The 270702-nt window shown below is 40.9% G+C and overlaps 6 protein-coding genes and 4 long non-coding RNA genes across 16 annotated transcripts; 1 reads left to right on the top strand and 9 right to left on the bottom strand.

The window, feature by feature from the left end:
• Positions 1-3260: 3260 nt before the first annotated feature.
• LOC114443967 (T-box-containing protein TBX6L-like) lies at positions 3261-4988 on the top strand. Its single transcript, XM_028418358.1, has 6 exons — positions 3261-3318; positions 3553-3700; positions 3847-3949; positions 4404-4568; positions 4647-4793; positions 4908-4988. The coding sequence occupies exons 1-6, from the start codon at positions 3303-3305 to the stop codon at positions 4986-4988; spliced, it is 660 nt and encodes a 219-aa protein (XP_028274159.1). The 5' UTR covers positions 3261-3302.
• A 9635-nt stretch (positions 4989-14623) lies between these two features.
• Positions 14624-22450, bottom strand: crkl (v-crk avian sarcoma virus CT10 oncogene homolog-like). The gene is made up of 4 exons (XM_028418309.1): positions 21881-22450; positions 21207-21519; positions 20474-20948; positions 14624-16845 (listed from the first exon to the last, which is right to left on the bottom strand). The coding sequence occupies exons 1-4, from the start codon at positions 21891-21893 to the stop codon at positions 16711-16713; spliced, it is 936 nt and encodes a 311-aa protein (XP_028274110.1). The 5' UTR covers positions 21894-22450; the 3' UTR covers positions 14624-16710.
• Positions 22451-63174: 40724 nt separating this feature from the next.
• On the bottom strand, positions 63175-63773 carry LOC114444026 (uncharacterized). The gene is made up of 3 exons (XR_003671497.1): positions 63698-63773; positions 63558-63617; positions 63175-63468 (listed from the first exon to the last, which is right to left on the bottom strand). It is a non-coding gene; the product is annotated as an uncharacterized LOC114444026 (long non-coding RNA).
• Positions 63771-64314, bottom strand: LOC114444027 (uncharacterized). Its single transcript, XR_003671499.1, has 3 exons — positions 64192-64314; positions 63890-64085; positions 63771-63796 (listed from the first exon to the last, which is right to left on the bottom strand). It is a non-coding gene; the product is annotated as an uncharacterized LOC114444027 (long non-coding RNA).
• Positions 64315-75791: 11477 nt separating this feature from the next.
• Positions 75792-76390, bottom strand: LOC114444023 (uncharacterized). Its single transcript, XR_003671495.1, has 3 exons — positions 76315-76390; positions 76175-76234; positions 75792-76085 (listed from the first exon to the last, which is right to left on the bottom strand). It is a non-coding gene; the product is annotated as an uncharacterized LOC114444023 (long non-coding RNA).
• On the bottom strand, positions 76388-76931 carry LOC114444024 (uncharacterized). The gene is made up of 3 exons (XR_003671496.1): positions 76809-76931; positions 76507-76702; positions 76388-76413 (listed from the first exon to the last, which is right to left on the bottom strand). It is a non-coding gene; the product is annotated as an uncharacterized LOC114444024 (long non-coding RNA).
• Positions 76932-97764: 20833 nt separating this feature from the next.
• ccdc74b (coiled-coil domain containing 74B) lies at positions 97765-100667 on the bottom strand. Its single transcript, XM_028417698.1, has 7 exons — positions 100169-100667; positions 99393-99440; positions 98829-98949; positions 98527-98722; positions 98333-98433; positions 98194-98253; positions 97765-98104 (listed from the first exon to the last, which is right to left on the bottom strand). Exons 1-7 carry the CDS (start codon positions 100470-100472, stop codon positions 97978-97980), a joined length of 957 nt encoding a protein of 318 aa, XP_028273499.1. The 5' UTR covers positions 100473-100667; the 3' UTR covers positions 97765-97977.
• A 339-nt stretch (positions 100668-101006) lies between these two features.
• ulk1b (unc-51 like autophagy activating kinase 1) lies at positions 101007-118495 on the bottom strand. 6 transcript variants are annotated; one of them, XM_028417692.1, is made up of 27 exons: positions 117845-118495; positions 116925-117017; positions 116531-116572; positions 113899-113931; positions 113005-113041; positions 112143-112316; positions 111343-111416; positions 111007-111108; positions 110039-110097; positions 109618-109700; positions 109327-109377; positions 108921-109012; positions 108579-108744; positions 108335-108389; positions 108089-108175; positions 107766-107909; positions 107522-107670; positions 106830-107089; positions 106435-106640; positions 106207-106328; positions 105966-106091; positions 105637-105821; positions 105128-105312; positions 104457-104575; positions 104193-104350; positions 103880-104015; positions 101007-103708 (listed from the first exon to the last, which is right to left on the bottom strand). In XM_028417692.1, the coding sequence occupies exons 1-27, from the start codon at positions 117932-117934 to the stop codon at positions 103653-103655; spliced, it is 3084 nt and encodes a 1027-aa protein (XP_028273493.1). In that variant the 5' UTR covers positions 117935-118495; the 3' UTR covers positions 101007-103652. The 6 variants fall into 6 exon arrangements, with proteins under 6 accessions (XP_028273493.1, XP_028273496.1, XP_028273494.1 ...); XM_028417695.1 differs by having other exon boundaries at positions 108335-108386; XM_028417693.1 differs by having other exon boundaries at positions 108579-108741.
• A 7089-nt stretch (positions 118496-125584) lies between these two features.
• Positions 125585-183715, bottom strand: LOC114443885 (matrix metalloproteinase-17-like). Its single transcript, XM_028418233.1, has 10 exons — positions 183508-183715; positions 150966-151098; positions 149898-150033; positions 140732-141018; positions 135798-135974; positions 135246-135348; positions 133280-133362; positions 132093-132245; positions 131688-131945; positions 125585-125910 (listed from the first exon to the last, which is right to left on the bottom strand). The coding sequence occupies exons 1-10, from the start codon at positions 183640-183642 to the stop codon at positions 125585-125587; spliced, it is 1791 nt and encodes a 596-aa protein (XP_028274034.1). The 5' UTR covers positions 183643-183715.
• A 37477-nt stretch (positions 183716-221192) lies between these two features.
• On the bottom strand, positions 221193-251341 carry sfswap (splicing factor SWAP). 2 transcript variants are annotated; one of them, XR_003671456.1, is made up of 20 exons: positions 250987-251341; positions 249294-249457; positions 248292-248423; positions 246871-246947; positions 244684-244909; positions 244363-244463; positions 243381-243519; positions 241374-241623; positions 240981-241133; positions 240730-240823; positions 236312-236384; positions 235626-235729; positions 235402-235531; positions 232809-233005; positions 229022-229413; positions 228068-228202; positions 227772-227897; positions 226290-226362; positions 221604-221823; positions 221193-221562 (listed from the first exon to the last, which is right to left on the bottom strand). XR_003671456.1 is itself a non-coding variant. In XM_028417776.1 (19 exons), the coding sequence occupies exons 1-19, from the start codon at positions 251181-251183 to the stop codon at positions 221758-221760; spliced, it is 2829 nt and encodes a 942-aa protein (XP_028273577.1). In that variant the 5' UTR covers positions 251184-251341; the 3' UTR covers positions 221193-221757. The 2 variants fall into 2 exon arrangements, 1 of the variants encoding a protein (XP_028273577.1); XM_028417776.1 differs by having other exon boundaries at positions 221193-221823.
• Positions 251342-270702: the final 19361 nt, after the last annotated feature.

The raw sequence follows: 270702 nt of genomic DNA, 5'->3' as shown, positions 1-270702 counted from the left end.
AAACTAAAAACATCATTTTACCTACCTCCAAACAAATGTGTTAAAAAGCCACACAGCCACAGACCAAAAGGCTGCGTTGTTAAAACCACTAAGAGAACCCTGTGGTTCCATATTTCCACTTTTTCCCAATATTTCCATGACTTTCACTGACAAACTGATTGGCCAATACTAATGCATACATGGTTGTATAAATAATTACTCAGGGGGCAGTTTAATGAGTTTACACACACTGTTTGTGCTGTGCTGCCCTCTGCTGGACTTAAATAAAATAAGAGTCTATGACTATACGTTTAGTAATTCATAAAATAAAATAAAATAAAATAAAATAAAATAAAATAAAATAAAATAAAATAAAATAAAATAAAATAAAATAAAATAAAATAAAATAAAATATTACATTATTATAATTACAGACAACACAAACAAGGCTTGACAGCTCCTGAGCCAGTTGAAGCAGTGTTGGAGGCTGTTTGAGGTCACAGCTCTGATTTCCTCCTGTGTCTCATTAATGTCTTCTCCAGGCTTCGGCTCAGAGGCTTTCACTGTGCCATCTTTAAACTCAGGGGGCAGACTGAGTTAAATTTTCTGACCAGTTACTATCAATGAATAAATCTTCTTAATAATAAACCTCCACACATGAATCTGCATCCTTACTTTGTGTGCCACCCCTCTTTATGATGGTCTTTGAAGAAATGTCCCTCTAGCTTTTTATCTGCAGCTGCTCCTTTCAGTCTGAAGGTTTTTTTTCTTCATCTCTTGTTCCCACTCTCAGGGGCTCCTTCCTCATCTTTCATTCTTTGCTCATTTGCCCTTCTCTTTGTCTTGCATACTTTGGTCCTTCCTGGTTTAATTTTTCACTTTAATCATTTAATTAAATTCTCTCTTTCTGCACTTTCCACCACTTCTATTTGAATTTGAGATGCTCTGTGACTTGTTGTTGTTCCCTTCAAAAAAACTGAGGTTTAAAGCGTCCTCAGGCACACAGTCTAATCAATATAATACACCATCACAGGGAAGATGTGCTTTAGATTTATAAGAACAAATTAGACACTGAAAATATTTCAATACCTCTTGAAAATTTTTTCTGTCTTTTCAAATATTAATTCGCTTCTGTAAAGAACATTATGTGTGGTTAAAGCATCTTCAGATTCTATTGAAAAGGTACAGCAAAGCTTATTTGTATCCACTACGTGTGTGTCTGGGTGCTCAGCAGACCGGGGGATTATTCTATAATTTTATAGATTTGTTTAGTGGAGATTATGTAGTCGATTTTGTGGATCGGTGTGGAGAGGCCAGCAGGAGGTCACAAACCAGAGCAGTTTACCATTCTTCACACAGCTCCTCACCTTAAACAGATGTACAGAGATATTGACATTTAAGCAGAGAGAATTTATTTTTGTAATTTATTTTTATATACTTATTTATTTATTTTTGATATTACACAAGGAAATATAAGAATGTTACATAAATCTTCATCACTTGTCCATGTGTTTTTGCACAAAGGAAATTAGTTCTCTGCATTTGCACCTTTGGGTGTAGCATGCAATGATAAAGGGGTTATACATGCCTTGCTCAGGAGGACTTCAGCCATGGATGTTATGATGTTTATTTATTGTATAACTGTTGTAGGATGAAGCTGAGGATTTGAGTTTGACATGGTGGGTCAATAGGTGGCAGTATTGAAATTTGGTTTTGGTTTCAATATTATTCTTTGTTGCTATGTGTGTTGCTGGTGAACTAAATACACACAAATATATCTGGCACTGCATCTTTCAGCTGCAACTAAGTTGCAAGAATGTGCTAAAACCACATTTCCTGTTCCATGTGATATTTTTATCACAACAGGTGAACAATGCATTAGAAAGAAATCCACAGTTCCATAGAAGAAGAAATGTTAACTTTTAATCATGTGGCACATACAAATAATGCACTGTCCACCCTGTGATGTTACTTCATCATTACCAGGGGCATAAAGTTGTGGAGGTGACACATACTGCAGGCTGGAACAGAATAAATTCCATCTTGAAGCCAGAAGTTGATTTAAGCAGAGGAGAAATGTTTGAACATGCCTTCAGCTGGAGCAGAAAGGTCTTGTAGAGACAGAAGGCCACTGTCTTACTTACTCCTTCTAGGATCATTGTAAAACCATTCAGGTTAGTGTGACGATGATGAGGATGGTTTATCAGCAGTTTTCTCACAGACAGTAACTTCCTTCTTCTGTTGTACATTGGTAAGAGGTCAACATGTGTTTCATGTAAGAAATACAGAAGTGGAAGGTAAGGGTTACAGTTGTCAGATCCGTGCTTCTGTCTTTCTCTTTCAGATCTAGTTTTCAAACGAAAAGCTTGAGTCATGTTCACTTTACTGGCCTCTGTGCAAAAACACTTTATAAAAAAGTGCTCTTCTGTGCTGCAGCAGTATTCTACAGTGTGTACTGAAAATTCATTAGAAGAAGATGGCTCATAAACAGGGCTCTGAGAGTCTGGGCAGCCCCTCCACCCTTCCTCCCATCAGTCTTTCATGTGAACGGGCTGCTAACTGCTGGCTCCATCGGGGAGAGACAGGATAAGGTAGCATGATAGGGGAGGTGGGGAGTGGAAGGGGGTGGGGGAGATGAGGCCATTTGGCTGGATTAGCAGCATTGTCAGCCATTGTCAAGGCCAGACCTAAACTCCAATCATCTCTGTAATCTCTCTGTTCTCAATACACATTCAAAGCTGTTTGTCCCCACAGGCACTTTGAAATTCTGATGTCTTTTCTTCGGTGTGGACTGCAGGAGTAAAGTGGGGGGAATGCCCATTTTAGGCATGTCATGTCTGGTTTATATGCCTGGCACATTGTTGTGGTGGCTTTTTAATCACTGAAAGTGTTTGAATTAGTAGTTACAGACATATTGGATGCAATATTTTTTAACAAGGGTATATAACTTATTCTTGTTCATATCTTCTTTACAAAAAAACTAAACTAAGCTTAACTAAATACCCAAAATTCTTTACATTACTGGTCCATGTGTATAAGGAATGACCCTAAAAACAACATACCAATACTGTGATAAATGAACAATAACCCTAACTCCCTTACTATATCATTGTGATTTTACAGACTCCAGGTGATTCTCTTACCTGCCCCCCTCGCTCTCATTTGACCCCACCCCCTTTTCTCCTGGTCAGGCCCCACCTTTGCTGTGACGACCAATCAAGTTCAAGGCCCGAGTTTTTCAAGGCTCAGTAAACTCCTAAAGCTTGTGACTTCAGCACTTTGTCTCAGAACTTTCAGCAGTGATAACAGGAGGAAACAGAAACATGCACCACGTCTCAAGTAAGTTGTGTGTTGTTTGTGTGTTTATGTATTGAATCCAGCTGTGGTGGAAGATGCAGGAATGTAATGAGTGTGCCATGTCTTAGTGATCACTGTTAAATCATTTATCTGAGGATGTTGTGTTTACATGTTCTTTCTTATCACAACATGTTAACATTTGTGTTTCTGGGCTTTGTGAGAATATATATTATTCTGTGTTTACAGTGCTGTTTACATGTGTGTTTTTCTCCACAGACCCCAAAGTAAATGCAAGCATGCCCCCATCACCGTCAGCAGCTCACTCATTCCAGCAGGGCGGCATCAGGATGACCCTGGAGAACGCTGATCTCTGGAAGTCCTTTCACAGCATCGGAACAGAGATGATCATTACAAAGCACGGGAGGTAAGATTTCCAGCCACAGACAGCATCTAAATTATGACCTGAGCATTTCTTTGATTACTGCAATACCATAAAGCCTCCTTGCAAATGTCGATTTGATTATTGACCTTCACTAAAAAGGACACTGATCTGATTATTGTGTGCTTTAGGAGAATGTTTCCACACTGCAGCGTCACACTATCTGGACTCCAACCTTTTGCTAATTACGTCATCATGATGGACTTGGTTCCTGTAGACAGCTTCAAGTACAAGGTATGGTTGTCTTACTTGTACTTTTCATTGTTTTTTTACATCTGGTGAAAAAAGAAGGGCAACAATCTGCAGCCAGACACCGGTCTGCTCACTCTGAGCCGTTTTCACTGTTGCATATCAAAGCCTTTGATTGCTTCCTGTTTGTGCACTCTCAGCTGGAGGCCCATCAATTAGCATCCCTCCTCATTCACAGTCAGTGAATTGGCCATCCATACATTCAACAGCTTATCTCCGACGGCCCATTTGGTCACAGATATTGCTTTTTAGCGCACACTTGAGGGCAATTCAGTGCAAGTACTGTAGGAGAGCTTGGAGAGATTTGATTTGTTATTTTTCAACATAAGTGGCTAAAAAAAATCTATAATCACTATACTATTAGATCTATGCTGAGCTCTGATTGATCAGACACATCCTGATGTCTCACACTTGCATCCTCCCCCACATTTCTCTGTAGTGGAAGAAGGAACAGTGGGAAGTCGCAGGGAAAGCGGAGCCCCAGCCCCCATGTCGAACATACATGCATCCCGACTCTCCTGCCCCCGGGAGCCACTGGATGAAGCAGTCGTTGTCCTTCCTCAAGATGAAGCTCACCAACAACACCTTGGATCAGCATGGACATGTAAGCGACGATTTTACTTCAAAAAAATATGACACCCCATGCACGTTCTTTCTATTCAACTGTACGTTTTGCTTTCAGATCATCCTTCACTCCATGCATCGCTACTGGCCCAGGTTTCATGTGATCCAGGCAGACAGTCCTTACACTGTCTGCTGGGGCTCCTTTCAAACCTTCTCATTTCCAGAAACAGCCTTCACTGCGGTTACTGCTTACCAGAATCCAATGGTACACATTTACAAGAAAACTACTTCACATTATCATATTTTAATGTACAATACAAAGATGTATCTGTCAGTTGCTGCTTCACAAACTTAAACTTGCTGTCTGTCTTTTCTAAAGATCACAAAACTGAAGATTGACCACAACCCCTTTGCTAAAGGATTCAGGGAGGGCGGCACCCACTCTCACAGCAAGAGGTAGGAATTTAAACATTTGCAAACACATGTAATTTTTGTTTGTTTTTTACATGGCTCATACAAAGTTGAACTTACAAAGTTCATACAAACATACGTAAAATTAAACTCCACATTTTTTTTAGGTGTCGGTTAAGTAAAAGCCCTCCTGCAAAGAGACCAGCACTGGCCAGCTCTCCAGGTAAGACCTGTTTTTTAGTGTGACAATGTCTTCACACTGCTATGAGATACTAAAGAGGTTGTATTTCCCTCTCAGGCCTGCAGAGGATGCCCTCCACCTCTCAGTCAGAGCAGGCAGAGAAGAATCAGGCCTCCACAGAGCAGCCATTGAAGGCAGGTCACCTTTCATCCTGGTCTCTGGAACAGGACTCACCTGAAAGCATACATGCAGAACCCCTGGAGATGCATGAGTATGACTACAGCTGCGAAGAGCAGATGGTGCCAGCATCCATGGCATACCAACCATACAGGTATGGATAAAAATATCCAATGTGTCAAGTACAGTATGACACCAATTTAACACCTCATTGTCCTGCATGATATTCATTTTTTACATCCTCCATTTTTTTTCCAGATCTGTGGACTACACAAGGTATCAATTTTCTTCCAGCAACATTGACCGTGCACAGACCTCCCCCCTCCCTCTGCCTCATCCAGCTGCAGCTGAACATGGCACACAACAACATGGCTACCATCACCATCATCATCATCCCCACCAGTATCAAAGCACCACAGCAGATTGGAGCCAGTACTCCCTCTTCCCCTACTCCTGTTGGTGACCTTTTACACATCATTGATGGAGGATAAAAACCACTAAAGTATTGAACGGACAATTGTGTTGAAAGTATAAAAAATGCTTGTATTATATTGAGGAACTAAATTTTATGTATTTCAATAGCAAAGTATGGACCTGTTTTAACTGCCACAGTTATCTACACTGAAGTGGATGCAGCATTGTGAGTCCACATACACTGTATCCTGTCAGTGGGGAAATAAATGAAGAGATGTACTCTGTAATATAACAGTATACAATATAACATTGTGACAGAAGAAGGGTGTTTTTTTCATGCAATGCTGTCATATTTGAAGGCAATTAATTGAAAAAGGCATTATTTAAAATTACCCTGAGACACTTTCCCCCAAAAAAGTTTTTAATATGAGTAATGAGTTTTTCAACTTTTTGTATATTCTGAATCATACAAGGTCTATTTTCATGTTATATATATTTTCTTAAAACATTTATTTTAAAAATACTGGAGTATGGACTCCATACTGGAACATGACCCTGAGATGAGAAAAAAAGTAAGAGAGTGGGGAGTGAGTGACCCAGGACTCTTGCTATGGAAGTGAGAAATATAGAAGATCTTTGGCTGAGCTCCATTTAGTCCACTGCTGTACATTTAAATATTAAACCAATGCAGTGAAATTGTTGTATACCTAAATGACAATAAACCCTGTCTAGGTCAAAGTATAAGTCCTTATATTCTTTTCACATTTTTTAACTACCATATTATGTGTCACATTTGTTTTGTCTATTTGGACAAATATAGGATTTTTTTAACATTCTTTAACATATGTCTAAAATAAAAACATGGAAATATTTTTGACATTGACACAATATTCCTTTTGTCATCTTCATTGACAAATTCAGACCCAAAATCCGGGTAACCAAAGGTCATGAGCAATCGAACTACAGTCAACCTCCAGCCAATCGCGTTACGTTTCGTTGATCACGTGACAAGACCGGAAACCATTGGAACAATGGCGGCCAACACAAACGGCAGTACTTTACTGCTTTACCCTTCTGTTATTTTGTTCCTTTAAAGATTAAGTTACAGGCGAAACCTGACACATAAAGGATTAAATGGGGAACTTTAATGACACGGCAGTCGTTACAAGTTTGTGAGCATAACGAGACTTATTTGTGTGTCACTGATGGTGACTAACACGAGGCAGTGCTACCAGAGATCACGCCACAGATCAGGATATTTTCCTGTGGTCTCTTTTTAAGTCATTATTTCTGTTATTTGAGTCTGGTTTTGGAGTCAGGTGCTGTGTTTGTTTTGTAATAATGTTTAACATTGTTCATGTGCTTTAACTGTCTTGTTTTTATAGCTTAGCATAGCCACTGGAGTTCAGTCTATCCAACTAGCGTGTGCGTGCGTGTGTGTGTTTGCGTGCGCCATCGGGCCCCCTGCCTCGTGTATTTGACAAAAGTCCTCTAAACTTAAGGCCGATTAATCATCATTGCATCAACTATCTAGTGTGCAAATAACTTTTTGTGAAGGGGAGGAAAAAACAAAAAACGACAATTTAAAGATAAATAAACTAATGAGCACTGTTTTTCATTTGTAGTTTACAGGGAATTTATGTTTTATTTTTCTGTCTTCCAGGATCTGCTGGATCATGTTTTTGATGGACTTAGTCATTTGGAACATATTGTGGAACGCATGCCTCTGGATTTACAGAGGCATTTACATTACAGGAGTCTGGACACAGCCTTATGGCAAACACGTATCAGCCAATGGAAAGAGAGGGTGGGACACGGGAAAGAGCGTTGGAATACGACAGGAAGTAGCGGGAATATCAAAACAACGATCGACTCCTCCATGACTTGATCCAAGCCCGTGTTTTTCCTGATGTGATTTCCGAGCAGAGCTGCACAGAGCAGCAGCAGCGAGCCGACTGCCGTCAGTGTTTGTTTACTTGGCAAACAACAAATTACCTGAACACCTTTGCCACCTACTTGAGATTCATTTATCGCCGTATCACCTTATACCACATGTAGCCAAACTCATGAGGATATCCAGAAGTACACATAGGCATGGCCAAGTCGGTGTAATCTCTCGGACTATTACTGATGAAGAGTTGGGCCAGTGTGTGGGGCAGCTCATGTGCACTTGGCCTCACTCTGGAAACAGAATGATGAAGTCACTGCAAGCCAGAGGACCAGTTCCAGGTCTTCACTCCCTGATGCATATTGATACAGACCACAAACTGAACCACAGGTAAAATAAATTTATCTTCATACTATATTTTATCCCTTATTTGTCTTTTTATCCACATCATTATTTTTGGTGGCATTGATGGTGTTTCCTGGAATAGGTGTACATTTCAATCATCAAATCCTTCAGAAACTAACAGCAGTGTCATTGCATTGTGCTGCAGATAATGTACCTCGGTGCAGCCAGCAACAACCTGGCATCAGCTGCTCTGGCCTTCTCAGTTAAGAAGTTTGGTTTTCCAATAAGGTAAATGTATTTATTCTTCAACTTTTCTGCATAGTACCACAAACCATATTACACACACAACAAAGCTTAAAAGCATAATTTGCATGGTTTCTGTGACTGTCAAATTAAGATTAAGAAAACCTTTATTTGTCCCACAATGGGGAAATCTCATTGTTGCAACAGTACAGATACAGTAGCAGGGAAAAATAAGATATAAATAATATGCAGTATAAAGTAAACTACAAATAATAAATACAATAGATAATAATGTTGCTTCCTAAATCCTGAGTTGTGCATGCCATCCAAATTCCAGTTACATGCAGTGATATGATGTTAGGCACTTCAATTAGGAGGGACCTTTTTAAACATCTGCCTGTCATACATATGGTTTATCAAATTGAATTTCTTTCTTTCTGTAGAACATGGACTGTTTTTGCATTGAGAAGACAGTGGCCTTCCTGATGAGCTGCATCCCAGTCCTTTGGCTGTGATATTCACGTTGATGCTGTTCAGGTTTGTGAGTACCGTACTTGCTTTATGATTAAACAAGATGAGCTGATGATCAGAATAATTACACTTTTTGGGAAGAAGACAATGACACCAGTGTGACAACTGAAGCAAGATTATTTATTTTTAAACTGAAAATGAGTTGTCAGTGTTAATAATCATTCATCTTGTTTTTTTTCTTTAAATCACCAAAATGGCCACAGATGTGGGAATGTTTTAAAATATATTAACTGATTTTTTTTTGAGTAAACAAGTAATAGTAACTCTGCTTTACAGTTTAAAAGCACTGTATTACAAGGCACTTCTGCCAACTAAACTAACATGTTTTAAAGGATACAAAACTTGAAATGTGTGGAAACATCAAATGTTATGCTAACACTAAACCAAATCCTGTGTGGCAGGTAGAGACATGGAATCCGCAGGGTCTCGAAGCCAGCCAGAGTCATGACGTATCTTCCTGTGATGACCCCAGCAGAGATTTGTTGTCGATACCTCCCAACCAGTCCAGAATTTCACGAGTCGCCAGTTCAGCTGGTACCACATGTTACCTCTAGTGATAAACTGCTGGAGACAGCCCAACATGCAACATTTGAGGTCAACTGAGCAGTCACCATCATCGACATCTTCAAGCGGCCAAGTGTGCAGCTGCAGTTTAAAAAAAAAAAAAAAAAAAAAAAAACATAAAAGGCATGAATGACTACAATTTATTTGAATTTGACAAAAGCAAACAAAGAAATACATCAGGTCAGAGTATGTTCATATAGAACTTACCTCAGGGCTGATTTTTCGTGCTCCCTCTTTTGGAAGAAGCAAAGCTGCTGTGTCAGCACTGTCCACATCACAGTTTCTTTAAGACCTCATCGCAGCTGCATAATTTGTCTTAAGACTTGTCCAATCATCTGTTAACAGTCATAAGACAGAATGAAAAAGGTATTCTCTTTTTGTAATGCACTATATTTCTATCCACTGGTGAAAAGATGAAAACATGAAACTGTGCTCACTGAAAAAATAAAATAAAAATCCACTAGGATGATAAATCGCCTCATACAAGTTGTACGTTTTACATCATTGACTGTTCTACCTTGATGTGTAAAAACAGATTCCTAGTAAACTGACTAATCTAATATGGATTGAAAAAAATTATTTACAAAAGTCATTTATCACCTTCCTCATTTTCACTCAGGAAAGGGGGTTTCCAGGCATAGACCCAATCCTGGATGTGCAGTTTTTTTCCTTTTTCTGACCTTCCAGCTTCATGGACAGAGGCTAGCAAATTGGGATACAAAAAGCAGTTGTTCAATGAGAGTTCATGCAATTGTAAAATAAAATAGTACCAAATGACTCCACTTTATGCTCTTACTGCCCTTTGATTTGCTACAAGATTTACAGTGTCACATTATGTGAAATAAATGCTACTGTAGGATCTATCAAGAACAATGGACGAGAGGAGAAACGGACATACATCTTCAAGAGTGACTTGACATTTCAGGACCCTCACCAGGAAGAACATGGACACCAGCAGGGCTGCTGACAAGCATGGCCCTCCATGTCTGTTGAAAGCATTAATTAATGTATGTGAACTGCTGTCAGGCTATACTGTCACAGTGAACTATCCACCCAGTGATCAATGTCTATAAAAAGGTCTTAAGCCATCAGTGTTTTCCAGTAATTGCCTACACTGTTGTGGCCTGCCAAATGAAATATACATTAAATAGGCACAGAATTTGCATGGTGCCATTTAACATACATACCTAAATTGATGTGAAACCCAGACTTAAGTTTCTCGAGTGCCCAGCTCCTGTAACAAATGACAATTAGACATCATAAAAATTGATTAATTATTTGAGACATGGGACTTGTTTGGTTTTAAGTTAAATTCATGTAGAAACCACTGACATAATGAGCATTAAAGATAAATGAGCGCTATGCTAACTACTTTAATGTAGCTTTTTGATTGGTTACATCATCCAACGCTTGATGATATTTATCCACTTCCTAACATTCCTCCACCATTGATAAGCACCCACTTTCAGTAATAGTTCCACAAGCTTCTGTTGAAAAATGAAAGTCAGTGTTTCCTCTACCATTATATTAGGGAGATATAATGGCAGAAGTCATTTAAGGTTAACTTTTAATAGAACAGGTCTATACCTTGTTCTTTTCAGGGCGGCATGTCATTTCTGTCTCTACAGGGTCGAGCATTAGAATTCACAGCTGCTGTCTGCACACGGAGGCCCGATGGCGCACACAAACACACAGACACGCATGCGCACATACAGGTGAGCACACTCGCCATGCTAGTTGGATAAACTTAACTCCAGTGGCTACGCTAAGCTAGGACTAAAGGAGCTATAAAAATAAGACAGTTAAAGCACAACAACAATGTTGAACATTATTACTAAACAAACACTGCACCAGACCCTAAAACCAGACTCAAATAACAGAAATAATGACTTAAAAAGACCAAAAAATGAAAATATCCTGATCTGTGGCTTCATCACTGGTATCACTGCCTCGTGTTAGTCACCATCAGTGAAAACTTTCGTTATGCTCAAAAACTTGTAACGACTGCTGTCTCATTAAAAGTTCTCCAAGTAATACTTATTGTGTCAGGTTTCGTCTGTAACTTAATCTTTGAAGGAACAAAATAATATAACAGAAGGGTAAAGTCACTTACCGAAGTACTGCTGTTCGTGTTGGGCGCCATTGCGACAATGGTTTCCGGGCTTGTCACGTGACCAATGAAACGTAACGCGATTGGCTGGAGTTTGGCTCTATTTCGATTGCTCATGACCTTTGGTTACCCGGATTCTGGGTCTGAAACTAAACTTTTAAACTGTGAATTTTGGACTCTGAATTTGAGCACACTGAAATATATGCATCGATTTTTTTTTTATTCTGAATTTGTGAACATTGAAAAATAAAAAGGTGAAAATATGATACTGAAATTCCAATGCCTTGAATTTAAATAATAAAAAAAACAACTTAATTTTAGTGTTAAATAATTCAGTGCTTGAAATTCAAAGGCTTTTGTCCAACCCACTACTGCTACTAGCAAGGTGTACCTAATGAAGTGACCGGTCAGTGGTCAGTGTCGGTGCCATATTTACATACATGTTAACATATGGAATAAAAACACTCACATTTGGCTTCATGGTGATTTCAAAGGCTCATTACATATTCAAAGTAATGATAAACAAACACTAACATCATCAGGGATGTTTCACTAGCATGGCCTAAAAATGATAGGCAATCAATTTTTCTGACATAAAATGGTGCAAACACAGTTACAATAATCAACACTTTCATATTCTTACTGTTGTTTGCATTTTAAATGAAAATAGAGGACTGATGAACTGCACCATATGTGGGATTATGACCCAGCTGTTCTTGGGAAAACATTTCTGTAGAGTTCAGTTATTAAATGTTCAGTCAACATCAAATATGTCCTCATACACTGTATGTAATCATACAATGATAGAATACTTGGGTGGGAGAGAATGACAGAGCAATGAGAGATCGTCCTACAGAGCAGTGTGTCTGACCTGATAAAGCAATGACAGACAGCTAGTGTGGAATTACCATCACAGTCTGGCATGTTTCCCCAAGCAGAAGGCAGGAACGTCTGTGCTGTAAATGTTTTACGAGAGAGAGAGAGAGAGAGCGAGAGGGAAGTCATATCTGGGACATTTATAAAGCTTCAGGGAGCAGACACTGCAAAAGAATTTTCTAGAGCATGTAAACTGACGTGTTTTGTGTACATTTATTTTAACATTATGCAGACGGGGATGACGGATGAACACACCTGCATCAGACATGGTTTGACCTATGTTATGATGTTTAAACATCTTACAAAGGGTCACCTAGGTGATCCATAAGTCATCCCAGAGTCCTGTACCACTGCTGTTCAGTGAATGAATTAATGACAGATGGGTCAATTAGTGTGCTTGAGTTGTAATGTTCGTTCATTATTTTACATTTCATGACAGGAAGTGTGGAGAAACAGGGCAGGCTTATATTGACTAAAGGTCAGCTAATGAACTGGGGACTCACGGCCTAAGGCATTTGAGACATTATGGTAAAAGACCCAACTAAATTTATAACTGTGGTGCCTTGATTAAAGGGCAGTATGCTGGACTCAGTGCCACCTAGTGGCAGAGATGGTCAGCAGCTGAACACGCCATCCACACTCCTCCCTTTCCAAGAAGGCCCCTTCTAGAGTCTTTTTAAAATTTTGATATACAGTATTAAAAAAAAAAAAAACAAATATTTTAATATTACCTTGAAACCAAAAATAACAAGATGGCATTCACTTATGTTTTTGTTTGTTTCTGTTTACCAAAAAAGGATAAAAGAAGAAAGAATATTAATATTTTCCATTGTTCACATTTTGATCATTTCATGTGATAATTTCAAACTTATTCCTCACTGCCCGGTAGCTGCCATCAAAGCTAGCTTAAGTGCAGTGGTGGTAATGGACTGCATGCAGGAAGGCAGGAAGGCCTTCATCGACCCTGCCACTTACACACACTAACACACTTTGTGCCCTGAGGAGAGGTCAGACTCTGCTAAGTTTGGTCATTCTCAGAGCAGCCACTGGCTATCAGAGTCCACAGGAACACATCGATTGGCTTTAATGGCAGCTTAGCCTCAGACATACACAGCAGCAGTATAATGAATTAAAATTATAAGCAAACTATGCAACTAAACAGACAACAATAAGTGCAGACATATAAAAACAAAGTAAACAATCTTGCCCTGTTTTTGTTCACAATGTAGAACATCTTCATGTTTTATAAATATTACATTGTTAGGAGCATTACTAGTGATTTAAACATGATGCAACACTGTGCTCAGTCTATTTATAATTCATATGTTACCTCGCAAGAAGCTAATGTGACAATGCATAACATGGTCTGCTTGTGCTGCTGTAGACCTGTTTTACTCCATAGAGCCAGTTGTTGTCATGATATATTGACTTTATTTGCATTTAGCTTTGAATTCTTGTCTTTGTTAGGGGATATTATGTTTACAGGTAACGAGGGTAAACTATATCAAGGGATATACATGTTTGTACAACATATCTAAGTTTCTAAAAATACTACAATGGAGTCATTCTCTTTTGCATGAATTATGATAACACTAACTTCCTCTCATCCAGGTGAAATAATACAAGCACATGTATTTCACTTGGCCTTACTTAAGTACCAGTGGACAGTCCCCATAAATGGCTGGTATCTTAAGCATGGTTTCTCAGGAGCAACTGCTTAAACATTAGCAGAAGAACTGATGTCTGCCAATGCCAATTAGTGCTCTGTTAGTAAGAAATACACCTAATTTAAATATCTTTCAATAAATCGCCTGATGTGGGTAAAGTGATACACTAGTTTAGAGGAAGCCTTGTGTTTGTCAATGTATGAAGTTAAGTAAAACATCAATGTTGGGTTCTTGGCTTATTTGCCTGTCGACTGTGGGATCATAATAAAACATAATCAATATTCTAAGTAATAAAAAGAAAAACAAAAATCATAGCAGAAAGGCATCAATGCAGAAAAGCCCCTGATCTCAAACAATCCTGATATATGCTACTGATTTTACTCAAAAGTGCTGAACAAACACAGGATGTGCCTGTCAGACGCTGCCCTTGAAAAGTTTTCTATCCCCCATCTGCAGGTCAGCTGGCTTTCTTTTCTTAGCACTTCATTAAAATTCATTAATTGCTTCCTTTCTCCTGGGCGCAGGCAGAATCAAAACTGGAACTGTCAAAAATTAGAGCAACTGTCCTGTGCTCTACATACACAAAGGGGGACGCCAATGAGCCACTGCAAAACACGTCACGCACCCATGCGTGTTAATATAAAAAAAGACACGCACTGTATGGAGGACACACACCAGAGAAGGCAAGTTAAAGAAGTAGACGTAAATTTTATTTACTTGTTCTGTACATAAAGGGTCAATACCAGCAAAGGTGTTAACCATGGGAAATATTAACACATGTAAATGGTATAAGAAAATAAAAGGCACAATTTTTAATTCTTAAGTAAAAGACAGGCTGTCCTAGAATATGAGAAAAGAGCACAGTAATACTGTTAATGCCATTACAAAATAACTCTGAAGCATAAGAAAAGCACGTTCACCTCAAGAAAAGGAAATAATCAGGGTGTATTGCTTAATTAGATTTCATTAAGCTTGAGAAGGAAACCCACCCAGCCTGCTCGGGCAGACCAGGTGGGATTAAAAATAAGAGAAACCTTTATTTAAATGAGGAAATAAATGAGATTAAGCAGCATTTGGCCAGGTAAAACCATCCCTCTGGCCAAGAGATCATGCACAGAGGCAACCAGCAGGCATTTTCCCTTTTGTAAATGTCACCTTAGGTACTTTTTGAAAACATAATTTGACAAAAAAGCTTGATTTTAATAGCCATCTAGAAACTGACCAAATGGGAAATGAGGCATACAACTAAAAGCTACGCAATATTGTTTAGTAATAGTTCTTAAGCAGAAATCTACGGTTCTGCACTGCTTGCAAATGCTTCATCCTCAGCTCCTACTCATCAACAGTAGTGGTTGTAGCACAATATGATTCGTTCCACTACTCTGATGTAGCCTTGTTTGCATAAAATGAGACAAAAAAAATGTGCATGGACCAAATATTGAAAGTTAAAATCCTACATGAAGAGGATCGACATCACATTAAAAACAAAACAGAGATGGGATTGCATGCGCAACGAGTAAGATTTCTCTCACTCTGAAAAGGCATTGATGGGATCTCATTGGCTTGCTCAGACATTCCTCCTTCCCTGACCACCCTGCCACTGAACGCGCAGGTTTTCGCTTTAGGGGAAAGGCCTCAGTCATGCCCACTGTTTTTTTTTTTCCTTTCTTTGCCTTGTAGTCAAGATGCTTATGGGAAGTGCTGGCCGGGGCTTCTACCATTGCTGTTTAACTTTTAAAAACATGTTGGAAGCTTGGCACTCCTACGCAACAAAAAAACCCCGCTAATCTCTAAGCAATGTCTTTTTAGTTCAAAATAACGTGAGAGTAAAGAGGTACCAAGTGGACATGCAGAATCCTCACTCTAGCATACATATTTGCCATGTCACCAAATAAAACAAAGCAAAACAAAAAGAAATGTTGATCTTCTGGCACAAGAAAGGAAAAGATAAATCACATATGGCCATGTCTTGTCTTATTAGCATAAGATAAATAAGTCTCATCAGCCAGCTGGGATGTAGAATGGATGGGTAAACCATGTCAAGTCACCACCTTCACACATCCGTCTGTACTGCTTCCTCTCGACACATACCACACATCATAAAGAAAAAACAACCTGTTAACCTCATGGCCAATATGTATGAGTATGTGTGTGGTTGTGTAATGGTGAAGGTAGAAAACAGTGATTGTTTGGAGGAATAACATTAGACTGGCTGGTTAGCTCCTCATTGCCTCAGTGCTCTCCCAAGTCCATAGGGATATTGCCTTTTCCCTATTTCACACAAATATCCTCACATTAAACAACACAAACACACATCAACGCTTTCGAAAGTCCCCATGACTTCAAACGTATCAAATATTCAGAGAAATCAAATTAAAAAAACATGTTATGTAATATGGTAAATATCAATTGTGAACACATGCACATAAACATACACACACCCACACACAAACATATGCACACTCACACTGATGCCCAGTGATCTGGAAATGAAAAGGACACTAATGTAGACACGCTGCCTGGCCTAGAACCAAGACACGGAAAAGGGGAACCGGGAGAAGTGGGCGTTCAGGTTTTAGTTTGGATCTGATGTCCAAAAGCTGTAAACAGTCAGAAAGCCTTGCAACAAGTTGGCAACAACAGAGGGGTCGCTATCATGGCACAGCCCCAAGCAGGCAAGCACATAACCGTGACACCGGCGGGAGGAGGTTGAAACGGCCAGCAGGTTTCAGGTATACGCTGATATTGGTGAGAGACTCTGGTCCAAGTCTTAGGTCAGTCACTCTCATCTGGATTCTGGGGGTCTATGATTTTGACATGGGTGAATGGGAAGAGACCCTTCCGTCCGTTTACCTCTCCCTCCCACTGACCGCTGATGTTCATCCGTGTAACCTTGACGATGTCTCCAACCTGAGAAGAGGAAGACAAGACAAGTTATAAGAGGACTTGTTTGCAGGATGTGCCATACATTACACACGTGCCTTTGAGTATTCTTTTAACATGAATGTTAGAAACATCAATTTGCATATTTTTACAAAACATACACACTAAAATAACAAGGAAAACTAGCACAAGAAAGCAAAACACAGAACACAAGACTAAAGCTCAATTCAAAATCTGTTCCCAACTGCACCAACAAAGCACTTGTGACAATCAGACTTTCATTTGTACATTTCAATGTACTTTATATAGATGAGAGTGCAGGTTGAGTGGCTAGGGTGCATGATGTATGTGCAAAATGCCCCAAGCACAGAGACCTGAGTTTGATCTCCATCTGAAAGGATCCCCTATTCTTCCTCCCTCTATTCCCACCTCCTCTGTCATTATCAACTAAAGGCATAAAGTAAAAAAAAAAAAAAAAAAAAAAGAGTGAACAGATGACAGTGGAGCACAGCACTGTCACTCAGATGGTCCAGTGACACTGACCGTGACCCCAATCTGTTAAAGCAATATGTTCTTCATCAGGAGTAGAAGGGAAAAGTCCCCATCATCAAAACCATGATTGAAACTTCAATGTGAGGCCACATGATTTTATCGTATTAAGATGAATGAGGCTTCAAGGACATCCTGTCCTAGAAATCATCTGTAACAATAATGTATGATGCCATTCTGGAATGACAAGAATCCAAGTCATAAAATGTATCCTTTGAATGATTTGCTTAAAAAAAGAACACTTCCTGAATTAGCCTGTTTGAAAGAAGCTGAATTTTGTTTTTGACATTACTTGGCAAACATTTACATTTATATATTTTTCACATGTTAATTTTTAGATACAAATCTTCTCTGTTAAAACACTGACTAAGATTACACACTATACAACTGACATTAGAACAAGGATACAAACAAAACAGCCTTATTTTTAGACAGTCTCTCAAGTGAATAAATAACTCATCACATCTGCATTCTGAACCCCACATGCCCCCAAAAATAGCCGCATCACAAAACCAAAGGGTTCTTGCCAGAAGCCATGAACATCTTCAGTGCGAGTCAGACAGAAGAGACATGATGAGACAGGAGCAGGTATGTGCAAGTTTTAGAGCACTAAATCAAAAATACCAGGGGAAATGCTGGGTGTTGAGTTTCATGGATTTTCTCGTGACTTCCCAAAATGCAAATACCTACATTTTTTCTTTGCACTATGGTCACACCGATTTACTAAGCACCACCTAATTCAGGACTAGCATCTTGCACCTCATCATCAAAATATACAGCATATCTCAGTTCTTTTCATATGTAGTAACATATGTAGAGCAAAGGTGAGTGAGTGTGAAGGATCATCACACTCGCAGTCTCCTAGCAAAGTAGTGGGGGGGGTTGCACAACAGTTAGGACACCTTATGTGAATAACGAGTGAATAACGCCCAAGTAAGGGCTTTCCAGGATTTCTTTAGAACTTGAGTTATTTAGGTCAGATCAAGAGAAGTGGGGTACAGAGGAGCAGCAAGTGTAGCGACCCTGCAATCCAATATACATGCATTTGGGTATCTGTATTTGCTACACTTCAGGTAACTGGCTATGGAGTATCTTTGCAGGCAGTGTGGTCTGCACTGCTCCTACAAGTGTGGAGGCGACTCCAAAAACCTGACCTGCATTCTCCACGAAAGACACAATTCCTGTGCTTAACAAAATGACACTGTGTGCTAGGTTTAAGCAAAGATGACGTTTTTAAGAGAAATGCACAGCATAGCAAATGTTATGGTGCTTCAGGGCATTTGTTGCAAAAGGGGAAATAACTTAAGTGTTAATCTATAGTAATTCTCAAATCTGCAACAAAAGCTCTATTTACTTCACTGCTAAACCATGATTACACCGAATAGACAGTGCCAAGAGAGCAAGACCTTGGTTTCAGTTCCAGTTCTCACATGCGTACATTCCCTTTCTCTTTAGCCTTCCTTCTGCTCCTTTATCTAGTCCAGTAGGTTGGTTATGTGGACTTTAGAACAGCATTATTAATAAATAAAAACTCTCATCTATAACTTAGTGTAGCTGTTGACAAGCAGTGAAGGGTGCAGAGACAGGCCTGCGTCACAGGACCTTGTTGATTAATTTAACCCAAGTCAGTGTCAGCTTGAATAAGCATGTTTCTGAGGTGACTGTTGTTAGTTGTCAATTGTTAAACAAAACACACAGAGGAAGGGCAGATGTGACTAATGCTGGCAGAGAGCTGGCTAACCTTTTGCATGAAGAGCATTCAGCATGTTTTACACTCATTTCTGTGCAAGAGTCATAATGAACAAGTGTATCTCTCCATCTCTCAGTTTACATCTATCATCCAGTGACAAAGTCTGATGTCAGTGAATAGCAGAAGAGCTAAGCTAAGACAGCTTTTATTTTCATCAGTCCCCTGGGGGAATCACTACCGCTCCATCTCCTGTCAGAGCATTGTGTTTGGGAGCCTCACCAGATTTTGGTTTTCAAGTGTGCACTGCGCATTACACTGCGTGTTTCGACATGCTGCCACTGTCGAGGCAGATTTGTATTTGCTGAAAAATGCAACACAGCTGTGAAATGAAACAGTATGGCTGTCAGAGCGGCTGCCAGTTTAGCAGCTAGGTGGCTAGTAGTGAGAGCCTGGGCCACTGTTAGCTTGAAACAACTGGGGTTCAATCGCCCATCAGTGAAAACTGAGTCACCCACCCTCAATTTGCAGCTGCCTCTGTGGTGTTTTGCTTCTATCATTCCAAGAAAACAGCGCACTAATCTCTTATACCTCCTCTTTCATGTCAGTGTGACTGCTTGTCCAACCAGAAGCCAGATTGAATGGTGTCTTAACTATCAAATACCAAGTTATACAAGTGGTTCATTCATTCAAAGTGAATACTAACTACCACTAAAACATAATCACAAAGTCAGATAACAGTTTCCAAGTAACATGTTGAAATTGTTGCATTCACTATATAATGAATCATATGTTGTTACCACACAAACAAGAACATAGACATACACTGTGTTGAAGACTGAGAAGAGCCACACGCTAACTTTCACACATCAAACTAGCAAAGACTTCTGTGGTCACACTTCAGATAGCACTGGTGTTTTCCTTTCCTAACAGCAGCTACCAACTACTGTAATTTAAATAAAAAGCAAAAAACAAAAAAAATATCACCACACTGTGAAACTTTCGCTGTGATCTACGAGGGGTCGGGAATTTCATTTATGTATTTTATTTTATTCAGAATGAGATCCAAGTGATCTTTTCCAGGTCAAGCAGGTAAACATTGTCATTTCTGTGTTGTCATGGCTGAGCTGGATACAAGCAGCATCTTATGTTTATTTTGGGATAAATGATGAGACAGTGCAGCTTCAAGCTGAGCAGCCTATGCCAAGACGTATCCCAGGCACTTACTTGGCACAGAGATTTACTGCATGCTGTTGCATTACAAATCAAAGGTACAGCCTGAAAAATGTAATGTGAACCAAAAGGTTCACCTGCACCATATCTACAAAAAGCATTAAGATATCAATTAAACAGCAGAAGCCTGTGTAACCCCTTAAAATAGACGGAAAGCAGAGACAGCAAGATCAAAATGAACCTTACCTCCAGAGCAAGAGCCGTTTTGTCGTAGGCACAGGGCACACGTTTCTGGATGGCCTTTGCCATGACGGGGCCGTTCTGCGTGGACGGTAGAGGAGTGATTACTGCTCCAGGTGTGCCAGGGGGCAACGGAGAAGGCGTCTGAGGCTGGGCGTAGGCGTGAACAATGGAGTGGGAGGGCTCGGGGATTCCATAACTGTTGGAGTTGCGAGACCCGTGGGAAGGCTGGCCGGGGTGGGGCGGGGGTCGTACCAATTTCTCTACGTAGGGCACAGGGATCATCCCGACGCGTCCGTCTTTATTCTTGGCGCTCCACCACTGCTCCTCGGGCTTCTCCAGGATGATGAGGATCTCCCCCTTCTTGAAGGGAAGGTCCTCCGCATCGCTGCCAGTGAAGTCGTACAGAGTCCGCACATACTCCAGATTTTCTTCCACGCCGATCATAGGCTGAATGGGACCGGTCAATGTGCTTGGATACCTGGGAAAAACACAGCACAAATGGAAATGGGCTAAAGTATTATATTATTTGGTCACATTTGAATCAGAATAATAACTTCTCAGCAACACACAGGCTGTTCAAAGTACACCAGGCTGTTTTATTTACATTCTCACACAGTGCTGTTCAAATTAGCCAGTCTGGGTGCTTTATGACATAACTGCCTGAAAGTAGGTTAGTCGTGATAAAAATAGACAGTCTGGTTAATAGGTGCTGGAAGTGCACTGGCTGACATCCTACCTGGGGGCCGGCTCTATCAGCGTGGTCGTGTCCAGGTAGTGGATTTTGTAGAACTCCAGGAGAGCCGGGAGGTGCTCAAATTCTTGATCCCCTATCTTAAACCTCTTGCTGGGCAAAGAGTTGATGATATAGTGAGACACTTTGGAGTTTTCAGATACTGACAGCACGTAATCGCCCGGGCAGGTCGACGAGTCTCGAACAAGAAACATGCCATGTCTCTGTCCTTGTAACCTATTCTGTGCCTCTTGTCGTGACACGGGTCCAAAATACCAGGAGGACCGATCAGATGAGTCAAAGCGAGCAGTTGACATTTCTGTTCAAAAAATAAGTTAATACAAAGTCCACAAATAAGAGGAAAAAACAATACAGCCTTAAGACAATAAGTTAAAAAAGTGTACGCGTGGTTGTGATCAGCCAATCGCAGCAAACTGTAGGATTTGGAAGATGCAGGGCAGGGCATTCGTCGCCCTGTGAGGGGTTTTTCTTTGAGCGATTTGTGCACAAACGCTGCAGGCTCCACAAAAAACAAACAAAAAAGCAATCTGACGTTTTCAGAAACAGGCTGCGACCGACTTGCTCCAACTTTGGGACATAATGTGGTTCCTGTGTTCAGCGCTTAGCGGCTGAGCAAATGTTAAGAGCGAGCAAAAAGCAGGAAAATAAAATAAACTTACGACAGATTAACATCGACGAAGGCCGAAGGAGCAACAAATGATCAATGAAGCTTCCCCTTTTCGTTCCGCCTTCCGAGAAAACAAGCAAGCTTCTCTTCTAATAATTTATCTCCTCCAGTCAGTGTCAGTTATGAGAACGGAAAAGGTGGCCTCAGCTTTTACATCTGATAACTCCTCATGTCTGCTGAAGGACGCCAGAAGCCGCGAGCAGGAGACGAAATGATTAGTTTGACTCTTCTTGATCTCACGATAAGGCACACGTCATGGAAATGCGTTTTTGAATCCCCGTTCTCGACTCGGAGCAGACTTTTGAGGCAACACGGCAAAAAAATGGCGGCCCGCAACACGTCTTCACGCACAAAATTATTTCACGGCAGCGGCGTGTCTCCTGCGCGTGCATCTCAGGAGCTGCGACCGTGTACGGTAGCTCCCGCGTGCATTCCCGACCGCTCACGAGGGATCCCGGCTTAGTGATTCTTAAATATATGATACTTTCCCTTGTTTCTGCTCGTCCCCCCCTCACCCGAAACACCAGAAGTGCGAGTATGAGACCGAAAAATGGCGACGGGAGGGCAGGTCCCGCTTTCTATCTGCACGTCACTGACGCCTGGAGGGGGGTGGGGGGTGGGAGGAGGAAAAGAGGGGGGTGGGCGGGTGACGGGACGCGGACAGCCCCCCACCCCCAGAGAGAGAGAGAGAGTGAGAGAGAGAGAGAGAGGTGTCAGTCATGTTTCCACTATAAAGCTAGAAAACATTATGACAAATAGCAATATACCAATAAACTACAGCTCTACTGTAAACAGCTACTCAGGTCTTTGCTTCTGTTCCCCAGCAGTCCATGTTTTTTAAATAATACTTTCAAAAGCGGTAATGAACAGTAATAATATTACAATTTATTGTGTACAATAAATTATTTACTTAGTTTTTGATGCACTACGTACAGTTTTCTTATAAACCACTTCTACCTCTACTCACCTGTGCAATAACTGTTAATATGTAAACTGTTTTTTGATTGTATTCTATATTTTATTGGTAGTCTATTTTATAATGTATATATCTTTTCTTAACTTATCCTTTGCTGTCTGTATCTGCCGTTGCAAAAATGCAATTTCCCCATTGTGGGACTAATAAAGGTTTCTTAATCTTAATCTTAATATTACTATTTTACGGGAGAGGATTAGGGCCACAAAAAAAATTAAAAATTGTCAGAAAAATTATTCTGTCTTTAATCTTAGGATTCTGACTTTTTTCTCAAAAGTCTGACAGAATACATTTTTTTGTGTCATGACAATTTTTTTTTTTTTTTAGTGGCCCCAATCCTCCTCTGTAAACTATTGACAGATGCTTTCCATTAGTAAAAGTTATGTAGGCCTATTGCTAAAGTAGGCCATTGTAAGAAAAATAAAATAGATATCTTGAAGCCAAAACCTGCAATAAATAAAAAAAAGGACAGGTTTGCCTGAGATGTTTTGTCGCCATCTTGGTAGCGATCAGCTCCCAGTTGTGCGATCATTTATTCCCCTTACAATTGTGATGGTGAAACTCTTTTAGTGTACCATGTTTAAAACGTGTTTATAACTACTCTAACTCTAAGTTGTGTTTTGTTGAACTTTTTATAGTTATCGTAGGTTAGTAAATCCTGTAATTACAATTTGTGGCCACAGAGGCCGCTATTTCACCTGCTCAGCAACATTTCCATTGTGTTTAATTAGCAGTAGACATAATTATACTTCTTTGTATAGTGTGTTAGTCTACACTTATAAATTATATTTTTTTATCTGTAGCCTGTATTTCTATGTAAATGTAGTTCTATCTGGATTATCGTGTTAGATCATGTACGTCTATAATGATCAGCTTGAAATTAGGTTTTGAGCGGCCAAATAAAAAGTACAGCATATTTGTACAGTCAACATCTTTTTAATACCACCAGTCAAACTTTTTTTAAATATATTTCCCTATTTTCATTTCCTGTTGTTCTTCAACTTCCCCTCCATCCAATCTCATGATAGGTTTATCTAGCACAGACCTGTAACACATTCATTTGGAGCTTGCCAACCTACCATTACACTGAGACTGAAAGAGCAAATTTATATGCAGGGAGGCAGAGCTTTCAAAGACAAACCCTAGAAGACGTGATGCAAACAAAAGACAGCATTACAAAACACAAGCCGAGGCGCGACAAAGCCATCCAATGTGGCAGAACAACTTCTGCTCAGTGATGAAAGTAAAATATATACAGAGGCAGTTCTCTTCCTGTGGTGACTGAGGTTTCAGTGACCATGCCTCACAAGGCTACAGCTGGCACGGAGTGGCTCCCATAACTGCAACACTGTCTGAATGTTAATAGAGCTGCATCCACTGGGGCTTAATGGCTAAAGCCTGCCAATTCCCACATTTCCACAAAGATGCAGTGGTGCAACAAACTGTGAAGAAAGATAGATTCTTCTTCCTCAGAAATATAAATGTTACATTCTGTGCTAAACCAGAGTATATATTTTGATAAATTTCCAAAATGTGATTGGAACCATTCAATAAGATAAGGCTAGTTGGGAGTTAAATTGTGGTTTTGTCAATCCACAAGGTCTTTTCTCAGTTTATTTTGGAAGTGAGACTATAGGGAGTTATGACATATCTGCATGTATGGCGTGCTGTCGACCTACTAAACTGATCAGATGGTCACTAGGACGTTTTTTTCAGAAACATCTCCATCTGCTAGATGCAGGAAAATAAATTGTATTTTCAATTTACCTTATTGCAAGAAGATGAAATTTGACTGGCGCGTGGGATGTCATCACACCCGATGACTTTTCCAATGGTTTCCTCCTCTATTAAAAGTGTACCTTAGTGGCAAAGCTATAAGCTAACTGCAGTGTGATAGGTTACACCAACACTGCTCAGAAAAATAAAGAGAACACTAAAATAACACATCCAAGACCTCGATGAATGAAATATTCCAGTAGAAAATCTTTATTCATCACATAGTGGAATATGTTAAGAACAAAATAACATAATGATTGTCTGTTCCACTTTTTTAAGAAGTCACATTTTTTGGTCTGACTTTGATTCCAGACTTTCTGCTTCTGCAACACCTTCCTCACGCCTTCCACATGGAGGTCAACGTCTCTGCTAAACACCAAAACATCATCAAGGTATGGTACACAAACATCATCTCTTAGATCTCCCAGGCAGCTCTCCATGTACCTCTGAAAAGCGGCTGGGGCATTTGTCAGACCGAAGGGGATCCTCAGTCATTCATACAATCCCCAGGGTGTAATGAAGGGGGTGCATGCCCTGCTCTCCTCACTGACAAAGCCCTGATGATACCTTGATCAAGTACGGTGAACCATGAGTTTCCTCCAAGGTTGTACCATATTTCCTGGATTCTTGGGATGGGGTGCCGGTCAGGATGTGTCTTTTCATTCAACTGTCTATAATCGATGCAGAGCCGCATCGAAGAATCCTTTTTTCTCACAATCACTATTGGTGATGAGTAGGAAGAAGTTGACTTCTGTATCCATCCCCTAAGTCCTGAATATGTTTTTTTACCTCCTGGTATAAGTGACGTGGAATGCGTTGTATGTTTTTGTGACTGGGGTGTCATCTTTCAGGCGTATTGTCATCTGCAGGTCAGGAATACATCCAGTGTCCCAGTCATCTTTAGCGAAGACCTCACTCTCCTCTCTCAGCATCTGTCGCACCTTTTGCTGTTGCTCTGTAGTTAAGTGGGAGTGGTCGACAGGGGGATCCCAAAGCTTTTCATCACACTTCATCATGTTCATCTTGTGACTGATGTCCTACCAGTGTCTTCAACACTTTGTACAGCATCAACAGCATACCCAAATCAACTCTATCAGAGTTAATTCCAACACTTTTAAAGTGTCTATATGGGCCCACACCACAAAGTGTTAATACTGTTTTTAAAGTGTTAGTATCTTAACACTCTCAAGGAGTTATTATTCACTATTCTTAGAGTCAAAATCACTCTCCAACACTAACCAGTGTTAGTTTTTCTCAACTCTAGTGTATAGTGTTAGACTTAACTTTCTCAGTGTGAATTTAATTCAAGTTAATTTACACTCTCTCTCTCTCTCTCTCTATATATATATATATATATATATATATACACACATATATGTATATATATATATAATATACATATATATATATATATATATATATATATATATATATATATATATATATATATATATACACACATATAATATGTATACATATACATGTATATATATATATACATATAATATGTATACATATACATATAATACACACTATATACTTTTTCTTTTATCACATGCTTTGAAAAAAAGAGCCCAGGTTAAGGTTAAAACATTTTTTGTTTAATTACATTTAATATCATGATCAATATTCAGAATTAAGCAATTATAAAAATCGTATACATTTGTAAAAGCTTTTAAGGTTTACCTGGCTCGCTTCATCACAATCCAGCTCATTCAAGTCCCTCTTACTTGTGGATGTCAGGATGATGGTTGAATCAGACGAAAGTGAAGGAGCAGGTGATGCTGAAGGGTCAGGCAGGAAGGACTGATGAAGACGATTCATCTGCACACAGAAAGTCAGCACAGTTCACATATTTATGCTGGACATGTAGCACAGAGGGATAACTGCTCATGTCTTGCGAGCGTCACTAGTCTCTGCCAGCTTTGCCAATGTGTTTTATTTCCCTAAAATACAGCTTGCATGAATACATGGCATCTCAGTTTTATCGCGGACTGTCTGAAACTCCTGCTTTTCGTTTATTTATATGAAACCCACTGCCTCAGCACGTCTGCTGTCAGACCCTCGACACCTTTCCTCTGCGTTGTGTTGTGGGGAATTGTGGTGGAAGTTGCGTGTGGAGGGAGGAGAACACCAGCCGCGGGAGTTGTAATTGTGACTGGACCACGGACCACTGCCAACAATAAAACAAACATTACTGGCATCACGTAATATTCAGACCCGCCAGATACCATGTCAAACTACGTACGTAACAAAAATACAACAAAGGCCAGTGGGTGGTTTTAGCAGGTTTCATAAACCAACGAAAATCACTGGACCACCCAACCCATCTTACCTTCAAGGTAGAACAGTAAGCAGACGCTTGTCCAGGAGAGTTGCGCCCAAACTACGGTGTCCCGGGGGGCTCATTAAGTGTGGGTAAACTGTGGGTTACACGGCTGCCACCTAGTGGCCAAAATAAATACCTGCCTTACATATACAAGTACGGCTATATAGGCTGGCTAACATAGTTTAGCTAACGCTAACGCACACAACTAATGCAGCAGCTAATGCCCACAGAACTTACTCAAATATCTCGGTTAGCTGCAATATTTACATCGACTGAAGCTGTACATGAATTAGCATTAACTGAATTTCAGAAAACTGAGACAATTGTTAGCGTCGTCAAACCAAACAGAGCGCGAGATAATGAGAAATACTAACGTTAAATATAAGGTTATACATAACCTTATACTAAGTTATTTATCACATTTACTTACCAAACAACGTGGTCTCAGCTGGAGAAAAGTTTAACTGGCAGCTCCTAGAATGACAACCAACCGTGGTATTCTGCGGAGAATGTACGGGGGCGGGGTTGTTGCGTAAAATGTGGTTCACTGACACTTACAGAGTTAATTCATAAACACTCCGCTCCACTCTAACACCAAGAATTAGTGCTCAGAGAGTAAAACATTTGACTCTGTTAAGAGTTAAATTAACTCTACTCCTGCCTAAATTTGGCCAACACCAGAAATTTAACTCTTCTAAATGTGCTGTGTACAGTAAGCCCAGAATGGTCCTGTGTTGTAGCCTGATATCTTCATCTCTAGTGTTTTCAACTACCACTGAAATGGCAGCTTTACCGTCACTAGGTAACTGCACTAACCGCTGCTTAACTTGTAGTCCTGGAGGCCATGGTGCGTCTACGCTTGGCTCCAGGATCACGTACTGCTCCTTTAATATGGCCTTATTAAGATTGCCACATACCCCCTTGCTGTCTGAACCAAACTGCATTTATGTTTTTTAGTACAGTGCAAACTGCTTTTGCTTTTTTCCGTCCCACATCAAGCGCTGAACTTGGACTATGCACAAACTTGATGGCTGCAACCCTGTTAGTAGACATGTTGCTCTGCGCTAGCTCTTCAATAACAATATTATAGGTTTTGTGAGCGGGTGGGTACTTACTTATATAGGTACAAACAGGCCACTGTCTTGATTTCCAGGCAGGCTAAACTCCACTCCTATCCAGCCCTCATAAGGTACCTGTGTCCCATTTGCGGCTGATAAGTCTAACATTCCTTTGTCCAGGAGTTCTTTCACTGATCGAATCTCAGCATCTGGCAAGTGTGCCTTTTTCCAATCCATGTCCACAATAAACACCTGAGATCCTATGTCCCATAGTACTGTTGTTTGAACACCTCCAAGATTACACTGGACAAGGCTTCAGCGTCCCAATCACCTTGCTGTTTTCTTTTGTTTCCCTGACAGTGGACACTGACTGAGTAGCAGAGCTGCAGGGTTCTGCTGATCGGAGTTGGACACTTCAATTTTACAGGTGCTGGCAGCTGTATCCTCTCTTTTATGGCAACCCACAGCCCAGTGTTCAGTGCTGCCATGCTTGTAGCAGTGTGTACATTTTCCCTCTGGATTTGACTTTTCACACTCATGACACTTTCTGGGGTTTCTTTTAACAGTACTGGAGTAATTCTGTTTGGTTTTAGGTGGCTTGTCCTCCTCCCTGCTCAGCTTGACTTGGGTGAGAGCGGCAACATGGGTTGTGAGATTCTGAAGAGATTCACAGATCCCTTCATTAATCACATCAACCTTCTCTATTATTGGATTGGGTTTAACTGGGTGGCTCTGGCCTGTTCCCCTCTTTCACCCTCCTGCACCATGGCTACTGATTTTTGTTTAGTAACAGATGACTACTCATTTTTTCCAACAACACTTCATCTTGTACAGTGGGATCTTGCAGGAATGGCTTAACATCTGTACGGACAGACTGAGTCTGCACGAGTTCTGGGTTGTATTTCAGTCCCTCTTCTGCTCTCAGATGCAAACAGAACTTTTTGCCTGAGGTCCATGGTGCGGATGAGAAACTGCACTGGGGTCTCTTTTGGCATTTGTACAGCTTGGGTCAGAGCATGATACAACTCGGTGGCATCTTTCTCTATAAAGTGGAATCAACAGCTTCCGTTCCACCTCTGCTAGTAGCAATTCCTACTCACTGTCCATGTTTCTTCAGTCTTTGATTTACTCACAGTGTGAAGAAGGCAAGTGTACTTCTCTGCTGCGGCTCCCCTGGCTGCTGCGGTGGAGAGCTGGTGGCTTTCCGAGCTAGCTTGGCTACGCTCGTGTCTGTAGCACACAGCGCGTGATTCTCCACAATGACCAGCTTTTCTCTGGCTGAAAACTTGCTTCAACCAGGCGGAAACACCAAAAAATGATGATGCACCTCCAAAATGAAAAGAAGCATGCAGCCATCTTCAGTTTTCATTCTTTATTTGCAACATGCCCTTAGCAAGCGATACCCCTCGTCTTCAGCCATTTCCCTTGGAAATTAAGGCAAAACCAATAGTGTTGTGAATCTGCTCTCATGAAAACAATAACAAAAATCATAAAATAACAGATTTCTTCTTCTTCAGGGGGTCATACTAACTTAAATGAGCACTATGAAATGAAATCAAACCTGAAACATAAGCATAATTGTTCCGGTGCGTTACACATGCAGTTTAGTTTAGAGAAGGTTTCTCAGAATCTTCTTGATCACACAGCGGATGTTTGTGAAAAAGATGTCATTGCCTGTTATGGTGAGGTGGACTCCATCTTGTTCATACAGTTGGTTGTTGACGAATTTCAGATTGGGATGTTCAACAGTTTCCCCTCCAAAGCATTTAGCGTTCTTTGTAATGCCTTTATTCACACTGTTCCTGTCTCTAAAGACTTTCAGCGGCTTTCCATTTTTCCATCTTTTCCGCTCGATGATGTGTGAATATATGATTTTCATGGAGGGAAACTCTTTGTGGAGATACGCCAAGTCCCTGGTCATAGAAGATAAAAGTTCACTGGCTGACAGAAGTCCCAGGTCATTGCCCCCTGCATGGATGACAATAATATCAGGGGGACATCTCTGTGCAGACAGCTCTGCATAAAAACAGGGAAGGACGTCATTCCAGAACATTTCTTCTTTGCCACACCATTTAACTGTGGCATCCATAAGTCCAAGATTAAAGCCGAATATGTCCAATGCATCTGCCTCCCCTCGCGCAATGTAACTAGACCCAGTGATCCAGATCAGGCAGGTCTTTGCTTTGTTTGCTGATGGGATGCAGGAATTGGGTACATCGTTTGATGCACTGTCTCTATCATACTTCCTCCTTTTTCGCCCTAAGAAGGAGTCTTGTGGGAAACTTGTGTCTTCCTCCTCTGTGTCATAGCTCACTGCCTTCCTCTTGCAGGAGAAGGTACTACTCTTGGACATTTGTAGCGGTGATTCCTCCTTGCAGATCTTCTTCCTCTTTCTTTTTGGAACGACACTCTCAGAGCTTCTGTGACGTTTTTCTCCTCTAACATTTGCACTGATGCTGTTTCTTGTCAGAGTAGAGGAGTCAGCAACAGAGGAGCTGTCAGATACTTTGTCTCCTGAAGGCAGATCATGAGTTTTAAAGGCCTGACAATCAGAAGGAGTTGGTTGGCGTGGCTGTTGGGTGAAAGCCTGACTTGAGTTTGGAATCCCTAAATGGCAATGGCAGCTATCCATAGCATCAACAGAAGACTGTGCAAAACTGCTTGCATCTAAAAAATGAAGCATGCTTTGCATTGTGATAAATCGATGCTGCAACACCTGTCTGGGAGTTATTCTTTTTGAAGGATCCAGCTGCAGCATTTCCATGACTAGCTCCACAAAGTCTTCCAAATCAGTCGTGTATACAAGGCTGTCAACTGTTAACAAATGATCCACTGACTCCTGATTGGTTTTCTTTAACTCATCCAGAATGGTAAAACATTTAACGTTCGGGACTCCATACTCCTCTGGTGTCATGACTCTCCACTGATCTGACTCATGCTTGAAAAACTGGCTTGTTTTTGATCCTGCATTGAGCAGATGCTGGGGAAACTGTTTGTGACTTTGGGCTATGCTCCAAATCATGTCATATTCACAGTCCCCAGGGTAAAGTTCTAAGCCATGAAACAGCTCAACAGCAATGCAGCCAAGTGACCACATGTCTATGGCTTCAGTACAGGGGAGACCCAAAAGTACCTCTGGGGCTCTGTACCACCTGGTCTGAGGTTTCCAGCCTTCCGGTACGTTGTGGACGGACGTTGAGCAGCCAAAGTCTATAACCTTCACCTTTAGAGGCTGCAGTTCATGGTCTACCATCATAATGTTTTGTGGTTTGAGATCTGCATGCACGATTCCTAAATTCTTCAGTGCCTCTAGAGCTGTGGCCAACTGGTGTATAATTGGCCGGATCTCTATCAGCGAGAGTGTTCCCCTTAAATGAAGAAATTCCTTCAGGCTAATATCAAGGAGTTCAAACTCCTGCCACAGATGCCCATCGCAGACAAAGGAATATTCCCACCTGACCAAGTTGTATTTGTCAGGGTTGATGGCTTTCAGCTGGGTCAGGATAAACTCCTCCGTAGATGTAGTAATGGTCTTCTTTGCCATTTTCAAAACCACCTTTTCATTGGTGGCTGTTTTGTGACTTTTCACAGCTAATCCAAAGGTACCGCTTCCTAGAATCTCCTCAATGATGTATGCTGAGGACTTGGAGTTGAGCTGGCTTCCTTTGTAGATACTTAAACAGGCCATGTCTGTCACAAAAAAGTTGTCTTCTCAGATAAGTCCAAATGCTTTCCAAATGCTATCCAAAAGAGTGTGTGATATATGTCATGTCAGACAACAAACCGTTGTCATGGTAACCTGACTAGAACAGCTCAGAGCCTTAATTGTTGTACGACCATAGGCGTCGCTACCATTATATCAGAGGGGGACGTGTCCCCCCCACATTTTAAAACGGCCCGTTTGGACCCCCCCCCCACATTTAGTGAGTAGGAAACTCCACCTAACGCTGTTTCGATTGCTCGTGAAAAACTCCGTTCCACTTGGTTCATAAGAGAATAACCTCACCGCTGAAATCCACTCCATGTTTTCCTGGTTACCACAGCGCTGCAATACCGTTACTATAGTAACGGACCTAACAAAGCCAGTGGCTTTCTTCGAGCGAGCGTAAAACACCGTAAAGAGAACCGTCAGTGCTGGTCGAAGCTGGAGGAGGTAACGTCAGTGTCATCCCACAAAGTCCAGCTCATACTGAAGCCTTACTGCTTTGTCACATGGCCCCAGGTGACGTTAGGTTGATGTTAAATCAACAGAAAAGTAGGGAGGAAGCTACTGTTTACTTTCAGTTACAGTAGACGGTATTATTTGTCTGATGACATGTTGTTGCCTTTTCTGCTCCCTCCCCACACACAATGGACATGAGGAGATTCTAGCAAAGACACGGAGAGTTAGAGTTTTCAGCATTAACCCATATTGTAATAAGGCCAGGTTAGCTTCTGTTAGCCTGCTAGCCATGTTTCTTCAGTCTTTGATTTACTCACAGTGTGAAGAAGGCAAGTGTACTTCTCTGCTGCGGCTCCCCTGGCTGCTGCGGTGGAGAGCTGGTGGCTTTCCGAGCTAGCTTGGCTACGCTCGTGTCTGTAGCACACAGCACGTGATTCTCCACAATGACCAGCTTTTCTCTGGCTGAAAACTTGCTTCAACCAGGCGGAAACACCAAAAAATGATGATGCACCTCCAAAATGAAAAGAAGCATGCAGCCATCTTCAGTTTTCATTCTTTATTTGCAACATGCCCTTAGCAAGCGATACCCCTCGTCTTCAGCCATTTCCCTTGGAAATTAAGGCAAAACCAATAGTGTTGTGAATCTGCTCTCATGAAAACAATAACAAAAATCATAAAATAACAGATTTCTTCTTCTTCAGGGGGTCATACTAACTTAAATGAGCACTATGAAATGAAATCAAACCTGAAACATAAGCATAATTGTTCCGGTGCGTTACACATGCAGTTTAGTTTAGAGAAGGTTTCTCAGAATCTTCTTGATCACACAGCGGATGTTTGTGAAAAAGATGTCATTGCCTGTTATGGTGAGGTGGACTCCATCTTGTTCATACAGTTGGTTGTTGACGAATTTCAGATTGGGATGTTCAACAGTTTCCCCTCCAAAGCATTTAGCGTTCTTTGTAATGCCTTTATTCACACTGTTCCTGTCTCTAAAGACTTTCAGCGGCTTTCCATTTTTCCATCTTTTCCGCTCGATGATGTGTGAATATATGATTTTCATGGAGGGAAACTCTTTGTGGAGATACGCCAAGTCCCTGGTCATAGAAGATAATAGTTCACTGGCTGACAGAAGTCCCAGGTCATTGCCCCCTGCATGGATGACAATAATATCAGGGGGACATCTCTGTGCAGACAGCTCTGCATAAAAACAGGGAAGGACGTCATTCCAGAACATTTCTTCTTTGCCACACCATTTAACTGTGGCATCCATAAGTCCAAGATTAAAGCCGAATATGTCCAATGCATCTGCCTCCCCTCGCGCAATGTAACTAGACCCAGTGATCCAGATCAGGCAGGTCTTTGCTTTGTTTGCTGATGGGATGCAGGAATTGGGTACATCGTTTGATGCACTGTCTCTATCATACTTCCTCCTTTTTCGCCCTAAGAAGGAGTCTTGTGGGAAACTTGTGTCTTGCTCCTCTGTGTCATAGCCCACTGCCTTCCTCTTGCAGGAGAAGGTACTACTCTTGGACATTTGTAGCGGTGATTCCTCCTTGCAGATCTTCTTCCTCTTTCTTTTTGGAACGACACTCTCAGAGCTTCTGTGACGTTTTTCTCCTCTAACATTTGCACTGATGCTGTTTCTTGTCAGAGTAGAGGAGTCAGCAACAGAGGAGCTGTCAGATACTTTGTCTCCTGAAGGCAGATCATGAGTTTTAAAGGCCTGACAATCAGAAGGAGTTGGTTGGCGTGGCTGTTGGGTGAAAACCTGACTTGAGTTTGGAATCCCTAAATGGCAATGGCAGCTATCCATAGCATCAACAGAAGACTGTGCAAAACTGCTTGCATCTAAAAAATGAAGCATGCTTTGCATTGTGATAAATCGATGCTGCAACACCTGTCTGGGAGTTATTCTTTTTGAAGGATCCAGCTGCAGCATTTCCATGACTAGCTCCACAAAGTCTTCCAAATCAGTCGTGTATACAAGGCTGTCAACTGTTAACAAATGATCCACTGACTCCTGATTGGTTTTCTTTAACTCATCCAGAATGGTAAAACATTTAACGTTCGGGACTCCATACTCCTCTGGTGTCATGACTCTCCACTGATCTGACTCATGCTTGAAAAACTGGCTTGTTTTTGATCCTGCATTGAGCAGATGCTGGGGAAACTGTTTGTGACTTTGGGCTATGCTCCAAATCATGTCATATTCACAGTCCCCAGGGTAAAGTTCTAAGCCATGAAACAGCTCAACAGCAATGCAGCCAAGTGACCACATGTCTATGGCTTCAGTACAGGGGAGACCCAAAAGTACCTCTGGGGCTCTGTACCACCTGGTCTGAGGTTTCCAGCCTTCCGGTACGTTGTGGACGGACGTTGAGCAGCCAAAGTCTATAACCTTCACCTTTAGAGGCTGCAGTTCATGGTCTACCATCATAATGTTTTGTGGTTTGAGATCTGCATGCACGATTCCTAAATTCTTCAGTGCCTCTAGAGCTGTGGCCAACTGGTGTATAATTGGCCGGATCTCTATCAGCGAGAGTGTTCCCCTTAAATGAAGAAATTCCTTCAGGCTAATATCAAGGAGTTCAAACTCCTGCCACAGATGCCCATCGCAGACAAAGGAATATTCCCACCTGACCAAGTTGTATTTGTCAGGGTTGATGGCTTTCAGCTGGGTCAGGATAAACTCCTCCGTAGATGTAGTAATGGTCTTCTTTGCCATTTTCAAAACCACCTTTTCATTGGTGGCTGTTTTGTGACTTTTCACAGCTAATCCAAAGGTACCGCTTCCTAGAATCTCCTCAATGATGTATGCTGAGGACTTGGAGTTGAGCTGGCTTCCTTTGTAGATACTTAAACAGGCCATGTCTGTCACAAAAAAGTTGTCTTCTCAGATAAGTCCAAATGCTTTCCAAATGCTATCCAAAAGAGACTAGTGCACTTCCAGTCAACTGTTCTAAATTCACCTAAAGACCCAGTTATAGAATCTTTCTTATCTGATCTAGATGTCATTACATGTCTATTGTGTGATTGGCTGCAGAATTGTGTGATATATGTCATGTCAGACAACAAACCGTTGTCATGGTAACCTGACTAGAACAGCTCAGAGCCTTAATTGTTGTACGACCATAGGCGTCGCTACCATTATATCAGAGGGGGACGTGTCCCCCCCACATTTTAAAACGGCCCGTTTGGACCCCCCCCCACATTTAGTGAGTAGGAAACTCCACCTAACGCTGTTTCGATTGCTCGTGAAAAACTCTGTTCCACTTGGTTCATAAGAGAATAACCTCACCGCTGAAATCCACTCCATGTTTTCCTGGTTACCACAGCGCTGCAATACCGTTACTATAGTAACGGACCTAACAAAGCCAGTGGCTTTCTTCGAGCGAGCGTAAAACACCGTAAAGAGAACCGTCAGTGCTGGTCGAAGCTGGAGGAGGTAACGTCAGTGTCATCCCACAAAGTCCAGCTCATACTGAAGCCTTACTGCTTTGTCACATGGCCCCAGGTGACGTTAGGTTGATGTTAAATCAACAGAAAAGTAGGGAGGAAGCTACTGTTTACTTTCAGTTACAGTAGACGGTATTATTTGTCTGATGACATGTTGTTGCCTTTTCTGCTCCCTCCCCACACACAATGGACATGAGGAGATTCTAGCAAAGACACGGAGAGTTAGAGTTTTCAGCATTAACCCATATTGTAATAAGGCCAGGTTAGCTTCTGTTAGCCTGCTAGCCATGTTTCTTCAGTCTTTGATTTACTCACAGTGTGAAGAAGGCAAGTGTACTTCTCTGCTGCGGCTCCCCTGGCTGCTGCGGTGGAGAGCTGGTGGCTTTCCGAGCTAGCTTGGCTACGCTCGTGTCTGTAGCACACAGCACGTGATTCTCCACAATGACCAGCTTTTCTCTGGCTGAAAACTTGCTTCAACCAGGCGGAAACACCAAAAAATGATGATGCACCTCCAAAATGAAAAGAAGCATGCAGCCATCTTCAGTTTTCATTCTTTATTTGCAACATGCCCTTAGCAAGCGATACCCCTCGTCTTCAGCCATTTCCCTTGGAAATTAAGGCAAAACCAATAGTGTTGTGAATCTGCTCTCATGAAAACAATAACAAAAATCATAAAATAACAGATTTCTTCTTCTTCAGGGGGTCATACTAACTTAAATGAGCACTATGAAATGAAATCAAACCTGAAACATAAGCATAATTGTTCCGGTGCGTTACACATGCAGTTTAGTTTAGAGAAGGTTTCTCAGAATCTTCTTGATCACACAGCGGATGTTTGTGAAAAAGATGTCATTGCCTGTTATGGTGAGGTGGACTCCATCTTGTTCATACAGTTGGTTGTTGACGAATTTCAGATTGGGATGTTCAACAGTTTCCCCTCCAAAGCATTTAGCGTTCTTTGTAATGCCTTTATTCACACTGTTCCTGTCTCTAAAGACTTTCAGCGGCTTTCCATTTTTCCATCTTTTCCGCTCGATGATGTGTGAATATATGATTTTCATGGAGGGAAACTCTTTGTGGAGATACGCCAAGTCCCTGGTCATAGAAGATAATAGTTCACTGGCTGACAGAAGTCCCAGGTCATTGCCCCCTGCATGGATGACAATAATATCAGGGGGACATCTCTGTGCAGACAGCTCTGCATAAAAACAGGGAAGGACGTCATTCCAGAACATTTCTTCTTTGCCACACCATTTAACTGTGGCATCCATAAGTCCAAGATTAAAGCCGAATATGTCCAATGCATCTGCCTCCCCTCGCGCAATGTAACTAGACCCAGTGATCCAGATCAGGCAGGTCTTTGCTTTGTTTGCTGATGGGATGCAGGAATTGGGTACATCGTTTGATGCACTGTCTCTATCATACTTCCTCCTTTTTCGCCCTAAGAAGGAGTCTTGTGGGAAACTTGTGTCTTGCTCCTCTGTGTCATAGCCCACTGCCTTCCTCTTGCAGGAGAAGGTACTACTCTTGGACATTTGTAGCGGTGATTCCTCCTTGCAGATCTTCTTCCTCTTTCTTTTTGGAACGACACTCTCAGAGCTTCTGTGACGTTTTTCTCCTCTAACATTTGCACTGATGCTGTTTCTTGTCAGAGTAGAGGAGTCAGCAACAGAGGAGCTGTCAGATACTTTGTCTCCTGAAGGCAGATCATGAGTTTTAAAGGCCTGACAATCAGAAGGAGTTGGTTGGCGTGGCTGTTGGGTGAAAACCTGACTTGAGTTTGGAATCCCTAAATGGCAATGGCAGCTATCCATAGCATCAACAGAAGACTGTGCAAAACTGCTTGCATCTAAAAAATGAAGCATGCTTTGCATTGTGATAAATCGATGCTGCAACACCTGTCTGGGAGTTATTCTTTTTGAAGGATCCAGCTGCAGCATTTCCATGACTAGCTCCACAAAGTCTTCCAAATCAGTCGTGTATACAAGGCTGTCAACTGTTAACAAATGATCCACTGACTCCTGATTGGTTTTCTTTAACTCATCCAGAATGGTAAAACATTTAACGTTCGGGACTCCATACTCCTCTGGTGTCATGACTCTCCACTGATCTGACTCATGCTTGAAAAACTGGCTTGTTTTTGATCCTGCATTGAGCAGATGCTGGGGAAACTGTTTGTGACTTTGGGCTATGCTCCAAATCATGTCATATTCACAGTCCCCAGGGTAAAGTTCTAAGCCATGAAACAGCTCAACAGCAATGCAGCCAAGTGACCACATGTCTATGGCTTCAGTACAGGGGAGACCCAAAAGTACCTCTGGGGCTCTGTACCACCTGGTCTGAGGTTTCCAGCCTTCCGGTACGTTGTGGACGGACGTTGAGCAGCCAAAGTCTATAACCTTCACCTTTAGAGGCTGCAGTTCATGGTCTACCATCATAATGTTTTGTGGTTTGAGATCTGCATGCACGATTCCTAAATTCTTCAGTGCCTCTAGAGCTGTGGCCAACTGGTGTATAATTGGCCGGATCTCTATCAGCGAGAGTGTTCCCCTTAAATGAAGAAATTCCTTCAGGCTAATATCAAGGAGTTCAAACTCCTGCCACAGATGCCCATCGCAGACAAAGGAATATTCCCACCTGACCAAGTTGTATTTGTCAGGGTTGATGGCTTTCAGCTGGGTCAGGATAAACTCCTCCGTAGATGTAGTAATGGTCTTCTTTGCCATTTTCAAAACCACCTTTTCATTGGTGGCTGTTTTGTGACTTTTCACAGCTAATCCAAAGGTACCGCTTCCTAGAATCTCCTCAATGATGTATGCTGAGGACTTGGAGTTGAGCTGGCTTCCTTTGTAGATACTTAAACAGGCCATGTCTGTCACAAAAAAGTTGTCTTCTCAGATAAGTCCAAATGCTTTCCAAATGCTATCCAAAAGAGACTAGTGCACTTCCAGTCAACTGTTCTAAATTCACCTAAAGACCCAGTTATAGAATCTTTCTTATCTGATCTAGATGTCATTACATGTCTATTGTGTGATTGGCTGCAGAATTGTGTGATATATGTCATGTCAGACAACAAACCGTTGTCATGGTAACCTGACTAGAACAGCTCAGAGCCTTAATTGTTGTACGACCATAGGCGTCGCTACCATTATATCAGAGGGGGACGTGTCCCCCCCACATTTTAAAACGGCCCGTTTGGACCCCCCCCCACATTTAGTGAGTAGGAAACTCCACCTAACGCTGTTTCGATTGCTCGTGAAAAACTCTGTTCCACTTGGTTCATAAGAGAATAACCTCACCGCTGAAATCCACTCCATGTTTTCCTGGTTACCACAGCGCTGCAATACCGTTACTATAGTAACGGACCTAACAAAGCCAGTGGCTTTCTTCGAGCGAGCGTAAAACACCGTAAAGAGAACCGTCAGTGCTGGTCGAAGCTGGAGGAGGTAACGTCAGTGTCATCCCACAAAGTCCAGCTCATACTGAAGCCTTACTGCTTTGTCACATGGCCCCAGGTGACGTTAGGTTGATGTTAAATCAACAGAAAAGTAGGGAGGAAGCTACTGTTTACTTTCAGTTACAGTAGACGGTATTATTTGTCTGATGACATGTTGTTGCCTTTTCTGCTCCCTCCCCACACACAATGGACATGAGGAGATTCTAGCAAAGACACGGAGAGTTAGAGTTTTCAGCATTAACCCATATTGTAATAAGGCCAGGTTAGCTTCTGTTAGCCTGCTAGCCATGTTTCTTCAGTCTTTGATTTACTCACAGTGTGAAGAAGGCAAGTGTACTTCTCTGCTGCGGCTCCCCTGGCTGCTGCGGTGGAGAGCTGGTGGCTTTCCGAGCTAGCTTGGCTACGCTCGTGTCTGTAGCACACAGCACGTGATTCTCCACAATGACCAGCTTTTCTCTGGCTGAAAACTTGCTTCAACCAGGCGGAAACACCAAAAAATGATGATGCACCTCCAAAATGAAAAGAAGCATGCAGCCATCTTCAGTTTTCATTCTTTATTTGCAACATGCCCTTAGCAAGCGATACCCCTCGTCTTCAGCCATTTCCCTTGGAAATTAAGGCAAAACCAATAGTGTTGTGAATCTGCTCTCATGAAAACAATAACAAAAATCATAAAATAACAGATTTCTTCTTCTTCAGGGGGTCATACTAACTTAAATGAGCACTATGAAATGAAATCAAACCTGAAACATAAGCATAATTGTTCCGGTGCGTTACACATGCAGTTTAGTTTAGAGAAGGTTTCTCAGAATCTTCTTGATCACACAGCGGATGTTTGTGAAAAAGATGTCATTGCCTGTTATGGTGAGGTGGACTCCATCTTGTTCATACAGTTGGTTGTTGACGAATTTCAGATTGGGATGTTCAACAGTTTCCCCTCCAAAGCATTTAGCGTTCTTTGTAATGCCTTTATTCACACTGTTCCTGTCTCTAAAGACTTTCAGCGGCTTTCCATTTTTCCATCTTTTCCGCTCGATGATGTGTGAATATATGATTTTCATGGAGGGAAACTCTTTGTGGAGATACGCCAAGTCCCTGGTCATAGAAGATAATAGTTCACTGGCTGACAGAAGTCCCAGGTCATTGCCCCCTGCATGGATGACAATAATATCAGGGGGACATCTCTGTGCAGACAGCTCTGCATAAAAACAGGGAAGGACGTCATTCCAGAACATTTCTTCTTTGCCACACCATTTAACTGTGGCATCCATAAGTCCAAGATTAAAGCCGAATATGTCCAATGCATCTGCCTCCCCTCGCGCAATGTAACTAGACCCAGTGATCCAGATCAGGCAGGTCTTTGCTTTGTTTGCTGATGGGATGCAGGAATTGGGTACATCGTTTGATGCACTGTCTCTATCATACTTCCTCCTTTTTCGCCCTAAGAAGGAGTCTTGTGGGAAACTTGTGTCTTGCTCCTCTGTGTCATAGCCCACTGCCTTCCTCTTGCAGGAGAAGGTACTACTCTTGGACATTTGTAGCGGTGATTCCTCCTTGCAGATCTTCTTCCTCTTTCTTTTTGGAACGACACTCTCAGAGCTTCTGTGACGTTTTTCTCCTCTAACATTTGCACTGATGCTGTTTCTTGTCAGAGTAGAGGAGTCAGCAACAGAGGAGCTGTCAGATACTTTGTCTCCTGAAGGCAGATCATGAGTTTTAAAGGCCTGACAATCAGAAGGAGTTGGTTGGCGTGGCTGTTGGGTGAAAACCTGACTTGAGTTTGGAATCCCTAAATGGCAATGGCAGCTATCCATAGCATCAACAGAAGACTGTGCAAAACTGCTTGCATCTAAAAAATGAAGCATGCTTTGCATTGTGATAAATCGATGCTGCAACACCTGTCTGGGAGTTATTCTTTTTGAAGGATCCAGCTGCAGCATTTCCATGACTAGCTCCACAAAGTCTTCCAAATCAGTCGTGTATACAAGGCTGTCAACTGTTAACAAATGATCCACTGACTCCTGATTGGTTTTCTTTAACTCATCCAGAATGGTAAAACATTTAACGTTCGGGACTCCATACTCCTCTGGTGTCATGACTCTCCACTGATCTGACTCATGCTTGAAAAACTGGCTTGTTTTTGATCCTGCATTGAGCAGATACTGGGGAAACTGTTTGTGACTTTGGGCTATGCTCCAAATCATGTCATATTCACAGTCCCCAGGGTAAAGTTCTAAGCCATGAAACAGCTCAACAGCAATGCAGCCAAGTGACCACATGTCTATGGCTTCAGTACAGGGGAGACCCAAAAGTACCTCTGGGGCTCTGTACCACCTGGTCTGAGGTTTCCAGCCTTCCGGTACGTTGTGGACGGACGTTGAGCAGCCAAAGTCTATAACCTTCACCTTTAGAGGCTGCAGTTCATGGTCTACCATCATAATGTTTTGTGGTTTGAGATCTGCATGCACGATTCCTAAATTCTTCAGTGCCTCTAGAGCTGTGGCCAACTGGTGTATAATTGGCCGGATCTCTATCAGCGAGAGTGTTCCCCTTAAATGAAGAAATTCCTTCAGGCTAATATCAAGGAGTTCAAACTCCTGCCACAGATGCCCATCGCAGACAAAAGAATATTCCCACCTGACCAAGTTGTATTTGTCAGGGTTGATGGCTTTCAGCTGGGTCAGGATAAACTCCTCCGTAGATGTAGTAATGGTCTTCTTTGCCATTTTCAAAACCACCTTTTCATTGGTGGCTGTTTTGTGACTTTTCACAGCTAATCCAAAGGTACCGCTTCCTAGAATCTCCTCAATGATGTATGCTGAGGACTTGGAGTTGAGCTGGCTTCCTTTGTAGATACTTAAACAGGCCATGTCTGTCACAAAAAAGTTGTCTTCTCAGATAAGTCCAAATGCTTTCCAAATGCTATCCAAAAGAGACTAGTGCACTTCCAGTCAACTGTTCTAAATTCACCTAAAGACCCAGTTATAGAATCTTTCTTATCTGATCTAGATGTCATTACATGTCTATTGTGTGATTGGCTGCAGAATTGTGTGATATATGTCATGTCAGACAACAAACCGTTGTCATGGTAACCTGACTAGAACAGCTCAGAGCCTTAATTGTTGTACGACCATAGGCGTCGCTACCATTATATCAGAGGGGGACGTGTCCCCCCCACATTTTAAAACGGCCCGTTTGGACCCCCCCCCCACATTTAGTGAGTAGGAAACTCCACCTAACGCTGTTTCGATTGCTCGTGAAAAACTCCGTTCCACTTGGTTCATAAGAGAATAACCTCACCGCTGAAATCCACTCCATGTTTTCCTGGTTACCACAGCGCTGCAATACCGTTACTATAGTAACGGACCTAACAAAGCCAGTGGCTTTCTTCGAGCGAGCGTAAAACACCGTAAAGAGAACCATCAGTGCTGGTCGAAGCTGGAGGAGGTAACGTCAGTGTCATCCCACAAAGTCCAGCTCATACTGAAGCCTTACTGCTTTGTCACATGGCCCCAGGTGACGTTAGGTTGATGTTAAATCAACAGAAAAGTAGGGAGGAAGCTACTGTTTACTTTCAGTTACAGTAGACGGTATTATTTGTCTGATGACATGTTGTTGCCTTTTCTGCTCCCTCCCCACACACAATGGACATGAGGAGATTCTAGCAAAGACACGGAGAGTTAGAGTTTTCAGCATTAACCCATATTGTAATAAGGCCAGGTTAGCTTCTGTTAGCCTGCTAGCCATGTTTCTTCAGTCTTTGATTTACTCACAGTGTGAAGAAGGCAAGTGTACTTCTCTGCTGCGGCTCCCCTGGCTGCTGCGGTGGAGAGCTGGTGGCTTTCCGAGCTAGCTTGGCTACGCTCGTGTCTGTAGCACACAGCACGTGATTCTCCACAATGACCAGCTTTTCTCTGGCTGAAAACTTGCTTCAACCAGGCGGAAACACCAAAAAATGATGATGCACCTCCAAAATGAAAAGAAGCATGCAGCCATCTTCAGTTTTCATTCTTTATTTGCAACATGCCCTTAGCAAGCGATACCCCTCGTCTTCAGCCATTTCCCTTGGAAATTAAGGCAAAACCAATAGTGTTGTGAATCTGCTCTCATGAAAACAATAACAAAAATCATAAAATAACAGATTTCTTCTTCTTCAGGGGGTCATACTAACTTAAATGAGCACTATGAAATGAAATCAAACCTGAAACATAAGCATAATTGTTCCGGTGCGTTACACATGCAGTTTAGTTTAGAGAAGGTTTCTCAGAATCTTCTTGATCACACAGCGGATGTTTGTGAAAAAGATGTCATTGCCTGTTATGGTGAGGTGGACTCCATCTTGTTCATACAGTTGGTTGTTGACGAATTTCAGATTGGGATGTTCAACAGTTTCCCCTCCAAAGCATTTAGCGTTCTTTGTAATGCCTTTATTCACACTGTTCCTGTCTCTAAAGACTTTCAGCGGCTTTCCATTTTTCCATCTTTTCCGCTCGATGATGTGTGAATATATGATTTTCATGGAGGGAAACTCTTTGTGGAGATACGCCAAGTCCCTGGTCATAGAAGATAATAGTTCACTGGCTGACAGAAGTCCCAGGTCATTGCCCCCTGCATGGATGACAATAATATCAGGGGGACATCTCTGTGCAGACAGCTCTGCATAAAAACAGGGAAGGACGTCATTCCAGAACATTTCTTCTTTGCCACACCATTTAACTGTGGCATCCATAAGTCCAAGATTAAAGCCGAATATGTCCAATGCATCTGCCTCCCCTCGCGCAATGTAACTAGACCCAGTGATCCAGATCAGGCAGGTCTTTGCTTTGTTTGCTGATGGGATGCAGGAATTGGGTACATCGTTTGATGCACTGTCTCTATCATACTTCCTCCTTTTTCGCCCTAAGAAGGAGTCTTGTGGGAAACTTGTGTCTTGCTCCTCTGTGTCATAGCCCACTGCCTTCCTCTTGCAGGAGAAGGTACTACTCTTGGACATTTGTAGCGGTGATTCCTCCTTGCAGATCTTCTTCCTCTTTCTTTTTGGAACGACACTCTCAGAGCTTCTGTGACGTTTTTCTCCTCTAACATTTGCACTGATGCTGTTTCTTGTCAGAGTAGAGGAGTCAGCAACAGAGGAGCTGTCAGATACTTTGTCTCCTGAAGGCAGATCATGAGTTTTAAAGGCCTGACAATCAGAAGGAGTTGGTTGGCGTGGCTGTTGGGTGAAAACCTGACTTGAGTTTGGAATCCCTAAATGGCAATGGCAGCTATCCATAGCATCAACAGAAGACTGTGCAAAACTGCTTGCATCTAAAAAATGAAGCATGCTTTGCATTGTGATAAATCGATGCTGCAACACCTGTCTGGGAGTTATTCTTTTTGAAGGATCCAGCTGCAGCATTTCCATGACTAGCTCCACAAAGTCTTCCAAATCAGTCGTGTATACAAGGCTGTCAACTGTTAACAAATGATCCACTGACTCCTGATTGGTTTTCTTTAACTCATCCAGAATGGTAAAACATTTAACGTTCGGGACTCCATACTCCTCTGGTGTCATGACTCTCCACTGATCTGACTCATGCTTGAAAAACTGGCTTGTTTTTGATCCTGCATTGAGCAGATGCTGGGGAAACTGTTTGTGACTTTGGGCTATGCTCCAAATCATGTCATATTCACAGTCCCCAGGGTAAAGTTCTAAGCCATGAAACAGCTCAACAGCAATGCAGCCAAGTGACCACATGTCTATGGCTTCAGTACAGGGGAGACCCAAAAGTACCTCTGGGGCTCTGTACCACCTGGTCTGAGGTTTCCAGCCTTCCGGTACGTTGTGGACGGACGTTGAGCAGCCAAAGTCTATAACCTTCACCTTTAGAGGCTGCAGTTCATGGTCTACCATCATAATGTTTTGTGGTTTGAGATCTGCATGCACGATTCCTAAATTCTTCAGTGCCTCTAGAGCTGTGGCCAACTGGTGTATAATTGGCCGGATCTCTATCAGCGAGAGTGTTCCCCTTAAATGAAGAAATTCCTTCAGGCTAATATCAAGGAGTTCAAACTCCTGCCACAGATGCCCATCGCAGACAAAAGAATATTCCCACCTGACCAAGTTGTATTTGTCAGGGTTGATGGCTTTCAGCTGGGTCAGGATAAACTCCTCCGTAGATGTAGTAATGGTCTTCTTTGCCATTTTCAAAACCACCTTTTCATTGGTGGCTGTTTTGTGACTTTTCACAGCTAATCCAAAGGTACCGCTTCCTAGAATCTCCTCAATGATGTATGCTGAGGACTTGGAGTTGAGCTGGCTTCCTTTGTAGATACTTAAACAGGCCATGTCTGTCACAAAAAAGTTGTCTTCTCAGATAAGTCCAAATGCTTTCCAAATGCTATCCAAAAGAGACTAGTGCACTTCCAGTCAACTGTTCTAAATTCACCTAAAGACCCAGTTATAGAATCTTTCTTATCTGATCTAGATGTCATTACATGTCTATTGTGTGATTGGCTGCAGAATTGTGTGATATATGTCATGTCAGACAACAAACCGTTGTCATGGTAACCTGACTAGAACAGCTCAGAGCCTTAATTGTTGTACGACCATAGGCGTCGCTACCATTATATCAGAGGGGGACGTGTCCCCCCCACATTTTAAAACGGCCCGTTTGGACCCCCCCCCCCACATTTAGTGAGTAGGAAACTCCACCTAACGCTGTTTCGATTGCTCGTGAAAAACTCCGTTCCACTTGGTTCATAAGAGAATAACCTCACCGCTGAAATCCACTCCATGTTTTCCTGGTTACCACAGCGCTGCAATACCGTTACTATAGTAACGGACCTAACAAAGCCAGTGGCTTTCTTCGAGCGAGCGTAAAACACCGTAAAGAGAACCGTCAGTGCTGGTCGAAGCTGGAGGAGGTAACGTCAGTGTCATCCCACAAAGTCCAGCTCATACTGAAGCCTTACTGCTTTGTCACATGGCCCCAGGTGACGTTAGGTTGATGTTAAATCAACAGAAAAGTAGGGAGGAAGCTACTGTTTACTTTCAGTTACAGTAGACGGTATTATTTGTCTGATGACATGTTGTTGCCTTTTCTGCTCCCTCCCCACACACAATGGACATGAGGAGATTCTAGCAAAGACACGGAGAGTTAGAGTTTTCAGCATTAACCCATATTGTAATAAGGCCAGGTTAGCTTCTGTTAGCCTGCTAGCCATGTTTCTTCAGTCTTTGATTTACTCACAGTGTGAAGAAGGCAAGTGTACTTCTCTGCTGCGGCTCCCCTGGCTGCTGCGGTGGAGAGCTGGTGGCTTTCCGAGCTAGCTTGGCTACGCTCGTGTCTGTAGCACACAGCACGTGATTCTCCACAATGACCAGCTTTTCTCTGGCTGAAAACTTGCTTCAACCAGGCGGAAACACCAAAAAATGATGATGCACCTCCAAAATGAAAAGAAGCATGCAGCCATCTTCAGTTTTCATTCTTTATTTGCAACATGCCCTTAGCAAGCGATACCCCTCGTCTTCAGCCATTTCCCTTGGAAATTAAGGCAAAACCAATAGTGTTGTGAATCTGCTCTCATGAAAACAATAACAAAAATCATAAAATAACAGATTTCTTCTTCTTCAGGGGGTCATACTAACTTAAATGAGCACTATGAAATGAAATCAAACCTGAAACATAAGCATAATTGTTCCGGTGCGTTACACATGCAGTTTAGTTTAGAGAAGGTTTCTCAGAATCTTCTTGATCACACAGCGGATGTTTGTGAAAAAGATGTCATTGCCTGTTATGGTGAGGTGGACTCCATCTTGTTCATACAGTTGGTTGTTGACGAATTTCAGATTGGGATGTTCAACAGTTTCCCCTCCAAAGCATTTAGCGTTCTTTGTAATGCCTTTATTCACACTGTTCCTGTCTCTAAAGACTTTCAGCGGCTTTCCATTTTTCCATCTTTTCCGCTCGATGATGTGTGAATATATGATTTTCATGGAGGGAAACTCTTTGTGGAGATACGCCAAGTCCCTGGTCATAGAAGATAAAAGTTCACTGGCTGACAGAAGTCCCAGGTCATTGCCCCCTGCATGGATGACAATAATATCAGGGGGACATCTCTGTGCAGACAGCTCTGCATAAAAACAGGGAAGGACGTCATTCCAGAACATTTCTTCTTTGCCACACCATTTAACTGTGGCATCCATAAGTCCAAGATTAAAGCCGAATATGTCCAATGCATCTGCCTCCCCTCGCGCAATGTAACTAGACCCAGTGATCCAGATCAGGCAGGTCTTTGCTTTGTTTGCTGATGGGATGCAGGAATTGGGTACATCGTTTGATGCACTGTCTCTATCATACTTCCTCCTTTTTCGCCCTAAGAAGGAGTCTTGTGGGAAACTTGTGTCTTCCTCCTCTGTGTCATAGCTCACTGCCTTCCTCTTGCAGGAGAAGGTACTACTCTTGGACATTTGTAGCGGTGATTCCTCCTTGCAGATCTTCTTCCTCTTTCGTTTTGGAACGACACTCTCAGAGCTTCTGTGACGTTTTTCTCCTCTAACATTTGCACTGATGCTGTTTCTTGTCAGAGTAGAGGAGTCAGCAACAGAGGAGCTGTCAGATACTTTGTCTCCTGAAGGCAGATCATGAGTTTTAAAGGCCTGACAATCAGAAGGAGTTGGTTGGCATGGCTGTTGGGTGAAAACCTGACTTGAGTTTGGAATCCCTAAATGGCAATGGCAGCTATCCATAGCATCAACAGAAGACTGTGCAAAACTGCTTGCATCTAAAAAATGAAGCATGCTTTGCATTGTGATAAATCGATGCTGCAACACCTGTCTGGGAGTTATTCTTTTTGAAGGATCCAGCTGCAGCATTTCCATGACTAGCTCCACAAAGTCTTCCAAATCAGTCGTGTATACAAGGCTGTCAACTGTTAACAAATGATCCACTGACTCCTGATTGGTTTTCTTTAACTCATCCAGAATGGTAAAACATTTAACGTTCGGGACTCCATACTCCTCTGGTGTCATGACTCTCCACTGATCTGACTCATGCTTGAAAAACTGGCTTGTTTTTGATCCTGCATTGAGCAGATGCTGGGGAAACTGTTTGTGACTTTGGGCTATGCTCCAAATCATGTCATATTCACAGTCCCCAGGGTAAAGTTCTAAGCCATGAAACAGCTCAACAGCAATGCAGCCAAGTGACCACATGTCTATGGCTTCAGTACAGGGGAGACCCAAAAGTACCTCTGGGGCTCTGTACCACCTGGTCTGAGGTTTCCAGCCTTCCGGTACGTTGTGGACGGACGTTGAGCAGCCAAAGTCTATAACCTTCACCTTTAGAGGCTGCAGTTCATGGTCTACCATCATAATGTTTTGTGGTTTGAGATCTGCATGCACGATTCCTAAATTCTTCAGTGCCTCTAGAGCTGTGGCCAACTGGTGTATAATTGGCCGGATCTCTATCAGCGAGAGTGTTCCCCTTAAATGAAGAAATTCCTTCAGGCTAATATCAAGGAGTTCAAACTCCTGCCACAGATGCCCATCGCAGACAAAGGAATATTCCCACCTGACCAAGTTGTATTTGTCAGGGTTGATGGCTTTCAGCTGGGTCAGGATAAACTCCTCCGTAGATGTAGTAATGGTCTTCTTTGCCATTTTCAAAACCACCTTTTCATTGGTGGCTGTTTTGTGACTTTTCACAGCTAATCCAAAGGTACCGCTTCCTAGAATCTCCTCAATGATGTATGCTGAGGACTTGGAGTTGAGCTGGCTTCCTTTGTAGATACTTAAACAGGCCATGTCTGTCACAAAAAAGTTGTCTTCTCAGATAAGTCCAAATGCTTTCCAAATGCTATCCAAAAGAGACTAGTGCACTTCCAGTCAACTGTTCTAAATTCACCTAAAGACCCAGTTATAGAATCTTTCTTATCTGATCTATGATGTCATTACATGTCTATTGTGTGATTGGCTGCAGAATTGTGTGATATATGTCATGTCAGACAACAAACCGTTGTCATGGTAACCTGACTAGAACAGCTCAGAGCTTTAATTGTTGTACGACCATAGGCGTCGCTACCATTATATCAGAGGGGGACGTGTCCCCCCCACATTTTAAAACGGCCCGTTTGGACCCCCCCCCACATTTAGTGAGTAGGAAACTCCACCTAACGCTGTTTCGATTGCTCGTGAAAAACTCCATTCCACTTGGTTCATAAGAGAATAACCTCACCGCTGAAATCCACTCCATGTTTTCCTGGTTACCACAGCGCTGCAATACCGTTACTATAGTAACGGACCTAACAAAGCCAGTGGCTTTCTTCGAGCGAGCGTAAAACACCGTAAAGAGAACCGTCAGTGCTGGTCGAAGCTGGAGGAGGTAACGTCAGTGTCATCCCACAAAGTCCAGCTCATACTGAAGCCTTACTGCTTTGTCACATGGCCCCAGGTGACGTTAGGTTGATGTTAAATCAACAGAAAAGTAGGGAGGAAGCTACTGTTTACTTTCAGTTACAGTAGACGGTATTATTTGTCTGATGACATGTTGCTGCCTTTTCTGCTCCCTCCCCACACACAATGGACATGAGGAGATTCTAACAAAGACACGGAGAGTTAGAGTTTTCAGCATTAACCCATATTGTAATAAGGCCAGGTTAGCTTCTGTTAGCCTGCTAGCCATGTTTCTTCAGTCTTTGATTTACTCACAGTGTGAAGAAGGCAAGTGTACTTCTCTGCTGCGGCTCCCCTGGCTGCTGCGGTGGAGAGCTGGTGGCTTTCCGAGCTAGCTTGGCTACGCTCGTGTCTGTAGCACACAGCGCGTGATTCTCCACAATGACCAGCTTTTCTCTGGCTGAAAACTTGCTTCAACCAGGCGGAAACACCAAAAAATGATGATGCACCTCCAAAATGAAAAGAAGCATGCAGCCATCTTCAGTTTTCATTCTTTATTTGCAACATGCCCTTAGCAAGCGATACCCCTCGTCTTCAGCCATTTCCCTTGGAAATTAAGGCAAAACCAATAGTGTTGTGAATCTGCTCTCATGAAAACAATAACAAAAATCATAAAATAACAGATTTCTTCTTCTTCAGGGGGTCATACTAACTTAAATGAGCACTATGAAATGAAATCAAACCTGAAACATAAGCATAATTGTTCCGGTGCGTTACACATGCAGTTTAGTTTAGAGAAGGTTTCTCAGAATCTTCTTGATCACACAGCGGATGTTTGTGAAAAAGATGTCATTGCCTGTTATGGTGAGGTGGACTCCATCTTGTTCATACAGTTGGTTGTTGACGAATTTCAGATTGGGATGTTCAACAGTTTCCCCTCCAAAGCATTTAGCGTTCTTTGTAATGCCTTTATTCACACTGTTCCTGTCTCTAAAGACTTTCAGCGGCTTTCCATTTTTCCATCTTTTCCGCTCGATGATGTGTGAATATATGATTTTCATGGAGGGAAACTCTTTGTGGAGATACGCCAAGTCCCTGGTCATAGAAGATAAAAGTTCACTGGCTGACAGAAGTCCCAGGTCATTGCCCCCTGCATGGATGACAATAATATCAGGGGGACATCTCTGTGCAGACAGCTCTGCATAAAAACAGGGAAGGACGTCATTCCAGAACATTTCTTCTTTGCCACACCATTTAACTGTGGCATCCATAAGTCCAAGATTAAAGCCGAATATGTCCAATGCATCTGCCTCCCCTCGCGCAATGTAACTAGACCCAGTGATCCAGATCAGGCAGGTCTTTGCTTTGTTTGCTGATGGGATGCAGGAATTGGGTACATCGTTTGATGCACTGTCTCTATCATACTTCCTCCTTTTTCGCCCTAAGAAGGAGTCTTGTGGGAAACTTGTGTCTTCCTCCTCTGTGTCATAGCCCACTGCCTTCCTCTTGCAGGAGAAGGTACTACTCTTGGACATTTGTAGTGGTGATTCCTCCTTGCAGATCTTCTTCCTCTTTCTTTTTGGAACGACACTCTCAGAGCTTCTGTGACGTTTTTCTCCTCTAACATTTGCACTGATGCTGTTTCTTGTCAGAGTAGAGGAGTCAGCAACAGAGGAGCTGTCAGATACTTTGTCTCCTGAAGGCAGATCATGAGTTTTAAAGGCCTGACAATCAGAAGGAGTTGGTTGGCGTGGCTGTTGGGTGAAAACCTGACTTGAGTTTGGAATCCCTAAATGGCAATGGCAGCTATCCATAGCATCAACAGAAGACTGTGCAAAACTGCTTGCATCTAAAAAATGAAGCATGCTTTGCATTGTGATAAATCGATGCTGCAACACCTGTCTGGGAGTTATTCTTTTTGAAGGATCCAGCTGCAGCATTTCCATGACTAGCTCCACAAAGTCTTCCAAATCAGTCGTGTATACAAGGCTGTCAACTGTTAACAAATGATCCACTGACTCCTGATTGGTTTTCTTTAACTCATCCAGAATGGTAAAACATTTAACGTTCGGGACTCCATACTCCTCTGGTGTCATGACTCTCCACTGATCTGACTCATGCTTGAAAAACTGGCTTGTTTTTGATCCTGCATTGAGCAGATGCTGGGGAAACTGTTTGTGACTTTGGGCTATGCTCCAAATCATGTCATATTCACAGTCCCCAGGGTAAAGTTCTAAGCCATGAAACAGCTCAACAGCAATGCAGCCAAGTGACCACATGTCTATGGCTTCAGTACAGGGGAGACCCAAAAGTACCTCTGGGGCTCTGTACCACCTGGTCTGAGGTTTCCAGCCTTCCGGTACGTTGTGGACGGACGTTGAGCAGCCAAAGTCTATAACCTTCACCTTTAGAGGCTGCAGTTCATGGTCTACCATCATAATGTTTTGTGGTTTGAGATCTGCATGCACGATTCCTAAATTCTTCAGTGCCTCTAGAGCTGTGGCCAACTGGTGTATAATTGGCCGGATCTCTATCAGCGAGAGTGTTCCCCTTAAATGAAGAAATTCCTTCAGGCTAATATCAAGGAGTTCAAACTCCTGCCACAGATGCCCATCGCAGACAAAGGAATATTCCCACCTGACCAAGTTGTATTTGTCAGGGTTGATGGCTTTCAGCTGGGTCAGGATAAACTCCTCCGTAGATGTAGTAATGGTCTTCTTTGCCATTTTCAAAACCACCTTTTCATTGGTGGCTGTTTTGTGACTTTTCACAGCTAATCCAAAGGTACCGCTTCCTAGAATCTCCTCAATGATGTATGCTGAGGACTTGGAGTTGAGCTGGCTTCCTTTGTAGATACTTAAACAGGCCATGTCTGTCACAAAAAAGTTGTCTTCTCAGATAAGTCCAAATGCTTTCCAAATGCTATCCAAAAGAGACTAGTGCACTTCCAGTCAACTGTTCTAAATTCACCTAAAGACCCAGTTATAGAATCTTTCTTATCTGATCTATGATGTCATTACATGTCTATTGTGTGATTGGCTGCAGAATTGTGTGATATATGTCATGTCAGACAACAAACCGTTGTCATGGTAACCTGACTAGAACAGCTCAGAGCTTTAATTGTTGTACGACCATAGGCGTCGCTACCATTATATCAGAGGGGGACGTGTCCCCCCCACATTTTAAAACGGCCCGTTTGGACCCCCCCCACATTTAGTGAGTAGGAAACTCCACCTAACGCTGTTTCGATTGCTCGTGAAAAACTCCATTCCACTTGGTTCATAAGAGAATAACCTCACCGCTGAAATCCACTCCATGTTTTCCTGGTTACCACAGCGCTGCAATACCGTTACTATAGTAACGGACCTAACAAAGCCAGTGGCTTTCTTCGAGCGAGCGTAAAACACCGTAAAGAGAACCGTCAGTGCTGGTCGAAGCTGGAGGAGGTAACGTCAGTGTCATCCCACAAAGTCCAGCTCATACTGAAGCCTTACTGCTTTGTCACATGGCCCCAGGTGACGTTAGGTTGATGTTAAATCAACAGAAAAGTAGGGAGGAAGCTACTGTTTACTTTCAGTTACAGTAGACGGTATTATTTGTCTGATGACATGTTGCTGCCTTTTCTGCTCCCTCCCCACACACAATGGACATGAGGAGATTCTAACAAAGACACGGAGAGTTAGAGTTTTCAGCATTAACCCATATTGTAATAAGGCCAGGTTAGCTTCTGTTAGCCTGCTAGCCATGTTTCTTCAGTCTTTGATTTACTCACAGTGTGAAGAAGGCAAGTGTACTTCTCTGCTGCGGCTCCCCTGGCTGCTGCGGTGGAGAGCTGGTGGCTTTCCGAGCTAGCTTGGCTACGCTCGTGTCTGTAGCACACAGCGCGTGATTCTCCACAATGACCAGCTTTTCTCTGGCTGAAAACTTGCTTCAACCAGGCGGAAACACCAAAAAATGATGATGCACCTCCAAAATGAAAAGAAGCATGCAGCCATCTTCAGTTTTCATTCTTTATTTGCAACATGCCCTTAGCAAGCGATACCCCTCGTCTTCAGCCATTTCCCTTGGAAATTAAGGCAAAACCAATAGTGTTGTGAATCTGCTCTCATGAAAACAATAACAAAAATCATAAAATAACAGATTTCTTCTTCTTCAGGGGGTCATACTAACTTAAATGAGCACTATGAAATGAAATCAAACCTGAAACATAAGCATAATTGTTCCGGTGCGTTACACATGCAGTTTAGTTTAGAGAAGGTTTCTCAGAATCTTCTTGATCACACAGCGGATGTTTGTGAAAAAGATGTCATTGCCTGTTATGGTGAGGTGGACTCCATCTTGTTCATACAGTTGGTTGTTGACGAATTTCAGATTGGGATGTTCAACAGTTTCCCCTCCAAAGCATTTAGCGTTCTTTGTAATGCCTTTATTCACACTGTTCCTGTCTCTAAAGACTTTCAGCGGCTTTCCATTTTTCCATCTTTTCCGCTCGATGATGTGTGAATATATGATTTTCATGGAGGGAAACTCTTTGTGGAGATACGCCAAGTCCCTGGTCATAGAAGATAAAAGTTCACTGGCTGACAGAAGTCCCAGGTCATTGCCCCCTGCATGGATGACAATAATATCAGGGGGACATCTCTGTGCAGACAGCTCTGCATAAAAACAGGGAAGGACGTCATTCCAGAACATTTCTTCTTTGCCACACCATTTAACTGTGGCATCCATAAGTCCAAGATTAAAGCCGAATATGTCCAATGCATCTGCCTCCCCTCGCGCAATGTAACTAGACCCAGTGATCCAGATCAGGCAGGTCTTTGCTTTGTTTGCTGATGGGATGCAGGAATTGGGTACATCGTTTGATGCACTGTCTCTATCATACTTCCTCCTTTTTCGCCCTAAGAAGGAGTCTTGTGGGAAACTTGTGTCTTCCTCCTCTGTGTCATAGCTCACTGCCTTCCTCTTGCAGGAGAAGGTACTACTCTTGGACATTTGTAGCGGTGATTCCTCCTTGCAGATCTTCTTCCTCTTTCTTTTTGGAACGACACTCTCAGAGCTTCTGTGACGTTTTTCTCCTCTAACATTTGCACTGATGCTGTTTCTTGTCAGAGTAGAGGAGTCAGCAACAGAGGAGCTGTCAGATACTTTGTCTCCTGAAGGCAGATCATGAGTTTTAAAGGCCTGACAATCAGAAGGAGTTGGTTGGCGTGGCTGTTGGGTGAAAACCTGACTTGAGTTTGGAATCCCTAAATGGCAATGGCAGCTATCCATAGCATCAACAGAAGACTGTGCAAAACTGCTTGCATCTAAAAAATGAAGCATGCTTTGCATTGTGATAAATCGATGCTGCAACACCTGTCTGGGAGTTATTCTTTTTGAAGGATCCAGCTGCAGCATTTCCATGACTAGCTCCACAAAGTCTTCCAAATCAGTCGTGTATACAAGGCTGTCAACTGTTAACAAATGATCCACTGACTCCTGATTGGTTTTCTTTAACTCATCCAGAATGGTAAAACATTTAACGTTCGGGACTCCATACTCCTCTGGTGTCATGACTCTCCACTGATCTGACTCATGCTTGAAAAACTGGCTTGTTTTTGATCCTGCATTGAGCAGATGCTGGGGAAACTGTTTGTGACTTTGGGCTATGCTCCAAATCATGTCATATTCACAGTCCCCAGGGTAAAGTTCTAAGCCATGAAACAGCTCAACAGCAATGCAGCCAAGTGACCACATGTCTATGGCTTCAGTACAGGGGAGACCCAAAAGTACCTCTGGGGCTCTGTACCACCTGGTCTGAGGTTTCCAGCCTTCCGGTACGTTGTGGACGGACGTTGAGCAGCCAAAGTCTATAACCTTCACCTTTAGAGGCTGCAGTTCATGGTCTACCATCATAATGTTTTGTGGTTTGAGATCTGCATGCACGATTCCTAAATTCTTCAGTGCCTCTAGAGCTGTGGCCAACTGGTGTATAATTGGCCGGATCTCTATCAGCGAGAGTGTTCCCCTTAAATGAAGAAATTCCTTCAGGCTAATATCAAGGAGTTCAAACTCCTGCCACAGATGCCCATCGCAGACAAAGGAATATTCCCACCTGACCAAGTTGTATTTGTCAGGGTTGATGGCTTTCAGCTGGGTCAGGATAAACTCCTCCGTAGATGTAGTAATGGTCTTCTTTGCCATTTTCAAAACCACCTTTTCATTGGTGGCTGTTTTGTGACTTTTCACAGCTAATCCAAAGGTACCGCTTCCTAGAATCTCCTCAATGATGTATGCTGAGGACTTGGAGTTGAGCTGGCTTCCTTTGTAGATACTTAAACAGGCCATGTCTGTCACAAAAAAGTTGTCTTCTCAGATAAGTCCAAATGATTTCCAAATGCTATCCAAAAGAGACTAGTGCACTTCCAGTCAACTGTTCTAAATTCACCTAAAGACCCAGTTATAGAATCTTTCTTATCTGATCTAGATGTCATTACATGTCTATTGTGTGATTGGCTGCAGAATTGTGTGATATATGTCATGTCAGACAACAAACCGTTGTCATGGTAACCTGACTAGAACAGCTCAGAGCCTTAATTGTTGTACGACCATAGGCGTCGCTACCATTATATCAGAGGGGGACGTGTCCCCCCCACATTTTAAAACGGCCCGTTTGGACCCCCCCCCACATTTAGTGAGTAGGAAACTCCACCTAACGCTGTTTCGATTGCTCGTGAAAAACTCCGTTCCACTTGGTTCATAAGAGAATAACCTCACCGCTGAAATCCACTCCATGTTTTCCTGGTTACCACAGCGCTGCAATACCGTTACTATAGTAACGGACCTAACAAAGCCAGTGGCTTTCTTCGAGCGAGCGTAAAACACCGTAAAGAGAACCGTCAGTGCTGGTCGAAGCTGGAGGAGGTAACGTCAGTGTCATCCCACAAAGTCCAGCTCATACTGAAGCCTTACTGCTTTGTCACATGGCCCCAGGTGACGTTAGGTTGATGTTAAATCAACAGAAAAGTAGGGAGGAAGCTACTGTTTACTTTCAGTTACAGTAGACGGTATTATTTGTCTGATGACATGTTGTTGCCTTTTCTGCTCCCTCCCCACACACAATGGACATGAGGAGATTCTAACAAAGACACGGAGAGTTAGAGTTTTCAGCATTAACCCATATTGTAATAAGGCCAGGTTAGCTTCTGTTAGCCTGCTAGCCATGTTTCTTCAGTCTTTGATTTACTCACAGTGTGAAGAAGGCAAGTGTACTTCTCTGCTGCGGCTCCCCTGGCTGCTGCGGTGGAGAGCTGGTGGCTTTCCGAGCTAGCTTGGCTACGCTCGTGTCTGTAGCACACAGCACGTGATTCTCCACAATGACCAGCTTTTCTCTGGCTGAAAACTTGCTTCAACCAGGCGGAAACACCAAAAAATGATGATGCACCTCCAAAATGAAAAGAAGCATGCAGCCATCTTCAGTTTTCATTCTTTATTTGCAACATGCCCTTAGCAAGCGATACCCCTCGTCTTCAGCCATTTCCCTTGGAAATTAAGGCAAAACCAATAGTGTTGTGAATCTGCTCTCATGAAAACAATAACAAAAATCATAAAATAACAGATTTCTTCTTCTTCAGGGGGTCATACTAACTTAAATGAGCACTATGAAATGAAATCAAACCTGAAACATAAGCATAATTGTTCCGGTGCGTTACACATGCAGTTTAGTTTAGAGAAGGTTTCTCAGAATCTTCTTGATCACACAGCGGATGTTTGTGAAAAAGATGTCATTGCCTGTTATGGTGAGGTGGACTCCATCTTGTTCATACAGTTGGTTGTTGACGAATTTCAGATTGGGATGTTCAACAGTTTCCCCTCCAAAGCATTTAGCGTTCTTTGTAATGCCTTTATTCACACTGTTCCTGTCTCTAAAGACTTTCAGCGGCTTTCCATTTTTCCATCTTTTCCGCTCGATGATGTGTGAATATATGATTTTCATGGAGGGAAACTCTTTGTGGAGATACGCCAAGTCCCTGGTCATAGAAGATAAAAGTTCACTGGCTGACAGAAGTCCCAGGTCATTGCCCCCTGCATGGATGACAATAATATCAGGGGGACATCTCTGTGCAGACAGCTCTGCATAAAAACAGGGAAGGACGTCATTCCAGAACATTTCTTCTTTGCCACACCATTTAACTGTGGCATCCATAAGTCCAAGATTAAAGCCGAATATGTCCAATGCATCTGCCTCCCCTCGCGCAATGTAACTAGACCCAGTGATCCAGATCAGGCAGGTCTTTGCTTTGTTTGCTGATGGGATGCAGGAATTGGGTACATCGTTTGATGCACTGTCTCTATCATACTTCCTCCTTTTTCGCCCTAAGAAGGAGTCTTGTGGGAAACTTGTGTCTTCCTCCTCTGTGTCATAGCTCACTGCCTTCCTCTTGCAGGAGAAGGTACTACTCTTGGACATTTGTAGCGGTGATTCCTCCTTGCAGATCTTCTTCCTCTTTCTTTTTGGAACGACACTCTCAGAGCTTCTGTGACGTTTTTCTCCTCTAACATTTGCACTGATGCTGTTTCTTGTCAGAGTAGAGGAGTCAGCAACAGAGGAGCTGTCAGATACTTTGTCTCCTGAAGGCAGATCATGAGTTTTAAAGGCCTGACAATCAGAAGGAGTTGGTTGGCGTGGCTGTTGGGTGAAAACCTGACTTGAGTTTGGAATCCCTAAATGGCAATGGCAGCTATCCATAGCATCAACAGAAGACTGTGCAAAACTGCTTGCATCTAAAAAATGAAGCATGCTTTGCATTGTGATAAATCGATGCTGCAACACCTGTCTGGGAGTTATTCTTTTTGAAGGATCCAGCTGCAGCATTTCCATGACTAGCTCCACAAAGTCTTCCAAATCAGTCGTGTATACAAGGCTGTCAACTGTTAACAAATGATCCACTGACTCCTGATTGGTTTTCTTTAACTCATCCAGAATGGTAAAACATTTAACGTTCGGGACTCCATACTCCTCTGGTGTCATGACTCTCCACTGATCTGACTCATGCTTGAAAAACTGGCTTGTTTTTGATCCTGCATTGAGCAGATGCTGGGGAAACTGTTTGTGACTTTGGGCTATGCTCCAAATCATGTCATATTCACAGTCCCCAGGGTAAAGTTCTAAGCCATGAAACAGCTCAACAGCAATGCAGCCAAGTGACCACATGTCTATGGCTTCAGTACAGGGGAGACCCAAAAGTACCTCTGGGGCTCTGTACCACCTGGTCTGAGGTTTCCAGCCTTCCGGTACGTTGTGGACGGACGTTGAGCAGCCAAAGTCTATAACCTTCACCTTTAGAGGCTGCAGTTCATGGTCTACCATCATAATGTTTTGTGGTTTGAGATCTGCATGCACGATTCCTAAATTCTTCAGTGCCTCTAGAGCTGTGGCCAACTGGTGTATAACTGGCCGGATCTCTATCAGCGAGAGTGTTCCCCTTAAATGAAGAAATTCCTTCAGGCTAATATCAAGGAGTTCAAACTCCTGCCACAGATGCCCATTGCAGACAAAGGAATATTCCCACCTGACCAAGTTGTATTTGTCAGGGTTGATGGCTTTCAGCTGGGTCAGGATAAACTCCTCCGTAGATGTAGTAATGGTCTTCTTTGCCATTTTCAAAACCACCTTTTCATTGGTGGCTGTTTTGTGACTTTTCACAGCTAATCCAAAGGTACCGCTTCCTAGAATCTCCTCAATGATGTATGCTGAGGACTTGGAGTTGAGCTGGCTTCCTTTGTAGATACTTAAACAGGCCATGTCTGTCACAAAAAAGTTCTCAGATAAGTCCAAATGATTTCCAAATGCTATCCAAAAGAGACTAGTGCACTTCCAGTCAACTGTTCTAAATTCACCTGAAGACCCAGTTATAGAATCTTTCTTCTCTGATCTATGATGTCATTACATGTCTATTGTGTGATTGGCTGCAGAATTGTGTGATATATGTCATGTCAGACAACAAACCGTTGTCATGGTAACGTGACTAGAAAAAACCGGCAAAGATCAAAGGTACCGTTCTCCTTCTCAGGCCTTTGGTTGTGCGGGAGCGCAGCTCAGAGCTTTAATTGTTGTACGACTCTGAGCAATAAAGGTGTTTGGTGAACAGTTTCAGATAGACTCAGCAGCAGGATATTTTGAGGCGCTCCGTGGAAACGAACCTGCCCGAAGTGCAAAGCAATAAGTGTCCTGAAGAAAAATAATCTCAAGTGTGATTACTGGACTAAACGCGGAGAACAGAAGGATCAGAGAGGGAGAACGAGAAACACAGCTGCAGAGGAGGCTAACACCTTAGCAACATATTTCTTCATACAGTCGGATTTGTGGTGAGTGATAAGTGCAACATCGCGTTTATTCAAAGAGAGAGAGAGAGAGAGTCGTGCGCATTTACGCACACGTCGTATATTGTTTTATTGTTGGTTTGATTTTATGGATTTCTTTGGTTTTTCTGATTTGATTATTTAAGTTTGTATTTCCTCAGTGTCTCCTCACTTTGCAAACCTTTCTGTAACGACAGGGTTTCCTTGGTCCGTATATTTTATCCTGTTCTTATTTTCTTTACATTTATACAAGTAGAAGTGTGTGTGTGCGTGGGTACGTGTGTGTCTGGGAGTCTAAGCCTATTATATTTCTGTAAAGCACCTAGTGTTACAACACTTTGTATGAAAGGTGCTCTATAAATTAGGTTTGATTTGATTTGGTCTGTTTGGAAAAGGTGTGACTGATGGTTTTTAACTTTGACAGCTTCCCTCACATCTGTCTGACTGAACCTGATGACTCCCAAATTTCCCTGAGGGACCTTCCCAAAGGGATTAATAAGGTATATTCTATTATATTCTATTCACGTCTGTGTCCTCTCACAGAGAGAAGATGATCCTGCTGCTCCTCATCCTCACCTGCTCAGCAGCAGCATTTGAAGTAAATATGGCACAGAGCTCCTATCAGGCAGAGGAGAACCATGACATCACAGTGGAGTGGACGTTCCCCACAGACGCTGAGACTAAGACTGAGGACATTCATGTCTACTGTCAGCATTTAACCAAACAGAACGTATCAGTCCTGTATCAGGTCCATGCTGGTGTTGAGATCTCAGAGTCTGTGGATGAAGTTTTTTCAGGAAGAGTCCAGAGTGACACAGGCACCCTCAGAGAAGGACAAATAAGACTTCATCTGTCCAGACTTAGCACTGAAGACTCTGGTCTGTGTGTGTGTGCAGTGTGGACAGCTTCTGGTTCTGGTTCTTCCAGCTGTGACCTCACAGTCTCTGGTGAGTAAGTTAAAGCTGCTGTCTGCTGAGAACTGTCTGATTTCTGTTCTAACTGTAACATATAATATTCTGTACAGACAGCATCAGGTTCAATTCCAACAGTCCACATGTTCATTTAAACATCAACAAGTCTCAACTCATATTTTTGTCCTTTACAGCAGCTGCTGCTCAGTCACACACTGACAGACCAGGGGGATGGACAGGACTCATCGTTGGACTGATAGCAGCAGTTCTCCTGGTTGTCTGTGTGGTTTCAGTTTATTTTGTTATCAGAAACAGAAAGAGTTATGAGGTCTTTAAAGTTCCAGAACAACTCTTCAGCGTCAACAGTATTCCTCTCAACAACACTGACCCATCAGTGCTTCTTTCAGTGTCTCACTGATCAGACCTGCAGACTCTCCTCCTCCTCCTCCATCTTCATCATCTAAGCTGTGAGTGGTGTGCGGACCTCCTCTTTCTCCGATGGATCATCTCTCCTAGCATCAATCGGTGCACTTTGATCAGAAACATTGACACCTGTTTGATAGATGTGTGTACATGTAGTACAGCTTGTTCAGTGATAGCTGCACAGTTGTGTTGTGTAGTCTGAGGAACAAACAAAAATAAATGTTTAAAATGGTTCTTGGATCCAGTGTTTGAATGTGCTCACAGGACAGAGGTTCAAACCCCAAAGACAGTCTTTTGCATGGTCCTTCGAGCCGGATGAACCTCTAGCCTGGATATGGATCCAAGAGCCACCACAGATGAGGAAGCATATGGCAGGCCGAGACGAGAGAGGAGGCCACCTGTTAACCTCCAGGACTACCAAACTGGATTCTCCAACCAAGCACTTGCCCAGGAAGGAGCAGCCTGTCCTTGCCCTCCGGAAGCCGTCCTTTTAAGGCAAGAACTGGCACAGTTTAAAGGCATTGTAGAGGAACTCAGACACAGACTTGATCATTATGAACAGAGTTCAGGGGGGGATGAATCTGATGAACAAAGTGGTGATGGGTCTCATCAAGGAGAATGTGTTCAACAGGACAATGCCTCTATTCCAGAAGTAACCGTTCAAGTAACCGTGCATGAGAGAATTTCTCAGTCTGTCCAGACATTACCATGTCAGGGGAACCATGAGAGACCACTGCAGCCTGCCACCACACAATTAGCCACTGCTACAGGTGATGATAATCTAGAGGGACTGTGGGACCATTCTGCACATCTGCCAAGCAAGAATCTGAAGTTGAATCTGAATTACCTGAATATCATTCACCTGACAGTGTGATGCCCTAAGCTTTATTAGTCCCAGTCAAGCACCTCAGACCTATGCTCCCTCAAGTTCTCATGTGCCATATTATGCTACCCAAGTGTCTGTGGCTTAACAGCAACAAGTGCCACCATCCCATGTATACTCAAGCACGCTGCCTCCAATCTGTACACTCCAAAGCCAACTATTTAAGACTTTCTACATTTTTTTTCACTGAACATTATGTTGCATAAACAATAAACAATCAACATTATGACTGTATCTTTATTTACAACTTCTTTTCTATATTTACGGCATACACAGGTTAAAGAATGTCATTAGAAGGGTAACCAGACCTCGATGTATATAAGTAATGCTGGGGTTGCAGCTTGAGGAGGCTTAGTAATATAGATTTGTAGAATGTATGGAATGGAAGTTAAGCATCATCATTTTAAGCCTGCTGGATCAGCGATCCCCTTAATCTGTTGTGGTGAAGTCACAGTTATTGCATGAGATGAGTAAAGGAGAGCTGACACTGAGAGATGCAAAAACATGCTCAACATAAACAGCACTAGTCCCTGTTACATTCCAGTAAACCAACACGAGTATCAACTCACAGGGTTGTAGAAAAACTCTTTGATTATGAACAGTGCTAAGCCAGGCTCATGCTAACAACTGTCTGGATACATGCAGTTTATAACCTGCCGCAAATTGTTGCACAATTACGGGCTAAGCGGAGTTTAAACGACTACACCTATTCCTTGCTGAAGGAGTTAATGTATTCTTTGTTTATTTAATAGCTGGTTTAAGTGATTCCAGTCTTTTTATGTGTAAAAAACAAATAATTAATAGCAGAGAAGCATCTAGTCTGGGAGGAAAGTGATAGGCAGTTAAGATTTATTCATTTGTTTAGTGTTCTGTAATCTTGACAATGTATAGTAATGTGAATACAAAAAAATCATTCCACCGGATTCCATTCACAGGATGGTGATTTGCAGGATCACAATAAATGTATTTGTATTTAAAGGTTTAAATGTTCTAAAATGTTTTGTACAGTTTTAAAGTCCAGCCCCTGAACTCTCCTCTGCTGCTCATTTTTGTTTTAATTACTATCAAATTACTATTACTAATAATGGACTGACGATATATATAGTTATCCATTATAATATAATCACTGTTTCATCTTGCTTGTCATGTTTGCTCTCTGTAATGTATCATGTTTACTGCATGTTATATGTTATATATAAATATGACAAATCATGACATCAATTAGCAAGAGGTCATTTCACAGAACAGATTCAGTCATTTGTGACTTTTCATGGCCTCCATTACAACTGTGGTGCTGCTGAACCTGTCACTGCACTGTCCGTTTGAAGCGGTCTCTCTGCACAGCACGGATCCTCCTCTGTCTATCTGCAATGGTGGAGCTGAGGTTTTGCTTCAGGGTTGGGAGGACCACTGCAGCCTGAGGGGGTCCAGACCTGGGAAAGGATATGTGGATTGAACTTATTTTTGGTGACTACCTAATGCTACAGGAAACAGAACCGAAGTAAGTTTGAAACAGACTTACAGTTTTTCTGGAAATGACTGAAGACCAAGTTTTGGAAGTTTCTTCTCATCTGAGGAGTTGCTGAAAAGACATTTTTTTATTACATATGAGCTAGTTTTTTTTAAAGCATAAATATATGAGATTGATGAAAAAAAGTTTACTGTGAGCCATCAACAAGGTAGGCTTTGGTCAGAATGTAGTTTTCTGGGGTGATTTTCTTGCTAAAAACAATATCTCAGCAGTGACTTCACACGTATGATCTACATGACAAACAAAATCCACAGTATTAGCAGCTTCTATTGATTAAACTGTGACTGTGATTTTAAACATGCATATTATTGACTAATACTTACTTCCTGAGACTGCAAACTGTTTGCGTTGTAAAGCTGACGGATGATCACCTCACACTCCTGCAGCGTGGGAGCGCGAGGTGGATGGGAGGGACCGCTGTGAATACGCAGAGGGTGTAACGAAGTGATGAGGCGCCCCTTCATCTCGACGCCATTGTCGTGCCTGGCCGAGCATGGAATTTCGCTGTCTTTGTCAACGCTTTGCCGTCAATGAGATGATTAGAAGGTACACAAATGAAGAAGAAATGTCATGAAGCCAGTCGGTAGTGAAGTATTGTACAATGACCAGATGTATCTGGACTCACTTCATTGGCTGCTGGTCCTGTAAGGGTCGTGTATCCTGCAGTTGCTCCTCCAGGTAGAGTCCTCTATGAGCTTCGCTGCTGTGAGTCAGAGGTCTGATGTCTCGTCGGCTGTGTGTCAACACTATATGAAAGAGGACAAAATGACAAAGATAGCATCAGTCAACCACACCAACCAACTGTCTATAATCGATGCAGAGCCGCATCGAAGAATCCTTTTTTCTCACAATCACTATTGGTGATGAGTAGGAAGAAGTTGACTTCTGTATGCATCCCCTAAGTCCTGAATATGTTTTTTTACCTCCTGGTATAAGTGACGTGGAATGCGTTGTATGTTTTTGTGACTGGGGTGTCATCTTTCAGGCGTATTGTCATCTGCAGGTCAGGAATACATCCAGTGTCCCAGTCATCTTTAGCGAAGACCTCACTCTCCTCTCTCAGCATCTGTCGCACCTTTTGCTGTTGCTCTGTAGTTAAGTGGGAGTGGTCGACAGGGGGATCCCAAAGCTTTTCATCACACTTCATCATGTTCATCTTGTGACTGATGTCCTACCAGTGTCTTCAACACTTTGTACAGCATCAACAGCATACCCAAATCAACTCTATCAGAGTTAATTCCAACACTTTTAAAGTGTCTATATGGGCCCACACCACAAAGTGTTAATACTGTTTTTAAAGTGTTAGTATCTTAACACTCTCAAGGAGTTATTATTCACTATTCTTAGAGTCAAAATCACTCTCCAACACTAACCAGTGTTAGTTTTTCTCAACTCTAGTGTATAGTGTTAGACTTAACTTTCTCAGTGTTAAGTTAATTTAATTCAAGTTAATTTACACTCTCTCTCTCTCTCTATCTATATATATATATATATATATATATATATATATATATATATATATATACACACATATATATGTATATATACACATATAATATGTATACATATACATGTATATATATATATACATATAATATGTATACATATACATATAATACACACTATATACTTTTTCTTTTATCAGATACATGCTTTGAAAAAAAGAGCCCAGGTTAAGGTTAAAACATTTTTTGTTTAATTACATTTAATATCATGATCAATATTCAGAATTAAGCAATTATAAAAATCGTATACATTTGTAAAAGCTTTTAAGGTTTACCTGGCTCGCTTCATCACAATCCAGCTCATTCAAGTCCCTCTTACTTGTGGATGTCAGGATGATGGTTGAATCAGACGAAAGTGAAGGAGCAGGTGATGCTGAAGGGTCAGGCAGGAAGGACTGATGAAGACGATTCATCTGCACACAGAAAGTCAGCACAGTTCACATATTTATGCTGGACATGTAGCACAGAGGGATAACTGCTCATGTCTTGCGAGCGTCACTAGTCTCTGCCAGCTTTGCCAATGTGTTTTATTTCCCTAAAATACAGCTTGCATGAATACATGGCATCTCAGTTTTATCGCGGACTGTCTGAAACTCCTGCTTTTCGTTTATTTATATGAAACCCACTGCCTCAGCACGTCTGCTGTCAGACCCTCGACACCTTTCCTCTGCGTTGTGTTGTGGGGAATTGTGGTGGAAGTTGCGTGTGGAGGGAGGAGAACACCAGCCGCGGGAGTTGTAATTGTGACTGGACCACGGACCACTGCCAACAATAAAACAAACATTACTGGCATCACGTAATATTCAGACCCGCCAGATACCATGTCAAACTACGTACGTAACAAAAATACAACAAAGGCCAGTGGGTGGTTTTAGCAGGTTTCATAAACCAACGAAAATCACTGGACCACCCAACCCATCTTACCTTCAAGGTAGAACAGTAAGCAGACGCTTGTCCAGGAGAGTTGCGCCCAAACTACGGTGTCCCGGGGGGCTCATTAAGTGTGGGTAAACTGTGGGTTACACGGCTGCCACCTAGTGGCCAAAATAAATACCTGCCTTACATATACAAGTACGGCTATATAACGGCTAACATAGTTTAGCTAACGCTAACGCACACAACTAATGCAGCAGCTAATGCCCACAGAACTTACTCAAATATCTCGGTTAGCTGCAATATTTACATCGACTGAAGCTGTACATGAATTAGCATTAACTGAATTTCAGAAAACTGAGACAATTGTTAGCGTCGTCAAACCAAACAGAGCGCGAGATAATGAGAAATACTAACGTTAAATATAAGGTTATACATAACCTTATACTAAGTTATTTATCACATTTACTTACCAAACAACGTGGTCTCAGCTGGAGAAAAGTTTAACTGGCAGCTCCTAGAATGACAACCAACCGTGGTATTCTGCGGAGAATGTACGGGGGCGGGGTTGTTGCGTAAAATGTGGTTCACTGACACTTACAGAGTTAATTCATAAACACTCCGCTCCACTCTAACACCAAGAATTAGTGCTCAGAGAGTAAAACATTTGACTCTGTTAAGAGTTAAATTAACTCTACTCCTGCCAGAAATTTAACTCTTCTAAATGTGCTGTGTACAGTAAGCCCAGAATGGTCCTGTGTTGTAGCCTGATATCTTCATCTCTAGTGTTTTCAACTACCACTGAAATGGCAGCTTTACCGTCACTAGGTAACTGCACTAACCGCTGCTTAACTTGTAGTCCTGGAGGCCATGGTGCGTCTACGCTTGGCTCCAGGATCACGTACTGCTCCTTTAATATGGCCTTATTAAGATTGCCACATACCCCCTTGCTGTCTGAACCAAACTGCATTTATGTTTTTTAGTACAGTGCAAACTGCTTTTGCTTTTTTCCGTCCCACATCAAGCGCTGAACTTGGACTATGCACAAACTTGATGGCTGTAACCCTGTTAGTAGACATGTTGCTCTGCGCTAGCTCTTCAATAACAATATTATAGGTTTTGTGAGCGGGTGGGTACTTACTTATATAGGTACAAACAGGCCACTGTCTTGATTTCCAGGCAGGCTAAACTCCACTCCTATCCAGCCCTCATAAGGTACCTGTGTCCCATTTGCGGCTGATAAGTCTAACATTCCTTTGTCCAGGAGTTCTTTCACTGATCGAATCTCAGCATCTGGCAAGTGTGCCTTTTTCCAATCCATGTCCACAATAAACACCTGAGATCCTATGTCCCATAGTACTGTTGTTTGAACACCTCCAAGATTACACTGGACAAGGCTTCAGCGTCCCAATCACCTTGCTGTTTTCTTTTGTTTCCCTGACAGTGGACACTGACTGAGTAGCAGAGCTGCAGGGTTCTGCTGATCGGAGTTGGACACTTCAATTTTACAGGTGCTGGCAGCTGTATCCTCTCTTTTATGGCAACCCACAGCCCAGTGTTCAGTGCTGCCATGCTTGTAGCAGTGTGTACATTTTCCCTCTGGATTTGACTTTTCACACTCATGACACTTTCTGGGGTTTCTTTTAACAGTACTGGAGTAATTCTGTTTGGTTTTAGGTGGCTTGTCCTCCTCCCTGCTCAGCTTGACTTGGGTGAGAGCGGCAACATGGGTTGTGAGATTCTGAAGAGATTCACAGATCCCTTCATTAATCACATCAACCTTCTCTATTATTGGATTGGGTTTAACTGGGTGGCTCTGGCCTGTTCCCCTCTTTCACCTCCTGCACCATGGCTACTGATTTTTGTTTAGTAACAGATGACTACTCATTTTTTCCAACAACACTTCATCTTGTACAGTGGGATCTTGCAGGAATGGCTTAACATCTGTACGGACAGACTGAGTCTGCATGAGTTCTGGGTTGTATTTCAGTCCCTCTTCTGCTCTCAGATGCAAACAGAACTTTTTGCCTGAGGTCCATGGTGCGGATGAGAAACTGCACTGGGGTCTCTTTTGGCATTTGTACAGCTTGGGTCAGAGCATGATACAACTCGGTGGCATCTTTCTCTATAAAGTGGAATCAACAGCTTCCGTTCCACCTCTGCTAGTAGCAATTCCTACTCACTGTCCATGTTTCTTCAGTCTTTGATTTACTCACAGTGTGAAGAAGGCAAGTGTACTTCTCTGCTGCGGCTCCCCTGGCTGCTGCGGTGGAGAGCTGGTGGCTTTCCGAGCTAGCTTGGCTACGCTTGTGTCTGTAGCACACAGCGCGTGATTCTCCACAATGACCAGCTTTTCTCTGGCTGAAAACTTGCTTCAACCAGGCGGAAACACCAAAAAATGATGATGCACCTCCAAAATGAAAAGAAGCATGCAGCCATCTTCAGTTTTCATTCTTTATTTGCAACATGCCCTTAGCAAGCGATACCCCTCGTCTTCAGCCATTTCCCTTGGAAATTAAGGCAAAACCAATAGTGTTGTGAATCTGCTCTCATGAAAACAATAACAAAAATCATAAAATAACAGATTTCTTCTTCTTCAGGGGGTCATACTAACTTAAATGAGCACTATGAAATGAAATCAAACCTGAAACATAAGCATAATTGTTCCGGTGCGTTACACATGCAGTTTAGTTTAGAGAAGGTTTCTCAGAATCTTCTTGATCACACAGCGGATGTTTGTGAAAAAGATGTCATTGCCTGTTATGGTGAGGTGGACTCCATCTTGTTCATACAGTTGGTTGTTGACGAATTTCAGATTGGCATGTTCAACAGTTTCCCCTCCAAAGCATTTAGCGTTCTTTGTAATGCCTTCATTCACACTGTTCCTGTCTCTAAAGACTTTCAGCGGCTTTCCATTTTTCCATCTTTTCCGCTCGATGATGTGTGAATATATGATTTTCATGGAGGGAAACTCTTTGTGGAGATACGCCAAGTCCCTGGTCATAGAAGATAAAAGTTCACTGGCTGACAGAAGTCCCAGGTCATTGCCCCCTGCATGGATGACAATAATATCAGGGGGACATCTCTGTGCAGACAGCTCTGCATAGAAACAGGGAAGGACGTCATTCCAGAACATTTCTTCTTTGCCACACCATTTAACTGTGGCATCCATAAGTCCAAGATTAAAGCCGAATATGTCCAATGCATCTGCCTCCCCTCGCGCAATGTAACTAGACCCAGTGATCCAGATCAGGCAGGTCTTTGCTTTGTTTGCTGATGGGATGCAGGAATTGGGTACATCGTTTGATGCACTGTCTCTATCATACTTCCTCCTTTTTCGCCCTAAGAAGGAGTCTTGTGGGAAACTTGTGTCTTCCTCCTCTGTGTCATAGCTCACTGCCTTCCTCTTGCAGGAGAAGGTACTACTCTTGGACATTTGTAGCGGTGATTCCTCCTTGCAGATCTTCTTCCTCTTTCTTTTTGGAACGACACTCTCAGAGCTTCTGTGACGTTTTTCTCCTCTAACATTTGCACTGATGCTGTTTCTTGTCAGAGTAGAGGAGTCAGCAACAGAGGAGCTGTCAGATACTTTGTCTCCTGAAGGCAGATCATGAGTTTTAAAGGCCTGACAATCAGAAGGAGTTGGTTGGCGTGGCTGTTGGGTGAAAACCTGACTTGAGTTTGGAATCCCTAAATGGCAATGGCAGCTATCCATAGCATCAACAGAAGACTGTGCAAAACTGCTTGCATCTAAAAAATGAAGCATGCTTTGCATTGTGATAAATCGATGCTGCAACACCTGTCTGGGAGTTATTCTTTTTGAAGGATCCAGCTGCAGCATTTCCATGACTAGCTCCACAAAGTCTTCCAAATCAGTCGTGTATACAAGGCTGTCAACTGTTAACAAATGATCCACTGACTCCTGATTGGTTTTCTTTAACTCATCCAGAATGGTAAAACATTTAACGTTCGGGACTCCATACTCCTCTGGTGTCATGACTCTCCACTGATCTGACTCATGCTTGAAAAACTGGCTTGTTTTTGATCCTGCATTGAGCAGATGCTGGGGAAACTGTTTGTGACTTTGGGCTATGCTCCAAATCATGTCATATTCACAGTCCCCAGGGTAAAGTTCTAAGCCATGAAACAGCTCAACAGCAATGCAGCCAAGTGACCACATGTCTATGGCTTCAGTACAGGGGAGACCCAAAAGTACCTCTGGGGCTCTGTACCACCTGGTCTGAGGTTTCCAGCCTTCCGGTACGTTGTGGACGGACGTTGAGCAGCCAAAGTCTATAACCTTCACCTTTAGAGGCTGCAGTTCATGGTCTACCATCATAATGTTTTGTGGTTTGAGATCTGCATGCACGATTCCTAAATTCTTCAGTGCCTCTAGAGCTGTGGCCAACTGGTGTATAATTGGCCGGATCTCTATCAGCGAGAGTGTTCCCCTTAAATGAAGAAATTCCTTCAGGCTAATATCAAGGAGTTCAAACTCCTGCCACAGATGCCCATCGCAGACAAAGGAATATTCCCACCTGACCAAGTTGTATTTGTCAGGGTTGATGGCTTTCAGCTGGGTCAGGATAAACTCCTCCGTAGATGTAGTAATGGTCTTCTTTGCCATTTTCAAAACCACCTTTTCATTGGTGGCTGTTTTGTGACTTTTCACAGCTAATCCAAAGGTACCGCTTCCTAGAATCTCCTCAATGATGTATGCTGAGGACTTGGAGTTGAGCTGGCTTCCTTTGTAGATACTTAAACAGGCCATGTCTGTCACAAAAAAGTTGTCTTCTCAGATAAGTCCAAATGCTTTCCAAATGCTATCCAAAAGAGACTAGTGCACTTCCAGTCAACTGTTCTAAATTCACCTAAAGACCCAGTTATAGAATCTTTCTTATCTGATCTATGATGTCATTACATGTCTATTGTGCGATTGGCTGCAGAATTGTGTGATATATGTCATGTCAGACAACAAACCGTTGTCATGGTAACCTGACTAGAACAGCTCAGAGCTTTAATTGTTGTACGACCATAGGCGTCGCTACCATTATATCAGAGGGGGACGTGTCCCCCCCACATTTTAAAACGGCCCGTTTGGACCCCCCCACATTTAGTGAGTAGGAAACTCCACCTAACGCTGTTTCGATTGCTCGTGAAAAACTCCGTTCCACTTGGTTCATAAGAGAATAACCTCACCGCTGAAATCCACTCCATGTTTTCCTGGTTACCACAGCGCTGCAATACCGTTACTATAGTAACAGACCTAACAAAGCCAGTGGCTTTTTCCTACTCACTGTCCATGTTTCTTCAGTCTTTGATTTACTCACAGTGTGAAGAAGGCAAGTGTACTTCTCTGCTGCGGCTCCCCTGGCTGCTGCGGTGGAGAGCTGGTGGCTTTCCGAGCTAGCTTGGCTACGCTCGTGTCTGTAGCACACAGCGCGTGATTCTCCACAATGACCAGCTTTTCTCTGGCTGAAAACTTGCTTCAACCAGGCGGAAACACCAAAAAATGATGATGCACCTCCAAAAAGAGTTAGAGTTTTCAGCATTAACCCATATTGTAATAAGGCCAGGTTAGCTTCTGTTAGCCTGCTAGCTTCAGCCTCGCCTATAGCCAGTGCACATAGCCACCTGCTCCTGTTCTTATCAGCAAGAATAAAACACATGTGATGGACCGTCAGGACACAGTGGAGCATTATATGAACAGGGAAACACTGATGTAGCATATAAGGCAGTGCATCATTATAAACACATCCACAAGGTTTGTTGTGAATTCAGCAGTTTTATAAGCAAATAAAAATAAAGACATGCATCTTTTTGTAAGTTAGTGTTTTTAGTGTTTCAGTATTATCTGCATTAAGCAGTTTGGTTCATTTTTCTATGGGATTTGCCAGTTTTTTGTCTCTGTAAATGAGAGAAGGCCTCAGATATGGAGGCTGTTAGTGTAGTAGCACCAGTATGTTTGACAAAACTGTTGTTTCACTTGGAATTAGTTTCTGTTTGTCACCGAGTTTTTGTTGAATCTGTCTCTGAAATAGTCATTAAGTGTTTACTTCTGTAGGTAAAATAGTTTAACAACCTGTTAAAATCCACAGGAAATCGCAACTACTTCATATTATATTATATTTCATAATATACTGATGTACTTTTTTTTCACCACCCACCCACAGAAGGTGTCCCCCCCACATTTTTAATGCTTCCTACGCCACTGTGTACGACTCTGAGCAATAAAGGTGTTTGGTGAACAGTTTCAGATAGACTCAGCAGCAGGATATTTTGAGGCGCTCCGTGGAAACGAACCTGCCCGAAGTGCAAAGCAATAAGTGTCCTGAAGAAAAATAATCTCAAGTGTGATTACTGGACTAAACGCGGAGAACAGAAGGATCAGAGAGGGAGAACGAGAAACACAGCTGCAGAGGAGGCTAACACCTTAGCAACATATTTCTTCATACAGTCGGATTTGTGGTGAGTGATAAGTGCAACATCGCGTTTATTCAAAGAGGGAGAGAGAGAGAGAGTTGTGCGCATTTACGCACACGTCGTATATTGTTTTATTGTTGGTTTGATTTTATGGATTTCTTTGGTTTTTCTGATTTGATTATTTAAGTTTGTATTTCCTCAGTGTCTCCTCACTTTGCAAACCTTTCTGTAATGACAGGGTTTCCTTGGTCCGTATATTTTATCCTGTTCTTATTTTCTTTACATTTATACAAGTAGAAGTGTGTGTGTGCGTGGGTACGTGTGTGTCTGGGAGTCTAAGCCTATTATATTTCTGTAAAGCACCTAGTGTTACAACACTTTGTATGAAAGGTGCTCTATAAATAAAGTTTGATTTGATTTGGTCTGTTTGGAAAAGGTGTGACTGATGGTTTTTAACTTTGACAGCTTCCCTCACATCTGTCTGACTGAACCTGATGACTCTTTCCCCAAATGATGACTCCCAAATTTCCCTGAGGGACCTTCCCAAAGGGATTAATAAGGTATATTCTATTATATTCTATTCACGTCTGTGTCCTCTCAGAGAGAAGATGATCCTGCTGCTCCTCATCCTCACCTGCTCAGCAGCAGCATTTGAAGTAAATATGGCACAGAGCTCCTATCAGGCAGAGGAGAACCATGACATCACAGTGGAGTGGACGTTCCCCACAGACGCTGAGACTAAGACTGAGGACATTCATGTCTACTGTCAGCATTTAACCAAACAGAACGTATCAGTCCTGTATCAGGTCCATGCTGGTGTTGAGATCTCAGAGTCTGTGGATGAAGTTTTTTCAGGAAGAGTCCGGAGTGACACAGGCGCCCTCAGAGAAGGACAAATAAGACTTCATCTGTCCAGACTTAGCACTGAAGACTCTGGTCTGTGTGTGTGTGCAGTGTGGACGGCTTCTGGTTCTGGTTCTTCCAGCTGTGACCTCACAGTCTCTGGTGAGTAAGTTAAAGCTGCTGTCTGCTGAGAACTGTCTGATTTCTGTTCTAACTGTAACATATAATATTCTGTACAGACAGCATCAGGTTCAATTCCAACAGTCCACATGTTCATTTAAACATCAACAAGTCTCAACTCATATTTTTGTCCTTTACAGCAGCTGCTGCTCAGTCACACACTGACAGACCAGGGGGATGGACAGGACTCATCGTTGGACTGATAGCAGCAGTTCTCCTGGTTGTCTGTGTGGTTTCAGTTTATTTTGTTATCAGAAACAGAAAGAGTTATGAGGTCTTTAAAGTTCCAGAACAACTCTTCAGCGTCAACAGTATTCCTCTCAACAACACTGACCCATCAGTGCTTCTTTCAGTGTCTCACTGATCAGACCTGCAGACTCTCCTCCTCCTCCTCCATCTTCATCATCTAAGCTGTGAGTGGTGTGCGGACCTCCTCTTTCTCCGATGGATCATCTCTCCTAGCATCAATCGGTGCACTTTGATCAGAAACATTGACACCTGTTTGATAGATGTGTGTACATGTAGTACAGCTTGTTCAGTGATAGCTGCACAGTTGTGTTGTGTAGTCTGAGGAACAAACAAAAATGCCCAAAATAAATGTTTAAAATGGTTCTTGGATCCAGTGTTTGAATGTGCTCACCGGACAGAGGTTCAAACCCCAAAGACAGTCTTTTGCATGGTCCTTCGAGCCGGATGAACCTCTAGCCTGGATATGGATCCAAGAGCCACCACAGATGAGGAAGCATATGGCAGGCCGAGACGAGAGAGGAGGCCACCTGTTAACCTCCAGGACTACCAAACTGGATTCTCCAACCAAGCACTTGCCCAGGAAGGAGCAGCCTGTCCTTGCCCTCCGGAAGCCGTCCTTTTAAGGCAAGAACTGGCACAGTTTAAAGGCATTGTAGAGGAACTCAGACACAGACTTGATCATTATGAACAGAGTTCAGGGGGGGATGAATCTGATGAACAAAGTGGTGATGGGTCTCATCAAGGAGAATGTGTTCAACAGGACAATGCCTCTATTCCAGAAGTAACCGTTCAAGTAACCGTGCATGAGAGAATTTCTCAGTCTGTCCAGACATTACCATGTCAGGGGAACCATGAGAGACCACTGCAGCCTGCCACCACACAATTAGCCACTGCTACAGGTGATGATAATCTAGAGGGACTGTGGGACCATTCTGCACATCTGCCAAGCAAGAATCTGAAGTTGAATCTGAATTACCTGAATATCATTCACCTGACAGTGTGATGCCCTAAGCCTTTATTAGTCCCAGTCAAGCACCTCAGACCTATGCTCCCTCAAGTTCTCATGTGCCATATTATGCTACCCAAGTGTCTGTGGCTTAACAGCAACAAGTGCCACCATCCCATGTATACTCAAGCACGCTGCCTCCAATCTGTACACTCCAAAGCCAACTATTTAAGACTTTCTACATTTTTTTTCACTGAACATTATGTTGCATAAACAATAAACAATCAACATTATGACTGTATCTTTATTTACAACTTCTTTTCTATATTTACGGCATACACAGGTTAAAGAATGTCATTAGAAGGGTAACCAGACCTCGATGTATATAAGTAATGCTGGGGTTGCAGCTTGAGGAGGCTTAGTAATATAGATTTGTAGAATGTATGGAATGGAAGTTAAGCATCATCATTTTAAGCCTGCTGGATCAGCGATCCCCTTAATCTGTTGTGGTGAAGTCACAGTTATTGCATGAGATGAGTAAAGGAGAGCTGACACTGAGAGATGCAAAAACATGCTCAACATAAACAGCACTAGTCCCTGTTACATTCCAGTAAACCAACACGAGTATCAACTCACAGGGTTGTAGAAAAACTCTTTGATTATGAACAGTGCTAAGCCAGGCTCATGCTAACAACTGTCTGGATACATGCAGTTTATAACCTGCCGCAAATTGTTGCACAATTACGGGCTAAGCGGAGTTTAAACGACTACACCTATTCCTTGCTGAAGGAGTTAATGTATTCTTTGTTTATTTAATAGCTGGTTTAAGTGATTCCAGTCTTTTTATGTGTAAAAAACAAATAATTAATAGCAGAGAAGCATCTAGTCTGGGAGGAAAGTGATAGGCAGTTAAGATTTATTCATTTGTTTAGTGTTCTGTAATCTTGACAATGTATAGTAATGTGAATACAAAAAAATCATTCCACCGGATTCCATTCACAGGATGGTGATTTGCAGGATCACAATAAATGTATTTGTATTTAAAGGTTTAAATGTTCTAAAATGTTTTGTACAGTTTTAAAGTCCAGCCCCTGAACTCTCCTCTGCTGCTCATTTTTGTTTTAATTACTATCAAATTACTATTACTAATAATGGACTGACGATATATATAGTTATCCATTATAATATAATCACTGTTTCATCTTGCTTGTCATGTTTGCTCTCTGTAATGTATCATGTTTACTGCATGTTATATGTTATATATAAATATGACAAATCATGACATCAATTAGCAAGAGGTCATTTCACAGAACAGATTCAGTCATTTGTGACTTTTCATGGCCTCCATTACAACTGTGGTGCTGCTGAACCTGTCACTGCACTGTCCGTTTGAAGCGGTCTCTCTGCACAGCACGGATCCTCCTCTGTCTATCTGCAATGGTGGAGCTGAGGTTTTGCTTCAGGGTTGGGAGGACCACTGCAGCCTGAGGGGGTCCAGACCTGGGAAAGGATATGTGGATTGAACTTATTTTTGGTGACTACCTAATGCTACAGGAAACAGAACCGAAGTAAGTTTGAAACAGACTTACAGTTTTTCTGGAAATGACTGAAGACCAAGTTTTGGAAGTTTCTTCTCATCTGAGGAGTTGCTGAAAAGACATTTTTTTATTACATATGAGCTAGTTTTTTTTAAAGCATAAATATATGAGATTGATGAAAAAAAGTTTACTGTGAGCCATCAACAAGGTAGGCTTTGGTCAGAATGTAGTTTTCTGGGGTGATTTTCTTGCTAAAAACAATATCTCAGCAGTGACTTCACACGTATGATCTACATGACAAACAAAATCCACAGTATTAGCAGCTTCTATTGATTAAACTGTGACTGTGATTTTAAACATGCATATTATTGACTAATACTTACTTCCTGAGACTGCAAACTGTTTGCGTTGTAAAGCTGACGGATGATCACCTCACACTCCTGCAGCGTGGGAGCGCGAGGTGGATGGGAGGGACCGCTGTGAATACGCAGAGGGTGTAACGAAGTGATGAGGCGCCCCTTCATCTCGACGCCATTGTCGTGCCTGGCCGAGCATGGAATTTCGCTGTCTTTGTCAACGCTTTGCCGTCAATGAGATGATTAGAAGGTACACAAATGAAGAAGAAATGTCATGAAGCCAGTCGGTAGTGAAGTATTGTACAATGACCAGATGTATCTGGACTCACTTCATTGGCTGCTGGTCCTGTAAGGGTCGTGTATCCTGCAGTTGCTCCTCCAGGTAGAGTCCTCTATGAGCTTCGCTGCTGTGAGTCAGAGGTCTGATGTCTCGTCGGCTGTGTGTCAACACTATATGAAAGAGGACAAAATGACAAAGATAGCATCAGTCAACCACACCAACCAACTGTCTATAATCGATGCAGAGCCGCATCGAAGAATCCTTTTTTCTCACAATCACTATTGGTGATGAGTAGGAAGAAGTTGACTTCTATATGCATCCCCTAAGTCCTGAATATGTTTTTTTACCTCCTGGTATAAGTGACGTGGAATGCGTTGTATGTTTTTGTGACTGGGGTGTCATCTTTCAGGCGTATTGTCATCTGCAGGTCAGGAATACATCCAGTGTCCCAGTCATCTTTAGCAAAGACCTCACTCTCCTCTCTCAGCATCTGTCGCACCTTTTGCTGTTGCTCTGTAGTTAAGTGGGAGTGGTCGACAGGGGGATCCCAAAGCTTTTCATCACACTTCATCATGTTCATCTTGTGACTGATGTCCTACCAGTGTCTTCAACACTTTGTACAGCATCAACAGCATACCCAAATCAACTCTATCAGAGTTAATTCCAACACTTTTAAAGTGTCTATATGGGCCCACACCACAAAGTGTTAATACTGTTTTTAAAGTGTTAGTATCTTAACACTCTCAAGGAGTTATTATTCACTATTCTTAGAGTCAAAATCACTCTCCAACACTAACCAGTGTTAGTTTTTCTCAACTCTAGTGTATAGTGTTAGACTTAACTTTCTCAGTGTTAAGTTAATTTAATTCAAGTTAATTTACACTCTCTCTCTCTCTCTATCTATATATATATATATATATATATATATATATATATATATATATATATATATATATATATATCTATATATACACACATATATATGTATATATACACATATAATATGTATACATATACATGTATATATATATATACATATAATATGTATACATATACATATAATACACACTATATACTTTTTCTTTTATCAGATACATGCTTTGAAAAAAAGAGCCCAGGTTAAGGTTAAAACATTTTTTGTTTAATTACATTTAATATCATGATCAATATTCAGAATTAAGCAATTATAAAAATCGTATACATTTGTAAAAGCTTTTAAGGTTTACCTGGCTCGCTTCATCACAATCCAGCTCATTCAAGTCCCTCTTACTTGTGGATGTCAGGATGATGGTTGAATCAGACGAAAGTGAAGGAGCAGGTGATGCTGAAGGGTCAGGCAGGAAGGACTGATGAAGACGATTCATCTGCACACAGAAAGTCAGCACAGTTCACATATTTATGCTGGACATGTAGCACAGAGGGATAACTGCTCATGTCTTGCGAGCGTCACTAGTCTCTGCCAGCTTTGCCAATGTGTTTTATTTCCCTAAAATACAGCTTGCATGAATACATGGCATCTCAGTTTTATCGCGGACTGTCTGAAACTCCTGCTTTTCGTTTATTTATATGATTGTGGTGGAAGTTGCGTGTGGAGGGAGGAGAACACCAGCCGCGGGAGTTGTAATTGTGACTGGACCACGGACCACTGCCAACAATAAAACAAACATTACTGGCATCACGTAATATTCAGACCCGCCAGATACCATGTCAAACTACGTACGTAACAAAAATACAACAAAGGCCAGTGGGTGGTTTTAGCAGGTTTCATAAACCAACGAAAATCACTGGACCACCCAACCCATCTTACCTTCAAGGTAGAACAGTAAGCAGACGCTTGTCCAGGAGAGTTGCGCCCAAACTACGGTGTCCCGGGGGGCTCATTAAGTGTGGGTAAACTGTGGGTTACACGGCTGCCACCTAGTGGCCAAAATAAATACCTGCCTTACATATACAAGTACGGCTATATAACGGCTAACATAGTTTAGCTAACGCTAACGCACACAACTAATGCAGCAGCTAATGCCCACAGAACTTACTCAAATATCTCGGTTAGCTGCAATATTTACATCGACTGAAGCTGTACATGAATTAGCATTAACTGAATTTCAGAAAACTGAGACAATTGTTAGCGTCGTCAAACCAAACAGAGCGCGAGATAATGAGAAATACTAACGTTAAATATAAGGTTATACATAACCTTATACTAAGTTATTTATCACATTTACTTACCAAACAACGTGGTCTCAGCTGGAGAAAAGTTTAACTGGCAGCTCCTAGAATGACAACCAACCGTGGTATTCTGCGGAGAATGTACGGGGGCGGGGTTGTTGCGTAAAATGTGGTTCACTGACACTTACAGAGTTAATTCATAAACACTCCGCTCCACTCTAACACCAAGAATTAGTGCTCAGAGAGTAAAACATTTGACTCTGTTAAGAGTTAAATTAACTCTACTCCTGCCTAAATTTGGCCAACACCAGAAATTTAACTCTTCTAAATGTGCTGTGTACAGTAAGCCCAGAATGGTCCTGTGTTGTAGCCTGATATCTTCATCTCTAGTGTTTTCAACTACCACTGAAATGGCAGCTTTACCGTCACTAGGTAACTGCACTAACCGCTGCTTAACTTGTAGTCCTGGAGGCCATGGTGCGTCTACGCTTGGCTCCAGGATCACGTACTGCTCCTTTAATATGGCCTTATTAAGATTGCCACATACCCCCTTGCTGTCTGAACCAAACTGCATTTATGTTTTTTAGTACAGTGCAAACTGCTTTTGCTTTTTTCCGTCCCACATCAAGCGCTGAACTTGGACTATGCACAAACTTGATGGCTGCAACCCTGTTAGTAGACATGTTGCTCTGCGCTAGCTCTTCAATAACAATATTATAGGTTTTGTGAGCGGGTGGGTACTTACTTATATAGGTACAAACAGGCCACTGTCTTGATTTCCAGGCAGGCTAAACTCCATTCCTATCCAGCCCTCATAAGGTACCTGTGTCCCATTTGCGGCTGATAAGTCTAACATTCCTTTGTCCAGGAGTTCTTTCACTGATCGAATCTCAGCATCTGGCAAGTGTGCCTTTTTCCAATCCATGTCCACAATAAACACCTGAGATCCTATGTCCCATAGTACTGTTGTTTGAACACCTCCAAGATTACACTGGACAAGGCTTCAGCGTCCCAATCACCTTGCTGTTTTCTTTTGTTTCCCTGACAGTGGACACTGACTGAGTAGCAGAGCTGCAGGGTTCTGCTGATCGGAGTTGGACACTTCAATTTTACAGGTGCTGGCAGCTGTATCCTCTCTTTTATGGCAACCCACAGCCCAGTGTTCAGTGCTGCCATGCTTGTAGCAGTGTGTACATTTTCCCTCTGGATTTGACTTTTCACACTCATGACACTTTCTGGGGTTTCTTTTAACAGTACTGGAGTAATTCTGTTTGGTTTTAGGTGGCTTGTCCTCCTCCCTGCTCAGCTTGACTTGGGTGAGAGCGGCAACATGGGTTGTGAGATTCTGAAGAGATTCACAGATCCCTTCATTAATCACATCAACCTTCTCTATTATTGGATTGGGTTTAACTGGGTGGCTCTGGCCTGTTCCCCTCTTTCACCCTCCTGCACCATGGCTACTGATTTTTGTTTAGTAACAGATGACTACTCATTTTTTCCAACAACACTTCATCTTGTACAGTGGGATCTTGCAGGAATGGCTTAACATCTGTACGGACAGAGTGAGTCTGCATGAGTTCTGGGTTGTATTTCAGTCCCTCTTCTGCTCTCAGATGCAAACAAAACTTTTTGCCTGAGGTCCATGGTGCGGATGAGAAACTGCACTGGGGTCTCTTTTGGCATTTGTACAGCTTGGGTCAGAGCATGATACAACTCGGTGGCATCTTTCTCTATAAAGTGGAATCAACAGCTTCCGTTCCACCTCTGCTAGTAGCAATTCCTACTCACTGTCCATGTTTCTTCAGTCTTTGATTTACTCACAGTGTGAAGAAGGCAAGTGTACTTCTCTGCTGCGGCTCCCCTGGCTGCTGCGGTGGAGAGCTGGTGGCTTTCCGAGCTAGCTTGGCTACGCTTGTGTCTGTAGCACACAGCGCGTGATTCTCCACAATGACCAGCTTTTCTCTGGCTGAAAACTTGCTTCAACCAGGCGGAAACACCAAAAAATGATGATGCACCTCCAAAATGAAAAGAAGCATGCAGCCATCTTCAGTTTTCATTCTTTATTTGCAACATGCCCTTAGCAAGCGATACCCCTCGTCTTCAGCCATTTCCCTTGGAAATTAAGGCAAAACCAATAGTGTTGTGAATCTGCTCTCATGAAAACAATAACAAAAATCATAAAATAACAGATTTCTTCTTCTTCAGGGGGTCATACTAACTTAAATGAGCACTATGAAATGAAATCAAACCTGAAACATAAGCATAATTGTTCCGGTGCGTTACACATGCAGTTTAGTTTAGAGAAGGTTTCTCAGAATCTTCTTGATCACACAGCGGATGTTTGTGAAAAAGATGTCATTGCCTGTTATGGTGAGGTGGACTCCATCTTGTTCATACAGTTGGTTGTTGACGAATTTCAGATTGGCATGTTCAACAGTTTCCCCTCCAAAGCATTTAGCGTTCTTTGTAATGCCTTCATTCACACTGTTCCTGTCTCTAAAGACTTTCAGCGGCTTTCCATTTTTCCATCTTTTCCGCTCGATGATGTGTGAATATATGATTTTCATGGAGGGAAACTCTTTGTGGAGATACGCCAAGTCCCTGGTCATAGAAGATAAAAGTTCACTGGCTGACAGAAGTCCCAGGTCATTGCCCCCTGCATGGATGACAATAATATCAGGGGGACATCTCTGTGCAGACAGCTCTGCATAAAAACAGGGAAGGACGTCATTCCAGAACATTTCTTCTTTGCCACACCATTTAACTGTGGCATCCATAAGTCCAAGATTAAAGCCGAATATGTCCAATGCATCTGCCTCCCCTCGCGCAATGTAACTAGACCCAGTGATCCAGATCAGGCAGGTCTTTGCTTTGTTTGCTGATGGGATGCAGGAATTGGGTACATCGTTTGATGCACTGTCTCTATCATACTTCCTCCTTTTTCGCCCTAAGAAGGAGTCTTGTGGGAAACTTGTGTCTTCCTCCTCTGTGTCATAGCTCACTGCCTTCCTCTTGCAGGAGAAGGTACTACTCTTGGACATTTGTAGCGGTGATTCCTCCTTGCAGATCTTCTTCCTCTTTCTTTTTGGAACGACACTCTCAGAGCTTCTGTGACGTTTTTCTCCTCTAACATTTGCACTGATGCTGTTTCTTGTCAGAGTAGAGGAGTCAGCAACAGAGGAGCTGTCAGATACTTTGTCTCCTGAAGGCAGATCATGAGTTTTAAAGGCCTGACAATCAGAAGGAGTTGGTTGGCGTGGCTGTTGGGTGAAAACCTGACTTGAGTTTGGAATCCCTAAATGGCAATGGCAGCTATCCATAGCATCAACAGAAGACTGTGCAAAACTGCTTGCATCTAAAAAATGAAGCATGCTTTGCATTGTGATAAATCGATGCTGCAACACCTGTCTGGGAGTTATTCTTTTTGAAGGATCCAGCTGCAGCATTTCCATGACTAGCTCCACAAAGTCTTCCAAATCAGTCGTGTATACAAGGCTGTCAACTGTTAACAAATGATCCACTGACTCCTGATTGGTTTTCTTTAACTCATCCAGAATGGTAAAACATTTAACGTTCGGGACTCCATACTCCTCTGGTGTCATGACTCTCCACTGATCTGACTCATGCTTGAAAAACTGGCTTATTTTTGATCCTGCATTGAGCAGATGCTGGGGAAACTGTTTGTGACTTTGGGCTATGCTCCAAATCATGTCATATTCACAGTCCCCAGGGTAAAGTTCTAAGCCATGAAACAGCTCAACAGCAATGCAGCCAAGTGACCACATGTCTATGGCTTCAGTACAGGGGAGACCCAAAAGTACCTCTGGGGCTCTGTACCACCTGGTCTGAGGTTTCCAGCCTTCCGGTACGTTGTGGACGGACGTTGAGCAGCCAAAGTCTATAACCTTCACCTTTAGAGGCTGCAGTTCATGGTCTACCATCATAATGTTTTGTGGTTTGAGATCTGCATGCACGATTCCTAAATTCTTCAGTGCCTCTAGAGCTGTGGCCAACTGGTGTATAATTGGCCGGATCTCTATCAGCGAGAGTGTTCCCCTTAAATGAAGAAATTCCTTCAGGCTAATATCAAGGAGTTCAAACTCCTGCCACAGATGCCCATCGCAGACAAAGGAATATTCCCACCTGACCAAGTTGTATTTGTCAGGGTTGATGGCTTTCAGCTGGGTCAGGATAAACTCCTCCGTAGATGTAGTAATGGTCTTCTTTGCCATTTTCAAAACCACCTTTTCATTGGTGGCTGTTTTGTGACTTTTCACAGCTAATCCAAAGGTACCGCTTCCTAGAATCTCCTCAATGATGTATGCTGAGGACTTGGAGTTGAGCTGGCTTCCTTTGTAGATACTTAAACAGGCCATGTCTGTCACAAAAAAGTTGTCTTCTCAGATAAGTCCAAATGCTTTCCAAATGCTATCCAAAAGAGACTAGTGCACTTCCAGTCAACTGTTCTAAATTCACCTAAAGACCCAGTTATAGAATCTTTCTTATCTGATCTATGATGTCATTACATGTCTATTGTGCGATTGGCTGCAGAATTGTGTGATATATGTCATGTCAGACAACAAACCGTTGTCATGGTAACCGGACTAGAACAGCTCAGAGCTTTAATTGTTGTACGACCATAGGCGTCGCTACCATTATATCAGAGGGGGACGTGTCCCCCCCACATTTTAAAACGGCCCGTTTGGACCCCCCCACATTTAGTGAGTAGGAAACTCCACCTAACGCTGTTTCGATTGCTCGTGTAAAACTCCGTTCCACTTGGTTCATAAGAGAATAACCTCACCGCTGAAATCCACTCCATGTTTTCCTGGTTACCACAGCGCTGCAATACCGTTACTATAGTAACAGACCTAACAAAGCCAGTGGCTTTTTCCTACTCACTGTCCATGTTTCTTCAGTCTTTGATTTACTCACAGTGTGAAGAAGGCAAGTGTACTTCTCTGCTGCGGCTCCCCTGGCTGCTGCGGTGGAGAGCTGGTGGCTTTCCGAGCTAGCTTGGCTACGCTCGTGTCTGTAGCACACAGCGCGTGATTCTCCACAATGACCAGCTTTTCTCTGGCTGAAAACTTGCTTCAACCAGGCGGAAACACCAAAAAATGATGATGCACCTCCAAAATGAAAAGAAGCATGCAGCCATCTTCAGTTTTCATTCTTTATTTGCAACATGCCCTTAGCAAGCGATACCCCTCGTCTTCAGCCATTTCCCTTGGAAATTAAGGCAAAACCAATAGTGTTGTGAATCTGCTCTCATGAAAACAATAACAAAAATCATAAAATAACAGATTTCTTCTTCTTCAGGGGGTCATACTAACTTAAATGAGCACTATGAAATGAAATCAAACCTGAAACATAAGCATAATTGTTCCGGTGCGTTACACATGCAGTTTAGTTTAGAGAAGGTTTCTCAGAATCTTCTTGATCACACAGCGGATGTTTGTGAAAAAGATGTCATTGCCTGTTATGGTGAGGTGGACTCCATCTTGTTCATACAGTTGGTTGTTGACGAATTTCAGATTGGGATGTTCAACAGTTTCCCCTCCAAAGCATTTAGCGTTCTTTGTAATGCCTTCATTCACACTGTTCCTGTCTCTAAAGACTTTCAGCGGCTTTCCATTTTTCCATCTTTTCCGCTCGATGATGTGTGAATATATGATTTTCATGGAGGGAAACTCTTTGTGGAGATACGCCAAGTCCCTGGTCATAGAAGATAAAAGTTCACTGGCTGACAGAAGTCCCAGGTCATTGCCCCCTGCATGGATGACAATAATATCAGGGGGACATCTCTGTGCAGACAGCTCTGCATAGAAACAGGGAAGGACGTCATTCCAGAACATTTCTTCTTTGCCACACCATTTAACTGTGGCATCCATAAGTCCAAGATTAAAGCCGAATATGTCCAATGCATCTGCCTCCCCTCGCGCAATGTAACTAGACCCAGTGATCCAGATCAGGCAGGTCTTTGCTTTGTTTGCTGATGGGATGCAGGAATTGGGTACATCGTTTGATGCACTGTCTCTATCATACTTCCTCCTTTTTCGCCCTAAGAAGGAGTCTTGTGGGAAACTTGTGTCTTCCTCCTCTGTGTCATAGCTCACTGCCTTCCTCTTGCAGGAGAAGGTACTACTCTTGGACATTTGTAGCGGTGATTCCTCCTTGCAGATCTTCTTCCTCTTTCTTTTTGGAACGACACTCTCAGAGCTTCTGTGACGTTTTTCTCCTCTAACATTTGCACTGATGCTGTTTCTTGTCAGAGTAGAGGAGTCAGCAACAGAGGAGCTGTCAGATACTTTGTCTCCTGAAGGCAGATCATGAGTTTTAAAGGCCTGACAATCAGAAGGAGTTGGTTGGCGTGGCTGTTGGGTGAAAACCTGACTTGAGTTTGGAATCCCTAAATGGCAATGGCAGCTATCCATAGCATCAACAGAAGACTGTGCAAAACTGCTTGCATCTAAAAAATGAAGCATGCTTTGCATTGTGATAAATCGATGCTGCAACACCTGTCTGGGAGTTATTCTTTTTGAAGGATCCAGCTGCAGCATTTCCATGACTAGCTCCACAAAGTCTTCCAAATCAGTCGTGTATACAAGGCTGTCAACTGTTAACAAATGATCCACTGACTCCTGATTGGTTTTCTTTAACTCATCCAGAATGGTAAAACATTTAACGTTCGGGACTCCATACTCCTCTGGTGTCATGACTCTCCACTGATCTGACTCATGCTTGAAAAACTGGCTTATTTTTGATCCTGCATTGAGCAGATGCTGGGGAAACTGTTTGTGACTTTGGGCTATGCTCCAAATCATGTCATATTCACAGTCCCCAGGGTAAAGTTCTAAGCCATGAAACAGCTCAACAGCAATGCAGCCAAGTGACCACATGTCTATGGCTTCAGTACAGGGGAGACCCAAAAGTACCTCTGGGGCTCTGTACCACCTGGTCTGAGGTTTCCAGCCTTCCGGTACGTTGTGGACGGACGTTGAGCAGCCAAAGTCTATAACCTTCACCTTTAGAGGCTGCAGTTCATGGTCTACCATCATAATGTTTTGTGGTTTGAGATCTGCATGCACGATTCCTAAATTCTTCAGTGCCTCTAGAGCTGTGGCCAACTGGTGTATAATTGGCCGGATCTCTATCAGCGAGAGTGTTCCCCTTAAATGAAGAAATTCCTTCAGGCTAATATCAAGGAGTTCAAACTCCTGCCACAGATGCCCATCGCAGACAAAGGAATATTCCCACCTGACCAAGTTGTATTTGTCAGGGTTGATGGCTTTCAGCTGGGTCAGGATAAACTCCTCCGTAGATGTAGTAATGGTCTTCTTTGCCATTTTCAAAACCACCTTTTCATTGGTGGCTGTTTTGTGACTTTTCACAGCTAATCCAAAGGTACCGCTTCCTAGAATCTCCTCAATGATGTATGCTGAGGACTTGGAGTTGAGCTGGCTTCCTTTGTAGATACTTAAACAGGCCATGTCTGTCACAAAAAAGTTGTCTTCTCAGATAAGTCCAAATGCTTTCCAAATGCTATCCAAAAGAGACTAGTGCACTTCCAGTCAACTGTTCTAAATTCACCTAAAGACCCAGTTATAGAATCTTTCTTATCTGATCTATGATGTCATTACATGTCTATTGTGCGATTGGCTGCAGAATTGTGTGATATATGTCATGTCAGACAACAAACCGTTGTCATGGTAACCTGACTAGAACAGCTCAGAGCTTTAATTGTTGTACGACCATAGGCGTCGCTACCATTATATCAGAGGGGGACGTGTCCCCCCCACATTTTAAAACGGCCCGTTTGGACCCCCCCACATTTAGTGAGTAGGAAACTCCACCTAACGCTGTTTCGATTGCTCGTGAAAAACTCCGTTCCACTTGGTTCATAAGAGAATAACCTCACCGCTGAAATCCACTCCATGTTTTCCTGGTTACCACAGCGCTGCAATACCGTTACTATAGTAACAGACCTAACAAAGCCAGTGGCTTTTTCCTACTCACTGTCCATGTTTCTTCAGTCTTTGATTTACTCACAGTGTGAAGAAGGCAAGTGTACTTCTCTGCTGCGGCTCCCCTGGCTGCTGCGGTGGAGAGCTGGTGGCTTTCCGAGCTAGCTTGGCTACGCTCGTGTCTGTAGCACACAGCGCGTGATTCTCCACAATGACCAGCTTTTCTCTGGCTGAAAACTTGCTTCAACCAGGCGGAAACACCAAAAAATGATGATGCACCTCCAAAATGAAAAGAAGCATGCAGCCATCTTCAGTTTTCATTCTTTATTTGCAACATGCCCTTAGCAAGCGATACCCCTCGTCTTCAGCCATTTCCCTTGGAAATTAAGGCAAAACCAATAGTGTTGTGAATCTGCTCTCATGAAAACAATAACAAAAATCATAAAATAACAGATTTCTTCTTCTTCAGGGGGTCATACTAACTTAAATGAGCACTATGAAATGAAATCAAACCTGAAACATAAGCATAATTGTTCCGGTGCGTTACACATGCAGTTTAGTTTAGAGAAGGTTTCTCAGAATCTTCTTGATCACACAGCGGATGTTTGTGAAAAAGATGTCATTGCCTGTTATGGTGAGGTGGACTCCATCTTGTTCATACAGTTGGTTGTTGACGAATTTCAGATTGGGATGTTCAACAGTTTCCCCTCCAAAGCATTTAGCGTTCTTTGTAATGCCTTCATTCACACTGTTCCTGTCTCTAAAGACTTTCAGCGGCTTTCCATTTTTCCATCTTTTCCGCTCGATGATGTGTGAATATATGATTTTCATGGAGGGAAACTCTTTGTGGAGATACGCCAAGTCCCTGGTCATAGAAGATAAAAGTTCACTGGCTGACAGAAGTCCCAGGTCATTGCCCCCTGCATGGATGACAATAATATCAGGGGGACATCTCTGTGCAGACAGCTCTGCATAGAAACAGGGAAGGACGTCATTCCAGAACATTTCTTCTTTGCCACACCATTTAACTGTGGCATCCATAAGTCCAAGATTAAAGCCGAATATGTCCAATGCATCTGCCTCCCCTCGCGCAATGTAACTAGACCCAGTGATCCAGATCAGGCAGGTCTTTGCTTTGTTTGCTGATGGGATGCAGGAATTGGGTACATCGTTTGATGCACTGTCTCTATCATACTTCCTCCTTTTTCGCCCTAAGAAGGAGTCTTGTGGGAAACTTGTGTCTTCCTCCTCTGTGTCATAGCTCACTGCCTTCCTCTTGCAGGAGAAGGTACTACTCTTGGACATTTGTAGCGGTGATTCCTCCTTGCAGATCTTCTTCCTCTTTCTTTTTGGAACGACACTCTCAGAGCTTCTGTGACGTTTTTCTCCTCTAACATTTGCACTGATGCTGTTTCTTGTCAGAGTAGAGGAGTCAGCAACAGAGGAGCTGTCAGATACTTTGTCTCCTGAAGGCAGATCATGAGTTTTAAAGGCCTGACAATCAGAAGGAGTTGGTTGGCGTGGCTGTTGGGTGAAAACCTGACTTGAGTTTGGAATCCCTAAATGGCAATGGCAGCTATCCATAGCATCAACAGAAGACTGTGCAAAACTGCTTGCATCTAAAAAATGAAGCATGCTTTGCATTGTGATAAATCGATGCTGCAACACCTGTCTGGGAGTTATTCTTTTTGAAGGATCCAGCTGCAGCATTTCCATGACTAGCTCCACAAAGTCTTCCAAATCAGTCGTGTATACAAGGCTGTCAACTGTTAACAAATGATCCACTGACTCCTGATTGGTTTTCTTTAACTCATCCAGAATGGTAAAACATTTAACGTTCGGGACTCCATACTCCTCTGGTGTCATGACTCTCCACTGATCTGACTCATGCTTGAAAAACTGGCTTGTTTTTGATCCTGCATTGAGCAGATGCTGGGGAAACTGTTTGTGACTTTGGGCTATGCTCCAAATCATGTCATATTCACAGTCCCCAGGGTAAAGTTCTAAGCCATGAAACAGCTCAACAGCAATGCAGCCAAGTGACCACATGTCTATGGCTTCAGTACAGGGGAGACCCAAAAGTACCTCTGGGGCTCTGTACCACCTGGTCTGAGGTTTCCAGCCTTCCGGTACGTTGTGGACGGACGTTGAGCAGCCAAAGTCTATAACCTTCACCTTTAGAGGCTGCAGTTCATGGTCTACCATCATAATGTTTTGTGGTTTGAGATCTGCATGCACGATTCCTAAATTCTTCAGTGCCTCTAGAGCTGTGGCCAACTGGTGTATAATTGGCCGGATCTCTATCAGCGAGAGTGTTCCCCTTAAATGAAGAAATTCCTTCAGGCTAATATCAAGGAGTTCAAACTCCTGCCACAGATGCCCATCGCAGACAAAGGAATATTCCCACCTGACCAAGTTGTATTTGTCAGGGTTGATGGCTTTCAGCTGGGTCAGGATAAACTCCTCCGTAGATGTAGTAATGGTCTTCTTTGCCATTTTCAAAACCACCTTTTCATTGGTGGCTGTTTTGTGACTTTTCACAGCTAATCCAAAGGTACCGCTTCCTAGAATCTCCTCAATGATGTATGCTGAGGACTTGGAGTTGAGCTGGCTTCCTTTGTAGATACTTAAACAGGCCATGTCTGTCACAAAAAAGTTGTCTTCTCAGATAAGTCCAAATGCTTTCCAAATGCTATCCAAAAGAGACTAGTGCACTTCCAGTCAACTGTTCTAAATTCACCTAAAGACCCAGTTATAGAATCTTTCTTATCTGATCTATGATGTCATTACATGTCTATTGTGCGATTGGCTGCAGAATTGTGTGATATATGTCATGTCAGACAACAAACCGTTGTCATGGTAACCTGACTAGAACAGCTCAGAGCTTTAATTGTTGTACGACCATAGGCGTCGCTACCATTATATCAGAGGGGGACGTGTCCCCCCCACATTTTAAAACGGCCCGTTTGGACCCCCCCACATTTAGTGAGTAGGAAACTCCACCTAACGCTGTTTCGATTGCTCGTGAAAAACTCCGTTCCACTTGGTTCATAAGAGAATAACCTCACCGCTGAAATCCACTCCATGTTTTCCTGGTTACCACAGCGCTGCAATACCGTTACTATAGTAACAGACCTAACAAAGCCAGTGGCTTTTTCCTACTCACTGTCCATGTTTCTTCAGTCTTTGATTTACTCACAGTGTGAAGAAGGCAAGTGTACTTCTCTGCTGCGGCTCCCCTGGCTGCTGCGGTGGAGAGCTGGTGGCTTTCCGAGCTAGCTTGGCTACGCTCGTGTCTGTAGCACACAGCGCGTGATTCTCCACAATGACCAGCTTTTCTCTGGCTGAAAACTTGCTTCAACCAGGCGGAAACACCAAAAAATGATGATGCACCTCCAAAATGAAAAGAAGCATGCAGCCATCTTCAGTTTTCATTCTTTATTTGCAACATGCCCTTAGCAAGCGATACCCCTCGTCTTCAGCCATTTCCCTTGGAAATTAAGGCAAAACCAATAGTGTTGTGAATCTGCTCTCATGAAAACAATAACAAAAATCATAAAATAACAGATTTCTTCTTCTTCAGGGGGTCATACTAACTTAAATGAGCACTATGAAATGAAATCAAACCTGAAACATAAGCATAATTGTTCCGGTGCGTTACACATGCAGTTTAGTTTAGAGAAGGTTTCTCAGAATCTTCTTGATCACACAGCGGATGTTTGTGAAAAAGATGTCATTGCCTGTTATGGTGAGGTGGACTCCATCTTGTTCATACAGTTGGTTGTTGACGAATTTCAGATTGGGATGTTCAACAGTTTCCCCTCCAAAGCATTTAGCGTTCTTTGTAATGCCTTTATTCACACTGTTCCTGTCTCTAAAGACTTTCAGCGGCTTTCCATTTTTCCATCTTTTCCGCTCGATGATGTGTGAATATATGATTTTCATGGAGGGAAACTCTTTGTGGAGATACGCCAAGTCCCTGGTCATAGAAGATAAAAGTTCACTGGCTGACAGAAGTCCCAGGTCATTGCCCCCTGCATGGATGACAATAATATCAGGGGGACATCTCTGTGCAGACAGCTCTGCATAAAAACAGGGAAGGACGTCATTCCAGAACATTTCTTCTTTGCCACACCATTTAACTGTGGCATCCATAAGTCCAAGATTAAAGCCGAATATGTCCAATGCATCTGCCTCCCCTCGCGCAATGTAACTAGACCCAGTGATCCAGATCAGGCAGGTCTTTGCTTTGTTTGCTGATGGGATGCAGGAATTGGGTACATCGTTTGATGCACTGTCTCTATCATACTTCCTCCTTTTTCGCCCTAAGAAGGAGTCTTGTGGGAAACTTGTGTCTTCCTCCTCTGTGTCATAGCTCACTGCCTTCCTCTTGCAGGAGAAGGTACTACTCTTGGACATTTGTAGCGGTGATTCCTCCTTGCAGATCTTCTTCCTCTTTCTTTTTGGAACGACACTCTCAGAGCTTCTGTGACGTTTTTCTCCTCTAACATTTGCACTGATGCTGTTTCTTGTCAGAGTAGAGGAGTCAGCAACAGAGGAGCTGTCAGATACTTTGTCTCCTGAAGGCAGATCATGAGTTTTAAAGGCCTGACAATCAGAAGGAGTTGGTTGGCGTGGCTGTTGGGTGAAAACCTGACTTGAGTTTGGAATCCCTAAATGGCAATGGCAGCTATCCATAGCATCAACAGAAGACTGTGCAAAACTGCTTGCATCTAAAAAATGAAGCATGCTTTGCATTGTGATAAATCGATGCTGCAACACCTGTCTGGGAGTTATTCTTTTTGAAGGATCCAGCTGCAGCATTTCCATGACTAGCTCCACAAAGTCTTCCAAATCAGTCGTGTATACAAGGCTGTCAACTGTTAACAAATGATCCACTGACTCCTGATTGGTTTTCTTTAACTCATCCAGAATGGTAAAACATTTAACGTTCGGGACTCCATACTCCTCTGGTGTCATGACTCTCCACTGATCTGACTCATGCTTGAAAAACTGGCTTGTTTTTGATCCTGCATTGAGCAGATGCTGGGGAAACTGTTTGTGACTTTGGGCTATGCTCCAAATCATGTCATATTCACAGTCCCCAGGGTAAAGTTCTAAGCCATGAAACAGCTCAACAGCAATGCAGCCAAGTGACCACATGTCTATGGCTTCAGTACAGGGGAGACCCAAAAGTACCTCTGGGGCTCTGTACCACCTGGTCTGAGGTTTCCAGCCTTCCGGTACGTTGTGGACGGATGTTGAGCAGCCAAAGTCTATAACCTTCACCTTTAGAGGCTGCAGTTCATGGTCTACCATCATAATGTTTTGTGGTTTGAGATCTGCATGCACGATTCCTAAATTCTTCAGTGCCTCTAGAGCTGTGGCCAACTGGTGTATAATTGGCCGGATCTCTATCAGCGAGAGTGTTCCCCTTAAATGAAGAAATTCCTTCAGGCTAATATCAAGGAGTTCAAACTCCTGCCACAGATGCCCATCGCAGACAAAGGAATATTCCCACCTGACCAAGTTGTATTTGTCAGGGTTGATGGCTTTCAGCTGGGTCAGGATAAACTCCTCCGTAGATGTAGTAATGGTCTTCTTTGCCATTTTCAAAACCACCTTTTCATTGGTGGCTGTTTTGTGACTTTTCACAGCTAATCCAAAGGTACCGCTTCCTAGAATCTCCTCAATGATGTATGCTGAGGACTTGGAGTTGAGCTGGCTTCCTTTGTAGATACTTAAACAGGCCATGTCTGTCACAAAAAAGTTGTCTTCTCAGATAAGTCCAAATGCTTTCCAAATGCTATCCAAAAGAGACTAGTGCACTTCCAGTCAACTGTTCTAAATTCACCTAAAGACCCAGTTATAGAATCTTTCTTATCTGATCTATGATTTCATTACATGTCTATTGTGTGATTGGCTGCAGAATTGTGTGATATATGTCATGTCAGACAACAAACCGTTGTCATGGTAACCTGACTAGAACAGCTCAGAGCCTTAATTGTTGTACGACCATAGGCGTCGCTACCATTATATCAGAGGGGGACGTGTCCCCCCCACATTTTAAAACGGCCCGTTTGGACCCCCCCACATTTAGTGAGTAGGAAACTCCACCTAACGCTGTTTCGATTGCTCGTGAAAAACTCCGTTCCACTTGGTTCATAAGAGAATAACCTCACCACTGAAATCCATGTTTTTCCTGGTTACCACAGCGCTGCAATACCGTTACTATAGTAACGGACCTAACAAAGCCAGTGGCTTTCTTCGAGCGAGCGTAAAACACCGTAAAGAGAACCGTCAGTGCTGGTCGAAGTTGGAGGAGGTAACGTCAGTGTCATCCCACAAAGTCCAGCTCATGCTGAAGCCTTACTGCTTTGTCACATGGCCCCAGGTGACGTTAGGTTGATGTTAAATCAACAGAAAAGTAGGGAGGAAGCTACTGTTTACTTTCAGTTACAGTAGACGGTATTATTTGTCTGATGACATGTTGTTGCCTTTTCTGCTCCCTCCCCACACACAATGGACATGAGGAGATTCTAACAAAGACACGGAGAGTTAGAGTTTTCAGCATTAACCCATATTGTAATAAGGCCAGGTTAGCTTCTGTTAGCCTGCTAGCTTCAGCCTCGCCTATAGCCAGTGCACATAGCCACCTGCTCCTGTTCTTATCAGCAAGAATAAAACACATGTGATGGACCGTCAGGACACAGTGGAGCATTATATGAACAGGGAAACACTGATGTAGCATATAAGGCAGGGCATCATTATAAACACATCCACAAGGTTTGTTGTGAATTCAGCAGTTTTATAAGCAAATAAAAATAAAGACATGCATCTTTTTGTAAGTTAGTGTTTTTAGTGTTTCAGTATTATCTGCATTAAGCAGTTTGGTTCATTTTTCTGTGGGATTTGCCAGTTTTTTGTCTCTGTAAATGAGAGAAGGCCTCAGATATGGAGGCTGTTAGTGTAGTAGCACCAGTATGTTTGACAAAACTGTTGTTTCACTTGGAATTAGTTTCTGTTTGTCACCGAGTTTTTGTTGAATCTGTCTCTGAAATAGTCATTAAGTGTTTACTTCTGTAGGTAAAATAGTTTAACAACCTGTTAAAATCCACAGGAAATCGCAACTACTTCATATTATATTATATTTCATAATATACTGATGTACTTTTTTTTCACCACCCACCCACAGAAGGTGTCCCCCCCACATTTTTAATGCTTCCTACGCCACTGTGTACGACTCTGAGCAATAAAGGTGTTTGGTGAACAGTTTCAGATAGACTCAGCAGCAGGATATTTTGAGGCGCTCCGTGGAAACGAACCTGCCCGAAGTGCAAAGCAATAAGTGTCCTGAAGAAAAATAATCTCAAGTGTGATTACTGGACTAAACGCGGAGAACAGAAGGATCAGAGAGGGAGAACGAGAAACACAGCTGCAGAGGAGGCTAACACCTTAGCAACATATTTCTTCATACAGTCGGATTTGTGGTGAGTGATAAGTGCAACATCGCGTTTATTCAAAGAGGGAGAGAGAGAGAGAGTTGTGCGCATTTACGCACACGTCGTATATTGTTTTATTGTTGGTTTGATTTTATGGATTTCTTTGGTTTTTCTGATTTGATTATTTAAGTTTGTATTTCCTCAGTGTCTCCTCACTTTGCAAACCTTTCTGTAATGACAGGGTTTCCTTGGTCCGTATATTTTATCCTGTTCTTATTTTCTTTACATTTATACAAGTAGAAGTGTGTGTGTGCGTGGGTACGTGTGTGTCTGGGAGTCTAAGCCTATTATATTTCTGTAAAGCACCTAGTGTTACAACACTTTGTATGAAAGGTGCTCTATAAATAAAGTTTGATTTGATTTGGTCTGTTTGGAAAAGGTGTGACTGATGGTTTTTAACTTTGACAGCTTCCCTCACATCTGTCTGACTGAACCTGATGACTCTTTCCCCAAATGATGACTCCCAAATTTCCCTGAGGGACCTTCCCAAAGGGATTAATAAGGTATATTCTATTATATTCTATTCACGTCTGTGTCCTCTCAGAGAGAAGATGATCCTGCTGCTCCTCATCCTCACCTGCTCAGCAGCAGCATTTGAAGTAAATATGGCACAGAGCTCCTATCAGGCAGAGGAGAACCATGACATCACAGTGGAGTGGACGTTCCCCACAGACGCTGAGACTAAGACTGAGGACATTCATGTCTACTGTCAGCATTTAACCAAACAGAACGTATCAGTCCTGTATCAGGTCCATGCTGGTGTTGAGATCTCAGAGTCTGTGGATGAAGTTTTTTCAGGAAGAGTCCGGAGTGACACAGGCGCCCTCAGAGAAGGACAAATAAGACTTCATCTGTCCAGACTTAGCACTGAAGACTGGTCTGTGTGTGTGTGCAGTGTGGACGGCTTCTGGTTCTGGTTCTTCCAGCTGTGACCTCACAGTCTCTGGTGAGTAAGTTAAAGCTGCTGTCTGCTGAGAACTGTCTGATTTCTGTTCTAACTGTAACATATAATATTCTGTACAGACAGCATCAGGTTCAATTCCAACAGTCCACATGTTCATTTAAACATCAACAAGTCTCAACTCATATTTTTGTCCTTTACAGCAGCTGCTGCTCAGTCACACACTGACAGACCAGGGGGATGGACAGGACTCATCGTTGGACTGATAGCAGCAGTTCTCCTGGTTGTCTGTGTGGTTTCAGTTTATTTTGTTATCAGAAACAGAAAGAGTTATGAGGTCTTTAAAGTTCCAGAACAACTCTTCAGCGTCAACAGTATTCCTCTCAACAACACTGACCCATCAGTGCTTCTTTCAGTGTCTCACTGATCAGACCTGCAGACTCTCCTCCTCCTCCTCCATCTTCATCATCTAAGCTGTGAGTGGTGTGCGGACCTCCTCTTTCTCCGATGGATCATCTCTCCTAGCATCAATCGGTGCACTTTGATCAGAAACATTGACACCTGTTTGATAGATGTGTGTACATGTAGTACAGCTTGTTCAGTGATAGCTGCACAGTTGTGTTGTGTAGTCTGAGGAACAAACAAAAATGCCCAAAATAAATGTTTAAAATGGTTCTTGGATCCAGTGTTTGAATGTGCTCACAGGACAGAGGTTCAAACCCCAAAGACAGTCTTTTGCATGGTCCTTCGAGCCGGATGAACCTCTAGCCTGGATATGGATCCAAGAGCCACCACAGATGAGGAAGCATATGGCAGGCCGAGACGAGAGAGGAGGCCACCTGTTAACCTCCAGGACTACCAAACTGGATTCTCCAACCAAGCACTTGCCCAGGAAGGAGCAGCCTGTCCTTGCCCTCCGGAAGCCGTCCTTTTAAGGCAAGAACTGGCACAGTTTAAAGGCATTGTAGAGGAACTCAGACACAGACTTGATCATTATGAACAGAGTTCAGGGGGGGATGAATCTGATGAACAAAGTGGTGATGGGTCTCATCAAGGAGAATGTGTTCAACAGGACAATGCCTCTATTCCAGAAGTAACCGTTCAAGTAACCGTGCATGAGAGAATTTCTCAGTCTGTCCAGACATTACCATGTCAGGGGAACCATGAGAGACCACTGCAGCCTGCCACCACACAATTAGCCACTGCTACAGGTGATGATAATCTAGAGGGACTGTGGGACCATTCTGCACATCTGCCAAGCAAGAATCTGAAGTTGAATCTGAATTACCTGAATATCATTCACCTGACAGTGTGATGCCCTAAGCCTTTATTAGTCCCAGTCAAGCACCTCAGACCTATGCTCCCTCAAGTTCTCATGTGCCATATTATGCTACCCAAGTGTCTGTGGCTTAACAGCAACAAGTGCCACCATCCCATGTATACTCAAGCACGCTGCCTCCAATCTGTACACTCCAAAGCCAACTATTTAAGACTTTCTACATTTTTTTTCACTGAACATTATGTTGCATAAACAATAAACAATCAACATTATGACTGTATCTTTATTTACAACTTCTTTTCTATATTTACGGCATACACAGGTTAAAGAATGTCATTAGAAGGGTAACCAGACCTCGATGTATATAAGTAATGCTGGGGTTGCAGCTTGAAGAGGCTTAGTAATATAGATTTGTAGAATGTATGGAATGGAAGTTAAGCATCATCATTTTAAGCCTGCTGGATCAGCGATCCCCTTAATCTGTTGTGGTGAAGTCACAGTTATTGCATGAGATGAGTAAAGGAGAGCTGACACTGAGAGATGCAAAAACATGCTCAACATTAACAGCACTAGTCCCTTTTACATTCCAGTAAACGAACACGAGTATCAACTCACAGGGTTGTAGAATAACTCTTTGAGTATGAACAGTGCTAAGCCAGGCTCATGCTAACAACTGTCTGGATACATGCAGTTTATAACCTGCCGTAAATTGTTGCACAATTACGGGCTAAGCTTCATGTGATGAAATCAGGCCAGGTGTTTCTTCACAGATCATCTGTTTAACCGGAGTTTAAACGACTACACCTATCCCTTGCTGAAGGAGTTAATGTATTCTTTGTTTATTTAATAGCTGGTTTAAGTGATTCCAGTCTTTTTGTGTGTAAAAACCAAATAATTAATAGCAGAGAAGCATCTAGTCTGGGAGGAAAGCGATAGGCAGTTAAGATTTATTCATTTGTTTAGTGTTCTGTAATCTTGACAATGTATAGTAATGTGAATACAAAAAAATCATTCCACCGGATTCCATTCACAGGATGGTGATTTGCAGGATCACAATAAATGTATTTGTATTTAAAGGTTTAAATGTTCTAAAATGTTTTGTACAGTTTTAAAGTCCAGCCCCTGAACTCTCCTCTGCTGCTCATTTTTGTTTTAATTACTATCAAATTACTATTACTAATAATGGACTGACGATATATATAGTTATCCATATAATATAATCACTGTTTCATCTTGCTTGTCATGTTTGCTCTCTGTAATGTATCATGTTTACTGCATGTTATATGTTATATATAAATATGACAAATCATGACATCAGTTAGCAAGAGGTCATTTCATAGGACAGATTCAGTCATTTGTGACTTTTCATGGCCTCCATTACAACTGTGGTGCTGCTGAACCTGTCACTGCACTGTCCGTTTGAAGCGGTCTCTCTGCACAGCACGGATCCTCCTCTGTCTATCTGCAATGGTGGAGCTGAGGTTTTGCTTCAGGGCTGGGAGGACCACTGCAGCCTGAGGGGGTCCAGACCTGGGAAAGGATATGTGGATTGAACTTATTTTTGGTGACTACCTAATGCTACAGGAAACAGAACCGAAGTAAGTTTGAAACAGACTTACAGTTTTTCTGGAAATGACTGAAGACCAAGTTTTGGAAGTTTCTTCTCATCTGAGGAGTTGCTGAAAAGACATTTTTTATTACATATGAGCTAGTTTTTTTTAAAGCATAAATATATGAGATTGATGAAAAAAAGTTTACTGTGAGCCATCAACAAGGTAGGCTTTGGTCAGAATGTAGTTTTCTGGGGTGATTTTCTTGCTAAAAACAATATCTCTCAGCAGTGACTTCACACGTATGATCTACATGACAAATAAAATCCACAGTATTAGCAGCTTCTATTGATTAAACTGTGACTGTGATTTTAAACATGCATATTATTGACTAATACTTACTTCCTGAGACTGCAAACTGTTTGCGTTGTAAAGCTGACGGATGATCACCTCACACTCCTGCAGCGTGGGAGCGCGAGGTGGATGGGAGGGGCCGCTGTGAATACGCAGAGGGTGTAACGAAGTGATGAGGCGCCCCTTCATCTCGACGCCATTGTCGTGCCTGGCCGAGCGTGGAATTTCGCTGTCTTTGTCAACGCTTTGCCGTCAATGAGATGATTAGAAGGTACACAAATGAAGAAGAAATGTCATGAAGCCAGTCGGTAGTGAAGTATTGTACAATGACCAGATGTATCTGGACTCACTTCATTGGCTGCTGGTCCTGTAAGGGTCGTGTATCCTGCAGTTGCTCCTCCAGGTAGAGTCCTCTATGAGCTTCGCTGCTGTGAGTCAGAGGTCTGATGTCTCGTCGGCTGTGTGTCAACACTATATAAAAGAGGACAAAATGACAAAGATAGCATCAGTCAACCACACTTTTGAAAACGAGAGGTGATTATTCATACTGATATGGCAAATACATCTACTACATAACAGAAAGTGGCCAGTGAATCTGTTTTGACAGGCATAATCACAGAGGCTTGTCAGATGAGCTCCACTAGGCCGTTCATCTAAATTGGATTTTAATCAAACAGTCTAAGAAGAGACAATACTTGTCTTAATCTAAATGTTATTACAGGTATTCACTAACTCATAATTAAGTTAAACGTGCATGTATAAACAGCTCAGCTTTTGTAAATTACAAAATGTATATATGCTATATTCCATTAAAATATTTAAATATTTAAATATAACAATTCTAATGTTTACTACCCTGATCAATAATCCTTAAATCCTATCTTAAATAGTAGAAAAGCAGTATTGCAGCTTACCTTTTCTACTTGGCATGGGAGGCTCCATTATCAGCTTATACTGCAACTCTGCAACAGCCATAACAAGACACCTTTAATGTATGAAACTCTGGGAGGCACAGTTCCAGCAAAGAGCCTGTGCGTCGGCGGGGGCCTGATGGCTCTGATGGTGCAAAGACAGATGACTGGGAATCCTCCTGGTGGGCGGGTGGTGGTGATGAGGTGCCGTTACATAGAACAGCATGCGGCCTGTTCTACAAAGTGACACCGGATCTCTCTGTCCACCTCCCACTAAGAGCCCGTCAAAACCCCAGAGTTGCTATGCAACCATCATACCTAGATTGAATGTCTACCATGTCAGCACCTCATCAGGAGGCAGTCAGGTCCCTGTCATTTACTTGAATACATGACATAAAAAGTTCACCTCTTGTACAGTGAATGCAAAAAGTTTTTGGTTAAACTGACGATGACACTATACTCTGTATATTGTATAAGTACTCCATCTTTGTATCCAGCGACAGGATGAATCAGCTGTGATGGAGGTGATTTGGTCCATTAAGTAAATTTACAGGACGAATCAGAGCATTATTTAAAAAGTATTTTTGGGGCTTTTACATGATCATATGAATGTAAACAATATATTTTTAAGTTTCAAGTTGTCTTTTTTCCTCCATCCCATAATGCACTTTGAATATTTAAGTTATAGTTAACTCTTTTAAACTATTCTCCTGTGAATACATTGCTGGGTCATTCTATAACAATAATTACACCGTCGCTCGTCACAATGGCGTCTTCACCTTTGTTCTGCCGTCTCAGATACTCTATCTCTGCGTGGAGCTTCTCCAGAGTTTCCCTGTGCTGTTGCTGCAGAAACTGGATATTCCTCTCCATGGAAGTGATGCGTGGGTCCGTGCCGCCGGGACCGGAGGACTCCTCTGCGGCTGCTGCTGCCTCCACTCCCATGTTCACCGGCGGGACAACCGGCAGAGGCTGCAGCTGCTTACACGACGGCAACCGTCGCGGTGTGCACGGCTTCCCGAGGTTCCCAACTCTGGTCCAGTGTGGCAAATGGCGCACCGGCGGAAGGTTTTTACTTGACATCGCTTCGCTTCAGTCGAACAAACCTGCTTGAAACCAACCATTAGCTTGCTGAGTTTTTTTCTGTTTACATTCTAACGTGGACAGGTTAACTCGAGGTCGCTCAGCAATAGCCAATTACTTAGCTAACTTAGCTAAAGCATGGTTATAAACAGCTCAAGCAGGCCTGCCCTGAATTACTTTTGCACTCATTTGACATGCGCTCCACTCGTAAACTACATTGCCATGGCAACCAACTTCCTCTTTTGCAGGGCTACGTAAGAAACTCAGCGTCCAATCAAAAGCTGTAACATTTATAAACGTAGACATTTGATTGGTGGAGATTGCTGGGCCTGTTCTGCAGTCTGCAGACAAGCTTTAGAGGCTATAAATGATTTATTTTCACGATTTTAAAAATGCAAAATGTATGTTTAAGTTAATGAATGAACAAAATGAGAACTAAAGCAAGCTACAAGGAGTAAAAAGGATCCTGCAACTTAAAGTAAAACTACAATCTGTGACTAAAATAGTACAGTCAAGGAAACGTTTGACACGTAATGACCTTTCCTTTCTCTTTATTCATGATGCAGCTCCTGAACAGTAAAGGTTACATCACACACACAAGGACACAGAGATAGTGTATCTGTTATGGGTATGAACATTTAAATGCTTTTGTAAAAGTGAAAGACAAGATGGAAGAACAGAAGGCCTCGTCTCTGGACATGTATTGGTGGTATGGTGCGGTTTGCTCCATGTCTGCAGCATCATACTGTATGTACAATAACAACAATAACTTAATTTACAATATTTACAGGTTATACAATTAGTAAAGTGGAAAGGCAAAATGAAAAACATTCTAGTCTGTTCTCTTATTGAACATACAGAATAAGAATCCTCATCAGTGACATCATTATTAGAAGTAGTTGAATCTTCATTTTATCTGAGGGAGATACCACTATACTTTTCGTCAGCTAAAGCACGTTGTCTTTATAGAGTTAATTATTATGGCCAATAACAATGATTGTATGGAACAATAAAAGTGACACATGCATCATAGATCCTGACTTTCTGCTACTTGTTTCTTTGAGACTTCTCCATCATATACTGTAGCAGTGTAGAGATGGAGAGGGTGTGGATGAAGTGACGCTAGGAATGTACACTCAAAACGAACAAGCACACCAGAATGCTTTGGGTAGAGTCATAATCTAAGAAAACATCAGCAAAAAGTTGTCTGACAGAAGGCAAAAAGGCAACAAAACAAATACACAGAATGTATATTTAGATAAATCTTTCCTCCATTCTGACAGTGCTACTGTTCTGGCTTCGTCATCTAAACTATCTTTAGTCAACACCACACAGCAATGCCTTATTAAAAAAACTCATCCACCATATTAGTTAAGTAGGAATGGGCCAGGATGTGGGTTAAACCAAAGCAGCCACATCCATGCTGTGATTTTGGGCTGTAACAAAATAATTCACATCTTGTTACAGTGCTATATCACTGCTACAGCACTGAATAAGTCCATTATTCACTTCAAACGGCACCACTCCACACATGCATGCATGCACACGAGCTCCTCTTTGAAAGCAATGGATGTGAAATTGGCCCACGATCCAGTGGAGATCTTGTTGGGTAAGGTCAACATTGATACACAAATATTTCAGGTAAAACACAAATCCTTAACTCAGCACTCCAAATCAACATGTATCTCTTCAAAAATCAAACACAAAACTACTCGCAAATAAACACAACACAATCAATTCAAATCTTTTTTTTTCAGTGTAAAGATGTTTTTCTTTTTCTGTCTAAGGTGTCATAGCTTATACCATCTCTGCCAACATTCTCACACCTAACAAACACTGTCTTTAGACAGAAACTGTAACAACACAATTAAAACTGCACTAAAAGTACACAGGCATAACTCACTAAATAAGCAAATCTGTCTAGTTATCTACAAACTCTGGTTTGTGTTCAGCATGTTCCGCTTATTCTTTCTATACAGTACTTCAACCAGTGCAAAAACATTCAGCCCAGAGGTCAGCCTAAATGATATTTATCCAACATTCAGTCTTCTGCTGTTTCTCTCCTGACAGCCCTACATTCAGATTTGATTATACTTGAAAGAGACCAAACTTGATATATAAATATACTAAAAAAAAAGATGGACTATGGAATTGTGTGAAGATGTTACCAGCAACCAGCTGAAAATATAATCCCAGGTTACTCTGATTCTGATTTTTAACATAATTGCGATCAAAAATGCTAACAGGTCACTTTCAGTCTCTCTCTTTTCTCTATATGTTACATGTAGCAGTGTTTTCTATTTTCTTATTTTTGTCTGTTGCTTACATGCAAGCCTCCATTTGGGGAAAAAAAATCCAGTAACACCAATCCCTTTATACATCATGTGTTCAATAAAAGGATGTGGTCTCTGACATTAGGCAAGTATAGAATCAATAAAGTGTCAAACATTTTTAACATGTATAGTTACACACAGTGAATCTAAAATAAAAAAAAACCACAAACCCAAAACTTTAGGTCATTTTGGCAAATATTTCTAGTCACTAACTGTAGCAGGTTTATATACTGCTTGATTGCTTCCATCCAGCAAGACACACTTAGATAAAACCTAGGCAAAAATTAACTCGGAAGGTAAACAAGGGGTGAAAGACAGACAGACACATAATGAGAATGATACTTGGATCCTTTCGGTCTTCAGCACATCCTTATGTAGGAGATGCTCCCTCCATCCAGCTTTGTTGTGATCTTGGAAGAAGGTAAAATGTTATCTCTATAGATGCCTCAAAGCAATATTTGAACTGAAAAAGCTGAGTTTTTTTCAGATACTATATTGTATGTGACTACTTGGCAATAGTTGCTCCTGTATGTGTTATGCCTCATGAGGGGAACATTCTTGGCATTCTCAGTGCCATGGCTGAAGTCTCCATGTTCAACACTCTATGTTTACTGTTGGGATAATCACTGTCCAGATCTGATGAATGCAAAGACTTGCAGTGCACAACCCCCGGAGTTTCAGTGACAGCGGAAGCCTCGTGGTTTTCTTATGAAAACTAAACCAACCTAACTATGATCTTTTCAACGTGAAAACCGCGGAATGTGGGTGCAGATTTTGGTTCATTAATAATACGCAAAGGTGCAAATGACATCATGTCCTCACTCCAGAGAAAAACAGTGCAGGACTTTCAAGCACACAGCCCTGACTGCAAAGCTGTGAGGCGGCGTTCAATGCACTCCTTACCTACAGACACAAAGATGAGAAATGAGAAAGAGAAGAAGTTTGAGCCACATGGCATCACAGACTGCTTCAGTGTAGCTGGACTAACATGAAAAAACTGGTCTGGGCATCTCTGCCGGACCTGAACAGAGACATGCCTTTATTTGTGTAAACGGAGATTACAGACATACTTACATTTGCTAACACTGAGGATGTCATCCTGTTCAGTGAGCAGCTGAGACAAGCCCTCCATCAGCAAGAGAGCTTTATGGTAGCGCAGAACTGATGCTTCCCCCTGGTGGAACATCTCGTCCAGTGCAGCAGCCTGAACCTGAGAATGTATCATAAGCAGCATCATCAGCTTCATGCAAGCCTGATTTCTGCCACAATATAATATCAAATATGTAGCATCTGATGTCTCTAGACCCTTCATAATACTCCACCATCTTTAAGACAGTTCTTTTGTTTTACATTATTTTTCAATTGTCAAGCTTTTGTCTTGGCTTACCATCTGCACAGTGTGGCTGAACAACAGCCTCTCAGCTGTGATGGAGGTGATTTGGTCCATTAAACGGTGCTTCCTGGAAAAAAAATACTCCAGACGGCTGCTGAGTGTGCGACAGGATGCCACACTGGACTTGTACAGCTCGTTCAGCCGTCTCACAACTATTTATGGCCAAAAAACAAACAAACAAAAATTCTATTGCACATTTTGTTTGAATTTAAATATTATTTCTGGCTTGTACAAATCAAACACTTCCCCTGCTCATACCTTGTTTGACAGTGGCAGATGGGTAGAGTTTGCCCTGTTTAACTCGATCCATAGCTGTGTGTAAGGCAGTGGACAAGATTTCTGCAGTCTTAAGGTAAAGGACCAGCTGCTCTGCATGGCTGAGAAGGCAATTAAACACAAAAACAGTATACTTAAAACTCGATGAAACATGAAACATAAAACACAAACAAATCACCAGGATAATGTGTGTAATTAAGACACATTAAGCATAAGACCAAAGGCCAAAAACACTGAATGCAGTAACTGGCCAGCGGCTATGGGATCGTGGAACAAGCACGGAGACTCCTTTGTAGCTCACACCACATTTAACAGGATCCCACTTATTTGCAGTTTGTGATTGCTGTGCTATGACAATCTGTGTATGTTCGTGGACTCATTTCAGCCAATATTCATAAGCTGACAGTTCTACAGACACAGAAGTCTTTCACATTAATCTTTAGAATTCCTCCAGCACCATTCAAAAAACCAAGGACGTGTTATTAAAAAAAAGTTCACAATACTGAGTTTAGATAAAAAACGAAATATATAAGGTACACTTAAAATGGTCAGGACCCAAAGGGGTTCTGGCGCAAAGCCAGGAGATTGAACAGATAAACAGTATCAATGTTATCAACAAAGACGCGCAGTCACAGCTGACATCATGGCCTTACCTCCACTCTCGGCTCAGTGAGCTTATCTGATCTGCTACCAGGCTCTGCTGTTGAATGAGAGAGGGATGAGAAACGTCCCCCTGCTCCCCTGCCACCATGACGCCACGGGCACCAGCCACCTCCATTAGACAGCGGGCGAAATCCAACGTGAACCGCAGGCTTTGCACAGTGTCTGTATGCTCCTGCTGCACTCCGACAGAAGGGGAGAAGTCAGACAGGGAAAGAGGGAGATGGTGTGGTCGTGTAGTAGAATTTTAAATAGTGGACACTGAGTTCACATTCAGTCTGCAGTGGTAAAAAATACAGGTATTAAAATGAGACAGTCAGTGCATTTCATTATTCCAGTCTGCCTCAGGTTGTGTTGTCACTTCAGTGACAATGTGATCTCTTTTCACTCTCTTGACAAATTATAATACTTCTTTTCAAAATTATGTGAGAATATAATAATCTGCATACAAACAACATCTAAAGGATGACTTCTCCTCTCCTCCTTTTCAGAGCTGTCTCACCTCCATCAGCGTCTCCTCAGGCAGCTCAGGGGCCTCAAAAGTTACAGGACCACCCATGTTAGCTGTGATAGGATCAGTGAAACTGTAACGAGGACTGGAAGGAGCCTCAAAGCCATCCAGATACGTGCCTGTCTGTGGGTAGCGGCTGGTGAAAGAGCCTACAGGGCTGACTGAAGTGAAGGAGCCTGCACCACACAGAGCAAAAGACATTTTACATTACATCCATGAATTTCTACTACTGTAGAAAATAAACTGTCATAAATAATCTCCAGAACCCAACAATAAGGCTACTGTTAAGCCTAATTACTAGTGTTTAACTGTGTCACTACCTGAGTATTTTCTCTGTTTGGAGGTAAGCGGTGGGGTGCTGCCACTAGGTGGAGAGCCCACTGTGAACACCACCTGTGCTGGACTGCAGGATCCAGGTGCAAAACCTCCCCCGCCACCAGGGGGCACTGTAGGACAGAAACACGAAATGTGCATTTGTGATAATTGTTATTTCTAAATCATAAAATTCATCAAAAAAACATAAAATGCAAAACGTTAGTAATCATCAGCCCAGCACTCTACCTGTTATGTCTATGGCTTTTTCAAATGTGAGGTTCTCTGAGCTGCCTCTATCACTCACAGGTCCTCCTGGTCCAAATGCTGCCATCAACAGCATGTCAGAGAGGCGACCAGCACTCTGTGATCTTTGTCAATGAATGAGACAAAGACAGTGTTTAAGATGGTTATATAGTTGTGCATCTGTAGAAAAATAATTCTGCAAAGAGAACAACATAAGGTGTAATAGCTAACCTTCCAAAGCCCTTGGTGTCATCATTCAGTCGATGGATGCAGTGGGTAGGATGGGTGGCCTGTGTGGGTGCTTGTTGTCCCAGGTCTCTGAGCTCTCCTGGGGCAGTCCTGCTGCCAGGTGAACCAATGACCAATCCTTGCTGTGTCAGGAAAGTCACAAGGTTTGGAGAGCTGGGAGGCTTAGGAAATTCAAATGGAGGGATAGTCTAAAGAAATAGGGGAAAAAATGCGTCTATGGTTAGTTTTTAAAATTAAGATTAAGAAACCTTTATTAGTCCCACAATGGGGAAATTGCAGTTTTAACTGCTGGGTAGCTTTTCCTTGGACTGTGTATCTCAAAAAAGTAATCATGCACATTCCTCTCTCTCTTTGTAATGCAAAAGCAGATGACTTACCCTTGATGGGGACCCCAGGATTGTGGGAAGGGGGCTACGCTGCATCAGCTCACTCAGTCTGGGGGAAGAGTGCAGAGGGCGCACAGTCATCAGCCCTGATGAGGGGGCAACTACAGGATCTGAGTGCTGCTTTCTGATCTTGTGCCTGCCACCACCACTGGCACACTCTAACAAACAGGGGGCACTGTGGAGCCGTGTGCCAAGTCCTGTCGCCTGTGGTTGTTGCTGGGAAATCAACCTGGGTTCAGTGTGCTGTGGAGCTGCAAAGTAAAACGAGGTCAGACAGATTTTTTTTTTCAAGTAATGTGTTAGCCAAGACAAATCTACCACAAAATAGCAAAGATGGACAGTTGCTGCCTGCTGTCCAACAGGGACTGTGCAACCATGGGGAGGAGCACAGAGAAGATGACAACAGCTGGTAGTGAGGAGAGGATGTGCGTGATAGGTTCATGTTCTGAACCATTAACTTCAAGAGAGAGATAATAAGGCTGATAATCACGTCTTTATCTTTTCTGCCTGCAGTTCAAATTTTACAAAACACCAGCGATCAAAATGTCTTTCTTTTAAGGGGTGCAACCCATACATACCTAAAAATTAATTCCTCAGTCTATTCTATTTGATTGAAGATGTAGCTACACCACATTAAAAGTGGTGACAGTGGCTTACAAAGTGAAGACTGGCATCTAAACTACCTTGAGGTGAGAGCTGGAAAGGTCTGGCACCTCCCAGGGAGAGCCTGCGGGTGGTGATGACCGCTCCTTGTCCATAGGGCGGTGATGGTCCGGCTCTAGCGAAGCCCAACATGCTTCCACTGCTGCAACGACGTACTGGTGTTGACAACCTGAATATGCGAAGTTCATGAGTCATTGCAGTATAATCAAGAAGCGTAAAGGTCACCTTACAGTAGTGTATATGAGTTTGTTTAGGGATACAGACCGCGGTGAGCTGTCCTGTTTGGGAGAATGGAGGTTCTGCTCCATGCGCTGGTAGTTCTGGACCTGAGAGGGGACTGGAATAGGCAATGAATGACCATGGTTTCCATAACTACCACCACAGTTACTTCCCGAGAACTCGCTGGGCCTGACAATAAAAGTGAGAAGAACAGACAGTGTGAAGAAAACAGTTAGATAAAAGAGGAGGTACTTGTGCAGCAAGTGTAGTACTTTCCAAATAATTCTAATGATGCTGACAACACTGCTTTAAAAAATATATTGGGCTTAAAGATTACCAGTGCATGAGACTATTATTATAAATTTTACCTGATAGGACTTGGAGATCCACTGTAGGAAGGTGAGTGTGGAGGTGTTTTAGGTTGGCTACACAGACCAGCAGATGCCAAAAGAGAGCTAATTAAAAAAAAAAAAAAGAACCACAAAGTCTCACTTTCAATGCAACTGTGATTACTGACATGATTTCTGCCTCCATCAATCATATTCTGAAACACACTCCCACACATCTGCATTCAATTAGCATAGCACAGGTGTGGGCAGTTTTTTTGTTCTTACCCGCTGTTCATCAGGCTGTCCTGCAGCACTTTACTCTCACATGTCAGCTCACCTGCTGGAAAACAAGGAATATCACAAGATCAGCAAAGTCTGATCTTGTGATAGAAGGCTAAAAGGGCATTTTGATTGAAATAAACATTATTTATTACATTATAGCAAGAATAACTGAATGAACTGGAGACACTGGTAAGCCTATATACAGCTTCTCCGAATATTTAAGTAGGGACAACTAAACTTTTCTTACTAGTAAAGTGAGCAGGCACGATAACAAAGTCATCTGTGTCACAGGAAGAGGAGTTCTTGCTGCTGCCGCCACCTCCGGACGAGTCCTTGAGGAGAAAACCGGTCGCCTCCTGGGTCGGTGAGGCCAGAGCTTTGGCACGCAAATGTTGAATCTCAGCAAGAGACTGCTGCAGAGACAAGGTGACAGAAGGTAGCAAGAAAGCAAAGAACACAAGGACAAAGCAAAGTATGAAATAACAAGCAGAGAGGGAAAGGACAAATAGGTTTGGACTTTGTCAGCCAGCCTCATAATTCATATAAAGATGAGTAAACAAAGAGAAAAATAGAAATAATAAAGACAAACCGGTGGTGAGGCAAGGTGAGAGGTGGAGGAGCTGCTACAGGAGCTAGCTGATGCAGAGCTGGGCAAACAGGTCATGGTCACTGCAGGAGCTGCTGCAAGAAAATGCACCACACAGTTGTGTAAGTTGAGAAAACTGAATGCAAGTGCGCTTAGGTGAAAGACACTAAAGTGAAAAGACACATTGAGCCGAGGGCTTTCAGAAGAATCAAACATCTGTGTGGCTAAAGAAAACACTTGGTTTTAATCCTATTTACTAACACTATGTAGCTGGTTCTACAGCAGAATGTCAGTGTTTTTTCAGTCACTGAAGTTTAGCACTGCATGTTTTCAGAAAAAAAGTGTTATGTAACAGACAAAGACAGGCCACAAAGCTTTATTAAGAAGTGCACTACTCATTCTTACTCACTCTTTTTCATGGATGAGCTTGCCTCTAGAAAGGGATGACCAAAAAACTCATCTACAAATAACAAAGGCAGAAATATAATTTCAAAAGACAGGAGATCAAAGGTTCAGGATCTACACAAATCGTATATCCAGGCAGTTCACAGTCTTCTTCTCTGTAGCTTTTATATACAAGACATTTTTATTAAATTTATCTGAACCATGCATGTCTGATATATTTAAATGGTCAGTGCTGTGTCTGTGAACACCACATAGCAAACTGTTTCATTAATTTTACTGTTAGATGTGCACTGACCAAAGTCCATGCGGTCTTTGTGGTTGCGCTGCAGCAGCCCAAGCAGCAGGTGCCTGAGATGGCTTGAAGTCTCTCTAGGGATGCTACAAAAAAAATAACACAACAATCAGGTTGTGCATCCAGGCAGAACAAAAGATTAAATATGAAACACAGAACAACTACTCTTTTTCAATAGACAGCTGTGATGAACTGTGATGTACTGTAGCTCTACTGATGGTGTGTGATTAAAGAGTAGGTTGTTGGGTGTCAATCTAACTGCTGTTTAATGATCAAAACAGGGAGATATTAAATTATAGTCAAACCAGATGGGGTGGCGGAGGGCATTTCTTTCAATGCTAAACAAACATCTATTAAACTATTACAAGAAAACAAAGGCTATTAGCGATGTCTTTTACATCAACATGTCTTTGTGACTCCTTACTTGGGGCTGAGATTCTTGTTTTTTTCATAGAACAGCCGGAGGTCCTGGGGACTGCTGGCCTAAAGATGACAAAAGGTACACCATTAAGGTCATACGCACTTCTACTCAGCATTGCCATTGCACTGACTATGCCCCACTGTGATAACTAGAATACATTAAAAACAGGTTTAAATGAAGAAGAGGCAATTTAATGAATGCTGGACTGCTGTAGTAATAGTATTAAAAACGATCAGTGGGATTTTAGTTTAACATTTCCTTTCTTTACTGTTTGAAATCACATTACTGTGTGTTACTTTTATTTGTCTTCAAGCCTGATACAGGCTGAAGCCACAGTTGGGTGTAGCTCAGCGTGACTAGTTAGAACTGTGAAGAGGAACCTAGCAGAGAGAAACTAGCGCAACACTGCAGCTGCCAGAGATAAAGAATGAAATTTCTTTGCCAAGTTGGAGTTCATGTTGTTTTTGTCCTGCTGGGCTGCAGACAATAATGCAGCCCATGGAAGTTCACAGATTTGGAGCAAATGACAAACATTTCATAAACAGTATTGTGCAAAGGTTTTAGGCACTTTACACAAAAAACGCAAGTTTTTTTTTTAAAAATCCATCACAGAATATCTTCAAGGATAAGTCTGCCTTGTCCCACTTTCTTTCTGCAGCATGACCCCAAACATGCAGCTAGAAATAACTACTGTCTTCAGCAACAACGAGCCGTGCAGAGTATGGCCCCGTGGAGTGTTGCCGTCATCATGTTATGATCTCCAACCTGACAAAACAAACCACTTGACAAGTACATGCACTGATGCTATGAAGGGTGGAATCCTGGTTTATTTTATGTCTAGTAAAATTTCAGATTTCGTAGAACACATGGAAAAGACCTTTGCACAGTACTCTGGTCTACACATATGAAGACCACATTGTTAACAAGTATAGGAAAAAAAACATGCATGATCTGCAATGATGTGCTTTTACCTGAAAAGGAGCCTTCCCAGTCAGGCACTGAAACACTATGGTTCCTATACTCCACAGGTCAGCCTTGGCATCATAGTTCTGGGACATGATCACCTCAGGGGCCTGATTAAAAAAAAAGGCAATTAATGTTTATTATTTGTGCTACTCTGTTACAGAAATTTTCTTTAGTTTACACAATCAAAATGAAAGAACTAGGTTGTGCTGTTTCATATGAAAAGTTGCAGCAGAAGTAGCTCAGCTAACGCTGGATGAGGGTGTGTTTAAAATGCCATTTTCACAAAACACCATATCAGAATGTATATATTTTCTCTTGTGAGTATAAAGTGTATTACTAACCATGTACATTGGGGACCCGCAGAGTGTTGCTGCCATCATGTTGTTCTGAAGGTACCGAGCGAAACCAAAGTCCGCTGTGGAGAGGATGGAGAGAAATGTCAGAACTAATTGAAACCAATAATAATATTGGGTGCTGCTTTTTGCACTTCAGTGCAGCCTAAACTCATCAGGCTTCCTGTCAGATTCACATCTCTGTGCTAATCTCCAACAAGAAATGCTCGCATATACTGCACATTTGCATATTTTTCCTGTTCCTGTTGTCAGACAATAGAGTGACTGTGAAATAGTGACTGAAATATGGCCTATTATGACAATAATAAACAGCATCTAATGTCAGTGAGCACACAGACTATTAAAACAACAACAAATCCTTTTCATTTATCCCTGCGTCAATACGCTTTGCATGTATACATTTAGATCGTGTGTGTGACTGAATGGCTTTCCCTGAGTCATGAGGATTATAACATCCTGTCGCGACTGGGACTGACTCAAGCCTCAGACCTCTTTCCTACTTCACAACCAATGTCCTGAGGAAAAGGAATTAATAGGCTTAAGGATTAGCACAGTTTCCAAACAGCCAAACAGCACACATGTTTGCTCCCAGCACTCGACCATGATACTCTTGATTATGGTGATCACATGTAACCAAAGTCATCTTTAGAGTCAAATTAGTGAATTGTAAAAAACAGTCTATCAGAGGAACATTACCAAACTGCTGGGGGAAAATCTTTATATAACATAGTCAAAATCAACACCCTCTGACACAATAATGTCTTATAATCTCAAGCACTTAAACCTACCTATTTTGATGCAAGTGTTATTGGAGTGTGACTTGCGTCCTGGTGGGTAGGAAAGCAGAATGTTCTGGGGTTTAAGGTCCCTGTGGATTATCCCTTTGGTCTGTAGGACCCTCATGGCCCCTGCAATCTGCTGCAGGAAAACCCGAATAGTGTCCTCACTCAGTGTGCCTTTGGCTGCAGAGAAACAATCATAGGTTGAATATGTACAAGTGAACTCAGCTCAGCAACAGATAGGCTTTGTATATCCGTCTTCGTCTTATTATCCAATACATATCTTGCTGTTTGATCCTGTTTAACCTAGACAGATGAGAGATGTTGTACCTCTGCCCTCTGTTACATCACCCACCACTGCCTCCTTCTCTTTTTCTCTCCTCTAATAATCTCTCCAACACCCTTCTAACAGCTTCTAAAGCCGTCTAAGGCTTGACCTGGGCCTCGGAGACCTAAAAGAATCTACAGCCATATTTTACAAATGGCCAGTGGTTGATGGCACACCCTGCCCACACCGACATACCCAGTCTGTGTAACAGCTTATTTGGCAATGTATCAGATGCAGCAAAACTGGACAGAAATGTCGACACTTTGGTTCTGTGGCTCTTCTCTGGCCATTCCCCATCAGTAAATCCTTATAATAAAAATACAGGAAAAATTAGGATCTGTGGCTTCAATTCAATTAATCTAATGTACTTCCTTTGCTTATGGTCTTCGCTTTGAGAGACATTCAAGGACTGTTTGCTACACTTTGCAAGGACTCTCTCTTTGTTATCATTAAGCAGCAAAGATTATATTTCACTATCAATTCAATTTTTTTTCTATGAAGAAGCACATCAAGTAGATGTAGTAGAGGAACTGTTGCACTTACAGTGTAAGTAGTCAGCCAGATCACCGCCATTGCAGTACTGTGATTAAAAAGAGAGAGAGAGAGAGAGAGAGAGGACAGGCAGGAGAGAGATGAAAAGGAATAACATCAGGTAACATGGAGGGCTGGTATAAGACTCTGAGATCACACAAGCTTTGAGGCAACTAGAAAGCAGAAGAGATCAGAGGAGTGATTTGCTGTAGAGTGATGCATTTACAGATTTATACCCTTGTCCCCATTCCATGCATTAATATCAATGACCCCAGATGTACAGGGTGTGACAGGTGAAGCTCTAAATGCTGGCTCACAGGTCATTTTCTTTTCTAAGATACAGAGATCAGAATAAAAAATATAATGCAAAGGGCTTCTAAAGTAATTTTAATTAGCATATTTCACAGTTACTGTGTGCTGCCAAGAATATTTTTGCCTCTTTGTCCACCAACTGAAGTATATTAGATATTACACAAGAGAACTACTGGTAACTTCTTTTTTGCTTTTCTGCTTGGCTGACAAATATGTTGTCTGTATCTCACATCAACAGAGGTACCTGAAACATGGCCTTTGTAATTGGAGTGTGGTGTAATCAGAAATGACACCCTCAAAGCAAGAAGAGCAAGCATGTCAGGTTGCAGGAATAAACAGGTTTCTTAGCACTTAAAATGGTTAGCAAAAATGAAAAGGAAATGGTACCCTGCTGTTCACCTATGTTCAACATAAAAGCCAAATTATTGAAAATAGATTGCAAACATAATAATAAGTAAGCTCTAGCAAAAAAAATGTTTGGTTGTTGGCTGTGAGCCATATAATCCATTGAGGACACAGCTAATTATAGCCCAGGCCCTGTCAGAGACAATACAGCTCTGAGCAAACAAAGCCAAACCATCACAGCCAGCTTACCTCCATTACCAGGTACACTGAGCTGGCAGTTTCCTAAAAAGAGAAGAGATAAGAGTGGGGGGTAAACAAACACATGTCAGTGACAGACAGAGAGAGACCAGGTGTTCCATGTGCACTCTGATCATGTGCAAGTAAACTAATGTGGTGATTTAGACAGCAGTAACATCCAACAGCACTGAGAAAAACCTGAGTGCACTGCTCAGTTTTGAAAGAAAGACTCGGGCACAGGTACAAACACAAGCGAGTGAAACGGCTATCAAAGCTTTAGAAAGTTGTCATAAGCAATTAAAGTCCAGGCAGTGGAAAGTTGTGAACTTTTCAAAGGCTTAACTCCCATATCAACACAAACAAAAACATGTATTTATGACTTTGAAGAATACATCACTCAGAGCACCAAAAACAAAAAGAAAGCAAACAAAATATAGTGCAGCTGACTCTTATCACATGGCAACAGACCACTGCTGCCTCTCACTACGACCTCAATTCAGTATCAGGTCAACTCCACCAGTCAGAGGCCAGACTGTTTTCTATAGTTCAGCTGAGTCAGGCCTTCTGAAGTTGGTTGTCTTTGGCTTCACTGGAGATGGATCGCAAACCGGGCAGCCAGTTAGTTTCACACTGAAAGCTGACAATCTGGCTTCACAGGCCGACTGCAGTACCACACTTAAAATGTAATGCAGTGTACGACTGACATGAAAAACATTTCATACTTTTTTCAACAGATTTACAGTTGCCAGATGATGTTTATGTCTATATTGGTTAATTGCTTGTATTAAAAAACACAGTTTCAGCTGTAAATTATTTTGTAACACTAAGCATGAAAATCAACTTTGTATATTTTTTATCCAAAAGCCTCACTTAGCGTCCAGGGTTTGGTTCAGTATGTTTCTTTCTGACCTGATTAGATAGATGGATGGCAGGATTGCCTGCTAGGAACATCTACACTGCTGTGCCACAACAAACCTGTAATCTAAGAGCTCAGTGGACTATCCTCAGAGGCCAGAGAAGCTGTGAGTCAGTACAAACAATACAAAGAGTGCAACATGTCTAAGTTCTGCAAATGAGCCCCCTGACCATGTGATAACTAAGCTAAATAAACAGAGTTTTTAATTCAAATACAACAAAATGGCTGCTGCAATGATTAAGCAGCTAGTGGCTTTTTAATGGCAACACTAGTCACGTCATTTTGTATGATGACTAAACTGTTTGCTAAAGAAGATAACATTAGAGGATGAAAGGTCATGTCACATCAACGACATGAACCGTCTGGTCTGGTAATAAAACCTGAACTCATCCAAGATAACTGTGCAGCTTTTTTATTGTATATGACCACAACAAAGATACATATCTAAACTTTTTAGTATTTTGTTTTTATGTTTATATATAACGGCTCCCTCCAGCAGCAGATCATACCTTGCACAGTGTTAACTTGTTGTCATTTTCAGGTGTAAATTAGCATAATTATAACATCTGATGTTTTCAACCAGATGGCACTGTGTTAATCATCAGCCAAACATACAAAAGAAACAACTGGCAAGCTCAGATAAGAATTTGTGCAGGGATGTGAGGGACATGATGTCTAAGCTATCGAGCAGCAGGTGTTGCCACAGAGAGTTCCAGACTGGTAACTAGGCTACAGGAAAGAACATTGCTGTGACTGTGGGTTCATATTTGTCATCTCAAATGAAACGCCCTCATAGTGTACACACTATTGTAGAGAACACAAAACCTAAGCTTGTCTTCAAAGAAGCTGATTTATCTATTAAGGGTGGATAACTGTGGGCAGAAATATAAGGTGGTACACTTCCTTAAAACCTTCACCAGGCCAGGTGACACAATGTAAACACTGAAAATGAAGACAGAGCGTGACAGCACATAAATCAAGAGTGTACATGTTGACACTTTACAAAGATATCCTGTATATGGAAAAGCAGAAACAAACAAAACAAAACAGGAGCCAATTTTAGAACAAACATAATTTAACAAGTATATAAAACTGCATGCGACAGAATTGGGTCATGTCAAACAGACACATCCAACAGCTGTCCTCAAAGAGGAAAAACTAGGACGACAATAGGTGTAATTACGTATGACTTGATCAGAAATCAATTTCAAATGTGTCGCCTACATTCCAACAATACAAATGTTGTTTTGCAGGTATCTTAATGGTGCGGTTCTAAAAAAAAAAAAAACAATCAAAAAGTTAATGATTCATCCTGCACTGAAACACTTTCAAGAATTTTCATGGCCCTCCCTTCTGCATCTGTCCTTCCAGACCTTATGTGAAAATATTGGGCAGGGTCCATTCAAGTGTGTAGACCAAAGAGCTGTCCTGTTTTCACAGCACAACACTGACAGAAACAACACCGTTCTCTTCAATCCAAGCTAACTATAAACAACCGAGTTTGAATGTGAACAAATCAATTGAAAATCCACAGTGTGGGCTGGCCTGGGATTTGTATTCAGGACCACCTGCACCATTAAACCAACGAGCCCCATGGGAACGTTTCTGCACCACTGCTCACGGTTTTCACAACAGCACAAACTAAACTCTGCCAACCATTTCATAGGAACGTTGACATTTGATATACATAGATGCCAATTGTGATTGAAGTACTGCTGCTGTACATACCTGAAAGTCCAGTAATGCAACAATGTTCTCATGTTTGAGTTCCTGCAGAGATGACAAACAAAAACAATCAGATTTTTTTAACATAATATAACTTTTAAACATGTTTCAATTGACTTGCATGATCAGAATTTGATGCTGCCAGCAGGAAACTTTAGAACATTCACTTTAACATGAAGCACAACATTTCATTTTTCACTCCAACATCTGGCAACAATCTAGCTCTAGAAACTAATACAATCACAACAGAAAATGCTGTATTGTCACACTACAGTGGAGGTAAAGATGACACATCAGACTGGTAAAAGAGCTGTTATTCTGGGGTTTACCACAGGACATAAAGTCTTGTCCTGGCTACCTCTGGTGTTGTCACAGGAACCTGTTAACTCCTGCTTACCTTGAGTATTTTGATCTCCTTCCCCAGCAGTGTCTGTGATTTTGCCAGGTTCTTCTTGTTGATGCATTTTACTGCCACTTCCCAGTCATGTTTCTAGAAAACAAATTACATGCAAAGTATTTTTTTTGGTGAAAGAGAAACAATGCAGATGTGTGAGTGTGAGTGTTATCGTATATCTGCTAACAAAATGGCACAAGACCTTTGTTGACTGTTTCAAACGTTGGTGTATAATGAAGTTTGGTACCGATTACCACCTGCTGGGGCTGTAATCTTGTAGGAGGTCTGGTTACTACTTTAAAACACAGTTTTCTATAGCTGTTAGTGGAGATCTGTCCTGGTTAAAGCATTAAATGCATTATTTTTTTGCTGTGTGTTACAATATTGATACCAATATCCTCTTCCAAATGTGTGTCAATAAAACAGGGAGCCGACAAATGTGAGATAATGCTCCTGTGTGTGCCATCAAATAACTGTCAACCCTTTATGACTGATATGTTTTCAATCCGGGCTCTGTACAGGTTTGAACGTGTCTACTACTGGCCTCAGTATGGAGCTTTCTAATGGAAACAATACGTGTCTGCTGGCCTACATTTACAGCTGTCACATGGATGTGAACTATGAGGGTGCAAAACAAATGCAATCAGTCACATATTATCTGTGTATGCAGACAGAAATTGCGCTGCCAGCATTAAAGCGTTTTATCATTTTATATGCTAACTTCCTCTTATTTCAAGGAACATCCTGTCTGTGCACCCAGGCCTTTTAAGGCCGTACAATGACAACAAATACACCAGGCGGATAATAACAGGATATTCACCTCTGACACAGCCGCTTAATCAAAGTTGATTTCTTTTATTTTGTATGTAGATGTATTGTCGTGTGTAAAGCAGCGTACATTGTAATGCAGGGGGAACACTAACCTCTCGATGTCTGCCTTTGAAGACGACAGCAAATGCGCCATGTCCTATCAGGTCCTTCCGACTGAACTCAAATTTCCCCACCGTCTCCATACTCGACCAAAGTCTGTTTTTATAACACTAAGAGCTGGACAAATGACCAGCAGGCCTCCGGTCGCCCTTCTTGTTTGTAAGTCCTTTCTCCTTCTCTGTCAAGTGGGGGCAGCTGCAGGGATGTTCACCCCCTCTTTTACTTGCCATGGGCTGCCTTCCTAACAGCAAGCTGTCCTCTTCTCTCATGTTCACACGGATACGTGTTGGAGTTTAACTCCTAACAAAGCCGTAAGACAATTTCCATCGCTGCCAGTGCCGCCAACGCGAAGTTAGCTAACTTAACACACAGCAATCAGACGGTGCAGCTGTCTTTGACGTGCCACCTTAAAAAAAGCAGCTCGCTGCTGTGTTGTTTATATACAGAAGGTCCAGACTTCGGTCGTCTGAAGCGTCAAAAACGGCGAAAACAAGTACTCAGCGCACACGTAAAACCGCGTCCGCGGAGTTTAACAAGCAGCGACGACTGCTAATGTCCTTAGTAGTGTCTTGCAGTTAGCCGCTGAGTCCCCGAAAAGGACAGCATCGATGGTCCCAACAAAGCAGACGCCGTCTAGCTCCGGTATCTCTGCGCATGCGCACACAATTACAGCTGTAGGTTTGACGTCACGATTCAAGCATAAAATGAAAAAAATGTTTGTTTTGGCTCGATCAAACTCGTTTAACCGATGAAACTCACTCACACTGTGTATCAACATTGCATCATAATGAAAAATACCATGTTATCTACATTACAATGAATGATTAACAAATAAAACCGAGAAAAACATTTTTGTCAGGTTCAGAACAAACAAGTAAAGAACAACAAGGTACACATGGCCCCTTTCTCCTACCATTATTATACTTCCTCTGCCTTTTCAGGATTATTGGCATTCATATATAGTATTTACATAAAAATAGTATTTTTCTTGAAACAGTCATCATGCAGTCAAACTATTTTTTTGTCCATCACTTAATAAGAAGCATCTTCATCATCATCGTCATCATCATCATTGGCTGTATAAGAAGTAAAGTTACATTGGGCTCTTGATTAATGATGAAAATGACTTTTTTTTATAAATATATTATAAACGCTCTAATAATGTTATTTAATAATCAGGATGATGTTGTTTATTAATGTTTAGAATTTATTAGGTTTTATTTTTATTTTACTCTTATTACTTTACCTTATTTATATTTCTAACCTGTCTTTTTTGAGCATACATGGAGCACCTGGAATGAAAGCAATTTCCCCCTGGGATCAATAAAGTAATTCTGATTCTGATTCTGATGATACTTTGTTTATTTTCTTATTATTGTATTCTGCTCTCAACACTGACTACAGACACTGTGACCTACTTTTAACTTCTTCTCCAATTCACCCAGCATCACAGCATCATCTTTTTCCACATTAGTGATGACAGTAAAGTGCTATTGAATTGAAGTCTCAGGATAATGTGCAATTTCAGAGAACGGAGTCTGTCCACAAGTGCAGCTAGTAATGACTACCTACTTAATTTAATTACAACCACATAAACAGGGTGTGTTATGAACACAACGTTTACAGCAGTTCAGGGCATAATACAGCAGGCAGAGCGCGTGAGATCACCTCATTGTCTGTAACTCCTGGATAAATACTCAGCAAGCATTTTGTGTAGCCACCAGAGGAGGGCAGTAGAGGACTACAAAAGGAACAGTTCAACATTTCACCAAAACATGATGGGAAAGTTATTACAGTGAATCCAATGGCATCTTTATTGGTTGTTTTGTTTTATTTTCCATAAATGTGAAATAATCTGTGAGACATGCTATCATTCATTAGTTGTATCTGTTTTCATCAGTCAAAGCAAACGCTCACAGAGCAGGGCTGTGTAATGATGCACTATGCAGACAACAAGCTGGTTCATACTGTGATGTGTTTGTGTACATTAAAAAATGGGTTATTTCAGTTTACTTTACTTTTCTTCAGCATGTGTCAGAGAGTTTGACTGTACAGGACAGTTGGTGTATTTTGCTGTAAGCGACCCAGCAGCCACCGTCGCAGGTGTCCGCTCTGCAGGAGTTTGAATATTCGAGCTGCTCCGTGGTTCCTACAGGATGATTGATTGGTTCTTTCTGGCCTACATTAAGTTTCTCCCAGTGACAGTTGGTGCAAAGGCCTTCAGGTGCTCATTCTGGTGAGAGAGTCCTTTTTTGGTCACTGCATACAAAAATCCGGCATACTTAGTAAAGCTAGAGTTCAAATGGAATATGTAAACAAGGCATTAGTGATGAATGTTAGATTCATTTTAATGGGACAGTTATCCTGTCAAATAATCAATAAACACACACATTTATCATTTGTAAACTCTCTTCTTACAACTTCCTGGATCTCTCTCTCTCTTTTTTTTACCTTGAGCCACACACACCCTCTGCATGATAAATCAGATTGGCTTTGTATTATGACAAACCTGACTGCCTTGACCGAGGGCCAGAGGACAGCCGCCTCCTCCAAGGCCCCTCTTCACTTAGCTAACATCAGGTGGCGTGGCACCGTGCCCTGCTCATCTCTCCAGCCTCTTCATGCAAACAGATAGCTACTAATCTCACCATGAAGGTCACTGCTTTTTCAAAACCACCTCTCCACTAAAAAAAAAAAAAAAAAAAAAAAAAAAATGCACGCATAAGACTTGATCAGCATAACAGTTTTGTCTGCATACCGCATTGCTATGCTCGAGCTTGCCATCCGCGCCAATAGGTCATGCCAGATAATTAAACTGAGAATCTGAGGGAAATTCAATACACTCTATTACAACTGAGGGAGTCTAACACTCTGGGGGGACTTTGGTATTCATAGACTGGATATAAACCTTTTCTAAAGCATTGAGTTGCTCCTAAGTCCTGCTGGAAACACATGCCATTTACTGCTCAGTGTTCAGAGGAGTCACACAGATCTAAGGACATTCTAAAAATTATTTAATGTACAAAGTTTTTAGCAGTTTAATATTTCTATCTCATGCTCCTTTCTACTCATATTAATGGCAGTGAGTAAAGAACTCATCTTTCTACACAGTAGCCATGAGTATCATCAACATGCTTACTCACTTCTATGCAAAGCAGCACAATTATTTGTTGAGTGACCTTCAGATCTGCTCTTGTTTCAGTTCATCAAGATGTGTTGGGGCATCTCGCAATCTTCAGCTGATAAAGAGAAAGGTCTTTTCTCTCATTCATTGCCTTGTGTCACATTTTTTAATATAAATTATCTCCTCTTTCCACCTGCAGGCTGTGTCACAGTGTCATCCTGAAAATCCTCTGCCCTGCTCTTCAGCTTAACTGTGGCCAAACAACGATAACCTCACTGTCAAGTGTCACAGGTCTGTGCTCTGAGCGCCTACATGGTGCTGTTGCTCCGTACGTTGCACTTTGAACGGGAAAGTCTGCCATGCGACTTTCAGACAGACATCAACACCGGTGCTTCATTCAGCTCCAGCTTTGGGCTGAGTATGAACCATCCATCCTGCAACCCCCCCCTTCTTCTCTGCTTGTGTGGGCAAGAGCTGAATTCAATATGACCTATAGAGGAATGTGACAGCAGAGGGCTGCCAGAGCCCAGTCTGACAGGTCTGCCAAATGATTCTCTCACACCATGCAGATCCTTTCCTGTACCGCACTGCCATGCGTCAACTAGGAGCCAAGACTCTTGACAGCTTCACTTCACCAGGGTGCAGCTGTGAGAACTTTGGTTGTGCGGACATGCACACTTTAACTGAGGACAGTTCCTGAACACAGGGTATTTGTAATTAATTTGTACACACAAAGTGTACGAGTCTGACATCTGTTCGCCTCCCAAATTGATGTCAAGTGTTTGAACATAAATCTACCACTGTTCTATATTTCCTGCAGATGTTAGCTATAGCATTTTAAAAGTCTTTCCATCTGCTCGAGCATATTTCATTTATTTGTTGTATTTTCTACTGAACCTCGTCCTCACAGCTGTATGTGCGCTTTGTTGCTTTCATCCAGATGTTAGTCGCATAATGTGATGATTATACCTCATTTTTCATGTAATTTCAAAGCAAAGGAAAAGTCAAACCCATCCTGCCTTATGTATTATTTGCATTTGTGTGTTTAATATCAGCAGAGATGGCACTGCAGGACCTCAGACAGTCACAGTGCAGGGTCCTCAGGAGACAGAAGAGTCTTGAAATGGAAATATTTCACTGTGCTGCCAATTAAGACAGTCAGGTTGTGATGTATTAATTAAACACAGTGCACGTGGAAGCACTGATAAAAATAAAAGGAAATAATAAAAATACTATTAGACATAAAGCTTATTACTATAAAAATGTTACAACAATTAAGGCCCTGCTCAGATAGGATCAGCGTGGACAAACTGCTGAACAGTGACCCGTCCTGCTTCTGCATCGGCTCCTGGGAGCAGGTGCCATCCCGGTGGCCGCCGAGCCACACCAGTTAATTAACACCACTCGAGTGTGTCAAGAGGAGGGAAGAAAAATTGCTGCTCTTAGCGTGTGTCACAGGCTCGGCCTGCGGGGCGTGACAAAAAGGGGAGATGCAGAAGGAATAACAATGAATTCATCTTAAACTAACATGATAATAAATAATGAGATGTTAAAGGGTATATTGAAATACATAAGAGAAGTACAAACAAACAATTACAGCAACACACGGTGGTTCGTCTGAGGACGAAGAATAGAAAACAAGAGGATATCAGACGATCAGGCAGTGGAGCAATTTGTAAGGAAAATAAGTGCTGGGACTTCATTTATGGAGTTTGGTTGCATATATGCTGGTGGAGGTCATCTGTAATTAACTGGTGTTTAATTTTAATTTCACTGAGCTTTTCATTAAAATGGATGTTCCATTCACATTAATTGCCAAAGGAGATTGCACAATACATTGTTCTTAGTCGCTGCTATTACTTTTTTTTTTTTTACCTCAGCTTTAACATGTTCCCTGAAACTACTGTTTACTGCTTACATTTGCACTTCAGCCACTTTTTTTTTACACAATCTGTTTACATTTTCCATGGACATTTTGGATAGTCATAACATTTATGACATGATAACCTCACTTCATATTTTATATTTTATTTTGTATCTATTTTTATTGTATTGTATATGTCAAGCTGCTCAGTTGTGCCTAAAATTGCCATTCTGGGACAAATAAAGTTTTCTGAATATGAATCTGAACCAATAGCTGCTGAAATCAGGCCATACACAACTAAACAAAACTAAGAAAATGTTGGAAAGGGTAGTAAAATTTCACACACAAATTGCAAGAAAGTCATCACTGCAAACATGGACTCTCATCTGGACACATGCATCTCGACACTTAACTCATTTTTCTTACCTATAAGTAGTGTGGAAGGTCTGCGATACACATCTGAAAGAACAAGGAATATTAAATCAATTCAATGATACAAGCTGCTTCAAACCCTGGAAAGTTTCCATTGAAACTACATAGTGAGCATGTCCCATAATTACCCAGCAGGTATCTTAAATGGTGCCAGTCTTGACAGTGTGAAATTATTCTAGGATCAGGTGACATTATTTTCGGGTCGAGAGTGTGAATGACATCATGCAGCTTCCTTTTCTGAAACAAACAGCGGCAGCCATTAGAAGAGAAAAGATGCTTAAAGGTATCAGAGACATGAATGGCAGCTCCCAGTTGGTGTCTGCAAGCTGTCATATTACCTCCATTTGTCTTCTTCCTTTTCAATAATTATATACTCAGGGCTGCAAGGGAAACAGCACGCATAAAAACAATCAGTCTCAGTATACAAAAAGCCAATAAAGTTATTTAGATTCTTTAATTTTTTTTCTACAAAAATATTTTACATTAGAAAACACAACTTGAAATATACACAGTCCACTTGGTTTTTGCAGAAACCATGGAACATCTCAGCTCAAATAGATCTGTCTATATTTAAAATTGTAGGTAAATATATATCAGCAACAATAAATCTGGTTGCTGTTCTTTGAAGTCTGCAACTGATGATCAAAGCAATATGGATTCACAATCTATCCATATATCATAAAAATACAAGAAAAAAAACACAACGAACCAATAGTAGCTCTGATAACAGCAGGGAATGCTTCTGGTGAATTTACATGAGCATCATTTTCCTCACAGAGCGTGGTAGTAAAGGTAAACAATTAAAAAAAATAAATAAATGAAAGGGTCATGGCATTAACCAACAGCGAGATTACCTTTCTGTTTAATAGGACTAACATTCATTTGTCTCACATCCCAGGGTGCCCTTTTTATTCGTGTAGCTGTAGTGGGAGGTATCCTCCTGTGTTTGTGTTTACAAGCCTGAATGCCATTCATCTACCTGTTGACATGGAGCATGTCTTTCATGTGTCAGGATCCCACGGGGCCATTCATCTGTACACCTATCTATCTACAATAAACCACAGGGTACTTTTCAGCTGTCTGACTAGATATGTCCCAGGGTGTCAGTCAACTGTCTAACTATGCTATCAACACATTGTCATTCTTTTCCCTGGCTTCAGTCTTTCAGGCAGATCTTCCACCCAGGCTTAGAAACACTAAATCTTAAGAGGAGAAAAAACATTTAAAGCAATATTTTGACATTTTGGGAAATATGCATCTTCACCGTCTTGAGATCAGAGATAACTATGTGTTGAAACACAGAAGTTGTGTTTTTATAGATCATGTTCGAAGTCAACATGGAACCCTGCGAAATCAATGGGGACAGTGCTGATGTGTGCATGTTTTAATCATCAATATTGTGAATCACTGGTCTTCTAAAACCCAATATCACACAAAATAATAAGAGTAATATAGAAGTTTTTAGACAGGATGAGTTCTTTGGTGTGCCCCCTAGTGGTAACTACTGGTAGCGCATAAACACAGCAAATATCTAAACAATTAAGTTCAATAAAATGCTGCAAAAAACAAGCCCTGTGGTGTATTTTGGTCCTTGTCGCCAAAGTCAGAATAACAGCACATAACTGACAGTAAAAGGTGATGTTTCAACATGTTGTCTATGCATTAACAGGGTAAACTTATTGCAGGGTTAGTTTAAAGGCTGATTTTTGTAATGGATAACAACTATATGGCCCCATTTATATTCTTTATGTTAAGATACATGACCATAACATCTATGTCAGCAAGAAGGCATATTCCCCAAAAAATCGAATCATTATTCTATCACTTCTTCACTCATAAATCTAATCTGCTTTTCTCGTTACATCTATTGGATGCCCCTCAATATTGCTGTAAACACATTCAGGATAAAAGAATACTTTCAGGTTTGAATACTGTTATATATCATGTAAACATACTGTTGGTGTCAACAGTTCCACTCAGTTAGCCTACTTAGCAAGGAGGAACCATTCATAAATTAGCTTGTGGTTCTGTTGTGTGTGTTCAGTTGGCAAAGCATAGGACTAGCATTGACTCTGTCAGTGGATCGCTGCCTTAGTTTGATGATGGTATGCACTACCCATAATGCAAGGCGCTTCAGATGACCATCAGATGGCATGTGAAATAAATAACAGCAAAAATAATTGCAAAAAACATACCAATAGATATTTATATGAACAAAACTTTCCAGTTTGTGTTTTAGCTGAGTGTCCACTAGCCCTCTATATCCAGTCTCTCTCTCACCCAGCTTGAGAGCACTGTCCCCATGCTTTAGCATCATAGCAGTTCAGAGCGCAGGGCCAGTGAGAGCGTCCAGAGAGGTGGCAGCAGCCAGATGGGGGACGGGGTGAGGTGGGTGCCTAAGGGTGAGGCGGTGTCGGAGGTGCAGGAGCACACCTCGTATCCGTTCTCTGCGTGGTCCGGGTGTCGGTGCACGTTGACTCTCGTCTCAGTGCTTTTGGGCTCTGTGTCTGGAGAGTCCGACTGCATCTCTGTGCACAGCAGCCAGTCCTTGGCGATGAGGCGGGGAAATCCTGCCTCCACCTCCATGTCGCTGCCCGGGACACGCCAGTACTCCTTCCCCTTGAAAAAATAGGACGAGCCTTAAGGGAGAAGAGAGAGTAGAGTGGGTTGATTCCCTGTATTTTGAGGGAGAATTAAATACTAAAACAGAACAGAGGCATTTTTCCTCTTAGAGGCCAACTAAAGCCAGGCTACCCCAGACTTTAGTTGTCATCTTAATAAAACAGTGATGGCATTTCTTCTGTGCTCTTGCTGCTATTTCTACTTTGAAATGAGTGAAAGAAAGAACTCTGCTCTAAATGCCATTACACCAAAACTAAAGCTGCACACGGTGAGGAAAAGTGGGGAATATGTGGAAATATTGTCCTATGAAGTGGCTGGTTGGGAACACAACAGCAGCTAATTTTGCTGGCCGTGCCTTCATTTTCACTTTTCTACTTTTCTTGCCAATCTTGTTTTAATGGGCAATTTGTATGACAAAAATGTAAAACGTTAACCGTTTTTCCCTTTGTCGAACATACGAATCCCTATATTTTAATTGATTTTTAGATTTGCAGTCTATATTAAGTGGCATGTTATGCATTTATTACTGCAAAAGAGTGAATGGATGCCAGTAAATGTAAGTGTCAACTGCCTGTGTGTACAGTATGATATCATTTTTGGTGAAATGATGTTGGACGGTTACATTACACTGGCTGTTAAAGTGGATTCACATAGATTTAAGGTCTCAAATGCTTCCCTTAGAAAAAACAAACAAAGAATATAACAAACAAATGTAGATATTTAGTTTTTACTCAAGGCTGCAAAGTAAAAAGGCTGCTCTTTTTTGTACTAAATATACAGCATTAACAGGATTACTAACCAGTTTCAGTCATTAGTGAGATCAATGTACAGGAGGAGAAGAAAATGACCCAGAATGACTGAGAGTTTATAAGGAGGCCAACATGAAAAAGTTCATTTTGTGCCTAAAAAACTGCACAAATCACAAAAAGTAATGAGTGGAGAAAACATTGGAGAACATTATCCAAGGGAGGAAATGTGTCGCTCAGAGCACATAATGGACTATTAGCTCCACCGGCCTGCCCACAGACCGGAATTTTATGAAAGCTGTGAGAAATTTCACTGGAAACTGCAGAAATAAAAATGTCCAGTTTTAGGTAGGACGGAGACACACACACACACTTATATTGTGTTCAAGCCAAGGCTAAGAAGTCAGACTTTGTGTTCTAAAGAAAATTCTAAGAAATTGCTATACTCATAGTTCATCAGAACATAAGAGTTCCTTTGGATCACAATAGGTGGTCGATAATACTGATTAAATGCTGTGGTGCTGCAGTTTTGTCAGGAGGAAAAGCTTATTTTAAGGAGCACCAGTACCTTTAAATGGCATGTTAACATTTTTTAATGTTAATAGAGTGACAGGGTCTTTAACCTGTGCTATCAGATTGTGTCTTCATACAAACACAGGTTATGATATATAATACAGACGGATAGCAGTTGAGATCAGATCAGTGTGGGAGGGAATCCAAATTTATTCATCCAGCCCAAATTAAACATAAGGTCTGTGATTCCTTTTGCTCCCGGGCTACTTAGTGAATGTATGTGTTCCCTCCAGCATTGTTCTAATAACACCAGTTATCTCCTCATCTTTCTTATCCTCCTCCTAAACCCATTCGATCCTAACAATATCCTCACTATGATGCTGCCTCCTTCATTTCTCTCTCCTCTTTCCTTCCTCACTCTGTTCATCTTTGGCTCGCAGAGGCAGGTAAATTCTTTGATGTGGCTCCATTTCCATTGCCCTCAGGTACACACTACACAGCATACATAAAAGTCAGTGGTCTTGTTTACATAAATGCATACATCGCCACGAGTTTTCCTGTAAATTGGGGGTTCCTTTCTCACGTCTGTTGTAGGTGAGAAAGGTGGTGTTGCTTATTCCCCCCCGAGAGGAGCCTGAAATAAGGACTAAGCACCTCTTGCTAATTAGTTGTTGTTTTTTTGTGTTGAGTTTTAACAACTAAAAGTGCTTTATCAAAGACTAATCTGGACAGCCAGCCAATGGAAGCATACTTTAAAAGAGCTGGTTTGCTGTACAGGCTTCCAAAACAACACAAGTTGAAGTAAACATTATTCATTTCTATGGGGAAGTACTACATTGTATCCTCTGTATTTGATCGGTTATAATTGGCTCTGAACATCAGGCAACCTTTCAGCACCATCAGGGGACCTGAAGGTGCTGTCTAGTCAAAACAAACGTTAGGGCTACATCATCACAATACTTTTATTAGAACAATTCTTTGGATCTCATTAGTTGTAGAATGAAATGAATACATTCACTTTAAATATCTCATTATAACCCGTTCAGACACAGGCTGCATTGTGGTCATGTTTCTATCAGTTTAGAACATAGCGCTAATTCAGGCAGGCTATTCATATGACAGATAAGTACGAGTAACATGACAGGCGAGGGACGAGGTGGGGGTCATTGTTTATTAGCTTTTCTGTGATGCATAGATAGGAACTTAATGAAGATACAGCTTGACTCCTCAGCTGTGATACATACTCTGTTACAGTGTTGAAAGTACTGGAAGATTTCAGTCCCTTTAGAATCAGTTATATTTCTGCATAAGTGTGACCCAAAGCATCAGGCAGATCAGACCGACATGAAATGTAAATATTTGACTTATTTACTTTCACGTGTTACTTATTTATTCAGGAAAATGATCCAGTATTACACATCTGTTAGTGGTATATGTGTAACCGCTAGGATTTGAAGGCCCATCTCCTCAGAGGTGTTTTGAATTAATGAGAGGGGTCAATAAATGACCTGTTTCACCCTCTCCAAGCATTACCACTCATTCCTCTTGTTGTTTGTGTGCAGTTTTTTAGGCAATAAACTGCACACAAACAACAAGATCAACAAGATCCAATTGATCTCACTAATCATGAAAACCGGATTGCAATCCAGTTTATATATTTGTGTTTGCTGCACTAAAATAAAAGTGCAGCCTTTTTACTTGACGGCCTTGTAGACAAAAACAACTTTCCATTTAAACGTTAGATTTAGTTTTTCCATTTGTAAATGCTAAATGGAGCTGGGTGAGCTTGACCTTGTATCTATCTCTGTGTATCTATCTTATCTATGTCAAAAGCATGTGTTACCACTTTAACGGCCAGTGTAACGCAACCAGATACGTTTCAAATTATTTTCCCAAGCACCCAAGCTAAGTCTTGATTTTACCGTGATTGGTTTCAATTTTCTGACCCAGTCCAACTCTGTTATTCTCCACAGTAGCCTGCTGTGTAGTGATTAACAGGAAAGTTATGAGTTTTAACTGAGACACATTTTAGTGACAAAAAAAGGTGTGTTATGTATGCAATTAGAGACAAAATTTATTTTGTGCAATATCCACACAATCACCACGTACACACTGTTAGTAAATCTATTCTCTCTGAACTTCCAGAACAATCTAATAATGTATTATCATAATCGGGAATGTCATGGTAATGCAACACTTTATTACGCAAGGCCATCTGTGTCCTTTCGCATGCGCAGGCACAGACACACAGAAACGTTTTCTCACTCAAGTATACGTGTGGCTTTTATAGAAGGTACTTGACATTTTATATGAGGCAAAAGACCAGAATGTTTTACAGGCACAGATGCACATAGTTCGTAAACATTACTGACATGGCAGATTCAGGCGTGACACGCTCCAGTAATGATCACATTACACCACCTCCTCCTGTAAAACCCGTTACTTACACAGAACTGAGAGGAGGAAAAGGGGACATGGGGAGGGTTAGGAGAATGTTTATAGTGAGGTGAAGGACAGACATCAGAGGGGAGGAACACACACACACACACTCACAGGCTGCAGTAAGCTTGGACAATGTAATAAATGCCTGGTAGCATAAAGCATCAGGTCCATGCTGGATGCTCTTCCTCATCTTATTCCAGGTTTAAGCTGGTTTGTTGATTATAAAAATGTCAAATTAATAAGTACACACATCATTCATTTTTACTCATGCAGAGCTTAGTATATGCTACATGATTTGCTTATATCACAGTTTCTAGCAAACCCTATTAGTTACTGGAGAGCACTTCCTCTGCATGAACAAGGACCCCTTCGACTGCAGTTGAAGTACGACACCACTGTTTGATGAGAAATCATGACGGGCTGATTTATGTTTGGAAAAGGTCATCAGTGACTGCTGATGGCTTTTTCAAGTGACTGTCAAGTGCTGGGTCAGTCGTTGATCATATGTCATGCCATGAGCCAATTTGCGCGTGTTTAGCGGAGAGCACTACTTCTGTCGTCCATCTGGCTCTGAGACTGTCCTCCCCTATGAGTTTTTCACAAATGTCACAGACAATGATCATATTTTGGAACTGGATTAATTATACACAAACAGAATGGGGTACCCATGCTGCCACAACAACAAACACATTGTTCATGCTCAACCAAGTCAGTGAAAACAAATGAGACGCTCAGAATGGAGTCTTGGCTGGGACCACTGAAAACCACTATCAGCTGAGAAATGTACAGCATGAGGGCTGTGTGTAGTGGATGGATGGAGAGGATACTAAACTGATACTGAAATATAGATTTTATATACTGTACTATGTGAATTTAATGCTTAGGAACAGCAAATGTTACAGTGCACATAGAATGACACAAAAAAGAGTCAAGACGTTCAAAGTACAACAAACACAAGCACACTAGTCTCTGAGGTCTCACATTAGGATCCATTTGCCATCTGAAGGATTCAGTTCAATGGGATGTGTAGTGGTGTTTGTGAGCGCGATGAGAGGCTCTCTGATAGAGGTAGGAGGACTGGCTAAAGATCATTGATGGCTGCAGAAAAATAACTGAGAGCTGATTCACTGTGAGCAGTCTTAAAAAGACAAGGCTGCCAAACAGGGGTAAAATCAACAGTTGCTTTCATCACCTTTTTTCTTGCCATGGTGCCATTTAAACTTTTTTTTTTAAGGTAGACAAGCTGACTGACTGCTCAAAGAACCAACTTCACTTTCATCTCGAGGCAGCAACAGGCAGAGCCGCATCAGAAGATGGATCTGTAGTAACGAGTCTGAATCGACCGCCGAGATCTGATTGTGCTGAGGTTAATGCAAAAGGAACATTCTCTACTGGACCTGCTTGATTAGATCGGAGATCTTGTCGTCTCATCTTAGCGGTTTTCAGATGGTGGTGCATCCAGTGAGCTTACAATGGTTTAATTGAAGAGACCAGCTTGTGGTTTCATAGCAGCTAAGACACCTCTCCACTGTGTTTGCAGCGTAAAAGGTCAAGGCTGTTGTTGGCTTACCGAGATGCCAGTCCTACAAGCTGTTTCTGGTAGACTGACTCTATGTCTGTAATCTAAAAAGTTGTCTGGAAACTTGAACAGCACCTAAAAGGACCCCAGGCAAGGCAGACATACTGCTGTACATTTTCACAGCTTAGTTTTCAGGGGTCACTGGTTACTTACTATAGTGTTTGTGTAAATATTAACAGCTAACAATGTGTGTGGTAGGTCCACTTATGTGAAAAACTACTTTATTGATGCTGCTATTTGTAAAGAAAAAAACAATCACTGGCTTCAATCCATACATTATGCATCAGTGTGGATTTATTTTTTAAAAGCTGAGTTGCTGAGGCCCAAAGGTCCACTTCCACCAGTCAAGTCAAGTTTGCTGGAGTGTTGTAATTTCCCCACAGTTTTCACAGTTCCCTCAGGAGCTGCATACAGCTTCATAAACCTGTCTTCACATTTAGTTTCAGTGCCAAGTTATTGCAGTTTCTTACTTTGTTTCAGTAAATAGGAAACGTTAATTCTTATGGCTACTCACCATCAGACCACCTCATGGCGTCGTCCAGCTGTGGCGGCAGCCCCTTCCAAAGGGTGCTGTCTTTAGGGTAGCCCAGGTCCATGTGCCGCAGGTGGTCGTCGTAGCGCCAGTAGTGGTTGTTCTTGAAGAAGTATGTTTTGTCATTGTGCAGCCAAACAAAGGCGGCGTCCACTCCTTCCATCGGCAGACCAAAGTCACTGATTGGACGTGGGTAACCCTCTTCGACGTTATTGTCTTTAAATACCCAGTATTTCAGACCTGAGGGAGCAGTTACAGTGGTAAAAAGGAGGGTAATAACACCTTTATAGTTTGGAATGCATCCACTCATTCATACCAAAAAACAGTTTAACACATGGAGTCTATTAACATGGTCAAATAAAAACGTAATGTTTTTTTTTTTTTTACCTTTGAAAAACACTATTTTGTGGTCACCGGGCCTCTCGTACACAGCGTCCACGCTGTCCAGGTTTGGAGGAAGGCCCCTCCAGAAACGGTGAATCTGTGCCGGGCGCAGAGACACCAGGTGCCTCTCTCGAGTTAGCCGCCAAAAGTACTTCCCTGAGACAGACAGGAACAGGACTCGTTCAATTAGAACAAGATTCCTACACAGCTCTCCTTTACAAGAAAAGCCGTGTTTAGTTTGCATACTGTGTTTAGGTCAGCAGGGCTAATAGAAAAACTAATGCTCAAAGCGATTTTTACTTTCCATTTAAAAATAATAAGTAACAAAACTCCTTGGGCTACTTTTAGGGGTGGTGGGGAATGACGATCTGTCTTGTGTTTGAAAGGAAACTTCACTAATTAGCAGGAAGTGGGAACCAGACCAGAAAACACGTCACGTAGAACTGGACTTTCTACTGAGCCGAAATGATCAATTTCAAGCAGTGCCGAAAATACAGTATTTACACCACACAACAGCTCTGCCACTACCGCAGAATTTAGTTTGGACTGCAGAAGGCGTGATTGTGTGTCAGCCTGTGATACAAGCCCTTTGAGCCACAAACAAGTTTGCCATCTATTGATCACCGGAACCTCTCAGTCCTGTGCCCAGCCCCTGTCCCTTCACTTTATATCTTCTCGATTTACTTCCTTTCTCTCTTACTGTCACTGCCTGCCTGTCTGCCTCTTGTATCATCAAAGACTGCAGGGGAGACATGTAACATTTTCACTCCCAAATCACAAATAAATTCCACAGGATTTTCTCTCCACCTCCGCCACTAACAATAAAAACCCTTCTCTTTCACAAAGGAACACTGTTTGCAACAATCAATAAGTGTAATCAGCTACGGATCAATCACACTTTCTGAGCTCTGATTACAAGCACTGGTGGTTCATGCAGCTATTTAAGCCATTGCAGGGGAAACCCACACATCACCATAAGAAAATACATGCAAGCGGATCAGTTTGTAAGCCTAGCACAGAACCCTCTAATAAAGCTGGGCCGTTTCCAACGTCTGTTTATTCTAAATAGTCATTGCGTGTTTGAATCAAAATACCTATGTGATTTTTGGTATATTTTTGTCTTTTCGCCCCGCTCCCCTCCCGCCCCTTCACCACCGCCTTCTTCACTTTCTTCTTTTAGTTTCGAATACCTTTGAAAAAGAAGGCCTCCCCTCGTATTTGGGCCACAGCATCAAAGTGGCTAGTGCATCTGTCTGGGGCATCTCGCGCCAGCCTGAGAGTAAGAGAGAGAGGGAGAGAGAGAGAGAGAGAGAGACAGAAAGAAAGAGAGATGGAGGAGCCCAGAGGAAAGTTGAAGAAAGGGCATTAGAAAAGTTGAGAACAGGACAGAGAGAGTGGAAAGTAGGAAGAATGGGAAAAGATACTATATTCAAAATTCTTCAAACGCCACAACCCAGTTAATACATTATTTGCATATGGAGGAAAAAAAAACAACCAATTGCATTTTCACCGACTGAGTAACTGAACATATTTATGCATGTGCATGTGTGTGTGTGTGTGTGTTTTCTTTAATTAATCGGGCTAAACCTTAGGTGAAATGCTGTCATGCTGACACGGTGAGGTCTTCAAGTGCGTTTATCCCTAAGGCTAATAAGTGATTTAAACCATTGACGTGGTCGGCCTGTCAATGATGAACCCATTTGCATCACAGGCCTGCCACTGTGAGTGGGAGGGAGAGAGCCCTCATATTATCAACAAAGATCCCTATTCAGAGGTCTATTACCAAGGCGCTGCCGCCTATTGGTCAGCATTTGTGACCTTGGTCGAACGCAATCTAGCTTTTTCCACGCATCATGACCACGTGGAGGTGGTTGGAAAATGAGTAATGAGGACAGTTGGAGGCAGATGGAAAGTGGGTTTAATTTTAAAACAGCTGCTTGAAAGTATGTGCATCAAACACTGCATACATCGACAGAAAAAAATCATACAGAGTGCAAAAAGGTAACAAAACTGACCAAGGTTCCTTCTACTTAATTTCAGTTAATGAGACTTTACAGGCTCATTACACTATAACTGGCTCACCTAATATGACAATAACAATGCAGGGACATGGATTTAATGCATAGGTCTTTACTGATGTCCTATTATGTGGGCAGATGTGAATTGAGAGGTGAAAGGTTGTGTGATTAACATTTAGAAAAAATAATTCAGGTAGGCATGTAGGCTTGATAATATCAAGTAAATGATGTCTGCTTTATTTATATATATATTATTGTTTCACGTACTTATATTCTAACTTATGATGTCACCAGACATGGCAGCACCTGCATCTTAGAGGTCAGTTTATTTTGAAGTTGGTTTAATATGAGGGTCAGCTTTCCTCTTGTGGCCACGTCTAGTGAATTTGGACCATGTCCCTCGGATCTTCTTAACAACATTAGCAGTGGAGGTCATGGGAACAAACTGCCTGGGGATGAGGATCTTGTAGTCTCTCGGCTCCTCAGACAACTCTCTTCTTCACTTTTTTCTTGGCCTTGTTTGGTGTGGTGCAAAACCAGGTTGCTAACCAGCACAATGAGTACTTTCAATTAAATAGGCAGAATGACTGCATGTAAGAATGAAGACAGTCACTTAGAAAAGGTACGAGTCATTTCTTTTAGTAAGAACAGCAAGGATTCAGCTGATTCTTTGTTTTATTCAATGACATGCACGACAAAACCTTTTCATTTCTGTGTGTATCTGTTGCACAGTCTTAGTAATATAAAGATTATGATACAATTAAATCTACAATTTGTGTGAAAAGTGTAAGCGTTTTAGACTGACTCCTGCCAACTGACAGTATAGAGTTATTTCCTCTTCCACAAGCACATTGGGTGTTGTTTACTTGGTGCATTCAAGTGTATCTTTTTCATTTAAAATCAACACAAGGTCTGCAGATGTAAAGAAAGAGGTTGTAAACCAGAGTCCTGGTAGCATTTCTAGCTCTGCCTTTCTGTTTTCATCTATGGTGGACATTTATTACACCTTCTGCTCCAACATCAGCAACAGTGAAGTGGACTGAGTGACCCGAGGGAGCTTGGAAAAACTGTGTGTGTTTGAGAGAAAAGAAGAAGTGGACCCCTTCATGTGTTACACTAAAAATACTCTTCTACTCACAGGAGTGTGGATCTGTTCTCAGGAAGGTCCAGCAAGACAGGAGGCTCAGGAGTCTGTGAAGGGTCGCCTGGACGATTAGTGTGGGACACGGAGTCTCTGACACCTGCCGAGGACAAATGTAATTACATTTCACATGGATATACAAAAAACAAGAACAGACAGAACGGAATATCAATTATGTAACGTTATGCTTTTAGACAAAAAACAAGGTTTTCTTCAGCCGTAGTAAATCGACATATTTCCTCTTTTGCATATTTATACGACTATTTTTAACTTGGTGTAGCTTCCCTGTCTTAATGTTACAGCCCAATCCCTCCTCTGACTTTCAGCATCCTTTCCTTGCCTTCATCCTAGCCTTCATTATCATTAGTCTGCCCTGCTCTCTGCTACTCTGTATATCAGGGAACAGTGTGATAAGGTCATATGCCGTAAAGAGGTCCAATTAACTCGATCCATGTTTTTAATAATCAATAACCTTACTAGAACTTGCCAATTCTCCTTCCTTTCTCTGACCCTCACACACACACAGGCTGGAAGGATGTACCCTCATACCATAGAGCTGCCAGACACGGACTTTGTCTTCATATGGTAGATCGTATTTCAGTGGGTCTCCCACAGGGCCCTGGTAGTACGGTCTCATGATGGACTCCATGGCTGATGTGTGGACCAGGCCGATGGCGTGACCGAACTCATGGACTGCGACGGCAAACAGATCCATACCATGAGACTCTAAAGGAAGACACGGAGAGGGAAACCATTATAATGCTTTTTTAAACCACATAAAATAGATCATGATAGGAAGTAAGAATTTCTAATAATACACATAGGAGCTTGAAATAAAAACAGGAAGAAAGCAGCTTGAGAATACTGCACGCTGCATATTTTTCTTTCGAACAACCACTGCTGTCCAGCATGGTAGTAAATTACTTAACAAGAAAACTGCAATCTTAGACACAGCTCCTCTTCCCTTTCATTTCAAAATAACCGCACCCTATTGGGAGCTATAAGAAAAAACAAGGTTTTACTTTGAGAACATGAGGCAGCTTTATTACTCTCTATGAATCGTCAGGTTTAGTTTAACCATCACTCTGATGAGATCACTTAGTGATTTTTGTTTTTTGGAACAACCATTATGTTTGCATGTTTCTCCTTCTAACTCTATATGTTATAAGTTAAAAGCATGAAAGACAGCACTTGTGGCAGTGAGTGCTGTTAGGCATGTGGCAAAGTGAGATAACTATGGTAATACTGCCTGAGCCCCTGGGCTGCCAATCAAAACCTAAGTGTGTGAAGACGCCTAAAGAGGCTGCGGGCTATTAAAGCACATTTCCCTAGTTGTTCAGCTAAAAAGAAAAGAAGCTCCTTGTCTGGCTCAGCTAAGCAAGACAAAACCTGAGGTTTCGAGACTGAGATTTGTGAGTGCTAGTGTATCGAGCCAAGCTAGCTTAGAGCTCCTTGGTGGCTTGGATCGAGTCTGCATTAAGTTAACCTTGTTGTTGGCCTCAACTTGGGAACATCTCAGCGTAGTGCTCTGTCAAAAGACAAAGGACAATTGGAGATGTGCACTTCTGCTTACAACACCTGGGATATTACAGAGCCAAATGCCAACTCTAATCTACAGGAGCACAAGGTGGAGAGAGGAGAGGTGGATAAAGGGAGGGATCGAGGGAGTGAGCAGGGATTCGGAACAAAGTAGGTACCATGTCATCGTATTTACAGTCCATCTGAGGTTGACAGAAAAAAAAAAATACCAGAGCTCGCAGACAAAGTCAGAGCTGAGAGATTTGGGTGGATCAGCAAGATACATGAGTTAGGCAGCAGGAGAAAGACCGAGAAAGAGTTAGAGAGGGCAAAAAACATGTTAGATTTCAAATTAATGGAACTCTTTCAACGGCCCCAAAACATATAATATTTAAGAAGAGTCACTACTTTGATGAATAGTAAATATACAGTAAACTAAGGGAGCTCTCATATCTTGGATAAGGCACAGCCTACAGCATTTGGTTAAAAGTTTAATAAGGACAGTGTAGCATAAGGTAAGCTGGAAAGACTAAGGAACACAACTAGCCAAGGGCTAATCTTTTCATCTGATATGAACCCATGTAGTGTGACCATGCATTACTTCATGCAACGAAACAGCATAAACATACACTTGAATGAATGAAATTGAGATGACACGGCAGCCTTCTTTATTAGTGTAGTGTCATGTTTCGGGGAATATGACCCTGAACATCAATGTCATATTAAATATGTCAATATCCAAATTACATGGATGCTCATACAGAAGGCTGCTGTGCTGACCATAACATGAACTGCATGCTTATTATTGTTATTATTGTAACCATGGCAATAAACGTTACCCTAATCCAAAGTTGTTTTTGTGTGTAAATTTAAGCCATGGCACCAGCACGTACCTTAATTAAGAAGGCACTCCAGGGTGGCACACTTGTAAATTTTTTCGATTATTGTGCCTCAGTTGTGGCAACAATCTATTCCGGATATATCTGCACCAACATATTTTGTTACTGCATTTTTTTGTGTTACCGGTCGAGTGAGGATGCAATTACTCATATGTAGATTACTGGAAAATGCGGCAAAAGGCTTAATTTTATTCCGTGCTCCAAAACAGCTCAAAGCCTTAATTGCTAAAAACTCAAATGGAAAGCTGACCATGCCATCAATATTCTTGAAGAGTGGATGGAATGGATTTGAATCCTTAGAACTACATGAAAAAAAGTGTCCAGAGAAATGAAAATGAGACTTTGAAATATTAATCAAAGTTTACTGAACTCCTTTGAGCCTCCGAGATGTGAAGTCTAAATACAAGTCAGAGGAATGCTCATGCAGAATCATGGATTATCCTAAAAAAAAAAGCACTGTGACAAAAAAGTCTATAAACTGAGTGGGACATGCGACAAAAATATGTAGGAGTGACACTGTCTCTGCCCTATGACTTCTCTTTACTTATGTGTAGAAATAGCTAGATATAATTATCTGATAATATCCCAGTGCACCAAGTCAGGCTCTCTTAGCAAATGCAATATCAGCTAGCTAATATGCATCTGGTCCTACAAAGTGTATAGAAAGAGCAATTATGCTGTGTCAAAATTAATTGAGAGGACTGGATAGTCTACATCAGCTCCTTTGTGAATATTTAGTGTCTTAAATCAGACAAGTTGGCAGCTCTATAAAAGTGATCCTTTAAGCCACAGAGCAGGCCGCATGGCTGCTATACAAACAGCAGAAGATGTGGGATGTGTCACGTCAATGGACCCAATTCAATTAATATGTTTTTAGTTTCAAACAATGAGCAACAATACACACAGAAACATCCAACTCAAAACCATTAACGGACAGTGCAAGAAGGAAGGATGTGACCTCTTGTTTTCTTCTGACTGGAAATATTACAGAACAGCATGTTCTTTATGATGAAGAGAATCACTACAGGCCACCTGAAATGAACAGAGGATGGTTCTCTAGAGAGGAAACACAATTTAATTTTTTATTCAAGGACTACTGTTCCTCAAAGTAATCAGGATATAACATGGAGATATAATATTAAAAAGGTTGTGACTAACCCATAGAAAAGGCTAACACAAGTCTGCAGGTCCATTTAAAGGGCATTTTAAGGGTTTTCAGCTGTTTTGGTTTTTACGACGCACAACCACAACTCTCACCACTATCATCAGCTATTTAGAGCCAGCACAAACACCACACAGCTAGTTAGCAACTAGCCGATGAACATAGTATATAAGTTAATGAGTTATTAACTTTTTTGGATCTCCTTTTGAGTAGCTGCAGTTTGGTTGTGATTTTCACTTTAAATTATTCTGTGGTGAAATACTGGTGTTAGGTTGGTGTTGCTGATGCATATTGTGGAACAAGCGCTGAAGTTCACTAAGTGGTTTCACACAGAACTAAAAGGCACTTTACAATCTGCACACTAATTGAGCACAACTCACACTCAGAGCTGAACCCGTAGGTGTGTGCAATATAGCCTGCTTATTACCTATAATATGAGCAAAATGTCAATGGAAACATTGGACTACCACATCGCTTTAGACTTACGCACTTAATAGGGAAACTATTGTTCTTTCCACTGCATGAGATTTAGAATCTGTATAATTGGTAGGCACTTTGGCCTAGAGGTAAGGTCGTTAAGGCATTTGAGCAGACGCTCTTAAAACACAAGAGAGAAAGAGGGCAAAGACGAAAAACTCTCAAGCAAGGCATGTATGATTAAAGTCACATTCTGTAAACGTGTGGTGGAAGACTTCATAGAGAGCAGTATAAACAGGGTGTTATTATCAGCACCAAGCAGCCAAGAAGCCCCTTTAGAGAGTGGAGGAGGCAAATGTCCGACCTACAAATGGAAAAGTCCGATGTGTTTCATTTGATGCGCACTTTCCCCTTCATCACGGCTTAAAAAAAAAAAAAAAAAATGCAGCCTTGAAAGCAGGAACTAATCTAACAAGGTGTGATGAGTCACATCTTTTCACTCTCCTTCACTGTGACAGGCTGTGTTTTTAACACGGGAGGGCTGTCTTCCATCAAAGTTGAGTACTCTCAGAATTCTTTGCACAGATGGTTTTTGTTTGACATCTTACATTTGGCTTTGCATCGGCCGATGTAAAACAGTTATGCGTCAATATTTAGATGACAAAAGCACATCTCAGAACCCTCCTTCGAGTACAGTGATGCTGATGATGCAGTTTAGTGGAGGAAAGCTCAGCTGTTGTACCACACAGTGTGGTCCAAGGCTTAAGCAAACAGGTCCGGCTTCTGCTGCTGCTGCTTTAATAAGCAGCCCATCAATCTTAGCATTTAAATTATCTTTGAAGTCCTGCATTTTAAAATGACTTGTATCTCCAAGCTGCTAACGAAGAAAAAACAACTAATCTCTGGCTGACAAGTTCTTCTGAATCAAAGGTCCAACAGTCAGCAAATTAACTTTTCACCACCATGCCAGGTAGAATATGTTAATATCTTTAAAACTACACTAAAATAGACAGTAATGTTCATGTTAAAATAAGCGTCTGAAACCTTCTTGTGTATCAGTAGCATATTCCAGCAGGCTGTTTGTTTGTGGCTGTTAGAGGAAATTAAAGGAAGTCCTTTCATGCCCCCTAATAAGCTTGAGATAGCGATCAACACTGCTTTACTCAACACACTGAAGGCATTGTATGTTATATTCTTAGTTCTCTCACAAATGAAATATTAATTATAGAAACTGGAACGTAGAGGCACAGCTTGGCTCCGCAGTACAGTCAGCGTTCTAGTTTTGAATATACGACCCTCAGTGTGTATGGAAGTTCAAACAATTTCAGCTGTTTCAGTCCCCTTACTGTGCTGCACCCTGGGAGCTTAGATATTTTCCAGAATATCGCTCTACTGTATATCTTACACACATATTTTGATTCAGCCTCTCGGTTATTACATTATATAATCCATGCACATGAGTGTTGCACTGAGTAAATGTTTCTTACCTGGAGATCTGAAGGTCCAGGCCTCATCATCATCAAAGTGTGTATCCCCAGCCGTGAATCTCTCTCCGGGGAAAAATGCATGTGCCACCGTGCCCCCTGGCCCATCAAAGGGATATCCATCATTGTGATCGGCCTTTGTGAAGTCAATCTGAATGTCTGCGTCGCTCCCCGCCACCTCGTGGAAGTTAAGAGGCGCGATGTCGCTCCAGACCTTCAAGGCGTAGTACATCAGGGCCCGGACTGTGTCCCTGCCCAGTAAGGCTGAATCCTTAGGAAAGGTCCTCACTCTAAAGGAGAATAAAGAGAGAAAAAATCTAATAAAAAAATTTAATCTTAAATGAATATCTTTCAGGATTTATAGCATTGTTGCCTAATCCTGACTTTTGTGTTGCCAGTAAAGTTAGCTCCTGCCGGTCAGATTATCAGTTTGGAAAAATCACACAATCAAGCAGATCTGACCACAATCTATATGCAAGGTGATGACATTTATTGTGTTCTCCATTTGACATCTAAAAACAGACGCAAATATTTCATCTATTTACTGATCACTGATAGCACACATTACAATTTCTTAATATCAGTACATTTCCTTTTATCATTGCCAACCTTGGCAAACCCTTCTGTTGGACTACTATAACACCAAAATACATTATTATAACTATCTATGCAGTAGCTAGTCTCTATCCATTGCTTAAAAGATCCACGATCAGTAAGCTGGCTAAGGCAACCCTATTCTGATTCACAGTTGTATTAAATCAAGATGATTATGCAAATCAGTGTTTGTATGAAAACTATGACCATCAAATCAAAAAAATCTGAGAGTTGTTTAATCTGACTTCAACCTTGGTAACCATAAACAGTAAATCATCCAAACGTTTCTTAAGTGCCATTTTGAACCTCTGTGGGAGATTCTTTGCAGTTGAAGTTGAATATTTTAACCTGGGAGTCAATGGGGATTGACTCACTTTTGGAACCAGCCCATAGAGGCTGCTAGGTTTTCAACACTTGTGCATGGGCTTAATTTCTCAGCCCTGAAGGTTGCCGCTTACTTGAAACTTACCCGTGTCCGCTGCCAAGCCAACATTAGAAGCCTGTCCAACAAGCTTGTGTTTACACCTGTTAAGAAGGTTGTTTATCCACCTTAAATCCTTTGCTTTCCAGAAGACCTGCTGATGCTTCTCACCAGCAAAAGATGTCAAAGTGTAATTTACTGACACAATAACTTTCGCCTTGAGCTACATTTTGGTTCCTTTCATCTCCACACGAGCTTGGAGGAGCACCCACGTCTTGGCTTGTAGCTCAGAGTCAACTGGCCCTTCACTGTCAAAGTCAAACTTGTGAACACATGCCAGAGGAGCTAACACCAGCAAGATCCATATAACCCTTTAAATCACTTCTTCAGACACATGTATGATCCATTTCTGTATTGTTTTTAAATCAGAGGTTCAGGTCTGTTCTCACATTTTTATTGTACCTGCTGGTTTTGTTTTTTGTTTTGTATAAACTGGCCACAGCATGCTATTCACAGCCTCAAGCACCAAACGGTAACACAAAATCTGAGTTAAAGTTTTGTTTTTTCCAAACACAACCTATATGCAAGGTGACGACTTTTTACCTTTGTCAGCTTTTGCTTTTAATGCTTTTTTTCAGTTTTTTTTCAATTCAGTCTTTGCAAATTGTGAATTATTAGACAAATTATTAGACATCAACAAATAATAAAAAAAAGGTAATGGAGATGAACATGTTCACCACTTTGTGATAAAAAGGAAACTGTCACTGTGCACAGCACATTTCTCCAATAAAATCCTTTCAAGGCTAGCACAGCCTGCCAACATCCGTACACTCTGCTTATATTAACAGATATTTACTGTGGCTGTATGTTGCTCTGCTGTAACCGCAATGTCTTTAAAACGTTCAGTGATGCGAATGAGTTCATTAGTGCAGCTAATTAATGTATTAATTAGCAAATATGTCTATGTCAACATGTTGTCACATAACACATGGACCACATTAGGATTGTTAGCCCAAAGCGATAAGGAAGTAGTAGCGTGAGACTGGAATTTTCATTAGAAATATGCAAATGCATGCAGTGAGTCACATCCAAATCTAATCAGATCTACTGTTCTGTGTGGAAACTTAAGGTGTACAGTACAGACTGAATCCTTCTTGCCTTTATATGTTTGTAAATAATGTGGCTATGCCGCCCACTTGCTCACACTGACCCTCAGTGCTAACCACAGTTAGCCAAGGTCACCGCAAATAGCTGAACCTCCAGTGACAATTCACCTGCTTATTAGTCCTAATTCAAACAGACGAGGGTGTGTGGTTGCCCGGCAAGAATGTTTATGAGAGAGAAAGATGGAGAAGCACAGAGCACGGATTGTCAGTGTGTAAGCAGGTATGTGCATCCAAATGGTGTGTGTATCAACTTGTGAGGGAGTGTGTCTATATGTGTGTGTGTGTGTGTGGGTAATTGCAGGTAAGTCCGCCAAGGTCAGAGCATCCCTGCCCTGCATCTGAGATGAACCGGGCAGCCTCTGGGAACAGCTAGTGTTTAAATAAGGAGACTATAGGTGAATGAAAAATGAAGCAGGTGTCATTTCCGTGTGAAGCCGCCTTTAAATTTCATCATCTTCAGAGATCAGGACGTGGATCCTGGCAGCATGTCAATCTCATGCTTTGATTTTAATAAAGCTGCTGATTTCTGATGTAGCTGTTCCTGTTAACGGTTCTGTCAATATCAGAAATCATTTGAATCACCCTAGCTCGTAGACCCCTACCTAAATAAATCCAAGTCTTGCTGCATAGTCTAGTCAATGTGGAGAAATTTAAGCCTGAAAATGGAGGCAAGGAGAAAGAGGAAGAACTCCAACAAGCCCACTCTACCATAGTCTTCATGCCAAACTCCGCTAATTGCGTCCTCCCTCTAGCTTTGTATTACGCATGCAGAAGTGGCAGTAGTATTGACCCTCACTCTTTACTCCTGTAAAGTAATTGGCCATATTTCCTGAAACTATTGCTGCAAAGACACCCTTAGAACAATGCTAGCACTTGCTACTGCTGCTAATTAAAACCCAGCTTCACATCCTAGTGTCTCCCTTATTATCATCACCACCGTCCACTTCCTGTTATGCTAAGCTTCAAGTTATTGTTGGAGTATAGAAGAAAGTTTGAAGCTATGTTTAATGGTGTTGGTTGTGGGGAAACAAAACCCAAAGTGATGACGACGGCCAAAAGTTGTGGTCAAATTTGTGAGGGCATTAACAGACTCCCAGGTCATATCGCTAGATGCTTTTGTCAGGTCAGCTCTAGAGGAACAAACTTATGAGTGATCAAGCATATGGCTGTGTTATCGCCACATAAATGTCCACTTTCAGGAAGTCTCACAACCGTGACTCATGAGCACTTAGAGAGCGACGAGGACGCGAGCCAGCAGAGTTTTGTAGAACAAAAAAAAAAGTGCAGATGTAAGAGATTTTGGCTGCAGAGTAAAGCAGGGGTCATCAGCGGCTCAGCATCTGAAGGGCTGTTTAGCAGCAACACAGCTCCTGAGTGCGCATCATTGACTCACAAATAAATATCTGAGAACAGAGTGTACTGTCAGACGCTTCCACATCAATCAAATTTAATACCTACATAAAGAACTGCTCACATCAAAGAACACGCCGACACTACTGAAGCAGGCAGTCCTGGACGGGCAGCAAATCTTTTGCTGTGGTGCTTAACTGGCAAATAGCATGGAAATAACACGAGGAAGAAAGAGAGGCGGGAGGGAGAGAGAGAGAGGGGGGGGGCATTGTTGGAGGAATGAAGGAAAGGATGAGGGAGCAAAGCATGCAGGGAGATGAAATATGAAATTTTAATGTCACAGTGCTCTTCATTATGCAGATATTTATGCTTTTAAACATTTAAATTTGTAGACAAATAGACAAGTAACAATGTGGCTGATTGTGGTAAAAATCATTTGAAATCTTGGTGTCTTAGGTTTACCTAAATTAGTTTTAGTATGTGTGATATTTTAAAAGCTATTTCTGTTTTTTATTTATCATTAAATCGAAGTGACACTATAGTCTTGCACTATAAGCATGTACATGTCTGGCTTAATTGTTTTTTGTAATAATGCAGAAAAAAGGTTGATGACTCATCCTGCACTCGGGGGCTGAGACTCATTTTGTGTCCAATTAAATCCATAAAAAACACAAACAGCTGGAAAACTGTGTTTTTAACATATTCACACAACAATAACACACTAAGCACTATAATCCTTTTTAAGCAGAATATGCTGAGAAATTATATCAGTAAAAAATAAATTCAGCTCTCTTAACTTCTCATGTCTAAAGAGAAAATCTTCACAACTTAATGTTATCGAATGGATAAAGACAACTTCAGAGACAGCTCAAATGTGCTTTTCTTTAAATCAATAAGAGGGTGGAAAAGTTTTCCGTGCAATGTATTATTTGGGTATAATCAATGTCTGCACAGCAAAAAATAAAAAAATAAAAATAAAAAATAATACTCCTACAACAGAGAAAAATCATGCTGCTGGAGCTCAAAGAAGAGAGAGAGGAAGGCCATACAGGCGGAACACATGCTGTTATTTTAAATGGCTGCATGCTGTGAGATAAACAGCTGAGATAATGGAAGGTTATTAAGATTAACAACAACTTAATTATTGCAATTTAATCCAATGAATCTCTTAGTTAGCATGTGAATGGCTATAGGGGTGTTGGAAAAAGTTTGATCTGATAAATTGATTTTTTTTTTTTTTTTGGAAAAGTCTTTAGCCAAACTGAGTCATAAATATATAATGAGGAGAGAAATTAGTTTTTGTGGCCACAGATTGATTAAAGATTATGCAATATTGTCTCAGAGTAGGAAAATCTGACACTTCAGTTAGAATATATTGGGATAGTGAATGTAATTACTCAGGACCGTGCCTATTATGTTGTGTGTATAAAAGCATTTGAGGACAATTTACTCTCTTGAAAATATGATGAGAAATATACAGTAAATGCTCTCTTCCTGGATTAAATAGAAGAGTGTCATTGGAGCTGAATTAAAGGAGAGGGTGAAAAAATCTAAACAGTGAATGGATGTTTCAGTGTGAAGATTTTCAGTTAAACGTTGTAAAAATACAGTAAAATAAAGTTAAAATATTGAACTATGTAGAGGTTTCTCAACATCTGAACGAACCTTAAATCAACAAATAATCCAGAAGCAATTATAATAAAAAAATGGAATAAATTCACCATCTGTTTCTTGGCAGGACCTTGAGGCTGTTTTTATTTAACACAACGTCTGTATATATATCTCAGTTTCGTTAAATCTTGGCTGTTACACAAAAGTGAAAGCTGTGTGAGCAGAAAGGTGGCATCGCCGGACTGAAAAGAGAGGCAGCCTTACTTCACAGAGCGGAGCGAGGCCAGGCTGAAAGCAGTGCGAGGCGTGTGATTGGCAGTTGTAGGTTGGCAGTTATAGTACGAAGCAAAAGAGCGAGTGAGGAAGAGCGTGATGAGAAAAAGCAAAATGTTCCAGTCATAAAAAACAGCAGGTCCTCACAAGCACTCAGCATGCTTGTCCCCTGAAGCAGATGTTGAAGGTGCGACGTGATGCTGGATTGCTGCCACCTAAGACCCTTACGAGAACCCCCCACCCCCCCACCCCATCTCTCTGTGCAGTCATATCACGACCCCCTCCAAAAAAAAAAAAAAAAAAATGACTGTATATCTGACAGAAAGCCTCAAGTGATTTGGGAGATCATTTCAACAAGGCAAAGCCACAGGGACAGTCAGCAGGTAATTGGTTATCAAAAAGCTATAACCATCCTGCCCCTGGTGACGAGTGATTCATCCCTCTGAAGTCAACCCTGTTGCAGTGTGAGCAAAAGCTTTTGTTGCTGCTGAGGAAGCTGCTCGGCTGATCCTGGGTGGATGACACAGACCTGTATCCCTGGAAATCAAGGAATATGATACCCACATCCAGCCATAGTCTGCTAATTAATGCAGCCAAGTGGAAAACGTTAGAACAAGTGTGACAGCCAGGGTGACTTTCACATTTAACACAGTATGTGAGTTTGTGTTATTATTGAGATTGTTCCAAAACTTTTTAAATATATTTACAATGAACTCAGCCAACTATGAGGAAATATTGTGTTGCAGAGATGTGCCGTTGTTGGCATGCTAATTAGCTAGCTGATTATTCCATTAAGTGTCATTAGATGCACTTTAAAAATGGACATTGGAACTGATGATTATGTGTACTGTACAAAAACATCCACCATGCAAGAAGAGTTATGTTTGTCTTGAAGACCTCATTTGCTGTATCAGCCCTTGTTAATGATAAGGTTTGGATTAACATTTTAAACAATTGTTGATGACATTTTTAATGTTAAGTGTATTAGCACAGTGGTGCTCTTTGTAACTTATTCATCATTATCCTGCACGATCCTCACATTTTTTCTCAGTAACAGCTTTAGTTTATTTTTTGTTCTTCTTTTTAACAACCCCCTCGCTCCCACCAGCTGAAAAGTTTCTGCTTATTGACCTGTTTCTTCAATCCTCCAGTGCCCTGATGTCCTGCTTTTCCACCACATATTGCTTCATTTTGCTTTCCTTCTGTCCTACCTTAGACCTATTAGCCTACTCCTTTCATCACTCCTTTGAAGGCTGCTTTGGCCCATCTGGCCTGTGTGTCCCCGCTCTCTTTAGCTGCAGGTTTGTATGACTGAAATAAATCAGGCCTTTACTCAGGTATGTAAATGCTTGTTTAACCAATGAGATTATTGCTACATTTAACAGATTCATTGCAGTCATTGTACTAAGATGCACACTCAACCAAACAAAACAGCAGCTCCTTTATAATGTAGAGGTTGACTTTATGTCCTGATATGAAAACTGGTTAGTCATTCAGGTGCTTCAGGCACCTGATAAAGATGCCCGTGGTACCTCTCTTTTCGAGGTCTACTAATCACAGCCAGCTGGGCGGAGGGCCCGGGGCCGACCCAGGACTTACTACAGGGATTATATCTGCCAGCTGGCCCAGGAGCAGCTCAGGATCATCCCAGGAGGGAGCTGGAGAGTGTTGCTGAGGGGGGACAGAGAGGCCTGATCATCTCTGTTACACAACCTTGATGGAATAGGTGGCGTTGAAAATAAATGAATAGTTCGTCATTCATCCAGACAACAACACAAACAAACAAAAATACCCCATATAAAAGCAATGAATCCGGCATCTCTTCACACCTGAACTGAAGTGCTGTGAACATGCTTACAATGGTCTAAACTCCTTTTCTTTATAAAGTGTTAGCATGTTATATTTTGAAGGCTTTGCTACGATTTTCACGAGCTACCTGTCTGTTGCAGCGTGTTCCAGCTGTCAGGTACACACGCTGCATCTCATGGCAAGAAAACACCTCACGTCACATTGGCTGTAAATAAACCTCGCATCATGTCTGAAGGAACGATTGAACAACAAGTCGAACAATTGTTAAATAATGGAAGAAACGTGCAAACACAAGTTTACTGTGTCACAGAAAATCTCATTAACTCATCCAACCGTGATTCATTTTGCAGATGTTAGTATTTAAGTATAATAAAAAGTTAGAATGTGTTTAAATAAATGAATATATTCATAAGGCAACAGGCTCACAGTACAAATCCAAATATGCTTTTTGCATAGCAGGATTCATTTTTAATGTGTTAATTAGGGCCAAAAACACTAACTACAGCTGACGTTCCAATGGGAGAAGTTTTTTTTAACAATGACGATGAAACAAGGACATCATATCATGAATGTAAGAATTCAATTTAATGGCCAGACCAAACAGTTGTGAGTGACTCCATATTTGCAACATTACAGTTTGAAAGCTCCTCTTTAGCAGCAATACTGCTGGGTAAAGTCTGAGAGATTCACTACTCATGAATAAGCCAAGAGTGCAAAAGGGAGATATAATAAAAAGTTGTGGCTGACTAAGAAGCGCTGACCCTTTAAAAAGACCTCTCACCAGCAGCAAGAGAGAGCACACAGATCCAAATCCAACCTCACATGGGAGGGGGAGAGTGTGTGGGTGCATTTTGTATTTGAGTGTCACTCTGTGTGCGTGTGTAGTAAGCGTATTTTATGTATTATGTGAAGCTTGCTGCAAGGGAACACAAACTGCCTGACACGCCACCTTAGATCATCTCCTTGTTGAATCAGCCCTGATAGTGTGTGTGAATCAGCACAGTCCAACCATATGTTTCACTGCCTCCTCCTTTGCTGTGCAATACTAAGCTCTATTCCTGACAGATGGTCCAGCTGCTTTTAACATGCCCATATTATTTTATCATGTATAAACAGCGGAGTGACTCTGTGGCAATGGCCTCGCTCTTTAGGAATCATACAGCTAAGTCCCTGCATTGACGTAATTATGTCAAAACTCTTACTTACTCAATCAGGATTGGACGTCTGTCCAACAGGATTTTATTTCTTTGTATGCTGTGTATTTATATCCACTCCAACCCTCATGTTGTTTTTGTAAAATACAAAAAACAACATGAGGCATGTTTCTTCGAGAAAGCAGGAATTTCCACAGTGGGGAATCATATTAGATCTATTCTGTCATATTAGATCCAATGTGTTTTAGGATGTACAGATGGAGAAAACTGTGCTTCCAGCATTGTTAGAATGAGTTGGACCGGGCTGAAATATACAGTATAACTTATTTATTCCCATTCGAAACAGGCTGAACAAACATGCCAGCAGTTCATTAAACCTTGAATTCTTTCAGCAGTGGTAGGTGACTTCCTGTACTTGCTTCCAGCAGTGGAGTTAATGTTAAAAAAATGTTGCCAGAAAACCTAAGCTGTGATCCTACATGCATACACACGTCACATCATTGTGATATTACTATACTATAAACAGGTTTCATATTTGTACAATGCTTCCTGTCACACTGAACAATACTGCAATTAATTATAACAGCTAGCAGAAATCCTCTGATAGCCTATGTGGTTGCCAAGCAACAGTAAGATGCTTCTCACTGCCAAAACCAAACACACGGCTGTTCGGTTTTAAGCACATATCTGTCTGTAGATTTGGAAGTCTTAACTATGTGAAGCAACCTTTTGCCTTCAGCACAGTTACAAGTGTAGGATTTTGTATTTTTGTATCTGCAGATATCCCATACCTCCATGATAGGTGCCTCTTGTTCCATTTATTTGGAGGGTTCAAGCTTCGTTTCCTGCGGCCCATTGTCACATCGGCCTCTGAGACATCTGGCAGAGAACATCTGGGGGTTTTCATTAGACCTAGAGTGGCTTGGTCTGAAGGAGAGGAGAGAGGAGGAGAGGTGATTGTGATGCAAAACGAATGGAAATGCATGCCATAATTACAGCTTTATTAGGTTTTTATTCAAAGAAAATTAGTGAAAACATAATATGTTTCTACATGAGGAGCATATGTGAAGAGGACCATCACCAGATTTGCTTGAAAGAAGTGTTTCAGGATGTGTTATCATAGAGAGCGTTTACATGCGCATAATTATCCTGATATTGTCTCATTCATATTCAGGATGTGACCCTAAATCTGACCCAATTTATCACATTATTATCTCAACAATCACCAGTTATTGACAACCAAAAAAAAACTAAACTAAAATCCACAAAAATCTATCTTTGATACAGTCACTTTGTGTAATTATTATCATGTTTAGATATGCATATATCATATGCCTGTACAGAAGGTAAAGAGAGGCCATAAATCATACATGTGCTCTTTTACTGGCATGAAGACACGCACACTTTTCATCACACTAGCTAACAAGCACACACAGACCTGTTCTCCTCATTTCACACACTGCTTTCTAGTCACATATATGAGAGTAGAGTAGTGCTGTGCATTATAAAGAATGATAATATTTGTAGAGGAGCATTACAGTGTGCAGGTGCCATTATGTAAAATACAGTGTGTACAGAGAGAGTGGTGGGATGCACACCAATCAATAAACTTCTGATTTACACACAGCAGAGTTATCAATCACATTCCATAGGTACATAGCTGTGGTGTCGTTTTACTCTGCGTGTGTGTGTGATTTATGTTTACAAGGTGACTCATGGTGGGTAGACAGCTGTGCAATCTAATGCTATTCAATAAATAAGTACTAAAATGAAAATGAGTTCTCTCATGTTTAAAGGGTTTTGTATGTCGGTGATATTGACTCCTATATTTTCTTATATACACACTAAGTCGCACATACCAAACACTCCGGTCTCCTTCAGTCCTCCAAACTTCTGCATGGCTTTGATGGCCTTGGTCAGGGCCTCCTTGGTCTGAAGCTGGCCAGTCACTGGGTCAGGGGGCGGGAGGTAGCCGAACTTACTCAGCCAGTCCTGGAAAAGGGGAAACAGTAGACACAGAGTCGTCATTTCAGACATTTCAAGAACTCCATATTGTTCCAGAGCTTCTACCTGTTCATGCTTACTGTGTTTGAATACTTTGTGTCCATCTGTTTGTAAGTATACGCTTTCAAAAAAGTTTTTATTTTGTTGGATGATGAAATTTTATTGTAAAAAAAAAATGAATGGGATGCTTCTTTCATTTGGATTAAGCCCAAAATGTTCCTACACCCGAGCAGTGGAGCGTAACTTTGGAACCAAGTACATTTGGGCTTACACTTCCAAACGTTCCAGCTGACATACCATCAATAATGTTATTAGTAACACCTGAGCTTTTTCTGCCAGAGCACATTAACACACAAACACACACACAATTCTGCTGTGGGACACATCTGTATTAACAAAACATGTACTGCATACACAGTGCACTAGAGTAGAGGTGGATTTTTATTATTATTTCATTTCATTTTGTAAACCCATTTTACTATTTCATAAGAAATTGAGCAACACAACTCATTTCAGCTCCATCAGTGCTCTTAATAAACAATGACACTGAGTTAATCTGCATGACCTCAGGATCAGGGACCTCTAAATAGAATGTGGTTGTTTTTAAAGTTAGCAATTATTAGTGTGCTTCTGTGACAAGCTACAAAATAAGGTATCTACCAAGTGAAAACAAATAGATGGTAGACAGCCATCATTGATGTTCTTCTGTGCTTTCCCTGCTGTGAAATGTCCAGCTGTCTCATCTGTCTAACCACGTTTATGTTTGTTGTGTGTAACACATTATGTTCTCACTCTAAATTTGATTCTGTAACTCCTTCTCTAAAGGTTTATTTTCACCTTGTGTCAATTATAACGGTCCAGATTACAGTGAAATCCACCGTCTTTCTTGTTCTTATTGATCCGGACTGTTTTTCTTGTATCTCTCTCTTGTCCTCAATTTGTTTCAGCCTCACCCCATGATCTCATAGCCTCATGGCCCCGACAGGTCCGTTTTTGTAATGGGTTTCAGATCAGCACTCGTCAAAGGAAAGTGACAAAGATCAATAGCGAGGCAGCTATTTTCTCTTGACAAGACTGGGGCAAGTGAACAGGCTAAAGAATTTTTTGCTTTTTGCAAAACTGTCTGTTATTACTGATATCTACCATGTTCATTGTGCACGTTGCCTAACAACAGGCAAAATAACAGCCTGGATGACAACTTAGAAGGCGATTTCATATCAAGTTTGTGTATGTAACATACAAGGTCCAATGTGTTGTGTATAACCATATATATACACATACATATACATACATACATACATATATATACATATATATATGTATATATATATATATGTATGTATATATATATATGTATACATATACGTATATATATATATATATATATATATATATATATATATATATATATATATATATATATATGCACATATATATACATATACACATACATACATATATATACACACATACATACATATATATATATATATATATATACACACACATACATACATATATACATATACACATACATATACATATACATATATATATATATACATACATATATATACATATACATATATATACATATATATACATATATACATATATATACATATATTAGATGCAATTCCACAGTACATTAAAAAATAAGATGGCCCAAGCGTTACCTTATGTTTGTCCTGAAAATGTCAGGGAGTCTTCGTCTATTTTCAATTACTAATAAAACAGAATTAACTGTCTGTGTGGTGACGGTGCTTTTAGTATCCGTGCTCATGCTAGGTGGTTGAATCCTGCTATAAATGGTGGCTTATGGTATGAATTTATGATTGAGATATATACTGTTCACATGGTAAAAGAAGGTCAGAAAGATAAAAAAAATCCTGCTTGAAAAAGAGCAGCTGTGAAAAGAAATGGCTGATTCAGAAATCTGAGCAGCGTTGGGGGCTCAGCTTGTTGTGGGTGACTTGAGGTATACGTGTGACCGGGTCAAAGGGATTGAGATTCTGGGGCAGGTATTGCTGAGCAGGAGGTTCTAGGTAAGCACTTTAAAAGTTCAAAAGCAATCCACCTCTCAGTGACTCAATGTCAGCGCACTGAGACTCTGGCAGGAGGGGTGAAAAAAGAGTCAATATTGATCCTTGTTGTTATATTTCCATGTTGGTTTCGCCATGTCTCACTGGGAAACGTGCACAAGGTCACATATATATATATATATATATATATATATATATATATATATATTTATAACACCCCTGCGGCTGCTATTTCATGCAGCTTCTCGCCCAAGGTTTGCCTCGGCAAGTCACTTAAACCTAGTTTATTTAATGGATGGCTTCACTTCAGCACCGTCCTGCATGTGATCCCAAAAATAAAACAGCTCATCTTGTATGCATTAGTGAACCTTTTGACTAGAAATGAGCAATTTCTGCACATCAGCTGGTGTTGGATCCACTGTGAGAGTCACAATCATTCAGTGCCGTCTTTGTCGTACAGAAGCAAAAATGCAAGGCAATATTTGTGGCACATTTCACACAGAGGCAATTTAGTGTAATTGTAATCACAGAAACACAATGGAGCACCAAGGTGGAATGGAAAACAAACGGCAGACATGGAATAAAACTGATGAGAGCATTAATGACATTTCTGTTGTCTTTGTATGGTGGCAGTCTAGGTACTGCTAACTTTTACTTTAAATGTATATTTAAAACACGTCAGTTTGGCGCAGAAGAAATCCAGAGAAGTCATTTAATGACACTAAAAGCCACATTTGATTCAAAGACAAAAAAATGTCAGAAAAAAAGGTAGCTTGTGAAGATAAATATCTCTGCTGCCCTCCAGAGAGAAAAACTGCTGTGTATATGATGACAGTGCTGAAGCCGCCTGTCTGAGTTTATTCTCTCTAAATCTGTGATTAACAGCAGCACGAGGAGGCCGATGCAGATGGCTGAGGCTTCTTTAATCGTGCGTTATTAAGAAACACAGGCGCGGAAAACCGTAGCACAAAACAATGTCTAAATTCCCATTATCCTGTGTCTCACAAAACTCACTCGACCAGGCCTGATGGCATTTCACCGTGCAGAAGAACAATCTGTTTTTGTTGTGTTCTGTCAGCTTTCAGTTCAGGCCCGGCTGTGGTTGGAATGAAAGTATAGATTGTTTACATTTCTCGTTATGAGCAGAAACATTGCACAACAAACAAGCAAAGAAATAGCCTACAAGGTTCCTTTGTTACATTTTGCACAAGGTTATCAAAAAGAGAAATGTGGAGGCTGCACTGTTATATGTCTTGTCCTTGACATACAGTATTATCGGTTTGGAGGGAAAAAAATGTATTAAAAAACCTTACACTTCACCACTTATTGTATTACTGCATTTTAGAAACAACAAACATGTCTTAATTAATGCATAGACATTGTTTAATAATGCTGGAAAACTTTTCCAGAGAAGGAAGAAAAACAGACTGAGCTCTGCAGCATGGAATGTGGTCAGCCCCTTAGTTTAGCATGTTAGCATGCAGACAGTCACTAAATAGAAGCTGTATTAGACTGCAGCTGATAAACGTAATGACAGACCCATCGACCTTAACACCAGTAATGTAGCCTAAAAAGTTCAATAATCAATGACTCATTATGGGATCAAGAAGTGTGTCTACCATTGCCACACTCTTCCCCAATCAAGATCAAGTCTGTTTCTGCTCTCTAATAGTTGCTTCAGTAAGGCTCTGGTGATCAATACATCAATCCATCCATCATCTGAACCCGCTTTTTTCCTGCAGTGCAAGGTCACGGGGGGCCGGTACCCATCCAAGTTATCTACGGTGGGAGGCGGGGTACAACCTGGACAGGTCACCAGTCCATCGCAGGGTGTGATCAATACATTTACTATTTAATTCATTGACTACCTGCCTGTTAACAGGATTGACATAAGATTAAAATGACAGTTTGTAGAAAAGCTGAAGAAAACTATAGTAATGATTTAAAGATTCTATTTGAATAATATAATTATATATATATTTCATCTGTTGCTGTGTACATCTCTAGAAATGATCTTTATACTCCACATCTATGTGAACTAGCGTGAGCAAGCAACAGTGTGGATATTGTGTATAAGACGGACAAAAACTCCAAAACTATAGGTTAAAGAAAAGAAACACTGGCGCTGATCTTAAATTTTGCAGGATTATTAGCCATAATCAAAATCTTTTTGGCTTTTCTTTCTTAGAAAGTGGCACTCCAGTGTCTGGTATGTGTGTGGACACACAACAAAGTCACTGTGCTGTGCTGTCAAGAACCCCAAACTGTGTCATCAATCTTACTGTCAGGTCTGTCTACTGTTCACAAAGATGACTGGGACTGTCTGAGAGCATGCGTGTGCAGACCGAAGTGTGTCTAAAAAACAGAACTTAACCCCCCAAAACACTACAGGGAGACACATCAGATAAACTGAGCTAGAAAAGGGGAAGATGGGAGACCTCTGATCAGAGGGGCTTCTTAAGATCTACTCGTGCTCAAGGGAGCTTTCTGTTGTACAGCCTTGTAAGCATCAAACCAAACCACTGACTGTGATTTCACACACCATGAAAGAGAGAGAGTGAATATAGATGTGAGTCATGCATGAGCTGCGTGAATAACATTGACCAGAGAGCAAAAAAAAGAAAAAGAAAGATGCACAAACACACACAAACAAAGGGCACCCCACATTTTCTATTGGCCTTATTCCATCTGACCTTCTTTAGATAGGACAGTGTGTGACAAGCTGCATCTCCATGCGTGCGTTTTGCTACCAAGTGCGAGCGTTCAGTCCAGACAACGAGAGCCTGTTTCCAGTGGTTTTATGAGTTCCCTCGGTCCATTCATTGCTGTTTCCATTGTTAAAAAACTGTTTCCCATTTGAATGACATGAAGTCAACACAACAGCCTCTTTCTCTACAAAACCACACAAAGTAGCTGCTTTTCAATTTAACAAAGGCAGTAAAAACAGCTCTAAAGTTTACACCCAAACTTAGACTTGCCATGTCTTATATATGAATAGAACAACAAGGAATTAATTAAGCAGAAATAAATGAGAACCAGACGTGCTTTTTTTGCTTTAATAAACACAAAAACACACAATCTGAATCAATTTTAGAGAGGATACACTGAAAGTGCGGGGAGAATAATAGCTATTGATTAATATTAGAGTGTTACTTTTTCTATTATGTTTCCACAAAGACTGGCTTCTGTGCAATCACTGAAAAGATTCTGGGGTAGCAAGAAGAGTCCAATCATCTTAAAGAGGTTTTATATAAACCGATGGATGGATTCCTTGACAGCAGCATATATGTCTGCTATCTATCACGTAAGAGGTTAGCACAGATGCATATCTTGAACGAACTTTCTCTTGGTCATAGCACACCTAGGACACTTTGCTTTTTCTCAGCCGATCACTTCGTTTTGATTCTTATTATGGTCGCAGCGCTGTACGGAATAAAACAATGTACAATAAACCTCCACTATTAAAACAGCTTCAATTACGAAGATAATTCATCTTTCTATTTATACCTCAATCTTGCATCTATTTCATTCTTCCCTTATCTCATCTCCCGCCTGCCTCCCCCTCTCCAGCTCCTGCACATCTTGACATGAGGTCAGGCAGTGGACATGATTTGAATCAGTTCCCTACACAACACAAGCATGGGGGAAAGGAAAGAAAAAGAAAGAAGGTAGACTGATGAGAACAGAGCAGCAGGGAGCAGCTGAGAGACAGTAACATGAAGCCGATCTTGTCAGCTGGTCCTTGTTATCGTTCTTGTGGTCGCAATGGACAAGAGACGTGGTCGGCCAGAACACTGAGGGAGTCGTCATGCTGACAGACAAGAAGGTGATGGATGAGCCGTGACATAACGAGCTGCAATATGAGACCACAATTACTGTATGATAATTCAGATAATTCAAACTGCTTTTGTTGTTGCTATGCGTTGTGGATGTGTTGTTGTCTGACATATAGCACCTTTTTGTGTGAGATTTGTATCAGCTTCCTAATGAAACACTTTGATCTCCCACAGTTGTTTTCATTTAGAAATGAAGCAGTGCAGAGGAACTTTCTGCAACAGCAGACTAAAGATGAAAGAATGAATACATAAGTACACAAAGACTAATATATTCAATGAGAAAAACTATTGGTGAACACAACTGTTTTCGTTTTTTTCTTCCCTTGTGTCATCATCTGTCCTTTATAATTCACAAATTATATAAGTTTTTTTTTTCAGTCTTCCATTTCGTCAGTTTAGTGGCCACCCAGCCGGAAAGAAAAGATACATCGGATTAATGGAAGCAGCACATGCAAAAAAACAGCAAAGTACATAATGACAGTGATTATGTAACATATTTATATGTCCCATCTGTAAGCATATACTGTGTCTGCCTCAGTAAGAAGATACACTTTTAATTACACACTGCTTTTCACAGGGTGGCTTTAAACCACCCTGCTGCTGTAATATTGCAGAGAGTGACACAGTATGTTTTATGCTCCTCTCCAGCAAATACACAGCATAGATTGTATGCTGAAAAACTTGCTACAGCGCACAGGCCAGCTGAGGATGCAGCCGCGTACTGTACAAATGCAATGAATGCCATTATTATGGTTATAAGAACCAGAACCAAACCAAGCCAGCTTCAGCATCTCTCCGTTTACCGTCTAAAACTACTGTAATGTTTTTATTCTTAATAAGACTGAGGAATGTTTCTCCATTTTAATATCATTTTTTCTCATGTGATACTTCAAAATGTCTGTTAAAAACATGGCGTTGGAAACCCAGCTATTGTTGCAACGATAGCCACCAGTCTGAAGGCCGTTTCTCCTCCTTCATTCAGCAAAAACAAAGGTATACTACCACCACTGACTTTCTCCATGTAAAAAACAGGATAAAAAAACATCATACTTCTACACAAAAGAAGCTCCATAGTTACTTTTTCTTAGCAATAATCATTTTTATGCAGCTACCAGTTATTTTTGAAGATGGACTGATGGTGCTAAGATGTTCAAAGGCTTCCAAAACCATTTCAACCTTCTGTTTGAACCTGTTAAATGTTTTAAACCGTCTGTCAGCAGTCTAATATTCGCTTTTTGTTTTGAAACTCAGATTACCTTGACTACCTTGAGAGGGCTGCATGATAAAAAAAAGATAGGTGATAAGATGATTCTCACAACAAAAGAAACAGGAATTGTGTGTTTATTCTGAAATACTGGATGGTTTGATACACTATGATAAACTATTCAAATGAAACTCAGAGGGAAACATGTCTCCACACTACATACCCAGGATGAGTGAGCAGACAAAACCACAAATGTAGAGGTTGTTGCTACATGTACTGTCGTCATCTATGCAGACACCTTCCACATAAGATTCAAGGAACTTTTACTGTCATACCAGCTCACATTTACATGTGTATGATACGAAAGTAGGACTCAGGTCTTGGTTTAGAAACCACAAAAAGAAAGAAGACAAAGATTAGCATGTGCAAGTAGGTCCAAAGGAGGTAGATAGTATTGTATAATTGTGAAGATGAACCTTGACACCTCATCCCAAAGAAAAACAAATCCAGTTAGTATTTTATCCACACTTCCTTATGAGCTGAAAATCAATTCATACAGACCTCTCACCGTAATTTAACAGTTCACACATTCTTAAGCTCTCTTAAACACTGTCAATAACTATTAAAGTGGGTGTAAAATCTGACGTTTTATTTTTTGCATAACATTATTAATAAAATGAAACTCATTTGTTATGGAATGCTGCTCCATGCCCACTATAATCCAATTACTGCATCAGGTAAAAGGGTACGGAGGGTATTTCTGGCCATTTTCCTTCACTCCATTTTTCTGCTTCTGCCTAGTCCTCGCCTCTGTTCTCTGTTTGGGCAATCCTTCACGCACGCCGGCATGTTCTGATGAAAATAAGAATGATACTACCCACAGAGATGAAAGCACACAACGTGCATGGACACTGAGCAAATAAACAAAAAGGGCTTTCTGTATTTATCTCTCCCTCCTGTTGCAGATTATAGTCATTCAAACATCATACAACACATCCTGTCAGATGGGATGAATTCTCTTCCTGATTCTCCTAAAGGTCAGCGTTCACCCTGCCGTCCTCACCAACCCCGACATAAAGCTCATCCTGTTTCATCTTCATGCTTGTGAGGATTCTCCATCTAACAAAACCTCCCTCTGTTTTTTCACTGATGAACAGCTGCTGAGTCCGTTCGACCTCAGCCTTTATTGGCAAGAAATGAGTCACCGGGAGGCGCTTAACCCCACGACCTCACTCTCACCCAAAGAAGTGGCCACTTCTGTGTTTACATTGTTCTTTAATGTTTTGGAGCTTTCACTTTTTTAAAGGTTTTAAAACAAGTCTGAATTCAGTAGCACTCAAAGGAAAGTACTTATACAAGGAAAGTAAATATACATCTTCATCAACTGAGTGATTAATACAGTTAATTAAGATCCTAAGATCAATAGGGAGATGAATAAGATGCAGCTTATAGATAAGCTTTTTAACTACAGCAAAGAGTGCAAAACAACTTTGAAAGCAGCTCTCAAGTGAGGAAAGGTTTCTTTGTATTATTACATCATAAATACACTGCTAAGCTACTATGAATTACACTGCATCTAATAAGGTCATCTCTGTCTATTCAAAGATTCAAACTACTTATCCTTAGCTCTCTTACCGTAGCATGTACATTTCAGTAAGTGGTTGTATCACAAATCTAAGCATGAACTTGTATTGCTAATGTTGATAATTCTTTTGTGCTTCTTTAATGTATTGTTAGTGTAATTGTAGTTTTGTATGTACTGTATGTGTGTGTCGATTACACATTTTAAACATGATGGCAGGTTTGGGTTTTATGTACAAAAATACTTTGCATGAAGTTTTTAGAAACTTTGACATGTTAGATATAAAATATGGACATAAAACTAAATTAAAACACAATGATGCTGAAGATTAAAATGTAGCCAAACAAATCTCCTAATACCACATACAAAAAGCTCGACTGTTGTCGTCTAAACACATCTCTAGGTTTGCCAAATTCCTATTAAAATGCCCCTGTGTCACTTCATTCAATAGCTTTTAGCAAAGCAGATTTCTCTAAACAGTTTCTCTCCATAACACCCAGGGAGTGTATGCAATCTCACCCGTGATGCTATCATTCTGCAGAGCAGTTGGAGCAGCTTTCCATTTTATATCACCAGCTTATTCTGAGAAATCGTTTACTTAAAGCATTACACTGGGATGGTATAACAGGCAGGCTATGACAGGCAGCTTGTGTGGAAGGAGCTCATAAAAACCAAAACCGGCAGGCTTTAAAAGCAAACACCATTTCCCGGAGAAATGAGGGATTTACTCTCACCTGTGCAAATGGAAGAGGTGAAAGAAACAGGATATAAGAAAGAGCAGGAGGAAAAAAAGATTGCAGGTGACACGAAGGGATGGTTGCACAGCCTCACAAACATGTTTGATCGCACAACAGTAGCAAAAAAGTGAAAATTAACCTGACTCTACACATGCTAGTTTTCTGAGATGCATTTTTCTCACCTGTTGTTTCAGTTCACACAAACAAGAATTCCCTCTGAGCCACTTCCTCAAAGTCAAGGAAAGATGAATTAGACTTTCTGCCAACTGTGAAGTACTTTGTGTGATTTACTACACTGACGCTGACCGCTCTGACCTAGTTGAGGGATGTCAATGACTTCTCCCTGCAGTGTAAAGACGGTCTCTGTGGAAATACCCGAGGAGATAATCAATGACTGCAAATCAAAAGTCGCTTACACTCCCACGAATCACCAATCACATGGAATATTATCACTGTCAGATTTGCTTTACCTCATTCAGCTATGCCAAATGATATTCCAAATGAGGAAGACGCTCAGGAAAGAGCTTTTGCAGATCCAAGTAAAAGGCAGAATTTGATTGCTTTACAGAATCTAACTAGAAAAATTAAAGCTGAAGACTTTTGCTTCAGCCAATCAGGTTAGTTCAGCAAGCGAAAGGAGGCAAAGGATGAGGGGAAGTCACATATCTGACAGAAAAGGCTGAACTTATGCACCAACATGCTCGCAGTATAGGTCAGTCTCTAGTTAAGTCGTAATATGTTGTGTATTTTTGACCTAACATATAGTGCTTGTACTGGGGTCCTTGGGAAGATATTTGTGGACACTATAAACAGCATCTGGTATCTTAGCTCATATAGTCATCTGCATACTTTCTCGCTGGTCCTTGCTTGAACACAAGATGTGCTGAAATTTACTGCTGTAGTGCAGAAGATGGCATATTACCTAAACTCTGACTGATGGCCCCTCATCTCCATTTTCTCCTCTCAGAATGAAGGTCACTTTACTTAAAAGCTGAACCAAAAAACCTGAGAAGAGCGACAACTTACAAAGGCCCTTAAATTGTTGAATGTGTATTTTTATTTATGAAAATAATTTACCAACCGTTACATTCTCCTCCACAATAATCCCTCACTCTAGCCTCCGTATTGACTTTTACATTAATTTATTCCCTCTGTAATGTTCACATTTTACACTGTCTGTTATCATGTTTGTGCACTTTGAAAGTAAAATACCTTCAACATAAATCCCCCAAAAAACAATGAATGCCTAAAATGTAAATGGATGCTACGTGTAGCTGGTTAAAAGAGTGTGACAGTGGGCTGAGTGTTATACTGAAACAGTGGTGCCATGTGTTCGCTACAGTAACAGCATATGTTGACCCCTGTGTCAAGCTTAATCCAAGATGTTCCTACAATATATGCCTCCGCGTGTGTGTGTGTGTGAGACGTTCACACTTGGAGGGCATTATGTTAAAAAGGATAAGGACCAGCTGAAAGAACTTATATTACACAATCCCTTCATTAACTCAAAGTTTTAAAGAAGTAAGATAGATATCTGCTGATACACAGTTTGACCTTTGAAATGAAGCTTTCCTTCAACAATTTTGTTTTTTAGGAAAGCTCAAATAATCAATACTTCTGTGTTAAGCCTAGATCAAACTGCTCCAAGCAATGAATTGTAGGCACTTTTAGCCTGCAGCCAGATAAACTGCCTGTAGAGTCTGTGCCAGTGGACATATTTGATTTGCATTCATCTCTAGGGCGGAGACACAACTCCACATGAATGCTGATGTGGCTCCTTGTCTGCTGGATGTGTTGACACTTCCAGCAAAACTTTACAAGAGGATGATATCCTGTGGAGTTGGGTTATTGTAACATTTCAAATTGCTTTAATCAAATTCAGCTTCTAGGTTTTTTTCTTTTTAAAACCACGCTGCCATGCTCTCTCTTCATGTGTGTGTCCCAACAGTCCTCCACCAGACTGAAGGTGAGTGAAAGGTAAAATAGAAGAGAAAATGTGCAAAGTAAAACAAGAGCAACAGAAGATTTAAACCCGCCTGTTCTAGAGAAAGATGGCGAGCAAGATGGAGCGGTGCTCTGCCTTGGGCAGGACACAATGATGCAGTTTTATGTGCTTCAGAGAAAAGGCTCCGGGTGAACACAACAGACTGCAGCTGAGTTGGCAATTTTTCCAACAGGTGAGAAAAGACAGGGTATGAATAAAAGGCTTATCTCTGTGTTTCTAGCAGTTAAAGGTGCTGCAAGATCAGTTGCCTCCCTGGTGACCTCAATATGCTCCCTGTTTTCACTCAGTAACACAAAGTGAGTGTTATCCAGGGGGGCATAATTTAATCTTTAGAAGGAGATTTGATGTGCGTGTGAGAGAGAAAGAGACTTTTTCCCTTTTTTTGTCTTTTGTTTGGAGGGTGTGATTGACAAGACTGTGGCCTGTGGTAGAAAGACTGGAGTTAGACAGTCAAGTCATGTTCAGATTTTTGAATAATTATGCAGAATGAAAGAAATGTAATAGTTTTTTGGATTTGTTTGATTATTCAACACAGCACTGTGCCGTCATCTAGCAATATGCTTTTGAACACCTGTCTGAACACCCTTAGACTACTACCATTGCTACGGACCACCTTCTGAAGAAGAAGAATAAGTATTTACCTCATTTCATGAAGGCTGGAAAAAGTGTGTGATTGAAATATTAGTTCAGCAAGTCCCCAAAGATAGTGTAAACAATGTAGTCTTTCAATATCGACTCCTAGCACTTATCAACCAATCAGCCCTCATAGATTTTACATCCATCACAGCAATAATAAGTATCCACTATAAAAATCTTTTGTATTGACAGGCTAGATTTTCCATTTTTAAATGTTTCAAATAGTGGGTCAGACTATTTTTGTACACCACTCAATGTCAATCCATCAAACTTTCTGAAATACGGAACATTCAGAAAAAGCTGATGTCTTAGGACACATAAAACTTCACATAAATTTGGAGCAGCCATCAAAAAGTACTCATTAGAGTGTAGATATTATCCGTCAGTCAGCACCGTTCCATCATTTCTCTGCTAAAAAATAGTAAGTCACTCTTGATGTCTTACAGGCTCATTTTAGGAAGGTGTGTGACTGATGAGCAGGATTAAAATAGTGCAAGAAACACACTGATGACAGTGGAGTGAATTTAGGATACAAGTTCATGTGGACTATGGTGGGCTATGGTACTGTATATTCCATATTTTATATGCATTTATAAATATTTCTTTATTTTCATCTTTCTTATATGCTACTTACTTCTCAAAGAATTTCTTGCAAAAGTTTTCCAGAAATATGAGATGGCAAAGTGGTGCAACTGAATATATAAGAATGTGGTATCTGCAAAGCTCTTTACAGTAGATAAAATAAGATAAGAAACAGTCTGATATCAAATAGAAGGGTGAATAAATACAAAGAAGTGATGCAGGCTGTGGGCTACAGATTGGGAGCAAAGCACTTCTGGCACTGAAAAGGACAAACACAATGGAGGAATTATGGTGATGGATTGTCATGTCAGGCATTCATTCAGAAAAAAAAGATTTGAAATCTGGTGCGATATGAATATCATAAATAATAAGTCCATTTATAATGTGATAAAAGATCAAAGAATTCTGGAAGTATAAATGCCGACTTCAAATCATACATTTGACTTTTTTTTCCCCAAAAATAAAGTGGCTGCAAAGCACAGCAATCTTCAATATAAGATTTACCAAGGCTAAGGCTTCTGATCCAGTCTGAATTATCTTCAGGCTTTTTATAAGTAGTGCATGGCCGGCGGTCCAAGTTAACCTCATCTGAGATTGGTAATGGCAGTTTACTTTGAAGCTGACATAATGGATGGAAAGCTCAACACAATCAGATGAGTGTTTACCACCAGTGAATCTGAATACATTTGACTACATTAAGCACTTTACAGCCTGACCAAGCTAAACAAAGACACTTCCTTTGTGACAGGTAAATCTCAAGATAATGTTTATCACCCAAGGGCAAAATGTTATTCTACATTTGACTCTTTCTCTCATGCACAGCTTTATTTGCAACTCCAAGCAAAGTTTAATTTGATTCAACAATGATAAGTTTAACTGAAACTAATTTCAAAAGCTTTATCGTTGTTTGTCAAAATATTTTAAATCCCCCATTTTTTCCAGCAGTTTATAGTCTAGCTCTTGTTTGAAGCAATAAGTTCAATGAAAAGGGCAACTGGAGTTCAGACAACCATCAGTGTAGGCTTTCCAAACACACATCATCCATTCCTCATTTATTCCTAAAATGATAACCTCCTCCTGTCCTCTCTTGGCTGCGAGACATATACATAAAAACTTTAATCAATCCATATCTTTATTCATCAGTTCATTTCTTTGTGTTGTTTCCAGCTGATTCAGCATTACCAGCATGAGGATTTCTTCCCAGGGGTTTGTGCTTATCTGGAGCTTTAATGCCCCCCCTCCACCTCTTAGATCCAAACCTTGAGATGATATGATCGCTATCTCTGATGAGGCAAAGTTTTCATTTTTTATGGACCATTGGGGTGCAGGGACAGTAGCCTAGTTTTTGTCTCTTTCTGCCAAGTTATGGTGATGATACTAACATCTGTGCTTATATTTTGAATTTACTAAAATTACTAAATTACTAAACTTTGATTTCCCCCCCCCCCCCCCAATGGGAACTTGTACAGTTTTGATATTCTTGTGGATGTATGAGGGCTTACTTTCTCTTTTACATAACTATATATTCAGCATACAGAGCAATCTTTATAAAACACATAAATAAAATGCACCACTGCCTCCCACTACCAGTAGATGGGCTGCAAGACTATCATCCCATTAATTTGTGAATTTACATAAAAGTCCTGATAATGTGATTGTGTGACACACAACAAAAAAAACAGAGTGGGTTGGGAGAATATTTTTCTCTAAGTACCCACATCAACAAAGCATTACAGTAGAGTGAATGTGCGAAGAAAGCTGCCTGTAAGCAAAGGACACGTAGTTTTTTCCCCTCCTCCAGTACTCATCTCACAGTCTAAATGTGATGTATTGCAGGTATTATCTAATGAAATGTACTGATGATGCACCTGAGCTGTTGGGTCCCTTTACCTGAGAACAAATAGGGAATCATGCACTGTATCTGCCTTCCACTGAGCAAAATGGAAAGGTAGGATGCAATTATGCATGTCTGCTAGCTGGTCAAATGAATGTTTATATCCGCTTTGACCCAACTAAAAAGACTCACAGAGTGACAGGAAATCATCATCTCCAATTTTTATAAGTGTTTTTTTCCAAACCTATTTGTGGCTGTTCGGCAAAGATGACTACATCCTGTGCATAAAATAAAATAGTACATTTGTAGGGCCTCCTAATTAGGAACTTGCAATTAATAGAATGTAACATCTGACAGGATTTGGTCTTAGATGTCTTGCTGAGCTATGAGACCACACTGGACAAGGAACTGTTGATGTGGTACATATTGCTGGCTGGGATAGAGCAGTATCATTTTCCTGAGGGGGGCTTCAGCAACAGATGGCTTCCTGGGTAGAAAGGGTCAGCCGAGCACTTTCGTGCTGATTTCTTGGAGCTGTCTTCATGTAGATTCTCAGTTAGAAGCAGCTTAGTGAGCGCTTTGCCTCTCTGTCTTGTAAGGCTCCCAGCCAACTAGTCGACAACTTTGAAATCACCCAATATACTACTCGTCCAAAACTAATTTAAAGTTTTATCATGGAGGTTTAACAGGGCCGACTGCAGAGGGCAACAAGTGGTCATTTCTCAGCTTGAGTGTTTAAGAGCCACTTTTTGGGTGTGTGCAACATTGTCAAGTAGTTATCTCAGGTTGTGCCATCTACAAACTTCACCAGACAGAACACAATGAGTAGAGCACAGGAAAAGGAAAAGTAAACAGTGTAGTAAAGGCCCAACAACAATGGCACAAAAGGAAAAAAGGAAATATGTATTTCCTCCAGCAGAGAAGCACATTTGGCAGTGTTTCCTTTTTCGCCTTATATTCCTCCTCAGCAAATGCAGGGTTTTAGTGACATAATATCCTTGGGACATCATAGAAAAAATTAAAAAAAAAAAATCAAGCGCAGCGCACACTGGCACATCCAAAAGCTGCTACTGAATGAGTAAAGCGCATGGCACTCTGTTAAAGCAAACATAGAGAGAAGCAATGAATAAGCAGGAGCACCCAGGATGCTGTGTTAGCCAAGGTTGGCATCAGAATCACAGTGAGGCATTGTTTAATCTTCCACTTCACCAAGAAAATATTAAATCAAAGACCACTGTGAAGAATCTTGGTGATGTACTGTCTTCTATCAAAACAGGCCAATGGAATTTTACCATTTACTTCATGTTGCTTTGGGGCTGCAATTAATTGTTGTTTATCTTTAGCTGTATTGAATCTTCTTTAACAAATGACCTAATAAATGACTTACATGGGGAAATTGCTTATGCTCTACACTACCGAGCATGCAGTGGACTAAAACAGAAAAGAAAGCCAAGGAGTGACATATACTAATAGTCATCTGTTGGATTCAAAGCCACTACGTTGCAAGCAGATGGCACACACCCCAGCTAGCTGAAGTACTCTGTCACCTCATTAGACACGTACTGCCATCTAATGTGCTTATAATGGAACACATGGCTGATTTTGTTGTAAGGATGCTGGAGGTGCTTACATTAACACCCAGTTTCTATTCACAGCTGAGTGTCAGTGTTTAATTACATACAAATAACTCAATATACAATTCAAATATATTAGTGGACCTACATGAAGCAACAAAGTGTGAGAAAGCCAGAGTGTGACAGCATGGATTAAAATGCGCCTGGTAAGTGAATCATTTAATCCGTAGCTTAAAGACAGCTGGTTCGACACAGAGCTGAGACGCATCTCCAGTCTGCTGGCTGAGGCAGCAGAGGAGAAGAAAAAGGCTGACACACGGTGAGAGAAAGGGGGAGCAGAGCCTTAAAAATGGCACCTCTCTCTCCTGGATTTTCAACATTAAGTGACCTAGACATTTCTGGTTAATGGAGGCTGCCATTTGTTCCCTCCTGTTAAATATTGGGCAGTGGAAGAGGGAAGGCTGGAGAGGTTGAATGAGAGCTGGTAACAGAGGGAATTGATCTGAAAGGCAGCCATGTCTGAGGTAACGGACAGGGACGATATAATGTAATGAATTTAATGACTCCCAAGCCGTGCACATAGGACAGAGTGACCTATCAGTTACAGGGACCATCCTGTGACTAAAAGACAGATAATAGTTCTATTTTAAACAATGCTGTGCATCAGCTCCAACTTTGTTTCTCTTTCCCTCTTCCCTGTGTGGGTTGCTTACTTACTTCGAATGCATAAAATGCACTGACAGACCACATGCAAAAAAAAGGTAATGTTTCTTTTTTAGACACATTAATGAGCCCACCTGAGCCCTTTATGCTACTGAACTCTGCTTCCCCATAGTAATCAGGAGCCCCTTTCCTACGGGCATATGGAATAAACCTCATTGTTACAATCAGTAGACTGAACAAGTTGAACCAGAAAAAGAGCTTTACAATAACTCACTCAAAACCTATGGAAGGTGCTAGCCTGCTCTCTGGGAGCAATTTGATGTTAAACATTTTGCTCAGAGACACTTCTACAATCACTGGAGACACATCAGCTTATAGCCACTGGCTGCAAGCCACACTTTCATAGTTTTTTTTCTGAGGACAATGAGAAGATCTATAAAATAAAGACTGATCACTGCTGCAATGTACTTATTTAAAATGTCATTACTGTATACAAGTGCTATATGTACAGGTACCTTTCTAAAAAACAGTATAAAACCTCACCTTTGTACTGATCAACCAATATCATAGTTGCCATTTTTCTATCACAGATATATCAGTATTGGTGTTTAAGTTGGACAATGGCCAAAAAAAAATGTAGAAAAAAGATGCTATGGTGTTGGAAGGTAGTTCAGCAGAGCGAACTTCCAGCACAGGCTGCAACATATGTAACAAATAGTTAGCAACTAGCTTTTACCAATGTTACTAGTGAAAACAACAACTGTCTGTGTCAGGTGGACATGAACTTGGGAGTCCTGAGTGAATGTCCACAATGTTGTATGAACCCCCAACTGTCCCCCACCCATCGTCTTACTTGGACTATTACAGTTGGCTCAGGCCCACATTTGGATGAGTTCCAGCAATACGATCATATGTTCCTGTTAGCATAAACATAACCATGTGTTATATCTGGTGAGTGCATTATTGACCAAATGCAGCAGATTAAGATTAAGATTATGAAAACCTTTATTTGTATATGGGGAAATGGCAGGGTTTTTTGTGAGCATGTGCTGGTAAAGCTATACCATACTCAGTGTTTCCCTTATTAATGGTAGGGGAAAGCACTGATATTAACTACTGTATGTTAGGCAAGGCAACTAAACAGTAGGTTATCAGTATGCCCATCATTCCTCAGGCTCATTTGACCTTGAGAATAAAAAGCTTTTATAAAAGAGTTTATGACCTGTTCCTGGTCCTATCAAACCGTTTAGAACACCACTGCAACGCTCACAACAAAGGTGTCAGTCTTTCCACACCTGTCAGTGTCCTGCAAACGTCTGACAAATGCTGGCGAACAGTATCCATCAAATGACATATTTCATGTTGTCCCCAGAGGGCACGTGCAGTAAAAATAAGTCAGCCTAGGTTTAAAGATAAATAAACTGATGGCTTTTGGAGCCAATTAGGACATGCCCCTATAACTGTAGTTGTATTTTAAGAGGCAGAAGATGCAGTGGCTCCACTCAAGGAAAAAAAATAGACCCCAAAACCTTCTTTGAAGTTCCCGTCTCTCTGTGGGCGGTAATGTGGCATGGCACCCAGCCAAAGCCCACAAACACAAGGATTGAATAACGCCCGCCAAGTGTCCCTGCTGCGCCATTCATCCCATACGCCACAATAAGAGAGAAATATGCAAAGTCACACACATACAGAAATGCCTATAAACACAAGCATGCACACTCACACACACACTTGATTGCTTGACTGATCTGCTCAACTGTCAGCAGCTCACTGCCAGGAATAATCTCCAACTTTTAAGTGTGGGTCTGAGAGGGTGAATTTGTGTGTGGATTTCAGTCTGCACTGGAAGTTTCATGTGGGGCAGTCAAAATAAATTCTTTAAACTGAGACAGATGTGTTTCTTTTTTGTTTAGATTGCTTTGTAGTTTAACTGGCTCGCACAGCGTTCATTTGAACTGAAGAGAGACAGTATCTCTGTCAGCACTGAGTTCAAATAAGCTGCAGGAATATACGTGAGTGTATTTATGGATCTTGTATGTAATTTATAGGCCTGAGGGTTTAGCTATGTGGTCAGTGCATGACAACACACACTGAGAAGTTGTGGCAACTGGTCTTAATCCCACAGACGCTATACATTATGCACATCTCATCCCATTTTAGATTTTCCTTCACTCTAAACCCACAAAATATTCAAGCCACAAAGGCCATGTGTCAAAAGACAAAGTCTACACTTTTCAAAAGGGAGCAATAATTTGTCCATGCCAAAAAGCAAGGCCTTATGTGTGTGTCTTTACATGCTGTGTGGCTGTGTACCCATGTGACACCTCCATGTGTCTTACAAACCCTTTTATCTGTCAAACAAACTTCTCATCGCTATCAGGCTTCAAACTTTAGTTAGCTCATTTTCATGCACCCTCCAGCATACATAAATGTCATCATTTCTTACAGTGCAGCATTAGCAAAAAAGAAAAAAAAAGGCTATCAAACAGAGAACAACAAAGAAGATGGGATTTTATTTAGAAACCTTCACAGCTCCCAGCTGTGAAAAGTACAACCAACACCAGTTGGTGATGAGCAGTTGTTGTGACACCACAGAAAGGTTATATGAGAAAAGAGGGATAGTACCAGAAGGGAAGAAGGAGAGGTGGGATGGTGTGTGTGTGTGTGTGTGTGTGTGTGTGTGTGTGTGTGTGTGTGTGTGTGTGCTGCAACTGCAGAAAGACATAAAATGTCTGGATGTATGTGGGGTTTCATTAGGGAAGAGAAGCTGAGAGGAGCTGTACCTACAGGAATAATACCGCTGCAAAGAAATGACATTCCCGCTGTGAGTCAGCTGATCCCTCCACCACCAGATGCTGAAATCTACAGTAGTGAGTTCATACTGCAAAGAAGTTCAACTTCAAGGTTGAGGAATGGGGAGTTAAATTGGAGAAAATGAGCAGCAGAGGGAGTTTTTCTGCTTTTGCAATATGACACTGCTGTAGCTTGGGAATGAGGTCAAAGGTCAAACATAAACGATACTTCTGGCCTGGGAATAAAAATGACATACTGCCACAACTCCTGACACACACAGCGTATCTATTTGAGTTATATAGTCTGTTTTTACTCTTCTTTGTCTTTATTCCTGATGAATCTCTCTTCTCCATGCTGAATGTCACAGGGATGGTAGTGTTTATGTTTTCACCTGCTCAGGATGAAGCTGCGATACGCAACAGTAATAAGGTGCTTGTCTGACAGAGCACAGCCCAGCTGCATAGCTGAGTACAAGACTGTGTGGGCAAGAAATCCAAGAGGAGCTTGAGTTGCATGCAGAACAGCCCGGTGGTCAGGGGAAAATGTTCTATTATTTATTTATTTATTATTGTATAGCTCTGGTGGGGTTACGTTATTCAAGATGATTAAGGGTGGGATTGCTGTAAATTGTCACTTCATTATTTAAGCATATAACTACTGTGAATTCAAGTCATGACAGTTTGGTGTGACTCTGTTATCTGTGATTCTGTTACAGCAATAAATACACATCACATTTAAAAATCAGTTATGATGTGGAAAATCCTTCTTTAAACAAATTAATATCCATTTACTGTACAGAACAATACCAGCACTGTATCATCCCTTGAAGCAGAAGATCCTTGTCCAGCCAAATCTGCTTACTAATTGCACGCAAGATAAAGATTCAAACTCAGCCTTCATGGGAACAAAGAGAAGTAAAAACAGAGCAAGCCTTGTAGTACTTCAATAAAATGAATGTTGTTTTATCATGCAAACAAAATCTGATAGGACCACTAGATAGAAGTGCAGAGGAAGGATAGAAATCTAACAATGTATGTGGGTTTATGGAGTCCTCTCTTGTTTACCACAGCAGTGCTTCAAACAATGGAGCAGTGAACTGCAAGTTTTACCAGAAGATGTGCCTTTACTCTTATATTACACAAGAAAATAGTGCATTAAAAAATTGCAATGCCCTCCAGCAGCAAGTCTTTGATATTGGCAAGCGTATAAAGGAACACGGGGTAGCTACAGAAAGTCTTTTTAAAATTATTGGTTGAGAAAATAATTAAAGAGAAAATCAATCTACGTGTAGTAAAGCATTTTAAAGTAGCATTTAAAATGTGTGGCATTTACAAATAGCTGCTCTGATGGAAACTGGTGACCCTTATGTTTTGAGATATGCTTTTATTTTTAAGGTGGTTGGACAATAAAATATTTTCTTGTATTATAGTATCAATAATCACTATTTAGCAGTTAGGGAACATACTTTATGTAAACAAAATAAACATGCACCATCCATCCATGGCTAAAATGTACTGAAAGGAGACCGCTGTCTTTGCATACTAGTGCCTGATCTCTTCTATTGCCTTACTGCAGACTCTACTTCTATTCTAGCTTCAGACCCTCTATTATTAATAACTGTGAGAGACAAATGAGCTATAGTTTGCAGACAGGCTGTCAGATGTAAGGATTTGTTTTGCACACTTTAATAAATGTCAAGCATCCAAAATAAAATAAAAATCAATACACAGCTTGTGCTCAGGTGTCAATTAAATCCATGTGTATGTAACATGTTGGATTACAAATGGCTGTGCTATAATGCCATGAATTTCCACACTTTCTAAACTACGCCAAGAACTAACTTGCAGTTTGTTTTTAAAGCAGCCCATATGAGAAAATTCAGCACATTCTCCAACAGTGTGAATATTCAGCAAGACAGAAACAGTGTGCTTGGTCTGACACTTGCTCGAGGGCTCTTTGCTTGGCATTAACAAACCTTCCAGCTCCAGGTGGATGTTGGTTGAGTTGCTGAAATGTTTGATCTTTCCATGATCCAGTTTGCATATGCATGGCTCTTATCCAGCTTCATCCTCCCTTTTCCAATTTGTAAAGCCCAAACTGTATTTGATAAAACAGATGAAATGGGTATAGACTGTCCTGGTAGTGACTGTGAGAAGCAGCATGTGTTTAGGTTAGGTCCAACTATACGAAATTATAAAAATAAAGTTTTTGGAAGAGTTTAGAATCAGCTAATTAAGCTGAACATGATGATGAATCTTATATTATTATCCTCCATTAGTTAATAACTTAATAAGGCACCCTCCTCCACGACATGATTTCATAACAAACAAAAAATAAATCAGACAGGTCGAGGAGAGAAGTCAACTGTTCAGCTGCCAGCTGAGTCTTTTTGAGATTCTCTCCTCCAATCGATCATGATGAAATCACAATAAAGTATATATAAAAAATATATAAATATTTTTCCCAGCAGCTTTTAAAGAAAAAAAACTTTAACTTTTAAAGTTTTCAGACAAGTTCTAAAACTTTAAGTATATTATATTCCATTTAATGAGTTAGAGATGTTTTCTTTTTTAGCCGCAGCAGGTACCAGGTGACATGGCTGTGTAATTTATTTACATCTTGTTAAAAACTGTAGTTGATCTTTATTTAATTTTATTTATTTTTTTACACAAACTACACAACTCACACAACACACTTTAAAAATTTACTTCTGTTCAGGTTGACCTCAAGGGATCAGGCCTGATCGTTCTTGGCTCTGTTTTGATTGGTACTTTCAAATTGATTGAATATAAGATCACTATTTTGCTGCCATATTTGCATAAAACATGTCACCGACTCATTGATACTTCAAATCTGTTTTCCTTTGCAGTACTCGGTTGGGTTAACGTAATGAAAAAAAACTGGTCTGAACATTGAAGTGCTTGTGCTTTTGTGGAGGATATGTAATTAGTTTAATTGTCACTTAGTGAGAGACATACTGAGAAATAACTCTTTGTTTGTCTCCCATGGGCTGGAGAAGGAAAAAAAACATTGCAAATATCTAATTAGCCCATGAATAATTGCTGAGCTAATAGGCACCTCAAGATACGATCTTGACTGTAACAGTCACTCTTTAAATTAATGTGGCTGTGTACTGTGCAGTGGGACGAAGTGAGACTGTCTGATGCCTACTGCATCTAATCTTTTGTTATCATACTAATAAGCACATTACTTACATACACTGACTAACCAAACATTTGGTGTCTTCCACTTCAAGTTTGCCTCAAATGTACAGAGTGCGCCTTCATACAGCATTGAAGTTGATCCAAAACGTACATCAAACACTGCCTCATAACCTTATTTTCTGCTTTTGATTCATCATTTGGTTTGATAATAAATAAACTCAATCACAGTGGTGCCAATAGAAGAGATAAAAATCAGTACACACTTTGTTTTCCAAAGAAGCCACAGCCATTTTTTTTTATCCACACAACACTGTTTCAGTTTGGGATAGTGAATTTTCAGAGGAGTCCTGTTGATGATTTGCGGTTTCCTCCAGTTTAGATGGTGGGCCTCAGGATTATTTTAACTTTAACATGCAAGAAGAACAAGTCCAAAAACCACCATAATTACAAGACCCGATGAGTCCTCTGTATAGCAATGGCAACCAGAACTTTGATCTGGTATAGGGCTAAGGGGATGCCTCGGTTAAAATAGTACGGCCACATGGAGTTGATTTGGGGTTTTCTACATGGAGAGCCTGAAAGTGAGCCAGCATGTCTCTAACCTACAGTTACAGTAAGCCATGAAAGAGTAAAGACCAAAAGGCAGAAGAGGGGGATCATATTCAGCTGAGGAAAACAGTAATTCCAGCTAAATTGCTTGAACAATTACTTCCGTAAACTCAAATATTCAGTTCTGCCAAAATAATCCCAAGCAGGTTTGAAGCTAAATACAGCAAACAGACATAATGAAATACGGCTTGAGGTGTAAACGAATCACATCAATTAAACTTTAATGTGATTAAATAGTAAATCAATCTACATTTATCTATAATTTAAACAGTGACTGCATTGTCCACATCAGCTCGACACTTCATTGGAGTTGAAATGAGATGAAATCCCTGCATCCATCTGAAGCCAGCAGGACAGATATGTTGATAAATCTACAGCCTCCAGTCGGAGAATGGCTGCCACTGAGCACAGTGCCATAACGCACAACAATTTGCTTTGATTAAATCATATGCAAACAACAGCAGACTGTACAAAGCAACTCTTTATGCTTTGGACTCTGGATTACCAGGCCTGTGTTGTGTTAAAAGCCGCCACCATTGAGTGTATGTTTTTATGTTGTTTTTATGTATGTTGTTGCAAACTATACTTTAAAATTATAATGTTGCAATTGATGCACTTAGAAAACTTGCATTTTGGTTTATAGAAATCTGTCAAAAGATTATTTTGATAGCTGAGAAATCTTGAAAAGCTACTATTTTTAGATTTCCAAATGAAAATGAAAGGATGAATTAGCCAGATTTATCTCAGGCATCAATCATGTCAGAATATTAAATAGCAAAATGCCTCACAATAAGGTTTAAATTAAGAACCACGCATGGGGACTGGTGAAACAAAGACAAACACAAAAAGCAGAACAGCGAAAGAGAATTGAGCACACCACAGCTCTAAGAATAACCTCAGTTTGAACTTCCTAAGCATATTTCAAATTGCTCATTGTGTACTTAGACACATCAACTCAGCAAAAGCATCATTTTGCATATTACATTAGTCTCTCACATTATCATGTTTCCTCTCCACAAAAAAAGAAAAAGAAATAAAATGTGGTCTTAAGTTACACCTTGTTCAACTACAATGCTCAGCATGAGCAGCATGTTAGCAGAGCAGCACCTCAGGTCCTCTGTATGTGTCTACACAGGAGGCATTCAAGCAGAGTATTGAGCTGTTGGTCACGGCGCTTTGAAGAGCCTAACACACAATCACTGCAGAGCACTCGCAGTCATACTGATGTGAATCTAAGGCAAGTAAAACACAAGCTATAATGCCACGTGTAAAGAGCTGGAATGATCAAAACCGGAACTATACATGACACAGACAATGTAGCCAAAACACCTCCAGGGTATGAAATGTGTGCACATTCAGATTTTTATAAAATCCTGGCTTCAATGCATGTAAAACTGCTGAGAATATAAATTGCTCTATCTTCTTAGCAATACAAACATTGACAATAAACACATTGCAACAAAAAGCACACCTCTCCAGCTTGCCATTTTTTCTACAATATCTTAAAATGGCTTGGAAAGCCAAAAACAAAACCAAACTTCACTCTAAACCAGAGGTCTCCAGACAAGAGGTTCCCAAATTTTGGGGAGGGGTTGAGGGAGGGGGGGGGGCTAACTGCAGTTGGGTCCGGTCTGTTCCCCACACACATGAAAAGAATTTGGTGCCAACTACACATGCTGACTGTCCCCAACTGCTGAGAATATACAGCGTTTAAAAAAATAAAGGGAACACTTAAAGAACACAATGTAACTCCAAGTCAGTCACACTTCTGTGGAATCAGCCGGTCCGGTTAGGATCAACACTGATTGTGAATCAGTTTCAGCTGCTGTTGTGTAAATGGGACAGACAACAGTTGGAAATGAGGCAGTTATCAAGACAACCCCTATAAAGCAGAGGTTCTGCAGGTGCTGACCACAGATCAGTTCTCTGCTCTCATCCTTTCTGCCTGAGGTTTGCTCACTTTTGCATTTTGTCAGTGCTCTCACCCCTAGAGGTAGCATGAGGCGGTGTCGCCAACCCACATAAGTTGTCTTTGTGAGACCATATGCTGGTGCAGTGGGCCCTGGGTTCCTTCTGACTGTCCAGAAGTTGATCCCTCCCTCAGAGAACATCACCATCTCATCAGGAGCATGCCCAGACATTGTCTTGAGGAATTTCCACTTAGGTTGGATCAGCCTGTAATGTGAATTTCTACTTTTATTTTGAGTATGGTTCCAAATCCAGACCTCCATGGAATAATAATTTTGATTTGCATTGATCATTTTCATATGATTTTGTTCTCAACATATTTCAATATGTAATGAATAAAGAGTATGTGAGAGATTCAGAATGAATTATGTCTTGGACCCTCATAGAGAACTTTTCTCCCTCATGGTAACATCTTTGTACTGCCTTGTGCCAGGTAGTACAGCTTACTTCTGCTTTATCTTCTTCCCACATGGCTGCTTTCCTCCCCAACTTCTGCAACCTAACTGCACTACTGTACCTGCAATGAAATGAATGGGAGCTTTTACTCCATACTGTCAGATTCCATGTCAACGCAGTTTAAGATTAATGTTTGCTTCCAAGGTCCATGCATTCAGTTAGCTGTTGAGTGCCTAAAATAAATTGGTGTTCGGTGGGAAGGTTTGTCATATTGTCATTAGAAGTTTGTCATCATATATGGCCTATTTCTGCATCATTAGGAAAATAATAAATAAATACAGTAAATCAATTTCTGGATAGGTGATGTCAAATTTTTTCAGTAAAATCGATGTTGTCACTCTAAAAGCACATCATGTTGAAGTCTTGCAGCTGTCACACACAGACCATGATACAGTGACAGCCAATGGGATGTCCCCTGAGAACTTTTTCAAATCTGATTCTGGGGAAATCATGAAGTCTTCACTAATGCTGAGACTCACAAACCTCTGGAGAACTTTAGCACAGCTGAGGTGGCAGATGGAATAGGAGTGGATTGAAGGACTTGCTTCTCTCTTTCTGACAGAGGATATGCTATATATGCTACGCTCACTGTCAATCTGTATAAAGGAATATTGTCTCTCCTAGATTCAAATCTTGTCTCACATGACATTGTTCCTGAAATAATCTCCTCGCCCTGAATATGAGTCCCACGATGCATTTCTACAGACAGGAGGTCACACTGGTTGATGGAAGTGGGACAGCAGTGCTAAAAGTGTCCTAATGATTCTAGCTGAGTGTGTAACAGATTTACACTAAAAGCTGCATACACAGACCCTCGTGTGTGTGTGTGTGTAGGTTTAACATTTCTGCTTAGCTCATCACTCACTTAGGTAACAAGTGACCAATCAGTCATCAGGATGATAAGTTAGCTCACTTTGTGGAGGAATCCCAGTCATTTGTCTTAGTTTTCTTGACCTATAAGGGTTCAGAGTTCTGTCCAAAACCAAATATACTTTGGGGCTGTATGCTGTGAAGATTTCTACCAAAGCACAAAAACATGTATAAAAAAAAAATCAAGAGCAAGGTATCTTTTCCAGGAATAATGACACAGCTATGCAAGAAAATCCACAGACCTTGTTGTGAGCAATTTCATGCAGGAACTATTGGCAACTTGTTGGTGACAGCATTACTGGATGTAAACAGATAGCACTGCAAGCCACAGGAAAAATACAGGATTTAGGGTGAACCATGCTTTTAAGTTATTTTCTTGAATCAGTTTTCTCCCTTATGATCGCTGCATTGGTTTCTAGTTGTTATCAGAAATGGGCTATAAAACAGAAAGCAAAAAGAAAGGATTGAATTTAACACTAAGAAAAGAGGTTCTAACAAGGGAGGAGGTGTTATTAAAGGCCATACTGGTTACATAAGACCCCAACCCCCCTTCAGAGCAAACAGTACATTATTAGAATTAACATTTGCCATCTTACATTCGATTCTAAAAGTTCCTGAACACACAGCTGTATGCAGGATTAATGATGCTTAAAGAAAATGAGATGGTGTTTAAACAGCAGTGAGAGATATTCTTGCAAGTACTGTACATGTGAAGCTCTCTGAGTCACAGCCATGGTTCCCATAGCTGCAGATTATTGACCTAATTACAAAATATATTATCTATGGGTATTAGTAAGTGCTGTCTTCATTATCTTCCTAACAACCAGGCAATTTTTAACCGCGTAGAATAACATAAAAGGATTGTAAACATCATAATGTGTCAGAAAAGCCACAACAAATAGAGCGTGTAATAGTCACTAAAATAAAAAAGTTTGTTTCAAAAGCATGGCTTCATATTTAAAAGTGGACCTTTCTTCATATTCCTGATAATAATAATAATACATTTGTTTTTTGTTGTTGTTGTCCCTTGATGTAATTTCAGAGTTTTGATGAAATTATTTGGATTTTTTTTGAGAGGTGGAATAGACAAAGGGGGGCAACTACCACCACTACAGAGGAATTGATGCCAGATGGTGTTCTCATTTAAGAAATTAAACAGCAGAATGAAAGTGAGAAATGGACTTGGCGGGGTGTGGTTGGCCTTCCAGGCACACACACACACACACAGTCTTAACATTTTAGGATCATTAGTCAAATCTGTAATGGTCGTGTTTTTTTAATGAATAAAATTCCACAGGTAGCTGGGTATATGGTAATTTGGGTAATTTATCAGCAGCTAATCTAGCCTGCTCACGCCCGCTTATCAAAAGGGATGCCCTGTGTGTTCAGGTGAATAGCTCCTGTGGGAAACTTTAACGTTATGTTTGGGTGGAGAAAATATTCCTCGCGAGGAGCATAATATGATGAGCAACACAAAGCATATTACCTTTTAGTTGTTATGACTCAGTTCCCTCTAGTGCTGAAACTGCAAATCAGGGCTACGCAGTGATACATCAAGCTTGGATAGTAGCACTATAAAATGAGCCATTCTGATCTGTGCTTGAGTGTGCATGAGTTTCTGAAGACATATTCCATAGGTAAAAGTTCAAATGCCAAATGCAATCGGCCTTGTGGTTGCTTTGATGTAAATATCAGCTGTGATCAGACTCATATGGAAAACACCCACACGCTGTACGCGCACAATCATACATCCACTATGAACACAGAATTATGTACAATCATCTGATAATATCTGTACTTTACACCCCACCAGTGGCACAGAATGATGCTCTCTGTGTGTCCTCCGGCTCCCCGGTGACATGAAATCCGTCACCGGCCAACTAATAATCATCTCAGCTGTCTACACTGATACTCCCTCATGATGACAAACTGGGAAGCTACAGTTGGAGTATAGTGTTTGGATTTACTTTGATGTCTGTGATCAAAGATGAAAATCTCTTTCTTTTTCACATTTGAGTAATGGACAACAGTCTAAATCACATTTTTTACAGTCTCACATGATCGGACGTTACGCACGCTTTCCCTGCTGGCTGACAACCAAATGAGTGGGTGAATCCGTGATGAAATAAGCACCACACACTCAAACAATCCTGAAGTGTAACGCCAAACTGAGCTTTGCTGGATGGATTGACAGTCATCTTCTGCCTGACAGCCTCTCATCTACTAATAATTTTAAAGATAAAAGTTGCAACTATGAACTTTTTGCTACCTTCCTTCCACATCTCCAGAGTGAGATGTGGATTCTAAAGAGACAGCAGGAGCTGCGCCCTTTCCCAGGAGCTGCAGGAGAATCTACAAAGACACTGTAACTTCTCTGGAGGACCGAAAAAAAAAAAAAAAAAAAGATGTATTCAACTATTTCTCAGCACCCAAAAAACAGAAATATGAGACCTGTCTGCAAAGATCATTGCACAAATGGTCAAGCTGGGTTCAGAACTATAAACTTGAAAGGCACTTTCATGTCTGTGGTTTCTCAGCACAGGGAGTTTTTAACATTGTGCTTTTTTTAGGGTGGAACATAAGAATACAGCAAGTTGCTTTTCAGGTGCTCCCATTTTTCAAAAGTGTGCAGACACATTGAGACATATGTTTTGGTGCTGGGGAGTCTGTTTTCGTTTGTCCTCGACACCTACTGTATATCTCAATGCAGCTAATGATCCATGCTGTATATTTTGGTGAAATAACAATTTACAAGCTTGACTTCAATCGTGGTGTTGTATTTTGAAAGTATAGCTTAGATCCTCCCTGTTGTTCTGGTGTCTGACTTCCTGCCTCAGTCTGGTTGGTGCAGATTGAAGCGTCACAGGGGCGACCGGGGTACTTCTGAAATGTGCATATCTGGTGGGACTACAGGCATTGACTAGAGTACCAGCAGGTGGTGTGGGTCCAAACATGAACTGCATTTAAAAGGGAAGTATTCTGCATATTTTATGGTCTATATTTTAACAATGCCTTATCCACAGTTCAAAATGGTCCTTTTTATCTCATAAGGCCTGATGTGCAGCCCGGAATTGGCAAATAATGGCCAAACTTTCCTGTCCATTTAGGACTTTACTTTAATGATCCTTTACTGTGTTAACCTACAATGTCACATAATTTATCATCCCTGATTGGAAATGATTTGCAGGAAGTAAGAGAGTGGCATATAAAGATGAGACTAAAATATCTCGAATCCCCGCTGGACACCAACCTACCACCAACTTAAAACTAAACTCGAGGATATTTTAGCTAGTTTTTTTATCGCAAAAAGTTAAAGGTAGGGTAAAAGATTTTGAAAACTCAGTGAGAGTCAGCCAGATTTGGAAAGTAAACACACGCCCCTTTCTCTCGGAGCTCACCCCGAAGCCACGTCTCCCAATCACATGGATGCGCATTTCCTGAAGACAAGCTGCGGTCTGTGACTTCGGCCATCATGCACGTACCTCTCTGATGTGCACAGAGCAGGAAGAGAGTGACAACCAGCCAATACTCCACGCAGGGTCGTCCCAGAGGATTGGCTGATGTTTTTAGTGTTTTATAGCTTCCACAGATGATTAATACTCTTCGTTTTATTGCGAAACTGCCGAACTAATTGGTTGCTATCGGATTGTAAAGAGAAGTTACACTAATTTAACAAAAAGTGCATCAGAATGAAGTCTCCTACCCTACCTTTAAGGGGGAGTGGGTGGAACCACATCATCTATCTTATACAGTCTGGAGAGTGGACGGAAACAAATGCACACTTATGGGCATAAAAGCCTTTGATCGTATCTTTGAATTCTTTAAAACTGCGTTAAACGCACCTTGTAGTCTTTAACAAGTGCTATAGGCATTAAGTCAAAGAGGTGATCTGTATTGCATAAATTGTCTGACCTGTGCTGCAAAGCAGATGTGGACCATCACACAGTTTGTGCGTGGACTACCACTTAAGTGGGGCAAAGCACCCCAGATTTCACAAACAGAGTACAGAGCCCTTCAGACTCCAGGCTGAGTGAGTCACACAGCTCTATCTAGAAATGCAGAAACCCTGGAGTATCATTCTTTCTGCCATGCTGTTACAACAGCTTCTCATCATGGTGATCCTGCTGTGTCACAGTTCATCACATCCTGCAGCAAAGAGTTACTGTACAGATTTTTGGGTAATGATCTTTGGCTGTTCACGGACAGGCAGACACTGACATTGATCGATTGAAAAACGACAGCAGTCACTAGTGTTTACGTAGTGAGGCCACCTCCTGTGGTCATGAATACAATCACCGGCAATCGAACAGCTGGAACATCGCATTGATTGGTTGATTGTCCATCACTTTAAGTGAAGTGACACTGACGGACTCCATTTCTGTCCTCAACTTATATCTATTTAACTGGATCTTTGTAGTTTCATCACTTAAGATCTGATCATAAAGGAGATGCAAAGTTATTCCTCATCACTTCGTAAATGATGTACGCTCAGGGGGAGCTGTATAGCTTCATGTTATAATAGAACTGTTAATGTTTTAACCTGCTTCCAGGCTTTAGCTGTTTGTGGTCAAAGCTGCACACAGAGGAAAAAAGTGTTTGGTTCTGGTAAATCCCTGTCAGACGCGGCCAAATTGACCTTTTGGAAAACCAGAAGAAAATTCGAATCAAAGCTTAGGTGCAACAGACCATGACTTGAAGTCAGGGCTGCTGTCATCAGCCTCAGCAGAGAGTCTGAGCGCTTCTTAGAAAATGTGGATAATCTAAGCTCGCTGCGTGTTGTTGTCTGTGCTGTTTACAACCATTTCTTTCTAACCCACGTGCAGTACGGTGTTATGGCCTACATGAGTTCACAATAAAACTATCTGGTGTGAAGACATGTCAGCGAATCAAAAGAAGCAAATATGCAGCGCCTCAAAGTGCCAAAAAACTTGAAGCAAAGAAGTAGAAACTGCTCTATTTTAGCGCTTGTGTTTTAGTCTTTTAGAAAAACTTAATCCCCAAGTGGAGAATGAAGAGTTTGAAGGCTGAAAGAAATCGAGACTAGGATGAGATTCTAAAAAATATATATATATATATATATATATATATTGCCCTGAGGAGTGAAAACTGTACAAAAAGATGCAGCTTTAGTGAGGATGAAGATGAAGATTAGAGCCAAAAACTTTTCTAAAGGAAGCGTTACACACACTTACTGTGTTAGTCATACATGTCTGCTTACAAGCTCATGCATGGTGTGTGTATGTGTGCCTTTTTTCCTGTCCTGCCATGCACACAGGTGTGTGAGGGTGAATTTCACTATAGACATATAATGTATCATCACAACTATTAAGGACTTTTCACTGTGAATGAACACAGGCTGCTCAGATCGATTTGTTTGTATCCTCCACCAATGCTGCTGCTTATTTTTAGTGAATTCATTTGTCTGCTGATCCACCACTGAGCCCAGCATCAGAGCCTCAGCTAGACCCACTCACAATTCTCTGGACTCGTTCAGAGAAGGGAAAAAAATTCTAATAAAATAATGATTCACTGAGTCTGGCTGTCAGAGGTCGATGATACAACGTCGAAGCAAATCTCACAGACACACTCATTTATTTAGTGCAAGACAATTATTTATTTTTTCATGACGTGTGATCCCTGTTCAGGTCCTGCGCCTTTTTTTGTGTTTTTTACTGCACAGCCATGTTAAAATTCTGAGCAAGTCTTAGGAGCACTTGTTCTGCCCTGGACATTTAAGAGTGGTCCAAGTAAAAAAAACATGCTAACGATCACACTGTCACGCAGCCAGGCACTACAGGAAACTACTTCTGTTAGCATCCAAAAACAAAGATAGAAAACTTACCACCCCCATGTCCAGCTGCTCGGTAGTCAGAGAAGGAGCCGCTCCACTCAGAGGTAAAAACCACAGCAGCGGCACCAGCAGCAGCATCTCAGGAGAAATATTCCTCATCCACTTGTGAGAAACCATTGAAATCATGATGCCCTATGACAGGCTGCTCCTGCAGGGCTCAGACACCGACCCCAGCAGCCGCATCCACGGGGAAACAATTCACACGCCAGCACCGTCAAACAAGTCTACCTCACTGTTGAGCGCAAACACATAAAACACATGAAAACCGGTGCCGGTAAAACACATGTGAGCGATAGAGCAGTTTATTCCGCGCTAAACTTCGTTGGGTAACTAACAGCTGGAGGTGACACCGAGAGACGAGCTCTGGATTCTGGTTTTTATCTCAAGTCCGTCAGAGATACCGACACGCGCGAGCTCCCGGCTCGGACGTTGCGTCTGGTCTCGAGCACTGGAAAATATAAAGGCAGCTGCCAGCTGCGCGCGCTGTGTCGCCAGCAGCGTCAAGCAAGGGAACGTGACGCGATCAACTTCCGGGGACTTACCAAAATAAAACTACCTTCCGGTAGTATATATTTTTTAGGTTGAGAAAAAAAACACATTTAAGAACCCAAATCTAATCCCAAATAAAGTTTCCATGTATGATTTAAATACATTTCAGAACATCTGCTGCTCATTTTTTGGTCATTTATATTACAACTCACGGTCCTTGCTTGATCTTAATTTTTAATTAATCTATATTAGTTTGTAATTATATTATATTATATTAATATATATTATTATTATTATAATAGTGCCCTGTACATTCTATAGTATCCTATAGTAACCACATTAACCACACGTCCACATTGTCAAAAAACACCAGTAATCCTTGTGTGCTCTGAGTTTGTGTGTGTGTGTGTGTGTTTGTGCTTTTATTTTGAATTTTGACACTCTAATTTCCTTTAGCCTACTACTGAATTTTTGTTTGACTTTATTGAAACAGCTGTGAGAGGATTTGAATTCATCTTGAGGTGCTTTTTATTTGGACTTTAATCCTGATTCATCAAAAAAAAATAAAAGTCAGCATGGTGAAGAAGATAACTCAAAGAAGGACCTGTCATTGATGTAATATGAGTTAAAAAAAATAGAGAACATAATCCTGAATGATGACTGTTCCTAGGCTGACTAATGATATTGATATAATAAATTCACTATTTTAAGTCATTACAGGCAGGTTCAACAAAATATGACACTCTAAAAAGGATGACGGTAAGGTCCAATGAGACAAGACAGAATATTAATTTAAAATGAATTAAGGCTTAAAAGTACAGCACTGTAATTACAAACAACAGGTAATTATATTTTTATTTCTTAATTTGAAACTCGGGACACAATGGCAATGACAAGCAACATCCTCTGAGTGGAAGAATCAAGTTCAAGGCCGCAATATGGCAATTATCCACCCTCATGAAATGTCCTCGAGCAAGACTCTGAATCCTTATTAGTTCTAGTCGTGCTGACCTAAAGATCACCCTGCGCCGCGACGCTCTGACCTCCCTGTGAGCTCATTTTCCAGAAGTAGTCTGAAACAGTACAACATCCTTGTTGTGTCCGTGGTGTCGGCTGCTTCTTTAACATCAAGGTGAATTATCCATTTAAAACTTCAATCATAATGCAGATGCACGCACACACCTCTGTGCCCACCCACAAGCGAGCATCTTAACCGTTTGATAGACAGTCTGCTTAACCTAAGCACACTGTCAGTAATGATTCACAGCGCTGCTTTATTGTAACTACAGCCTCCTGACTCCACTGCAAAGAAATGCATAATGAGTGCCTGGGCACGAGCACCCACACACAAATTAAGCTTATCAAGTTGATCTACTGCTGTATCCATTACATCTCCATTTACAAATCATTTTCTGAGCAATGTTTATTAGATGTATCATTATGTGCCACCAGCAGGTCTGGACAACTGGTGCTATTAAAGTCCATAGGTTTCATAATGTGCTTAGGAATTAATTGTCGGGCATATCGGCGCAAGCTTGTTTCATACAATGATGTAGGAGCACATCTGTAAAATGCAGGGATTCTCCTCCATTATGGTAATATTTACAGATAGATAGATAGATAGATAGATGCACTGAAGGCTTAAAACTCAACTTTACGGCATGCCGTTTCACTTAGACATCCATTGTATGTATTACTGTGCTCTGACATTGGACGTCTTATTGCATGTCAAAGGTTAAAACATCTATTTACCCATCAGAGTCCACTGTGCACATTTTAAACCGCATTTCCTCTCCATTTTCAGGCTATTTTCAAAGCACACTGTATCCCTACACTGTATGTGATAATCTTCGGTCAGACTGTAATAATCACAGAAAAACTCATTGCTCGGTGTGGATGTGGGCTGAATTGAATTTGTTTGCTTTCATGCATTTTAATATTTGTGGATGCGTGTTGTATCAAATTTCATTTGTAATTTCAGTTTGCATAACGAAGGGTTAAAAATCATCAAGAACAAAATCGTGAAGAGTCACTGAGGCTGCGGCTTATTGTGATGGTGTTTGACTAAGGAGACATTTGACAAATGTCTCTATTATGCTGGACTCACTATTTTGTCTGCATTTAATGTGTTTTTCCAAAGGACAAATTATTTAACTTTGTTACAAACCAAAACAGCATCCATGGATTAATATTTAAAAAAAACAATAGCATTGTAAAATATTACTTTTCCAATGTTTTGTGTGTGAATAAAAAAATAATTTAAGAAATAAAACTGTTGTTAAAGATGTCAGATGTAATAACACCTCTTATAATCTGACATCTGTTACAGTGATAAAGCTCAAATATCTTGGTCTCATTATGTTTCAGTGAATGTTGTTTGTGGACTTTAACGGTGAGTATTTTTCATTATAACCATTAGCACCAAGGACATCCAAGATGTTTAGTAACAGTCACAGGAGTGCAAACAGTAAAATAAGTAAGAAGAAATGAATCCATTTAAAGCACCAACTTCAATAAAGGAAGATCATGCAGTGTCGTGGCCAATCAACAAGTCACAAGGGTCTACATCAACTATACAGCAGTGTCTGGTTTTTCAGAGCACTTAGACTCAAAGTGTCAAATAAACAAAGTTTCCCCTCATTTCCTAAATAAGGCTGTAAATAATGGTGGATGAACTTTCCATGACATCACATCCAGGGATTTGCATGTGGAGGCAGCCTCAGGTTGCATTTCTATGGAGATTTTTTAATTGTGCAGGTTTTTATCTTTAAAACTAAAGATGTAAGCCTTTATTTTCTTGTCAAACTTAATTATTTAACATACCTGATTAGATAAAGCTGCAACAGACAGGTTTCTTATCAAATCTTTAAAATAAGGAATTACACAGTCCTTGGTTTCAGGAAATGGGCAATTGTGTATTCTTGATCCAGCACGATGAATATGTTTAGAAAACCTTCTGTCTTAAAAAAATCTCCCTCTTCCAGACATGTCATTCACCAAGTTTCCACAGTGAGCTACGATCGGCTAGAAACTCCCCTCAGATCTCCAAATATAAAATACCACGTCAGTCACGCATGGAGCGCCTTGAGGGTCACAAACAACAACAATGAAAATGACAAAAACATTTTATTATTTATTTATGTCAATAGCAGACTGGATTTATTAAAAAAAGGCTTCTCCCTCAGTGATTCTCAGAGAAAAATTCATATTGTCAAAACTTACCCCCACCCCTCCAAAAAAACAAACAAAACAAAAAACAAAGACAAGACAGTGTGTTTGTCACATTTCCAAGAACATCATATTACTTCACTCATATATGCTGGTGCAGCAGCATGAAGTAAAAACACACACTGTTCTCAACAAAAAAAACAGTCTACATGCGATGCTTAAAAAGCAGTTTCCTCCTGAAGGAGCACACCTCTAGTGTGAGGTCACTGTTCTACTGTGGATAAAGACAGAATCCTGTTCTGTTCTGATGAATGCAAATCCAAAACCTGTCACCTTGAAGAAATGATGAATGTGGAAAAACCTCGCTTCTGTTTATCGAATAGCGTCTAGTCGAAATGCTGAATGTTACATGTTGAAAGAGCAGACAGTAAATCAGAATGAGCTGTATTCAGACAGAAAAAGATGAAATTATGCGCACTTAAAGGGGTCCCACTTTACTGCGTGGAGTACTGTACCCCTCTCATCATAAGGGCCTTCCTCTGTAAGCACCTCTAGAGCTGTGGTCCACCATCAGATTGTATGCATATTAGCATAAATTCATATGTTTGTTTTAAGATCTCATCTGCTCTGAAGTTCTGTAACAGCTGTTCACTCATTCCAATCATGATTGAGCACCATGCACTGAACGTCTAGTCTCCTGCGAATACAAATGTGTCCACTCAAGGTTAAAAAGGTGGAAAATATGGCATACATGTATGATGATGTGTTTGTGGCGTGCAGAGAAAATGAATAAGATGCTGAAACAATCTGAACAGCCCAGCTGGCTATACACTGGATGCTGTGTTTGCATTCCCTTGAAGCGCTTTACTTCCCGTCTGAACCCATGGATATTATTTTCCAACTTTCCTGCTGACCTTTAGAAAAATCAACACTTCTCTCAAAACCTTCAATGTAACACTGGAGTATGTTAGCTTAGCTTAGCAGAGCGCTCGGGGACGAGGTGGGGGAAACAGCTGAGCAGTATTCTCCATGCCCAGAAGTTATACTTTATTAAACACATGGAAATCCAGACTTCCATGAGGTTGTCATAGGAGATTCTAGGAAGTCAGCGCTCCCATCCACTTAAATTTATAACTTGTTATTACGTGAGGTGCTGGTAGGTGGATTTTATGTCTGGCGGGTGTAGTAGCATCTTATCTAACCCCTGGCAAAAAAAGGGAAAAAGTATTATGAGGGCCGCTCATTATGAAAAAAGTATTTGGAATTATGTAGGCAACCTCTAATGCTTGTCTAAATTCATGCATGCTGGCGTGTCAGAGAACTGTTGCCGTAGTAACCCATAAAATGTAGCAGGTATGTCGACTGTAGCCCCCTGATTTTCGGCCTGTTACAAGAAGGCTATTTAATGAGGCAGCACTTAAAGTTATACTACAAAAAAAGAACTGAAAAACCTTTGGTAACAATATTGCTAAATAAGTGAGGTGGCACTCTGCTTGTATCCACAGAGCACGTTCCCTCCTTGGCTGTTAACGATGGTGTCTATTACTGTCAGTGTTACAGCGGTGGAAGCAGACCCACACCTGCTGCTACCTTGTTACAGTGACTGCTCTGATAGAAAACGTGCTCTGCGTTAAGAACCTTGTTGGTCTCATTGGTAGGACCTCAGCACGAGCCATCAGTGAGAGCCATCAATGATTTAGATCAACAGCAGTCTCCTCACTCCTTAACAGGATACGCAGGTGCGCTGGCTCTATCATTCATCACTGAAATATTATCAATTCTCCTCCAGATTCCTGCAGTGGCACTATGAAGAGCGGCACTTCACCCCTCTGCATTCCCTAACAATGTGTGCCATCTTTTTTATCAATTATGTTCTCCGCCTAGTGAACTATTGTGCTGAGAGAAGTGCAATTAATGAGCTGTAATTAAAAGGGATCCATCCGATAATAAACCCAGAATACTGTGTATCTATGGGCAGTTTCCGCCTATACAATGTGAGGAAGCTTCAAAACAGACAAAGTTAAATGATACCTGACAATGGTGAGGACATTAAGTATTGACAACCTATCATATCATCTACTTAATCTTAATAGTACCCAGCTTGTAATACTCTCACTTGCCATGCTGTAAAGTACTGGATGTTAGAAGCGCTCATGATATCTGAGCATTGCACTGTTTGTGCTTTTCCTTGCTGCATTCAAAACATGATGGGGAGTACAGCTAAGACACTCAGAGTGGCTCTAATCCAGCTAGATAGTTCAGCTCCCTGTGAGGAGGCAAGGATAAGTGGCATGTGGTGGTTCCGCCTGACTTCCTGTCAGTCAGTTAGGTTTGTATCAGGGACTGGAGATTGTCACCCACTCATCCTCTACTGGGAAGCTTTTAGGGTTCAGACTCATGACCTGTGCCCCTGTGACTAGCTTAGCTGCAGCAGAGGATTGTGCTATTAGTGGCGCCATTAGGAAACTCTACTTTTTCAAATGGAACAATGTTACGTAGGTGGACCTCCCTAACTAGCTTCGCTGTTACTACACTTTAGATCAGTTTATATCTGGTATATTTGGCTAACCCTCAATGAATGTGGGTATGTGAGATGACACTAAGGCTGTGTCTGAAGTTACTCACTCACTCCCTGCTCCCCATATGGGGAGTTCAATGTAGGGCGCCATATAGTGAACTCATTGTGAAAGCATTTTCGGACATTTCATGTGCGCATGACGATACGTATTGCTAATTGTAGTGACCATCGGATGACACTACTTTTCATGATGCATTGTGTGATACATTGAGGGGTCTACAATTTCTGACTAAGAATTTGGACAGCAAGACAAAATAGCAGAAGCTCTTTATAGGGCCATATATAGTGATCAGGAAGTGATTTCGGACACAGTCTAAGAGTGTGATCACAGCACTACATGATCTTGCTTCCGTGACATTGATCACAGGGTGCATTTCCATTTGTTGTTAGTGGCAATAGCACGATTATACGGTTGATTAAATCAGGTGCTGCAGCACAGGGTAATGAAATCTGACATGCTGGCTGAAGGAGGGTTGCATGCGCACACTGTAAAGCAGATGACGTCCACCACTTCCTTCCTCTCTGTAGCCAACAGGTATGGATAAATGAGATGGGTCAAGATCTACAAGTTGTACATTTGAATCTTTCATCTTTTTCAAGTTAATCATCACACTCTGGTGTAGTTCCAATGGGCCATAGTGACCCGAGGAAATTTCTAACCCTTCACACTGATAGAGTACAAAGAAACTGGCCAGGCTTTGGCACTACTGTAAGTTCTCAAGTACTGTCAATAGCCCTGCCTCATTCACTGTAAGTGTGTGTGGTCATATCCTTTTCATTTAGCTATATACCATTCAGCTGATGTGGTGACATGTTACCTATGTGTGCCAATACACATCTTCAACTTGAATTTAGCAGCAGTTTGAAAATTACTTTCAGAGCCTTTGACAATGGTTAGATTAATGGCCTGTATACAAGCATACACTGCAGCATATAATATTGCTTGGGTGGTCTATTAAGCTCCATTTATTCAATGCTAATAAGTGTCAACACAGCAAGGACCAGTTAGCATTGCTCGCTCTCCCTCAGTTCCACGGTGCTGCAACTCTGACAGATAACAAACAGCTGCACCGTGGGGGATGCGACAAACCAATGCATCATGGAAGCCATAGTCTGCTCGCACTGCCCTGCTTCTTTCTCTGCATATTCCCCTTTCATCTGCTCTTCACACATGCCGCTATTCCATTGCCCATGTCGTTCCCATAATTTGTATTTGTCAGTGCTGGCTGCTTGCCTTTGAAGCCCTGCTGTGTCTCGCCTGCTAAACAATAAGAAACACTGGCAACTGGTGTTTAGTGAGTGGAGCAGTTCAAAGAAAAGATCAATTCTTCTTCGTTTGCATACTCTCTGTTTGTAGGGCAGCTCCTCAGCTCTACAAGGTTACACACTATGCTAGAACCAAAGCAGCTCTGCTGCCCCAGTACTTAAAGATGAGGAAGAAGAATAGTTAGGGATGTCTCTGGGAGACATTGCTGCAGAAGTAACCACTTGAAAGAATCTTTAAGGTGAGGGAAAATAAACAAAAAAAAGTTTAACTAAGCAAAAAAAGTGTAAAAGATTTCACGGTGGCCCAGTGCCTGACTGTGGAAGTGCTCTCTCACTTTCTATGGAACAGACAGAATAAGGCCATGAAAACACCCCAAGGAGTCCAATTAAAGGCTCTAATATTAGCACATAACAGTAAAAACAGTGGGGTTAATAACTATTTAGTTATCTGGCTTAATTACCAGCCTGCAGCTTCCTGCGAATCCTACAAAGGTTTGCAGAGCAGAGTGTTGAAAGACCTGAGGATATATCAGGTGTATCATCTCTTATCTGGCTTCATGGTTCAGATTTGATGAGATATTACAATTTAAAAATTCAACTGCAATATCTGCAGTGCAAAAAGCAAAACCAACACATCTAACCAGAGGAATCCTAAAGGACAAGATCACAACCTTAGAATGACACAAACATCATGTAAATAAAAGGTAGTGTCAACAACAACAAAAGTAACACTGGTAGATAAAGTACAGAAATCCAAATGCGAACAGTTACAACGGTCTAAGTGTGACAAAGTGAGAGAGAGTACACTAAGTGCGAAGAGAAAGAGAATGAGATAGAGATTGTAAAGGGGCCAATAAGGCATTTCCCATTACTTACACAGAGGGCTTTACAATGCCAAATGTTTGTTGCTTTGACAGTTTTGCAGGCCACGTTGACAGTCTGGGAAGTTTAATAAATGCTGATAAGGAAAAAGAGAGTAGAAACTCAACTACATCATCTGCCAGGGTGCTGTGCTTCTACACTGCACTGTAATGCGGCCTTGTCCCAATCTGACGCAGTGAAAGGAGTCACATCAGTATAGTAATTAAATAAAATGAGAAACATCAAGAAAGTGCTGAAAATGTCATCATGGTAGGTGAAATAGAGTATCAGCTCATGAAATGATTTTATTTGAAAAAGTATATAACAAAAAGTATATACGTTTTAATTAGTTTGGCTTTTGATTTGTGATGTGTGTAGAAAAACATTATTTTTCATCACATTTTTTTCGGTCCCTAGAAACGACAACATTGTACAGTGTGAATAAAGTTTATAAATATTAAATCTGCTGTAACCCGCTCCCACCTGGATATTAGCTAATTACAAACTAATTGAGACAGCCAGTGATTCACAATATGATAATCACAGGTTGAAATCTGCATAGCAAGATCTCCTGACACTTGGCCTCAATAATAAAATAGGCACAAGCCATTCTAAGAAATCAAGCCCGCGCATTACTATTCGTACCATACATATGTCACTGCGGCCGAACAGAGATGAAATGGAAATAGTATGCAAATTACATGCAAGAGGATGACGGTGTAAGATATTAAACTTATTAGGCTTTAATATGTATCCCCATGTGCTGGGTGGAATAATTTTGCCTCTACAAAATTTTAATATAGATTCAGAAAGGTAGGAGCGATTATAAAACCATGTGGTTTTCTGCCTACTTTCATTTTTGCATCTTATGTGGCAACCTTTCTGTTTCACCCCAATCTAAAGGGTCAGCGTTGGTTAAGACCCAGAGACCTGCAAACAAAGATCACTCTGTGCATCTTACAAAGAGTGAGACACTGGATCGGATAAACCCTTACCTCACTCGCAGGAAAAGAGGTTAATCGCCTCCCACCACAAGAAGAAAAAAACACCCACAAAGTTCTACACTGATTGTCTTCTTTAAGGGTAAATCAGAATGAATAGCCTTTCAGAGCGCTTCTCATGGCTGTCCTTTCATTGGCAGGACGTAACAATGCCCTGAAAACATCATAAAATGCCTGTAAATGAAGGAAGATGTGTTGCACCACCTTTGAGCTGGAAGGTTCTGGGTCAAGGTGCCATTTAGAATCCCCGAAAGTGTAACAGAGTAAAGTCTACAATTGGGTGCCTTTTCATTGGAAAAACACACAATTAAGTGCCCTTTAGGGTGCTTCTGAGTGCCCTTTCAATGAACAGAAAACATGAAACACCTTGCCCTTTACAATGAAGTAAACTTGGGTATTATGGTGGAAATAAATCCACGGTCCTTTATGTGGGCAGAACACTGGGAAAATAAAGCACCGTTATAAACACTTTGTAGTCATTGTAGCTGATTCCATGCGATTGATTTTGGCACGGAGCGACTCACTACTTTGTTCAGCTGCCCTGCTTCAGATTGTTTTCTTGTCTTTGGGTCAGTGCAGCTGTAATGTTGATGTCACAAGAGTTTGTAATGAGGTAAGTCACACAGAAAGGAAAGACTGATTACACTTTAGTAAGGATGCATTGACTTTGTATAAAGGGTGATTGGCGGCCTGAGGTGACCTCACAGAGCTGGAGAGTGGTTATGCACGTAGTTCATCCGACACCCACCCTGTTTACTGGATTTTCCAGTAACAAGCTTGTCTTTTCGCCATTTTCTTAGCCACCATGGTGACAGATCACGCCTTAAAATTTTGAATTAACGTACTCACAAGGCCGCACAGTGGGGACACGAAAGCCGGCGGACATGTCAGTGATTTTTCTGTCGAGGTCTGGCTGCTCATAACACATGCCTCCAAAGCCATATATATTCCTCCACGTTATGCACAATTTATGAGAAACAAAAAACAAAAAAGGCACTTAAACTGAAGGACTTTTGCTTCCCTCGAATCCATTAGCCATACAGTGAAAAATGACATAAATTAGCAGAAACTCAGACACAAAGACAAAAGCCCTGAACAGGAATTTAGCAACAGGAACACCAGATGAGCCTTTTTTTAACAAGTAAAAAACCTCAATGGATGTCACCCACAGCCCACTCTCTCCACGGCAGCTGACCCTGTCACATTTGCTAAAGACCTGAACACTCTCTGTAGCCATTTTGTCACCGCTAACTGTGAGCGTGAAGAGCTGCCCGATCCCTTGCAGTCAGAAGAAAAGGCAGTACTTTTTCCACAATATGATGCACAAGATTAAGTGTTCTTGTTAGTAAGTCATCGTGCACGGTTGTATCTTCTACCCAATCTTTCTGTGGGATTTAGGACGGTATCATCACTGATACAATACTCATTATTCAGTCTGTCAATCTAGACTTCTAGAGCCGGTGTTCTGTCCTTTATTATGCGTTTAGAAAGAGAATGTTACTCGTGTTTATAAGAAGACATACTCATAGGACACACAGGGTACTTTTACTGATTCCTTTGTTAATACAGAAATCTGTCGGTTTGGTGTTAGAGATTCAGACCATGCACACCTGAATGACCTGTCTTAACCTTTTTTTATCTGATAACTTATTCATATAAACACAGTTCAGATAAATGTGCCCTGCTCCGGGCTTTTCTAAAATATTCCATTTCCTCTTTTGATTTCCCTCTTAAATTAACATTAATGGAATCATCAGAGTGCAAGTAAACAGAGGGCAGCGTCTCTGTGTGCTGCTCGAGTGCACACCGCTCTGTGTTCTGGGTCTTTTTTTACTGTTTATCTATCATCTTAGTGTCCGGGGTGTTTTTAGGCAATGAACAACTAACTTTATTTGACTTTTTTTTTTTTTTTTGCACTGGTCATTCACTCGGCTTCTCATTTTGAAATTCCATTTGGCTTGATTAATAAGTAATGCTATTCTGTACCCCCATCCTTGTCTCCCTAGGTCCGCTGTATAAATTCTGCCTGCTTATGTGTTTGTGTGGATGTGAGTGTTTCAAACTTCTCGGGGGAATAAATGAAGCAAAGAAGCTATATTTTTTTGGCATGAATCATAGAGCCAATAAGAAAAAAAAGCTTTGTAAATTCAGTGACAACATCCACGTCAGCTTTTCAATGTTTGTCCTTTATATATGTAGCATATAGTTGTCCTTGCTGCCTTTAGTTAGGCTTCGATGGCCTGGACTTTAGGACACTGAAATTTTCAGGGATGTAGTTTCCAAGCACTGAAAGGAACTCTACTGGCACTTTAGCAGCAGATTTGCTTTTCTGTTTCAAGGTTTCATGGGAGTCTGGATGCACCTCCACCACATAAATTGTTCACCAAGGTGTCTTTTTCTCATCCTTGCAAATCTCAGCTGTCGTCACGGAAACATAAGTGTTTACTGGATCTCAATTGAGGCACACATTTGAGTGGCCATTAGGAACTTTTTAATTTGACAAAAATACTCTTTATGTCTAAGCTGGGGAACAGCAGGAAGTATAATAATAGTCTAGTGTGAACCTCATTACATTTCTGCCTTCAAAAAATATTGCCTTCCTTGGGTTGAAAAGTGAAAAAAATATGTTAAAGGACTCTGTGCATTTGTGTTGCAAAGATACAGTTAGGGAAAAAAATCAGTTGAAACCCCTGCTGATTTTGTAAATTTGCCCACTAACAAAGAAATAGAAACAAAACAATAACACAAAATCCAGAGAAATGCATTTCAAATGAATTCACATTGTCATTTGATCTCCTATAGATCAGCAACATTTCCTTCTCCCAGGTGTATTGTATACAGGTGAGGAGCTGACATTGGGAGCCCTCTCACCTGTCCACAGAAGCATACATCCAGATTCCCCTGCTCCCCTGCATGGTCCCCCTGCTCAAGAAAGCACATGTACGGACCTGTTTGAAGTTTGCCACTGAACATCTGAATGATTCAGAGGAGGACTGGCTGAAAGCCTAGGGGTCAGATCGGACCAAACGTCACCGTGTTTGAAGGAGGAGGAATGCTGCCTATGAGTCCAAGAACACCGTCCCCACTATCAAACATGGAGGTGGAAACATTATGCTTTGGGGGTGTTTCCCAGTTGCCAAATGACTTGGAGAGCATCTGCGAAGAGGAGTGGGACAAAATCCCCCCTGAGATGTGTACAAACCTTGTGGTCAACTACAAGAAATGTCTGACCTCTGTTACTGCCAACAAAGGTTTTGCCACCAAGTACTAAAGCTTGGTGGCAAGGGATCAAATACTAATTTCATTAATGGAAATGCATATTATTATAGAACTTTTTTAAATGCAGTTTTCTGTTATTGTTCTTTCTCTCACTGTTCAAATAAACCTAGCATTTAAATTATAGACTGATCATTTCTTTGTTAGTGGGCAAACAAAGTTGTTCCCTAACTGTATCTATTATAGTTAGCATACAAACCAGCTAGCCAGCTACTGGCTCACACTCCAGCTGATGCAATGATTGTATCTTAATCTTCACCTGGACATCTAACAAACTCCTAAACAGAAATCATCCAGCAACCAACCTGTGTTCTTTTTTTTTGCCGAATCAGCAATGTGATCCATCTTTGCTGCAGATAAAAGGCCTCAAGAAAAAAAGGTCACAACACAACACTAAAAACAAATCTATGACGGAGACATGTGCTAGGTTTTTAGTTATTTCCCATTGCTGGTTAAGTAGTGCATTGACTTGACACGTGATCATTTCACTTTGTATGATGAAATAAATCATTTCTTCACAACAATTTGAATACTGTAGTATTGTAGTGTAGGATATAACAATGTAAGTCGCTACACACTGACCTGTTCTGTTTCAATTTACACTGAATCAACCCAGTGTGCTCTTTTTCTACTGCATATTATGTGTTTATCGGTGGCATATAAGTCACTTTTGATTAAGTCTGACAGATAGCCTATCGAATTGTGGATTCAGAAAGTATGCCAAATAGAAGGTTAAAGCACTTTTTTTTAAAGCTACCTTTTGAAGAGGCTCCTCTGTTAGAGATAAAGAGCATGGTGGTTTTACAATAGTGTGTGGTGCCTTTAGAAAGATAAATGTACCCTTCAGATGGGTCAGACCTTCAAAATGTCAATTCTTAGATTTAGTAAAGCATAAGCCACTGGCAATCTTTGAGCAGGCTCTACAAGAACTTGTTGTCCCTCATAAATCCAGGAAATGTCCTCCGTGCTTTCTTTGAGCTATAAATGACAGGAGCTTTAAGAAGGTAAAGGTCTTTGTGGAGACATAACTCACTTTGTAACAAGACCTCTAATGCAAGCATGTCTTACAGGATGTGACATTAATATAGCCTCAACCTCACCACTAGATGCCACTAAACTCTGAACACAGGTCCTTTAAACAACCAGGAACATATCTATAGTACAACTTAGTCCATTTAAAAGCTAAACACAAAAACTGCTGTCATCTTACACAAGCAGGGTTCAAATTCTGCCCTTGTACCTTCAATGGTAAATACATATTTGATGCAACTACAGTAAAATGTTTGACAACACAAAACCTCACAATTCACAGCAAACCATTTTAAGATGCCACTTTTACAATAACTGTGTTTTTTTTATTATCAGAGTAAAGGCCCAGAAAAGAAATGCGTCTTACTTTTGTTGTTGTCGACAAGGACACATTCTTATTGCTGTGGCTGATGTAGTACTTGCAAAAGGAAAAACTTTTTTTTCTTAAAGTGATAAAGGTAGATTTTCTTTCTAAATAATGCTTACAAAATCATTTTTGTTGACTCAGCTTTCTTATATTTATGACAGAGTGATGACCCCCCCCTCCATAGTCTATGTGGTTCCACCAGCATACACAGAACTACACATGACCTTCTTTACAGCATGTGTCACACGTACATCACTATAGCTGCTTGAAGGTGGAGGGAGCAGGAAGCTTACTATGTAGCTTGTTAATCTCCGAGTGGATGTTATGGCAGAGCCACATGAGGATGGTCTAACCAAACGAGAGTGAATATTTTACCAGCTTACTCTCATTGGTGAGAGCTGAAAGAAGAGAAGGGATGCAAGACTGATGGCGATGTGTCTGAGAAGTAGGAGATAAATTGCCTGCTTAGCTTCCATGGCATATGCCTTTAGGCTTATTTGGATGTTGTGCTGTGTTAGTGACATCCACTCCTCAGTTTATGTTCTATCTATTCCTATCTATTCCATACTCTCCCCTGTCTGTAGATATTGTTTCTTTTTCCTTCAGCATGTAAAAAAGTACCAAATGTAAGACTATTGATTTGATTATACTGATTATATTGAAGAGAACAATTCAGAGAATGTGTTTTTTCTTTCAGCATTGCATCTTGATAACTTCTTTTGTTGTACCATTTTCCTGAGGACCCACGCTTGTTTACTCCATGCTGAATGAAAGAGCACAAATTGCGGACACTGACTTTGCCCCCAATTACACTTTACCCAATCAAGTGGTTGAGTCCAAAATTGGTACCTAAATGTGACAAAGTAGCACACACACTCACTAACACTTCCACAGGGTTAAACCTCAGCACCTCTCCTGCCTGTCCTGTTGACACTCCATTTAACTGTTCCATTAAACACAAGAGGGCCTGAAAAAAATGTGGTGATTTATTTATGTTCAAGCATCACTGAGGCACACTTAAAATCCTCCTTCACAAACATGTCCTTTGTTGAACGTGCAGCCTGAATGTGAAAGTTACAGGGCAGCAGGCAGTGTGTGAGCGCTGAGACACCGAGGGCAGTATCATCCTCCGTCAATCCTAATCATATAAACTATCTGGGTGCATGAATGTAAGAAAGGATTAATTACACGATGAAGGAGGATCCATAGTCATTCCCATTTTTCAATTTAACTGGATTATCATCAGCTTCTTTAGCTCCATGAAATTGCCTAAGCTGCCCAGAGTCTGATACATATTTGCCCACAGACACTTGAGCCCTTCAGTGAGCAAAAGAGGAGAGAGAGGGGAGCCATTATCCTTCAGAAGAAATTTCCACATCCACATCCACCCTTCAGTCCCTCTGTCTCACTTATGAATGTTCCTCTGCTGCCTACCTGTTTTCACTCTCTTTCTCTCTCTCCTCCACCCATGAGCCTGTCTTCCTGCCATTTCTCTTTATCTCTCTTTATTTTCTTTGTTTTCGTTGCTCCCACACGGCTGTCCATCATTCACTTCTTCCATCTCGTCTCTCCGTCTCCCTCTATGCTGTCATTTTTTGTCCCCTCATCCCTCTAATCTTTTAAATTAATCTGATTAATGGGCCCAGCCTTTGAGCAACTGGGCAGAGCAAGTGCTACGGAAACGTGTACGCACTGACCTGCAAACAAAAACGTGAACACAGTTTTTACAGACAGCATGTACGTGACAGCAGTCCAGCCATGTTTATATCTCTGCACTGCCAGGATCCCTCCAGAAAGGAAGTCTTTCATTTGTGCGCTCAGTGGATTTGATTGTGTAACCCTTTCATGCCACTTCGTTAATTAGCAGCTGGATACAAGTAAATGGTAGGGCGGAGCATACCAGAAAGGACTAGTGGGGGGTTGGGGCTTTTCTTTTAATTACCTTAGTAACTCCAGCATCTGAGGAGAACAGGGATCAAAGAGCATGGAAAATAAAGTCCATAACCGACACAACCCCAAGCAGCAAGCAGAGATTTTCTCCATATTTCTTCTCAACAGTTCCTTTCCTTTCTCTCAATAGCCATTCTTGTTTTCTCATTGTGCATCTAAGTTATTGTGAAATAATTGTAAAAACAAACAAAGTTAAAATTTAAGTCCTGGAAAATATTCTTAACATGTTCCCAATTTCCCGAAGTGTTATAGTCGCAAAATTGCTTCCCAACAGGAGGCGCACCTGAATGCACCATTATTTAAGATTATCCTGAAGTCTGGTTGGCATGGTAAAGGTGCTGCAGTGACCAAAGGTCTGGCATGGTAGATGTGATCTTTAAATTTGTCAAAAAAATGATCTCCCTCTTTACGTAATTTACACTAAATTGGTGTGAGTGTGTGAATGAGTGGTTATCTCTGTTAGCCCTGCAATACACTGGCAACCGGTACAGGGTGTACTCAGCCTCTTGTCCATTGACAGCTGGGATAGGATAGGCTCCAGCCCTTCTTTGCCTTGCTCCTGAGCAAGGCACTTCTGTGTGTTTGAGGATCACAGTTTCTCAAGGTGTACAAATTGGGTGACAAATAAAAACGTATCATCGGCGCTTATCATCTAATACAGCATCTTGAAAGTGTGTTTGCCTAAGTGCACTTTGCTTTGTTTACACCATGACAAAGTATAACAAATGGATTATATTAGAAACCACGATCGTCTCCAGATTTACTAAACGACTTACAACAAAAAGCCACATGCTCCCACCTCTTGACTGAATTCTCTGAGTTAAATGTCCTCAGTCGGGGTGCAAGGAATTAAATCAACAATTATAAATGTTACACATGTTTGTTTTATACAATGCCTTCAAATTAAGAGAAAGCATCCCCCTCAGACTTGCAGTAACAGCGCAGTCGGTAAGATTATTTTGACATGTGACAAAACAACACAGTGTTTCAGCAAATGAATACATCTGTTTATGTCCTTCCCTCTTCACCTCTGTGATTCGGTGGTGCCGAATCACAACTGTTAAGTTACAACTGTATCATCAGTCCCGATAAGATGTCTGTCTAATGAGCCTGGAAACAGCTGCTAACACATGGTTTTATTTAATAATAGATGTAATGGGCCAATGGGTGGAATGAATCAGAGATACAATAGCAGCTTCAAAGCTGAGAAATAAAGAGGCAGATCAATAGTTATATACGAATGTTGTGGTGAAAATATATGTGATATTTAGCCCGAGGACACACAAGTGTCCTTACACACACGACCTTTGATGCCTTAAGCCCTTAAGTCAGAGATGAGTTGTTCAGCGGACACACTTCTTGTCACACGTTTGAGCGTCCTACTACTGTAACTTTATCTAAAAAAAATAAGCAAGCTCATGATTGCATCTGTGCTTTCCTCTTGGGAGGATCCGTTGCCCACGAGCTCTATGAGGAATACATCATCCTTTATCCAATTCCCTGGTGCTGGCTCCACCGGCAGCCACACGCAGTCGCTCCACATGCTGCTGATCCACTCCCTGTGATTAAGTGTCTTTTCGTACACTGTGTACAGGAACTCCTTTTCCAGCTGAACGCAACAATAAAAAAAGAAATCCCTCACGGGTAAGCGCGTTGTTAAATAGTGCAATGTCAATTATGTATATACCTGAAGAGCCTGCAACATTTCTTCATGTAGTAATTGACTTGTGTAGGGGAATTCAGCGCTCCTATGTTGAATGTGTTCAGTTGGCAGAACAAAAAGCAGTTGTCATTTCTCAAGGCAAATATGAAAGCACAGTCCAAATGTTCTTCTGCTTAACAAATGTCACAGCAATTTAGCTTTTAAAGTGTTCCTTCTTTTTATATCCAAGGCAGTTAGTGTCCTTGCAAGCAGCATCAGGATAAAAGAATGACTGGAAATAATTACATTCAAAGAACATTACGATTTGTTCTAATGTTTTTAACAATGTCTGGATCAACATGCCTCCTTAAAAGTATATAAGGATGAACTGCATGTTATTATAAAGATGTGTTTATATTTTCTGTCATCGCCAGGGTTAAAGAACTTTAATATAAAGTGGGATTCATTTTCATTGTTTCTACCTATTACAATATAATTGCTGAATTTGTAACATAGCTGCCAAAGAACAAGACTGACAAAAAAAAACAAGCTTTATTGAAAAACATAGGGTTAAAAACATCTAACAAAAGCCCAAGGGGCAAACAGAGCCAAACACTGGGAGACAGCCATAAAAAATATGCAGGATAGCAGCAAGGGGAGGGCCGCACGGCAATGGACAGGAGAAAACAGAAAAAAGTGACAAGGACACTGGGCTGGCACATGGTTAAAATGCACAAGGTAAGGATGGTGAGACACAATGAGGGTGGGGTGGGCCATCACAATGGAGGAGAAGAAGCAAGTGGAAGTAAATCAGGCCAAGCCACACAAGGAAAGCTGATGAACGGGACAACACAAGGCAACCAGCCTAGGTAGTGAACAGGAAGTAAATCAGGAAGGATACAAGAACCCAAACTTGTAGAAATCATAGACCATAAAACTATCAAAAATAACAGGAATATGCAGAGGCTAAACATATTCATCTCTAACAATAAGGATCATGACAGACCTAAATGACAGAAGTCCCAAAATGACATAAAAGACAACAGTGAGGAAAGACAATGTCCAAAAGAGACAGACTGCTTGAAAAACCTGATAAAAAAATGTGCCTACAGGTGATTTTACACTTTCGAACACTTAAGTATCAATTAGTATTTGTTTTTACTTTTTAGAGTTCCCTGAATCACACACACTGGAAACATAACAACATGCTTGTTTATCTTATAGGGAACAAGACATTTTTTTTAGATACACATACACTAGTGAAACAACCACAGGAAGTCATCTTTCACAGACTATTGATGTAAAAAGCAGCTCTCTTTCTCTATTCTGAATCCTCTGTGGATCATAAATCCATTAATAACCCTCAAACAGCTACAAAACAACCCCTCAAGCTCAACAAACACTGCTGATTTTTCTTCCTACTTAACCATCTTCATCATGAATGTCAAGAGGCGACGCCTCAAAATCAACAAATAGCAGCATAAACTCCCACATGCTCACACATCAGCTGTGCTTTTATACTAAGGTGTTAGTGAAGTCACTCATCTATAGCTTAATGCTAGCTAAATAGAGTATGCCTTTCCCTTTGAATGAAGTGAACACAGAACTCTCATTCACCTGTTTCATTTTCTAAAATGTATTGATCGCTCGGTCCCCATGAGCCCGTGTGAGCAATCCGACAGAAGTTGTTGAGGTTATTTTGCCCAAATTACAATTGATCTTCTGAAAGTTCACTGCAGGACATCTGGGGAGTAAAAGACATCTTCAGCCGCTCAGGGGAGAGCTGCTTAAAGTGTGTATTATAGGTGGGGCTCATGCTCTGTCGAGTGAGCACCTCCTCAATTAGAGTTAAGCTTAGACATCAATGAAATCGGGGGAGAGGATTTGACTGCTCCTCTCTTTTTCCTTGGTCCTTGTGTGATGGTCTTGTGGCAGCTAATTTCTGCATGCAGCTCTGTTTCACAGAGCAGATAAGAGCCATTGTAGTGGAGGCTATTCATTGGTGTTATGCATCTGGAAGGACATTCCAAGGGCTGTCCATATACAGACGCATTTATCTGTCTGCATTAAAAAGCAAAGGTGTTCATCTTTGCCTAAGGCTTTGCACTTAACATTCTGAGACAACTGTTTAACAGACAGCAAACTCTTTAATTGAGGGTCGGTCCTTAGAGCAAAGTCCCTCTTGTTCTCTTAAGATCCCCCTTATAAGTCAAGCTGAATTATTAAAACACTACTTTTTTTCCTTCTTCAATGTTAAATCAATAGACCGTGAGAACAGAGCTGATGCTGAATGCAGATTGAATCACACAAAGACTTGTGATGCTTTCATTATCTTTTGATTACATTTCCATTTAGAATTAAGAATGATTATATCCTCTTGCCTGCCAGCAACCACCACAAAACAGAAGCCAGATCTGGAGTTCCCCGCAAGCCAAGGCGGCACAATGCAGTTGGTATAATGGGGTAAGAGGGGGGGGGGTGCTCTTGGTTTTTGTATCGAGTTGATGATATCATGTTCATTTGATCTATGATACAGAGAAATGGGGGTGTCAGTTCTTTATGACTTTGCTTCAAGCGATAAAATATCTTATCGGCCCCTGGATGGATTGCGATGGAATTTTTGAACCATCGCTCAGAAAAGCAGGGAGGACCAAACAGTTCACAGGACTCTCTGAGGGTAGACCTCCCCCCTTAGAACTACATATCTTCAAAGGCTTTTTCAAGCATGCGATGCTAAGATGCTATGTGTTAATAGCAACATACAAACCAACAGCTTGTTCTTCAGAAATAACAGCCCTCAGTCGCAGATTTAGTCAGATATTTTAGGTTATGACCGGCACACTCTTTGTGATTTTAATGCTCTGTGTTGTGGTTTTGGCAGTGACTGACTCCACCTCACTTGTCCCCAAAACGGAAGGGAATATAGAAATCAGTGGCTGGAACAGTCAAATCAATTATCTAAGAGTGGGGACGTCCTCTTTTTTTAGTCTTCCCTTAATAGGAAGAGGAGAAAATAAAGACCCAATAAAGAGTGAAAAAAATGGACATTTAAAATAAAACATACTGAAAAATATATAAATTTTTTTTATTGTGAAAATCTGTGACAACCAAGTAGTAAGAGGATAATCTCTTTTATCCTGTCTGACAGAAATGGACTTTATAAGATGTCTTGAATGTATTATTTATTAATTTCTGCATTTCCAATTTCTCAAACTTCCTCTCCAATTCTGCTGTTACAGTCACACCACATTAAGGAGGCGGCTCATCATCCCTGGTGCTGAGAAGCTGTAAAGGAAGCCTTCCTTTATCCTTTTCACACGCGTTCGATGAGGTAAAAGTGAGCAAAAACGCAGTCTGGTGGAAATAAGACTTTAAATAAAGCATGCTACATATTCTAAATCACACCGAGGCTTGACCTCAGTTGACTTTATCAGGAAATACAAAACACCTCATGCAAGCTGCACTCTACCTCTCAATCTAAATAATACTTTATTTGGCAGAATTTTGAAGCTGGAGAAAATCGTCTTATCCCGACATGAACTCTGCAGCTGAATGAAGATCTGCTATTATGTCATTCACCGTTACTATGGTGAAAACATTCCGTTCTCTGTTTTCATTCATTCATTGACTCTTACTTTAATTGCTGGACTAAACGATAAGGCTGTCGATACTGTGTTTTCTTAGTGATTTCAGGAAAGCACTTAGTTTAAAAATCTGTGAGCTATTTTGAAAGATTAAAGGCACAGAAGTCAGAAAGTCTTGAAAGGGGTTTTAATGTATTCATGGACCTTTCAAGGGAGTCGTTGATGATAAGAATATATAGCGCTGCCAATTCTGCCAATTTATAGGAGCGGTATGACATTCAGAGAGTAAATAAAGTCCTGACAAGGAAATGCACCATCCCTCCTAAAGGTCTTTGGTCCCTTTCTTTCTTTTGATTTATATTGCTGACATCTTTTGAATTGTCTGTACTGTTGCTTCTGGTCCAAATCTCGAGTCCATAGCGTAGTCTCTCGTCTCTCTCCAGTTTCTGCAATGAACTGATCAGTCGCCCCTGACCGTTCCTCCTCCTGGCTCTCCAGTAGACAGGTGACCTTTTTACCTTATGCCTATTTTTAATCCTCTCTCAACTGAATTAAATAAACTTTTTAAAAAATCAATTTGCTGTTTAAAAAGCCTCCTTTATTTCATTTTGTTTCATATCTCATATGTTTATGCTCTCATACACTAATTAATATTTAATGTTAAAACTGCTGCACATCAATTACATTTTGAAAAGCCCACCTGCCTGTCAGGGATCCTAAATGAATTAAAACAGGTAGGAGCAATCCATCAAACCATTTTGTAGAGTTTGTACCAAATACTACGTGGAATGTCGTTCATGCCATCAGTCATTAAATAATTAAGGTTTTTTTTTCCAGATCCGATGTCCTATGTGAAATTAAGAACATGAGGTTCGACAGATAGATAGATAGGTCCGACATTCAGCATCCAAGATACAATGCTTTGGTTTTAGGGTAGAACCGAGAAGACAATTCATCCCAGATTAAAGTTTTATGACTCTTTGTCTGGGTTTGTCTGGTGGATCTGAATGACTGCACAGGCTCGATCAGGCTGGCAAAATAAAACACCCCGGGGATGGTAGAAAGGGATCAGCCAAGAGTAACAGGACAGCGGGTCATTACACACAACAATTGTCTTGTGGGTTGAGGGAGTTGTGCGTAGGAGTGCTGTCAGAGAGGCAAATGTGTGAGAGTGTAGCAGGGTCACTCTTTAGTAAAGATGTGTGTTTCTTTGTCACTTCTTAATGAATTTTTTATGAAGTGCATTCTCGAATTAAGCCGTGCCACTTGTTTAAAAGTTCAATGCCACTTGAAACACTAACTTTTACATGCATAAATTAGCCGTCGTAAACAGACGTTGCCGGCGGTCTATTCTGTCTAATTGGTAATTGGAAATGGGAATTGGCAGATACAGACATTTGCATTTGACTTTAGATGTGTGGCATTTAATGGCTGCCGTAACTCACACACAGATCATACAGCGCACAACAAGCACACAGGTCGTGACGAGCGCATAGTCGATGCTCAATCCTGTGCACTCTCGACTCCTCCTGTGCGCTCGCTGTGACAATATATTCACTTTGTCTCTCTGGACTCGCAGTGCTGCCCGCGCTTACCGTCAAGTTGAGAGGCTGCTGAGAGGCAAACGCACAATGTGGATTCAAAAACACAAACAGAGAAAATGACTGAATAATTTAGGAAAATATCTTCATCAATTTGACAACTGAACCATACACTGACAATACTGACAACCGAATAAAATGTACCAAAAACAGTGGGAAATTGAGACAATTTCTCCAGCGACCATAGTCAATGATGGATCTCCCTGGTACATATCGCTAAAAGTAGTGACCATCTGATGGTATTTTAGTGATATGTACCATGTACCATGTACAATGTACTTTTCAAGATGCATTGTGGGATAGATTGAGGACCCTACATGGGGTCTATAATATCTCACTAAGATTTCGGGCACTACATAGGGCCCTATATAGTGATTAGGGAGTGATTTTGAACACATCCAGGGAAACACTGAAACACAAAGATTTGACCATATTTGAGTGTCTATAGGGTGAGTTTCAAGTAGTCATGATGATATTTGTGCAATGTTGATTCATATGGACCTACTCACTCACAGCCAGACAAAAATAACACATTCTTCTACACCATTCAGACTCTGGAAACAGATTTGGGAAACTTCATCATCCCAGCCTGACCCCGCTGACCCCCCCCCCCCCAGACAGTCAGTGTGGAGAGCTTATGGCCTTCAGCATGTTTAACAAGGAACATGAGCTGTTTCCTATATGGTCTGGTTCTCTAATTAAGTTCTGACATGTCTGTTAAACTCTCAGCGGTCCAACCGCAGCTGCACAGAGAGCTTCCATTTTTCCTGTTTTTTTTTTTAGCTCGCCTTATTTACCGGCTCTGCAGTGCTGTGGATTTGGATTTGTGTGTAGGAGCTGTGGTATCATATGATTTTTTTGAGTTCATACAATCATATTATCAAGAAGTGCAGCACAGGAAAAAACAGGTCAATACAGCTGTCAACAGGCTGTAAAGGGAAAAAAAATCTTTACTGTTTGTAGAAAACTCTGAGGGGCTCAGTGTCACAGCTCTGTTATTGCTTTGCTGCTACGTAGGTGGTAGAGGTTATGCTGTTATATACACACACATGGCTGCATGTCCAAAAGCCAGATCAAATGAATACTACTACTATTAAGAGGAAATTCATCGTGCCTGCCAGTTAGAAGGGTGATGCTGTGACCTCACTCTTTGTTGAATGTAGAGTGTAATAACAGGGCAAGCCTGAGACCACTGCATGCTGCTGCGAGAAAAGAAAGAACCTCCAACACACACAGAAGAAGGAGGAAATTCAGTCAATGATATGACACAATACTCCGGATCAGAGGTCAACAGAAAACATGAATATATGCCACCCATAGGCTGTTTTTTTTCCTTCTGGAGTTATAATGCATCTAATTAAAAGGGCTTCCTCAACCAGCACTCCAACAAGTTTGAGCTCCCTGCAGAGGAAAGCAGCCACTCTCCTTTTATTAGGAGATTTTAGATGTGACGGCTGTTCTGCTGACTGGAAGCTCATTATCAAAAAAAAACTGCATTACCTCAGCAAGCTGTCCTTAACAATGTCCATTCTTAAAGGAGGGGAGAGAAATATAAAAGGAATGTAAAACATCTTTGTAAAAAAAAAAGAAGATTTGCATGTATGCTTCAAGAAAGTTAGTTAGGATGCACAGGGAGCCCACTGAGCATCACTGAATGAGAGTATAAATGCAAATCAGCCAAGGCTAAAGGATAGGATGTGCTGTGTGGGAATGTGGATGGACGGACCACCCCCCCTCTTCAAAATCACCTCATCCAAAATGGGTATTCTCACAGTAAATCCTCACATGCTAGCAAACATGCATAAACAAAGCCAAAAAAGCCCATCCAAAGCCTTCAGAGGAAACAAACAGACAATACAGACTCCCAGGCTTCAGGCTTGGTGGCCCACGGTCAGGCATTCAGCTTCACTCATTAAAGGTCTTTTCCAATTGCAGTGGGACTGTCTGCGCATCCAGGCATCACGGTCATTCAGGGGCCATTGTTTAGAGAGCTCTGAGTTTGGAGCCTGAGAGGATGGATATGTAGGAGTTTACGCTTTAGGGGAACAATGGCTGCTCTACACCGAGTGGGGTCCAGAGAAAACAGGACTGCCTGTCTGTGAGAATGGGCCAAGAGATTGCAACACACACCAGGACGGACAGACGGAGGGAGGACAGAACCGGGCTAAAAACAGGAGCGGCACTGCTTCTGCCGATGTCCACGCACTCAGGCAAAATCCCAAGTGTTCCTCCCTCCTGGGTCCACCCACATGTGATTGGTTTTTCTTGCATGGAGAGAGACAACCTTTCCTTAATCCTGCAGCTATACAGGATCAAACACACACACACAACTGGGCTAATATTAGAATACAAAGGAAGACATGGAATAAGAAGAACAAACATGGACATGTGCCACTTAAAAAATAAATAGACAAGAAGTGAGTAAAGTAGCTAGAAAACACATTCCACATGATAAAACCCATTCATAATGAGAGCCGACATGTCAATGTGAAGGACTGCACCTAATGGCGGTCCAAGTTCTACAGAGTGCACAAGTTGGTAAGTGGTTTTAAAAGCACCAGGGAAGATGTCTCTCCTGCTGTGTTGCTCCACTAAGAGGAGGGAAACAATTGAAGCATGCACTTGAAGGCACTCAAACATTTTCTAAAGACTGTAAAATAGATGCTGAAAAGAAAGGAGGAAGTATAGGGGGAGAAAAAAAGAAGAAGATAAAGGTCAGTGCTGTCTGTAGCTGTACTTACATTGTTAAATGTATCAGGACTGTGCATGTTTTAGTACTATGACTCTTTTCAGTGCATTGTGTCTTCCCCATATGGATTTGGCACACAGAGACTGGCAGGGAGAGGCCAAAAGGCCAGCAGGATGTCCCCATTCAACATGATCCTGGATCGGGCTAAAATAACAAGCATGATTACACAGTACAAGAGAATAATATATAACAGACACATTTCCAACGGACTAAACTCTGATTTAAGTATATTTACACAGAACTGTAGCAGCTGTGTCAACACCTTTTCTACTCTAATATGCTAGGATTTCTGGCGAAACGAGGAACAGTGGGGAAATAGAGCCGAAGTGCTTTGGACAGGTGAAGATGGACACCGAGGAGAAGGGACGGGTGTGACACACAGTGTATCCTGGCAGCTTTACGCATAGTTTAAATCGGTGGGAAGACAGAGCAGGCCTGGATTTACTGTATCCAACAGGTCATTCCAGCTACAATAAATGAGCATAGGAATAAAAGACTAATTATTTTAAAGTGGTAGACCACTTCACTTCTTTACATAGAAGGTTGGCTGGGAAGTTTGATGTCTTTGTGTGTTATATCTGTCACCAACATGGTCGCTGATGGTGGAGACTTGCCTACGGCGGCTGCATCTTTCAAAGAAGACACAGTTCACAAAGGACACAGCTCTGTAGACCTCATCTTTCATAGGATGCAGACATAACTTTCCACTAGCTGGGCACAGTGCCATCCTTGAGTTCCTTCTGGTTGCTTGGCAACTTCAGTAAGTGCCCAAATGTGCTCCCTAATATTGATCTATGCCATTAGAAAGTAAAACTATTCCGTTTTCTGGGGAGGAAACTGCATCAGTGCCAGTGTTGGTATAAAGGAACACTGCATGTTGTTACGTTCCCCGGTTAGTCCAGGAGATGATTGGAAGCAACAACAATGTTTCCCAGGACCGGGGCAGAGACAGGAGGTGGAAACAGTGACTATAAATGGAATTTATTAAATCAAATAAAAACACAACAAAACACAACACAAAGTCAAAACAACAAGAACAGCACTCTGATCATCACGCACCGTTCCACTGGACGGAGCAAACACATGTCCCTTACACACCTACAGGTTGGCCCACTGGCCATGTGCACGCAGCCAGCTTATGCAGCCGGACACAAAGAGACACAACACACATAAATACCACAGACTCATACCGACACGTAACATTGTTCATTCTGGTATTTATAGGCTCTAGTGTTATTCATTTCTGCTCCCATCTCCCTGATATAGCTGATAGCAGAGATATCAAGACTAATTACTGTACATTTGTTGACATAAAGCAGATTCTGACCATAAGGAAGAGGATAAACGTGATGAATGAGGACTATACTATCTTTATGTCTGTCTTTTTTACTCTTTTTCTTTTACTGACTATCACAGGAAAATCACAACACAAAATGAAATAACAAAATAGAGTTGTACCCACTAGAAAATAGAGCACGGCAGACTTCCCAAGAGAAACACCCCTAACCCTATAAGAGCAAAAATAAATAAATACATTTGGGGTTTTTGGCCACATTTGCAATACTCCACTATAGCACACAGAGTGGTGCACATTCAGTTGTAAGATGTGTCTCTCATCCCAACTGTGTAGTTTTAGTAAAGGTTGAGCACTTTCAGCAAACAATCTGAAATTGGTGGTGTTGATGGAAAACCTTTGATAACAGTGTTTTAACCTCCACCCATGTTATAGCACGGGCAAGATCCAAGTCAGAGCACAGCTGAAACAGTTGAAATGGGATAAATGAATGATGGAAATTGCCTTGAAGAATAATAACCTTGCATTGTTTGTGCTGTACCGAGCCTCCAAACAGCAGACTATTACTCAGTGACAGCTGTCAACAACAGCAGCTCTCAGCAGCAAAGAGACAGAATGTGCTTCATCTCCTTTGTCGCTTCTTCGCTCTCCCTACAAGCATTATTACACCTAGCAAAAAAATCCACCAGGGTAAACACTCTTACTGACTTTAATGCCTTTCAGCAGTGAGAAGCACTGAAATTCTTTTTGATATCTCACTAGTTTCTCCCCTCTGCGGCAGACGAGGACTGAGCGTTAGTCAGCAGAGAGACGCCGCTCACACGTAGAAGCCTCAATGGTGAAGTGTGTCTGCAAAAGGGAAACTTCAGGAGACTTCAATTAAACCACTAAAGGTCAAACACTGGCTGGATAAAATTAATCCTGCGCTTGGTTTCTGGCTTGCTGTCAATAAAATGTGGTCAAAGAGCAGCAGGCGCAAACGCTCCACTGTTCCTCCTCCTCCTCCTTCTCCTCCTACTCACCCACTGTCTCACCTTTCTGAGACTAGGACTTCTGCCAAATCCAATAAAATTTGATCCACAAAAACACAAAGCAGCTGACACACAGTGTAAAAGATCTGACACTGGTCAGGTTTTTTTAGGATGAAATGGACAACAAAGGCACAAAACAGTGCTTTGTAAGTATGTTTGACTTCTCCACAAGTTCATATTCTGAGCCTTACATGGACCCACAGACGCACAGTGAAAAGTTCTGATGGAGAAGACAAGAACAGACCTCGAGGTCATGGTGACTTGTCGAGCACAGTTTCAAAGGTCAAGAAAGAATGAAACTTCATTTTCAATCTGCACAAAGCATCTCGAGGAATTCTGGGCCTTCGAAAACACATAAAGCCTTCTTTTCTCAATTTCCACTGGGGATGGAGAGTCCCAAAGGATCACAGTGGGACGTGTGTTTTTATACTTTTGTGTGTCCTTAAAACAAGTTTTCCTTTATGCAGCATGTGCAGAACATTTTGCTTGAGGTGTGTGACTGAAGGACCAACACACTGATCAAAGTGAGAGGTGGAAAAAGTCCAAATGAACATTTGTGCATTTTTCTTCTGGGTTTATGGGTGCATGGGGATGACCAATGATAACCATAGCAACTAGTTTTTATTGACCGACTCCAACCGGCCTATCGGCCAAATGTGGCATTTTTTTTTGAGGACGTTGATTTAATGCTACCATGGCGACAGGATTTGCATGTCAATTGACAGATTTTACAAGCACTAATTTAGATAACAGCAGGAGGGCACATAGGTATGATTATGATAAGATCCAATCAACAATGACTACACAGGAAGCACTATGGTCTTTATGTTGAACAAAATGACACACTTGTGCAGTTTTGTGTCCACATTTTGCATCGTTGTGAGGCTAAAATGTATCAAAATACAAGATGTATGATGTTTTGCCCAAACCTAAATGTCACATTGACCACTGGCACAATAACCTGCCTTTTTTGTGACATCACTTCTGTCCCTAGTGGTACCAAATGGTCCCCATTTAACTGAGTCTTGAGTCTGGCAAGTGTCCCCTAATGTAGCATAAATCAGATCCAACACACACACGGACACACACATGCTCACAAGGTGAAACACAACAGCAACCACACACAGTCACAGCTGGTAACTATTTACTATTTACTGTTTGTTTGACAGACTGTGTCCATTGCCACTTCAACGCAATAAGACCAGCACATCATAATTAGCTTGTAGCTTGAATGTCAGGATGTCGACAGGAGGCATTCAGCCTGCTGAGAAGACACAATTGTGCAATTGTATTGTAATGGTAACAGATGTCACTGTGGACAATAGCTGCTAACTGTATGGCTCAAATGGAGCCAAGATTGATCACAGGATTCAGGACACAATTCAAGTTATAGTAATTATCCCGGATGCAATGAACTGTGTGTGTGTGTGTGTGTGTGTGTGTGTGTGGGGGGGGGGGGGGGGGGGGGGGGGGTGTGACAGGTCTCCAAACTGCCCATTCAGAAATAAGAAGTGAGAGATCCTTGGAACACAGTTCTAGTTTTCCTTCTTTATGATTTTTGTTCTCTCTACTGTTCTCTCTACTGAAGTATGCAGCTCTACGGTGAATGAATGTCTTCTTATTGCAACACAAAGTGGCCAAAGCTGTGCCATGCATACAAACATAACATGCTCAAACCCTGCATATGTGAAGATTATTCTGCAGAAAAGCAAATATACAACAATGCCACAAGCTCTCACTGAAGACATGGGGTGGCTAATGGGCCTTTTTTTCCTCTGGGGTCCCAGGAGCAAAGCTAAAGACTGGCAGCAGCAGTGGGCCAGAAAATCTGGCTGGGGAAAAAAGCAGAAAGAGGATCACAACAATCCACCATTCACTCCTGAGCTACTACTACTTCTGATATGATGGTATCCACAAAATGAGTACCTTTAATGTCTTTAGCTTATTTTATCTCAGTAACATTTGTTGGCAATTATGATTCTACAACTTAAATCATGCATGCTACCCCAAATGTTGAGGTAGCCACAGTAGGTTCCACTGTTTTCCTTTCAAGAAAGGTTGTTTTGCACAATAATAATTCTCGTACATCCCCCTACTATTAATTATTACACACCATAACATGTATAAAACACAATGGAAATGTCATGCCATCTTCACACATGTACGTTTTGTGCAGATGTTTGAACACTTTGGCACTGAATGGATTGTAAATCACCTTGAGCCCATAAGGGTTGGCAATCCACCAACAATGAAACACAATTAAGCATTATAATGCTTCCAGACTTCATTGTTTCCAAATGCCAATACTTAAACCACCGCTGAGGCCGAATTTTAATAGACCTGACACCTGACACTGTACTGCAGGTCAGCTCCTATTGAATGAAACAGGGCTTTTAGCTGAACCTGTCATGGCAGAGTACCCAACGTACCCGGCTGAATGCAGGAAAGTGTATTAAGCATGTAAGTAATCACATTAAGTGGATAGGACATCTGCTCTGTTCAAAGGGACAGACTTTAAGTTCCCAACTATAGCAGCTACACAAAGCAGAGACTGAGGGCACCTTTGTCCCAGACAAAGATATAGTGGTCTAATTAAGACCGGTGGCAACAAGACGGAGAGAAGGAAGAGAATCTAAAGGAACTCCAGGAATCTCAGTCGCACCAGGCATGCAAAGAAGAGCCTTAGATAGATAGATAGATAGATAGATAGATAGATAGATAGATAGATAGATAGATAGATAGATAGATAGATAGATAGATAGATAGATAGATAGATAGATAGATAGATAGATAGATAGATGTGGAAACACAGGGGGAGTCTCTACATCTGTTTCGTCCTATCCTCTGTTTACCATGGGGACTTCTGCCAGTCTGCTCTTTCTACTTGCCACATGTCTTAATTAGACCGCTGTGTCTCTGTCTGGGTCTGCAGCTAAGGTGCCCTGAGTCCTCACTCTATGTGCAGTAGCTCCTCTACTTGGCGGTCAGACCACATCTGTCAAAACTACTTTAGCACCTACTTGAAATATGTGGGAGTCATGAACCATGATTACGCCCACAGTACAGCAGTATTTCTTTGAAATTAAACATCAAATAGCCCCCAAAAAATCATGGAACATCAACAGCATGTGAAATCATATCACACCTCACCTGAGGACTGAATCATCATGATATTCGGCTATAAAATTATGAATATCGACAAGATTTAGGAATGGAGCACCGCCGACTTCTTTCCCCCCTTTCTCCCCTCTCCTCACATGTCTCACTGAATTACGATGCATCCAGGTCCCGTAAAAACAAACAAGTCACTCCCCTGCCCTCATGTTTCTCCCTAACTGCCTGCCTGAGTCACTTTGCCCCGCTCAACATCTCGCTTTGCACGCACGCACACACACACACAAAATCACTCTCTGGCACTATGAGTTAATGAAATTGCAAATGCCAGGCAGCAATTTAGTCTGGAATCAATCAAGGCAAACGTGATGAGCTTGATTTGATTACATATAAAATTGTGATTTAATGTTTGGCTGGAGACTCCTGGGTTATTATGGTCACCATCGACAGCAGCATGAACGGATAAGATGGAGTAGCTATTCCTATGACTTATTGACTTATTTGTTTTGTTTTGATGGGCTATTGGCACTAATGTGACAGGGTAATAAGTATATACTATTCCCACTGTTGTGAGTGTGAATGCTTGCTGAGAGGTCGTTGTCAGCTTTTGAAAAAAATGCGTCCTGGTCTCAGAAACGTGCAGTTCCATCAGTGTTTGTTTGCTGGCTAACATAAGAGCAATTTTAACAATTCAGCCTCCAAGGATCAGACGTAGATGTGTTGACAGGCTTTATTGTGAAAATCTCTTTTCTTTGTAAAACTGAAAAACAAAATACAAATACAACTGTTTCAAATATACAAATACCTTAAATAATATCAACAAAGAAACTATAAACCAGGCAAAACTCTCAAAAATACAATGAAACGCTCTCAACCAAACACACAGACAAAAGGCTACATGAAACACAAACACAAATTATTAAATAAACAGAATATAACAAATAAACAATAACTTACGGATGCTGTTTTGTTGTGGTTCACTGCAAAGGTTGACTGGATTGTGCTGTGGGGTGGTTAACTGCTCAGGCCAAGTCAAAACTAAAGAAAGAGAAGACTGGTCCTGACTTCCTGTTACCGGTTTCCTGTTTTGAAGTTTTTCACCTGCAACCTATGTTTTGCAGTGCCACCAAGTGGCAGTTTGGAGGACAATGCACAATCCAGCACATTGGCCATCGCAATCGTGGTGCACTGGTAGATCATACTAAAGGGGTGAGAGAGTGACAGCTAGCTTTTAAAATGTTTCCTGCTGTCCTGTCTTTGTCATCAAAAGTCGAATCCGGCTAGAGTGGAATTCAGGCCGTATCTGGATAGGCTATATCCGGATAGTTTTTTCAACATGTTTTAACATGACGCATGCGCACACGTGGTCCTACCACGGCCTGAACGGACTCTGTATATTATGAGGCGCCACCTAGCGGTTTGGAGGACAACAAACAAGCCGGATTAAGCCGGATTGAGCGCGGACACACGTGTATAGCATATAGCCAGATTTGAAAACAGGTCTGAATTTATCCAGTTTAAAGCCTATCAGGATTCAACCATACTCTAGCTGGATTGACTTTCTCCAGTGTGAACGGGGCCATAGTGGGATAGAAAAATTTGGTCCCCCGGCTGCACTCCAGCCATGCTAATGATGTATTAATTCAACTGCCTGCAACCGATCAGCTATTAATCAGACTGTTAATTTTTATGACCCAGACCACCTGATCTCTGGATTAATGCCCATGGATGTAAAAATGTGGTTCTTGTGTGTTTTACATGTGTGCAAACACCTGACATGCCATTATTAGTCAAAGCCGCTTCTTAAACCCTCCTCTATTTATTCCTAGTCCTCTCTAGACACCGCACACTAATTAAAGGAGCTAAAATGACAGCAAAGAGGAGAGTGGAGGTCAGGACCACCTTGTTCATCCAATCATTAAGATCTATTTCCTACTGTTTTTACAGCCTTAACATGACAGTTAACTCTACAAGCATGTTTCAACCTTGCAGGCTTTGCAGGCACCTAGCTGTGATTTGTAGTGACACTTACAACAGAATAAATGGAACTGCTTCATTTACCAAATATAATGTTAAATATATTTAAAAAAAAAAAAAAAAAAAGGATGAGGATGAGGCAGCATCATCGTGTCAGCAGTGGTCATATCCACATATGAAATACGGGCCCAAAAAGAGATGAATGTTCTGAAAACTTCATACATGCTTTAAGACTTTAAGACCATGTGCTTTGGTAATAAAAGCATACAAGCTCATCCTCCACATAAATCTTCCTCACTACACTCTGTTGGACTCATACTTATCTATTCCTCAGCACAATTACCCGTTGAAAAATGCTGCATAAGGCATCACACGCCTCCCTTATCAAAGCCGGTGCAGCTGTACAGACAGATAAAGGGCAAAAAAAATAATAAAATAAGTGACTTTTCACACACACTGCATTGACCAGATGAACTGCTTGCTGAATTTTTGACCTATGTGTTGTACAGTAGGGAGAGATACTGATAGGAAACAGGAATCAGTCCATGAAGCTGCTATAGAGATAGATTTTTAATGTATGCAAAAAAAAAACATGTCTGCATCTATGCAGTAGCATGCATCAAACACATCGTCACACAACTCAAGTGTAAAACATATATTAGTGTCCCCTCTCTTGTTGTCTGAGATTTGATTTGGATTCATCTGCCGTAGGACTTATTTCAGACAGGAAGCCAGAGCTTTGGATGTAAATTACTGCAATAATTGGCACAAAGATCTCTTATTTATGTCCTCGTTCCTCCTTTTTAATATTCACAGGGCTGTTTTTCATTTGTGTAAAATATTGAAGATACAAAATGTATTTTCCAGGAACAATAAAAGCTTTTGAAGTTACTAAAGTTCAAAATGTGCTGAAGTGATTAGTGGTCTGATAACTAAACTAAAAGTTCTGCTTCCCAGATAATCTTTGTTCTGTGTTCAGAGCTTTCAGATTATAGTCTCCTCACTACCAGCATCTGTTTGATTGTCTGTTTATAACTTGTTCTTTGCATCTCTGACAGAAAACGGCTCTTCAGTTAAGTCTGGCCGGCCCTTTTTGTGTGTTTTATTCAGTTACAGAATAAAGCAGCCATATTAAGAAAATCAATTACTTAAATAAAACGAGTCCCTTTGCTTTTGTTGTCAGCGTGGTTTAGCATTCATGAGGCTGTTATTTTCAGCACAGATTTGAGATGGATGCACAATCTGCTGCCATTTGTGTGAGTGTGCACGAGTGGAACGACAGGCAAAATTTAAGTACAATAGTAAAGTTAAGTATTTTGTAAAATGCTAAGGTAAAAAAAAATAACAGTGTTGACAGTAAGTGCAGAATGTTCAACATTTACTTTGACTTTCTCTAGCTCAGGCAGTTACCAAAATGTCCAGCGTAATCAATAAAGAACCTTTCAACTGAACCCTGAAGGGCTCTCAAACAAAGTATAAGTGCTGGCAAAAAAATGTAAGACATCAGTGCTGCTGCTGTACCTACTTTTAACCTTTCCTATAAAATGTTCACACTCATCTCTTCAAAGTGGACAATCAGTGCGAGAAAAAGTAAAAGTGCGGAAAAACACGGATACAAGTCACAAATCTGTCCATAAGTGGCATCAAAAACGTTGTCAAGAATAGTTAAATCATTTTTTTTTTAAAAAAAGAAGCAACCATTGAGCGTTTAATGTCAATTTCAATTTTAAGCAAGATTTTTGTTGTATTTATTTAAGCCTACCCCCCCCCCCAAAAAAACAAACAAACAAACAAACAAAATAAAATAAAATAAAAAATCAAATCAAATCAAATCAAATGTCAAAGTCACACTGTGGTACAACACTCAAGCTCAAAGCTTGATCCATTTGCCTGCTCGGGATGCCACTCATTCAGGCGAAGGAGTATTTATAAAGCTTTGAAATTAGCACCACCTGGGCTTTCCTTTTTTACCAATGATGGCAAACAAGCTACAGACCTAACAAAGCTGTGGTAAAAGTTATCTGCGAGCTCAAACCTCAAGCTTTTTATGCTCCTACCTTTCCTTATCACTAAAATATAAATCATTTTGCCTGACACTTGTGTGTGTGTGTCTGTGTGTGTGTCGCTTCATTTTGCAAGAAAATATCGTGTGCAAGCTGTGACGGCTTTCTAAATGTCACACTATCAACTCCATCTGTATTTCTTTTGCCTCACCTGCGTAAAACTTTTTTATTTTTCCCCATTAGAACCAACTGTGCCATATCCAGATTTAATATGATTACAAACTACATAATTAAGTACATGGTGTTAGTAGAGTACCAATTTCATTTCAATCTATTTCAAAGTGTTTGTGGTCAATAACACTCATGATCCCAATTAAACAGAGCTGATTATCTGCAGAGAAGAGTTCAAGCTTTTTAGCTTCTTTATTTCCTTCTCTTTCATTGTTTGGAAACAGCTGTCGCTACGCAGCACAAGTGTGATTAGAGAGTTACTGTTTCTGTCGACCAGTGTATGAACTACAGAGAGAACGTTTGGAGTCCTGGATGTGGCTTTCAGGATGAGCTACAAGAAGACACAAAGTATAGTCCTGGTTACACAGACAACACTTGAGGGGGCCAATTCAGGACTACAAAACTGAAACCAATCCAAGCCCAATTTTACACACTGTCAGCCTCTCTTTGGACAATGCAGTGCTAAAATCAGATGGAACAGACTGAATCCAGCCCACACTATTGTTCACTATCAGCTGTAAACAGCACCGCTGGGCTATGTTCTCAGAAAACTTTTTTGATGGTAAGACTTATTTGATTTGTGGCAGATCCTTCATATAAGAGACAGGCCTCTCTGCATGGTGTTTACACCAATAGTTGTATAGTGGCGACATGTTGTTTTATGTGATCTGCTCAACATCCACTGCTGTGATGTGAAACTAACTTACATTAAAAATAAAAAGTCCCCCCTGTGGCCTCTGGGGGCAGGGTTCCATAGACCTACACATTAAAATGCCCAGTTTTAAATGACTGCCAGCTCCACCTGTTTGCCTGTATCGGGTGATTATGTCACATTATTGCGCTGCCAACGTAATAGGTTTCCATAGGGACTCAAAAAGGTCTTCAGAAAGACATCAGACAATTTACCATAGTATATAATTTAAACTCAGGCCACCCTCACTAGGATAAACAGTAGTGGGTAATTATTTACTGAAACGATGTCAATGTTAGCCCCAGAAAATGACAGAGAAGGTTGTTGTGGATGAATAAAAGTGAACACAACACGCAGGACAAAACACTCATGTCCTAAGTTGATGTTTTGCAGGCTGGTTATACATTGCACACACCTTTTCATTATTAGCAAGTGGGGAAAACGCATCTACCGAACTGGTCGTAGCCATAAAGTTTGGGGCTGATAACAACTGCTATTTTATGGGGTGAAAACATGAAAACGTGATTTGTGTCAGCTGTTCATACTGAAGGTAAGCGCAGCTGTTTTTCTTCTGGCTGGAGGCTCTGAAGGGCCTTCGAGTCAGTAAGCATGTTGTTTTTGAAGCTGCATAAAAGGTGTGAAGGACAGGAAGACTTCGAGTAACTTCTTTGTCTCTAAAGAAAAAGTCTTTTGTACAGGTGTGATGGTGTCGGGTCACCTGAGTTATTGCTGGTTATCTGACAATGTTCATTTGAAAATATTGCTGCAATACACAGTAATGAATTGATTTCATCCAGTACTGCAATGCTTTGCAGTGCTCATATGTTCAGGGTGTTGCAGCAGGACTTCACGACAAAAAGCACCAGAGGTTGTGTTTTTATTTGTATTTGATTCTGATTACTATAAAGCTCCTGCATGGTCTTAACAGGGTCGTCAATTTCAACATTTAATCCCTTGCGAGTCGCTATTCTGCCTGAGTTCATCAGGCTGCAGAAAGGTTTCTGTAGCCCGTTTGTAACTACTGGGTCACAAGTGACATCTCAGGAGCATCAGGGGCCTTGCAGCGCATCAGCCAATCAACTGTTACATTTTCAAGGTTTATCAGCAATGCTGCTGTGACAATAAACTTCATACAGTCAATGAAGGTGAAGGCTCGGGGGCAGTAAACATCATTTCCTCCATGGGCATAGGACAGAAGGACAGTGGGGGTCTGTGACCGAGACTGGACATGTGTGAATCATTGGTTTTCTGTGTGCATTAGCCATAAAATATGAGCTAATTTAAATTAACAAGCTATAATGACCTTTTCTTTTGGGCTGCATCGCTCATTCAAGTGCTAGTGTTTTTTTTGGTAGCAGCACAGAGCCTCTGCCACAGACAACACCGGTGATCACAGGTGTTAACCATCTCCGATGAGTCTCTATCTGTGGTTTTGGATTTCTTCTTTAACTCATACAGAATTCTGCGTCTTGATTTTGTCAGCTTGGCTGGGAGCCCACTTCAAGCTGCAGCACTAAATCACACATCGATGAACATCTAAACCGCCTGAGATCACAGTGTAACCCTTGTACAAACAAACAGTTGTTAATACTAAGTCTTTTTTTGGGGGTTATAGTAGCAGAAAGCTGAGGTGTGTGTGGCTTTTAATCGCATAATATTGTCATATTCTCTTCAAATATTCACAGTAATAGATAAAAATCTTGCAAAACAGTTAGGTAAAGCATGGCTACTGACAGATTTTTCTTGTAATAATAAAAGGTTTAGGCTTCACAGGTAAATCATAACTGAGACTTTATTGACAGTTTGGATTATAAAGCTGTTTTGCATTAAATGTATTACAGTACAAACCAAGAACAGAAATAGAAGGCCACACACCACAGCTGATGGACAAGAGTAAAAATTAAAACTGCTTCTCAAGTTGAAGGTTGAACTGCTGGAGACAGAAGAGAGCTGGGGAAGGAAATAAGAAGGATCCAAACCTTCACAGAAGGAGAGAATATAGACTTCCAGCAGCTGCAAAGATGACCGTCGACACAAAGTTTAATTATTTCTATTAATGATTCTCCCTGTTAAAAAAACAAACATCAACCGCAACGTAATCTCCTAGCCCATGAGCCGTTTTCTCAGGTCGGTTTTGAAACAAGCTTCAGTTCAGTGTTCTTACAGACGCTGTAATGAAGCCAACCTGAATCTGTTGATGCTCAAATCCAAATAAAAAGTTAAATGATGGACAAACTCAGACGCAGGTCAGATAAATCTCCAGGAAATCGGAGAGTAGCGCTCACTGACTTGGCAGAGGTTTTTTTTTTTTTTTGGTGTTGAGAGAAGTCATGCCCTCTTTAGGAATTGGGAGGCTGGAAGGTCTTGGAGGTGGCAAGCATGGCTCGAACTTTGGCCATCAGATCCTAAAAAACACACACACAAGGAAACATAAAAGAAAAACACAAAAGGGAGATGAGTGTCAATAGGTTCAAGTTGTCTGGGATGTAATGAAGTTTAAGCTTGACCTATCACACTTGGATGGAAGCATGAAGGAAGCAGAACGTGGGTGTTGCAACCGGCAAGTTATGTAGCGTGGGTGAAATAAAAACCATCGACTGGGTTGAAACCACCACAAGTTTTGACTGACATCAGCCTACCAATACTTCATGTTCACACTTGTGTGTTAAACGAGATGAGTGACATTTCTTGGCTACGAGGCCATTGGACGCACATATATAATAGACATAATCTGGCCAAAGGTTTGGATTTTAAACAGAAATGTGGTACTGTGGATGATTCCTCTCCACATGCTGTTGATCTACAATCCGCATTGAAAACTGACAAAATGGATTAGTAACACTTTTCTGTTCTTTTCACAGCTCTTCAATGGAAAAATCTCTTTTTACTGTAATTAATAAGCCCAGCTCCTCCCTAAGGATGCCAGTGCCGCTATCCCCGCTGAGATTAAACTATCGAGCTTCCAGCAGCTTTAAGCTCAAGCTGATTGGTTTAAGCTCGGTTTTGCTTGCGGCGTGCATGAATGAATGCGCCGCATGTGAACAGAAAGTCCAATCAGTGCAGGTTAGGTGAAATAAAAAATGCAATGCAACACACTGTACAGATAAGCAGTGCGGTAAAAATCCAAATTTTTTTTTTCGCTGACTGGTGAGAGGAAATGCTTACAATGCAGAATAGGAAGTGTTAATTTGCACCGTATCCCGTGTGCAATTCATGCACGCATGGACAAATATCCACCCTTGAGCTTTCCTGACAGATGAGACAAATTAACAGCTGTAATCACAGAGGGAAGGAGCTGTCATAGCAAATCACTCAAACGGCTGTTTCTCTCGAAACCCTTGTGTATGTGAATACTCACACACACACACACACGTGTCACAGAGTGCGACAAATGATGTGCCAAATTAGGAGCAATTGTGTGGAAAGTTGCTCAAAGTACAACAAGACACATGTCAGTAAGCAGCACCAGCGATTGCTCTCACTTGTGTTTGTTTGTACCGAGCTGCAGAACTTTTACAGGGTCAAACTGGCTTTGTCTTATTTGGATAGTCTGTTCTTGCCTGCACTTCATTGTATTGTATTTCACCTGAAGCAACTCTTTACTGAACAACACAACACACCTACTTAAAAAGTTTGATATATAAGGAAAGCTATCGCTAAAACCCAGGCAGTAATGACAGCCTGAGAAAGAGTCATGCGTGCAAACGCTGCCCTTCTTGAAGACTTATGTAGCCTTAAGCCAGGCTCATGTTAAAAATCCTAACTGGGTTGCATCACACACATAAGAAGAAATGCCTGGTTTTTAATTCTTTATGTTAGATTTGAACTTCCATCATTTGAAATCCTTCCTAAAAATACAAAATGTAATGTTAAAAAAAAAAAACACATAAAAACACAATGCATGTCTAAAAAACATCAATCGGACACTTACAAGAGAAAAAGGGGGACAGAAGACGGAGGAACAAAGACAAACAGGAGGAAAAAAAAAAAAGGAGCTGGGATGATACAAATGGCAACTAGGCACCCGTTGGGAAGTAGAGCCCATTAGGCAAATGAGGATGTGTTGAATTATTCAAGATGTGTTTGTAAAACATCACAGATGGGGTATAAGTAGTTAGTGGTGGTGAAGCTGTGCATGTCGCTACAGCATGTTTTCAAGGAGTAGCTTATGTTGCTACGTTAAGATAAAGGACGAAGAAGAGGCAGGGGTGAAGTAACCTTTGTTAAAGAGATGTAAAAAAAAAAAAATGTGAGATGTGCAATTCGTGGTGCATCTGGTCGGTAAAGTCCAGGAGAGGTCTCACACTCACACACACTCACACACACAGCAAAGAGAAGAGAGAATGAGTTCCAATTCAGCATAAGCTGTAGCAGGCCAGAGAGTAGCTGGTGGTTGCGTTTCTATTCACACTCTATTGACCTCCATTATATGATTCTGAAAGCCTCTTGAATCCTGGCCTATAGACTGCTGCCTTTCTGCGTTCGCTGTAGCACTTGTAGGTGTTTATGCATCATTTCAGTGCTAAATCTTTCACTGTGTATACAACACGGACCGAGCCCTGTGCTGTATAGTTTAACATGCCATCACTTCAGGTGACTCAGATGAGGAGAAATGAAATTAATTACATTTACTGCAACATATGAACAAAGCAATTTGAAACAAAGCAGCTGCAGATGTGTCTTTTTGTTGATTCCAAACAAATCAAGTCATTGATTTTGAAATTTTCTCTCAGTTTCTTCACAACAGGCGAAATTAACTAAATAAGCGGCATGCCGCAGTGGGTTCTGAAGAAGAACTTAACAGCAGCTGAGAGAGCAGTCACACCTTTTAAAGATTTGTTAACTTAGGAATTCCTTTCTGTGATCTCTCTGCACCTCTCCTCCAATCATATAATTTTTAAAACTTTTTTTTGGCACGCATTTCTGAGAGCAGCCATAAATTTGGACTGTTGAATTTTAAACGGGGTGGAGCAGGGAGAGTGTGTACCCACGTCAGAATTTATTGATGCGGTGTGTGTGAGGTTGCACTATGAGTAATGAGTGTGTGCCACTTATTCAGAGCAGAGTGTTCCTTATTTTTGAGCAACACCACATACAGTGCAGTCATTTCATCACGTGTGTGTTTGTTTCGTCTGGTCTGTAATGTCGATGATTTATGTGTACGTATATTTAGGACTCGGCAGGCTAAGAGTGAACTGATGTTGCCCTTTGAATTACAGGTTAGCTTCCCAAATATGTAACGATAATCTGGCTGCATCAGAAATAACTTCAGGTCGGTGTTTAACTAGTTGCAATAAACAGCAGCGACATGCAGTTTAAAGAGGTTTGGCATTAGTGGAGCCGTCTGTGTGACTCCTATAATTGTGCAGATTAAACATGGCTTCCATTTGTAATGCCCATAACAACCTATGATTTTTGTGGCATGGCAGTTAAAATTTTTATTTTTTTTTTTAAGCAAACATTTGGTTATTTGATGCTGCTTTTAGTGCTGGGCGGGCAGTGTAAAGTGTATGTTTTGCCTACTGTGGTTTAAAAAAAAAACATGGTCAGAGTGAAATTAAACTGTTTTGATATGGGGTGAAGTGCCGTTGAAAATAAAAGCTATGATTTATAGAGTAGAATGGTGGAAAAAAAAACTAAAATCAGCACATAAGGCAAAAACAATAGCAAAACCTCAACACCCAGAGTGCACCTTCTTGGATCGTCGCTGCATTCGATATATCAATGTTTTATTGCTCTCAGCTGTTTCAATCTGCTGGCATTCGTTATTTATTTATTTTATTTTATTTCTCTCCTGTCTTTCTGTCCATATGGCCCAAAGCTTACTGTAACTTTAAAAATCCAAAAGAAGCTGACCACTGCAGCGACCCCATTCAGCTGTTTCTGCCGGTACCAGGCAGGTCTGCACCTAACCGGGCAGGAGTGCATCACTGGCGGCTGTATCAGCCTTTGAGACTGTCAGATAATGCACTTTAAATATAACCTTAAGGATGTTTGCCAGCAAATAGAGCAATCCCTTGACTTCTTATTACACACTGCTCACACAACAGAGTTAGATAGCATAACAATAAGTTTCCCTAGGCCTTAATTGAATGATCAATTAAGGCCTAGGGAAAATATCTGTATGTATAAGAACATGCTTTAGCTGTGAACGACAACAACTCTTGGAACTTAACAATGAATACTTCAATAAAAATGGCAACTTTCTTCCTGTTTCTTAATTTACAAGAACTGGAAGACAGTTTCAAGCCCTTGCATTAGTTCTGCCTGGTTCCTTTGCAGGGTGGTGAAATCCCACATCCCAAAAGATTTCTGCTGCAAAGGGCGAGTTCGAGTCAGGCCTCAGCTTCTGCCTGCCGCTCAACTGGTATCGACCAAAACCTTTAGCCTCTTTTCATCTAATTTTTTTTGGCTTCGCTCCCAGAATGAGTGCATAGGATGGAGATGCAATTTCATCCTGGATCAGTTGCTACAAGTTGCAAGTGTATGACTTATTTTGTCATTTGTGATTGAGGAGAGCAGCATGTGGCCATGAAAATGCATTCCTCTGTGATCTCAGTGCAACACCAGGAGAAAGTTGACAGGTCCAGTTGAAATGTGTAGCTACCCTAAGAGGTAAACAATCATGCTTGTGTTGCACCAACTCAATGTAGGTTCAGAAGCATGTGTTGATAAAATATGAATTAAATAAACAAAAGAATGTTCCAGTGAAAAGCTATAAAAACTCTGCTATATTCTGGTGTGTGAAAGTGAACAGCACTTTGCGTCTTCACTCTTTGCATGATGGAAACAAAGAACAGCACTCAGTACATTTATCGGATATGCAGTTCAGCAGAGGTCGTATCTGGGATAAAAGCACAAAGAACAATACCTGAGTTATTTTGGACTGAACCGAGGATACTATGGATGAGGACACCGCCTTGTCTTTCTCCTGAGAACCACCCCTGAAGAGAAAAGACAGAGAGAGGAGAAAATCAATCATGTTAACAGGCCAGGATATACAATATTTATGCTATTTTTCTGAAGCGTTCAAAGTCGGACAGGCGTCGGGAGGAAGAGATGGAGGAGGAGAAGGAACAGAGAGTCCATGTCCAAGTAAAAATGTCCATCTGCAGTGAAGCCAAAACCACCAAATGCAGCAGAGTACAAGATCACACGCGCGAACTGTGCGAAAATCCAGGCTGCAAACTTTGTGGATCTGTCTAAACCTTTTAATCTTTCAACAGTCTGACATTTCATAATTCATCAAGGGATTTTAAATAGAAAAAAAATCATGTGCATCGAGTTTATTGAACACAACAGGTTACAAGTAACAGCAGGACAAACTGCTGCTGACGTTGAGGTTTTAAGCTTTAGTCCACAGACATAAAAAAGGTGAACCTACGTGTCTGTGAGGGTACCACACTTCTTTACCTCTTATTGCCTCACTTCAACGCCCGAATCGACAGAAACATTCCCCATCCTTTCGTGCACAGTTTATTGCTGAGCTGTCTACAAAGGCTAAACAATCATTTCCCGTAATGACGCTGCAGCTGCTCAAATTACTTTGCCTCTCTGAAAAGACCAAACAATTACAACAAAACGCCAAAGTGGCCTTCTTCTTTGTGATAAAGTTGTTCTCACCTGCAGCAAAGGGCGTCACCTGACCAACAGCTTAGCAGAAAAATAGCTGTCGCAGTAAGGATCTGGATGTTTACATTTGTTTGTTTGTTCACTAAACAAATGAACGTGACCTCAGCAACTCACTTGCTGAGTGAATTATTACAATTGATCTGACTGACAGCTAACAGCAAAGAGGATAAGTCCCAGCTGAACAGAACTTCCTCCTCGCCAATGTTTCATCCTCAAGCATTCAGAAGTCAATGCATGCCACCTTAACAGTTTGTCGAAAACATTTTTAAACAGCAGACCCAAAGCCCTGAGACATGAGAGCGAGCTGCCTCTGTTGCCAAGGTTATGAAAGCCTTTTTTCCCCCCCGCTTTATGACCTCGATGCTGAAAGCTGTAGGCTTGAAGCTATAATATCACTGGGACTGACATTATTCGGTCAAGGGCTGACAGTTTTTAAACCTTAAGAAAAATAACAACAATTCGTTTTTAAGAAGACTGCGATTAAGTTAAGTAAATTAACTGCACATTATTTTCAGTTTGGCCTTTGACACGGTGGGCGTACCAACACAATGTGGTCGAAGGCTAGATTCTATGTTGTGTTGTGATCTGGAAAAACAATCCAATGACAGATTTACAAGCAGGTCATGTCATTCATCAGCTGCAAGCTGAACCCTGAGAGGAGACGTTGGCTTGTATTGGAGGAATAGATCTAAATGCTTAGCTGGATTATCGACAGTGGTACCTTGAGTGGGTCAAACTGGAGGCAGGGCTGGCTGATGGGGATAAAAATCTGCCGGGTGAGGAACATGGGGAGACAGAGGAACCTGCAATTTGCAAGGAGCTCTTCCTTCGCTCAGAGTGAGGCGACCTGGGAGAGAAAGGGATACATGAGATACATCCTAAATATCTCACAAATATCTTTTCTAACCTTCTCTGCTTTAACAGCTGTAATGAGTGTTTTAAGCGTTTAAGAAACACAGCGGGTGTTGATCCATGACTCTTCCACCTCAAACCGATGAAACCTGCTGTTAGATTTACCTGGATTTTGAATGTCCCTTGGGCAAACCGGAGCTGCTGCTGCTGGGATGATAGCGCTCCCGCTCTCTCTCCTCGCGTCTCTTCTCCGACGATGGGCTCCTCCTGTCCCTTCTCCCTGGGGAGTGTGATCGGGATCTGGTCAGACAAGAGGACAATGACAATTTAAGATGGGCACAGAGCTGTTAAATTAAACACCATGCAGATGCTGATGCATCTGAAATGAAGAATAAACTAGGAAGAAAAGAGAGGGGTAACACAATGACAGAGGTAAAATAAAAACAGAAAGCATTTTCATGAATGCCATGATGCTTGAAAAACACCAATTAGTGTGTGAAAAAGATTTCTATTTGAGGCTGAATTTGGCACAATTTACATGAAGGCAGCTAAACACAGCCTGTTCAAATGAGCCACGGCATAAAAACACATGTCAAAATTCAGTTCATTACTTTAATAAAACTGATATCACACAGACTCTCAAAATGTAAATGAGGCTTTTTTCCGAAACTAGCCTGAAAAGAAAACAGAATTAAATATTTATAGTTGTTATATGAGATAAATTACCTTCTTAGATTTCTTTCTGTAAAGAGCAGAGCTAAATTTATTTTGTTCCACTGGCTAGTATGCAGGGCATACATGTCATTTACCACCATAAAAATAGAAAAGAAAGTTACACGCCTTTTTTGAAAATCACAGCCAGAGAGGAACAGCTGAATCACTGCATTGCAAATCATTAGAAAATAAAATATATGGCCTGCTTGTACATGTCTTTTCCTTGTTGTAAAGCACATGATCTAGTCTACATCTTTACTTGCCGCCAACTAAAATGATTCCAGCATAATAACTATATAAAATAAAACAGCAGGTTTCTTCCCAGCGAACTAATAATATGCCACTTTCACTACATGAAGGGCTATAATTATAATACAGTGCATTGCTGGGTCCACAGCAGCTTACCGGGTCCTGCGGGACCTTCTGTAGGCACTGGGTAGGTAGTGTCTGTTCTTTGATTTGGACCTTGATCGTGACCTTGACCTCCTCTTGTGTTTTTTCTTCTTTTTGTCTTTGTCCCTATCTTTGTTCCTGTCTCTGTCTCGGTCTCGGTCTCGGTCTCGGTCTCTGTCTTTGTCTCTGTGTCTGTCTCGATCGCGATCACGCTCCCGCTCTCGCTCTCGCTCCCTGTTTTGTCCTTTGGAGGTAGAGTAAGACGACGAACAGGACGGGGCCTCCCTGCTGCGCTGGGCTCCGTGGTTCTCCAATGATAGTCTTTGATCCTGAGCACACACAGGTGTCGCGGTGGATATGTGAGGGGGTGCAGGATTGGTTGGAACTGAATAGACATCGTGCAGCTAGAGACAAAGGGAGGAAAGAGCAAAAATAATCAGAGTTAGTCTCTAATGAATCACTTTAAAAATAGAAAGAAGCCAATACATAGATTAAATTCTGACATCAAGGACACTGAATGAATCCCCAAATGCATGTTATCTCTGTACATCTGTTTGTAATCAATATGCGAGCCTGACTCCTCAAAGAAAGGCAGGGGAGGCACAAGGTTGGTTGTGCAGAGAGATTTATGCAATACCCTCACGCCCATCCAGAATTAATGAAATAAAAGTTTGTTTAATATTGGTGAAGCAGCTTTGGCACTTACAGTGTTTCCGTATTAATTTCTTCAAGAGCTCCTACTTGTTCTTGTGTTTAAAATTACTCAATATCTCTTGTAAAATTTGTATATCCTTTAGTCAGCAATAGGAAATGTAATATTAATGTGATCCACCGAAAAAAAGTAAATACTGTCTGTGCTTCATTTCTGTTTTTTATTTCTACATTGACAGAAGGTGAAAGATACATAATCATACATGCACTACAAGAGGGGCAGGGGGTTGTAACAGGGCGGCTCAAGGAAAGTCACTTGCTCTCTTGGGAAATTATTACTTCTATTCTCCTTTAGAAAAAAAAACCAATACTCAGCTGATTAAAAGATGGTGCCGGTTTCACAACATGATGCAGCTTCACACTGAGCTACAATGCTGCAAAGTGCCTCTAATTACTCTGATGTGGATCTGTTTGCTTGACCATAGTTGAAAATTAAAAAAAAAAAAAAATGGCGTCGGTCCATCGGCGGATTAAACGGGGTACCAAATCTTCCAAGGTCAGATTTTATCTTAGCAGGGTTAAGCTCCTGAGACCACTGATGTTACATATGTGCACTCATGGTGTATACAAACAGATAAAGAAAGAAATTAAAGGGCATATATGATCTGCTAATATTGAACACATATGGTGTGGTGAATATCATGACATGCGAGTCAAATATAATAGCCACATGCATTTAACGGTCCTAGTTCGGCTTAAAAAAAGCGGTTCAATTTCTCCAGTTTATCGTTCCTACCTATCTGCTAAAGTTTGCAGGAAATGGGTGGAGCATAAAAAAGGGATAGACGTAGGAGGGAGGGGGAGGGAAATCAGAGTTGGAGAGGACGATGATGAAAGAAGATGAAAGGAGGCGGCAAGTGTGGCGAAGAAGCAGAGGCAGGAAAGAACAAAACAGGAGACAAGTATTTCAAACTGACAGAAAAGTAGAGAAAGGAGCATGGCTCTGTTTGTGCACAGTCTGCCGGCTGGGTTGAGGGAAACATAATGAAATAATAATGATAAGAAGTAATGCCCGGTTTAAAATAAGGGCTGACATGTTGGAGACTTGTCTGGAACAGCTGGCACTGAATACATCTGCACCCTTTAACACACACACACACCTGCCCTGGCAAGATATAAGAGTTCAGACACAGTAAAGAGTGTGACAATGATGATGATGGTTTTTGTTATACTAAAATCAACCTCCTATACATTAAGCATATACACAACTAGACAACAGACATCTGTGATTAAAAACTGTTTGTGAAGGTTCGCTGTGAGAGCTGTTGAGCACACAATGCTCGTTAATTAAAGCTTCAACTGCAGAGCAAGTCTTAAAATCCCCCACTGATGGCTGCTAGCACCTTCCATATCATTACTCTCAACTTTATTCCTGTTGTCAGCAAAGCCTCTAATCTGAAGCACTGTAGCTCTTTGCAAACCTGAAAGGTTTTAAAACTGTCAGTGTGTGATGTAATACCGGTCCGCTGTCGCCGTATTTCGACCAAATGTATGAAAGAAACAATATGTTGGAGAATCTAAAGAGGCACTTGTATAAACAAAGGCTTAGCCAGCAGGTTCTGTTTAAACATGACAGTTTACACTCGCTGTAGAATCAACATGATGGGTGGAGGAGCTTACATCAACACAGCCAAGACAGCTCCTTTTGCCAACTCTACATCAGCATTCACATCCTTCGTCAAACATATTTAGAGCCGCAACACTCTAAAGTATTGCAGAATCCCGCTTTTTTCAGGCTTTCCAAAATACAGCATTAACTCACTCAAGCGTTGCTGCCAGTGCGCTCACTACATCTAGGCATTTTAATCACCTTAAAGCCGTTCTGATCTCCTTTCACTTGTTCTAAATTCAGGTTTGTTCTTCAAAGTGTTTCACCTAATGAGTAAATCAATACACATGCTTGCACGGTTCTTCAACTTTTCTTACCAGGTCTTGAAATTAGGGTGCAAGACTTTAATACAAATACCTGACCAGTCCAACAATTGTGCTGCACTCTTAACCAACAACCTCTAACTTTTATTTTACACAACTATCATTTAATCATGCCAAAGACTTGAGTGCTGGTTGTTCCTTGGGGGTTTTGTATGCTCTGATGGCCACTGCTATAGTCACAGAACATCTGGAAAAGAATGGCAGAGCTGGCGCAGTGGAGACAAAAGCCTGCCCGCTGCCACCTGTCCTAACAGGCAGGAGGCCAGTTCGCCTTGCATCAGTAGGGCTAACATGAGGCGCTGACATGCAACATCCATCACACTGATAGGCAATCTACACATCAAATGAGCGCTCAGTCTGATTTACACTATAAAGTATTCCTGCCTTTATTTTGGTCCTGTTTAATATGACAGACAAAAGTCTGCATTATTGCATTGCACTTATGAAACTTTACAGGGAAGGTTTTTATAACAGAGATACCAGGCAGTATCTCCAGGGCACACAGGCCACAGAGTTAGTGGATAGAAGCTATTCTCTATAATTAGGTTTTGGCTGTCCTTATTGGGAGCCGCACTGGGTGATTTAAACATTGGCCTTCTGCATGCTGTGTACTCTGGGCATTTAAGGTAGGATTACATCTGCAAAAGTTGACTTTGTCCTTCACCCTTTTTGAATTTATCGGTATAGGTAAATGGTGGGTGTATTTTTTTGTTCCTTATATCCAACCGTAAAAATAAAACAGTAATATTTGACAGAATATATATTGACCAGCTCAATGAACAACTGTTTATTTAGGTTCAAAATATGTAATTGGAGGAAGATGGGAACCTTGCAAGTGCAGTTTTGGGGCAGTTTGTGGCACCTACATGCTGGCTTGGTCTGCCTTCATTTCAAGAGATAGTAAAACTGTAAATACCGTTTTCACATATTGTGGGAACTCAGGGACTTCACAACCGTGACAAAAATAAAACTCTAAAATGCTGGCTGTGGTGTGACCTCAGATGACCCCGGGGATTTACTTGCGATTCAGAAGCGACTGCTTGGGATTTAGTCATGATTTGAGCAACAATGACTGGGTCAGTCCTCTAGCTAAAAATATATAAAACGATACACACAATGACAAGCACCGACCAACCTCTGTCAACCTTTCACCTACCTCAAACTGCACACATGAGTCTAGTTCAGCTCTCTTAGCTTCAGGCTCTCCAGTAAATGGGCCACGGAGGGTCTGTAGGAAAAGCGCTGCCTTCCTCTTCCTCTCTGCCTGTAGTTGTTTCTCCTTGGACTCCTTAGATGCCTGAGCCAGCTTCTCTCTGGCTGCAGCTGCGAGCCGATCCTCCAGTTTCTGTTTGGCTAAGGGTCAGGAGATGAGAGGGTAAGGACAGGAAAACATGGTTGGATTTTAGCCATTGTCCTGTTTTTAGGTCTTTCTATACGTAGATACACCTCAGGTATGTAGAGTTAAGACTCCCAGAGGGGGCGAGAAAGCTTGTACCATAAGGAGGATAACAGGAAAGGAGAAATATGATGGGGTAATTTCCCTCTATGGCTGTAACTAAATGTAAAAAAAGTATTGTGTCACTGTCTGGGGTTTCAGACAATAACACAACACAGCCTAAAGCCTGGCTATTGTTCTAAAGGACAACTGTGCTTTACTATACTATTCCCCCCCTGGAGGTTTATATTGTACACAAATCCATCCACCCATCCACCCATCCAGATATAAATGTACAGTATAATTTCACATTTAAACCGGCGGCAATTATTTTTAAGTGAAACATCAGCATTGGCCTTAAATTAACATTGACCAGCAGACCTTCAATTTGGACGAATAGGTGTCAGCCAAAATTCATATTGGCCATCACAGCATGTTGGCAAACTTAATATCTAACATCAGTTGATTACACATGGAGCAGACACACAGCAATATCATTATCCATTTGATGATGTGTTTAGTGTCCTCAACTCTGTTTTTTGGCCAGTGCTTAATTCCTGCTGCCACCCGATTTATGACCAGCAAACAGAACCAATGAAAACCAAAACAATGTGCTGATAGACACAGCTAAGGGTGACATTATTAAAGTGAAAAGGTTAAGCTTCATCACTGTTGCTTTTAGATTTATTACTGTTAATTAAAAAAAAGTTTTTATAGGTTTTTAGAAGTTCAAATATGGCCAGCAGAGTAAATCCTTATAGGCCTGGCAACGAATGTATCATAGATATTATATCTATATTAACAGAGCATTTAATATCTCTAAATAGATCTCTACCTTGTTTTCAAAGATTTGAGGTATTTTGAATGTTCTATCACCACTGTTAAACATGTGCATCCACCAGAAAATGCTTGCAGCCTAAACGATTTATGTACTTATCGCAGGAAACTGCATTTAGGGTGTGCGGCTGTTTTCCAGCCCACCAATTCAGATTAGAGTTTTGCTGTCTGCCACTGAATCTCTGGCTATCTGATCAATTTAGGCCTGCTGACTGACAGCTACTTTGCCGCACAGGAAAGCCAATTCAGTCAGCTTTCTATTAGGCTCTTCCAGGCTCTTTCTCTGGCCGTGTGTCAGCTCCAAGAGAGGCCATTATGCTCCAAGACTGTTCCACTGAACCTAAACGAGACCTGTCAACCCAGTTGATGTTGAAAAGTAGCACATTTGTCTTTGACTGTCTGTCTGTCAGTCTTTTCAGGCTCTATTTCGCAGCTGGATTATTACACTTTTGTTCCGTCCCTTTGGATCTCAAGAAATGCTTAAAAGCATGTCTTTAAAGACCTTCGCTGTCTCTAAGGCAACTGGCCAGGCAATTGACAAGAGGACTGGCACCTCAATCATCTGTCTTAGACAAGATAAACATGAAGTAGTTCGGCTTTAACTCCTTTCAAAGCCAGGGTGACTCAACTTAATTGCTGCAAAGAAATGTATGTTTCTTTACAAAATCAAAACCTCTAAAACTTTAAATGCAATTAATAGTACAGTCATACCGAGAACTTGGGAGTCTGGATAACATAGTCAATAGTCAGGTCCAATGAATAATTGACAATTCTAATTACAATGGCATCTGCTGCTTTTTATTTGACAGAGATGTGAAAATGTTCAAACGTTTCATTATTGAATATTTCGGCAGCTTGGTGATATTCAAAGAGGCTTCAGGCTGTCCAACTGTTTGAAGAGGGACCAATTTCAAATGTGTGGAGGTATTACCAGATCCAATTGATCAAGTGCATCAGCTGCTAGCTTCCAGTGAAAACAAAGCCAATTGCTTTTGAAACGAATATCCAGTGACTCATAAAAATACGTGAATATTTTTTTGAAAAGTCTTTCAATCATTTGGTTTACTGACCTCACAGTTCTGATCTGAGCACTCATAGTGTAACTTCTTACACAGGAAAGCCAGCGTCTAATATTCTACAACCATGAACGAACTTAAGCTCTCCATTACGCCTCCGGGAGAGATATATGATGTCGTTTACTGTACTACATAGCTTGTCTTTTACTGCAGGGTACGCCCTGTTGAGGGAATTTATAATTCACTTAGTGGATTTATGCATCTCCGCTCTTCCCCTTTTGTTTTTCTCATCAATTCTCACACTCTCCAGAAAGCTACAGAATGCCAGCAGATGCAATATCTTCAGATTCCGCATCCTAAATGATCCTTAATTTCTACTGGTGCTGCCTTAAATAGCAAATAAATGGCTGCAGTGTCATAAACAGTACAGAATGTGTAATCTTCATTGTTTATACTATTACCTTGTTTTGCTTCCAGTTCTTCCAAAGTGAGTGAGGGCCTCTTTTCCTCTGGTGCGCTGACTGTCGGAGGCTCCCTTTCAGTCACCTCAGCTCCACCCATCACAGGTTCGAGACCTTCATCTTCCAGCAACTTCAAGAAAAATATGTTTTGTTTCCAATAGTTAATTTTCTATCCCAAAACTAACAAGGAAGAACAGCAGTGAAACGACCAAGCTGAGCGAGACCTTGTCTTCATCGGAGTCATCGTCCAGTCGCACTCTGTTCTTCTCCAGTGGCAGCATGTCATTTTCTTTTGCCTTGATGGCAAAGCTGATGGGGGCAAACGAGGCTGGAAAGTGCAGAGTAAGGAAGTTAATTTCTGCCTGAGACAAAGCAGGTGGATAAACAGGATGGAGAAGAAGTCCAAAAGGTTATAAAAGAAGCAGAACGCAACAATAAAATCATATATTACAGCTGTTGTGCAGATGAAAGACACAGTATAACCCATCAAAAAGTAATCTTTGTAGGGCCTCGATCCGCACTGTGGAGGGCTGAATACTTTACTGGCATGCTACTCCAGTCTAGTTATTAGTTTCTGTGGTCTGCTGCCACTCCATCTGTGACATACCAATAGTCTGTCTGAAAGCATGCTTTAATTTGCATATATGTGCATCTTTATGTCTCCCGCCAGCAAAGCGGTAAGCAGACTCTTTCATCTTCGCATAGACATCTCTGGCCTGATATCACCAAATAAAATTGCAGATGGACTCACAGCCGACTGTGTATAAACATCAGCACACGACGCACTGGAGTAAATACACTCGTGGTTACTCTTATACACTTTTACTGCCCAGAAGCTTTGCATCCCATTTAAAAAGGGTATATACTAAATGAAAGAAACTATTAGTAGTACTGTTTGTTTATTTACTACCTTTTGTCAGCGTGGAATCCTTGGATGACTGGTCAGATTGAAGTCCGTCACCATCATCAATCCCTGCTCCAATCTGAATGAAAAGAAAGAGAATAGGCAGAAAGGAAAACATCAGCTTCCTAATTTGTGTTGAGTTGAGAAGTAATCCGGTGACATAGAGAAGCCGTGCAATTTGTATGTACCGCCTATACCTAATTGTGTTTTTCTGCAATGAATCCACATTATGGGTAAGCCTGGAGAACTCTGACAAGAGACAGATGGTGCCGAAAATGAGATTTTTACAGAAACCTGCATGCCTTCGTTTTTACATGGTAGACTTTTAAGGTGGGCTGGTTGTACAGCAGCAATATGTGGGAAAAAAAGTTGGTGCAAAAAAAGTTTTTCAAAAACACACGAAAAGGAATTGGCTGTCAAACACCTGTCAGTTAGTCTGCACATTTAATTGGCTGAATGGTTAAAGGAAAATAGAAAATGTTTATGGTGTCAATGTTACGAACCATCCATATTAGTTAAATGAGTTACACATTTGTATTGTATTCTGAAGACTGTTGCAATTATTTTAATAATTCATCTGCCTGGTTCAGGTTAGCCACCTCCCTGCTGTGCTGCAGTGAATGTTTCTGTGGAGAATTAAAAAAGGAACCAGTAAAGCAGTAACTGGAGCTTCATTGTACTTTGAAACCAGTTAGAGGAAAACAGAGCAATGTTAATGCCTGGCTTTTGTTTAAAAAAATGATGGAAATCAATGAAATAAGCAGCAGTATAAAGCAAGTAATTTGAGTTTTAAATGAAATACTTTGGTGTATAATCAGTAGCTAATCTGTGTTTTTCTCCATAATTTTCATTACTTGTCCATGTCAGACTCAGCTCTCTGTGACCTTCAGTATTGCACTACATTGTGACAATCATGCTGCAGTCTTTTTTGCAAGAATTATTTGTTGTCTTACAAAACAAATATATTAAAGGATATTTTAGTAATAAATCTTTAAGCAACGTGGTAGCAAAATAATATTTAAATATTTAAGTATTTTTTTACTTAACTTATAGTCTAGTTTTTTAAGAAGCACTTTTAGTTTGGTTAAGTTCTTTTCACTCCTCACTCACTTTCCTTTTTACCGTATATGCCTAACTTATAGTCTCATTGGTAGCTGTCTAATATTCCACTGTACAGTCTGTTACTCTTCACATCAGCAAAGTGTCTTCACAAAGCCCTTATAGCTAGCTTGTGTGCATAGGCGAGATAACCGAGAACCCTCTGTAGTAATACCTGTGGACCAAGTGCTCTTAGCTGCCATCCCAAATATAAACTACTGATGGAATGAGATGGAAACTTGGTGATGAAGCCAGTGCCACAGAAGGGAAAAACCTAACCTCCTGAGATACATTTTATAATGTTTGAAGAACGCTTCAAAGACAACTTCCTACTATTCAGCTGTAACTGAACAGTGCTTTCAACAGTCAAAGCACTTTAGCAAGGCCCCAGAGAATAGAACTCCTAAAAAGACTCTAAAATCAAAGCTCACAGGAGAAGAAGCAGGATGAAACAGACGCAACCATTCAGTGAAGACCTCACATGGAAAATATAGGAATCTGATTGTTCCTAAATTAAAACCTTTAACTTGCAGACTTAGAGTAATTTACATATTTTGTCTTACAAGAGAAGAGATCTGACGTTAGTGTTCTTTCAGCTGCTGGAAAGAACTCAAAAGCTTTTGCACAGCTAGGTTACTCAGGGAATATAATTAGATTTCTTAATTATTTAGAAAGGGAAAAATGCAAATGAAAAATGCTTGCAAAGCTCTAAATTTCCGATACTATCACATAACCGGGATTTGACCCTTTTCCTCAACTGAATTAGACTGTAAGACTGCCAAGGATTTCTGCTTTGTTTTATTTCCCTGATTTGTTCCAAATTGCTTTAAAAAACCAACCTTAACCTCGTTAAATTGTCAGCTCGGTTTGAAAATAAATCCAACAATACACATTTTGTTTATGAAAATTAAATCAATTGACTGTAAAAGAAAAGCCGTCACATTACAGTAAAATCAGCCAAATATAGAATGGATAATCTGACAGCACACAGGGGATGAAATCTGCTGCGCTATGTATCCCTCCTAATCTTACAGTGCTCTGCACAAATTTAATTGTGGACTTATCCACTTTCATATCCGCTTTCTTCCCTGCTTCCGTACACACCATAAAAAGGACATGGGGGCTGCTTAATGCCAGACAAATAATAGATTTATTATGCATTGTTTTAAGGTGCTCTCAGTGGCATTACAAGGCCACTATTTCTATCAGATGGTGCTCTTAACGTCACTACTGCCCATGCCAACATAACTTTGAAGTAGTCTTAGTAGATGTAGGAAAGAAATTAAATAATCTATATTCAATAGTATTTATCTATCATTCTAGCATTCTGAAGATTTCACATGTATAAATAAAACAATGCACCAGCTGCTGATTTTAGCAGCCTTATCACGTTCTTCCTTCAACACGAAACTATAAATAACAGCACTGACTGAGAGCACCGATATCTGCGTCCCATTGGCCACAGCACAAATCAGGAACACAAGGCAGGTTCCTTGATAGAATAGCAGAGCAGCTGCTTGTTGGAGCAGCCTGACCTGCGTCATAATGGGCCACACTTCTCTGCACTCTGACAAACTGATGGATTGGACAAACTGTTCTTTAAACTCTCTCTCACTTCACGTACTTTTTGCTTCTCCCCTTTTCTGAAGTATATTGCATTATTTAATGTAAATGCAAAAAGCAGCTTCATTTTGAGATGCACAGAATCTAATTGCACATCAATCTTTGGATTTCAACATTCTGCAGTCAGAGGGAAGTGGAAAGCATGCAAGACAGTTGCTAATCTTCCCATGAGTGGACGTCCCAGCAAATTCAACCCAAAAGCTGCACCGCTGCAGGCCTCACTGAGCATGTTAAATGTTAACGTCCTTTACATTTACAACAAGTAAGGCTTGTTACCATGTTGAAAAGCACATGAGTACAACTGAGGTTCTGCATTGGAACCAACCACAACACTTCTGGAACAATGCCCTATGGACAGATGAGACCAAAATAGAATAGTTTGGCCATAATGCTCACTGCAATGTCTATTTAAAACCAGATTTCAGCATTTCAGCAGAAACACCTCATAACCATTGGAGGGCTGATGGCTTGGGCACCTTGCAATCACTCCACCATGAACTCCTCTAAAGGCAAATGTGAGACCATCTGTCCCACAGTTAAAGCTTGGTCAAAACTGGGTCACGCAATAGAAAAATGATCCAAAGCACATCAGCAAAAATAAATAAAAGAATCAAGGTTTTACAATTGCCTAGTGAAAGTCCAGATATGGAACCTTTAGAGGGTTGTACAGTGGGAGTGGTAACTTTGACTGTACCTTGTTATGCTACTGTTGACATTAAATCTCTTTTTTGTTCTTGGTGTTGTTCACCTCCAGCATTCTGGATCAGTCTATCCCTAATCTAACTTTAGCATGGCAGGTCATCGCTGCCACAAAACAGCTAATTTCAAGGTTGACTGTAAGTTCAGTCAATGATTACACAATCTTTTCCCATTCAAAGCTCTGGCTGCACATCACTGTTAGATGATGATTGGTATAGGAGGGAACAGAGCCAACTTAATATCAGCAAATGTTATGCAATGAGTGGGGTACCTTAACATCCACCGTGGACTAAACACCAACTGAAGTTTGAGAGTGAGTGAGAGTTTTAAGAAAGACTGCTATACTCCCCTGATTTGCACACTAACATCTTGAAACATGATGAGAAGACTAAAAAAATAACATGACATGACCTGCAGAACACTGGGTGAAAACTTTCTCAATCAAGAAAAAATGATAACTGATAAACTATGACTTTCTTTTAGGTAATAACACTGAACACTTCATGAATAAGTATGTTTGTCCTCAACCCAGAAAAAACCTTTCTACAAGCTCCAACAACTGTTCTATTCCATGCTGTGTATGCAGAGCATCATTTGATGTCATTTAACATCATCAGTTTTGCATTCATTTTCAGCTCTTTGGGTTGCCATGGAAATCTGATATTGTTTCACTGACACAAACCTGACCTGATTTTTCTCTTTTAGATGTAATTTTATTTTAATTTGGCTGTGTGAAATGTGTCTTCTCTGTTGTACATGGTAGGAAGAACACAGATGAGCCAAGCTAGTCTGGCTTTTTATATATATTGCAATCTTAATCATGTATGAACTGCTAAAACCGTGACAGTACAGTCATTATTTCATGTTTTATGTAGCAGGCATCAAACATATTCTACTGAATAGTAATTCTGATCAAAGCTGCCACAGGAACGTGTGATAATGAAAGATGAGCGGAGAACAGACTCATGAGTGTACACATATATTCTGTATAGAGCTCATAATACCTCTGACAAGCCTCTTCCTTCCTTTAGCATGAAGTAATTCTTCTTGAATTCGTAATAGGTGTTGTACTGATGCCAAGACTGCAGAAAGTCAAACCTGGAGTGGACAGAAATGAGAAGTGAGCACTCATAAAAGATGAGTCAGAGAATGATGAAGAGGACTCAGCAGTATCAGAAGGCAAAGTTACTGATAAGAGTTCCTAAAACCAAGACCTGCTCAGAATGACAGATTTATTTCTGGTAAGAACACTTACCGGGGATCGTTCTTGGCACGGACACTGGCCTCAAACTTCAGACCGTTTCTCGTGACGTACTCGGCCAGTTTGTCGATGACTGGCTGGATGTCAGGTGGTGGGGGGATGATGGCTGGTACCGTTTGTGTAGAGGCTTGAACTTCAACTTTTGAGCTATTTAAATGTAAAATAGAAGATTAAAACAATGCTTACATTCGTAAATGGAATCTTACGATATGAAATCATTTCATTGAAATTAAATTTTCATAATATCTTTTACCTCAAAAACATTCAGTTAACCCAAAAGAGATTCATATTATGGATGACATGAAATTGATGAAGATATTTAAGTAGTACTTTTAAATGATAATAAGGCTAGTAGACAGATTATTATACATGTGCTTTACATCTTACCTGATTTCTGGGACACTTGGTTGAACAGCAATGCTGGAAACCTGAGGTGTGGTTGGTGCTGGTGTTGCCACTGTGACAGTTTCAGTAGGGATGGGTGTAGTCCCCAAATGGGGCAACGCCTCAGCAGAAGCAGGGGGTGCCATGACAGCAGAGGGCATGTTGTTATAGTACGAGCTGGCGTCTATGCCAGGGGGAGGCGGGGCTAAGCAGAACGAACCATCTGGAAGCATGTAGTACCCATAGTACATTGCTGTAAAGAAAAGAGGACAGCATAGCCTGAAGAATTGCACCTGAAAATTAAACAAAGGTGCCTGACAACGGATTAAATGTTCAGTTAATTTTACTAGGATATAAAGATATAAACGCAAGCTGTTAAAAACAATACAGTCATTAATAATAGCTTCAAAAGTATCATAGCTTTCATTTTAAGTTGATACTTCTATGCAGCCATAGATGCCACTCTATGCTTTAGGGTATGGGTTGTTTGTCTTGTGTGGGTCCCTCTAAGTTGAAAAGTGGAAAATATAATCATGTTTTAAATTGTATGTGAAATGATGCCACATATAAACAGTTAAAGCATGATTCACTAATTTATTTCATACACTTGCATCATGCAGTCTTTTTTTTAAACCTCGGTAAAGAACATCATCAGGTCAGGGAAAAAGTCATCTGCCATTGAAAATTGAATCTGTCATACCGGGCTTGGTTAGTGAACCCGTAACGAATGTGCCACGTTCGTGGTCAATCGCTAAGCTACATTTAAAAACCAAGGAAACTGCTATCCCCAATATTTAGCCCCTTTGATCATTGCAATATGGTTCCTCCAGCATGCAAGCTGCATATCAAAACTAATATGCACTTGATTTAAACTAAGATACTGCATTCAGGTTGCTCACTGTACACCAACTAAATGTGGTTGCTTAAGGTCTGGTACTGTTGTTATTTTAATATACAATGCTGCCACGTTCACTGCTGTTGTGCTATGTTTAATATGTCTATTACATTAATTGATTAATTCAGCAGCAGGATGGGAATATAAATCAACATGTGACCTATGTCGAAAAAAAGGTTATCTCACTTATCAGTGGGTATGCATTACAAAGACTATTTATTAAATAGAACAGAGGGCAACATGGGGACAGAGACTAAATAAATGGTCAATGTCAAAGTGGAGACAGTGTCATATTAACACATTAGTCAATGCGCTGGTTTGACTTTAATGACACATCCAATTTTCTCAAGTCAGGAAAATGGAAGACCAAAGCGGGAGCTCTCATTTACAAACTGGGATGCAGAAAAAGGACAATAAGGGCCAAAAATGGTCAGAAACATAGAATATTAGATCCAGCAGCATGGGAATGAGTGCATACATTAACCTAAAGAAAGTTGTTCACTAAGAGTTAATGGAGCAACATAAGACTGTATCAGCACTGTATCATAGGCATACAAATGTATTCAAAAGGTTAGACATAGCCAAAGTAAGCAGCTCCGCAACCACCAACAGCTCTTTTTCAGCAGCAAAGACCAGGCCAAGGACACACTCCACAACCGTCTCAGGGATGAATACATTTAAGTTAACACTCATGCATCAGCAGGAGCCAATGACCATTAGTTTATAAAAGAAACCGTTTTAGACGTAACTCTTTTTAGCCAACACATATAATACAATTACTTCATCAAGAGTGTTGTGACAGGTGTTTGTGTTCATACGTGACTGTACCGGGTGTTCTCCTTAACATGATTCTATTGAAAAGTGAATCACCTAGACGTCATATCTGAGTGTTGTTTTGTGTGATGAACGCATAAGAACTGGTAAGAGGTTTATATCTGTACTTGACAGTGCTGAACAGTTTTCTAAGAAAAACATATACATGTACAGTCAGGCAGACTGACTCTCTAGGTCACTTCTACTCTAAGGGATGAAAAATAGATTCCACATGTGGTAGAGGCTATTGGAGTCAGCTTAAATATCAGAAGTGTGGTTTTCTCTCTCCTCACTATACTCACGGTCAGCACTGTACTCCACCCGAGGAGCGGGAACAGCTTCCTCTGGCTTGGTTGCCGTAGTTGCAGTGCCGTTTCTTTCCTGTCGGGCTTTTCGTACAAGCGCAGCCAAAGGATGATCTGGGTCCATTACTTTAAGAGGCTGCAAATAATAGCATATGTCAGCAAGTGGAATCATCACATGTGCTGATCTTTAACAGTTTAGCCCATAAAACATGAAACTTGACTCTTAAATAGAAAAATGGGGGTTGAGTAATCAGAAAAGGAAATCCCTCTCGATGGGAGACAAGTGTTAGACAGCGTCGTACTAGAAGAAGCTCATTATGTTTCTTGACAAAAGCATGCTTCCATTCTTGCTACTCAAAGACTAATGACTGTCCTGACAAGGCACATGAAAGCATTAACAATAAGCTCTAACAGCATGAGAGGGAAACAGAATATAGTTGTTAGACATCAGACAAAGAAAAAGACACGGGCAGCACAAAAGGGGATGTAAATATATTGTCAGATGGCAGTCATTGCTTACTAGTTAGAACTGCAGCCCAACATTATCCTGTTAAAGTGTAATATTATGAAAGAGGAGCTCACAGTAAAACCCAAACATCAACCAAGTATCTGAAAAATGTGTCGACCTGACTCACTGTCCTTGGAAAACTTGTCTATAAAGTTAAAACTAGGGGTGATGCATCAACTTTTGTTGAAAAGTCTCGAAAGCAGGAACATGTCTGTTTTTTTTAAACATCTGATATACTGTCTTTGTTCAGTTTCATTTCAATTAAATAAATGGGATTTGCAAAACACTGCACACCTTTTCTATTTAAGCAGGATTCCATATAAAATTTTTTTTTATTAATTTAAAAGAGCTGAAAAATTGTTGTGAGAAAGATAAAAGGGGCTCTTTGTCAGCGTACCGCAACCTAATGTAAGGTTGTAACTGCATCAGACCGTAATGCCGCACACTAGGTAGCCTATTTAATTAAATTACCTTCACCAGTTCCTCCAGGCTAGAGTTCTTTTTAGGTGCAAAGAGGCTGGGATGGAGGTAGTTGCCATCTCCATCATCATCTGACTCATCTGAATGGGATTCTACAACAAGACGGCAAAATATTATATAACAAGTGCATGAATGAGCGCCATGATTAACTATAGCTTAATGTTTTTACTTGTGCTTCTTCTGTGCCGTTTGCTTGAATATATGAATATATATATGGTTTAGCTCCAGTACACGACACTGATTTACTGTGCAAATTTAACATCCATGAGTGCACATCGGCTGTGGATTCAGTCATTCCTCTCTGTAACTTACCTTGCGCCTCCTCCTGCTTGCTGGCAGAAACAAGGTTATATCGACCTTCCTTCATGGCCCTCAGGATGTGTTTGTAATATGGGTTCAGGTAATGGTCAAAGCGAAGAAAGTCAAACTGGGAGTTACTGGCCTGCTTAGCTTTCAGCACTATCTCAAACTGAGCACCTTGCTGGCACACAAAGTTGGCTGTCCTCTCAATGATGTTATGGGTTTTGATGGTTGCCGGCTGCAAAAAGAAACAACAAATGAATGTTTTGTTGAACTTGTTTGAGGGCAACAAAAAAAAACATAATTAAATTGCATTAATTAAAAATTATGAAAATTTTCAAGCAATTTCAAAAATTATAATATTAGTAATATTACAACACAACGCTACAATGCACAGTATGAACAGCTTGTTCATGCCAAGGACACAAGCCATTTTGTCACTGAAATGTTTTCATGCCAAGCGCTCTTACGCTCATAGGCACGACATTAATTCTGAAAATACATATGGGGTGGAAATCAGTGGAACACGAAATGGTCCATTATTCATTCATTATTGTTCGCCTTGTGTGCTTTCAATGATTAATCATCATCATTACCTGGAGAGTAGTACAGAGAAGTACAGCAATCTCCAAAAGAACACATCTCCACATCTCATCAAGATGAAAGTCAGAAGAAATACTACCTTTCAAGACACTGGCCAAAAAAATGATGCCAGCACCAGCAGACCACGTTTATTTTACGTTTTAAGCAGCCAAGGACTTCATGACATACAAGGACCCTTTTTACTTTCATTTAAGAACTTAGCCATTACTGTAAAAAGGGTGTGATAATACTTATTTTATGTTTATGCGATACACACTAGAATCTATAACTCAGCAGGAGCGGTGCCTAAAGAATACCCAAAAAACATGCCAGAACCTTAAAAGCATAATGGACAATTTACACCTCTCTGTTACCAGATTTATGAACAGAAAAAATACTGTAACTTCCAAACAGATGTAGGAAGCGTACATCAGGTGGCTGTTTAAATATGGTTGCTAACCATTGTCTGTCCTGTGCTAAAAGAAGTGCAATTTCATCTTGGACTAATGAAAGCTAATTAGTTTAAAATCCAAGTGAGATTCTGGCTATGGACAACATAATATTCCTGCTTTTTCCTGATGCTGCCTGACATTTTCTGCAATAATTATTATAAAAAAATCCTATAAGCCTTAAAAATTAATGAGAAATGAAGATGGCGTGGATCTATGCAAATAGAATGCATCAGGACCAATCCAGGCATTTGGATATTAATAGGGTGGTACTGACTATAATAAAGCTGTCATATCAATAATTTAGGCTTGGGCTCGGAACCAGAGCATTTTCATCAAGAAGCTTCCATTTTCATATCCAGCCTTTAGATAACTGGTATATGACTGGACTCAGAAATACTCGATATAATGATTAGGATTCTGACAAGAATTTGGTCTGACAAAAACTGATGCCTACATTGTGAAGGGGAAAAACTATTCAGTAAAAGAAGGAATACAATTTTTCGAAGGGAAAAAACATCATGTACTATAGCTATGTATATATGCAAATACAAAGATGTTGTGGTTGTTTTATAGATTTGCACAGTCCATGGCAGCATTAAAGCTCGTCTTTGCTCTCATGCATAAGAAAGTGGCAGGTGTAGCAGTGAGGGATCTGATTCTGACACTAGACACAACAAAGCAACAGCAATTTCAATATTTGACTATATGCGTATGTATATATATATATATATGGGTTTTAGGGTTGCTCTTTTTTTTCAAAACAAAGAGGGTCTCAGCATTGGTGGGGTCTACAATCATAATAATTAACCAGAAATTTCCATCAATTTTGGTCGTTAACTGTTTTAGCAATGCCTTTGTTGTTGTCTGTGCATGCATCAACAAGCACGGGTTAACCATAAAAGCTAGTCAATACATTCAGATTTTATTATGCATTTATAATGTGTGACTCACACAACAAGTTTTTTTCTGTATGGGCAATTGCCCATAAATACCTGCCTATAATAAAATGTTCACACTAAACGTAAACAAAACTGTTGATGGCTATGCCATCACTGTTAATGAAAAGAAACAGGTGCATCTAAATACAGCATATATATGCATACTGTAAATACCAGCACAGCAGGGAACTGACATGACATAAGACAGAAAAACATCTGAAACTCACCAGTTCGACATCAGGAGGCATAGTAAGCCCCGGGGGGGCGACAAATGGTTCTTCGCTCTCCTCAGGCTCTGCTTCCTCTGTGTGTTTGAAGACACATAAGAACAAAAAGAATGAGATAAATTCCTGTTTATCATTTGTAACAAGAAACTAATACACCAGCCTTCGACAACACACAGGTCAGGAGGAACTTAATTTTTAATGTTGCACTGTAGGGAGTTTGCAGTAATAAAAGAGCCCTTTAATTTACTATGAAGCACCCAGTGGAAGCAACAAAAACTTTCTGCCATGTGCCTGGATTTAACTTTGGTTCATGGCTTGATGTGTATATTGTGCCAACAGTACAATTTGAAGGCCTAAAACCTATATGTGAATTTACTTTATCTTATGCATTCAACTTAGTGACCTTCTTTAATGTTTCTGAAAGATTTTCTAAGATAACTTCTTTAAATAATTTAACTATTATAAATATATTTGGATAATTCGATAACGTACTTCCATTTCTCAGGTCTAAAATCACCTTCATTCAAGGCTATAGTATGGGGCTAATAGTTTTGGGTTGGCTCTGAAGCTCCATGCACACAAAAAAATATGGCAGACAACATGTTTATACTCTAGTACAAGTAGGTTATTTAAATAAAAAGAACTAATAGACACTGCACATTGAGATCTAGTTCATTATCTTTAAAGAACATGAAATTGAACGAGGCAAAGTAACAATAGGACATTTTTGTCATGTTTTGACATGATAATTAACTGTAATGCTTAACCTCCTGTCATTTATAACTTTTACTTTGGAGCAAATAATAATGTATATCAGCCCACAACTCATGGTTATAAATGTGAATTGTTGAGAGAGTGCCTTGGCTTGTTTTGTTTTTTATAAATCTGCATTTGAAATCCGAAATAATTCAACTAGACCCAGATTAGTTAGGGAGACAAGTGAACGCTGTTGCCTTGCTCCCCAAAGGCAGATGGGAGCTGTATATATCAAACTGTGAAGCAGGACTCCGCGCTTCCTGCTATTTCTACATCAAATATTTAAAGTTGCTGAAGTGTATGTAAGTAAGTGTGTGTGTGTACTTGACATTTGTAAACCAGGCATTAGGAGTGAAGACTTATGTAGAAAGGTAAATTCAGAGGTCTGTTTGAGGATAAAGAAATCAGGTTGGAATTGGATTTAGTTAAGAGCAAGGGGTGTATTGAGCAATTCACTAAAAGACAGGTGTTAAGCTTGAAGTCCGGTATGGAGACAAAAAAGGAAGTCAACAGAGATGGTGATGTGTAATTAGCAATTTAAATGTCGCTCATCCTTCTACTCAGTGCAAGAAATCAGAAATGTTTTTCTAACATTATAATAATGTTGTATGCTCCCGAATTATTTGACACATTTAAGTGTCTGTTATCATCTGATCAGTTCCTACCAGGTTCTTTTTTGGCATCTTCTTCTTCTGTGGGCTGGGAGGGGTCATAGTAGTCGGCGCTGTATTTGAAGGCCACTGCATTGTAAGTGCCCTCATCAGCCAGAGCCTCACTCAGACGTTTGTACTCTTCCTCTGTGGAGGATAAAAACAGATTAAACAATTACTGTTGCTGACTTGTTTCATTTCCTATTTCGATTTGTCCTGGAAACATTTTTCTTTAATCGCTTGTAAAACAGCATATGAGGTGAAAACAAGAAGAGTGTCTCATTTCATCCCGACTGTCCTTTTAGTGGACAGATGGGTAATAACTTGAGTGAATGGGGTCAGGCCTCCAAATTCAAGGGCAAACTACCCTGGAGGATGAACCTTTTGCACTGTGTGAGTGCGTGCGACACTAACCATTAGCTGACTAATTTAGTGCTGTCGGTTTGGGCATAAGACACCATATTTCGCTTAAAACTCGGGCTTATTAATTGAATTACAGTCATTAGGTCTGTCTTTCAGAGGGGTGCTTTGTCATCAAAACAGCCGGTTTCATTAGAATGTAAAATGACTCCTCTTTGAGTCGAATAATGATTTCCATAGAAATGGCAACGCGGTGTCAAAGCTGGTCAATATTACAGGCAGAAAGCTGAAAATGCTTTAGAAGGGGATGCCGCTCTGCTTTGAGGATTTGTCCTGGAAAAATCAGACTTTGTTAAGAAGCTTTAAATGACGTATGCAGCAAGTATAAGAGCTGTTTGTACAGAGGTTAGCTGTTATACTCCGTGAACCAGTCTGATTTTAACAACTTTTATGTCCCTGCCTCATCCTGAATCTCTCACTCAGCTGCCTGTTATAATCAGTATTGCACATATTTACCTACTTTTGAACTCAAACACTACCTTATGTGCAAAAGAGGATATTTCTGCATGCCCCACATCTCAATATAGCTGACTATATATATACTCTAAATATTATACATTCATTCTTACTGAGTGTCAGAGCAAGCATTCGACCTACCTTGTCTAGCCTCCTCTTCCAGAAGGTCAGTGTGCAGAGCCAGGTACCTCTCCTCATCGCACAGTGCCTCAATCCTGGCCTCCTCCTCTGACAGCTGGTAGGACGTATTCCATGACCCACTGTCATACTCTGAAAGGTCATGTAAGTGACCACGCCCATCGTATCTGTTGAATGATAAAAGGGATTAGCGAAAAGGAAGTCGACAAAGCTTTACATACATAACATAGGCCTACTTACCAATACATTGGGACCTAAAACCCATGGTTTACAACAACAAAGCTGGCCTACTTCTGTAAGTCTGCCGTCAAGAGTTTATAAATGAAAGTACTAAAGTACTAAATACTGACAACACAACAATGGCCTAATTAAACTCCTTATTTTTATTTTTTTTATCTAACTTCAGCAAGTAAGCTTTCTGCTCCTATTTTATTCCTGGACAAGCCTTAAAAACCAACAACCCTACATCGAAAAGAAAAACAAAAACAACCAAAAGAAAAAGACAAAAAGACAACTCGCTTCTTACCTTACAGGGATTAATTCCCCCCTGTAACATTCATCATTACTTCTACATCTGCAAAGAAAGTTACATTCACACAAACCCGAGCACATAAATACCTATCCGTAAGAAACCCAAATGGACGACATTTTCCAGGGTTCGTCCCTCTACGCCTCTCTGTTGCAGTTTCTTCATGAAGACAAAGAAATGGGGTGCTGTGGTTGGCATTCGGGGTTTGGGAGGACCCCTTAGCCTACCTTGCTGTGGGAAAAACTGGGTTATGTGATAAAGACACACATACAAAGGCTGTACAAATGAAACATAAGATGGGTCACTGCAGACCAAGGTGATTCAATAGAGTCAGTATTAACCTTTCGGTGACTTATGTTGCTTTTGAAAAGGTTTGACAAACCAATTACTCTCGCTTAATGATACATTCTGAAAAAGCTTTTGTCGATACCCAAACCTAAGTTTCATACTGACCATGTGATGTTTCAAATCACCTTAACTGCAGTAACTTTAGTCTCATTTAGAATTTACTCTGGCCTTTTGGACATTTGTCACAGCAAGATCCCAGGTCACTTAGTAACTTGATGTTTTATGAAATCATTGTTTGAATAGGACAAGAAAGAATGAAGCATGTCCCATGTCATACTCATACAATAATTTAATTTTGATGGATACCTGGAGTTTCCAGAGGAAATTCTCCTAACATGCCAAGATGCAAAGCCAATTTCAAAGGTAACCTGAGTAGCATATGTCTCAAATACCAGATGAGGAGGTGCATCCAGCTCATGCTAATCCCCTCAATTACAATATCTGTATTATCTATCCTTAAACTTAAACTTTTGAAACTTCATTCGTATCAATATTGTTGTTTGGCCTATAGTAAGTTAAGCTAGCGTGCTTTATAAACTGGCTACTCTGTGTTGCTAGGTAAGCTATTGCTAATGTAAACAAGTACCGGAGGGCATTTGCATGTTAGCATGTTTCTGTAAAACTTAAGATACCATCTGTAGTCAGTTCAGGACGTCCAAAGACAAAATAACAGGCATGAAACAAAACACTGGTCGTCAGCTGCAGGTATTTCCAAACGTCTGCAAGACAAACTCCAAGTGGTCCCTTGAATTTGTAAACAGGCTAACGTACAGCATAGATTGTTAGCGTAATGTTTCAGTCTAAGTTTGTTCAACCGACCTATCAATCATGATGCTCTTGTCCCCCATCCATGGTATAAGATGTTTTCCTTGATCGTGGTAAAGAGCCCTTTCGTCGTCTCGGAAGAGTTTGCAGGCATAGCCAAAAACCAAGAGGTCGGCGTATTTATCACTGTCACTCACATCCTTCACAGGCTTGTTATTGTGGTCTTTCTTTGCAGCTCCTCGACGATACATCTCCAAGATACACGAGAATACAGATAAACCTACAACGCAGTACAGCAGTAGGAGTACTGCTATGGTTTTCTGGTGACTGAAAAGCTGACTGGGGTTCTAGATTTAACAATAATCCTTGACGTTTTCCCCCCAAAGTAACATTCTACATGCCGAGAGTCGCCATGTTGAAATGAGAGTAAATTTATCTGCGTTTCCGGTAAGCACTTACGACATTTCCGCTGCAGTATTAAAACTTACAGGAATGCAATATTTACGCTACTAATATTTTGTATTTCTACTGTCTAAATGCATTTTTCCATTTGAAGTGCAATTTATGTATATGCATGATGTTTTCTTTATATTTTTATTTTATGGTTATTTTCTTTACATGTGCCGAATGTGCGGCGGTAAATTAACCTAACTTACATTGTGCTGTAACAGCGGAACTGACCTGATCAATTGCACTGCTATTAATAGCAGATGTGTATGCTTTACCTGTAAAAGCATATTGCTTTGTAACGAATAGCATAAGACACAGAAGGCAATAAAATATTAAAAAAATATTGATATGTATTGTAACTTGCATTGATAAGCCAGTTTAGGTGCAATACAAGCTTAGGCTATAATGATTTTTGGGGCACAATGGACATTATGATGCTTTTTGTTCTGATTCATGGGGAGAAACTTTGTACCGATACCACCCAATAGTGATGTTTTGGAACAGCAGATCTGAGTGCGTTCAAAGAAATTGTTGCATAGACTTTATTGATTTTAAATAAATAAATAATAAATAAAATTAAATAAAATTTAAAAAAATGTAATAAAAATAATAAAGGGCTTTATAGCACTGGTAGGTTATTATTAGTAGTTTCATTATTGCAGATGTTTGGGTTTTTGATTGGAGATAATTAGTTTGATTGCCGTTGCCAGGCAATCAAACTATTGTTCTTCACCCTCTTTCTTCTTCTTCTTTTTAGTTTGATTGCTATTGCTAGGCAATCAAACTATTGTTCTTCACCCTCTTTCTTCTTCTTCTTATTCTGTTTTATTCTTCCGTACGTTTTTTGGCACAGCGTATCTTCAACATACATAGACCGATTTCAGCCATTCAACTGTCAAAATGTTCATCTCACAGAGGACATTCCGGGTCAACTTCTTCTTTTCAAAAAAATATATATTTTCAAATATTAAGCAATATCTGTGTCATTTTTAACATGGGAGTCTATGAGAGCCCTTCAACGAGGGTCATCTGCCAAATGTATCTCCTCCTACAAATTTCAAGCCACAGACTCCATTTTAGTCTAAAATGCATTTTCTTCAGGTTATATTTAGTTATATTTGCAGAGCGGTAAGGTCTTGCGGGTTTTGCATGTTTTCAAACATATGTTAATCAACAGTCCCAGATCACGCCGGCGTGATTGTATCACGTGACATTTTCAACACGTCGTAACAGAAAAACCCCTGCCATCTACAATGCTGTCCATCTTTTCCATCGATCTTTCCATCTTTGGAAAGTGCAGATTTCGAACGTTCACCCAGTTTTTAGTTTATGTTGATACACCCAGTAAAACCAGAGATACCATACGTTTTAGTTCGAGTATTTGTCAGAGCATAAAAGAGCGATCAGAGCGCTCGGCAGGTGTTGGCTTTCTCTCGCCGTACTCGTCAATTTTGGTCTTTTTACAAGTCGGTCAGATATAAATAGTAGATAAATAGTATTTTTTTCCATTCGGATTTAGTGATTTTTGTTTGTTTTGGGGCCCAATATGTTAATAGAGTAGGTTAAACCTAAAAATAATGATCAGATCTTATAGGTGAGGTTGTGCTGAAAAGGATACCAAACATGGGTATGGTAATATTTTCAATGTGGGATATTAAGACAAAACCAAAAGCATTCATAAACGGCCAGAATAGGCCCAGACTTCTGAAGGTTAAGCTAATAGGACTGGAATCAACCACAGGACAAGGTTTACTCTCCTAAATACAATATTACAGTGTTAGATCAGCATGCTCATAGCAGATTGTTTTGCAAACACTTATTAGGCTTAATTGATAATTCTTTATAAAAACAAATTTGCACCTTAAGCTAAATTGTCTGACCGTGAAGTGAACTTACAGACAAGGTGAACACTGACCTTAGCTTGTAGCTAAAGCTGAAAACATAAGAAGTGATTTCTAAAGACAGCAAAAGGATGAAGGTCGAAGTTTCATAAAACATAGTGAAGCTGTAAGACCAACAAATAGGTTGGAGCAATCCTTCTAGTCATTTCAGATTATTTGAAATGTAATATTTTCTACCACCTGATCACATTTTACTATATGTTATGTATGTGACGTGAAATCCTTGAAGCCGTGGAATAATAATGTGGGATGTATTTGACTTTGTGCATAAAGATACAACAACACGTTAATATATTATAACGAGGGTCTTTATGCATGCACACAAACAGGTCTATTCAATGACAAATTATTTATCACAGAGTAATTAGCTGTGAAGCTCAGTAAGTTTAATGAAGCACACAGCTAAACTGGTTGTAGAAGCACTAAGAAAACACACAGCACAGTGGCTTTGGAGCCAAGATTTTTTTTCTCTCCCTTCGACTTATTTACAACCTCTGGCTATGGTTTCTTCATATTTGTCCACAGGTTTTTTGAAACAAGTATAGGACTGAGAGGAAGAAAGGCATCAGACAATGCTTTGCTGTGCAGCAGTGGAGACTTTGTGTGTGCAGGATCTCGAGGGAATTGTCAGCGTAAAATAGTCGGAAATAGAAATACTTGTAAACATGTGCATCATACACAGAAGGCTGCAGGTTTTCCCCACATTACCCATAGTGATGTGTATATCTTTTGAGTGTTGTTGGTATGTGGGACACATTATGCTTCATTTGAACATTATAATCACCCATTATTAATTAATACGCACTGGGGAGCTGTATTTACCAAAGAACCAACTGATGTTAAGCCAGGCTCATTATAAACAGCAATGTAACCCTGAAATTAATACAAAGATTAAAATTTTTTTAGGTCATTTAAATAGTTCATGGCAGAGCAATAGGAACATTAGTTTGTACAATATCAGGACATTATATATACGATTATAATTAACACGCACAATGGATACAATGAATAATAATGATAGTAGAAATATGCAATGAGGCCACATTTAACTGGCTCAATCACAGACCTAAAATGCAAACCATGAGGCTGAGCTAAACTAAATGACATCAACCATCTGTTGTGCTGTCATGAGATGGAACAAACAAAAGAACATCCCAGCATCAAGGCAAAAAGTGCAGCACCTAGATGATAGCTGAAGGAAGGAGGGCTACAGCACCCTGACAACTGAAACGATTGATTTATTTTTAGCGCTGACCGCTAATTAAAACTTTCACTCTGTCCTAAATAAATGATGTATCTGCTTCTAATATGTATGGAATATGAAATAGAGCTTCATTTTGTACAGCCATAAAATCTGCATTCTACTTTTTATTATCAAAAGACCAAGGTCAAACCATTCTATTCGATATCGAATTCGAATTGCACGCAGATATCAATGTATATTGCTGCTATTAGTCCATAAATACTGTGAGTGAAGTTATTAGATGTTTTTCAGAAGCCAAGTGCATTTGTGAGCTTAACTCAGAATGTTATGTTGTTTACCAAAAGGCAAGCCTGCCTGCAAAGTACTGCTCAGTATGACACATAATATGAACACTAAAACTTCCTCCACACAAAATAAAACTGACTAAATGTGTGGAGATTTCTGCTGATTTCCTGTCGTTAAGCCCCGTGGCACCATTCAAAACAAGGTATTATTGCAAGATGGTAAGATTGCGCTAGTCCTCTCAGAAATGCAATAACAAGACTCTGCCGAGAGTCCATGCTGAGAAATGGGATTAAAAAACACTTTCGAATTTCTCTTAACAGGAGTTCTCAAGCGATGGAGGCAAAAGATTACAGCTTTTCCCATTTTTACCCAGCCATTTTTTTTTACACCATTTGTCAAACAAACATGAGGTCAGACACAACAATTTCTTATGAAAAACCTGCTGGCTCACAACAACTGAGGACTTTGTGCATCGAGTACATTCAAGTTGTCAATTTTGAGATTTAATCGTTAATACTGCTGAAAATATGCCGAAACAATGTTTTGACCTAATAGAGTAGATGCTTCCATAATCAGCTGTCAGAATTCACGCATTAGTATGCAGCAACAACACCAAGAAACTTTGAATGTCTATTCTTTCATCTCACCGGATAGCTCTCTGAGAGGATTAAACTGTCATATTAGATAGATTTGCCTCTGTGGAGAATAATATAAATCTTCCAGTTTCCTCACTGTGAGATAACACCCTGCATCGAGCAATAGCATGAATGAAAAATGTAAATCTCTCTCCACATTTAGACACTTTGTGTTTTTTTTTCTTGTTATGCTTGGCACATGTCAAAATTCACTAGGGCGACAAGAAAGAAAAAGCAACAGCCTCGCATAATAAAGCTTGTATTGAATATATTGTTACAACAACATTCATCAGAGACCACAATGAATAAATTCCCATGACAGCGTGGATGCTTTTACTGATACAATGAGCATAGCAAGCTGCTGAAAGTGAGTCAGCTAGTCTGTTAAAGGGCCAGTTCGTAAGAGTGATAGTTTAATAAAAGGGGAAAAAACATTTATTGTCCTTCTAAACTGGTTTATTTACACTTTCAGTAAACATACCAGTGTGCTGTAACCAGGTAAACATAACATGAGATCAATATTTCAGTTGCTCAAAACAGATCATATGAGTTTATGTCTTCAACTGCATTTTTGTGTGTTTGTTGGGCAGGTATTTGCCCTGATGGTAGCTGGAAATGACTGGTTTTCCTTGTAAAATGTGCTCAATGTATGTTATTAATTAGTGTTTTTTTAACTGTCTAACCTTAACCAGTTCTTTTTTCAATACCAAATCCAGCCGTGGTTAAAAACAAAGGTTATTCAGGGGCGAAAATACACTGAAGAACAAGGGAAAACAGAACCACTGGCGGTGTTCAGGGTCTCAGACCTCAGACCTCAGACTCCAGAGTGCTTTGGATAGTTTAAAGGCCCCCGTCTACCTTCATGGTTGGACTTTTGTGGTTTTATTAATCCCATTTTTGTTATGTTATGGGGGGAGTTTGGACCCAAATGCAGACACTGAGGCTGAGGTGAACTAAAAGAGAGCTTTTAATGAAGCCAAAACGAGTCAAAAACATAAAATCCCAGAACACAAAGTACAAATCAAAGGAGTAAAAAACAACTAACTAAATCACCAAGAACAAACAGTAAAAAACAAACCAAACCTAAAGGAGATCCAAAAGGGAGGAAGGGAACACACACAGGAACATGGCATGGATACACGGACGGACTAACAAGAACAAAGGGGAGCACAGGACTTAAATACAGAAGGGTAACAAGACACAGGTGAGACACATCAGGGTGGGGTTAGCAATCCTAAAGCCAGGAAACACAAGGAAGTAAAACACACAGGAACACAAGGGGAAACATGGACTTTCAAAATAAAACAGGAAACACAAGACACTTCTGCAAACACACAAATCACAGACTCAGGGCAGGAATGAAAACTAAACAGAAAACAAATCAAGAAACACAGAATCCTAACAATTTTAAGATTACGGCAGCCATAATTTTGGGAATATGTCCATATGTTTCATTAGCAGAAACATAACCATCCACCACATTTGACGTATGTGGCATTTTCTTTTTGAAGAAACTACTCTTTGACTCTCCTTATCACCTACTTTCATGCAGTGCTACAACCAGATGAGACCAGACCACTCTTTGCATCAAGATCTGTGCAATCAATCCAGGTGATCGTCTCCATGAGTGACAGTTCGGACGTCAAGGACAAATATCTCGCCACTGCAGCTGTCACCATTATTTAGAAGCAAGAAGAGTCAGGTTGGATTGTACTACAGAGGCAAGTGGATTTATTGGGATTAGTCAGGAGCTTAATGGGACCCCTGGGCTCTTATCATTATTTCACACAGAGCCCGCCCTTCCAGGTGGGGTTAAACTAAGTATGAAATTAATTTATGGATATTTATAGGCCGCTCAAAGGAGGCCCTGCTAATCAGATTTTTTGTGAGAATGATGCTGATGATATATTTTAGTTTAAGGCTGTTTGCCTGCTTTGTTCACACTCTCTGAGCGATTAATGCTGTGATTAAACACCACCTAAGACAGATTTGAGCTTTTATTAGGCACCAAGGTCTGTCAATGAGGTACTTATGATCTTTTTTTTCACATGATTAAGGATGTACACACACACACGCACAACACACACAGAGTGTGTGCAAATGTGCAGACAAACATAAGAAGAGGAGCTGTGGTAGGGTAACCACGTAAGAAATGTTATTTGAGGTCTGTGGATTTATATTTTGGAGCATTTTTCCTCTTCTATTTGTGGAAACTCTGACGAAAGTTTTATTCAGGCACTGATCAAAATGTATTGCTATTCAAAATGAACATTTTAACAATCATTGGAAGCTTTCTTTCAGTAAATTGACCTTCTCCTGTGGCCTTTTCCCATGAAGAACTGAAATGCTGTGTGACAGCAGCTCTTTGCAGGATTAAATTAGTGTGGAGAAAAGTGCATTTTATCCTGACCACTGTCTCTGAATATATAGATGCTTTCATGAAGCCCAGACTTGGCATTTCAGACTTGCGGAGCTGCACGCCCGAGATATTTAATCACAGGAAGAACGCGCGACCACAGAGGAGACCCTCAGACACCTCAGCTGCCACAATCACAGAGAACAGAGCAGGCACGGAGAAAAGCTGAGCTGTAGGAAGGAAGTAAAGAATATGCTGGCATTATATATTGTTCGATTGGCCGGTCTTTGGATGGGCTGCCATGAAATTTCCTCAACACCCCTTTGAGGATGGAGCTAACTGACTTTGGACCCCCTGATGTTTCCACTCTCTACATGAGGTTGGCTTTTAGTAAAATGTACTGACAGATACAGATGGAGATTAAATGTAGCACAGATCTTCTAACAATGAATTCTAATGTCTTCATGAACTAAGCTTTTTCTGCAGCACCCCATGTGGCCTTAACTGCTTTTTTTAAATTATACACATCTCTGAGATTTGGCACTTCTTTATATTATGTCCTTGTTAGCATGTCTGCGGTGTCACTGTGAACACAATATGAGGTATAATTGGGCTTTATTGTACAGCAACACATTTTTAATCTGACACTAAATAGGGATGGAGTGTCTATCAAATGATAAAGACAGCAAAAAAAGGTAGAGTGGAGCACAGAAGTCATCACTTAACAAATAAAATAATATGCTGCAAACAAATGGCAGAAAGATACTGCATCAATACTTTTTTAGATGTCCAGCTCTGGAGGGAAATTCTGAAGCAAATGACAAATAGGTCAGTTCAGTGGCACTGACTTGGATGTGGTCAGTGCACGGCAAAGAGCTCATTCTTCATATTGGCCTGGTTGGAGTCTAATGGCAGGCTGACAGTCTTTGACAGAGAGTGCACCGCAGGGCAGAGAAATAGCATATTTCAAATACGCCACTATAATTTCGTTTTCACTCAGTTTACGTCTTAATTAACATATGTAAGTGGCTCAACATTGCCGCATGCTGACTTGTTCAGCTGCTCCTCGCTGTGGGGGCTGCCAGTGTGTGGCAACACCACTGCTAATTGGTGCCTGAGCATTTTAACATAAAGTCCTTATATAAGTATTATAGTGGATGAAGTCAGGCGTGTTGAGGTAAGCACTTTATTGCAACCTTAAACTTTTATGTAATGTGGCAAGTATAGGCGCGATATCATTGGTCAATGTTAGAATGACCTGATTAAACACCAGATCAATCAAAAGTGAAACAACTGATGCACATGACAGACCTGTGATTGGATAAGAGATAAAAAAAAGTACTGCTGTTGTATCTGATCTAGGATCTATGTGTGCCTGGTGGTTACAGAGTAGTAGTGAATACAGGCAACAAACTAATCCAGCTCTGTATATGCATTATCACACTGGGGACATTTTGATTGGTTGATAATTATTTTGACCCAGCCAACATAGACCTGCTTAAAGATGCAGAGGAACAGAGACTAAAAGTGTGCATGGAGCACAGTTAATACAAAGTTGCACCTCACCAAACAAGCACCAGTACATGTTTTTTTCCAGTTCTCCATTAATACCAGAGACTTGTTAATGGACTGAAGAGGTGTACAGCCACATAAGCAGGCAGTAATTGGCCTCAATAAAAGGAACACAACACTTCCTCTGCAGACACACAAAGACCAGAGGAAGCAGCATCCTCCACAAACAACTCCGGATATCTACCTGTTGAAAGTGTCATGAAAAATGATTTATTGTCTTGCACCCACACTCTATTACACTGTTTGTATAAGGCAGTCAGCATATGGTGCTGCTGCACAGCTGCTCCTTTAGGGAATATTTACTGAAGAATTAATTCACCACTTCGGTTTAGCTCCCTGTGACAGGCCTGAGAGCTTGTTTTGTCCCCATGTGTAAAAGATTCTAAAAGGCAACTATTGAATAGCTCCATTGTATTTTTTTGGCAAATTGATCACATGTGAAATGTAATAAGGTCCCTGTTCAGAGCCATTCAATTGGAGGGCAATTGCACAGCGTCTGCATTTCCCAGTTTTCCTTTTATGGATCAAATTAATCTGCTGTTTTGTCTGGAAAATGTATCACACAATGTGTCTCTTCAGCATATTCAGCAAACACACATTGTTCGTGCCTGCAAGTGCTCTATTGCTCCCAATGTAGATTTTCAACATCATATTTAGTGATACTGACAGAATCCTGTTCTTAAAGCTGCAGTGCAGGATTTTTGTCTCCTCCGGTGTAATTACACACATGCTGTCAATAGTGCTATATGACATAATGTGAGGTGAGTCACACATGTTACAATATTGTACACACATACACGTGACATCTTGACCACTTATATTAACTAAAGCCATGGGTGTGGATTATCCACATGCCGAAGTTGGTGTTGAAGTTTTGTGTTAGGATTGAAGTTCAGGTAGGACCCAAGCGCAGACCAAAACCAAGGTATCCAATGACAGGTGAGCGTTATTGCAAGTAAAGCCACAGAAAAACTATAGTAAATCCAAAAATAACCAAATACAAACAAAAGAGTCCAAGTGAAACAGAAACAAATCTAACCAAGGGACAGGTAATCCACAGGGAGACCAGGGAACTGGAACAACAGCATGGACCGCATGGACTCAAATACACATGGGGTAACAAGACACAGGTGAACACAATCACGACGGGGCATGTAATCACAAATGAAGGGGAAAACAAGAAAAGGTAAAACACAAGGGAATATGCAAGGACAACAAGACTTTCAAAATAAAACAGGAAACAACCAAAACATGGCAAAGTAAACCAGGAAAAAACACAACTACAACAAAACAACCAAGAAAACCAAGGATCTAGTAACAAATAAATGAGAACAAAGCCAAATGAATGCAGGATCATAATATTTTGGAGTTATCTCAGAAGTATGACACTTAACAAAATAATGATACATGATGATGATGATGTGGCTTTTTGTCAGTGCAGAGCTTGACAAAAACTTGCAGAAAAGTGCTCCTGAACAGGTTGGTATTTGAAAAAATATTTGAAGTAAAGTAAGTAGTTTCGTTTGGCCCTGGTCAGCAGAGATCCGACAGGTACAGATGTTGCATATGTGAGAGGGATTAAACCTCCAGCTCCAATCATCTTCTCATTTTCTTCTCTTTTTTCCTTTCTCAGGTGTGTTTGGGAAATGATCACTTGTGTGGATTGGTGCAGGGTACTGTATGAGACAGTATATATACATATAATGAAGATGAGAGCGCAAAGAGAGATGAGGAGAAAATGATGGTATTTGAGGGATCCTACTTCCAGGGTCCCCAGGCTCTGTCTGGACCCAGAAGCAATGGAGACAGCATCTGCTCTGGGCTGCAGGAAATGCAGGAAGCAGCTAGAAGTTTCTGCATCATGTACTTTCTACAATACAATTTGAATGCATACCGTTTCCGGTATTTTAGAGTAAAATATTATTATTATTTCACTTTTTTGTTTCAGTTGATGTGTGCACAAGTAATGAGGTAGCAAACTGTGGAAATACTGTAACCATAACAGTCAGTCAGCAGATCCTGAGCATAGCTGAATTCATCACATGGAATAAAGTAAATTCTGCATTTTCATTTGTCAACATGGCAGAGAGAAAACAAGACTGGCAGCCATGATTAAGCGCACTGTATGTGACACCTAATAAGTCTGAGATCTGACAGATGAGGGAGGGCAGAGAGAGAAAAATCTTTCAAGCCTTTTCTTTTTGCTCTAGTCAGGTTGTTTTGGAACCTGTTTGATGATGACATACACTGTGTATAGATATTGCATCTTGTCCTGCTCTCTGTGTTATATTTTCATTATCTACACTGGAGGGTAGTTATCCACAGAGGCTTATTTAGTCAATTTGTTCCCAGTTGTTGTCCACAAGTCTCACACACCTTATTATGGCAATGGAGAGCAGAATTTTAACTTGTTCTGAAAGAGTAATTAGGTCTCCTAATTACACCAATCCTGCCATATATTATGTAAATTTGAATTACCACTACCTGTTCTTTTATTTGTTTGGTGAAGAAGAAAAAAAAACACAACAAACACACTTTATGGTGTATTTCCCTTCTTAACGAGAGTAGGAGCGCTCATTACATTCTAACAGCTGTTGCTATCATGACACATTTATGAAGACGAGAAGAGAAGCAAACATGATTGTTTGCTAAGATTAGAAGTGCTAGAGATTTACCTTGCAAACATTACAAATATGTAATGACACTTAAGACACCTAAGATTAAGATTAAATTAAAAATATGGGTTTAAAAACTGTTTCACCACCCAGATCATGTAAGGAGATTACCGGCAAATGCCATGTAAACTTTGCATTGTTGTACTTCATTGTTGAGATAACTGTGTCACTCTCATCATGACTCTCTTCAAATCGCAGCATGAACAGTGTTCCTAAAATGCAGATGAGATGTACACATGTGTTTGTGTGCACATTTCTTTGTGAGTTTGAGGGCATGCTGTCATGCTATGGTTTCATGCTGAGTGTTTCTGATCCTGTTTCCCCGGCAACAGCCTCACTGAAGTTTTTGACATTTAAATCCAGCGATGGCTAATTTCAGGGATGATGTGTGTGTGTGTATGTGTGTGCATGCGTTTCATTTGTGCAGCATCAACACACACTGTCTGTTCTATCATCAGACAAATTAGATCACTTTTTTAATGATGACCCTGTTATAGTATCACACTGAAGAAGGTTAATGTAAGATTCATCTTTGCTAATGTGATTAATTAGTGTCATGTCTAACATAGGATTCTTATTATGATTACACAAAATTATTAAGATTATATTTTAGATTTGAAAACAGCCAAATCCCTGCTCAAAATAAGTTAGGGCTTCAGCATGAGGCTAAACTTTGGAAACCTTCATTTCAATTCATCTAATAAAGGGACCTTTTTAAAGTTTATCAAATGATGATGGTTTGTTCAGTTAACGCCCATGGATGCTTAATAATAAACCTGAAACACTGATGTCACTTCAGATACTTTTCTTCAATAGAAAAAAATATTGAAGTTCCCAAATGCTGCCCTGGATTCACTTGAAGGTTCTTCATGCATCACCACAGCCATTGGTTATCGTTCTCACGTCCCGGGTCTCAGAATGAGTAGAAGATTGGCTCAAGCTACAATAAAATCGATGGTTGTCAACCCACGAAATGCTCCATCTATGAGCAACAGGACAGAGCAGGTTGTGTTGTTTCCACAACACACACAAACACTTGAATCTCCTGGAGCCCTGCTGATGGAGAGGCGCTGTGCCAACTTAACTTACTAATCAACAGGACATCAAATACCACACCTGTCAAAACTGTCAGAAAGAACTGTCTATCAAAGCTGTCCACTCTTCCAAAACATCTATTTAATGAGCTTCTGTAAGACATAGAAGCAGCAAAGCAGGCTGTAAAATGTCCACACTGCTGAATTCAAATATGTAGGTGTATGTAAAAAAAATCTATGAGAATATGTGGTTTTGACAATAGTTGTGGCTATTCAGCTATCAAAATATGCATAAGCCTGATCCACACTGAAGTGTATGGGAAAAATCCAGCTTAAAATTGAACAGCAGCTGAGAGCAGATATTGATTTTGTACGCAATCACCTGTAACAGAAGGCCCAGAGGAACATGTGTGCAGCATGGCTTATCCTTGTGTATATCAGTTCTGACTATTAGGCTGTGTTGTTTTGTAGTTTCCAGCTGTTCTGTTCTTTCCCGCAAGCCCCATATACTGCTTGTCGCTGCCAAACATGTCTTACATATCCAGTACAGTACAAGAACAATGTAAATTTTCTGCTGGCATAATCAAACATTTATAAATAAAAACCTGAGATGGGTGGAAAACTGGGCCAGACTGGCTAAGAAAATGAGCTGGCTGTGAATAGTGTGTTTATTATGATTGACTGTAGGGGGTCGGGTATGAATTGAAGACACAGAAATTATAATGAAACCTCTTCACTAAATGTAAAAAAAGAAAAGAAAAGAAAAAGAAAGAAAAGAATGTAAGAAATTGATATTTTTCATCTGTGGTTGCCAGGAGACACTGAGACAACAAGGAATAAAAGAAATCAAAGATAAGTGGTGTACTCAGTGTAAGATATACAAAAAGGGAATCCGTTTCAAAGTCTAAATCAAAGTCATGTGATGCAATTTCAAAAGAGATGATTAATTTAATCTGTTTCAATCTTTCAGGGTCCCTTCTTGTAACTTATATAAGCCAGCAGCTCATCTAAAGAGCTGTGATTTCCATGGCATTTCTCAAGAGCCACCGTCTTGCTCTGTTTCACAGGAAAAACCCCTTCATTAGGAAACGGATGCACCCACCCGTACTTTTTTTTTTCAAATGGATGCTCACAGACGCATTTCTAAATATTCATGTCACATTCAGCCTTATATAAACCAACACTGCACACGCTGAGCTCTAAACCCCTTATCCCCTTCTACACAACTGTTATACCCCACACACCTTGCCAATCTATACTCCATGTTAAAATGTAAACAGCTATGCCTGGACAGGAGAGCGGAGGCACAGTTGGAGAGCAGCACACCCTGGGTTCACCTCCCTTAAGCTAAAAGACAAAAAAGGCATCTTATTTAATCGTACATTGTATTAAATCCCTCTGTGCTGAGGGCTGGTGGCAGCCTCAAGTGAGATAGCTTAGTCAGAAGTTTGCCCCGGAGAGCAGCAATCAGTCTGTTTTTGAATAAAAAATACAGTGAGAAGATGTAGGTGGTAAAATGTTAATGTGTCTTTGACTGGGATGTAATGTTCTGGAGCAGCAGTGTTACTCAGTGATGAAGTAACAAGAATACATCACATGTAGATATGAATTATTCATTTATGATGCAAGGAAAAGTTTTGCTGTATGTGTGATTTAGGATGTTTAAATAAGTCTGTTTAAAAATTACTGAGGTTAATGCATCACAGGATGTGTTTGGGCTCTGCCAGCAGTTCTATTCTGCTACCAGACGTGCATCAGAAGCACTCAGCTGGAAAGCAGACAGCTTCTTTTTTAATGTGACTGCTACGTCAAAAGGTGAAAACTGTCAATAGAATATTATATAATACAACAACATGCACTGAAAAGTGATTTTGACAGATTGTGTCCCATCTCCTCTTTCTGTCTCACAGTGTTTTGGTCCAATGCCAATCATTAGTGAACTGAGATACTTACTAAAGCAACAGCAATTTATGATAGACAGTTCCTGTTTCCTTATAATCTGGCACTAAACGCTTCATTCCATAGAACTGTGGACTTGTGGGAGATTGCTCCAGGTAACTACAGCAATTTTCAAGAATGCTCGACCATCTATAATCATCAAGTCACTGACTATGACCAAGCAATTTCAACCATCAGCTCAATAAATTGCAGAGGTAGAAACACCACAGGCTGCCGTGAAAGCTAAACAAATAGTAGGTTTTGTTGTTGACGTGTGATGCTTTCATAGGCAAATATGCACATAGAACTTTACCTGATACCAATAATAAAAAAATCTCTAGCGAAACTTCTTTTGTAGTCAATAGACTATAGACTCTGCAGCTGTCTGTTAAAGAGCCAGAGTAGTGATTAAATCCATGTGACACAGAAACAAGTGACTCTTGAGTCTTGTTTCTGAACTATTGACAAAGCTCTTGGCTCTAAAATGTAGCTTTGTAAATGCAGATTGAAAATGAATGAGGAATCCTTATAATATTCAGATGAAATAACTGACACCACTTGTAAATATTAAACAGAGCAACAGAAGCCTTTGGCAGCCCCCCCCAGTTAACATTGATTCTGTTGTGCTGCTCAGTGCTGCTTATGTTGTCATAAAGTGTTTATACATTTGTAAGATATTTGTATTGTGGTTGGCTTGGCAGTGCATGGTGCTCATAGGCACATAAAGTGCTTTACATAGAAGACCAGGACATAAGCTTTTTAATCTTTTAAGTTTAGAGTACCTTCAGGAAGTACCTGCAGTAAGTGCAAAAACATACTATCATAATTCAATGTATGTTTTACAGCACTTGATGTTAACAGAGTGGGTTTTTGGATATTCTACATAAAGGTCCCCTCTTGGTTTATTAACTTCTTGTGCTACCTGACTCCAAAATAGTATCCAAGCTGTCTCTAATCAATGCTGAATTTAGTTATATACTGCAATATTGATGTCCTTCCCTCTCATCAGACATGTAAGTGTATTAAAATGCCAACAGCAAGTTACTTTTAGTTTACTTTTGAATGTAAAAAAGGGGTCCAATTAGCATTAGGTCAGGCAGGAGTCTTGTTAAAAGTATGGGCCCTGCATCCCCTCTGATATCTGTGAATATTTGTCAGATAAAAACCATAGTGTGCATCTGCTATTTGAATTATTATGTGTTTAAAGCATCAATGTATTGTCTGACAAATTGCAACATTCAAAAGAAGAAATCTGATACAGCCACTGTTTCTGATTGTTATAAGGCTTATTTACTTTATAGAGACCCATGTGCAACATGCTATGTTTGTTTATCTAAGTTTGTCTAAGTAAGTCACTGCTGCAAGATAAAACCTGTAATTTTCATAAAAGGGGCCTGCCAGTGTACCGAAAATGAAAATAAAAATGAGAAATAAATAACAATAAAATGACTGGTCATTAAAAAAAAAGCAGAAACACACACAGCCAAATTATAGAAATGGATACCATGCAGCACATCCATTATACCTTTGACAGTCCTTCAGCAGGAAAATCACAGACAGGCTCACCAAGGGCTTTAAATTATGAAAAACTAAGACGAACTTAAAGGTGCATAAAGAATAATATATAAACACAACACAACTAAGGACTAGTTAAACATGGTTTTAGCAATTGGAGCACAATGCAACACTGACAAACCTATGAACATGTTAATCCTATTGAAGGACCAGTATAGTAGCCTATCTGCAAAAAAAATAAATAAACATGGTATCCATCTTTCACAAAGAGCGCCATGTTTGTACAGTAGCCTAGAATGGACAAATCTAGAAAAATTTAGCTGGTTGCAACCTCCAGTTAGACCACTAGATGTTCCCATATCCCACACACTACTCCTTTAATTGTTTCCATACTTTTTCAGTACAATCAGTGCTTCATATTTTAGATGATTTGACCATTGTGTAAAACAGGATGCCTTCAAAAAGACGTTTCACACAAGTTTTTAAAACAGTCTCCCAATTGACACGCAGTCTAAATGACATAAAAGATTCAACAGCAGTATTTAGACAATGCTCACCAAGATGCAGTTCAACTCTAGTAAAAATGAGCTTCTATATTATATGTCACTTACATAACATGGAAAGCATGTATCTCTACTTAACCCTTAACCTTTCACCTCATTTCATTACACTAAGGAAGTAGGAGCTTTTTATTTGTCAACCTATGAAAACCATTTACATAGTTTCTGCTGACGTGTACTACATCCCCATCATGATGAGGTGACAATTTAAAGAGCTGTTTTTACATAAAGACAGCAAACAATGAGGCATAATGTGAAGACTTGTGGCAGCTCCTTCAAAACATTTTTGGTAGTGCTGATAGGTTTGAATGCAGGCAAGGAATTATGTTCATATGTCAAGTCAACAGCAACTATTATTGGTCAGCCACAGAGACTTTAACGGAGTAGGATCGTACACACCCCCTAAGAACAGCAGTCTAGATGCAATAATAATGTAGAGCTTTATTTACAAATCAACACTTTTATGTCAAATATGGAGAGGCAACATTCAGATTAAAATTAGAATACATCAGAAATGGTGAGCCATGCTCACTGTTTTTTGGTCAGTCTATTACCAGTATCCTATTAGTGGTACCACTTGTTATTGGTGGATAACATGTATCCCCATAAGGTTGTCTAATACTACTGTTGGTAGAAACTTAAGCTCATTTGTCAACTTGGCAATAAAATAACTGCTGTTTTTAAGTGTTTATATTTGCTGCCTCTGCAGCTGTGTCCAGTGCATTAGTTATATTTATTATTTGGGGGATCTATTTGGATGAATTCTAGTAGGCATTTGCATATTTTTATCAGAAGTGTGCTGAATGCATAAGCAAGTGGCCATTTATAAAAGGTTATACATGGTTTGAGCAAAGCACCCATTGGAGTACTCTGCACTTGGGGCCGGCTTGCTATTGCAATTTTTTTTCTACAGTATTGCCAAAATTGCCACTCTACAACAGCAAGTAACAATGGTTAATGAGGGACAAACATGGTGGCATGCAGGGAAACAGAACCCTGAACCCTCACTGTCAACACAGGACAGCCTCATTATGCCCATCATAGAGTTCGTTTGCTAACAAGAAGATATACTGTGGGTTTGGACAAAAGAAAGCCAGAGAGATCACCTGCAAACACAAGAAGATAATTAGCTGAGGGTAATTTGTGAATTACCTTTGGCTGGCATGCGAGTATCAGGCCTACCATCAAGCAAACTGTAGTTTAAAAAAAAATAAAAAATCCCTTCCGCCACTGAAGTGAAAAATCATTTCCCGCTTCAGAGGGCCGATCTTGGAATGTGTATCTCATGGTGATATTCAGTGCCAGAAAAAGTCTGGCACAGATTTCCTGCTTATTTTTTTTTAGATAGAAGGATGTGAAGCAACAGTTAATTCCCAAGGTATGTCCTAATAGTGAAAACCATGCGGCGGTACTCGGTGCTATTAACACAACGGGTTATCTCTTAATTACTCCTGGTTGTGTGGCAGAACTTACTGCAATAAAAACCAACCAAATAAAAACAAAAACAAATATAAAAAAAAACTGTACAGCGCCAACAACAAAACATACTGTAACGTAACAAAGACAAGATTAATATACAATTAGTTCAAATAACTGAAGTTAACACAGTATTTAATAGTTCCCGTGCCTGTGAGTCAAAGTGAGATTTAAGCCAAGATTTAACCAATATTTCAAGTAAAGTGAAGACCAATCTGGGAGGTAATTCCAAAAAATTGGGGCAATCAGAGCCATATCTTATTGAGTTTGCAGAGTATATAGGACTTTAATAAAGTTCAGAAATACCTCTAGACACTGAACCACTGAGCCAAAATAGGATCAATGAAATCTCTTTTCTTGTTTTATACAGCAGTCTGTCTGCCTCATTTTGAAGTAGCTGCTGGCCTTGTTGCTGGGAGAGGAGAGCAGAGCTCTGAAGGAGCTTAGTCAAAAGGGAATTAAGGCATGAACACCTCCCTCACAGTCGTCACTGACATTTCGTACCATTTGTTAACAGAAACCCAAGTAGATAAGAAGTGGTACTATTTGGTGCCGCTTTTAGTACCCATACATGTTTGTGTTTTTTGATTCTTAAGCCACATAAACATATGTGATATCCTGATGCACAACTATGGACAAAGTGATTGGACTCTAAGGTAAAGCTTGGTGTCATCAGCATACGTGTGGACAGAAATGATATCTGAAGACTCAGGAAGAGTAGAGAAACAACAGAATGAGGATTACTAGAATCAAGAGTTACTAGCAGCCCATCATCTACAGGAAACTGTAATGGTCTGTGCCACTGTCTTTCCAGTCTCATTACACTTTTGCAGCTGTAGTGAGACTTTGGTCAGATGACTTTGGGCCATCCATCCATAAGTTCCTTTCTGGCCATCCTTTGTATCTTTAACTCTGTATTTGAAGCCAAGAGCCACAGGAGATGCTACAGGTCAACTAAATGTTTATTCTAATTGTGTCATATTTCATATTTTACATATCCAATTAAAATGTAGAACTCTCTTGTTGAAGGAATAGTATAAAATCCACAGCTGCTGTGCTGATACTTACTCTGCAGACCTAATGATGAGCATATATTAACATTTAAATCAGCATTATAATGAAATGACTCCAAGGACATGTTACAAGGGCAATCTACGGCATTTGTTATGGATATGTATCACAAGCCAAAGCTTTGATTTGTCCTTTAATTAAAACGTCACAGCAACCATAACACTGAGTGAGCAGGATTTATCTTTATTTCTGACTGGTATATAACCTCCATGTTTTATCAAGGTCTCCATCCTCTGAAGATTATTTTTTTTACTAATAAACACTTGAGGCCACAGTGAAACCCAGTACAGAAAAGAGTTGTGCTAAATCTCTAAAGGAGTATGAAGGAAGGGCAGACAGAGGAATGGGATGAGGATGAGACGAGGGCTGTGACTGAAGGGCAGCGCTTGGACCTTGAAGTTCTCTATGTCTTTCTGAAACCTTGGCTGACCTTATCAAGCCATCCCATCTGGGTAAAAAAAACACTGCACAACACCAGAGTGTGTCAAAGAATGTATATGCAAGTTTAATTATTAAATCAGACTATGACAGTATCTGTATATGCTGAAGAGCCCTCAGCAGGTTTGTCATTGCTGACATTAGGCGTGCGTCCCAGAAGACAATGTCAGTTCGGTGTTCCCAACGACCCATCAGTGCTGTGATCATTCATCATTTCGTCTGTTATCTTTTCTTTTCTTATCACTCCAATCTCTTTCTCTTTCTCCCTCTCTTTCAATCTTCACATGAGATGCTATCTTGAGCCTCTTAATCAGGTTACCAGTCAGCAGCTGTTTATGCCCCTGGGAGGACGTAGTCTTGTCGACTGTCAGGACACATTGTTCCACCAGTGAAGAAGAGGAGATAAAAAGATTAGAGGCTGCACTCACAGCAGCGCACGGACCTCCACGAAAACTGTGTGTGAAAGCTTGGTGTCATTGTTCAAAGTTTGAAAATGCAACTCTCACACTGCAGTTTATATGCCTGCTGCTTTAAATGGACACTCAGTCGATGATGCAGAAGTCAGTCAGGTGAAAATAATAAAACATATGGTTGCCATATGGTCACCAGTATTTTTTTAAATGTAAAGAAATCAATGCAGAGATTTTTAGAGATAAGCGC

The sequence above is a fragment of the Parambassis ranga genome, chromosome 12 (genome assembly GCF_900634625.1).
Source record: "Parambassis ranga chromosome 12, fParRan2.1, whole genome shotgun sequence".
NCBI lineage: Eukaryota > Metazoa > Chordata > Actinopteri > Ambassidae > Parambassis > Parambassis ranga.
Note: the sequence above shows the minus strand (reverse complement) of the source record. Positions and strands in the feature narration are given on the sequence as shown.

Bases quoted from the DNA above. Each gene is read 5' to 3' on its own strand.
- LOC114443967 (XM_028418358.1), top strand. The intron at 3,701-3,846 runs GTAAGATTTCCA...TGTGTGCTTTAG, and splicing joins ATCATTACAAAGCACGGGAG to GAGAATGTTTCCACACTGCA. The intron at 3,950-4,403 runs GTATGGTTGTCT...ATTTCTCTGTAG, and splicing joins TAGACAGCTTCAAGTACAAG to TGGAAGAAGGAACAGTGGGA.
- crkl (XM_028418309.1), bottom strand. The intron at 20,949-21,206 runs GTAGGATGTCAG...TGTTTTTCCCAG, and splicing joins CTGATAGAGCCGGCCCCCAG to GTATCCAAGCACATTGACCG. The intron at 16,846-20,473 runs GTAAGGTTCATT...TCCTCTTCTCAG, and splicing joins AAACGGCTCTTGCTCTGGAG to GTTGGAGACATCGTCAAGGT.
- ccdc74b (XM_028417698.1), bottom strand. From the start codon at position 100,472: ATGTCAAGTAAAAACCTTCCGCCGGTGCGCCATTTGCCACACTGGACC. The intron at 99,441-100,168 runs GTGAAGACGCCA...TGGCTGTTGCAG, and splicing joins TCTGAGACGGCAGAACAAAG to AGTTGCAGTATAAGCTGATA. The intron at 98,254-98,332 runs GTAAACTTTTTT...ATGTCTTTTCAG, and splicing joins TACCTTGTTGATGGCTCACA to CAACTCCTCAGATGAGAAGA.
- ulk1b (XM_028417692.1), bottom strand. From the start codon at position 117,934: ATGGAGACGGTGGGGAAATTTGAGTTCAGTCGGAAGGACCTGATAGGA. The intron at 110,098-111,006 runs GTAAAAGCACAT...TGTCATCTTTAG, and splicing joins CTGGGAAGGCTCCTTTTCAG to GCCAGCAGTCCCCAGGACCT. The intron at 107,910-108,088 runs GTAAAATTTATA...TTTTATTGTCAG, and splicing joins GGATCTCCAAGTCCTATCAG to GCCCAGCGAGTTCTCGGGAA.
- LOC114443885 (XM_028418233.1), bottom strand. From the start codon at position 183,642: ATGATTTCAATGGTTTCTCACAAGTGGATGAGGAATATTTCTCCTGAG. The intron at 150,034-150,965 runs GTATGTGCGACT...CCTCTCCTTCAG, and splicing joins GAAGGAGACCGGAGTGTTTG to ACCAAGCCACTCTAGGTCTA. The intron at 133,363-135,245 runs GTGAGTAGAAGA...TCTTACTCTCAG, and splicing joins GAGAACAGATCCACACTCCT to GCTGGCGCGAGATGCCCCAG.
- sfswap (XM_028417776.1), bottom strand. From the start codon at position 251,183: ATGTATCGTCGAGGAGCTGCAAAGAAAGACCACAATAACAAGCCTGTG. The intron at 244,910-246,870 runs GTGAGTTTCAGA...TTCTTTTTGCAG, and splicing joins TGCCTCCTGATGTCGAACTG to CCGGCAACCATCAAAACCCA. The intron at 235,730-236,311 runs GTAGTAAATAAA...TGCACTTTCCAG, and splicing joins GGATTCCACGCTGACAAAAG to CCTCGTTTGCCCCCATCAGC.